This window comes from Dromaius novaehollandiae, chromosome Z (genome assembly GCF_036370855.1).
Source record: "Dromaius novaehollandiae isolate bDroNov1 chromosome Z, bDroNov1.hap1, whole genome shotgun sequence".
In the NCBI taxonomy this organism is placed as follows: domain Eukaryota; kingdom Metazoa; phylum Chordata; class Aves; order Casuariiformes; family Dromaiidae; genus Dromaius; species Dromaius novaehollandiae.
The window spans coordinates 1,858,066-2,082,021 of record NC_088132.1 but is presented as its reverse complement, the minus strand read 5'-3'; the positions used below and the strand labels follow the sequence as shown (position 1 = coordinate 2,082,021).

The window sequence follows — 223,956 nt, the reverse complement described above, 5'->3', positions numbered from 1 at the left end:
GCCACACCTGGAGTGCTGTGTCCCTGCTGGGCTCCCCAGTACAAGCAGACACGGACTTACTGGAGCAAGTCCAGTGAAGGGCCACAAAGCTGATTAAGAGACTGGTGCATCTGTCATAGGAGGAGAGGCTGAAAGAGCTGGGACTGTTCAGCCTGGGGAAGAGAAGGCTCAGGGGTGATGTTATCAATGTTCATAAATATCTGATGGAAGGGTGGGTGCATAGGGCAAGGGGCCAGACTCTTCTTGATAGTGCCCAAGCACAGGTGAGCGGCAACGGGCATAAACTCAAACACAGGAAATTCCACTTGAATATAAGAAAGCACTTCTTCACTGTGAGAGTAGTTGAACCCTGGAACAGGTTTCCCAGAGAGGTTGTGTATTCTCCATGCTTGGAGTTATTCAAAACTCAACTGGGCAATATTCTGAGCAACCTGCTGTAGATGACCCTGCTTTGAGCAAGGGGGTCGGACCAGAAGATCTCCAGATATCTTTTCCAACCTCTACTATTCTGTGATTCTGTGAAGGCACTGTAGTCACACAGCTTCAGAAATACAACATTAAAAGATCTATTTTGTGGTATGCTTTATATCATACTTTGGCAGAAGGATTTAGGAAGGATTAAGGAGAATGACTATCTAGTTTTGTTTTTGTAGATGGCCTAGCACAATACAATCACATTCTTAATCATGTAAGAGCAAATAAAACCATATATTTTCCCCCTATCTTGCCTCTCCAGATCAGTGATTTGTGTCTTAGAGACTCAGAGATGCAAGTGGTCTTTTTGCACTAAGGGTCCCCTTAGGCATTTACAGCCACTTTTTGAAGCTGTGTAAACTTTTAGCATCAGAGCATCTTGTGAAAGATTTGTACATGGCTTTTTTTCAAGTACCTCTTTGGGGTTTTTTGAGTCCATCTGACCCATGATCTAGAATCACAAAATGATTCAGTTCAGAAGAGAGTTCTGGAGGTCTCTAGTGCTACCCCTTGCTTCAAGTCTGAGCTCAGCCAAAAGCTGGACTGAGTTGCTTGAGGCCCCCTCCTGGTGACTGTTGAGATCCTATATTCCATTGCCTCTTCAGGGCCATGTCTGAGGCTGGCCTGGGCATTTCTCTTCACTCAGGCAGCTGCTGCTGATGACGTTTGTCACTATGGGAGCAGAAAGCTCTTGCTTTTCACCTCTTACACCTCAGTACTGCCAGTGAAGTTGCTTCCTGTTTTTCAAGCTTCTGATACTCAAAAGACCCTTCGAATTTTGAATTGTTGATATTTTGTGGTGAAAAGCAAAATTCTGCTTGCAAGCCAGCGAATCTAAAGGAATTGGGTATTCTGGATAAAGGCTATCTTCAGAAGCTTAGAAACCAAACCAGCAATGTGTAAATGTCAAGCCTTTTTCCAAGCTCATTTCAAAGCCTCCATGGAGTCAAGGATTCAGGACTGGCTGTTCCTGAACTAGCAGAGGAAAGAGCCAGCTGCAGAATATGGAAATAGGGGGCACTGGTCGGAAGAGAGGTATGGAGTAGATTGTCCAGGAAAGCTGCATGAATCAGCAGCTGATGCAAAACCTTTTCCTAGGCACTGTTTACTGTCATATTAACTACAGACGTTGGTCCAAAGCTAATTTTTGGGCAAGTTCAGTGGTCACAAAGGAGCACTGATCTTGAAAGGTGCCAGACAAACAGCTTTTATGTCAGTAGAAGAGAACAATAATCAGAGTTTCTGAGGATCAGATGGTTGGGAGAAGAGCAGTCTTTGGATTAAGAGCAAAAAGAGCAGCCAAGGTAAAGGCAGAAGGATACGCAGTGCAGAAATACTCTGAGCTAATTAGGGAGTTTACAGAGCAAAACCGGAAAGGCACAATACAGAAGAAAATCAATACCTTTCAGCAGGTGACTGTCATCTTTTCCTGACCATCCCTGTGCTAAATAAAGGGCTGCAGACAATCATAAAGAAGCTAAACCTGGAGCAGGCATTTTTACAGCAAAGGCCAGTGGAAGGGAAAAACTGAGGCAATGGAGCTGTGTCCCTGTGTAATTGCTTGCACAGCACTAATGGAAGTTGCACAGTCTCCAAGCAGCCTTCCACCCACTTTCTGTGCCCTCAACACCACTACCTGATGTCCAGTATGTCAGGAACTAGAGCACTGCAGAGGCTCGGAAAAAAACAAAGAAAAAAAACCCTGTGACTTGCTTGGAAATACAGTGCAGAGCCAAGACACAGCCTCTCAGAAGTCTGTGTAGGTGCAGCAAGTTGTTTTAGCTTCCCCTAAGTAGCTCAATATCAAAGTCACTGTGCTCTGGATTCTAGGGGGTATCTCAATAACAATGCAACATGATGGGAATGCTGGGCCAGCCCGAATACAAAACTGCACCTCTCCTGAAACCCATATCCTGGGAAAATGGAGTACTGGGATCCTGCAGTACAGTCAGCCCAGAGAGGGCAGACAGATTGTAGCTGTGGGGACCAATAACAGTGTGTGCATGACTGGAGTGTCCAACTTTGCTATGCAGTCAGGGGAATAGGCTTTTTTTATTATTTTTATTTTTTTGCTGGAACTGTGGTGGGTTCAAATGCAATGGATGGAGGAGAGGAGAGCGGAGAGGAGCGACGTTTTCTTCTTTAAAGGCCAGCGCGGGGCCTCACATCGTCCCCGTGCTCCCAGGGCTGGTGCTCGGGCCGGCCGCAGGGGCGGTGGCTGGGGCCGCGCCCGCGCCCCGGGGGCGGTGTCGCGGCAGGCGCCGGCCCCCCGCTTCCCGTGCCGGGCTCCGCCTCTGCGGGGCAGAGGCCCACCTGCCGCCGCCGCAGGTTCCGCGCGCCGCGGACTCGGCTCTCGCACCAGGTAACGGCGTGCCCGTCCCGGCCACGGCGGCGGGAAGCTGCGGACACTGCTGTCCCTACCGGGAGCAGCATCCGAGCGGCGGGTCCCTGCCCGGGCTGCGGGTTCGGCCAGCCCCGCTTCGTGGGGCTGCGCGGCGGGGCGGCGCGGCCGTGGGGAGCCCCTCGGGGAGCTGGGCGTGGGGCCGATCGTGGCGCGTGTTGGGGCGGGCAGGTGACGCGGTCCTCGGCGACGTCCTGCAGCATCCCTACCGCGGGGGCTGATTTGCAGGGCTGCATTCTACCGCGCCGTGACTCTCGTCGGGTCCAAGTTGCCTGAACCACTAGTGTTTAGTGCCGGCTAATGTCAGCTTTGACAGCTGCCGAGCTTTGCGCCGTCCTTTCAAACAGGCGAGCTCCATCCTGGGCTCTCATGGCCAGGCTGGGGGCAGGGCTGCACGTGCCTCCCTAGCTGCCGGACAGGGCTCCCATGGCAGCAATGCCACAAAGTGACATCCACCCCAGCTTCTGTCCATCAGAGAGGTTTGGCAGAGATGAAGAGGGACTTGTTTCTAAACGGATTTGTCTCCAAATTTGCAGATCTTGTCCTTGTACCTGTCAGGTTAGATCCATGTTGAAGGAGTTACTGTCTTCTCTCATGACAAAGTTGCTCTGTAAATTGTTGCCTGCGTATCATCTCTGAATACACACAGCACAATGCTGTGGAAGATTTCAGGGGGAACACAGGAAACTTGCAAAACTGCCCATGCCAGCAGCAGAACTGACTAGCTCCAATCACTTCTGTCTTACCTGTGAGTCATCTCTGTGAAACTTTGTTTCTTGTGATTTCCTATTGAAGGGGTGTTTTGGTTAGGAGCACATCTCATCTGCTTATGGCAGTGTTGTCCTTATTTCTTGACCTAGTTTGCCTTGGTCTCTTTGGAAGAAACTGCCCCTGACATGCAGAGAGGCGGTGGAGGAGGATGGGGATGTTGCGGGCAGACACTCTGAGAGGTAGAAGGTAGTTTGGGGTCACTGCTAAAGCACATACATATAGCAGGTACATAGCAGTGTATATTAAGATTTTTTTTCGAAACTGATTTTTTTCAGCTTCAAGAGGCACTTTAGTGCTGTTTGCAGGTTTTGTTCAGCATTGACTATTTCTCAAAAACCACAAAGAAAGTTGCTTTGCTAGTAGAGCTTATAGCCAGCTTCTGTGTGCTCTGACCCAAAACCTGCTCTCATCAGTGAAACAAGTATAGACATAGTGATTAGGCTTATAAAGAGTGAGAGAGATTCTGCTGTACTAACCCAGCAATCTAGCAGAAAGCTGGCGGGGCTGGGATTTGGTCTAGTATCCTACTATCCTGTTATCTCTTATCCAGAAATAACTACCTAGCTGCATCACGGCCTTCTATGCTCTTTCTGTCTGAATGAAATGTTAATGACCCTGAATTTTGAGTGCTTCTCTCTTCATTTAAGGTAGTTGTTTAGCAATTGCTGGCCTGATTTCACACCAAACTCTGTGCGCTAGTTTTCCCTTGCATGGCAGAAAGCTATGCAAATAACACCAAAATAAAACCTTCTCCCGTGTAGAATTCAGAGTCACTGTTCTTGATATTTTTTGTGTGTTTGTTTTGTTTTGTTTTAACCACAAGGGAAAAATAAGGGGAAAGAAATTTTGCCTGAGTTGAAGGAGCAGAAGTCAGAGTAGTTTTAACTGGTATGTGGAAGGTGCACTGTGCTACAAAGAACCTCTTCAGAATCGTGGGTGGTGCTCTCGCTAGGTAAAGGCAAGATCTTTGCAGGACAGTGTAAGCCAAGACAGGTGGAATACAGCTCTGAAGGATACTGGATAAAATCAGGGTGGCAGTGCAAATTCACCTGATAGATAATATAAATTAGTCTCTCAGACTGAAGTGATTGTATTTGCTCAGTTTGGGTGTGTTAATGATGGATATCTAACCATTAAAACACACTTCCCAGAGTTCCTCATGTAACTGGTCCTGGATATGCATGCTGATCCCCACTTTTTGAGAGTCATGCCTTTTTACTAACTCCCTGCAATTGCTTGTCTTTGTCTTCCTTCCTGAAGGTGGGTGTAGTGTATAAGCAGTCCTGCTGACACAGAAAACATCTGCAGAACTGGAGATGAAATGGCAGTCATGTTAGACCGGAAGCCTTTAATGGACCATTTCACTCACTTTTCCTTCCTTGGTGCTGTTTCCACTCTCATATAGAGTGGAGCATTTCTGCAGCAAAGCAAGGAAGAAAGGTTCAGAGGGCTATCGCACAATTTGATAAAAGTCAAAGCTGTATAAGAAAAACTTCTAGAAGCCTGCAAGGCAGGATTTCCTTCTCATTTAGTAAATTTTCCCTGGATTCAAATAGAGAGGCACCTAACCCTTGCTCTACCCTGCTGTTTCTAAACCAGCCAGCAAAGTGTGCAGCCAATGCATCTCTGACAAGACCAGCTCCTGATGGGTAAGCTCTGTGACTGAATCAGGTGCGAAAGCCAAAAGCAAGGGGGTTGTGGAGCAAACTGCAAGGACACAGCACAATTCAGAGGAAGAAACTGGTCCTCCATCCAACTTCATGCTACTAAGGAGTTTCTGCAGAAACTGAAATGTGGACACAGTATTTCTCAGACTGAGCAGAGGGGCAGGAGGGCTGTGGAGGAAAAAGAGGCTTGGGAAAAGACAGGGAAGCCCTCCAGGAAATAGCAGAGGAGGTTCCTTTCCATCAGAGCTTCTCAGTCTTGTCCTTTACTGACTATGGCTGCTGTGGGAAAGAAATGTTTGACAGCAGGAAAGCCAACATGTGGGTAAAGCTGGGGCTGCAGACAATTGTGGAGCCTGCTGTTAGGGACTCCCTTGCTCCTCTAGTTTAGCCACTGGTAGCTGCATCTGGCATGTGTTTCCTAACTTAGTGCTATATAATTTATCCTGGATTTCACTCCTTCATGTTTTACTGAATTACCCTTTAAATTCTTGCTAAGCAAGCTGCTAGCAAATAGAGCAGCCTGTCTAATGCTATTTAGCTCTCTGGGCTGTAATGCCTGCAAAAAGCCTGTCATTTTTAAAGCTCAAGAGAAGCTCTTAGGCTTTTTGAGAAATACTAACACTGCAGTCTTATGCTGCATGCAGAGCTGTTTCACAGGTACATGTATTCTCCCTTTCTTTCTTCTTCCTTTCCTGATACTTGCGAAAAGGGCACGCACAGAAATTGTTTCCCAGCACATGGTCTTCATGCTCAATGCCAGAAATAAAGATCACCTCCAGGTATGGAGGAACCTGTTAAACTGTCTGCCCTGAAAACTATGATAAGGTGAATTTTCTGTGTGAGCAATTCCAGGAAGACACTAGAAATATTCCGGTGTGCTGAACTGTACAGGCATGTTTGTTGGTTCCAGACCTGCACCAAAACTTGGAGGTCAGTGCCAATATATGGAGCTCTGCAGAGAATCTTTTTTTTTCCTGTTGTGCAAACTGCAAGTGGCATGAAAGTGTTGCTAATAGGGTTTGCTGCTTAATTTGACTATATTGTGCAATGAGGGGCTGGGGAAGAGGAGCTAACAGCACTCAGACATTTCTTTTTATCACCTCTGCAGGAAGTTTCTCTTGGAAAGTTAAGTCAGGAAATAAGAAGGAAACATTCCTATATACACGGTTCTTGTCCAGAGAGATATTACTGAAGGAACGAAAGTCTCCACACATTTCTCCACAAATCTATTTTCGGCAGTGAAGCTATTCAGGAGAAAAGGTATTGATTTCCCCTTTTCACCTTGAACATTCTGTTTATTGTTTTCTTCAGTTTATGTGTGATGGACCGTGCGTGAAACTATTCTTGCTTCTACCCTTCTGCTCTAGATGTATGAGCCAGGCAAGGACGTAGGGCTTTTGTGAAAATGATTGTTAGTCAGCATGTGAACTCTTTGCATAAACCACGCTCCAGGTTCCCTGAGTCTGGACAAGTGTTTCACATGGTGCCAAAGGGCACGAGTACTTGGAGATGGGGGGGGGGGGAAAGGGTGGCAGCAGCTATCCCTGTTAACTCTTCAGGTGCTCCATGGAGAGCAGCTGCTGTGCAGCCATCATTTCCTTCTTACATTCCAGTTACCTTGGCAGCCAGTGTCCCCCAAGTAAGCAGCTGTGGGGTTAGAATGAACCCACCTTGACAGTGCAGCCGAAAGCCCAAGCCATAAGCCAAGCTTGCTGGCTCCAGACACTTATCAAAGCAGCCTTTGGGATCTTTGTTAAGGGCAGGAGGAAACAGGTAAAGACAAATAGACACAAAAGGCAAGGAAATAGTCATTACTTCTGCTAGTGCAAGAAGGAGTAGTCCTGCTGCAGCAAGTGTCCAGGTAGGCGTTATATGGATGTTGCACCAAAGGGGAATTTGAAATGAAACAGAGCACCTCTGTAGATACCAGTAGTGAGCTCCTGGAACAGAATGTAGCATGGGAGAAAATATAAAGGCCGTGTTTAAAACATGGCATGTGTGTGACAGAGGAGAGGAAGATGCTCAGAGGAGGTGGCATACTAGGAGAGATGTGTTTATGTCAGCATCCTGGATAGATGTGGGCCAGCATTTGTCAGGACCAGAGGAGAGGCTGTTGTAGCTAAAAAGGCGCAGGAAAAAAACAGCTGATAGGAGCAAGAGGCCCTGCCTCAGGCCTGTACAATGAGGAGAATAACCAGGGCCTCAACCCAGCTGGGACTGGAAGAGTTTGGGCCAGGCAGAACAGCCTTGGATTGGCTTGAGGGCAGGTTGGTAGTGTTGGACTTGCTTCTCCCTTCTTGACTGAGGAAGTCTTTTGTGTCTGGGGCACCGGAGCCGACAACATACACTTCTCTTTTTCTTTCCTTCAAAGCAAATATATGACTACTTCCTCAAGGTTTCCCAGCCACTGTTCCCCCCCCTCCTTCAGTCCTCTTCCAGCTCAGCAGTTCATACTGACCTCCTGCATTTGTTCAGGCCAGGGAACTGAAACTGAGGATGCCCCTAACCACATACTCTGGCTTAACTGAGGGAGGGCCTTGTAAAAAATACTTGGCTTTTGCTTAAAGATGCTAAATGACAATGACTCCTCTGAGCCTCTTGGGAGATGGCTGCACCAGATAACTGCTATGAAGCATACAGCTCAGCTAGACCTTCAGCTTCATCTTTCAGCTGGTCGGTGGCTGCTGAGTTCCTGCCTCTGTTATTTTGCTGCAACAAGGCGGCTTCTTCAGTGCTAGGCTTGGAGCCACCATGCCTGCTCCGTACCAGCTGCAAGACTCATGTCATGTGAGGTTCAGGTGCAGTACTGAGTCTCTCCACTCTGCTAGTATACAGGGTGTCTTCAGGTTGAGCAGAGCTTTGTGCAATTCCTCTCCTCCATGGTCATGTTGTCCCCAGTTCATATCAGTCTGCTGGGCACATCTGCTGAAAGTAAGGCAGGCTTCTTTGCATGAAGAGCACCTGAAGGAGGATGTTAGGGCTTTGAGGAGCTTATCCCCAGTAACATGCACCTATGGAGATATTCTGGTTTGTCAGAGACTGGGTAAGTTATCTTGGGGTGATGTTGCTGTAAAACTTCACTTTCTCTGGGAAAAGAGAAAGGTCCAAGAACTCAAGTATTTGGAACGTGAAAGTAAAGGCACAAGTATGTGTCAAGATCTCTGCTGTTCCTGGGAAACTTGATCTATGTGCAGCAATTGCATGAGGCAGGGTTTTACCATCATCAAGGCCCAGAGCATAATATCTCCTGTGTTTCTTGGTTTGCTCTGAGCGTTCAAAATTTCCCTGTGCTGAAGCTCTTTGATTTATGGCTAATGGAAAGTTTCCCCCTACTCCACCCCCCGCCCCCCCCCGCCCAGCAACAAGTGTTTTTCAGTGAAAACTTGGGTTTTCAGTAAAACTAGGAGGCATCAGGGCTCTCTTTTTTTCCTAATTCTCTCCCTGATATTAAAAAGTTCTGTACATTGAAGTTTTTTCCATTTTGGATGAGAAGGAAACAATGCTATGATTTGGCAGCACTTCGTGGGGGCTACAGCTTGGACACATCATGCTTCTGATACAAATTATATCCCCTGTAGTGCTTTGTTGCCCTCTTACCATGTGATGTCTTACTTTCCTCTGCTAAGAGTGGAGGGTACGGTGCACCACGGGAGGAGGAGCCCAGTCAAGGATCATGGCTTCTTAGAAAGCATCAGAAATTATATTACGTCAGGCTGCTGCACTCCATTAGGACCAGCCAGTGTGGGACCTGTTTCTTGGTGTCAGATGCTGTCCTGGCTGTGAGAATAGGCTAGTGGGTGGAGGTTATGGTGGCTGTCAGATCATTGCTCAATCCCAAGGCTGACTGATGGTTCAATGAAAAATTAATTTTATCAGATTGGTGCTTTTGCCTGTGGTGCTCAGTGACAGAAGTTGATGAGCCAGAACTTGCTCACCAGCACAATGAAAGCATGCTTGTCAGATACGCTGATGGCTGATCTGACCAGCTGGAAAGGGCATGTGTGCACTGGAGCAGGAATCAGATGATGCTGGACTTGCCTGGTGTTGCTTAGCAGACAAGATAATATGGATCTGGCGCAACACAGCTTCTCTTTCTGGTTGCTGATAGCAATAGGTGAATCAGAGAATTTAAAAAATACTAGATGGGCTGGTGTAGTCTTCTACAGTCTTTGTAGATGTTGTCCATGCTTCTGCAATGGCTTGGAGATCCAGATGGAGAGGAAGAGTCCTGTAATGCATCAGACCTGCCGTTCTGGGTGGTTAGCATCCACAGTCATGAGTTCTGGGCAAAGTTCCTTACAGGTGCTGTTTTGGACCAGTATTTGAACAGTTTGGCCACTGATAAAGATGGAGAGACAAGGCCTGACACGGTCCAGGTGTGCTTTAGGCAGAGAAAACACTGACAAATGTTAGGTATTAAGGCAAATGGTATAAATACACCTTGCAGAGGGACAGAGCTTACAGTCTGCCCAGTTACATTGTTAGCACTGGAATGGGAAGCTGTACTTTGTCCTGTATTTTGTTCCAGAACTGACCACCTTTTGTGGGCCCCTCTGTAACGGGCTGCTGTGCAGCGATGCCTCTGGCGCTATTTGTTCTTCTGCCCTTGCTCTCCAGCAGAATGAAAGCAGGGAGGTTCCAATTGTCTTTGCAAGTGCATGCTTCTGTGAGGTTCTGGCCATCTGCCCTCTGAGCATGGAGAGAGGATCATGCCCTGAACCATCCCCTTGGGCAGGACAGATGAGCCCCAGACAGGCTAAGACCCTTCCTGTGGAGGCAACTTTTATACAGACTCCTTGGTCTGGCCTTTGACCTGGGCAAGCCCAAGGGACTGTCTGTGCAGATTGTCTCCACGGAAGCCAGTGAAGCACTACAGAGTCGTTCAGGTAAACCTCCTCCTGCTCATACTATGTTGAGTTACGAGAGAGGATGACCGCAGTGGTTTTTCCGTGTGTGTGTGTGTGTGTGTGTGTGTGTGTGTGTGTGTGTGTGTGAATGAGGTTTATATTATTAAATTGTGTAATTATGGGTCATGTTTAGTTTATGTGGAAACCATAACAGTGACAGCTCAAATGCATCCTAAATACTGACACTCGCATGGCTCACCTCAGACAGTTTATTGGTGTTCCTTTTTCCTTAAATGTTCTGTTCACCAGCCTCAGCCTGGGCTGGAGACAGACTCGCTAACTCTAGTGCCTGGCTACTGCTCTGACTATGTCTGCGTGTGAGGCTGTAGGTATTCTTAATTTCCATAAAAGGCCTGGACTTTGGGAAGACAAAGGAGATCTGCCCAGTCAGCATTTGTGATGTTTGTTTGGAATCTGAAGAAGGATACGGTGAAGTAGTGGCTGAACTGCTGGTTGCTGGGCTGTGTTCCTGCCAAACTCCTGACTGTGCACTGCCTGCATGTTCATTTACCTTCTGGCTGTTCATGTTTCAGGGCAGGCCTTAATGCTGAATACTGGTGTGTCAGCAGCATGGTATGGATGGTGTGCTGGGTAAAATTTGTCCTAGAGAGAAGAGAGTTGCTGTAGGTCTGGTGCTACGCAGGCAGAAAAACACTTGGAAAGGTTTCTAGTATCCTCTTTCCAGATGGGGCTTGCTAACATTCTGGTGGGACTGAAGGCTGTAATGGGAGCTTGGCCAGGGGATCAAAATTAAAGCCATCTTCCCTGACCACATCTTAGAGAACATCTTTAGAAGATTGGTGGAAAGTCTGTAAATTACTGTTTTGTCCCAATGCCTTGTCAGGGCTGGCTGACCTTCAAAAGCTACGCTGCAAAGAAGCCCAGCTGTTCCAAAACTGTCTTTTGACTCATCCCAGGCTCACAATGGGCTGTGTTCACCAGGGATGAGCTTGGTTCTCCATCACCCACCTGGTAAGCAAAAAACAGGCTACACTCTGACAATATACAGATAAGAGCAGCAGCTGGAAAGGAAGGAACAGAGATGAATGTTACCAATTGTATTGATCCCTCTCTACCTTCTGATTGACCCATTACATTACCAGACTCCTGGATCCCTTGTCTCTTAAGCCGAGATATGTGTTCTGCCATGTAAGAACCTGCCCATTCATGTAAACCTTCATCTGCCCAACATTAGCAGCTCTGCACCAGATCCTGATGTCAAGGATGGAGAGTGCCGCCTTGACTGAAAGACCCAAGTTGACTGACTGATCCTATGGGAATCCAAGCATTCTTCAGAGTTTGAGGTGTTCACTGACTGAGGAGGATCTTAACAAGTCCCTAGGCTGAAGCTTTCTTTCACTGTTCTTGAGATCTCTGGAAGCAGATGGAAAGGCTGGGACTCTCCACCTGCAGATGGGGAGATGTGGAAACCACCATGGTCTTCGGAGACTCCCAGTTCTTTCTGACATCTTCTGATAGGAGAGACACTGAGTGTGAGCTGACAGGTTTCTGTGTCCTGTTCTCAAAACCAAAGAGCTCAGTCTTATGGTGAAAGGAAAAAAACCTGCTGCTGCAGTTCCCCCCTGCCTCTCTGAAGACAGTGTGTAGCAGATGACTAGTGTGCAGGGAACAGCATGCCAGATAACTGATGTAGCTCAGGCAGGGACCAGCCAGGGTTTGCTTCCCAGCTGCATTGTGTGAGGATGTCCCACCTGCTATACAGGATATAAAAGGCACGTTCATCTTGATTGGGTAACTGGAATCACAAACTTGTTTCTGGAGAACCTTCTCAGCAGGAATGGCTATAGTTTCGATATCAGCAGGACGATGGATTTGTTTACACTGCTCTGCCTCTATCACATCAAAGCAAAGGTTCAAGGCATGAGAGAAAGCGTGATCCCATCATGGAATTTTTCACAACTTGTTCTGGGAAGTAGTTTTCACAGCTGTTGTATGCAGCATCCTCATAATACTTCGTGAGAGGTGGAGAAGCCTCTTCTCCTTTTCCAGAGGCATTACTGAAGCTTATAATTGCCATGGTTACTTTAAAACACAAGAGTTCTGGTATGGAACTAACTGTCTTTCAAAGTTTTAAAAAAAGGAGATATGTGATACTGAGGCCACATTAGCAACAGCGGAGGGTGCTAATGCCATTATAGCTGCAGCCTTGCTGGTTTTCGGACACTCTCAGCATCTCAAAAAAAGGAGCATTTAGAAGGGGACAGCAGACCATTTTTGCAGCTGGGAGCCTCTTTCGAGTGACAGTAAACTATGCTTTGTTAAAAATCTAACACAATGGGCAGATTTTGAGGAACTGGATCAGGAGCCAGTTGTACCTACCCTTGGTCAGGACCAACTCCTGACCCAGTTCCTCCAAAAAACTTTTTTCTTTTCCTGTTTTCCTTCCAGCAGCTCTCTAACTCAGGAGAGATGTTATCAATTTTTATAAGTATCTGATGGGAGGGTGTATAGAGAACGGGACCAGACTCTTCTTGATAGTGCCCAAGCACGGGATGAGAACCAATAGCCACAAACTGAAACACAGGAAATGCCACTTGAACCTAAGAGAACACTTTTTCACTGTGAGGGTGGTTGAACGCTGGAACAGGTTTCCCAGAGAGGTTGTGGATTCCCCATCCTTGGAGGTATTCAAAACCTGACTGACATGATTCTGGACAGCCTGCTCTAGCTGACCCTGCTTGATCAGGGGGGTTAGACCAGGTGATCTCCAGAGGTCCCTTCCAAGCCCACCTGTTCTGTGATTCTGAGAAACTGATGCAACTGAAAAACAGTACCCACAGGAAGCATTGTCTTTACACACTGGGTCAAAGCAGTTCCTGTCATTGAATCTTACTGCCTGTATTTTCAGTGTCCCAAATTTTTATTCCAATCCCTGAGGCTTTCTGAGTTGAAGAAAATGGATTTTCAGAATTCTTAGAAACATCTGCAAAGAAGCACTATCTCCACATCTGCTATAGTGGTGATTGCTAGCACTGGGGTCCCTGGCATGACAAGGTGGCAGAGGCAGGGTTTCAATGTATTCCATGATCGTACCTGTTTGTCAGGCTAAGCCTCCTGTGAAGGTTATGTGGGATTAGCTAGAGGTTAGAGGCCTGAGCTGGCTGGTCTCCTAATTCTTTGCTGTAAACATGCTGCAGAGGGGCTGGGAGGCTGACCTCATGTTGGGAGGCGGAAGAAGCCTTAAAAGCCCTTTACTTGCTTGGTAAATCCATATCTGAGGCAGGAGTACTGGATTAGTCTTTGTGTAGCTGCACCAGTTCCTAATCCATGATTTTTATGCCCCACAGAAAGGAAGTTACGATAATTAGGTACCAGCTGCCAAGTCAGGCTTCATCTTCCACTGATAAGAGCAGCAGAGCTGGCAGGTGAATGACAAGGCAAGAGCTGATCATCTGATTTCACAGGTAGAGAAGTGTATTTTATACAAAAGAAAATGTAGCTCTCCACTGCCTCTGCTGTAAACATACTTATTCTCACAGTAATGCGTCATTGCTGCTGATTCCCAGTATTCAAAAGAGGCCTAAAGCATCAAGAAATTAGAAAAAGACCCAAAACTCAAATTTCCCTTAATTTGCCTAATGAGGATGCATTTTTCTGGGATTATGTATCAAGGGTGGTTTTGTTACCACTGTGAAGATCAGATACCTCCATTCTGGTAGGTGTTATAATCTGGTGGTGATGGTAAAAATTAAATAAAATCTGAAATTCCCAGTCATCATTAGGGACTCTGGGAACCTATAGTATCATGATGGCTGTTTTGTAACAAGTTGGTAATGCTGAACTGAAGATGAAGTGTTGTAGAAATGTATTCTGTGGGCAATATTCTGAGCAACCTGCTGTAGCTGACCCTGCTTTGAGCAAGGGGGTCGGACCAGAAGATCTCCAGATATCCTTTCCAACCTCTACTATTCTGTGATTCTCTGACTTTCAATGTTATCTATGTAACTAAGAAGTATTTCAAATGAAAATTTAAGAAGTTACAATAGCTTTGTATTAGAGGCTAGATTTACTACTGGTTCTGAATTCATGGCTGTCTTAGTACACTGGAAGGAATGTTTGTCTCACAGATTTTTCTCTGAAAATGAGTTTCTTCTCTATTTGTATTGGAAATCTCTATCTGCAAATGTTTCACACCCTGTAAATATGTGACTTTAAAAAAATCCATGTTTTCTGTTTTATTTATTCATTTATTTAAATCTTATTCCTATTTCAGAGCTCTATCAGCAGCTAGAAATATGGTTAAGTACCTCTTTTTGCTGTGCAGCTCTGTCTCAGATATTAGCTGCAGGGGTCAGCATACTTGAGTAAGAATCTTCTGCAGCTTTACATTTTGATGGCAGTTAATAATTTAAAACAGACATAATTTCAAAATACAAGTAGAACTTTTGTCTGTTAGAAAATTTCAGTTTAATGAATTGATACCTTCCATTTAATGAGATGAGAGAAATGGAAATATTCTTCTCAAGAAGAATGTTTTTTTCCTGCTGGTCATATCTGAACTAACTGGCTGAACCCTAACCAGTTCAGGGCCTGCTACCTTCTTTCCATGGTCTGCATCCATTTCTTCACAGCTTCTTCTCCTCATAGGGCTGGCTCGCACGCTCAATGTTGAAGTGGACTAGGAGCAAAAGGCAAAAAATCAGGTGTATTTTGTCACTTATTTGCAATAGAAGCAGAAAATTTAAAGTCTCCTTTGCCACTGCAGCAACCAAGAATGAGACTGTGGAAAAGAGAGAGTCCCATCAGTGGCTGGGAGGCTAATGGGGAAACAACGTCCTTGTTTCTGTTGTAGAGATGCATAGAGCACAACCAGTTAAGACTGAGAACTTTGTGACTGTGGCAGAGCTCCTTGCATCCCTTGTTCCCCTGTGTAGGAGACAGACACAACTTCTCGAAGCTGCTGTCTGTGAACACCCTCTTTAAGCTTCCCCATGGCTATGCACTCTGACGATAGCCAAGGCCCTGATCTCTGAGTCAGCATTATTGCTAAAGAGCCAGAATCACCCAGGTTTCCTGTGAGATACCAAACAGTAGCTCTCTGCACTGGCCAGTTATTTGTGCAAATGCCCAGAAAGAGTAGTCTTAGTTTTCTCTAACAGAGTTTAAGTATCTCTGCATATTTGGATCCTAGCCTAGTCAAGCTGCTTAGTGATGTGCTCGAGAGCTGGGCTCAAAAATAGGTACAAAAGAGCAGGTACAAATGGGAGAAGAGTTCAGCTCAGAGCTTTTGTGGGCCTTTTTACCAGCAAGGAGGAGATGATAACTGCACAGGCATAGTGTTACTGGGCGAAAGTCTGCATCGTTCTGTCCGACATGGTACACACATGCAGGTGCTTGTGTACCCTGGGGAGACCCTGAGAAAGAAGGGGCTGCTGCATTTAGTTTTGCACTATTATAGGGAAATATCTGCCAATAGCTACCTCTTCCAAAAATCATGTTATTTGACTGAAAAATCCTGATTTACTTAGAAGGTGTTTTGTTAATATTCCATCTGGCTTTTGAACCTTTATCTTCATTATTCAAGCTTTTCCTCCTTGCCATGCAAGTTAAGAAACTTCTTTTGTCAAGAAAAAAAATCTTGGATTTGGCTGTAATCATAAGACTGCGGGAGCTGAGGCTCTAGGAAAACCACCAAATATCACAGGTTGTATGAAAGGTTAGAGAAGCTGTCAACAGGCATCTGTACAGTCCCTTCTGTCTTAAACCCTATGAAACTAGATTGCATATCCATGACCAGTTCAGCAAAGCCATTCAACCTTTTTCTGCCTTGGTCGGAATATGACAGGCATTTAACCATTTCTCCAAAAGTACCTTACTCTTCAGCTTTTATTCCAGCCTGCAGTATAATTCAGATGAGATTCAAATACACAAGTGCAGAACTTGAACTGCAAAGGCAGCAACACCCCAGGGTACTCATTATTTGATAGAGCTCAGTTTTCTAAAGCATAGCACAAGCACATTTTACTTCTGCAAAGAAGTAAAGACAAGGGACAGGGATAGAGGTTGGAACGGCAGATGGAAGTAACTAGGAAGCACCAAACAGCAATTGGTCTCAGTGCATCAGCAACTGAAGTGACCTATTTCTAGGAGTCCACTTAAGGGAGAGTCTCTTGGAGGGAAGGAACAATTGCAGTTAGGGCTTTCTCCATAGCACGGAAGGGAATGAGCAAGCACTTAAGAGGATTTGAAAAGCTGAAAGCACTTCATGCTACTGAGAAGAGAGGTTCAGTTAAAATCAGAAGATCTTTGCAGCTACAACATTGCATGAGTGTCACAGTGTCCAGAGAGCTGACAGGCAAAAACGTGGACTACTGAGGCTGAAAGGAACAAGCAAGGCATAGACAATGAATGCTCAGGCCTTGGTTTGATATGTCCTATATATGTGTTTTTCTGGCTGCTGAACAGCTGTGCTTATATTTGTGCTGTGATTGCTTCCCACTCATGCTTCTGGGAAGGTAGCAGATTTTCCATCCTGCAAGTTCTGTTTTGCTTGGGGAAACATGGTTTGGTTGCAAGGGTGCTCATTTTCCCCACACAGCTCTGAGCTGTTGCTCAGTGGCCGGTACAACAGCAGTGTGGCTGAAAGGACAAGTTTGGATTGTCTTGCATAAAAAAGAGCAGCCAAAAGGACACTCAGTGAAAGAATTGCTGAAGGGTTTAATTTTATGACCCTCTTTTCTGTCTGTTGCCACATTGGCAGACAGTGAAATTGGCCAGAAAGGCTTGCTGGAAGGGAAAGACATCAACGAACAAATGTTGGTCCTGACCTCACATTGTTGTTAGAACAGATTAGTTAGGATGAGTGTGGTGAGTTGGGAGGGTGCTGAGGGAAAGAGATCGAATTTGTGTTCAGGCAAAATATTTCATGCCTCTTTACTGGCAGCTTCCCACCATTTCTTTTATATCTTAAGCAACAGTGATGATAATTTATTAGTATTTCGATTGCAGCAGAGCTCCCACAATGGACCAGCAGCCCAGTGTCCTGCACATAGTCCCAGCATAACGAAGAACGTCCCTGGCACACAAAACTTACTGTCTGAGAGGTAGACAAGAGAGAGAAGCTGGGTACCTATGCGTATTGCAGGCTGAGAAGAAAACAAAACTTGAAAGGTGGATGTAATAATTTTGTTTCCTTACCAATATTTGAAAAGCTGAGGTTTGACATTCTTCATGACTTTTTGTTGATACAACCATATTTTCTGTTCTGTTTTGCATTTGGTTCACCTGCAGCCAACAGTTTATGCCAGTGTTTGAAGAGGTACTGTGTGACTATGGGCTTTATGCATCCTGGAAGGCACAATGTTAAAACTGCAAATTAACTGGTTTGACAGAGTGTAGTCTCGCACCTTCAGTTTGGGATCTGGAAGCAGATGTAGCCTTTGCATCTTCGCAAGAAATACAATTTTTGGATGTGATTATATTCAAGATGAATTAACCAGATGTGAGACAAATTCTTCCAATGCCACGGTTCTTCAGTTCCGTAGGACTAAAACAAATCTGAACAATACCAGTGCTTGTCAACAGCAGTGGGTACATGCACAGGAGGCAGGTTGGGTAAGTGACTCTTCCATATTGTTCAACCACAGCATGTGAAGAATGTAAACAGAACATAATGTTTTAAGATCTCAAAATGTGGGCTGCTGGCCTTCTAATTTAGAGAGAGAAACTGAAAAGACTAGAAGACCATTTTATGGAAATGCTGCTTGAAGAAATGATGCAGATGTGTGTGATGGATAGAATTTGGCTCTTTGAAAGTCCCCTGTCCTTCTAGAGCTAATATGAACACTGTAAAAAGTAAATGAGACATGAAGTAGTTACAGTTGCTTTGCTGCAATATCCCTGCATTTTTATATGTACGATAATGATTTAGAATGGAAATGCCTCTGTTTTTCAAGCCAGTCCTCACTGTTATGTATTTTTCACTTATTAACTGAACTGCAAATGTTGTTGGGCTGTATGTGCCGCTTGCTGTAATTATGTAGTTGATACAACAGCTGCCTAATTTAGTTGCCCAGTACTTCAATTATAAACTGTTGAGGTGGTAATAAACATGGAAGTAAAATGTTTACTAAATAACAGACTAACTAATTGTAGTGCTGATGGTCAATGGAAGATGTGTGTCCAATTTGGATCAATGTACTTGGTAGGTATTTCCAAATTTATCATTGAGAGATCATGGACCAAATTGGAGAGGGGCTTTCCTATGACTAGGGAAGACAGCTTTCTTTTGCTGAGAAATCATGAAAAAGGACTACAGAGATTACCCCAAGTCTTCTTTGTTATGCTAATTCAGCATAGCAACAGTAACCGGACAAAGCAAAAATACTAGCTAGGATGTCAAAATATGTATTTTTCCCATGGTGCCTTTTATTTTTTAACATGAGTTCTGGATTGATCTTAGAAACTGTGACCTATGTCTGAAAGTTTTCATAAATCTTCTGTCTTTCTGTTCTCCTGTGATTTCTGTCACTTTCAGGTAAATGGAAGATTTGGAGACTAACTTAGTCCAGACACGCAAAGCACGTGGCATAGAACAAATGGTAGCAAAATGGCTCCATCGCTCTCGGAGTAGTGCACCCAGGTAAACATGTTTTTGTGAGTGAAACACCTTTTGATCAGCTTTGATCAGAGACAGCACAAGCTTGCTTCCAGTGAACAGAGGCAATCGCAGGCTGCAGATCTGAGCCATTCTTTCAGTTCCTCTTGAGAAATGTGCTTGTCGCGTTGTTGCATTCCCGAGAAAATTCAGTGTTTTTAAGCAATCCCCTGCAGTTTCCTGTGGGCTGCATGTTCCTGCTTTCCTCAGTGCTGATTTCACAAGCCACATCCACAGAAACAGTAGTACTGTTCAACGTGAAATGTGCTTCTCTTGCAATTGGGGTTTTATTTCTCTGTGTGGCTTGCCGTTGGTCAGTGTTTCTAGGGCAAGACTGTGTTGCACTTAGAAGGGGGAAACAGCATGCTCAATATCCTGGCCCATGGCTGCTTTCCTTTCCTAAGGGCAATGAATCAAAATTCTGCTGTTAACAACACATATTGCATCTAAAACTTAGGATATTTGCATGCTGTGTCGGATATCTGTTGCCTGTTCCTATGAATGACAAAGGGTTTGAATTCTTTCAAACACTGACTGGAATAATCAGCCTGAAGAGGTTGAATTATCAGGTTAAGCAGGTGAGTTTAACCTGAATTATCAGGTTAAGCAATCCCACACTGTGTGAAGAACCTGAAATGTGATCTACATCCTGAATCTTGTGTTAGTTGTTTTCTGCCAGAATCACTATTTGAGTTTGATCACAGATGTTTTTTCATATCATTCATTGCTGCATACTGCAATTGCTTTTTCTTTGTGTTTTTATTTCTCTAGTTCTTTGATTTGTCAAATGTTAAATTTGCTGATCCATAGGATGGACAACTACAATTTAAAATCTCCAACAGACTCAGGCAGTAGAGTGTTAAGTCAGAGAAAATATAGCAGAAATTTTACTGGCTCTCAGCTGACAGACTTCAATCTACGAAGGCACCCATGTGTTTAGCTCTTAGTTTGCTGTCTGAATCCCCATTGAAATTCACAGATGTTCTTTTATCTAACGTCTCAGCATTCCCTGCGTCTCGAGTCATGGATGGAAGAGCAGCACACGACTGAGCTTTCTCCAGTGTGTCCCCGTGCAGGAGTTACAGGCAAGATGGAAGTGCATTAGTGAGGCAGGAAATGAGCTTTGATGGGAACCACCTAACTGTTCCTGTATTCTTCACCCATGGCCTCTTTCTTCTCAGGGACACTGGCTTGGGAGCTATGGTCCAGCTCTGAAGCTGCTCTCACATGGAATTCCAGCTTGAGTCATCTAACTCCTCTCCTTCATACAGAGTTGGGACTGAAGGGGCCAAGAGCTATTGGCATTGCTTAGGCTGATGGAGAGAGTAGAGGCCATCAGTCTTCACCTGGGAAACTCCTCTGGGAGAAGGCTGTGACGGATAATTGTGCCTGAGCACCACATGTAAAGCTCAGGGTGGGCTTTGGAGAATTCTCCAAATTTCTCTCCCTTTGTTCTTAGCTTTGATGGAATTTGGATACAGCCTTATCTATGCTTAACTCATCTGAAGTATTGATACTTTTGGTACTATCAATGAGGCATTATCCTCCAACCTTTCTGAAACTAAACCGTGCTCAGGACACAGATGACGGTTCCCAGCAGTGAGGAATCTACCAAAGATGAGAAGTGATTCTCTGGAAATGGGAAGTCCACTCATCCTTGGACTGGATTCCAGGAGGAGCCAAGAGCTGCAATTTCTCTTGATACCTTTCAGGGTAAAAGTGTTTCTGTGACCCATACAGGTGAGGGTTTGCTGCTGAGAGGGCCTGGAGTTCTCCCTCCGTGTGAACACTGCCCTGAGCTGGCTGACAGAATTGTGGCTCCAGCTCGCCTTGAAACTAGTTGGCACAACTACCTTGACTTCTTGGGCTTTCACTGGGAAGCACTGCAGACCTGCTCAGTGTGGATCTGCATGCTGATACACCAAGAAGAACTGATCTATCCCTGTATTGGTACAGCCAATTGAAAGGGGAGTGTAGGGATTCTCAACCTCTTTGAAGAGTTATTTTCTGCCTGTGTCTTAATTAATCACCAGCTTCTTGTCTCACAGGGGAAGAGCATCTGTGACAGATATCTCCAGTGATGGCAGTGGCCAGCCTGCTAGTCGTGTCAAGCTCACAGTTACAATATACAAGGATTTGGTCCACCATCACTATGGCTTTGAGATTTGTCCAAGCCTTCCTCTTACAATTGCATCTGTCACGGCAGGTAGACACCTTTTCTCTCTCCCTACAACAGCAGATGTGAGAGGCCTGAAGTGTTCCAGGTGGTACTTATGATGAACTTCACCTGTGCATTTATGGCTCTTCCAGGCCATGTGGGCTGTGATATTCAGCAGCCCTGTGTTTCAGTTTCCCCATTTGGATGAGGCAGTGGCCTGTCTAAGTATGCTTATTTTCTGCATGTTTAGCAAAGGTGCTACAGCATGTTCTCTCTTCTTTCACAGTGCTTTTTAGTGACATTTTACTTTTTTTTCCATTCATTACGTGTGAAATGTGTTGCTAAATTAGCATAGAGTTTTGAGGTCTAGTAAGAGTGGGGAGGGAGGTTTTCTGTCATGTTTTTTTTTTCCTAATAAGAAAACTTGGACATTTTATTAAAACTGGGGTGCAGTGAAACACTTCCTTTTAAGTCTTGTTTTTTTTATTGCGGGAGCTAAAGGTTAAAAGCCATGAGTTTAATTCCAAACAGTTCTCTCTGTGTTCTGCATTTCACATATGTTACCTAACGCTATGGTTTCCTTGAGGGACAGGTGCTAGTTTGATACATGAGCAAACCTGCCTGTCAGAGGGACTAAATGCTTTGCCTCACCCACCAGGCAGGCAGTGACAGATCTAGAGTTCACATTCACAGAAACTTGTTTCTCAGACAAGAGGATCACGTACTCCTTAGCGCCATAGATTCTGTGGTTGCTACTCTTCTAGGTAGCAAAGCTCTGAAATCTTTTTTCTCACTGGTTGTGCATTCTCCCAGCAGTGCATGTGTTTAAGGAAACCTTCTCCCTTTTTTCAAGATTACAGGAACAATATGAGTCACAAAGGAGAAGTTACTGTGCCAGGAATCCAACCTACATATCCCAAGATCTAGTGTAGCGCTTTGGTCTGAAACCTTGCTGATAGCATCATGCCCTTGCTTTTGTGTCTAATGTTGCACAGCGTGGTGAACCTCTGGGATCTCTCTCATGGTACAGAATTTGCAAAGAGGGAGTGTCATGTTGTGACAACTGTCCAGGAGCTCAAGGGGCTTTCTTGGGCACAGGGTTTGCATTCAGCTCTGAATAGCTAGACCTTGGCTCTGAAGGACAAGCAACCAGCAAGGACAGACAGTATGGCAAATGAAAAATCTGTGTTGATCCTGTGCTGTTCATCCCTCACTGTAGAGGCATACTCCCTCTGTGTGGGACCTTGGGTTTTCAGCATCTTACCAACAGCTGTAGTCACTATGGACTCAAAAGAGAAGTTGCAGCTTTGGTGGGGGCAATCTTCCACTGTCTTCCCCAAGCCCATTCTTAGTGTGGGCACCGGGGAAGATAGGGGAAGCTGCGCCTAGCTCATCCATGGATTCATCTGCTTTGCTAACAGACCCAGGGAGTGAGTACATGCTTTAAGCCTCTAAGTCATCCATTCCACTTAATTCTTATCACAGCCCCAGTGCAGTTTTGACCCACTATAATATCTGTCTCCCAAGTACTACTTTGGCCTGGGGACATCATGGGTCAGGGTCTGTCCCAACAAGCAGCTGGTTTCCTCCACCCACAAGGCCTTCTATGTTGTTCAAACAGCCTAAGCCTTCCTTCTGCATCCCAGGACATGCAGTGTGTGTCACTGGCTTCAGACTATGACAGTAGTGTGCTGATGGGCTATAACTGGGAAAAAAAACATGCATAAGAGGAATTTCCTGAGGTATAGAAGCACCACACAAGGCCAGAGGAGAGCCAGGGCTACGTGGTACAGACACAGCCGATGTGTACCAGCTAGTTCCAGGACCCAAAATCCCTATTTCATGATCTAGAGGAAGTTGCTGAGGAAAGCACAAGCCATGTGGGAACAGGATCTTCTCAGGTCACAGAGCAGTTAGCCATCTCAAATAGCAAGAGTTCTGTTTGCAGAATGTCTGTCATGACTAACAATATGCTGATCTCCAACAGGGAGCACAGCTGATGGAAAGTTGCTGCCAGGTGATCAGATCCTTCTGATAAACACTACAGCTGTGGAAGATATTTCTATTGATCATGCAGCTGATATCATCAGGTATGGTCCTTCAAAAAACCAGAGGGCTGTCACAGGGATGAGGTGGTGAAAGGAGTGAGAGAAAAGATACAGGAGCCAAGTTTCACCAGTGATTATGAAGGTATTTGACAGAGTGCAGTCTAAATATGGTTGTGTGAAGACAATCATTATCTCAAAGGAATATCTCTCCCTCTCAAATGATGTGACATTCCTTAGGGTCCTGCCTAAGCTCAGCCTTGCAGGCTAGGCTTAGGCCATTGAATGTCATCGTTAAGCAAGTCCCACAGATACAAGTTCACTGTGTAGTTCAAAAGGCATACATAGTGTTCCTGAAATGCTGCTTAGTAGGTTGTAGGCCACAGCGCTCTCACAGCAGGACCCATGGGTTTCTCCTGCTTCCTGAAGGCAAAGTATTCTCTGCCAAGATGGTGCTTTCCATATCCTGCCCAGCAGAATTGTCCCTCACGGTGAAAGCTGATCTGCTTAAGGCCTTGTTAATGCCATCTGTCAGCAAAACTGGAAAGGAAGGTTGAAGTGGCTGCTAAAGTTGGCTGACTGCATCTCTCTGTTACAGGCAGGCTGGAGATGAGCTCCTCCTAACCGTTCTGCGCTGCACGTCGGTAAATTGCTTTTCTTCAGCATTATCAGTAGCACTGCTTGCTGTGCTGTGGTCTTGGTCCGGCCATGGTTAACAGAGGAATGAGCACCAATTGAAGGTGGGGAAGATGGGGTGGCAAGATCTGAGTATAAGACACAAGGGGGCTAACCAAAGCTGTCAAAGAGCTCTTCAGTAACTGTTGGGGGCCCTCTGTCTTTGCACGTATGTATACCTTTTGAGGAGCCTTGGGGGAGAATTACTTCATTGGCAGTTCCTCACATCTCTTCTGGACACTGAGGCCAGAGCTCCCTGCAAAGGCCTGACTTGTGGCTGATATTGCCTCTGGTAAATTGACTCAGCTAGTAAAATGCAGTCAATAAATTGCAGCTCTCAGCCTGATGGTGCCCCTGCAGCCCTGGAAAGGGTAGCCAGTACCTGTCTGGGTTATGTCTCCACATCTGTCCATTCAGAGTTGGGGAGTTTTGTGGGCCTGACAGGGTGTGTTAGGGGTCAGAGGTGCTCCTCAGAGGTGAGGAAGTCCAGGTCTGCATTGATAGTGGCTAGCTCTCAAGAACAAGCTGTCCTGAGAATTTGTACCTCATTGGAGAAACAAGTTCCCTGACAGGAGATCTGAGTGTGTTCTCCACATGCTGTGGGCGGGTCTACGTCTATTGGAATTCCCCTGAGGAAGGCCAGCTGCACCCTGAGGATGAGTAAGGCAGAACCCTAAGGTGCTGGCACAGCACTCTCTCTAGGGGCTGCTTGAAAGCTTTTGAGGTTTCCTACCTCTTTTCCCGTTGGAAACACTAGAAGATGTTTATACCTTTTTCTTCAGGCTCCATCTGATAGCTCACTACAGCCTGAGGAATGGGCATTCGTTACTGGTCTGACTTCTTGAATTTCCCCCTTTTTTATTCAGTGAATCTGGGATCTAGCTGTGCTAGGCTGCTAACCACCCTGATTCATTGTCGTTGTGAGGGATGGTCTATGAATACTTCCTCCATGTACTCTTTGCTCTCCTAGCTCTCTCCTGAATCAACAAAACTGCTTATATTGGCTGTGTTTTCTCCCTCCACCCCAATTAAGGGCTGGGACTTGTGCGTGGATCTTACTTTGGGAAAAGAATCAAAGTTTTAGTATGAAACTCAGAGCTGACAGGCCACCTGTACAGCATCAAGCAATCTCAAGTAATCCTTGAAAGAGAGGTACTGTTAGCATAATGTGTTTATCCATATGGATTTCAGTGTGTATTAAAGCTGAGCTGCAAAGCAAGGGCAAAATTGGGTTTGTGTGCTTTTTGGCTTCTTACAATGTATGCGAGTGTCCTAAGAGGGAATTTTTTTTTTTCCTAGGAAAGCGTTTTGGGACTTGCTTGGGACAAAACAAGTGTCTTGTTTGATTGTTTGGAGATTTCTTTCATTTTGATTTATTCTTAGAAACATAAGGAATGACAGTTCCTCAGAAGAGTTCATGAAGCTCAGGCATAATGTCATGAGGTTTCTTGGCCATTCATTGAAGATGCATTAAGGAAGAAACCTCTTTAAAATATTTTTTCCTTCCCAAAGTTTCTCAGGTGTTGTCATTCAATAGATGTGTGCAAACCCGAAGTAACCAGAAGCTTTAAGCAAACCGAGTGAACAGGGGCTTCCCTTCTCTGTTAGTCTGACATCCCTGGTGTAGTATATCCAATATCAGCCTTTCCAGTGCTTGGTCTGGCTCTGGACATCAAGATAAAAATGAAGTAGACAAGACCTGAGTGTCAGCCAAAGGGTGAAAAATGCAACAGGTTGTCAGAGAGAAAAGGATTTGGAAAACCCTTCTCAGGCCTTCATACATTTCTGAGAGGCAAATGGAGCACAAACCCATTTTTGTTTTTTCCTTTGCAGGTCACTTTAAGGACACCTCCAAATACAATCAAGGCTGATCTTGGGTTTGGGGTTGGCTCTTGCCCCATTCTGAAGGCAGCAGTGCTTAGAGCTGAGAGGTAACGCCTCCCACTGATGGATATCAAACTCTCTGCCAGGTCTTTTCTGGTCACTCTAGAAAGGTTGTCCCAGGCTTTGGCCCTCCCCATGGACAGCCTTAGAGATACAGTGCTCTGTACAGCCCAGCAGACTGCAGAATGACTTGCTGGCTGGGAATTCATGCCTGCCTCTCTTCCCCCATACTTTCCAAATAGCTTTGGAGAAAGATGATTCTGTGAGAGATTGAGGGGCATTTGAGCCCCTGGAAGACTGTAGGAATTGCTTTACCTGAAAATCTTTTCAGAGGATACTGAGGAACCTCTGTTTCCCTAGTGGCTTCTCCTTAGGGAATATCATGCTTTACAAGAAGACATTTTGGCACAAGAACTCAGTGGTTTCTAGGCTCATGTGATGCTCTGTGAGCTTGGTAGGCCCCCCTAATGGCAAAGGTATGGTTATGTGACAACAGTACTACAAAGTCAAGCTGGCTTTTTTGCCCTCCAAACACTTTCTTAAATATTTGTAAGGTAAGAGTATGCTCTAGAAACCCCTGCTGGGCTGGAAAGGGTTGCAGACATTGCTGTGTTCGTATGGATGAAGCTTTTCTGGTCCATGGCTTCTAGGCAGTCTGCATACACTGATTTATGGTGTGTAGTTGCGCTACAAGCAAGCCATTGGTTTAACAGTGAGTCTTTCTACGGGATCCTGGTTTCATTGCAGGAGTTGGGAAGGTGCCCAGACGCAGCAGCTAGTTAACATGTAGTGAAGTGAAGAATGTGCACAACATATGTTATACCTGTGTCCATTTATTGGACACCTGGGTTTGGGTTCAGAAAACAGCAACCGTCCAGATAAGTCAAAGAACCTGCAGCAGACCTGAATTTCCCAGGGAAGTAAGAGACTCTAACATCACCTCTTTCTGTAAGCAGGAGCCAGTATGGTATGAGCAGCTTTGGCATGGGCTGTGATCACATTCTGCCTGTATCATGGGCTTTTGCCTCACACAAAGCTGCAGCAGACTGAGCTGCCAATGCCACACTGTTATTTTTTCAGGGTGGGCCTAAGTCATCATTTCTCACTGCAGAGAAGAGGGCAAGGCTAAAATCAAACCCTGTGAAAGTTCGGTTTGCAGAGGAGGTGCTGGTGAATGGACACTCACAGGTCAGTGAAGCATGTTTGCTGCTGGGAACTTTGGGGACCACATCTCTGGGAGAAATAGGTCACACTTTTGGACAGATGCCAGGCTGGGTTAGTGTGGCTGGGACCTACAGAATAGTGACACCCTCACTGTGTTAACATATCTTGGATATGTATCCAGGCATCCTGTCCTGACCTGTTTCCTAGGTCTCATTTGTGATCAGTGGGGAAGCACTGGCATCTCCAGAGGTCTTACTCCTTTCCATGGGGTTTTGTCTTTGATTTATTTTCTTAGACGAATGAAAAATATCTCCAGGTACTGCTTATGTCGTTTTGCCATCATGTAAACTTTATGCTAGCATTACATACCTGTGCTACTGCTGTCATGGGATGGAAGAGTCATCTCCTGAGGTGCTAATCTTGTTATAGTGAGCGTAGACTGAAGTTTGTGCACAACAGATCCTAATCCTGAAGATAAAAGAAGTGAATCCTGCTGTCCATGACAGTTTTTTTCACTGCCAAAGTAGCTGAGGCATCTCCTCTCAGCCTTTGGCAATGCTGTGTTCAGGTAGTTTGGTACTGGTCAGTTTGCTTTGCTTTTAAATTTGGCACAAGATGTTTTCTAGATGATAGAGTGGCTTGCCGCCTCATTGTGTTTCCTATCCTTGCAGAGGACTGTGCAGCACCTGAGCCAACCTGTAGTGATGTGAAAAAACAAGAGCATGGCTCACTAGAAGTTTATTGCAGGATTTCTAGTCTACTGATAACAAATGATCTGGGTAGAAGTGGGACTGCCTGTGGCAGAAAAGGACAAGCAGTGAGGACACTTATCCTTAAATGGAAGAAGCTCTTAAACATTTTATTTTTATATTTATGAAACTTGCTAAGAAGTTCAATGTGATTGGGATGAACTGGGATGAGCTGGGAATCTTCAACCAGTTTCCCCTTTTTCCCTTCTGAATCATGAAGTTCAGTGTCCAAACTCCCCCTGCCTCATCCCCTACTTATAAGTGCTGTTCAGTAGCTGCTTGTGATCTGACCAAATTCTACTTCTTTGCCTTTTGCAATGTGATGAACCAGTCACTAGGCCTTTTCCTTCTTCTCTTCTAGGCTGTCTCTTCTCTCCTGTCTCTGGCTGTACTGAGCTTTCCTGACCCAGTTCAGGCAATGCATTCCTCCATGGGATGCATTTGATTGCCCTCTTCTTCTCATCCTGCACGAAAGCAGAGGTGCAGCTGAACATGCCCTGGATGTCTGCAGCTTATTAGACAGGCACAGTGTGAATGCTTTGACATCTGTGCCTGACTCTAGGCATGTCAGAATCCCTCCTCCTTTTCTGGCCCTTTCTCAAGAGCAGGAGAGGATTAGGTGTCATTTCTGGCACAGTTGCCATTCAGCTCTCTAGACACTAGGATCCTTTCCTCTCTGCCAGCTGTTGCCAGATGTGTCAGGGTTGCTGCAAGGCTTTGCTCTATTTTGGGGTGTGTTCAAATCACACTGATCTTAATGCAAGGTCTGCTGCAATCCTAGCTGAGCACTGCTGTAGCTGGGCCACCCTTCTTGGCACAGAAGCCGCATGCTGGGCTCTTCATATGGCTGAAAGACATGAGACATAGGCCACAGATCTCATACAGACAAGGAAGACAGAAGAAAAGGGAGCCCTAGAAGTGGTTCACGAGCAGGGATGACTATGAGAGGCCTTGGGCAAGCCTGGTCTTGGGATACAGCCAGATCTGAAGACCTGAAAATGCCATCAGTTTCAGATTCTTCTTGTAATTGGGAGTTCACACTGGCCTCTGCTTGGGAGTTCCCGTGGAGCTGTTTCAGCTGTAGTTTGGGCACTGGTGTTGCAGAGGAAAGTGTGAAGGGCAAAACTCTGCTAGTGCATGGAGGTCTCAAATTTGTGCCATTCTACTGGGTACAAGGTAAGTCTCAACAGCTCCAGCAGCTGGATCACTAGGAAGGCACTTCCAGATGGAAGGTTGTACTCTGCACTTCCTACGGAGCCTGTATCAACATTTTGCTGATCCAAGTTATCATTCCCTTGCAAGTGCAGAGGAGGAACACCATCAACATAATTTCATGTTCATATAGTGAGAGCACAGAGGTAAGAGAAATCCAGTGAGGTGGATTCCTCCACAGGTGGGATCCCAGAGGTGTCACCTCCATTTACACCAGGTGGATACAGCCCCTGATTTGGATAGTAAAATATTAGCACAAGAAGAAGAGTAAGCATGCTTGTTGTGCATTTATTTCTTCTTTCTGGAAAAGCAATATTCACCACAGACAGCAGCTATTCTGCATGTGCTCCTCCCTTCAGACACAGAGAAGATTGATGCATTAAGGGAGACAAAGTGGATATTATGGCACTGAAAACTGCAGAGTCTCCTGTTTCAGTAAATGTACAACTCTTGTCATCTTAATGGAGTATTGCTAAATGAGCTCCATGACCTTTGGAAGGAGCCAAGAAGCTGCCTTCTACAGATGAAATCTGAAACTCCATTTTGGGAGCATAAATTGTTGATTAGCCCAAATGCTATCAAGCCGCTGTTTTCTGGTGCAAACTTTGTTTATTTCCATATAGCTGAATGATATGCCGGAGACACATCCTGCAGGATCTTCAGGTCAACATCAACAGTGTACTATTAGAAGGTATTCTAACCTGGTGTGAATCAGCCTTGCATCAGACAAAACTGGAGGGGTACAGGTGCTTAAGCTGTATCAGAAGCTTTCAGAATTAATTCATAATAATCTATCAGAGCCTTCACCAAATGACAGAAATCTCATCTGGATAAAGCAGGCTCTCACTTTGATCTGCTCAGGAAAGTTGTGGTATTTAACTTTGTTTTGTATTTCGAAAATTTATATATTTCAAGTTCTGCTGTGTGCTGGCTGAACAAACAGCAAGGCCATATTCATACAATAACCTGCTGAAGGTACCAAAGGAGATATGCAATAGGTGAAAAACAGCATCACTTCTTTATAACTGATGGAGCACCCAAAGCTTGTCAAAGACATGATCTGTTTGGGCTACTTAGCCCAAGGGAAGAAGAACTTGGACTCAGGAATAGTGACAATGATGGTTCATTTCTCTCAGTGAGGGAGGGAGGGAAGGAAAAAGGGGAAAAAGGCACAAGACACAAGAGTTTTATGTTTTCTGTTGTAGCACTTCCAGGGCACGTGGGGTCTCCATCAATAGAGACCAAGGTCGTGAGATTTATAAGGTGTTTCACAACAGATGAAACATAGATGAAACATGAAATCATCTTAGAAATGCCATTCTCAGTCTTGACACTATCATGAAAGCAGAAAATATAATGTGCTGACTCAAGAACAGTAAAGATAACTAAAGATAAGTTTCAGGCTGAAGGAGGAGTGAACACCATCTTAGCATTGAACAGCAATAAGAACAAGGCTGAAAACAAGAGGGAAGGCAGAAACAATCTTTACCAAAGGAAGAAGGTGGTGGGCTCAAGGGTGTAGTTGTAGGCACCTACAGATGGACAGAAACCGCATTCCCAGTTCCTCCTGAGGGTACCAAAGGAAGAGGCTTTCACTATGGTGGTCATTGCCTTGCCTAACGCTTTTGAGACATATTTCAAGAGACTGTGGTGACACCATCTGTTATTCAGAAGGGTCACAAATCTTAAGGGGATGCTAAAGAAAAGTACCACTCCATACTCAACTAGATCCTACACCTTCCCCTGGTGTGCAAGGTCTATTCATGGTAGCATGGAGGGCTTGCATATCTCTTGAGTGAAGGTACGGCTGCTACTAGTGGGTGTCAGTGCAAAGGTTTTGTATTTGTCTGGTGCCTGACAATGGGAAGATGTCTTTCCTGGCAGCTCTCACTGCTCTTCTGGTAGTGAGCAGGGATGATGGCTCTCAGCTTTTGATATCATGCTGTGTGGGAATTGGACAGTGGGCCATGTACACCTATTGCCCTGGCAGTGTTTTATTGGAAAGGAGTTTGTTACAGTCTCTTTCCCTTGTTCCATACTAGGAGCATAATCAGGGAATAAAGCTAGGTGTCCTGAATGAGGTTTGTAACAACAGACAAATATTTGCATTTATTTCAGGATGTGCTGTGCCAGGTGGAGCAGTCGGGCTCCCCGAGGCTTCATAGGTCTGGGGATTAATTAGGGCTGTTGCTTTTGTTGCACAGGGGAATTCTCTTCTTTGTATGCCAAACGTTCTCAAGGTATACTTGGAAAATGGGCAGACGAAAGCTTTCAGGTTTGAGACAAGCACTACTGTGAAGGTAATGATTCTTGGTTATCTGTTTTTGTTCCTACCACTTCTATTCAACCCAGCTGCAAAGGTGTACAGGCAGTAGAACTTACAAAGCCTTGGTTATAGATTAGCCAGCAGGTGCTGATTTAATTGCTGACCACTGCTCAGTGAGCTGGATTTTCCTTGCTCTTCCTGCAGTGGCAGCATTGCTTTGATTCTTTTTCTTCCTAGCAACTTCCTAGCAATTTTCATAGAACTTGCAGGAACTTGGTTGTGAGACCAGTACAACTTTGTGTAGTTGAAGCTAGACAACAGGACAGCTTGGCGGGGGATTGACAAATCAGCAGCTGGACACACAAACTTTTCTTTCCTAGGAAACCACAGGACAGCATATACAGAAACAGGTTCTTTAATGTGGCAATGACAGTGTGCACCCCTTAGAGGGAGAACAAGTTTCCTGGCTCGGGACATGGAGGGTGGAGCTGAGGTCTGGAGTGAATTCAGCAAGTGCATTAGTGCCAGTTGTTCTTTAAAGTATCTCTCTGTGTTCCAGCCTCAGTTCTGCATAGGTGAAAGCGTGTTCTTTTTGGAAATGAAAACTGAATAACCCCTTGAGATGAAAAGCAGTACCACCCCCTTAGGATCAGTTGTGCTTGGAGGCATCACAGAAAAGCTACCATTATTCTCTTCAAAATATAAATTGCTGCTCTCCAGAGCAAGTAATCTAGCACTTTCATAATTGCTGCATTTAGACAAGGCCTACAAGCTGTGAGTTTTTCTAGCCTAATCTTCAGAGCTGCTCAGTGTTTGTGTTGGAGCTGGCGGGATTTGCTTGCATACAGCAATTGGAGGCCATCGTTTCTTTAAATACGTGATGTTCTGCAGCAGTGCAGTTAGTATGGAAAAGTCAAGTGATAGACATTCTGGAATATTAGATGGAAATAACATGAAAGAAACAAAACAAAGGGATCTTATTTATAATCTATTGGTAGCTTCCCTCAAAAAGTGGGTCTATTGTCCAATTAATCCAAATTTCACAAAGCTGTAATGGTCTCACATGCAAATAAGTCCCTGCAAATCTTGTGATCAGTTGCTGAGTAGAGAAAAAGAAAACAGTAAAATGAAGGAAGGAGGCAGTAGGGAAGATAGAGAAGAACTGAAAAGTGACATTTGAATGCCCATTTGCAAGGGACTAATTGCTAAAGATGGATTAGATCTTCATGATTGACTTGATTCTATCCTGGAACAAATTTTTTCTTACTGGACTTAAGCGAAACTTCTGCCAACTTCCCTCATAGATGCATTCAAACGGGTAAATGCTTTCTGAAATAGGTGTTTTCAAATGTTTCTCTCCTATTTGAAAGATCCCTGCTTAAAATAGAAATGACTCTTTCCACAAACATCTATGCTCATCCCATGAGGCTTGAGTGAATCAAAGGAGTACTATTTTAATTTGTACACAGTCAAGCCTTACGTAATGTTTTCTGTTTGCCAACAAAAAAGACAAATAATTATTTCCATAATATTTAATATTCTAACAGAGTTCTGCATACAGCTGAACACCTGTACAAGTCTGGGAAGATTTTTACTGACAACTGTGCTCTCAAATTCTTCCTATTTTTTGATGTTTGGGGGGGTATTTTTCACCAATTCTTTGTAATTTCTTTGAATAGTGTCTTAAAGTTCTAGAAAGCTAGAATGACTAAGACCAAACTTTTGGACTGAGGGTGACAGAAAACACTGAACACCACTAAAAAACTATAAACTAAAATTGAAACCTATAAGGCAAAAGCCTTCAACATGAAGGAGCCTAGGACATGCAACTCTAAGAAATGGGTTTGATGTCTGCTATACCTTGAATTTTTGCATCTTACTACACACTTATCATAACAAGCCCCAATTTCTCTTCCTAGTCCTCTTGACCTACTGAAAAATATTTTGTCCTCCCTTCAACTCTGCTTCCCAAGCTTCCCCCACAGTTGTCTCAGCTCCCTCTCTTGTCCCTTACTTACTCACTGGCTAGTGTACATGGGTGTTTCTGAGCTACCTGTGTGCTGACTGGCTGGCATACTCATTTGCTGGTTGGGCATCCTGCTGGGCTCGTAGGACAGCTAACTGCCAAGCTTGTGTTTGATATCACAAAGAGACTGGCTTGCCTCATATCTCTTGTTCTGACAAGCCTGCAGGCCTTGTCTAACCATGAGACCTCTATGGTCTGTCTAGGTCTATGGTTGAAATCTGTCAGTGGAGGGGCAAACGCAGTACGATCATGTAGTCATTGGTTCCCTGTGAAACAGCACTAAAAAACTCACTGCTGTGGTGCAGAAGCCTGTTGGGTTCAGCTATTGCCTTCTCAGTGCTGTCCCACACAACTGCCAATGGTAGGCAGGAGTCAAGGGCAGCTTTGTTAACATCTGCATTCATACAGTGTGCTAGCAATGCTCAGCAATTGTGTTTAAGTTGCATTCAAATGTCCGTGTGCATTCCCTTCCTAGGACATTGTTCTCACCTTGAAGGAGAAGCTCTCCATCCGAAGCATAGCACACTTCGCCCTTGCCTTGGAGGAGCAGTATAACATTGCTAAGATCTACCTGCTGCATGATGATGAGCTCATCGAGCAGGTGAGGAGGGCCCCTCCAAAGCAGTTGCAGCCATGCAAGGGGTCACAGGATGAGTTGGCCTGGTGCCCCTCCTGCTTCAACAAGTTACAGAGAGAGCACAGCTCTGCAGATATCGTGAGAGGTATGAGAGGAAGAGGACTTGGCTTGATATGCTCTGAGGAAGGAGGGGAAGCTATTGACTACCTTCAGAGGACACTTAGAAGTAGTGAATCCTGCCATGACACTCTTCATCTTCAGAGGTGCTGTCCTCTTCCCTCTGCCTGTCACATATATTAAAACTGCATTAACCAGAGCTCACTGAGAAATAATGCTTTCAAATGTGCCTCATTCAGTTTAGAGAGCCCACAGAGCAATACCCACAAGCTGGTATTGCTTGAACAGAGTAGACCAATCAGGGACTGGCATGCTTTGTGCCAGCTGTTAGATAGGCTCATCTACAGAAGAGCGTTTGAGACAGTCTTAAAATAACTGTGTCTCACTTGAAAAACCTGCCCAGACCTAACCTTAGGTTTTTGTTATAGTTGCTCTCTAAGTAATTCTGGGCTAATCTAATTTGTGACAGTGAGTCTGCTTATGTGTCTCATCTCCATGCTCTTGACTTTGTTGTTAGTTGGTGGTCTGCTCTGATGCACAGAGCTTCTGTAGTTAACAGCCTCCATCCAACCCCTGAGCACAACTGTCTGAGAATTTCTGCTTAGTTTCTGCTGATGAGCCTGTTCCAGCTTTGCCTAAAATAAAATATGCTAAAGTATAATGTAGTGGTCTTAATATTGTATTGATATTATGATAATGATACAAGTGTCTATTTTGGGCTGCTGTACCTTCTGGCTGAAGTTAAAATCAGAGTCTTGCCTTTTCCTCTGTCATTATCATATGGCCTTGAACCCTCTGTTATGGCTGCACTACAAGTACATAAGATCAATGGATATTTAATGAAGTTCGGCAGCCAAAGGATTTCTACTCTATCACAGAGATAAAATGAAAAAACAGAAGAATCAAGGAGAGAAATAAAAGCATTAGCAATGTCCCCTTGTGTTCGCTAAGGACAATGGCTAATATGCAACCATTCCAGATACCAGTGGCTTTAAATAGTCTGTGTGAGTTCATAAGAGCCAGAATGTGCATTTATGAAGGGGGGGGGATTTCAACAGTTGTTATGATATGATGCTGTTTGAGTTTGTCCATTGCAGGTAGTCCAAAAAAGAGAATCCCATGACTACCGGTGCCTCTTCAGAGTCTGCTTCATCCCAAAAGATCCCTTAGACCTCCTGCAGGAAGACCCAGTTGCCTTTGAGTATCTTTATCTGCAGGTGACATTGAGGCATCCCATGATTCAAGAGCTCTTCTTACCCAAGCCCTCATGTCTGCTTTAAACCAAGGCATAATTTAGGCCAGTTTTGTTAAATGAATGTACAATGCTGAGCATTTAAGAATAGATGATTTGGGTTTAACTTACATTAAATTCTTAATCAAACCAATTTGCATGCTTGCCTGATTAAAGGCATGATTATAATTTCAATGAAATAGAAATGAGCTGAGTGGCACCCTTTATTTGACTCATGATAGTCATATTAGAGGTCTTATCTTGACTTCTTTTTGAGCTCCCATTGTCCTGCTAACTCAGTTCTGCCTGTTCCAGAGCTGCAGTGATGTGCTTCAGGAAAGGTTTGCTGTGGAAATGAAATGCAGTGTGGCATTACGTCTGGCTGCTCTGCATATACAGGAAAGGATCTATGCTTGTGCTCAGCCACAGAAAGTGTCCTTGAAATACATTGAGTAAGTGTCAAAATTTCTGTGTTGTGTTGTGACTAGGCCAGGCAAAAGAAAGAGCCAATCAAAAAGGGCATCTGCTCTGCATTTTCCCAGTGTTTAAAATAGGGTAGGAGACTGTTTCTGACCCAAAAAGATTACAGTCTCTTAGTCATGCCAGTCCTTTTTGGATAAGGCAGCTGCATGAGCCTCCCTGTCTTTAACATTCCTTCTGAGCTGCTTGGATAACACAGACAGTATAACATCAAGGCATTTCCATAAGCAGAGGGAAGTTCTGATCTGTAGCTACAGCAGAGACATCAAATAGCAAGTGCCACGATGTCTTGTATTAGTTATGCTTATCCAGGCTACTTCTGCCAGAATACAGAGACTTGCATTCTGTAGTTCTGGGAGAGATTAATCATCACCTTTGCATATTCAGCACTTCACATCTCTTCATCGACAAGCATTATCTCAGAAATCTAATTTCAGTACAATTAATAGGACCTGTGAAGTAATGAGATCTGGAAAAAATACAGAAAGTGCTTTAAATGCAGCACATGCACTGTGCAGCATATCACTACTGTTAGATCACACTTGCTTGAAAGAACAATCCTGCTTTAAGAACTTGTGATGGGCCAGTCATTAAGTAATAGGCATTTGTGCTGTAGTGCTGATGTAACAGCACTGCTGAGCCTCAGCCAGCCCATGCAGCATCACTGATTCATTGTTTACAGTAAGACATGCCCAACCACATGCAGTTAGTGGAGAGTGAGAAGTAATAAGAGACAACTCTGCAGTATTCTTTGAGGTAGTTGGTGCTTGGGCTGGATAAATTCTTCAGCAAAACAGTTGGTCCATATTTTGGGGTCTGGGAAAGCAGATATATTAAAATGTGATAATCGGGTAAGCAAAGTAAAGTGGATGTAAAGATGGAGTTTTCATTCTCTGGGTAGTAAGGACAGACAGGACCATTATGCTGACTGAGGATGTAGATTATCTGCTGTATAAGCACGTAAAAACAGTCATTCTGGGTGAGACTATACGTTCATCCAAACCCATCTCCCAGTCAGATGCAGATGCAGAGAGAAGAGAATGTGAGCAAAGCAAATCATGTTCTGTGATGCTTCAGAATGATCCTACAGCACCCTGGCACTCAGAACTCCCTGAGCCAGAGGTGGTGTCTCTGTCCTTCCGTGTCCCTGGCAGACTTTCCTTCTACAAGTTCTGTCATTGTTGTGAGGCAGCACAGCTGGAACTCTCTTTGCTCTCTTCCCTGTCTTTCTGGCAGGAAGGACTGGGGAATTGAAAACTTCATCTCACCAACTTTGCTCCGAAACATGAGAGGCAAAGATATCAAAAAAGCTATCAGCTACCACATGAAGCGGAACCAGGTCCTACTGGATCCTCGGCAGAAGGTAGTGTGTATGATACAGCTTTGCGGTTCCTCCCTGAGTGCCAGCAGCATGTTTCAGGTCCAGAGAGGAGATTTCTTTCCTGTGTGGGTCTCACCTCTGTATGACCATTTGTTTTTCTTTACCTTTTCCTCTTCTAACCTTTCCTGCAGCCCACACACCCCAATCTCCATGTGTAGTGCGTGCTGCTGCAGTTTGCTTGTGAAGTTGCCAGACAGTAAATGCTGCAATGCGGTACAATCCTGTACAAATCTATTGCATACCTGAACCAAACTAGATACCAAGTCCTATATGGAAATAACCTTTCCTGAATCCTCTAGCCTATAGGATACCTGGCAAACACTATTTGTCTGTGGTGTTTCTAAACAGTATTTCTTCTTTTGCAAAAATAAGCATATGCTTGCGGCAGTCAAAGTTCGCCTGAGCTACCTGCAGATACTGGGAGACCTGAAGATGTACAATGGGAAGATCTTTAATGCCACCCTGATGGTATGAGTGCTGTTTTTCTGTCTTATTGGGTTTTGGTATGGTGTCTCACTATCTGCTCTGTGTAGCTCTCACAGCACTGTACTTGAACAGTAACTGGAAAGACTGGGCACTAGAAGCAGTTTTAACCCTTTTTCTTCACCTGTGGATAAGATCATCTCTTGACCAAAGCAAACCCTATGTAAAGCAGAAATGTCTAAATATTTTTCTAAGTTGTCTGTTGATGTAAAACTAGTGATCTGTTACTGTGTCTTCTCTCCTGTCTTTGCTGTGATGCTTATAGAAAATGTAACATTACCTCTGCTGATGGTGTTTCAGCAAGCTCCGGGCATACTATTGGTACTTCATCTTGAGACATCATGGTAAATATTGATCAGGTTCCTTGCTAGGTTAAATCTGCATAGCTCCATTAAAGTCAATAACATACCAATTTACCTGATAACTATGTGTTATTTTCTAATTAAAATATGTGGATCTTATTTCTCAGGTGAGCTCTGTCCATATTTTGTACATTTTAAAGGACTTCAGAGATCTCAGAGTGGTTTAAAAACCATTAAGAAAAGATATTGACCAAGATGATTAAACCTGTCTGTTAAAAAAGAACACTGCTCTTTTCACAAGAGTCTCTTGGTTTTCTACCTGTCACCATGTGGATCCCCTGCTAAACTGGGGATCACAGGCTGCTTTGTACAGAGAGCTGAGCAGTGCAACTGCACTATATCAGAGGAGGGCCTTACTGATGCATTACAATAATGTCTATGTTTACACTTGTGTGGAAAATGAAATATTTCTGCTAAATTATTTGGCAGTTAAATTAGTTTATTTTTTAAATGTCTGATCCTAACAGAAAATGTTGGCATTTCTTTAAAAAAAAAAAAAAAGGCAGAGAGCCAAAATAGTCTGACTGTGAATTATGCTATAGTGCCTCATATGTGCTTCCATCCAAGTCCTGTGCCTCCTGTGACTGCTGCGCTCTGTGGTGGTCACACTGCATCTACCATCACAGATTATTGTCAGAGTCTCTTGGGCCAGGATAAAACAGTATATACTGGGAGGAAAGAGGCCAGCTGAAATAGTCTGTCAGTGAATTTTGCTGAAAAGAAACAAATTGCAGGCTTTGCTGCAATTTTCCGTAGACCTGGGCTTATCTCTAATACAGTGTCTGTGCCTGCTGCCCCTCCTTGGGCCATGTGTCTTGGGGGCACAGGGAAATTGGCAGTCCCCGAGTCAGAGGAAAGACACACCAGGACAAGATGACCTATAAGAAATGAGGAGCTCCCCTTTGCAGCTGTTTACAGTTCAATTGTAATAGGATTCCTGTGTTAAAAGATACCATACAATAACAGATGACTAAGGAGTCCTGGTACAACCCAGGTGAACAAGTTCCTGCTGACATTTCAGCTGAAGTTTGATTTAACCTCTCCCCCTACAGCTACAGGACAGAGAATCATACGTTGCCTTGCTGGTTGGGGCCAAGTACGGGGTGAGCCAGATTATCAATAATAAGCTCAACATCATAACAAGTCTGGCAGAGTTTGCAAACATCAGCAGGCTGGAGCTTACGGAGGAGTCTGAGAAAGTGAGCATGGTGAAAATCTACTTGCAGGATCTGAAGGTAATGGTGGTTTCATGATGGCCAGAGTGTGGCTCTGTCAGGGCCAGAGAACAAGGGAAAGTCATTCTCACCATTTTTTTTCAAAATCTAACACTTCAGCTAAAAGTGTCATTAGTAGTAAAGATTTAGAACAGACTCAGAAGGGAAAGCTAGTAGGAAGAACATAAAATGATGGAAGAAAAATGATTCCTCCTGCTGTCCTTCATTGACCAGGCATTTCAAAAAACAAAATGCAACAAAAAAAATGTATTCTTTCTCTGTGCCTCATGCATTAACAGAGTGCTCTGTAATGAGGGCAGTATGGAAGGCAGAGAATGTCTTTTTAGTGTGCAGCACACTCCTACAGATTGCAGCACAAACAGTGTTTGTCTGTTTTAATGTTATTGTGGTTTTCTTTCTTCCTCTCTCCATCCAACAAAAGCTGCTGACTCTGCTGTTGGAATCAAACAGTGCAAAAGATCTTGTCTGCCTCATCAACGGGTATTACAGGCTGTTCGTGGATGCAAATGTCTCCATATTTACTTGGGGGGAGAAAAAACAGCAACTGCACCGTATGTCAGCTGAAGAAGGTAAAAAACCAGCCATCTTTTTGCCAAAGGGTAGGGAGTAAGTGAGTGGTTTCTCTAGTAGCGGAGATGCTATTCCCTCCTGGGAATACAGCCTTATGCTAGGACAGTAGCCCTGGAGGGTGTAGTGATGTCTGCTTACTATTGAGACTGTCAGCTTTGGTGTGGGCCCTGCCAGATTTCCATCAGACCCAAACATTGGGCAGCAACAGGGAGGCCAGCAATACTTGTCTGCTCTTCCCAAGAAATGGAGGATGTATCTATCATTGAAACTGCAGACCAGTAACTGAGTCCTTGTGCTGTTTCCAACTTCATGAACCACCTCCCTCTGCTGGCTTCTCCCAGACAGGAGACAGTGGTATCTGTTTTGCATGATGTCCTGTCCATTGCCAGGATAACTCCAACCTAACAGATGCTGCAGACTGAGCCTTTAGACAACAGGTTAGCTGGATGTTTTTCTTAAGCTCCCTGCGTCAAGAGACAGGGTCCTTCAGAGATCTGCTTGAGGCAACTGAGCTGCTAGGTAGGTGTGCTTCACTCTAGGTCAGCCTGTCTCTGTGCAGTCGCCCTAGAGGGATCTTAGGGAGGTAGGGCTTCTTGCTGAGACCCCTGAGCTGATCACTGGTGATATGCATAGGAGAACTGGAGATGTTGGATGCTACCAACACCCAGATTAGGCACAAAATCAAGAGAGCGCAGGGATTTAGGGGCTGCCTGTGAGGCAACAATGCAGTCCTCTTCCGTAAACACAGCATTCAGCTCTTTAGAGGCTTTGGGCCTAGGCTTTCCTCTCTATCTCCACTCATGTAAGAGATGCTGTAATGAAGGACATGAGAGGCACTGTCTCTCCAAAATGCATGCATGTGCTATGTGGTAAAATTAGACAAAGCAAGAAGAAAGGACCAAGCCCCAGCTTACAGGTTATAGCCCTGCACTTCAGACTGTTTCTTCATGTTGATGGCTGTGGAGCAACAATGAGGGCAGAGCTCCCGGGGCCTTGAGTTTCTGCCCTAGAGCCAAGTTCAGACTCATCTGACTGTTTCTCCTTGCTCTGCTAAGTGCAGGCTCATGCGTATGTTTAAATTTCAGGATATGAATCTAGAACCTGCAGTGACTCTGAAGACTCCTGGGAGCTAGATTCCTCCTCAGAGCATTGTGCACCATATGGCAGTATCCAACCTGTGTGTGAGGAGGAGGAGCTGGAAGACCTCCACAGCCTGGAGCAGGACAGCATAAAGCCCCAAGCTGGAGGGGATGAACAATGCAGCAAGTCTGACAATGCAACAGACAGCACATCAGAAGCTTCAGATTCAGCTAACACTGAGAGCCGAGGGTGTAAGACAAGTGGCTCAAGTGACTCCATGGATGCACTGGAGGAAGACGAGCTGGAAGCTTGTTCTTCTTCTAGGCCAGAGTTCTTCCATTTCTATATGCCAACAGTGCAAGAGATGAACAGCTCAGATAAGAGCTTCTTCCCCATTGGTGCTGCAAGGGGCTCCAGCAAAACAGAAGCCAGAAACTTCTTCTGCTTTTTGCAGGTACCACAAGCAGCAGAACCTGGGTCTGAACACAGTCACTCTGAGCTGAGAGGAGAGGACATGGGTGCATCTGTGCTAGAGACCAACCTGGCTGAGAGACTTGCCATGGACTATTACAGCCTTTGCTACAACATATCACCTCCTGGTAATGTGGAGAGGAACATCAATCACAGCCCTAGAAGTTCTTGGAAAGATGTGTCTGCCCAGGAGGGTGTATCCTGCAGATCAGATCAAATGGCAGAGGTGAGCGATCTCATTCTGGACCCTCCCCCAGGCTTTGGAGACACTAGCTCCGAGGATGAGTTCTACGATGCAGCAGACAGACTCAGCCCCCCAGATGCTCTGGCAGGTAAACTCTCATGGATCCCCTGTAGGTGATCCCCTGTCCTCACCTTCTCTCCACTTATTGTGCTAGGGCTGTGCTTATTTACTATGTCAATCATACAGGAGGGACCATCTTCTCTTTTAGATTTTCATAGATTTCCCTAGAGTTTTGAAGGACCTTTAAACACAGCTACTTTGCAAGCCAGCCTTCAGCAGGTATACCTTGCAAAGCTGGTAGTGGGTGCTCAATAGGGGTCAGAGCTGCAGTTTTCCAGAGATGTTTTTCCATAACATTCAAGCACTGGTCCCAGAAAAAAATCAGTTTTCAAATGAGTTTAGCATTCTGGAAAGTCCCCAGGTTTCTGCAGGAATTCCAGAATAATGATGTATGGGTCTGCCTAGTCTTGAAGCCATTGTGCTATATGAGCAAGTCCTATGCAACCTTCTGTGTACACTGAATCTTTGCTGTTGGAAAGGGTGGTGAAATAGAACATGGGAAATATCTGTACCCTTACACTAACATGAAGCTCTATGGAAAATATTTCTGCTTTCAGGCACTACCCTAACTCAAGAGCTGGAAGCTGTTTTACAGCTCAATGCACAACCCAACTGACACTAAAAATAATTTGGGGATGAGAGTATGTTATGTAATTGGGTCAAGAAGTCCGGTGGCTGAACAGTTCCCTGATAGTTATTTTTTCTCAGAAATGAGAGGATTCTTGCTTCTGAAATAACTGGCTCTTTCAACTTTAACTGAACTTCTTAAGAATCTATTTCATATACTTAGACAATTTTGGCTTCTGAGTTCACATACAGTAACAATGCAATGTTCAAGCACAATACTGTAATCTCTAGGTATTTTATTGTCTAAATATCCAGGCTAGGAATTTCTGTTAATGTTTCCATTCAAGGTTAGTAAATCTGAAACTGTTGGCCAGTGCTTTCTGTAGCTTGCCACTAATAACACCTTTTTCAGTTTGCAAAGTCAGATGAAGTGACCCCAGTAAGCTATTCAAACAAAGAGAGAGACTATATTACTCTTCATAATACTGGATCTCAGTCTTTGTAGTCACAGGTCCATAGTCTTCCCTTTTTTTGATGTAGCTAGTTGCAAGTACATACATGATCACAACAGAAGAGACACCTTCCTTTGGCACTTGGAGCCACTCTCTGATACCAAACATGCATGTCTGTAATTGTAAGACTTGTGTTAAGATCTTTTGGCCACATGCACAGATGCCTGTATTATTCCCTTGCTTGGAGCCACTTCCTGACTCCCATGTTCTGTCCTTATCAGCAGGCTGTAGCCTCACATCCTGGAACAGTATAGACAATGGCTCCTGCATCCTAAAGAAACCAAGATGTTACAGCTTGGGGGAAAACCTGGTGTCAAGGCAGACAACAAGGGAGAGACACAGAATGGAGAAGGAGCTGACTTATGCTAAGAGCCTGAGGAAGAGGAGATCTTTCCTGAAAACTGATTACACCTCACAGGTCACTTTCCCATCAGCTTTACCATGCTCTCAGCAGAGCTGCTGCAGTTGGTCACTCTATCCATCACTCCTCACTCAGCTTCCAGACCTACCTTCCTCAGAGAACATCAAGACGGACACTGAAGTGGGAGCTCACACTGATACAAAGGCCCAGAGAGACACTGCAAGCAAAAACCCATCAGCTGATTTGATGGAAATGGAGCCTGACACCATGGAAACAAAACCAATGACTGGCTTGTTTTTTTCTTCCATTTCAGCTGGTTGCCTGCAGGGTGACCAGAATGGGGAAGAGAGCTCAGACATTGCTGTATGTGTGGACAGTGGCCTCAGTCCTGCAAGTCCTGTACATGCACCCTTCCTGTTGTGGGAGGAAGCTGGTCACCTTCCCAGGAAACAAAGCAGAGGCACCAAAAAAGATCCCAGCATTGAGTTAAAAACTAGGTGGCAAAGTGAGGACAATTATGAAACCAGTAGGGACCAGCCAGCCCAAATAGTGGTGAAGGGGGCATCTGAGATGATGGAAGCCCACTGCAAGGTCAACAATGAAGTCAAATCTCAGACCCAGGAAGTGACCTGCCCTTCTAATGAATGTACCATTTCTCCTTTAGCCTCTGGCACCACCATGACATCTCCCTGCGGTGTGACCTTGGAGTTCAATCTGCTCCCCACAGCAGGGAAAGAAGCAGCATGTGGAGAGCTTGCCATGGCTCCCTGTGAAGAAAGAAAAGGTGATTTTGACAACTGTGCTGAAAACCAGAGTGACATAGGCTTGTCTCAGGTGAAAACCAGACAGACAAGTGAGGAAACCTTCTGGAAAGTGCACAATAAAAATCATGTGGGCTTTCCAAATGTAACCCAGCTGTTAACAGATTGCAGTGGCACTTCAGGGGTTATAACTCACCTCTCCTGGCTCTCATTTGGGGTCAAGACAAACTTCACATCACCCAACCCATCTAGGGAGAGGGTGGACAACCCACTGGAGCTTTTGGACTCTCAAGAGACAGCTCACATGACCAGTGGATGCCCCAGGGGTGATGCTGTCAGAAAGGAGACACAAACACCCTCAACTGTACCAGCCTTTAAAAAAGAGTTGGTGAGCAACCAGGGACCAGATGAAGGAGAGCCGAGAAAAGATACAGAAAATGTGGATTATAAACAACCTCAGCCTAGTCAGACTCTTATTCCCAGAGAAGAAGCTACAGTGCTTGAGAAAGACTGTCCCCTAATTCCATCTCTGGGGCTTGCCTTTCCCTCAGGCCCAGTTCCTTTGGGGTCTCTGGGGAAAAGAGCAGGAGACCAAAGGGCTTCAAATCGCTCCTTCCTTTGCTTTAACTATAAGAAGGTTGAGCAGACACCTCCCAGTCACATCATGACCAGATCTCTGGGTCTTTCCACCATGAAGAACACATTTCCACCCCAGCTTGGGATGGACAAGTGCAGCTGTCAGCTGTCCTATGTCAGCTGCTTCCACAGGCCTGAAGAAGAGGGGGAACATGAGAACACTATCTCTATGCACAGCATGTCTTTGGGGCCCCTCACCACCCCACCATCCACCATCCACAGTCTTCCTGGCACCCCTGTGGACAGTTACCTAGTTGCTACTGCGAGAGACAGGGCATGGCTGGACCCTCACATCCAAGCCCTGACCAAGTTGAAGGACCAAGCACAGATGAGCCCTGGAGATTTCTCCTGCTTCCTAGCCTACATCGCAGAGCTTCAGGAGGTTGTGGGAAAGCTCTCTGGCAACCAGACAACCCACCTGCAAGAGAGATGTGCAGAGCATAGGTCTGAGAGCAAGGGTGCACTTGAATCAGCCTCCCAGGACCTGCTGTCCGATTGCCAGGAGCTTCTGAAAACAGAGCGACCCCTTAAGGAGCTGCAGGGTGCATTGAGAGTGACATTTGATGACCTAGTTCAGTTGACAGTGGCCTGCTTCCAGGTGACACACTGCCAGCTGTGCATGCAGAGGCAGAGTGAGCTTGTGGCCATGCTCGCAGATGTGGTGGGCACCTACCACCAGTTGGTGCAGGTTGTTCACCAGCTGCTTCACAGGCAGGGCTGCCAGGATGTGGGTGCCAAACTCCTTGCCCGCCAGCACACAGCCCTTACAGCTGCTGTGTTTTGTCTCATGCAGCAGTTCAGGGTACCCTCCTCTTTGTGACAAGGGTTCTTGGTGGCATACAGATGTACTGGTCAGGGAGGAGCCCAGACATACTTCCTGCTGTCTGTCACCAGGCTCTCCCACACAGGGTGTTTAGTCATGCATCTCAGAGAATGGTCATGGAATGATTTGTCCATGCTCCACTGCTCACCCCCACAAAGAGCAGCCCAGTCCCAGGTGGTCCTGGGGCAAGGCCTGCCCCCACTCCAACCTAGCTTTTTTAAATTCTGTAAAGACAATCTCAGTCTAATTTGCAAACTCATGGAGTGTGTCAGTGGTTTGGGCTTATGTGTCTTGTCTGTCTGGTCCTTCACATCCTGAACACCTTGCAGGTAGCTAGTGTCAGGGTGTTGTCTTAGCCTTCTTCTGTCTTCTGTGGAGAAAGACAGGAGCCCTTAGCAGCTGGCCTGTCCTTCCTCTCATTTCTTACTGACTATCCAGGTACATAGGAGACCAGGCAGACTCTTCATATGATCGAGACCACCCCACCCACACACACCCCCTGATCTGTCACAAAAGGACCCAGACTGCTTTATCCACCACCTGTGGTCAAGGAAATGTCAGGAGTTGTAGCAAAGACCACTCTGGAAAGAATTTATTCTGTATTTAACTGCTTCTCCTTGCAAGACAAGAAAAAGAGGGTCATCCCAGGCTATAGGTGCCTTCTGCTGATGCTTAAAAAAGTCCCAAATTAACACCCCACCCTCTAGCTATATAAGGATCCCTGTCTTCCAAAAAAGGAAAAAGTGATCCATAACACTGAAGTGCTGCCTTCATAGCTGTTAGAGAACAGATGACCCTTTATGCCTACCACCTTAGGAGAAAGTAAGCCTTTCCCCAACCTTCTTATTAATAGTTCTTCTTCCCTCATGTTCTATAGCCCCAGCTAGATGTGAGCTGTTTGCCCTTAAATGTCTTCTAGCTGTGCATCTTTAGTGAATCAGCATGCCTTCCAGTGCTGGGAGGCATTACCTCAGATTTCTAGCGCTAAAGAGGGCAGAGGTATTTGACTTTCGATGTTTAACTTAGGGCCTTGTTTGGGAGATGCTGCAGTTCTTTGAGGCAGCAGACAAAAAGTTTGGTACTGCTGTCTGTCAGTCCATGCAGCTGAATGCCTGTGTTCAGGATAGAGGAGTCTGTGTGAGGCAGCAGAGAGGCAATTGGGGGGCCCCTGGAAGAGTCAAGGAGACAGGCCTCTACAAGAGAGGTGGCTAACTCTGCCAACAGGCACCACCCCTTCCCAAGCACCAGGACAACATATAGACAGTACGTGCCCGTGGTTCCATAACATCTAAGAAAGGCCAGCCTTACTTTTGCCTTGTATTTTAATGCCTGTGGGGAAGAAAGGTTGAGTCCTTTCAACTGAGCCTTAAGAAGGATAAAAGCGGCAGCTGTAAGGGAAGGGGCTGGTCTGAAGGAAGGTTGGAGTACTGTGGCAGCTCTAAAGAACCTACCTAACCTGAAAGAAGCTAACAGCCAGGCAAGCAAATACCCACAGCAATTCAGCAGTCCTGAGCAGCGCTACACGAAACCCGTGGCAGCCACCATTCTCACACTGTGCCTAGCAGGCACCAAGGTAGCTAACCAAAGGCAGTCTGCTGGTTACTAGTTGCATAGGGACAGAGTGGCCAAGGTGTCTTCAGCTACTGGGGAGGGTAGCACTCTGCAAATTGCTCATCCCAAGCAGGATTTCAGAGCAGTTCATCATTGCCAGCTGGTTTGGGTAATCGTATGCTGCTGCCTAGCAAACTCAGGGTCTGAATTAGTAAGTTAAAGCCTCTTACAATGAAGCAAACCTGCAGACCTTGCTCTGTCAGTAGAATTGTCGTGACCCATCTAGCTACAAACCTATAGCTGATCAGCCAGGGGACACAGAATAAGAACAAGGAGAGCCCATGTGACATGGTAAAGCAACAGACACCTGCAACCAATGGGAACGTACACAAATTCAGCCTGTGTGGGTGAACAACACTCAATATATCCACAAATAGCCGACGTTTTGTGTCTCAGTCTCATCGGTATTGAATTCAAGGCATTGTAAAAGGGTTTTAGTGCAAAGAGGAATGAAAACATGTAGGCAAATGAGAGAGGAATTTACCTCAGAAGACCTTCAAGTACTTCCATGGTGGCTAAACAGTCACTGACCTTGATTTTTCTTTTTTTTTTTTTTTTGCAGCAACGGCTAAGGAAAAATATCTGGTTAGATGCAGAGCAAACATAAAAATGCTTCCTGCTTTGGTCCTGAAATATGTCACTGCTCTTCAGAGAGAGCACAGTCAAATCCCAGACGTCTCCCTTTCCACGAGGAACATGAGGGCTAGTGAATTTAAGGCACTATACATCAGTAATTATGAGGATACAAATGGAGTTCTTAAAGAGTAAACATTTTATTATAGATTGTAATCAGAATGCATGTAATCAAAGTTATCTATGGGATTCAGCAACTCAAAGTCCTTAATTCAGCTGGCTTAAGGAAGATAGGACATGGTACTTCTGGAAACTGTTAAGGACATGGTACTTCTAGAAACTGTTACCTCATTAGTCTGGGAAACACTTCCTATCCTGTGTTCCCCAATCAGAACAGCACTGCTCTTTTTGATGGAAAAGATGATTTTCTTTACCAGTGTGTTCTGTATTCTGTCACTCTTCTAATGTCACAGTACTTCCTTCTAATCGAGATGAAAGAAATACTTTAAGCTCTTCTCTCTGTCCCAGAACAAGTGTAAATGTAAGAGACACAAATACTCTATCAAACATCTGCAAGAAAAGCAAAATTGAATTCCCAAGTTTTTACTTGATTCCAGGGTTCAACCAGCTTTTGTTTTGAGTTTAAGGTAAAAAGTCACTTCCAGGAATACCCTGCTGAGGTATAATTTATCACTCTTGACAAGCTCCTTATCCCAGATTTAAGCTGAGTTGTGTTTTCTGCATACACATTCATGGTGGTGTTTCTGCTTGAAACTTGGAGTTTGCTTCCCTGGTCTGTCACAGCTCCTTAACATCAGAAAAATAAAGAGTTTTCTTGTGCTTTGCCATGTATCTTTACTTAATTCACTGCATCTGGGAGCACATAGCCTTTTCCAGAAGAAACTCCAGCTTTCAAGGCTGCTGGCCAACTTCGGGTCTCGTAATAAGTTGATAAGACATCGAAGACTGTCGATAACAGAGAGACAGACAAGACACTGATATCAATGCCAAGCTGTCATACATACCCCACTGGCTGCAAAACATCATGAAAATATAATAATTGATGCCCAAAAAGGTTAGCACAGGGCTCACATTTTCTTTCATTTAAAATCTGGTGAGCAAATGATTGAGGCAGTTCATCTGAGAGCAGATAATATACGTACTTTGACATATTACTTTGGAAAGTTCTGACCAGGAACAGCAAGAGCTGTCTCAACCAAGGCAAAACTCCTATTCCAAATTATACCCAGTCACCTTTTCAGCTATCCTGTATCTCCCAAGTTGTGTTTGTGCTGCAGATGACAGTATCCCTCCCCATAGTGGGTTTTCATGTCATTTATCTACAGCGATTCCACCAGGGTTTCTTGGCTGCTGTGCCTCCACATCAGGGCTCCCTCTGAATGCACTGTGCTGTCTAGGAACTAGGCTTGGTGCTCTGCAGAGCATGCCTCAGCCATGCCATCAGCCCTGTGGTGAAGGAGATAGTGACAAACTTCTCCAGCCAGAAGTCAGAATTCACTAGAGCTGGCCCAGGACCTCAGCTTCTCACCAGCTCCTGGAAGAAAGGGGTTCACGTTGCAAAGCCAAAAACTGCCAGCAGAGGTGGAAAGCAAGGGCATATCCATTAATGTGACCAGCCAGCACATGGTCATGATGCACAGCCAATAAGAGAGCTCACATTTGCATCACAGTTGTACAGCACAAGGCACTCCCATCTTTCTGCTGTAAGCCTTTCCTTGATTCAACTTGACATAGGCCTGACAACTTCTTCCTGTCTCCCTTGCCTAGCACCTTGTGGGGATTCTAGCAACAGCATCATTCCCACATCTCCCCACACTAACTGTTCACTGCTTTGTGCAAAGTAAGAATGATGTGAGCTCTGCTCCCCGAGAATGGGCTGCTGCAGTAAAGCACATAAGACCATTAAAATGGGGGCAGCAAGGACAAGGCTTAGCAGGAGAAACCTCTGCACAATACTTTCCCCCACCATTCAGCACCGCATCTCCATTTTGGAAACAGCACTGTTTCAGGGCTCAGTAGGCCTCCCTTCCGCCCAATGCAGGTGCTTGATAGCTGCCCACACACACAAAACCCACACAAGTGACAGGACATGGCACAGCCTCTCACCTTGATTGATTGCAAGCGTCTCTGAGTGGTAGTTCTTGGTGTTGATTGTTTTCACCATGTACTCACGAATTGGGAGGCGGGCTGTTTGCAAGGACTGATCTCGAGCCCTTTGCAAGGTCAGCTTCTACAACGGAAACAAGAACAAAGCACCTAGTAGGCACAGACATGTACACATATAGCATGTACACTGTTTTGTGTACAAGCAGCTGGAAAGCTGGGATCCTGAGTTCGTCTCATCCAGATTGCTCTTCCACCCTGATGCTGATTCCAGACAGGACCTTGAGGTTCTATAGGAAGAATGGCTGATGGCACAGCAGAGACTTATCAAATCAAGGCAGCAAAAGCACTGGATACTACCAAAGGGATGTCTGATCTCTCAGTAGAGAATAGGACAGACAGCACCTTCGGGCTGTGAGAGGCTATTACTCACCTTATGAATACTTTCATCCACCAGCCCTCCAAGGATGTACACTTTTTTAGGATCAATGTCTTCAAGGACTAGAAAGGAAATAAGCACATGCTCATCACCATGCAAATGTAAAACTTTACTTTGCACCATTCTCTAAGCAAGGCCATGCTTACACTAGAAAGTGGTGACCAGAATCACCCCCTGCGCTGGAGCTTCAGAACATACAGTAGGCTGAGACCTTTAAGGCAGAACTATCCACCTGAACCTGAGGGCAGCCTGAAAGGGGGAGGTCAGATGCAGGCTGAAAGTGCAGAGTGCTGGGGATGCAGTTCTATAGACAACACATTGTTCATTTTTTCCACTGTTGTCTGTTCTGACATGTAGATGATCTGGTTGGTCCAATCCCAAGCTGCTCTGCAGATGCCTCCCCCCTAGTGACTCCAATGTCACCCACCAAAACCTTCCCCTGACCATATCAGCTTCCTTAGCAGAGCCAGACTTTTCCCATAAAATGAGAAATGGATCTGTCTGAAGAAACAGTTAGAAATGGAGGAACAGGAGAAAATTAACACAACAATAGATTAAGCAATAAAGGGGATGTTAAGCTAATGCATTTTTTCAAAGAAAAATACCATTTAAATTTCAACCAAAACTGCCACAGCATCTCCACTTTGCTAGCCAGGAGCATTACAAATTGCAGGGGTCTACAAACAGGTTTCAAATTAACTTTGCTGCAGATCACACACAGCCTTGATTCAAAATCTCATTCCCTGCCAATGCAGTTTAAGATCAGAGTAGACTGACCATCAGATCTAAGGACAGAGTATATCTCATGTAATTTGAGACACTGAATGCTTAGAAATGAATCGCTGGAAGTCACAGTCACAGAGCGTTGAGGCTGGAAGGGACCTTTGGAGATCATCTAGTCCAACCCCCCTGCTCAAGCAGGGTCACCTAGAGCACGTTGCACAGGATCGCATCCGGGCAGGTTTTGAATATCTCCAAGGATGGAGACTCCACAACCTCTCTGGGCAACCTGTTCCAGGGCTCTGTCACCCTCACAGAAAAGAAGTTTTTCCTCATATTCAGATGGAACTTTCTGTGTTTCAGTTTGTGTCCCATTGCATCTTGTCCTGTCACTGGGCACCACTGAAAATAGTCTGGCCCAATCCTCTTTACACCCTCCCTTCAGATATTTGCATACATTGATAAGATCTCTCAGTTTTCTCTTCTCCAGGCTAACCAGGCCCAGCTCTCTGTCTCTCCTCAGATGAGACATGCTCCAGTCCCTAATCATCTTCGTAGCCCTACATTGGACTACCTTCAGTAGTTCCATGTCTCTCGTGTACTGAGGAGCCCAGAACTAGACACAGTACTCCAGATGCAGCCTCACCAGGGCTGAGTAGAGGGGAAGGATCACCTCCCTCAACCTGCTGGCAACACTCTTCCTAATGTATCCCAGGATACCACTGGCCTTCTTGGCCACAAGGACATGTTGCTGGCTCATGGATAACTTCTTGTCCACCAGGACTCCCAGGTCCTTCTCTGCAGAGCTGCTTTCCAGCAGGTCAACCCCCAACCTGTCCTGGTGCAGAGGGCGACTCCTCCCTAGATGCAGGACCCTGTACTTGCCTTTGTTGAACTTCATGAGATTCCTCTCTGCCCAGCTCTCCAGCCTGTCCGGGTCTGTCTGAATGGCAGCACAGCTCGCTGGTGTCTCAGCCACTCCTCCCAGTTTTGTATCATCAGCACACTTGCTGAGGGTGCACTCTGTCCCTTCATCCAGGTCATTGATGAGTAAGTTTCACAAGACTGGAGGCAGTGCTGACCCCTGGGGGACATTGCTAGCTACAGGCCCCCAGCTAGACTTCCTGCCACTGATCACAACCCTCTGAGCTCTGCCATTTAGCCAGTTCTCAATCCACCTCACTGTCCACTCATCTAACCCACACTTCCTGAGCTTGCCTATGAGGATGTTATGGGAGACAGTGTCAAAAGCCTTGCTGAAGTCAAGGGAGACAACATCCATTGCTCTTCCCTCATCTAGCCAGCCAGTCATTCCATCACAGAAGGCTATCAGATTGGGTAAGCATGGTTTCCCCTTGGTGAATCCATGCTGACTACTTCTGTTCACCTTCTTTTCCTCCACATGCTTAGAGACAACATCCACAATGAGCTGTTCCATCACCTTTCCAGGGATCGAGATGAGGCTGACTGGCCTGGAGTTCCCTGGTCCTCCTTCTTGCCCTTTCTGAAGACTGGAGTGACACTGGCTTTCTTCCAGTCCTCAAGCACCTCTGCTGTTCTCCATGACCTTTCAAAGATGATGGAGAATGGCCTAGTAATGATGTCCACCAGCTCCCTCAGCACTCGTGGGTGCATGCCATTGGGGCCCATGGATTTGTGGGTGTCAGGTTTGCCTAAATGATCTCTAACCTAATCCTCCTTGACCAAGGGAAAGTCTTTCTTTCTCCAGACCTTCTCTCTTGTCTCCAGGGTCTGGGATTCCTGAGGGCTGGCCTTAGCAGTAAAGACTGAAGCAAAGGCAGCATTCAGTATCTCAGCTTTCTCTGTATCCTTTGTCACCAGGGCACCCACCCCATTCAGCAGCAGGCCCACATTTTCCCTAGTCTTCCTTTTGCTACTGATGTATTTGAAGAAGCCCTTCTTGTCGTCCTTGACATTCCTTGCCAGATTTAATTCCGAATGGGCCTTAGCTTTCCTCATCGCATCCCTGCATACTCTGACAATGCTCCTATATTCCCCCCAAGCAGTCTGTCCATTTTTCCACATTCTGCATACTTCATTCTTCTGTTTGAGTTTTGCCAGAAGCTCCTTGCTCATCCATGCAGGTGTCCTGCCCCCTTTGCTTGACTTTGCTGTGCAAACTGCTGTGTCTGTTTGCAGCACTCTAGGCCTGGCTGTCACATAGGCCTCTCCCTAGCACTGACTGACAGGGTGCTTGACCCACCCTAATCAAAGGCCACTTGGATCAAAGGCCCGAACTCCCTCTGATCAGGGGCAACCAAGAGAGCTCGTTAGCTGCATCTACATCTAGCTAGAGCTTCTCCCAGAAGTGAAGGCCTCCTGTAGCTGTCCTTGCCTAGCTCCCCCTTCCTGTTAGCAGCAATCACCCTCTAGTTCCTCAGGGGTCCCAGAAGTATGATATAGACTTAAGAATAATTTCTAAAGGGTTAAAAATCAGTCCTTTACCCTTGTGCCCCTGTGCCTCAAGCAAAATATTTACCGTTCTCAGAGTCCGGAGTGAGATAAACAACTGTATCTAAAGGAAACAGGTCAAGGTAACTTTCTTGAGTTGTACCCATCTGAAAAATGCAAGACAGACAGGAAAGAAACCCATTAGCCCAGAGTCTATCTGCCTGAGCAGAATCCACTCTCAGACACAGAAATGTATTGGAACTGATGCCACGGCCTTTGGTGTTTACACAGCTGCAGATAGGATTATTTTTTAAAACTAAAAATGTTATATATGTGCACTGAACAAAAAATAAATTTCTTAAGATCCATTATATCCTCTCCTGATCAAAATCCTCTATACATGCCTTAAGGAAGAGAGATCAGCAATAACTACCTAATTCTAAATAAAATTTCAATTTTTGAGAGATTCAGGAATCTCCATTTCATGTGGTTGTCTTCCCTCACTGTTTCAACTTGCAGTCTCACGTGTGCTGTAGACACATGGCTTAATGTCACTGACACCATCACTGACATAACCTGTATGTGCAGGTTACAGAGTGGAGCCCCACTAAGCTCAATATAAAACTCCATGACAGGAATACATGACCTGCCCAAAAACTGTACAGCCCGGTGTGTCTGCCTATACCAAGTCCACATACCTCTTTACAGAAGTAGCATCTGGGAGGAATTCTCTTCCTGCAGGCAGGAGGGACCATAAGCTCTAACCCTGAAGGTCTGGCACATTTATGACCAGTTCTCTCAGTCAGTTCTCATTTCCTGCCAAAGGGCAAGAAGGTCTCACCCTAACTACTGCCAGCAAACTGTACCCCTACACCATTCACAGCTCTCACAATCACGGCTGAGCTTACTAGGACTAGCACCTGCCATCTGGCCTAAGCCAAGAGGGAATCCAAGACAAGACTGACAGAGCTTTTCCCTCCTCACCATGTTTTTCTTGCAGCTGGCTGGCTAGGCATGATCACACTTCAGCCTGTCCTGGATCAGCACTGAGGGCCAGCACTGTGGCTTGAGGTTGCTACATGGCACAGACACGAGCCACTGGAAGGGGGCAGCCATTCCTCCTAGGCCTCAGCAACACTGTCATCAAAGATCCTTACCAAATAATTGGAGAAGCCATCGTTCATGCGGAAGCACTCCTCATAGATCAAAGAGCCCACCACAAACTCTGTCAGACATAGCCAGAATGGCTTTTCGGCCCTCCTGTTGGCCCCATAGAGTCTCCTGATCTGAGCAGCAAGGCGGCTCGTTTCCTTCCAAGAAAGAACAAGCACAGTCACACAGCATGTCCAGGGCTGAGGAGCACCAAGAATCCATTCCAGGGCTTGCAGACATCCATCACTTTTGTCACACAGTCTGGCTACTGAGGTTCTGGACAGGCTGTTTCTACAGAGTACAGCAACCCAAAGAGAGAAACCCAAAGAGCTGAGTCCAAAGCAAGCCAGTGCACTGAAGATCTGACAGCAGCAAGCAGGCCTGGGAGTCAAGGGACAGGCAAACACTGGAGGGGTCCAGTGTCTCCCAAGAACCTGAGCTCAGGAAAGCTGCTGTGTGTGCTCTGTGTGTTTCTGTGGTAGTGCACACCCTAACCTGTCCCACCGCTAGTTTAGATGGAAGGCTTTAGCACAGTTAAAACAAACCAGTGACCTGCTCCAGCCTATAAACTTTTGTCAGGCCCCAAAGCTATGATGGGATAGGTCCCTGTGAGTCCTATGGTCCCAGAGCAGGACTGTACTCACAGGTTGCAGCTAAGGACAAGGGGGTGCTAAGTAGACCCCTTGTACCTTCTTTGTCATGCGGTCAGCCATGCTGAGGTCCACGCACAGCCAAGGCCCAGACTCCCTGGCCTCCAGAAGACGTTCTTTCATGATGGCTTTCAGAACTCTTTTGCTGTGATGTCCTGCAGTGCCTGCAATGCAGAGCAGAAAAAGAGCAGCCTGCACTTTGGCTGGAAGCCTTGAGGGACCTACAGCACTCACACTAGGGCTCCACCAGCATGCCTAAGAAAGCATGCTTCTGTCCCCATGCAGGTGCTTCTTGTTCCCTCCTGCAAGTCTTTGCAGTCTTTCCTCATTGGATCCCATGATACTCTGCACTTGCACAATGGTTCCCTCTTACCTCTGCCTTCAGCCTGCTGTGCTTTTCTTCTCTCTCTTTCCTGCGTCCTCTTCCTCTTCTTTGCCATGATGACCTTCTCCCAGTGTTTCTGTTTCCGCAGGACATTCCTCTGTTGGCACAGGAAAGAGCAAAGAGACATGCATAGCCCCCGGAACTCCAGCCATTCTCCTGCAGCGATCAGAGAACCTGGGTACTGCAGGGGCTGCTGTGCAGCAAGGATGCTTGCCAGAGAAGGGGAGTCCTCTGGCTACCATCAGCATGCTTCTGGCGTATGCTGAGTGCTCATGAGGAGCCAAGGAGTGGGTTCAAAGCCGTCTGAGTGCAAAGCTAATGCAATGCTAAAAAGCCCTGAGAAGTTAGCGAGCGCCAGGGGCAGCCGGCGCGGCCCTGCTGCGGATGCAACCTGGCCTCCCACGGGCCCAGACCGATGCTCGTCCGGGCGGCTCCGCTCGCTCCTCCTCCGCGTCCGCGCACGGCCCCGGCCCCAGCTCCTACCGAGCAGGGCGCCGCGCCGCCCGTCCGCGGCTCTGCAGAGCCGCTGGGATCGATCTGCAGGAGGTGGAGGGCCTCGCAGGCGCTGTCCACCTCCCCGCACCGCACCGCCGTCTCGCCACCGCCCTCCATCGCCGCGGGGGGGCCGCGCCGCCGCTTCCCGCTCCGGGTCGGCTCTCCCCGCCCCGCGGAACGGCGCGAGCGGAGCGAAGCGGCGGGAGGGGCCGCGTAGGCGGGCGGGGCTCTGCCCGGAGCCAGCGCAGCCCATGCGCAGAGGAGTCTGGCTTTCTGCGGTCAAAGGGATGACTCTGCATTGCCTCCTACTGTATGCGTAGAAAAAGTCGGAGAGAGTTATTTGTTAATGTTCATTCCATGTCTTTGGAATTGCTCGTGCCTGCAGGGAGCACCGCCAAGCAGGTGAGCCGGGAAATGGGGCATGGGAAGACAGGAAGAGAAACGCCTGCTTTCTCTCACGTGCTTTTACATCAGTGTAAACCACCAAAACCAGCAAGTGCTGTAGTTTGAACTCCCTGATGTCCTCCCTCTACACATCAGACAGAGCAGCCTAAGGATTAAAATGGAGCAAGAGCAAGTCCTTTGTCACACTGCACACCAGTGAGGGCTGCAGGGCTCTGTGTGTCTGCAACAAGATGGAGGAATGCAAAATGCAGTTCATTTTTGAGTGAGAGAAAATAAATATACCTTGAGCTTCCCAGCCCCTCTCTTCATCTAAGGAACAAACAAGAGAGCTGCTGTGGAAAGCATCTGCATCTTCTGCACCATAGGACAGTAGGTTTTAACATGATATTTGCATTGAGGAGCCTGGAGGAAGTTAGAACAGGGGAAACCCCTGAAAATATGGTCTTTGTTACACAGAAGATGCTCTTCAGGCTGAGCTTCTTAAGAAAGGGTTCAGTGTGCCCACAAGAATCCTTTGAAATATTTGCCAGCTGGGAGTCAAGACTGGTGGAGAACTTTGTACTTGCAAAACTGAGGGCAAAACTGTTTTGTCTGTTGCTTTCAGTGAAAAGTGCTGTATTACAATCTGAAAAATCAGGCTGGAATGACAGAAAATCACAGCTGAAAGAACTGAATTGTCCAACGGTGCATCAATGCAGACAATTGGAGAACTCCATCTACATTTAGGGGAAGCACAGAAATCTGTGATGATTGACATTCATCCCACACTACCATATGCCAATGTACCTGTAGAGCTTCCCTGTGCATGGATGTTTTCCACTCTGAACTTTCAAAGCATATCTCTCTGTATCAGGACAGTGGAGGTCTCCTAACATTCAACGTGCTACCTCAGGACTCTGAATACATCTCCCTGTATTGCCTCAGCAAGGGCCTATCCCTTCCCTTGGGAGGTGCTTTTACACTGTGGTTCTCAGCTTTGGCCTCCGCCTGATCTACACTGGAGCTTTCTTGCAGCCATGGCAGTGCCTGGCCATGTACTGGACCCTCTGACTGACTTTTTAGTTTGCCCTTGGACTGTGAATTTGCTATGTCACTGTGAATTTGTCTGGCAGTCTGGTCTGTCGGCTGACCCTGGCCACCATCACTGGACCTGCTGTGTTAACCTGGCTCAGGTAATGTGGGATTGTACCCTTGTACAAGAGGCTTCCGCTTTTGCCTGTGTTTTTGTCAATGCTCAGCTCTTGGCTCACTTTGTCTGGCACACTGCTTCAAAGGGGTATACCATCCAGATGCGCAGGTATCTGATGCTTTTCAAAGAGCACTGTCAGAGCCAGTCTGGACTCTGGTTTCTTATGTAATGTTAATGAATTTGCAGAGGTTTCTGGAGCACCTGAAAAGCACTGCTTGGGCTGGTTGTCCCTTTGATCAGAATAGATGGGATTGTGCTGAGAATGGTGCTGCATATAGGGTATGTTAGGAACATGTTTCCCATTGTTGCAGAGGAATATCCACCTATATATGGACACCAGCTACCTCTTTTTCAGACAATGGATTCAACTCGTGGAAGTTGCAGCCTCAGCCCTGTAAACAACACCAAGGTGGGTGGGACATGACAAGTACAATGGACAGTTATTCTTCTTTGCAGCTACTTACTCAGTGTGGCAGAGCCATGCTGTGTCTCATTGCACTGGTTACTGCAGAGACCTGCTTTGCCTTTATCTAATTGATCTTCTGTTCTTTTGAGGTTACAACTACTTTTTGTGTCTTACCCCCAGCTGCAGCTATGGGAGAGGGCCTGCTTGCTTCACTGAGCTCTCCCATGGTAAAACATGTTAGGTCATGACTCACTTCTCGCTGCAGTCTATTTTTAGCTGTAGGCCTGCTGTGCTACAGGAGCAGCTAAAGCTGCTTGCCTAGTGCAGCAAGAGAGCTCTAGTATTGCTGTGTGCAGAGGCCCTGAGCTGTCTCCACCCTGTTTTCACCTACTCCTCAGCAGATTGGGGCTGATGGACAGAGAGGCTTTCAGAAGCTCTTGCAACTTTCTCTACCACACAGCAAGGCTGTGAAGGGAGTGGGACATGCACCTGGAATATTCCCTTACTCCCCATCTCAATAGGGTCTGTAACCTGTGCAGCATACCCACTTAGTTACAGGGTTAATTAGGTTGCAAAGGAGGTACATGGATTTGTCTGCTTCCCGAAGGGGTGTGTGATTAGGCATCCTGTCCTCAGTTCATTCTTCAGGGGACAGGAAGATGGAAAACTGAGGAGCTTGGCCTCCCCTGTGGACTCTTTTGGAGTAAAGGGCAGAGCCTTTCACACTATGCCCTAATGGCCTTTGCCTCATGCAGTCCTGAGCACAAGCCAGTACCCTTCAGCTTGACAATATCCATATGAGCTTGAAACATCCTACCTTCACTCCCGTTACCTCCAAACTGCTGGGCTGCCTGCATTCACTTTCCTACTCTGGGACCTGGGCATCTTCTGCCTTAGATGGCACTGCCAGCAGTCTTCACCCCACTTTGCAACAGCACTGGCTGGAGGCAGAAGGGAGATCTTACAGATTCTTCCAAGAAAATTCAGACCACGAGGTTGTCCCCCATTCTATAAGGATGGATAAGATCCCCAGCATAGAGACGCACAGATCACTCAGGTTTTATTCTTCAAGGTATTGCAAAGAAATGGGCAAATTCACACAGCTGTAGTCACATAAAGTTCACCTGGATGCAGCACGTTTTGTGCATGACAACAGGCATGTGTTTGCAGGTCGTCATGCTGAAATACTTCATCTCCCCTATCAGTGTATTTGACTGAGATGAATGCTTACACATGGCAAGAGACTTTCCTTCTTATCTTTATCAGGATTCCTAGAGCCACTCTCGGATTAACTCCCGCTGTATTTTCTCAGCTCTGACTCTGAACGTCCCAGAGCCAGGTACAGTTTACCCAAGTGGGTGTTGCAGGCACACCCCTCAACAGTATTGCTTTGCCCTTACCCGGCAAGACTGCCTTTGAGGAGGGGCTCTGACTGCAGTGCCAAATGCAGGGGGCACCGGGATGTTTCCCAACAAACCTGCTTTGCTGCAGACAAGTCCCCGGCGACAAACCATCATCTGTATCGCGATTGCCACCACCACTGCCAGCGCTGCCCCTCGGCTCTGGGCTCCGCCGCTGCTCTTGGATGGGGCGGGGGAAGCAGTCGCCGCTCCGGGCCCGGGCGCCGAGGAAAGGCAGCAGTGCGGAACCGCCGCACCGGGCTCTGGCCTGCTCCGCCCCAGTAGCCTCGGCTGGCCCTGCCTCCCTCCTCCCCAGCTGCTCTGGAAGGGGAGGACCGGCCATGAGCGGCTGGGTGCTGCGCGCCGTGCAGCGGAGGCGAGCCTGCCTGCCCGTGAGTACAGCGGTGCGGAGCGCGGCCGGTCCAGGGCACTGGCCATGACGGGTGGCAGTCCGCTGGAGCCCTGCTTCCCAGCAGCGTCCCTCCCTCCTGCTGCTCGAGGCTGCACTGGCCCGGGGCCTTGCAGAAGGCTGAGGCCCTCTCCGGCCTCGGCGGGTGATAGTGCCGCCGCTGCCTCCTCTCCTGCTCTGCTTGCTGGGCAGCAGGGACGCAGAGCAGGGCCAGGCCGGGAAGGGACTTTGCAGTGCTTTGGGAATGCAGAGGGGAAAGGTGGTGTTTTAATGTGGCGGGCAGGGAGTCCCGCCTGCTGCTCTGCATGCTGAGGCAGTGGGGCTGCCCTTCCACCGCCCAGGGCTGCCGCCTGCAGACGGAAGCGCTACAGAGGCTTGGGTACATCCCTCCCGGAACAGTTTTCTCTCCCGTTCCTCTCTTACTGTGACACTGATGTCTGTGCTCCAGAAAAATGTCTGACCTGAATCTTGCAGGAGTACCTTGGTTAATCTGGGTGGCTTCCAAAAGCCACCTGCCTCTTGCTCTTCTAATGTTCCTGGATAAAAAACAAAGCCAAAGGAAAGCCTGGCAAGCTGCATTTGTGTTATCAAAGTACAAGCCAAATATCTCATAGAAATGATCTGCTGCAGCTGCTAAGTATAACCAGTTTAGCAACCATAGGTGACTTGTGGTGTGTTCTAGTAATGTCTCTTGTCTTCCGGTAGTCTGAAATGGCCCTGCTCTTTCCAATTCTTAAGCATGTAATTTTACTCATACCTTTAGTCCCACTGAAGTTAGGGCCTAAAGTCATTACATGCTCAAGAATTTAAGAGAGAGACCCAGGTGAGCTGATGTGCTCCAGCTGGTCTTTCATATATAAGAGAGAAAGAAAACACTCATTCTGTCATTATTTTGGGTTACAGTATTCAGTCTTTGTGGAGTTCTTCAGATAACTAATTTAGATTGTACAGCTTACTTCTCATGGAGTTAAAAATCATTGCAAAGAAAGGGCAAATTTGTCAGTCATTTGCTTACCATCCCCGCAGTAAGCAGCCTCTGCTGTGTTTCACACACTTTTGCTTCTTGAGATCTGTAACACTTGTTTTCCTGTCAATGTTAGAGAGAAAACCCACCGGATCTTTTTGTATTGGTGCATACAGATATGCTTTGATTTTGAACGGCATGTGCAATAGGTCTTTACATTATGGAATCCTTGCTTTTGGTGGTCTATGAAGTTGCTTTTTACACTTCAATATTATTTTTATGCTTATCCTCAGAAATTTAATTTCTCAGGTGGTTTTGCTGTTTATATTTGCTGCAGTGTTTTTCTGATCATTTTGGTGCTGGTTGCGCATGTACAGCTGTTTTAGTGTCTTCTATCCTCTTCGCAGCAAACTGATGTGTTTCTACCCTAGTTATCATTGTTATTTCATATGCATTATAGTAGCAGGTTGGAATCTCGGACTGGAACTCAAGTAAACCGGTGCCACACAAGAACACCTAGAGAATGTGAGGTCCAACTTGTTTAATGTTCATCTGAAAATTGTGGGGAAAGCCAGTGCTTTTCCGGGTGGTCATGGGGTGACTTAGGACAATGCAGTGATTCTGTAAAAATTTGGGGTTGTTGTGCTGTGTGCCAGACAGCTGGGAAGGCTGTCTGTGGTACCATGCAAGCAGGGAACCAGGACATCTGGGTTCTGTTCCTATTTCTACGCTGATGGTCTAAGAGTGACCTGGTGTGAGTCACTTCAGCCCCAGTTTCCCATCAGTAAGATGAAGCTGCTTTTGCAAAGCATTTTCAGAAACAACTGAAGAACTGCCTAGGAACAAAGCATTTCTATCTTATTAGATGCTGCAAGACCACAACTTTTATTGCAAAAATGCAGCATTACAAAGGATGGTACAGAGTCTTGTCAGTGCCAAACCCTTTCCAGTTGTTTTGCTGTAGGAATACTGTTTACTTCAGGACACTGAAAGGCCTAATTCTGATACCATTCAGGTTTCAACTGCTAATTGTACCCCAGAAGGGGAGGCTGCTTTGCCTGGAAAAAGGCTGAAAAACCCAGACATCAATCTATTCTTAGAGCTGTCCTTATTGAAGGAGATCCTCAGGGCAACTGTTAGATGTTTGTGTGACATTGCTGTGTGAAGAGCAGCTGGAAAAAAATTTCATGCTTAGGAGATGGCTCAGGTTCAGTGTTGGTACAAATGGGCATGATTCCTGGCCAGTGAGAACTCTAAGGAGCAGTAGTTGTTGCCTACCAGGCAAGGCGGGTACATAGGAAGGAAACATGGGGAGATCATGCTTGCCTGATGTCTGCACATCAGCTCAGTGCTAAAGCCAGGAATTGTGCACTGCCTGCCCTGCTAAGGGAGCACAGAGTGGCTTACAGTGACAGAAGTGCCCATGAGTTCTGTGGTAACAGCAAGGGTAGTTGAGAAATAGTCCTCCCTTCCCAAACTACCAAGATGATAACTGTCCTTCCCAATGACATTTTCCTCCCTCCTTTCTCACTAGCATCTGCCTCACCTAGCGTCAGGGGGACTCCAGAGAAGGCCCCATGTGGCAGCCCTGAGCCATGCGTACAGCACCAAGGAAGAGAGCTCTGCAAGACCGATTGGGCGGTACCCAATACCCAATAAGAAGGATATGCCATATGATATTGTGGAGCTCATGGAGGAAGTAGAAATGAAGGTAAAAATGTTCTGCTGCAAAGTCCTCTCAGCAGAAAGGGTCCAAAATGTGAACAGGTCACACATCTGAAGAGAAAGATTATGGTCTGTTTTGGTCTAACACAAACCTGATATGAGAGCAGTACTTCTTGCGAAGTTCTTTCCAGTTTAAAGGATGGGGATTTTGCTGAAAATCGTGCAGAGGATTGTAAGTGTCTCTGGTTCCATGAGGCTAATGGATTGTTTCAGATTGTTTCCAGCTCACAGGGGTAGTTGGAACTCCAACTTCTTCTTCTTCTTTTTTTTTTTTTTGGCTTGGAGAGCATCTGTGTTCACTTGCAACACTATTATGAATATTATTAATTCATAATTTTCACAGAGAATTTTTTTGTAACCTTTTGGGAGGCTTTTTAGATGACAGCATTGAAAAGGCCTAACAGATATTTCTTCTTTTGTGCTTTGACTTTTTTCCAGAAAGCTAAATGATCTGCAGGGTAGCACAACAGAACAGTGTGCCAAATGTCCCACTGTGCTGATATAGGGGAAAAAACAGAGAACTGGACATGAGTTTCCTTCCCCACTCTACTCACGTCTTCCTGATTGCTAAAACACTCCACCAGCTGCAGCTCCCTTGACACTGCTCTCTTCCAAGAGCTTCCTCAGAGGGGAATGCTGATCCTTCCATCCCTATAGTTCCTGCTGGTCTGTTGTATCTTTGATCTGTTACAGTTACAGTAATCTCACTGACATTTGTGTAATAACAAAAGGAGTCAGCAGACTCACAGGTAAATGTGATAGACTGAGGAAGATCCAGCACAGCTTTCATATGCTGTGATGCAAACTTTTTTCTGTCAGTGCATCGAAGGGCTCAGCAAAGATCCAGGTGTAGGATCCAATCAGTCTAGCAGACTTGGATTTCCAGAAACTGCTGCCAACCTGTTGCCAAAGGTTCCTAAAGAAATTAATCAATCATGATTTAAGACCCTCCCCTTGGTTAACTAACAACAAACAGATGTGTGAGATAGGAGGAATACACAGTCAGCTGTATGACAGTGGAGGGTGATTGCCAGTGGAGTCTGTCTCACCTGAACTATTCTACTTTTTCATAAACATACTGAAGAATAGCAGCCAGTAAGCCAGTTGGGTCTGCAGACACACCACAGTCTTAACAAAAACTGATTGAATACAACTGTCATGGGATTGCCAATGTTTGGCAGCTGGGCAATAAACACCAGTTGAAATCCTATACTGATAAACGTGGAGTGGTAGGACCCAGACACGTGTGTGTTCAGTATTAGCTGATCTTGAGTAGGAAAGACAGCAAGTGATTCTTTGGGAGTGGCAGCCTAGTGCACTGTCAAAGAGATGAGCTGAGCATCAGGGAGAAAACAAAGAATGAAACAGAGCCACGTCTTTGGACCAGCACATAAATCCACAGTATGCCTGCCTGTATGTCAAACCTTGGTTTAGGTTGACCTTGTCTTGTGTCCTGTAATCTTGTAGGGAAGGGGAGAACTAGAGGAGGTCTAGGATGGTCAGATGGACATAGCAGCTTCTGTGCAGGTAGAAACAAAATAGATGATAATTTCTCACTTTGGAAGAGAGTTGCCTGAGGGTAATATGATTGTGGTCATTACTTGTATGTGAGAAGATCAGCAGGGCAGATTTCATTCCATTAAAACATAGCAATACCTAATTAAGAACCACATCATTTCATTGTCAGTCGTATTTATAAATGGGCTCAAAGTGAAAGGAGAGTGGGACTGTGGAGATTCTCCAGGACTGCTGTGCTAGCGATTTTTTTCCTAAGCCTGACACATCAATGTTGCCTGCTGCACTGTGCAGTAACAGTTCTTGACTTGTTTATCTTTTTCCTTGAACAGACTGGATTTTTGCCTAATGTGTTCAAAGCCATGTCTCATCGACCTGCTGAATTCAGAGCTTTCTTTGCTTATTACAATGCCATTATGAACAAAGACACAGGTAAAACATTTACCTTAAAACTGCCCTTTGCTTCATAGATGTGAAAACCTGCTTTAAGTGACTTCCCTGACATCGGATATTGCATTCCCTCACTGTGCCTTACCTCAGCTCATAGTAACAGCTGGCAGAGGCTGGAACTGCTTTGCAGCTTCCACCTTCTGCTTGTATTGCATACATCTTCAAACTTTTTAGCCTGAGGTTAAAAAGGCCAGGCAGAGCTGACTTGCTGCACCATTCTTTATGTCAAGAAGAAAGAACAGACTGCTGCCTATGGGATGATGAGCCAGGAACTGAGGATGGTAAAAGTGCAGGCATGGCCAGTGGCTTCATTGGTAGTGGTGTAATCCCACATTACCCAAGTAAGGTGAGCATGGTAGGTGTGGTGCTGGTGACCAGGGATAGCCAAGAGCCAGACAAGTCCTAGTGACAAAGCAGGTCCAAGATAAACCAGAAAGTCAGTTTGGGGGTCTGGCTCAGGTTCCAGATCAACAGGGCTACATGGCCAGGCACAGCCAAGGCAGCTGTACTGTAGTTAAGGCAGGGGCTGAGACAAAGGGCTCAGTGTAAAAGCAGCTCCTAAGGGAAGAGGCATGCCATTGCTGAACCTTCCTGCAGCCCTCTCTTCATAACAGTTCTGATCAGTGAGCTGCCCATAAGTATTAAGCAAGTACAAAAATAACGTGCTGCTGGTTATCTTGAGAAGGCCGAAGAATGTGAGTGCTGATATACAGACAGGAAAGTTCCTCTGCACCTTTCTGTTGTGAAGCTGTTTGTGAAAATTACTAGTATTGATTCTGAGTATAACACAGCACAGATATCATTTACAGGGTTTCTTTAAAGAATTCACAGGGCTAGACACTTCTAAGAAGTTGGGATTTGTTTGTCTAGTGGTCAATAGAAATTCTCAGATCCCTCGTCCTGCAGCAAGTCATTGCTCATGTTTGTCATTGCTTCATGTTCTTGCTTTAGAAAGTGGTAAATAACATTTACTTGTTGAAACCTGCTTGGTGGGTTTTACAGTGTTGCCATTGGCTGTAAAAGCAGCAATGACAAAAGAATCATGCAGAGAACAGGCTGCAACCTCCTTAGCCATGTGACTCTGAAATATATACAGAGAAGTACCAGTCAAACTTCCTGCTTGGTGCATTAGTATTTTTGTTCCACTGAGTTCCCTTGTTAGGTAGAACTGTTGTTCTCTGTTGACCAAGTTATGTGTCCTTTATCCTAACAAGGTGCCTCATGAACAAAAGTCCAGTTAAATTGGTCCCTTGGATGGTTGTCCAGGAGGTCCCTGCACACTCCTTGGACTTCTGTCCTCTGGGCTGTTTTATGAGCAGCTGGTACCGAGAGCCGTTATTGTTTCCTCACTGATACGTGCGTTGGTGGATTTTTTTAATAACAAAGTGTGCCAAGTCTTTTCCCCTCTCTGTAGGGCAGCTCAGCAAGGCAGACAAAGAGCTCATAATCGTGGCCACAAGTGTTGTGAATAGATGTCCCTACTGCGTGGTTGCACATGGAGCACTTCATCGGATATATTCCAAGCAGCCAGCACTGGCTGACCAGGTCAGTGCTGTTAAAACAGCATGTGCCACAACTGCTTTGTTTTTCTGGGGAGCAAGAATGGCTTTCTCTTATGTGTCTGATTCTTTACCTAGAGTTTTGATGCTTCAGTCTGTGGTTCCCAGCACAGGCAGAGGAGAGCTATTAGACATGGCTGGGGCCCTAATACAATACCTGGCTTACTATTGTTTATTGGTGAGTAGTTAGACCACCTGCACCACAAAGAAGTACTGCATCATGGTGTTGTGCTGTCATAACGACACAAAATGCACAGCTTGAAACTGAAGGTATGATCATAAGCCAGCTGTGAATTTGGAGTTAGCCCTGGAGAAGGGATCTGCGCACCCTCATCCATTCTCCAAGAAATATGCAGGAATGGTCAGTTGTTCTGCAGAGCATTCAACCTATTGCCTGTGTCCTTTGCTGGTTCAGCCCTGCGTTCATGGAGGAACCTGCTGCTGGAGGAGGGCTGCAGCATCCTGATGGTGTTGGGTCCCAATTCCAGAACTCCTCCACTGTCCCTGCATGAGAGGAGGAGTAAAACAGATTTATCTTTTGTCTCATGGTGTCTGGTTCAGCTAGTGAGTGAAAGAGCCTGCACGATGCCACCTTTCTGCCTCATGGAGATAAGATGGTGGTAAGCCACCCAGACTGTTTGCTGGTTCCGTCTGTGTTTCTTCCAGCTCTCTGATTTCTGCCTTTTCACAGGTCATTGTGAACTGGAAACTGGCTGACCTGAATGATCGGGAACTGGCAATGCTGGAGTTTGCCCTTGCAGTCTGCCGAGCTGATAACATTACTGAAGAGCATTTCCAGAAGCTGGAGGCACATGGTTTTGACCGTGAAGATGCGTGGGACATAGGCATGATTTCTGCTTTTTTTGCTATGTCTAATCGCATAGCTCATTATATTGATCTACGCCCAAACAAGGAATTCTACACCATGGGCAGGACACCCCGGGAAGAGAAGGAGACAGAGAAAGCTGAGCATGCCTAACCTTGTGCTCCAGTGCCTACAAATCTGCAAGAGATTGATCAAGATCTCATTTCTTAAACTCATGAGGCTAATTTCTGAATGTGTTAAAAGCTTAAAAAGTTAATATGAGATTGTAACCATGAGGGATGAGCCTCACTTTTTTTCAGTGTGCAGATGTCTAGGGAGGTTTTTCAACCCCGTGGTGATTCTGGGGCTTTTTGTGCTTGTAAAGCAGCTGCAAGATTGTAACTTTGGACTCAACAGTCTTTTAACTGAATAACAAACTGACCGGGTAACAGTGTGGTTTATAAACAAGGTGTTTCACTACTTTGCCATCTCTGTAATTTTACAGCTACTATGCTTTGTTGCTGCCTGTATTTCTATAGATAATGTACACTGTTTGCTAACTATCAGAGACAAACATTTACATGAGGCTTGGGAAGAAGCTGATACACACTCTCCCCTTTTTCTGTTTACAGCCTGGGTGAGTGTATTGGAGTGAAGGTGTCCTCGGGGTTTTATCCCGGTCCTTGCGGTATTTAACGAGCTTTTCTTTAAAGCGCGGGGCTTCCCCGAGTCCAAGGGCTTGTGAAGAGCTTGAAGCTTTTTTTAAAAAAAATAACAAAAGTCTGGCCTCGGGGGGACGTGGGGGGGGGGGGGGGGGGGGCTGGTGGCCATACTGTCACGTGGGCGACGGAGGTGGCTGGTCCCGTGGGCGGGGCGGCCCGCAATGCTGTCCCGTGGGCGGGGCGGTGGGTCCCGTGGGCGGGGCAGCCTGCGGTGCTGTCCCGTGGGCGGGGCGGTGGCGGGCGCGCAGACGCTGCCGCGGCTCTCCGGCTATGCCCAGGCCCAGGCCCAGGCCCAGGCCCGGCCCGGGATGAGCGCGCCGCGCGGCGAGGCGGAGGTCCCTCCAGCGGGGATCTGCGGCGGCCCGGCGGCTCCGGCTCCCGCCTCTCCTGCCGGCATGGAGGCGACGCCGCTGGCCGCCTCCCTGAAGGCGGCGGCGGGGGGTGGCGGCCTGTTCAGGTGGTTGCGCGGGCGCTGCCTGGGCCGGAGCGCCGCGGTCGACCCGGCCCGCGACACCTTCCGCGCCATGACCGGGCTGTACAGCTCTATCCAGCCCGCCGACTCCGTGTACCTCAGCACCCGAACGCACGGCGCCGTCTTCAACCTCGAGTACTCGCCCGACGGGTAAGGGCTGCGCGCGGCCCGCCAGGGCCCCCCGGGCCGCCCAGACACACACGCAGTTCCCCGGGCCGGCCCCTGCGGGACTGCGGCGCAGGGGCGCCCTGAGCTCCGGTCTGCAGCCTTCCCGGCTCTGTGCGGGCCAGGGGCGCTCCCGCGGGGCGGCTGCCGGGGACAGAGCCTGGCTTGGTTGCTGCGTGTGGCTGAGCAGGGTGTATATGCCGTCTGCAAATTCCTCCCCGGGGCGCTGGGAAAGCACCCCGCTGTCACATTGCTTTTCCTTACGGTGGTGTCACCCTGGCAGTGAGCACGTATGTGGGGGGGAGCCTGAGGTCTAACACTTTGCATGTGTCTTTTAGGGCAGTATCACGACAAAACCCGAGGCAGACTGAAGGCTTTTTCTTATAAAAGCTACCAGAACTGGAAACAAAGTGCTGTGCTGTGCTGTGGCACAGCTACACCTTTCTGCTACCAGTGTGCTAGCAGCTGCACAGCTATCACGTTTTCAATTGTCTGGTTGCTTTTTCATTCTAGGTTAGCGGTTCTATTACAAGCAGTAGGTGATGCACAGCAGCGATAAAGCAGCAGAGTCAGGGCAAAGAGAGGTGGCTTCTGCTGAAACGGTTATAATATTTGCTATTACCTGTCAGTCCTTTCAGGTTCTTGCTTCAGGAGAAGGGTAGATAATAAACTGAGACACAAGAATGAGAACAAGTTGGTGGAATATTATCTTAAGCTAACTATTCACGTTAGATGTCCTTGAGTGCTAAGCTGCTACTGTTTTGTGAGATTGTTTTGAAAGGAGTTTTTTTTTTTTTAGTTTAGGATTACGTGAATTTTGTGGGTCTGCACACACAATTGAGATTAGAGGTGTACTTCTCAAGACTTGCATAAAGGTATGCACATTAAATATATGGACATGGAAATTAAAAGTACCATCAAGTGAGAATTGGACACATTTTAAATAATGAGAAGTCCTGGTACAGCAGCTCAGAACAGAGCAAACTAAATTCAGAGATGTCTGTATAATAACTGTGTATTGTATGCTTTCTTGTTACATTTCCTTGGAGGAAGGACAGCACATCCTGGAGTGGCCTCCAACAGCGTTCTCAAAAAGCTCAAAAGTTGAAATATATGTTATCTATGACAACTAGTCAACTTTTCTGCTTTCAATGAATTTTCATCAGAATAGAGTCCCAGTTTCCCTGTACACCAGAGCTCAGCAGATTTTGCCTTGGTTGCACCATAACACCACTATTCAAATCCTAATTTGCTCCTCTGTTTTTCAAAGAAGGGCAAAGTTAAGCTCTAGCAATTGTCAAAGCCAATCTTGGACAATTATTATGTTGCAGGAAAATAATTCATTTTATAGCTCCCCAGCAAAGTGTACTTAAGGTTGAAACACAAGCTTCTCAAAGCAGTGTGTTCTGTCTTCAGTTGTGTGACATAGAGGCTAAAGTTTTTCTAGGCTAGGACAATTCTTCCAGCTTAGCTACAGTGATATGATGAGGAAAAGACCCATGTATAGATATGCTGTGTCAGTGTAAAAAGTGTAGATTGCAATAGCCGCACAAATGCACTGTGGTTTAAAGTTATTTATGCAAGTTTCTATCCAAAGGTATAATTCTGTATTCCTCCTGCTATGCTTGTGCCTTCTGCTTATGAGGCTGCACTGCAAGCTAAACCAGGGACTTTACCCAGCTGATCCTTGTGGGAAAGGAATGTTTTCCCTGATTGGGCACTTTTTTGTGGATGGCTGACCATTTGGGCTAAAAAACCAAAAGTGGTATTTGACTTCAGTTAGGTTTGGGCTTCTGTTATCTTAATACCAAATAAAACTACCCAAACCTTGTTTACTTTTCTTCAATTTTGTGCTGATTAGATTCAAGTTAGAACAATTACAGACCTGCTCTGATTGATGCTGACCAGAACAGTCCTTTGCATTGGTGACTTGTGATCTCTCTGTAGCCTCTCTCTCAAGGGAGCAGACAATAATCAGCTGTGCTGTGGTCTGATTCCTTGCCCATCCCATAGCTGCTTCTGCCTCCTCACAGTACTGTTCCAGGAGTAAGGCTGGGTTACGAGTTGTTTGTCCATTACCAGTTGGCCTACCGATGGAGAGTTGCTGCTCAAGAACTCATTTGGCTGGCTGAGGAAGACTGGTGGGGCATGCTACCCTCTTGCCATAAGTGTTAAATACTGGTCAGAGTTGCTGCAGTGTTGGGGGAACTTCTTGGCATTTGTTTTAGGTCATCTTCACTACTTTAACAGACCAAACTTAACTGTCACTGTAACGTTAGCAATATTTAAAATCAGGCCATTTCAACATATATAAAGCAAGTAAGTATTAATGTACTGGATAAGCTAATGCAAAGCTGGACAGCCTCCCCAAATTGTGAACTGTTGATGTTTTCTATGCCTATTGGGGACCTCTGTGAACTCTGCTAACTTATCTTTGTTCTCATTCACGAGTAACGTGTATTCTGGAAAAGATCTTTGGTATTCATCTCCTGGGAGAAGTCTTCGAAAGTTGTTGATATTTGTGAAGAGATGCCTAGAGGTCTTGTCTTCATATGGTGCTTTTCTCAGTGGGTAATATCTTTCAAAGTGTAGTTCCTAAAGGCTAGCTTGTTGTTTGTGAATGAATTAGTGATGTAGTAACATGTTAGGTCTTGCTCCAGACTTTTCTTCTTCTGTGTCCTTAGAATAGTAATGATGGCTTGTTTTGGTGGCTGTTGCCAAATTAATCTTAAAAAGCATTAAAAAACAATTAGGTACTCTGCCAGCCTGATTCTCTGCTAATGCCAAATTTAGACTGGTGCCAATGCCTTGCTATTGTTGCCTCTGAGCATTAGTTTCTTAACAACACTGCTGCATTTAGAAAAGAAACTTGTTAAAGAACTGTTTTCTGTGTAGTTAATAACAAATGATGTCTGATAGCAATCCTCCTGACTTCTTGTTATTGTAAAAACTAACTTCTACATCTAAACTTCCTATGGTTTTAGCAAGAAATGACCAAGTTGTGAAGTGGCCAGATATTTTAAATAAACCTTTGGATCGCATTTCTGCCTTGAGCAGGTGCTGGCTTCATGCTATTCTGATTTAGAAAAATGCAGTTGGCAGAGCTCCTTTAATAGTCAGATTATTGATAAATCCTTTTCAGTTTGGTCTAAAAATTCTGCTGCTTCTGAATACGCAGACTGAGTGTCATCTTTATGATGCTTTTGGGTTTATGGCAAGGTGAGTAGCCATGCAAGTCAGTGTTATGGAAGGAGAGGAGCACCATTCCCGTTTAGCCTGAAGAAGCAAATCATTGAACTTCCAGTACCAGGTGCTTGATATGAAGTAGTCATGTAGCTCAGGTAAAAAACTGTAAAGATCTTATCGGAATACTGACACAGTTGATCATTGAGGCAGTTGTTTTCATATGTTAGCTTTCTTTTTATTAGAGGTAATACAGTGACAGTGTGAATTATCCAAAAGGTGTCTCACAAATAATTGGTTCATAACATATGGCCAGCATTCCAGTACTCTTAACACTTGTGCAGGATACACTCCTGTGTTTAGTATGGCTTCTGTCAGACTGTTGCATTTTACAGAACCTTTCAGTTGGTGATCTGTCACTCTGAAATGCAAATTACTGTAATATCTCAGAATCCCTGAAAAACTGTTACCAGCGAATGGGTAGAGGGAAACAATAAAATAGACACAGTCATATGGGAAATCTGCAGTAGAATTTGAGAGCAGAATTCCTTTCCTCTTATTTTCGGGTACCTTCATCTGTTGTTTTCCTTCCTGCAGCAGTCAGCAAACATGTCCACATGAACAAAGTGGCAGGTTTCATGCCAGAACTTCATTCTTTTTCTTTCCCCAATGAGAACAACTGAGTTAAAACACAAAGCACTGTATTGATGGGATAATTACCTTCAAATAATATTTTTAAAAAAGTGAAATAAATAAACTTAACTGTGTGAATTGACTAATGTCATTGGATCTTATGAAGTACACAGCAGCTATTAAACAGTCATCTTGCCTATAAAAAAGTGAACTAAAAGATCATACTGTCTGTTCAGTGAATGCATAGCTGTGCATTAATTTATTGGAACAACCAGGCTGAAAAAGAGTCATCATCTCTCTTGAAAAGTAGGCTGAGAAGTTAGCTGAACCAAAAGAATAGAACAACAATCTAGTTTCTTATATGTTTTTTTTGTGAATTAGAGGCTGCTTGAAAGAAGTTATCTAGAAAAAGGCAATTAAAAAATATATAGGCTCTGTGCACTGTGAATAAAAAAAACAAGCTAAGTAACGAACAACCTAAGTGGTGTTTCCATGAGGTTAGGGAATGGCATTAGCTAGGTAGGCATAGATGTTCATGTTTTACTAACTGCAGAGGCTTCTTTTGTGCTTTATTCTTCTGCAGGTCAGTACTGACTGTTGCTTGTGAACAAACTGAAGTCCTGCTTTTTGACCCAATATCTTCAAAGCACATTAAAACTCTCTCTGAAGCTCATGAAGACTGTGTAAATAATATCAGGTAAGTCATAAGGGAATAAAAGGCCTAATTTTTCCTTACTATAGATGCGGATTTTTTTTTGTGATAGTATACTAAACTTTTCTGCATTTTCTTGGTGGGGAGTGGGTTTGTGTAGCCATTGGGCTGCTGTTTGCTTTGTGCCATTTCCTTCTCCTCTGCAACTGTGGGTGAGGCAGGCTGGAAGGGGAATAAGGAATCTGATAGTGGTGGTATATAATGCAGCCAGATGTTCTTTTTGATGGAGGATCTGCAGTTTATGGGAGAGGAAGATTATTCAAGGTGTTATCAGCTGTTTTAACTAGTTCTCAGAATGCCCTAAATGAACACAGTAAGTCAGAATGAAACTATATGGTTTATGTTTAAAGCGTAAGTCAAGACTGTAGAAAGGCCAAAGATCTATATGAAATTTGGCTTACATTTTGTATTAGTTTTAATACAAAACTGGAATATAAGGAATAACATGTTGTAAGTGTTTTAACTGAGCTCTGATTTCAGAGATTAGGTTGCAGCCTTCACTGGGCAGGTCATTCCACATCTCCTTTTGCTCTTGATGTTTGGCCGGCAGCAGTCGAATTGCTGGATTGTGAGAGTAACTGCCATAGATGCATAGAAATTTCCAAAGATTGGGTGGTTGAAATGCAGCTATTAAACTGAAGAGCTGGGAAAGTGAAATGACTTCTGCATTTCAACTTAAACTGAAGCTTTTATGGTTTAAATCCTTTTGCTTGTTCTCAGGATGAATATAGTTACTGGCAAACACAGGAACCTAAATCATTGATATTTCTGTCATGTGATGTTTTTCCTTTCTATTTGTGCTACTTCTACCTGTTCTGGGTCTGAGGATAGATATTCAAACTTGAAACCACTTTTTTTTTATTTTTTATTTTTTTTTTAACTTGTGGACAGTGTTGCAGCCTCACTTCACTCAGCTTCTCTGAGCTTCATCTGTGAGAAAGCATCTAAGGAGTCAGTTCTAGACTAACTCTTTAAATCACTGTAATGTGCAGTGAAATTGCTGGCAGCTGTCAGTTTCACACTTCTGCTCAGCAAAAAAGAGCCTGCTGCGCATTTCCCCCCAAAGGAGCTGAATAAAATGTGGTGTATTAATGTCCTCGTGAGTTCTTGAGATAAACTGATGCTTTTCACAAACTGCTTGTCCTTTTCAAAAGAAGAGAGTGAAGTTTTACATCAGTTAGATGCCTTTCCAGAAAGGCTAATATGAATGTTGGGGCTAGCTGACACAGATAGAGGAAAGGATAGTGAGAACTGCTCTTTTATTGCGAAAACTCAGCTCTTTGGATGTCTTGTCGGTGGTTCTCATTTAAATGTGCTTAGCTTATAGATAAAACTAGATGACAAATAAAGCCATGCTGCCAAGATACCTTGAAGTCAAAGGCAAGCTAGTTTTTTGGGGTTTTTTTTGATTTTTATACATCGCTAATTCGGTATCCAATCCTTACACTCAAATGACTTCCAGTGGGAGTGGTATGTATGTTGAGTTTTGGCTAAAGACCGGAGATTATCAGGGTAAACAATTACCAGCTGATTATATTAAGTACTTAATCTGGTGATCGTAGCAGTCTAACTAGTACAACCCATAGTCTTTATGATTTTCTCATCTTCTAAGCCTCCTTATATGACATTAGTGTACCTGTCATCTCTGTTCTGTAAGCGTGGACTCAAGTCTTGTAAAGTGCCACAGGTGCGTGTGGAGTGATATATACGGAGGCATTCACCACTGCATTAAAGCATAGCGTAGAACTGCAAAACTGGAACTAAGCTGTGAAATAGAGAGCTGTGTGTTTGCTCTGCTTGCAGTCATTTGAGTTGAACAGAATTTCACGGACAGCGTCTTCAAATGCACATCTCTAGTGAAGGAGTCCACTACTAACTCTTAAGAATATAAACTTCGGTTACCTCTGCCACTTTTGCGGTTGTTACCTCCTAATATACTGAGATTTTTAAAGATGTTCTGGAATTCCCATGCTAGACAGTTCCCTGTTTGTACCCCTGTTTGTATGTGTCCTTGTATATCTGGGTTTTTTTGTATTTGAAGAGCCCAACTTTAGGTGCCTGTCTCTGAATTCAAACACAAACTGTAGGGTGGAGAAAGACGGGGCAAAAAAGTGGGAGCAAAGCCCCTTGCTTTAGGATGGAGACTGAGACTGTCCAAGGTGCTGCAAAAACTTCTTGGATGCAGTAGGTTCATGTGGCACCTTCTTTGGGCTCTGTAGCTGCAGTGAGCAGTGTCCCTAGGGTTTTGTGGAGCTGGAGATGCTCTGAAGCAGAGGGCAGGCACACAAAGATTTAAATTTGTTTGAGATTCTAGGGAAATATGCACACAATGGCTGTTTTCAGATTTTGATCTAGTAAACATTTGCAAAAAAGCAATGTAATCTAAAACAAGTGGATAGTCAAGTGAGTAATATATGGACCAAGCTATTTGCCGGATTAATTCTCTGCAAAAAAGCACCATTGTATATGCCGTGTAAGAAGTATGGGGCTGGCTTTTTGGTATATTCTGTACAGGAGTGCAGTTTGTCTTGGGTATCTTTGCAAAGTTGTGGTCAGATCATAGAATCAGAGTAAATGAAAAGTGTAAGTTCAAAGGGACCTTGGAGATAATCTGTTCCAACCTTCTCTTAAAAGCAGAGCCTTAGATTAGCTTATCCAGGTCCCCATCAAGTGAAGTCTTGAATAATTCTAGCAAGATTCCACCAATTCTCTATGCCATAATCTGATAAGGCAGGACATTTTTGAAAGCAGGTTCTTGTTAATCAACTTCCATTACAAGCTTTGGGACAAATGCTGTGTTCTGCCTCTTGTAGTGAGGTCAAGATTCGGTAAGATCTTTTTCTACTTGCTTTCCTAACTGACAAAATGAAGTGCTAAGTAATAATATGTGGTGCAAAACAGAGGCAGATCCTTTCAGACTGAAGAGTTCAGGAGTTAAGTAAAGAAAGCTTGAAGACAAAGTATGTTGGCTGAGCTGGCAGGATGTGTGCCACTTGTGTGGAGCAGTAAGGCTTAAAAACAGTAGAGGACTTCCAACAGGTGTAACAAAAGCAACCTTTTCAGAAAAGATCTAATTTGAATGGAGGGAGCTTATGTCTGTGGTGGGAAAAGGAGGAAGATTTAAAGAATAGTATGGGAAGAATGAAGGTGGATATGTGGATAGAAATGAAGAGTAAAGTGCAATTTTAATTTATCAAGAGCCATTAAGATCTTGTTTAGTCTAAAATGAAAGTATAAGATTGCTGTGTCTTTTGATGCTGCCTATCCAGAGTACCAAAGGGATCTGGCAAAAGTGGGAAAGATATAAATTACGTATAGTCTAGGATACCAGGCCTCTATTGCAGGGACTGCCAGACCAGTCAACAGGAATATCTTGTCAGTCAGTGATCTAAATACTGACCAGTCATAGGCTGGTTGTGCTTCATTCAGATATGGTAAATTTAATTAAAATTGAATACTGTTCAGCTGGGTAACTGCTTTAGTTACCACAGGGATTCTCTATGAGCGTGTATCCTGTTCGTGGTTTTCTGATCTTTAAATTATTTAAAAAGAGAAAGAAATTCCCTGCTATGCTTCTGTAGGTCTGCTTGTTCATTCCTAGAAATGCTGGGATATGAAGTGGTGGCATAGTTCTGTTTTTTAGCAGAACTGTAAGTTTGGTTGTCAAACATTCTCCTATAAATTAATCTCTTTTGTCATTCTGTGAACTGTAAGTTTTGTTGCCAAACATTCTCCTATAAATTAATCTCTTTTGTCATTCTGTGTTTTTTCCAAGTTAACTTAAATCCAAGTTTATAAACATTTAAATTAGAGAAGGTGCTAAGCAGCCATAGCTGTAATTCTGTCTAATTTGCAGGTTTCTAGATAATCGACTGTTTGCAACTTGTTCTGATGACACTACAATAGCACTTTGGGATCTAAGAAAGCTGAATACAAAAGTGTGCACTTTACATGGTCACACCAGCTGGGTTAAGAACATCGAGTATGATACCAATACAAGACTACTAGTAACATCAGGGTTTGATGGAAATGTGATCATCTGGGACACAAACAGGTACGTGTGTGTATGTATGCGTGTGTGTGCTGTCACATTTCTAGAACAGGCAAAAATAGGATTCTTTTACGTAAGATGGAAACGCTATTCATTGAAGGATGCCATAATGCATTTTTAAATAGTGATTAGTTTATAGTCCTTGTAAAGAGTTTGCATTGCCTTGATATGGCAGTTGTTTAGCAGGTAGGGAGAGAAGGGGACTTTATTTGTCGAGACTCCAAAATTCAGTTCTTCCATTCTGAAAATCTTGTGTCTTCATCTTAAAGTAGATAGAAAGTAGTATACAAAAGGAGTTTTGGGGTGGACAGGGATGCTCAGCACATCTTGAATGGTTCTGTACGTTATTAGGGATTACAGTTGGAGTTCATTGCAGCCTCTTTTTCCCCCCCCCGTTCAGGTGCACAGAAGATGGGTGTCCTCACAAGAAGTTTTTTCACACCCGTTTTCTTATGAGAATGAGGTTGACACCAGACTGTTCCAAGATGTTGATCTCGACCTCCTCTGGATATCTTCTGATTTTGCATGACCTTGATTTGAACAAATCTTTAGAGGTTGGCAGCTACCCAATTTTAAGAGCTAGGAGAACTACATCAAGTTCAGGTGAATGTGGGACTGTAGGGTAGAGGGGGCAGAGGGTAGAGCCTGTGCAAGTCTGTCACCTCAGGCTGGCAATCTTTAGTTTTATTTATCTAACATCCTTAGTACTATAATAAAAGAAACATAAGTGAGCCAGATGTGTATACAATTACTCCAATGTGTATACAATTACTCTCCAACAATTACTAATGACTACTGTGTAGTGCTGTAATTATTCTCAATGGCAGACCTGGTAGAATCACATGCTCTGAAATTCTACTGCTTGTTTCGTCCTGCTGTGTCAAAGCAAAAAAGGGGCAGTCACTAGAAACTCTGCCATTTGGTGCTAAATATAAAAAGAATGGCCTGGGGAGAAGTTTATGCTACCGCTTCTAGTGGTGAAGTTCTTCTACTTCAATGGAGTTTGCCTCTTGTTTGTTGTGCTAGCAGCTTGTGTGAGGCATAAACATAATGGTACTTTTAGGCTGTAAATTGAGCTATCTGCAATTTTTTGAAAAGTGTTTTATGAAGAAGGTATACCCCTCCTTTCCCCATCCCAAGGCTTTACTTCCTAAGGAAGGTTAAGTGAGGGAAATACACAGCTTAAAAGGCTGTTCCTAATGTTAAAATCATGTGGCTGATGGTCTTTGCAGATACAACATCTACAAGTTCATCTGGTCCTCGAGCTGTTGGTTCACCATGTCACCAGAATGATTCAGGTCCACTGTCTGAGAAACATATGTCACGGTCCTCACAGCGAGAAGGTGGGTCAAGATAAAGAAATCATGAACTTTTGATTCATTGTACCCAAAATAGGCCAGAGTATAATAGCGAAAAACTGCATTTTTGTTTCTTTGGATTTTAGAAGAAAAGTGCCCCATGACTTTTGTAAAACCAATAAATAGCAATGCACAGCAAAGTCTGGAGACCTAATTTGTTTTTTTCCCAAGAAATCTGAAAAAAGGCAACAAGATATTTGGTATTAGTATATTATCTTTGTTATGCAGAGGTACTGTCTTTTCTTTGTTTTTTTCTTTCCTTCAACAAATTTCACATGCATGATCTTTTAAAAAAATTAAAAAGCAGCAGAACTAAGCCCTCATAGCTGTGTTCTGCTATTTGTTTGCCTTACTCGTAGAAGCAGGTTTCTGTTGTTTCTCCATGCAGAGTCAGTAGCATGGAAAAAGAGTAGGTAAATTGCTTAGGTTCTAAAGGGTTGGCAGAATTATTTGTGAAGCTCTGATTTACAAGGCAAATCCTAGCTAAATACAGATTATTAAAAGCAATGAAACTGCTTAGCTGGCTGGATTTGGTGTTGGATACCCCTTCAGAGAGTCAGCATGAACTTGGACAAAGTGGCAAGTATTTGTGTAACTCACCTGCCACTTTAAAATAAGGATAGTGTTAAGCTTTAACTATTTACAGTTGTAAGATAATCATAGTTGTGAAAGAAGGAGGGTTATCTGGATCCCAGGGCATGATTGATCTGCAAAAACCTCTTTATGGGTTAGCGTAGAAGGGAGGCAACTTGCAAATAGCTGAGCAGACTTACAAGAGTTTGGAAAGGACATCATGCAGGTTTGACAACCAGTAGTTCCTTACAAGAACGGCATTCTTAAAACTTTGTTTTAATGATAATGAAAAATTCACGTGTGGACACTTATTCCTGACTTAGTTCACAATATGAGATAATTTTAACTTTGGTCTTTGAAGATGATTTTTAAAAAAGCTATTTGGAATCAAGACTGAGCCCTCAGTATTAGCTTCAGTTGTTAGTATAACCTTTTTTGGTTTATACTTCCATAAAGCTAATACCATCTTTTCTAGCAGTTGGATGTAAGCTTCACATGCTTGACTAGTCTGAGTAGACTGAAGAAAGAGGTGAAAATAAATCTATAGAATCTGTTACACTTAAAGTTGACTTCCTAGGTGGATCACCTAGAAATAGTCTGGAGGTCTTAACACCAGAAGTTCCTGGAGAAAGAGACCGTGGGAACTGCATTACATCACTACAGCTCCATCCAAAAGGGTGGGCTACGCTTCTGCGGTGCTCAAGTAATACGGATGACCAGGAGGTAAAACAAAAATATTTTTTAAAAGGTACTTTGAATAAGATGTATCAATCATACAACTGTGTTGAAAATTCCTTCTTTTCAGGTAAATATTGAATCTGAATACATTAGTTAATGCACTTTTAAATAATTTTAGACTAAGATTATGAAGCTTTTTTTTTTTTATAGCTTCCTTGTAAGACTTTGTATCTTGCATTTATATTTTTGATGCCTAGCTCTTTCAGGGAATATTACTTAAAGTATAAAGCTCTGTTAGAAGGTTTCAGACAGTACTTGTGCTTCCAGCTATGTGAGTTAAAAAAAAAATGTACCTGTCAAAAAATGGAAGGAGGGTACTTGGAAAAGACACAAAATTATAAAGTTGGGTATTGGTGAGTGTGGTTTAAGTTGAGCAGACCATCTCCTCTGAAGTTTTTTCAAGAGTGTGTGTCCTCAAATGCCTTCAGAATATTTTTCGTCTGTCAGTGTCCCAAGGATAAAGTATTCTTTCTATGTTGATGAATGCTTTTTAGAGACTGCTTTTATACTGCTGTGAAAAATCTTATGGCATATTTTTGCATCTTCTTAAAACTGCCACACTTACAGATTTGAATATAATACACTCCAGTCACACTCGGAAATAACGAAAAGTTTTTTTTTCTGTGGACTATGTAGAAAAACCAAGAGCCTGAAGATTGTGATTTTAAGAACACCTGCTTCTGGAAAAACTAGCTTCCAGGTTAACTCAAGTTCTCTTATAGCTTAAATCCAAGCCAGAACCTTCAAAACGTCTGAATTCTACCACATGATCCTCTTCTGACCATCTTGTTCTCTTAGGGTTATTTCCAAATCATTGTCATGACAGTTGTTCAGACATCTTTGTTGCAGACATCAGTGTCTGCAAAGACACTGAGATTTTAAATTTATTTTCAAAAAAAAAAAAAGATTGAATACTTAGCAAGTGATAAATAGTTTAGTTAATATGACAGTTTACATAAATTGAATTATTATGGAAGAAAGCCACTCTTTGTAGCTTCCTGCAGATCTGGTATAGATGACTGAGTGGAAACTTAGCAGATTTATTATCAATTTCAGTATTGACTCTGTCAACTTCTAATCAAACCATTATGCAATACAATTTTTTGAAAATGCAAATATTAGATTGGGTTAATACTGACAAATGAGCTAGTTATAATTTTCTACAGTGCTATTGTCTACCTTAATGTTTTCTACAAGCACTCATACAAGGTGTGTGTTCTTTTTGTATTTACTACAACAGAATACATTGAACAGAACTAAGAACGTTTCTTTTGTCTGATAGCTGGAAATCTTCAACACTGTCTGAATCTTTCACAATGATGTAAACTTAGTTTGTAATAATGGATTTGTATTTGGTTGGAAATTAAATGATTACATTCTGCATTAAAATACCAGGTTGTCTGCCATGTTACAAACTGTCTATAGAGCTGTTCATAGCATTCCTTCCAAATCTTTATTTGACCTTTGCAAGATGTGTTTCCATTTTAAGTTAAGAGTACAAAATACCAGTGAGCAACTGTAAATTACTGTAGGCTGAGTTCTACTTTTTTTTCTACATTTCTTTTAAGTGTTTACCTAATTAGAGTAGACTCCTGTCAAAAGGATTAGGCTTTACTATTTCCAGTTAAAAATTAGATTTGAAAGATTACATCTAGCAGACATACCTGATAGCTCACTTAATTAAAAAAGTAGCTTTGACACTAAATAACTGTTTTGCATAGACAGTTCAAAGGGGAAAAGATGCCTAGGGACAAATCTATTTTCAATGGTTCATAGTAAATGCTTATCAAAGATCAGATAGGCAACTGTGACCATTTCTCTGTTTACTTTATCTCTAGCAGCAATAAATAAGTATTTGAATACTCTTTCAATATTCTTTTCTCTGCCTCTCTCTTTAGTGGACCTGTGTCTATGAATTCCAGGAAGGAGCCCCTGTGAGACCTGTCTCACCTCGTTGTTCTCTGCGATTGACTCACTGCATTGAAGAAGCCAATGTAGGCCGAGGGTACATAAAAGAACTTTGTTTCAGTCCTGATGGTCGGATGATTTCATCCCCGCATGGCTACGGGATCCGCTTGTTGGGATTTGACACACAGTGCAGCGAACTTGTTGACTGTTTGCCCAAAGAAGCTGGTCCCTTACAGGAAATCCGTTCCCTCTACTCTCACAATGATGTAGTACTGACGACGAAGTTTTCTCCAACACACTGTCAGATTGCCTCGGGGTGCCTTAGTGGACGTGTTTCTTTGTATCAGCCAAAGTTCTAGGCACATCCTTACATCAACAGGAACTTCAGATGTTTGTGTTAATAATTACTTCAGTTTAGGTGAAGTGTGTTCTTTTTGAAATTATGTAAATTCAGATAAGATCATAGTTACTATGGTCTGTGAACATAACAATGAAACAAGTTCCCAGTCCATCACTGTATGCATTCTGATACTGCATCCAGAAGTAAGGCTCTGTCCATTTTGTTTTCAGCCTACTGTGCAGACCTCTGCTCCTGCTGATTCTATGCCATTGCGTTGTCTTTCTGGTTGCAACATTGCACAGTAATACTTGTTGATCTTTCATTTCTACACAACTTAAAGTGGGCTATCTGAAAGAAATGTAGATGGAGCATGGGTTCAGCCAAAACTCACCCAGGTCCCACTGGTACGACACCTCTTTGTTCCAGAGGAACTGGACTTCCTCACATACAATTGCTTGGCCTTTTCTCTTGCTGAAACTGCTATACAATGGTTATTAGATAATGGAGCTGGTTTTGTGCGTACTAGAGTAGTTACTGGCACAAAAAGAAAAAAACATTTTCATTTATATATAAATTTGGTTATTTGTGATTGGCTGGAAAAAACAGTAAACTTACTGTAATGTTTTGCTGTAGTTAAAATCTTTTTTGGCTGTTTTTCCTTAATTGTATATATTGTGTTTATTGCCAGAAAGAGAAGATTCTGGATGGAGATGTAGCTGCATTTTCCTCAAGAGAATTTAGTAGAAGACTGGGGCAGGGAAACAAGAGCTGAATGGGTAAAAATCTTGCCATGTAATCACTGCAAATTAACTCTTCAGAATGTTTCTCAAAAAATGAAAGGTTAGCTAGTCTCTGAGTAAACTGTATTCCTTAGCCACTGGGGTTCTGTCACTTTTATTGTGGGAAGCGTTTTGCATTGATAACAAATCTTGATAACCTGTTTCACAGTTAACACTCTACAGAATTCTCAGCTGATACTAAAGCCATATTGCAACTGAAGTACAGGACGTTCTTCTGTACCCTGCATACACCATTGTTATGAGAGGAATCAGTGTAGGAAGTGTCCATAACTTCATCAGATAAGCATTTCTTCAAATGTATTGTCAGTTTGGAGTAGATTAAAAGCATACTCTGTCTAAAGTAAGGTCTATCTGGATTTAACTGGACTTATCACAAGATGTGAAAAATGTTAATGTTTAGCATTAATTTACATATTAAGCATGAATGCCAAGTTTTACTCCTTGAGTTAATACAGCTAACCTTGTAAATGTAACTTCAGTCTCATGTCCATATCAGTTTATATTATTCTCACCACTTACAGATTCCAAGGTAATATTTTGAGTATTTCTCTAAGATTTTACTGGCAAAACATACACTAAACTCTACAGGAAGCTTTGCCTAAGAAGGACCATCATATTTTGGTATTTAGATTCAGTATCTACAGCTTGGCAGAACATGCTTATTGAAGGCTGACTGTTATGTCTTTTTGCAAAAATTGTTTGCTGTTTGGGAAAAAGGAGACATATGTGAAGATGAAATAGCTGGAAATACATAAAGCTGAATCCTCTGATGTGATTTTGAATTTATGTAGGTAATGTTCTCTGTGGTGCTGGTGGAGGTGTCATTGAAATTTAAGGCTTCTCTGCAGTGTGAGGAAAAACTTAAGATTAAACTTTCTATTTCTGCTGGTGAATTTCTTCAGTAATAAGCCTTTAACATTGGGTATTTGGTAACCTGAGGACTGGACTAGTTAATTACTCTCCTTTGGTTTTCATCATCCCCAGCAAATGAGTGATAAAGGACTAAATGGAAATAGGTGAATATTTGCAACTGAGAGACATCCTATTCCTGGATAAATGTCCAAAATGTTATAGTCTCATGTTGTTTTTTTAATGGAATTATTTGATGGTTCCCTCAGTAGAATGTCTTCCCAGCTGGAGGAGGCAGAATTTTTCTTTAAGTAAATGTGCTGAGTTAACTTAAAATGCAGAGGTATGCTCATGATATTCTCAGCAACTCAAATTTTAAAATGTCCCATAGCATATATCTTTTGAGCAGTTCTCTTGTTGTTGAAACTATTGCCTTGAACTCAGAATTACACTGATGGGAAGTCATAAACTAAAATTCAAACACTTAAATATTTAAGTGCTTTCAGAAGAGTTTAAGAAGCCATTCATAAAAAGGTACTTTCTTCTCTCCAAGCAAATGGGCCAAGTCATGAAAAATGGGGCCTACTGACTGCATAAATAAAGTTGTATAGTAGTGTAGAAATACGCTAGCCTACCCGGACCGGTTAGTTATATATCACTTCCATTGGCATCCACCTTCTTTAATGTGTGTATAAGAGCCTGCCAACCCAAATCTAAATTGTAGGCAGCTTGGATTTGTTGGTTTGTTAGAAACACTTGAGAGAGACTATTCTGGTCTTTGACGTAAAGTACGGAAAGTAAAGTGTGCAAGTAACGATGACAGTGCTGGAAAACAATTTTCTCACGCAAAGAAGGAGCCTAACTACAAGGTATTTTTAATTGCCAGGCTATTCACAAAAAAAAATCTGTGTGGAAAAAATGCTGGATACTATGTTCTTGAAATTAATCCAGTGGAAGTGTTAAATTTACTATGATCAACCCAGGAGAAGTAGATAGATTCTCAAGTACTTTGAAATCAGAATGGAAGGTGGTTATACAAACACATGGATTTTTCTCTGCTCTCCTCCATTAAAAATGGTGGCCTGTTAGTAAAAAAATAAATAAAATAACAACAAAAAAAGATTTTTCCGCCAGCCTCTCATTTTGTGGACCATGAGGACTTTTTCCAGAGACCACCTCTCCTTATTGGCTGCTGCTTTCTCAGCTTATGTAATGTTTAACTAAGCATCATTTAAGGAGCTATAGGACACATTTTGAATAGCTCCTAAATGGTGTTTTCACAGACTTGAAACATCTTCATTCTGGAGGCTAAGAAGCATCTGTGAAGTCAGAACAGTTTTGGGTTCTTTCATGGCTTCCCCCCAGGAAGACTATCAGAATTCCCTGAACTGGTAAATTGCTTTGACTTTAAACTATGCCTGTTAATATGTACTGAGTTTTACTTTTCTAATTCTACCTCATGATATGCTGTTTTTTATAAGGTTATTGTTCTGAAATATTGGACACTAACTTTTCTGTATAAAGATGTGTTAATATAAAGGGGCACATGTCATATTGCATCTAAATACTACATACCATGCAAAGCACCAAGAGTGGTAATTTAACCAGTGTTAGTCATAGCTCTGAAAACCAAGACCATTGAGAAGTGTAAGACTGATTGTAGAAGTTGACCTGGTTGATGGTTTGATGTTGTGTTGATGCTTTTGTAGTGTGTACAACATGAAAAGGAGGAGATACATTTTATATTGACAGATTCTGTCTGTGTAAACTATAAGAATATTGCCTAACTTTTCTGATTAAATTTGCAGTAAGTTTGAATTAGAATGAGTAGATAACCTTAAGTTGTGAGTGATTACTCCTCTACATCAACACTTGGAAGTTTTCAATGAAATCTAGTATAGTTTACCTATGAAGTTCACCTAACAGTTATCTTGAAATTGTATTCAGTAATTTATAACTGATATGCCTTGCAGTTACATCTTGGGGGAGGGAATGATTTTCAGCTTTTGTCTTTCTAAATCATATTTTCTTGCCTTACTGAATTAATGAAGTAATTTGTGGGTGAGCTTTATTTCTAGATAGCAAAAAAATTTTTACATCTTATTGCTACATATCAAAAAGCAAATTCTTAACCATCAACCCTTAAACTTCAGAAGGGCAGAACTATTAACCCTCCCCCCCCCCCAAAAAAACCCCTGTCAGATATAAGAAAATGTTTCAAATGATAGATTGAATTATGAATGTTGCATTAATAGCAAAATGCAGTAATGGTTTGTACCAATTTCTCCTTACAGTGGTCTGTTTTAGACCACTGAAGTGTTACACCACTTGCTAAATTTTCAGTATTTCTACTGAAGACAGATTTCTTAGTTTGACTGTAAAGCATGTAATATGCATTATAAATACATGGTTTCACATTCATAAAGTATTGTAGTAAAATAATTCTTCCATTCTCGGTGTGTCTGATTAGCAGAAGCAGATAAGCTGCACAGTAAGATCTCTGTAACAACACTAGTATGTCTGAAGGCAGTTATGCTTTTGTAATAACCTAGGGACCATTTGTTGTTGGAATTAAATGCATTTTCTGAATATTCCATTGGAGGTCAGTCTTTAAATCACTACAGCACTGTTAGTTTTGGGGGATGGGAAAGAAGAAACTTAATGGGATTACAAAATGACATTTCTGTATGTGTACTTTCTCTGTATTAGGTATGTCTGTGTATTTCAATATATACATACACATACAGCCATGGAGAATCGGTATGCTTGTTGAACATGGTTAGTTCAGGGGAAAATGTAGCTTGTATTTCTCAAAAAGCAGTTGGTGGTAGGGAAAAAACACAGTGACACAGACAACCCCCCTCATCCCAAGGTTTGCAGTCTTGGAGTCTTGGTAAGGACACTTTTTTATTGCCTAATACCAGAGTTAGAATGTAGACATCACTTGTAAAAGGATTTTAGGTAATAGCGATGTGAAAAAAAGTCCTGATAGCAAAAAAACATAGATCTGTTGCTCTCTGAAATTTTGACTGTTGACATCAAAAATACACTTGCCAAATAAAAGTGAAGAAAAAGAAATCTAATTTACAAGATTAATAGGTTGGAATAGAAGGAAAAAGTTGACACTGTCAATAATATTTCTGTCCTGGAAGAAAAAATAAACTTTTCCATTTCCTGATAGCACTTCATGGTGTGTTTTATTTATTTATTTATTTATTTAAGCACTAAGTATCCTCAACCAAGTGTCAGGTTTTTTAATACAAAAATAAATTGTTCATGTAGAATATTTTGAAATACCTGAGATTTCATAATAAAATCTTTAGCCTTTTAATGCAATACTAAAAGTATCAGAACTGTTCTGAAAATACTTTATTTACAGCCATATGCTAATTTACTGTTTGTGGACAGTTTCACTTGCTTGCATAATAAATTAAGCACTTAATCGGTGAATTTAAAATCTCTTGCAGTTATCTTACACTGAGTTGTCCTCTATAGTGCTAACTGGTTCTTGGCCACTTGCTACTACTAAGGGAAAAAAAAAGAGTACTAAGAACAAAACAACCTGTGTATCTAACATGTCTGATTTCTCCATCAGTCTGCTACTTGGAACTAGAAGCCTAGAAAGCAGGTGATATGCTGAGGCTTGTATGATAATGACAAAGTAAGACTGCAGTTGATCATTCTGTTGACTGAGAACTTAGCTGTGGTTTAGAGAGCTGCTTTTGTTCCAATATTAAACCCTTGAAAGGTGCACATCAGAGGCATTGCTGGTCTTAAAATTTTGCTGAAGGAGTTTTGCAGTTGTGAGCAGGCAGGTATCAGCTCAAACAGAACAGTGTAAAACTGAAAATGAAAATTATCCATGGCAGAGCAGAGGGAGATAGGTGTGCTATGACATAGTGATTTATTCTTGTTTGCTGTAAAAAGACTGCCTCAAACAGTAGTCCTTTTCTGAAGGTGTAATTGTGTAACACAAGAATCTCTGTTGTGAGGCTGCCTGACATTGCTTGCTCTCCAGGTTGCACTTTGGCAGATCCCAAAACTGTTAAATGGGGTACAAACTAAATTGTGGGTTGTTTTCTTGCCAAAACAGGCAGTAAGAACAACCCACTAGGAACAGTGTCTATTTTTGCTTTGTTTTAAAGGTAATTCTACCCTGACTCTGAATAGAAGGAAGGCACTGCAAGTGTTCTGGAAACTACCCTGTTCTTTCTGAAATCTGAGTAGGAAGATATGTGAATGTGACATTCCTGCAAATGTGACATTTTCACTTGCTCTCTGCAGTATTATACTTCCATTTGCAAAGGGATGAGCTCTAGTAAAGCCATTTACCACTAGCTATAGTGAAAACAGCACCTGGAAAAGTTAATTCTGCCTCCCCAACATCACCTGAAGAGCAGGCTAAAGTCACGGTGTCAAGCTGGGCCAATAATGCATTTGCATCACTGCACACCTAGGACATATTCTGCATGCCACAACTATTTGCTGTTGTGTTTACAGTAAATGAGGCCACAATGCAAGCAGACGCAATTGTGTTCTTCAGCTGCTTCTGCTCAACATGACACTTGAGTTTAAATCAGAAGGTGAACTGAGGGGGCAGGGGGAGGCAAAGACATTCTAGCTAAGCAGCTGAGAAAAGAGCACACTCTTTGCCCTGATTTTTTTCTATAGAGGCAGTAGTATCTTTAAACTACTGATGCAAGGCTCAAGGTCATGCAGCACAGTCCCAATTGCATTGTTTTTCCATTGAGCTCCCTTGAAACTTAATGAGGTAAGAGTCAAATTTAACTCTTAATCTGACTTTTGTCTGTAGAACAGCCTTGTTCTTGAGACAAACCTCCAAAGCAGGCAGTGATAAATAGTCTGTAGCTTGTTTAAAATAATACACTGTATCCAGTTTATTCTGTCTTGACTCTGGAAGAAAAATACTTTTCAGTCTTGAAAGCATGTGTGGCTTTCCTTGCCCCTTCATTAAATATTTCATAATAAATGAGGGGAAGCTGTCTGTCTCATCATTAGATAAATAATAGCATTAGTTTCTATGAGGAAAAAATAACCAGCATATCACACATGTAACTGTCACATGATGTTTATTCTGCATAGCTATTACTAAAGCTTCTTACCTTTTCCAGGCATGCTGACATTTAAGAGCTGCTGAAAGCTACCAGCATCTCCTTTATATTAGCTTACTTTTCTATGCAAAAGATTAAATGACCTTGTTTATTTTCTCAATGTAAACAACTAATAACTGACTGAATTTAAAGGGCAGTTATAGTTGCTCAGACTCAATTGGCTTAAAAGAAGTAGATCTTCAGAATGGAAATAAGCCTCAAATGGACAGAGCAGTATTTTGTAATGTTACTGACCTTTGCTCAAAGTGGTTATTACCCAAATTCTAACCATTTTTCTTCATCACTGCAGTATTTCTGTTATCAGTGGAATTCCCCTTCCCTCCTTTAGCAGGAAGTGGTTGTTGTAGCCCCCAGGAACAGCAAACGAGAGACCAGTGATGACAGTAAACTTTCTGCTATAGAGGTTGGTCAAGACTGGCTATAGCTGCTGACAGCATATTTTTATAGAAGGCAGCACTGGTGCCTGAACTCTTCAGCTGTTCCACAATGTCCTAATGTTGTTTTGATAGGGGTAACAAAGCCTACTTTGCCTGCATCTGATATATTGCATAGATGCAGTGATGAGACAGTCAACAAAAGATTTAGGATCTTATGCTTGAGCTGTCCCAGGGAGAAAAGTGTTAACCTGCCAGGGAAGATAAATGAGGTCATGCAGACCTCTATGTAGAACTATTTCTTCTTCACACTAACCTGCAGTAACTGTTGTATGCACTATACAATACATAGAAATGCTCTTAGCTAGTGGTTAGGTTGAAGATCTTACCTTTCCTGGTCCTAGCTAGACAGCAATCTAACTTTATGCTAAATACCAGTTGCACTCTTAACAAACTTTCTGAAGTATGGAGTAAGTGAGGTTGGTTATAACAATCTTGAAATTAACCTGAACCAAACTGTCTTCAGTCTAGCTGAAGCACTGCAGTTCCCTTTGTGTTATCTTCAAGGACTGGCAACACATGCTTTTTAATAAACTAAATATTCTATATCCCTTCAACTTGTATTTAGCTGTATTGTGTCAAAACTCACTACACCCTTCTCTTCACTGATAATGATTCTGTCCTCTTACACATAAAACATCCATAACTTAAGCATGTAATTACTTTACTGCATAACAGAATTTTACTACACAAAGATTATACTTGAGTATAGTTCTATCATGAAATACCTTCACTGTGTTCCATCTAAACATGTGAAATGTATTAAGCATGAGTAGCACAGATAAGGCCTGCACTTATTTTTTGCTATAGCAATGCACATTACAAGTTAGTGGCAGGCTTATGTTAAACTCTTATGTTTAACTCCTCAGATTTCCCAAAATTAGAGAAGCATAGAGCATCTTCCACAAGAGAAACAGGATTTACTTTTTATTCCATCAAGGAGTGATTACAAAAAAAACAATACACTAGTAAAAATCAGATTCTGCAAGTAACAAATATTCAACAGACATTTAAATGCATATAATCACAACACTGAGATAAAAATAATGCTCACTTGTGCCTGGCGATTTTGACTGTGAAGCTAGGTACTATATTATGATTATATCCATAACGAGCTGTTTAGAATCAGTCTCTGGGGACAGGTACAGCAAATGAATAATAAATGTAATAGCCTCTCTAAAGCTTAAGAAAAGACCAATTCAGAACAGAATCTGAAAGCTTTCCTGTTCACCCCCAAAATAGAGTATTTCATGACATTTGGGGAACTCCTCCCCTCTCCCCACAGATAATCTAATAGTTTTTGTTAAGACAATCATCTGGTTGTTGGTCAGGCTTGCCATCCTGTCTTCTTCTCTAATGCTTTAAGTCTTACCTCTCTCAACTCCCAAGTCTGTAATACAGACAATACTTCACATTTCCACAAGTGTTTCCTACAGCTCAAGCCTACAGAAGTTCCTAAGGGCTTCTCCAAATGTTGTATTTCTCTTAACTAGCTGCATCTAAGGTCCTCTTCAGCTGTCTCCTGGTATGATCTCCAGTATACTTACAGACCTCTGCTTAAGTGGTTATACCCAGAAATCTCATCTTGTCAGTGCTGACATATGATTCTGTCTTACAGGTTGTTTAGAGTTTGCATAAAGTGGATAGAACTGCCACAATTACACCACAGCCCATATGAAACAAATAATTTGCAAAATGCAAAACACGTAAGATACCTCAGTACAAAAGAACTGTTTGTGAACTACTTTTAACAAGGGGAAGCTGAACTATTTATTGTATTAACATTACAGAGAGAGCAGCCATCCTTCTGGCACCATAGCTGTTTACAACAGAAACAAATTCAAAAAAAAAAAAACCCCACAGAAAAATCAAGTACTCCATATTCACAAATAGGTTTTTAACAAGGAAGGTCACTTTAAAGCTTTAAGTAAAACTGCTGTTTCATTCTTTCCCCATTTCCCTTTTCACATCAAGGCACACACATACACATACACAATCCCACTTTGAACTGGGGTCAGCTCACACTGAAGTTAAACATTCAGTAACTGCTTTTACATTGCTGAATGAACAGTTCATGTAAAAGCCAAGCAGTAAAATAGTTGGCAGAACAGATGGCATCAGCTTAATTTAAGTTCAAGAAATCAGTCATCCTTATCTGGACTCATCCACGTAGTTTGAAACCATAAGGATAACTTAGAACTCCCAAACATTTGAAAATGTAGTTCTTATATCAAGGTTTTGAAGTATATCAAGAAAAAAAAGTAGCTTTCATCAGGCCCTCCTTGACTTTCATATTCTACAATGCACACAGTGAAGCATTTTCAATCACTGGGAGTGTTAAAAATTGTGGGAGTGATATGGAATAAGCTACTGGACTAATACAAGTTTTTTGTTTTTGTTTTAAGCCTTGCATTTGTCTAGTAATTCCATTACAGGCAAACTGAACTGCCAGTGCATAAATACTTCAGAGTTAGTCTTAACTGCATCAAGGTTTAGATGCACCATCATTCACCCCATAAATATTGAAGACCAAGTTTACTTTTCATACTAAGCAGGCACTCATCTCCTTACTGAAACAACTGCTGCCTTCAATTCTCTCATGTTTCATGATACTCTATGTTATTCACAGAAAGTCTCAAACTAATCTGCTCTCCAGGGTTAAGTGTGCCAATACCCAAGTGAACAGAAATACTGCAAAGGGAGACAGTATTTTTCATAATAGCTTTAGCAGGAATTCGTAAGTTGCATTGATTATGCCCCAGGACAGGACAGAACGATGGTAATTCAGATGGGCTCCTCTGAAAAGATGGATCAGTTTTCTATCACGTTCTAGCCAGATCTTCACAAAAACTTTTGAGAAAGACTGAAATTCGCCCCCAATTTGAGACTGCATGCGAGCTTTTACAACGTTCATTGGGAAAAATAAGAATCCTAGCATGGCACCTAACAGCCCTCCACAGATGAAGTCATTGACCAAATGAGTGCTGTAAGAAGTTGCTTCAGGCAGACATTGTTTGATGGGTCCACGCAGGCCAAAGAAGAGTGCATTACTGGGTCCATTTCGGAGCAGGATAGGTACCAAACCCCGATAATATTCTCTAATACCGTAGTCCTTCAGTACCTTGAAAGCCTGGTAAGTGTTTGTAAATTTGTCATGATATTTGTAATCCTGAAGCAAAGTTTGAACTCGCTCAAAAGGTGTAAGAAGAGCTTCAGTGGTCCCTGCAAGCACTGCTGCTATGCTACGGGTGAAGAGCTCAGGAGCACTTGTGTGGCTATGGAGCAATGAGGAGAAATCTTCATACAATCCAAACATTAGAGCCAGAGTCGTCGTTTTCTGCATTAACGGAGGAAGGATGCCACGATAGAGATTTCGAATTCCATCTTTCTGTAACTGATGTACTGCATCCTTTGTTTTCAAGCCATACAGCTGTTGTCGAAAAAGGACCTTCTGGATGGGAAAAGTGACTGCTATGTTTGTGAAAGCAGCACAATAGCCACAGACATAATGTTTACCAGATGTAGCCTTTATGTGATGACTCAGATCTTGCTTTGAGTTCACTGTGGCACAACCTTCTGAATCCATCATACTGTTTTTCTTACTGTATTATATCTCAGTTCTCCTTTCCTACATAAGGAAAAGAAAGAACATGGAAAAAATTGCAGCTTTCCCCCCCCCCCCCCCCACTAGTGGATCATTCACACAACACCCAGTATCTTAGACAAAACCCATAAAATTTGAAGGAGAAAGGCGACAAATGTCATATCTGACAGACAGTCAGAGAGACACATTATTTTCTGCACAAGTCTCAAGGACCTGAATAACCAGCATCTTTTCTCTCGGTATGTTTTGTTAATTAAAACCAAGTTAAATGAGGAGGCTAACTGAGATATAAGCCTCTTCCAGTACCACATTCCAGGTGAAAATCTCAGGATAAACAGGAATTTTACACATTAGATTTCCCATTCAGAACTTCAAGGAATTCAAATGCTGAAAGGTCTATTTTCACATTAATAAAATACAAATCACCGAGGGGGCTGGGAGAGGTCCTTAAAGAGGGGATTTAAAAACAAACAAACAAAACCTCAGTAGCATTACAAATTCTGGTTATTCCTACCTCCCTTCCCGTGGAGTAGAAAACAACAGATAATTTTAACAACTTTAATCACAGGATTAAATTAAGTGACAAGAAAATTTCTAAAGAAGTTTCTAAGAAAACTGAATCACTGGTTTAGCACCTTGACCTCTGGGTCCAGTTAAATGACCTACAGCCTTGTCTACAAGGGAAGACAGCATCTTGAACCCATACTTGATTTGAATTGTCTGTAGAGACATCTGAGAAGACATTCAGCTCTGCTAGTTCTAAGACTCTGAAGGACACAGTGAACAGTTCTATTCTATAAAGCAGAGAAAACCCTGAAGTAACCATTAACAGGCAATATATGATCTCCATTTAAAATTGGATTACTTATTTGACAATTCTAAAATTCTGGTTCTGTACCTGGTCAGAATGCTAACTTCTCATTATAGCACAGCTTGGTGTAAAGTCAGTAACAATTAGGTAAGGCTGGCGCAGTTTCTGTGAACTTCAAATAGTCTCCGGTAGCAAAGTAAACCAGATTTTCAAGAGATTTTTAAAAAAGGTGTTTTGGGCTACACACCCTGCTTGGCAAGAGGAACTCTTTCTCAGTGTGCAGTCACTATAGGCTGTACTATGAAGGATGCACAGCAAAAGCTAAACACAAACAACTTGTGTTACCTGAAGCAACCTGATGAATTATTTTGACCAAGTACACCACTTGTTTTTAAAAGAAAACACACACAGTTACACACTATTTAATTCACAGAATTACAGAATAGTTTGCGTTGGATAGAACCTCTGGAGATCATCTGGTCTAACCTGCTTGCTCGAAGCAGGGTCAGCTACAGAAAGTTGCCCAGGGCTGCATCCAGACAACTTCTGAATATCTCCAAGGATGGTGACTCCACAGCCTCTCCAGGAAAAACATTCCAGTGTTCAACCACCCTCACAGTAAACTTGTGTTCAACTGGAATTTCCTGTGTTTCAATGTCCCTCATCCTGTGACTGGGCACCACTGAGAAGAGTCTGGTCCGGTTCTCTATATACCCTCGCATCTGATATGTATAAACACCAGTAAAAGCCCCTCTCTGTCCACACCTTGTCCTCTTCAGGAAGAAGAGTCCCGCTCCCTCAGCTTCTCCTCCTATGACAGATGCTCCAGTCTCTTAATCATATTCATGGCTCTTCACTAGACTCAGTCCAGCAGGTCCATGTCTGTCTTGTACTGGGGAGCCCAGCAGGGACACAGCACTTCAGGTGTGCCCACCAAGGCTGGGTAGAGGGAAAGGATCACCACCTCCCTCGGCCTCCTGGCAACAATGCAGCCCAGGATACTATGACAGTATCTTCTTTGCCATGAGGACCCATTGCTGGCTGATGTTCAACTTATCCACTACCTTTTCTGCCAAACTGCTTTCCAGCTAGTTGACCCCCAACCTGTATGGGTGCATGGGCTTATTCTTCCCCAGGTGCAGGACTTTACACATCCCCTTGTTGAACTTCATGAGGTTTCTCTTGGCCCATATCTCCAGCCTGCTGAGGTACCTTTGAACAGAAAGACAACCATCTGGTGCATCAGCCACTCCTCCCAGTTTTGTGTCATTAGCAGACTTGCTGAGGATGCATTTGGTCCCACCATCCAGATGGTGAATCAATGAAGATGCTAAATAGTATTGGCCCCGCATCAAAGTCGCAAGTCACAAGACTGGTGACTGGCCTCCAGCTGGACTTCATGCTGCTGATCACAATCCTCTGAGCCCAACAGTTCAGTTCCAGTCCACCTCACTGTCCGTTCAGCTAGCTCATACTCCATCAGCTTGCCTATGAGGACGTTATGGGAGACTAAAGTCAAGGTAAACAACATCTATTGCTCTCTCCTCATGCACCAAGCCAGTCACCTCATCACAGAAGGCTATCAGGTTGGTTAAGCATGATTTCTCATTTGTGAAGCCATGCTGACTACTCCCAATAACCTTCCTGTCCTTCACAAGTCTGGAAATGGCATGCAGAGTTTGGTTGCTCCATCATCTTCCCAGGTATTGAGCTGCTGAGCAGCCTGTAGTTCCCTGGATTCTCTTTTTTGCTCTACTTCAAGACAGGATTAATGTCTGCTCGCTTCCAGCCCTCAGAAGCATTCTCTAATTGCCATGACTTTTTAAAGATAATCAAGTGCAGCTTTGCAATGACATCAGCCAGCTTCCTCAGCCCTTGTGTGTGCATCCCACCAGGACCAGTGAACTTGTGTCTGTCCAATTTGTTTAAGCATTCCCTAACCTGATCCTATTTCACCAAGAGTAAGTCATGATTGCTCCAGACCTCCCCTCTGGTCACAGGGTCTTGGCATTCCTGAAAGCTAATTTTACCAGTAAAGACTGAGGTGAAGAATGCATTCAGTACCTCTGCCTTTTCAGTGTCCTTTGTCATCAGGCCTCCAGCCTCATTCAACAGCAGGCCCACATTTTCCCTGACTTTCCTTTTTCTGCTTGGGTACTTACAGAAGCCTTTCTTGTTGCCCTTCATGTCCCTTGCCAGTTGCACTCTAGATGGACTTTGGCTTTCCTAACCCCATCCCTACCTGCTTGGACAGTGTCTTGAAATTCTATCTTACATATGAGGTAGACACAATATAAGAATATCTCTATAGTCCCCCAGGAGAACCAAGGCCTCTGAATATGAAGCTTCTTCCAATTGTCTGAAGGCGGGCTTGTCTTCCATTTCTTCCTGATCAGGCAATCTACAGTCAACTCTCACTACGTTGTCGTCCATGTTGGTCAGCATACTAACGCTGACCCGTAAGTTCTCAGGTGACCCCTCACCTGTCCGCAGGCAGAGCTCTGTGCATTCCAGTTGCTCTCACATAAAAGGCAACTCCCTCTCCTTGTCATCCTGACCAGTCCTTCCTAGAGAGCCTGTATCCATTCATCGCACCACTCCTGTCTTGTAAGCTATCCCACTATGTCTCCACGATCCCCATGAGACTGAAGCCCTGTAACTGCAGACAGACTTCTAATGCCTCCTGTATGTTCCCGACACCATATGCATTAGGGTACAGGCACTTCAGACAGGCACCCAAGCACACTGACCTCTCATAAAGGGCATGAGAGCTTTGCCCATAATGTGGTCCCACAGGCACTTCCTTATTTATTCCTTATTTATTTATTCCTTAAATTCTTTAAGGTCTGTCAAGGAAAAGCCCCACATAAATGATTAACAAAGACAAAGTGTTTATCCCAATACAAGGAATAATGCCACTGAGAGGAATCCATCTTAGAGGGTTTGTTTCACTGGTACATAAATATACCAGTTTATAATATTCTTCATAACCACCTAGGTCTATCTGGATATACTAGAATAGCCACATCTAAAGATAAGCTGATCTTACCCACTTCTGTGCTAGAAGGAGGGGAGTGGGATATGCTGGGAAGAATATCACCAGAAACAAAACAGCTGAAGAGAAGAGGATTCAAAAGGCATTTGACTAGTCCTAGTAATACTGGTGACAGCTGCCTGCAGCCCAGACATTTTTTCCCTCAAGATACACTCATAATAAATCAAAAAGACACCTACTTTAATTTCACAAGCTACATGTTCTCTTTGGTGGAATAGCTAGATTTGTCAAGTAATTAGCATTTAAAACTGCAGAGACACCCCATTAATCCTTGAGAAATTTAACTTAGCTCTCATGTTTATGATTTGGGAACATGCAAGAGACAGGCACAGCAAGTTTTTCCAGAGGTGTTTATGACAGAACCTTTCCTTTCAGCCATAATTTGTAAGGCCTGTGTTACCTGCAAGTACTAGAGTACACAAGCCACTTCCCAGTTAAAATTTATTACAAAGAAAACAGTTTGCAAAAAGAATAAAAGCTCTGGATCAACAGCAATACCAAAATGGACAAATCCCTGGAGCTGTTGCAACATATAATTTCTTTACATGAATTCCCCTCACCCCATGGGTAAGTTTCAGAGCACCCTGAAAGATTATACGTACGATTCTTTCTCATAGCATGTTTCCTAACCCAAGGTCCATACTTTCAGCTGCCTGCCACTTTTATCATCTGGTGCTATACAGCATCTATACCATCTTCTGAAAAGGATTTGAGCCAATTTACCTGTCTAAATGACCATGCTCTTCAGAATGCTGGCACAAGACCCACTAAAGCCAAAAGGAACTGCTAGTTAAAAGTTTATGGTTCTGTTCATCTGTTTTTCAAGTTTGATTACCTGCCACTATAAAGGTGTCAGATTAGCAGCTCAAGAGTCACCAGACTCACCAGTGTCTCATCAGTATGAGCCTACCTGAAACATGGAAAAAGACTGAACATTTTTTGAAGCTTTCTCACACACAACATGATCCCTAACTTACTGCATTCTTCTCCTCACTCTGACATTCCTGAAGATTTACAAATCATACAGGTAGTGTTTTCATTTTACCACAATGGAGGCACCCTCAGTGTTCCTGAAGATGCTTGTGAAGACCTGCCACAAAAAGCCCATTAGAGACACTGACATTTTGCAGACACAAGCAAGACATCTAAGAACAATTATAACAATTTTGGTGTAAAAAATGAGGCAACACAGAAGTGAATATGAACAAAATATATGTGCAAACAGTAAAGCAATGGCTTAAGTGATCATTTTGAACAGTCAAACAAGACAAACTGCAAACAATTGTAATAAAGCACAGCTGACCTGACAAAAGGCTTTTGTTTTTAAAGGAATTCACTGCAATGGTTGGCGAGTGCTCCCTCCCTCCGAGCACTCGTCCGTGTGCCCTCCGCTCCCCACCAGCGACCCCACGAGCACTGCGGCCAAGAACGAAGCGACGCAACCGCCCTCCGGGCAGCCCGGACTCGCTCACGGGCATGCCCTCCCGAGAAAGCGACGCTGCAAGAAGCAGCCGCCGCAGCACTGTTCAGCCTGCCCTGCCCCACCCCGCGCCGGAAGCGCGCCAAGCTCGCACTGACCCACCCCGCCTGCCGTCGCTTCCGGCTGCGCCTCTCACCCCCCTCCGCCGATCGGCCGCCCGCCGCGCGCACGCGCGCAGCAGCCCCGCGCGACCTGTGTCGCCGACGGCGGTGCCCACGGCGCGGGCAGCGGCGGGGAGGCTGCGCGACGCGGGCGGGGCGGAGCAGGGCGAGAGGGAGAGGCGACCGGCCGCCGCCTCTCCCCGCCCTCCTCCGTGACACACCTGCTCTGGCTGCCATGGCGCCTGCGGGGGCAAGGCCTGCTGGGACGGGGACAGGAGCCTCCGCTGGCCGGGCAGGGCGCGACGCGAGGCGACGCGAGGCGCCTCCACCGTGCCGACGTGCCTACGTATGACGCAGCCCCGCCAGCTCGCACTCAGGGTGACGTAACCGGCGGGGGGGGCTGCGAAGAAGTGCAGCAGGCGTTTAATTCACGTGACGCGGGGGAAACGCGGCGGCGCGGTTGGCGGAGCTTCCTGCCCTCAGCCAGTCAGGGAGCGGTCTGGGCGCGGGCGCGGTTGGGGCGGATGCACGGGGTGGGGCCGGCGGGGCGGGGTGGACTAGCGCAAGCGGTGAGGTAGACGAGTAGTGTGCACTTACTTCGGACCAATGCAGAGACTTTAGTGTGACAAATACTTTGAAATGTTGAGCAAAACACTGATTTCCCATACTTTTTATTCAGCTTCAACCTGAATTAAGGCAGAAGGTAAATGCGTAAGTGCTGAGCTTCTGCCTTATCTAATGAATACTGCACTGTTTTTCACTAACAGGTTTGAAACCACCTTATAAAGGACGCATTGTTAACCTTCTTTGGAGAAGCTTAGGCACTGTGGGATGATGTCATCTTGAGGTCCAGAGGCAGGACTAAGAATTTGATCCCTACTTCTTGATCATCCAGGTTATTGCCCCCAGCTAGCATATTTAGCTGGGCAGCACTTAAGTTAGAAAGGAGAGTAACTCTGTGTTTGTCTCCCGGGACCAAGAGAGAAACAGAAGAGAGTTGTTTCAGAAAGGTGCTGGTGGGGGGAAGATCCAAAATTTCAGAACTAGAAATGAAAAATGAGATCATAGATCAGTCTTAAAGTGCTGAGCTGTTGAACTGCCTCTGTGACTCATCATATCCAGGTGTTTCAGAGCCTGATGCTCAACCCTCTTCCTATGCCACTTTCCTTTCCACAGCTGATCGACTTCTAGTCCGACACTGCTGCCTTCCTCAGACCCTGGCAAGCTAAGGAACAAAGATGCTGCAAAGTGTCATGATTCAACTCATGATGATGATGATGGAGAATTTCCAGCTTGCCTAGAAACTGAGTTCCCTGACTGTAGGCTATTGTTTTCTCTCTAGTTCTCAGATGAAAAATAACTTGAGTTCTATGTCCATCTTGGGGTTTTGTGTCCCCCTCCCAGGGGTTTCTCAGGAAGTTTGTAATGGCAAAAAGGCCACGGTTCTGCTACTCCCCCTGCTCAGATACTGTGAGAATCATCTGCAGAAGAGCCTGTGCCAAGGCTTTCGATTGATGAAGCTCTTTCTGTTCTTTTCAGAGAGGTGATGCTGAACTTGTTTCTCCAGAGCTGGGAGAACGCCCTGTGGATGATCACATATATAACACAGTACAAAAGCACTTTATATCTTTGCTTTCTTTTCGTTTGCGTTGTAATGATGCCTTCAGCCTCTCTGAGCAAGTCTTAGAGGCTTGTACCAACATCTGACACAGTAAATCTCTGGTTCAACCAGGCATGCATCCATCTTTGCTGGAAATTTCCATTCAAGTGGCTCTGGTGCCCTCCTGTGTATCCTTGCTACAGCCAGCTCCCTGGCCTACAGCTTACACCTTCACAGGGGCAGATACTCTTGGGTGAAAGCTGCCAAGGTAAAAAGCTGCCTAGTAAACAGCACTTACGTCAGTAGACTAGAAATTAGGGAGTGCTGGGAACCCCTTCTGAAGTGCGGTTTAGAAAAAACAAGTCATCCAGAAGAATAAAGATTCTTAGATTGTTGAAATCATTTCTTGAGACTTTGAAAAAGTTCTGGCTCTCCCAGCAGAGGATAGAGGTTGACAAACTGGAGAGAATTCATTACAAGGTTACTAAGATGGTGAAGATGTTGGAGCTCATGACATATAAGGACAGGCTGAGAGAGCTGAACTTGATCAATCTGGAAGAGAGAAGATGAAGGGACCTAACTGCAGTTATCCACTACTTAAAGGGGGTTTCCACAGAAGGCAAAGCCATGGTCTTCTCAGAGGTGCACAGTAAGAGGAGAAGCAGCAACAGTGCAGCAAGAGAAGTTCCCAGTAAACATGCTTCCCCAGGAGAGTGGTCCAGCCCTGGGACCAGGCCTAGAGCAGTAGGGGGATCTCCATCCTTGGACGTATTCAACTTTCACCTGAAGGCTTTGAGCAAACTGAGGTAGCATTGGACTGAGCCCTACTTGGAGCAGAGGATTGGACTGAAGACCTCCTGAGGTCTCTCCCTGCCAAAGTCTTGCCATGTTTATGCATGTAGTTTAGGCAAGTTTATTGTGGGGTTGTGTAACACAAGCTTTCAGCCCTTGTAGCAGGAGTGAGTTAACCTGTTCATTTTAAATTGTGATTGTGTGTCTCCTTTTGGTGAATGCTTAGGTGTAAAGAAAACACAGCTTCTCTGCCCCGTGTATGTCTCAACATCCGCTGTATATAAAGGTGGCTGAATGAATGTCCTGCAACACTGTTCAGTGCCTCTTCCTTCTCATGCCATTTGAGTCCTAATTCTCAGGGCTGACCAAGATGTACATGAGCTGGATCATCAGTGAGAAGAGGAATTGCTTAATCCTGCTTTTGTGCTGCTCATCTCCACACAGGGTGTGTCTGCGGCAGGAGGAGGCTCCCAGCATGGATGCCCAGTCCTGGACGGTCGCTTAGAGTGCACAGGTATTGGCATCAGCTAACCCACAGCAAAGCTCTCTCCAGTGCAGGCAGCTCGAGCCCAGCAAGCAATGGGTGGAGCTCTGTGCACCAACAGCAGAGCTGATTTTGCCACTTTTTTTTTTTTTTTTTTTTTTTTTTTTTTTTTTTTGGTTAAAACATACGTAGCTAGTGTTATGTGCTAGACCGTAGCTGAGGGCTCCGACCGGGGCCTGGAGCCGTGCTGGAGCTAGGCCCTTTCTGCGCCCATGGAGTTACCACCTCGGACTCGCACGGAGCTGTAACACAACGCTGAAGCTTGACTGGGGGAGCGGATGGGCAGCCGGCCAGGGGCGACATCCGACGTCGGGCTCCCTCCTGCCGGCGGCTCCGCATGCCGCTCCAGCAAAGCAGGTAGCGCAGCGTGGGGCGAGCGGGTCCGCGCGTGCGGGGACGCCGAGCCGCGGCGGGGCGGGCACGAAGCCGCCCGGCCCCGCGCGGCCCTAGCTCCGACCGCTCCGCCCCGCCGCGCTGCCCGCGCCGGCCGGCAGCGTGGGGCGGTGCTGCGGAGCGCAGCGCAGCGCGTTTGGAGCGGACCGTCCTTTCCCCGGGCCCGCGCCGTGCGCCGAGGCGGTGAAGCAAGCTCCTGGCGCCGCCTGCTCCTCCTTTGCGCTGGCGCGCCGCGCTGGTCCATGAGCTCCCGGTGGCGCCGCGCTCCCGCCGCCCCGCTCCCAGTTGCAGCCCTACCTCTGCTCCAGCGAGTCAAGCGAAGAAGCGGCGCGCCCCGTCCTCGATTAACTCCTGTAAGTGACACGGATTCGAGCAGAATACAGATATCAGCCCCCCCCCAACACACACACACTCCTTCCTGCTGCTTCTCTAGGAGTAGTGAGAAGGATGCTGCATAAAATATTTGCTGTGTGAGGAAGGGCTTTCTGAGTTTTCTTTCACTGTTGAGTGGGAACTTGCAGACAGGTTTGCAAAAAAATTGTTCTAGAGGATAGCCCAGAAGAGAGGGCTGTGCCCAAAGCTGGTGTCTGCATGGCAGTGGCAAGGCAGTGGCTGTGAGGGCCTCCATGGCAGCAGCTGTGGGGGGCACAAGGGTGGTCAGGCTCTAGTTTTGTCCTGGGTGTTTTGGGGACGATTTGCTCCATGGAGTGTTGAGAATTTAAAAGAGCAAGGCTGTTTCCTTGATTACTGCCTTGATTTTACATGCACGATGTGTCCGATGGTTCTTTACTGCTCTGAGAGCGACTTAGTTGCCCAACACTCTCAGTGTCTCAGTGCAGTTTGGCAGGTTTTATGAGACAGTTAATTGCACTGAGAATCACTGCTCTGCCTCTTCCAATGGGAAGGAGCAGCTAAAAACAATGCACTGAATTCTTGGTCATTCTCACCTTCTTTACAGTAAAATCTGGACACAGGATGTCATTTCAGAGTGCAGCACTAGAGACAGATGAGGTGAGAAGGCCCCTACTGGGAACCAGTGTAGGAGGTTGTCTCTTTGTTGTAGCTTTCCTGCCTTGATGGCATGGTCCCCTTTTGTCGCAGAGAGACCACATGGAGACCACTTCACCTGCCCAGTGAGCCATTCTGCATGGATTGAGCCTTTGGCTCAGATACCTGTATTGTAAAGTGGCCGTCAGGAACGTCATGGGATGGCAAAAGACACTGGAAGACACAGCTTTGTGCAAAGAGGGCAACTCTTCCTTCTCCAAGAGGTACAGAACTGAAGTTTTGTTGGCCCGTGGCCTTTCTTTCTGGGGAACAGACGGCTGGAGCATCTGATCCTTAACTGAGCAGGCTCAGAGCACCAGAACTATCTGTTGAATTCTGGGCCCTGAGCCCCCAATCTTCTCCCAGGTGTACTGAACACATGGTGCCATGCTGGGGTTGTGCTGAGGCTGCTCTCACTTGCTTCCTCCTGGGTATCCACGTCTGCCCTATGCTTGGGCAGTGCTGTCTATTGCTTCATCAGGGTTGCTTTCCACGCCAGCCCCACATCTCTGACCAGAAAATTCCTCCAAAAAACCCACCCAAACCCTGCAGCGCCTCTAAATTCTGTGGCATCCTTTCCCTGACAATAGGGGGGAGGGGGGCATTACCACAAAGCTGGTAATCTGTGTGGTGGGGAGCAGGGAGAAATGTTGGGAGCAGGGAGAAATGGAATAGCTGGCATCTCTTGATACTGACCGTGTCAGGACAGAGACTAGGCTGGATGGAGGGCACCAAGGACCATGAGGCTGGACATTTTGTCTGAACATTGCCCTACCCCTACATTTCCTGTTTCTAGTTTGGGGTCTGCTAGTGTTTCTTGACCCTGTTTGGGACTGACATACATGTGAGTGAGGAAAAGAGATGGAGGAATTTCGAAGGGATGAGGTGAAACTCAAGGAGTCAACTTTGTTGAACTGAGTGGAGAAAAGTAGGGAGGAAAAGGATGCAACTATCAGCAAGGGCAGACATTCCTCCCCACGAAGAAGAACCTGCATTGTGTTCTGTCTTGGGTAAGTCAGATGGTGGGGAATGAAGGTTAGAAAAGCCAACAGGTAAAACAGGAGCTAGCACTGCTCACAGATTAAGGGTTTGAGAAACGTGGTTCCTGGTTGTTGGCTGGCTAGAGCCAATTAATATTTTATGGTTTATGGTAATATTTATTTTATCAGGCCAACCTGTAGTTGATTATGCTCTGTTAACTTGCAGTTAAAATTTCTTCTGCTGGTCTAATTTTCTGTTTGCATGCAAAAGCTGTGGGAAAACCACTGCTAACTCTCAAGTCCCTCAGTGCTCAGGGATATGCCTTTGTGCTTGGTATTGTATCTGACTGCGTGCTGGGGCACAGGAATTTCTCCCGCTGACAAGTTTTAGCAGGTTAAGTACTGTACATGACTACTGTGAATTTGGAGGTACAGGAAGATCATTTATGGTGGGAAATGATGTGATTTATACAGAGGTCTTGAGAGAGCTCTTAATGTCTGTTCAAGAGCAGACAGTGGGGAAGTGGTCAGGATCCTGATTAACAGAAACATGGCCTTATTTTGGCTTTCTAAGCCTTTCCTGTCAAAAATGGTGCAAGGTCATCATGGTGCTGTCATGACAAGAGCCTGACTACCTGTTGTCATCTGATGGTTTTGAATACCACCACCTGAAAATAACACACACTGTTCCCAGCTCTCCCTGCTCTTTTGAGATGTATTTTGCTGATGGTTTCAGACGTCTTTGAATTCTTGCAGAAAAATAAGTTTAGCTTTTGTGTTTGTGCCTTCTTCAGTGCCTTATACCTCGTTGTTAAATTTCGCCAAAAAGCTGGGAAAACTAAGCTAGACAGTTAACTAAAGTTATCCCCATACCTATCAGCTCCTCTTCCCGTGCCCCTGAAAACCCAAGCCAGAACAGTACTTCCTCTGCCCAGAAAAAGAGCTGCTAACAAATGAGTATTTCTCATGGAGAAGGATGATGCTTACATGAAACAGAGCTTTCAAATGTTGTTTGTAGCTGATGTCACGGTGGTGCCACTCTTTATTCCCAGCTGCCCTGAAAAGCATGGTAGTATTTATTCATGTTTCATGTTTCCGCAGTATCCACAGTGATGAATTTGATTTTGCCACAGGGAGTCCACCAATTTAAAAATCATGCTGAGCTCCATCAAGGGCAGTTTACTTGACCATGGCTTTTAGGGAAAGCTGGGAAGAGGAGGAGTGGCAGGGGGAGGCTTGTTTTTCCATCTCATTACTCTAGAGCTTCTGCAGTTTTTTGTTGGCAGTCTGTTTGTTTTCCTTTGTGTAGTAGGGTTCCCTTGGTGCAGAGTTTCTCAGAGCAATTATGGGCAGAGAATGACAATAAAAAAAAAGTTATAGATTCAGGATGGAAAGAAGGAATTAGGACATCTCAGGGCAGAGATGAAACCCGTTGTAACTTTTAGCTTGATTTTTTTGTAGCTTTCCAACTGAGAGCATTTCCTTGGGCTTGTTTAAATGACTATGGCTGTAGTTCATAGGTGACACAAGAAGCTGCTTAAGGATCAGGTACACGCATTTCAGAGAGATCGTCTAAGCAGAGAAATTGAGGTACTTTTCCATATCAGGACATCAAGAAAATACCTTGGTGATTCTAGAGTACCTGTGGGGCAGTGTGATAGAACACCTGTTATATTTTGAAGGACTTGGGCATTCAAACCCTGACTGTTGCATGCTGGATGTGAAGCAGTAGATGAGACCTAATAGCAGTCTGTCTTGTTTGCCTTAGCAGTTTGAGGAGGGTGATCTCTTCCTTTTTCGGCTACACTTGATGTCAGTATCATCTGTTACAACAGAAGAGTTGGAAGACTTAAACTACTGATGGAGTCCCTATTTTTATTGGTTTTGTTTTGGGGTTTGATTAATTTTAGTAGTCTAATAGTAAATAACAATGGTTTATGGTTATTTTAGTATTTTTATTGCTACCACAAAATCAGCAGTAAGGATTATTAAAATTTAATCCATAATTACAAGCCTGCAAAAGCAAAGGGAACAAGAAAGAGAAACTGATGAGCTTTTTGGCTTCTTGAAACAGTGTGAGAATAAGTCTTCCACACAAAGTCCTGCTCAGAACTCTGCTTCTTTAAGTATTTTATGTCTGGTTTCTATTTTACTGTGGCACCCAAGACTGGGATGTTATTAGAGGAGACAGAAACAGAACTGCTGTGTTCCACAGACTTAAGTTATGAGGGGCACTGTACCACGGTTTGAAGGCCTTTGTTCTGAATAGACTAAGTGGATTGGTGCGTGTGGGAATATCTCTGTAACAGCAAGTGTGTATTAGCTTCAGTAAAATTAAACTTAGAGATTCCTCATTAGGTACTAAAAATTGGGCTTTGTGTAAGGAATGTAGGAGGAAAAGTTATTTGTATTGTAAAAGGAAAGCTTAAAATTCAATTTCAAGGCAAATTTGGGCTTGCTCTGAGCACAGAGGTTCCCTCATGGTAGTTACAGTATACATGGAAGTGAAGTTGCCTGTAAAGAGAGGTAAAATTCACCTCATTTGGTCAAAGGTAGGTGATCAAAAAGCAAGCAAATGTTCTAAGTGGTGATGCCTAAATGATGTGTCTGTATTGCCAGTGTGTATGCTTGAGTGAATAAGGATTGCTCCTGATTGCTTTTAACAGCATCATATGTGAAATTAATTCTGGCATTAAAATGTAAGTTGAGTCTTTGCCTGAGCTTATTTCCAGGTGTGTAAATGGGCACAAATTGATGGCAGTGGGGGTGGGAGACAGTGAAAACAGAACTGTCCAGTGCTAAGTGTAGCACTGCAGGTCAGAGCCCCTCAGCTGTTAAGTGCTGTCCCAGCAGCTAAACTGACCTAAAACCAAGGTCACTTGATGACTTCCCCACAGACACATATTTTCCGATTTTGTTTGTACAGGTCCTAACATGCTAGGAGCATTGATCTTGGGCTCCCGTGCCCTGCTAATGCACAGAAAATAAGTAAATCCAGCAGTGGGCTGCTGTAGGGAGAGTGTTGATGCATTATGTAGCTCCTCATTTTTCACGATTGATTTTTCTGGTCACTGATAATAACATTTCTAGTCTCAAATATTAAGTGGTAAATTTTATGAGATACCTTCCTGTTTACTGAGGCTGAAATTTATTGTTCGGTCAAGAGCTGTGAGAGGTGTTGTGAGAAAAGGGGGGATGAGAAGGCTCTGTTCTGTTGCTGTATACACCAGGATGGGAAGTGAACATGAAAAGCAGGAGTGAAATCCTGTACCACTGAATCCTTCTGCTACAAACTCTAGCAGGGACAGAATTTGATCACAAGGGACTTATGCCACTGGCAGCTTCTGTTTCTTGGGGTGGGACAAAGAGAGCAACACTGGACATGTGTAACTGTGAGCTAGAGCAGAAAGAAATGACCATTGAGAAATGACCCCTCACTTGGGGCAACCACAGATAGGCTTGCGATTCAAATGTCTTTGGATCTTTATGAGCTGTTCCTATTCACTGAAGTTACTTTGCCAATAGCAATTTCCAAATATTTTCTATTTGATCTCTGGTCTGTTCCAAGGTTCCCACTGGCATCCCTGGGCTTTGGATTGGGCTCTTTCTGGGTACAGGGTAGTTCACGCTGTATGGGGACATTATTATTGGGGAATTGTGAGGCCTACTTTTACTTCATATGGCTGCCTCTTTAATATGACAGCAAACCTTTAATCATAACTTGCCCAGTAATGGTTTCTCAGTCCTGCTTCGCAGGGCTCTCCATGGCTGATTCCCCATCTACTGACTAGAAATGTACCAACCTGTTTAGGACTGGCCTTGTTACAAGGTTATTTTGTTAATTAAAGTCAGTTTTAGCTCAGAAGCAGAATTCTGAGGATTTCTCTTTCCCACACAGCGGCATCCTAAACAATGGAATAATTTCTCACTTCTCAAATATGAAGCAGAAGTTCAAATATATGGAGTGATTTGTGCTTGCTCACCAAAGAAAAATATAGGCAACAGGGTGAACTCAGCCTGTAGAGAAAGCTTCACGCTTTTCCTAACAAGCCTTGTGTCCCAAATATTAAACAACAAGCTCTGGCTGAGGACTTGGAAACTTCACTTGTCCTTTGTTTGCTGCATTTTCCTCTTACTGCATTCATCACTGGCGGAAGCCTCAACTGGTTCTCTTAGCTGTGCTGTTCCCTGCAATGTGACTCTCCATTTCTCACAGTGACTGCTGTGTCTTACAGCGGTACCTTTCTCATGCAGTTCCCCCAGCAGTGCCTTTTACATATTAGAGGTCAGTGTGACCGGCATCCTGCCCATGCTAAATCTGTCGAGCATGCCCTTCTTACATCAGCAGCCCCTTGCTTCCAGGAAGTTTGCACCCATGTCACCAGATGGAAGCTAATGAACAGTATGCAAGGCATGTATAGGGAAGGGCTGGGACTCTCCCAGAGCTGCCATTGCTCCTTTGAAACAGACCTGCAGGTTGCTGAGAGATTTTGTTGGTTGTCAATTGCGATTTTTCCAAAGACATGTAGGTCCCTGCAGCCCTGACTCCATATTCTTTGTGTTTCGGTGGCTGTGCTAGTTGTGCACAGCCACTCAGCACTCCTTCTTCCTCTCTCTGATTTTGATAGTCATCATACTGGAACAGTGAGTGACAGGGCTGTTGGTTTCCCGCCTTTCATTTCCATCTTGTCTGGCAGATGCAGGGTATACACTGGAGTGAAAAGTCACACTTTTGGAGCAATTGGGAGACCTGCTGTGACCCAGGTGTATGTGGAAAACTGACAAAGTATTGCAGGTAGAAACTCAGAGCAGTGAATACAGCAATTCTCACAGCCAGCTGGAGGTAGCAGGATTTGCTTGTTCATGTACAGTCTTCGAGCTCCAGGGTTAAACAACAGAGTTTTAATTACCTTGAAAGTGCGGAGATCTCAGGAAAGCTTGTGTCAGACCTTCCTGGGTCTGTGAGCATCTGCTGACAGGAAAGGGAGACAGATGCAGAGTGGATGATGGTGGCAGGATACTGTAGGATTAATGCTGAAGCTGCTGGGTAGTCTTGGTCAGTCTTGGTCAGTCTTGGTCGTCTCTCTGCTTTAGGTATGCTGAACATGAAGACATGATAATTCGGGTCTGTTTCTGTACAGCTGTGTCCCCTGAAAGGTATGTCTGGGTGGGACTTAAATGTTCCTCCTGAAACATGGTCACCTCCCTTGCTAAGCCTCAGCTTTCCCATCTGTGCCTCAGAAAGTGAGGTGTTCCTGGCCTTCTGGCATTCCTGGCTAACCCTGACTTTGTGTCCCATTCTTAGTAGGTGATGATGGAGATCAGTGACCTCCCGGAGGAGCTGTGGCAGCTCATTTTATCCTACTTACATCTCGCTGACCTGGGCCGCTGCAGCTTGGTGTGCAGGGCATGGTATGAACTTATTCTCAGCCTGGACAAAACACGCTGGCGACAGCTGTGCCTGGGCTGCATTGAGTACAGACACCCAAACTGGCCCAACCAGCCTGATGTGGAGCCACAGTCCTGGAGAGAAACATTCAAACAGCATTACCTTGCCTCTAAAACCTGGACCAAAAACACCCAGGACTTGGAGTCCTCCAACTGCTTCTATTTGTTCCGAAGGAGGAAGGATCGACGTCTGCTCTGTGTTGGCACAGGATGTGAGTTTGACAGCCTCAGAGCTGCCCTGGCCACTGCCAGCCCCTATGACCGCATCATGCTGCTGCCTGGCATGTATGAGGAGCACAGTGAGGTGGTGCTCAAGGTGCCTGTGGAGATTGTGGGGCAGGGAAAGCTGGGGGATGTGGTGCTGTTGGTGAGCTTTGACCAGCACTGCCCTACTACTCGCCTTTGCAATGTGGTCTTCATGCCAGCCCGGTTCACTCCTGTGCTCTACAAGGTGAGGCTCGATGGAGTGGGAGGCAATGGGGATGGCCATCTGTAGGGTGAGGCCTGAACTACCTGGGATGATGCTCATGCAGGGAAGCACTCACAGATGTATCAGGATTCCCCACTGTATGCTCTGCATCAGGATGGCTACAATGCTGGCAGGGCTTCATCCCAAAAGCAATTCATGACTGAGAGGTAATCTGCCTTCACTCAGGGTGAGCAGTTCTGAATCAGGATGCCCCAGGTTCTTCTTCTGGACCTTAGCCAGGGACACAATATTATGGGATCCCCATGATCAGCATATGATTAATCCAAAGGGGATGTGGCCCATGTGAGCATTGGACCCGTGGTCTTCTGCTCCTGTCTCTGCCTCTGAAAAGGATGAAAATATGCCTCTTTGTGATGAGTCAGTTCATCAAGAATTATTATTTGTTGTTTTATTTACCTTTTAACATTTTATTGCATGACATATTTAACTTAATTAGTCTGAAAGTCCGCAGGAGAAAGATAATGCATCAGCATTCGATGGGAAACCTGAGTAACATATCTGCTTGGAAAATCTGTTTGTCTCCTGCAATGTGCAAGATTATTGAAACAGGCACATAATGTTTTATTCTGCACTATTTCCTGCACTTGGTTTACAGTCTGTGAAAGCTGCTGCATTTCATCTTTCAGGTTGTTGTTCTTGTTCCTGTTCTCTGCAGTGTGATAAAATGTTTTGGCTGCCATCAGTGGAACAAGAATATTTCCTCCCAAATCTAAAAATGAAAAATGAATTAAAAATCAAACAAACTACAATCCACCTACAGTTGTAGCCTTGTGAGCTGCAGCTTCAGAAGGGCTTTTACAGGCAGCTTCTCTAGGCAGAAGTTGATTTGATTGTGTCCCTTTTAATTAGCTTTTTTAATTAAAAAAAAGGAAGATACGATTTAGTGTGGAGCAAGCTAATGGTCTGAAGGGATTTCTGTGGTGTTGTCTTTGAATACAGGGAAATCTATTTCCGTTTGTGATGTGACCACTTTTGAGGGTGCTCAAGGCTGAAAACAAATGTCAGGAGGGTGTGCTGGCTGCAAGCACTGGAAACCTTGACAAATTATGCTAGCTCACATATCAGAAGCTATTGATTTGTCACCTTTTAAAGTGGTCCAATAGGCATCAAGGGGCAATACGGGAAGATAAAATAGCGATTCAGGAGATTTCTAGTCAAATTAGGAACATGATGAAATTCCAAACACACTATTCAGCATAAATGGCCCCTCTGCAACCTGACTCATTCATGTTGGCCCTTTCTGCAGATAACTAGACAGATTCGTCCTTGCCATGTGGTAAAGAAGGAACTATTTTGCCATTCACAAGCATACCTGTGGTTTTCCAGCATCTGTAAACACTGCATGTATAGCCTAACAAAATAGAAAGGCCGTGGTAGGCATGGCCCATTACATTACAAGTACCAGCACATCAGAACTGCAATTAGATGGAAAACTGTAGTCAGGGGGACAAGGAATGGCTGGTATCTAACTCGCTTCAATATTGCAGCATAGTGCTCAGTATGGGAGAAATCTTTATCTGTTTTGCTTTGCACTTCATGTATCACGAGTGCAGCATCCTTCCACCAAGTATGCTAATGGCTCCAAAGAGAACTGTAGATCTCCAGGCATGTCTAATGTCTTCTCACCTGTTGCTTCACTTAATAAATGCTTGAGTCCATTAATGATGCCAGCTGGCAAACGCATGTCTCTGAAGGCTGCAAACTCTTCTCTACAGGATGCATGACTAAGATTTAGTGATCTTAGCACATCCTGTAGGCCTTGCTGCACCACTGGGTGACCCTTGGGCCTTGCTGAGATTGCATCTTGGCAGGGAAGTTAAATACAAAGTTGCCAGCGGGGAGAAGTCGGTGGATGTCACTTGCTGCAAGATTGATTCTTGTTAATTCAGCCTGCAGCGTTGCATCTGTTCCTGTATGAACTTGTCTGTTTTACCTGAATGCATACTCTGTGTGTGTGAGCTGTGTGCTGTATCAGGACTTTATAGTAGCTTCAGACTGCTTTTTCTTGTAATGTTCAATGATCTCACCTTGTGCTTATTCGCCAGACAACTTCAGGCTATGTCCAGTTTGACAACTGCAACTTTGAAAATGGGCAGCTGCAGATCCATGCACCAGGGACATGCCAGGTGAAATTCTGCACCTTCAGCCAATCCAGCATCCATTTTCACAGTGTGGCCCTGTGCATCCTGGAGAACTGTGAGTTCACTGGGAGTGAAAATGCCTCAGTAACTGTGGAGGGCTGCCCAACCTCTGACTGGAACTGGGCCTGCAAACACCTGAGCAGGCTGGCCAAGTCTTACCCAGTTGCCGTACAGGTGTCAGACCCAGCCTTTTGCACCATGACCAGGCAGGAACGCTGGAGGAACTCACTAGTGGGCACAATGAAAACACATGAGATTGGTGCAGGGGAGGAACGAAATAACCTCCTTTGTGCTCAAGCCATGTTTGACTCAGCCAGCAAGCATTCTGAATTCACAGAGAGTCTTCGGGCAGCAAAGGAGAAGGAATACCCAACCCTTGACTCAAACTCTAGTGACAGTGACTTATGCAGTGAAGATGAAGAGGGTGATCAGGCTGTGTACAAATTACCATACAAAGCCCACAGTCTGAGACACATGCTCACCAACGTTATGCACAGCAGGCTTCAAAGCAACAGGCTGCGCGGCCCACATAGAGACCTCAAGCTCAAATCTCTGCAGCAGGAGCTGCAGCAGGACAAGGAGGCCCAATCTTTGGCCAACTCTCTGCTAGGCTGCATCATCCGGCAGTGCCTTTTCAGAAATGGGAAAGGAGGAATCTTCATTTATTCACGAGGGCAAGCAAAACTGGAAGGAAGCATCTTCAGGGACCTGACCTACGCTGTGCGGTGCATACAAAACAGTAAGGTACTGTGAAGATTGCTGTAACTTCTCTTCCCTCTCCCTCCTTCTGCTCTATCGTGTCCTTTCCTATGCACAGCTTGATTTAACCAGCCCAAATGAGAGGCAGGTCACTTGCAGCCTGATGCTTTCTGCCTGTAGTAACATCATAGTTGCTGCTGGAGGCATTAACTCAGTGGTACATTGTGTAGTCAGGCATCTCAGTTCCACTCCACCTATAAATAAAACTCTCCACCATGTAAAAAGATGCTCCAGTTATCATCACCTTTGTTGCTCCCAACACAGTCCCTACCACAAATCCAGGGCCTTAGGAGCTGCCATGGCAGTCCCGTAGTCTCTAGGTAAAGATCATCTCTCTTTGCAGCCAGTCCTGGCTGCTTCAGGAAAGCCTGTGAGGATCTCTTTAACAGCCAAATATGAGGCATAAGGGGAGATTTTGTTTAGGACCATGTGACTAGAGGAATGAATGAATGAATGTTCTCACTTCACAGCATTCTCGTCTAACCCTGTGTTTGCCCAGCATTTTCCATCTCTTTACATGTTTCTTCAGAGGTTTTTTCTGCCACTGCACTCTGTCCTCATACTTCTCGCATGTAAGAGAGTTCACATATGAACAAGTGTAAAAATGCAGAGATTGTGTTCTGCAGCCTCAACTAGAGTCTTGTATGGTCAGCTAAAACTTCTCAGCACTGTCTAGAGCTCTGATTATGTGAACATACCAGCCTGCAATTCTGCTGACACTGACTTGGACCGTTATGGAGGTGTTGAGCAGGAAGAAGATAATTACTTGTCCTGGAATTTGGCCAGTTCTACTGAAGAGAGCCAAAAAATTAGCTTTAACATAACACACAACTGTTAAAGAAAAGTCCCTCTGTGACTGTCAAAACAGCAGGTGGAGACAGCAGAGATCAGAGCTGCCTCAGTATAGGTAGAAAAACTAGGGATAAATCAAAGGAAAAGGCAAACTGTTTGGTCAGAGTTTTTCAGCAGCAAATTGGGTTTTATAAAAGGATTTTTTCTCTCACAGGTATTTTCATCCAGCAGAACTTTGCCTTGTTTAAAAACTAAGTTAAACCATCTTTTTGTCATCAAATCTGTGTTTTCTGATGTCAGAATATTACTGTGGGGCTCAGAGAATGTGTAGTTTAGCGGACCTGTCCCTGCTTTCTTTCCTATTGCTGTCTTCCCCATCAGAATACATCTCCCATGGAGCATTAGTTTAATATTCCAATTGGAAAGTGCATCCTGGGAGGCATGATCTGATAGAAGAGATGAAAGAGAGTTGGATCACCTGAGCTGCAAGGCCTATAAGACATTGTCAGAATTAAGATATTTTGGTTTGGAGCTAGAGCATCTCATTTTTCAGTCTCTTGCTTTAAAAAAAATCTGTAGCGGGAAGCAGGGAAATATTTTTCTGTTCAGTTCTGAGCAAAGGTTTTTATTGTGATTGTGCTAATTCACAAGGTGTGTTTGCAGTGCCTGCAGAAGGATTGCAGAGTGCTGATGGTAGAATTGCTTCATTTCTTGATGATGGAGAATGGCATGTTTCTTTCAGAGAGGAATTCAGATCAGCGGATTCCTTTTCCAGTAGGTGCCCTCCCCTCTGCTGACAGCACGTGGTGAAGTTCTTGACGTGTTGCTCACCCCATATGAGCCACTCAGGTGCCATTTTCCTTGAGACTTGTGTTAGTGTCAAGTGCACTTCAAGCACTTTGACCTTGTCCTTTTCTAGTCTTCTCAGTTCACTGGCAGTTTGTTCAGCAGCCTGATTTTAATTGACAACAAATGGAATGGGGATTAGACCAGTCCAGCTGCTGCTCTGAGTGAGAATTTGCTTAGCTAGAAGTTAGCCCAGAGGCTTTCACTGAGGGATTAGTGTATCAGAGCTTCAGACGGTGGGACTCTGAGATCTTTGGCCTTGTAAATGGAATAAGATGTAAAGTGAATTGGGAATACATAGAGGTTATGTTCTCAGAGTGGACAAAACTTTGCTTTCCATACTAAGCTGGGATCCTAGTTGTTTGAGCCTCCATCACATGAGCACCTGGGCAAAGATCCAGCGTGCCAGATTCTGCTGGCAAGAATGGGCATAGCTCCCCAGTTTCTCACAGTGACTGTTGAAGGCACTGCAGTGCTTCACCAACCCCCAGCTCTGGTTTTGCCCTGGAGAAGGGAGTCGGGTGTGGCTGGATTCCTCCACTTGAATCTCAAGGAGCCAGCTAGTGGGGGCGCAGCTGTGGCTAAGGACTCTGGGTCAGACCTAGGTGTCACAGCAACTGCTGCACTTCAGGAACTTGTAGTAACATAAGTGCCATGAATGGTTCTTTGTCAGGTTCCCCTACCCATGTCCTTCAGCAAGTCTGGCCACTGCAGACAGGGAACATGTCTGGTTGGTCTGTGAGCAATACCAGGCCTGCAACTCAGCACCACTGGGTCTGTACCACTGGATCTGCCAGCACCACTGCCCCGTGGCAGCATTCTTTGGAGCAGATGTCTGCCTTTCTCACCTTTCTCAGCTCCCTGCCTGTGCAACCAAGAGTGACTGATGAAGATAGGCAGCTGTCAGGTCCCACTGAGCTCCACGTTTAGTTAAGAGATTGCATGAAGCACCTTTCTGGAATGAGCAAATAAAAGGAAGTATAATTTAACTACCTTCTGATCTGTGTTGTTCATTAAAGTGGGATATGCAAAAGCAATTTGTAGATAATTTCTCACCACTCATAAGACATGGTTTTAAGACATGAGTTTGTTTGACTGGAAAGTACTAAAGATTGCTGCTGCACAAATATTTAACTACTTGTTTGCTGCTTAGATGAAACTAGGTTGTGATGAGCATGGCAGTGATTTCCATTTGCTTGCTGGCTTGGTTCTGCCCCAGGTGGCACAAACTTTGCTCTTAAGGTGCAAGACAGCAGACAAGTTGTGTTCTGAGTGTGTGCGTTGCAGGACATTTGCCCAGTCAGCTTCATGGGAGGCTCTGTAGCACCTAGGTTTGTCTGTCTTGCCTCTGAGCAGTTCTGTGCAGTAGGAAAGTGAGGAGCCAGCTAGTTGCTGTCTGTATATGGGAAGGACATTGACATGTATGGGGACTGCAGCCTGAAAAGACTGCCTAAGAGGGGAGGGGGCAGATCTATTGTACCATGAACTGTTTGGAGATGTGTTAAGGGGGAATGATAGTTCACTGTTTCTGACAGCATGGGAATGTAACGCAGTGAATGAAACCTTTGAGGAGGCACTTTAATGAAACCCTTTCAAGTTGAGCCCTATGAAATAATAGGACTTCTAAGTCAAAAGCATATCTCTGTTCCGGCTGTGCAACACCCGGGTGCATTGGGTTCCCAGCCCCAGACGGACTCATGCAAATGAATAACGCTCAGCAGCCTTACCACTTCTTCGCATGTGCTGACCTTCTATTCAGCTACTGTAACTAGAGTGTCAGTCACAGTGCACCAGTGCACAGCACATGTTGGTGGTAGAGGCAGAGGGGGGTTAGAGGCACAGAAGTGGCAGAAAGATCTGCATCGTTTGGTCAGTTTCTCTTCTTCCTCATCACTCTAATTACAATTCCAGGTGCTTCTTCTCCCCCCTACAGGTTATCATGCTGAAGAACGACATCCACCATTGCAAAGCATCAGGGATATTTCTACGCCTGTCAGCAGGAGGCCTGATTGCAAATAACAACATCCATTCAAACTGTGAGGCAGGAGTGGACATTCGGAAGGGAGCCAATCCTCTCGTTCTGGTATGTGCCCCTCTAAGCTGAATTGGAGGACAGCACTCTCTTTCTGTCACATTCTCTTTCTCTCCAAGAGGCATCAGGATCCACCTCCCGGTACTGAAAACACTAACCTTGCTGCTAGCTTTGCCCTTAAGCTTGTTTATTTTTAGACTTTTGTTAATGATTTGGACAACAGCTAATCCCAAGGGCATAGCATAGTATCATGGTATCTTAAAATTGCTGTACATAGAGGATAGGGGGATGTTTCCCCATCAAATAAACCTCCCTAATCTCTAAAGTTAATGGATCAGCATTACATTACAAACTGTACTTATCCCACATTTTGAATCAGGTTCTGTACCCTGAGACTTAGTGGAGGGCCTCAACTCTGCACAGTCATCAGGCAGAAGGAGAGTGATCAGCAGTTCTGGCATCCAGCACGATAGTATTTCCTCTGAATCTGTAGTGCCTCCAGCTATACAGCAGGTGAGGCTGTCATTGTTTAACAAATGCTACATCTGTATGTCATACTTGAAGAAGCAGGGGCCTCGTGTGGGGCTGCGGGCAGGCAGGGGCAGGCAGGCAGAAACAGGTAAAAGTTACCATCTGAATGACTCTCTCTGAAACTGCATCAGACTGTGATCTCCCCATGGGAGAGGTGACGGACAAGCTCCAGCTGAGTGAAGTAGGAGATGCCAGCTCCTACTGAGCCTCTGACTGCGTGTGTCTGGCCTTGTTTGCAAACTTCGTCTGAGCTGTTGTTTCTTGCTTTGCCTGGGTTTTGTGATTATTACTCCCCTGGAGATATTAGGCTGGGACTGCTGTCCTGCTCAGGAGGATACCAAGGTAGTCCTGTCCTTGTAGAAGATACTGACCCCTGTTGTGGTGGAAAGCAGCCATTTGGTTTTATGCAATGGCAGTTCTGACTGTGCTGGTAGTGGGTGGACATTCCCTGTCTATGTGTTGGAAGGGACTGAATGTAAAGCACTATCCTGCTGCTCAAGAAAAGGCACCATACTATACTGAGCTTCCTCCTTAGTTTTCTGGCTCCAGTTCCTGTAGGGTGCCACTAATGGTCTGTTTCTTCTTGAAGGCAGTAGAGAGGTCTTGAACTGTAGTCCCATCACAGAGATTCACGTGCTGGTTATGAGGCTCTGTAGCCCTGTCCAGTTTGAAACTGGCTGAAGAGGACTAAGCATTGTCTGATTCCCAACCCAAGGGCAACCCTTTGAGATGGCAAGGGGAGCTGCTGATTAAAGGAGAGGCCGCAGTCACAACAGAAAGGGAAATTTGGCATTGTATAACAAAATCCCAAAGAAAAGTAAAAGTTAAGCATGCCTTGATCCTTTGAGAATGATCTCTTAGAAGCTGAATTAATTACTCCTCTGCCCTTCTCCTAACAGGGTGAGGAGGAGTTGCTTTTTTTTCCAGTTGCTGTCTCATCTTGTTTACTTTTATAAGTGACATTTTTTCCCTCCCTTTTGCATTTATTCTCTCTACATGTGCAAAAATAAAACTGCAGTGCAATAAGATACACAGTGGCCTTCGCTCAGGCATTGTTGTCGTTGGCAACGGGAAAGGCATCATCCGTAGCAATCAGATCTATGGGAATAAAGAAGCTGGCATTTATATTCTGTATAATGGAAACCCTGCTGTGAGGTATGTGAGCAAGCAATGATCTCTCTCTCTCTCCTTTGCCTGTTAAGAATTATTCCTCCTGCTGTGTGTGCTTTTTTTCCCCCCATGATAGAGCAGAAATAGGACCACTGTGCACTAGTGTCTTTCTGTGACTTCTCTATATTTGCTTGCTCTACCTAGGTGTCTTTGCCAAATTCTGATCCTGCTTTTTTTCCTGGATTTTGGGGGAAGTAGGCTCTGTTGAAGAATGAACAATACACATCCCAATGCTTGTTGCAGGAAACTGGGAAACAGACTCCTATGCTCATAGCATAGAATTCACCTTTCTGCTCTAAATACCTGCAGTCACTGACTTGTGTGTTTTTAATACCACTCAGCTGAGAAGTTAGTATTAGAATCTGGCAGGCTTTCTTCACATCAGTACCATGGATTTTACCTGGTGATATCAACTGGTAGCTGAATAGAAGAGATGGCGTTACTGGTTTCAAACTATTTAACACCCCACTTTCTCTTACATTTAGCTCAGCTGGTATTTTGAGCCCAGTTCCTTCCTGGGGCTTGCTCCACTGGCACTGTATCTCATAGGAATGGGCTCTGTGCCATAACACTAGCCAAGGAGGTGTGAGAAAGTGTTCTGCACATGGAAAGAGTGTGCTGCAGGAGAAATAGCATACCTTGCTGCCATGTGCCCTTTCCACTCTCCAGACTGCTTATTGCACCTTCCCTAGATATTTTCCATGACCCCCATGGGAAAATTCCTTGTGGCTCAGCCCTCAGCCACACAAAAGCTCCCAGACTACAAATAAGTAAGTAGCTGTTCTTGATCATAGACATTAGAGTTGCCTAGTCAGTATTCCCATCCCTTCTCGCATCTCATGATTCCTGCGGGATGGCAGCTCACCTCCTCCTCTCATGAGTGCCATCATTCCTGATGCACTGTCTCAATACATCTGCTCAGGTGCTGGGTGAGGCTGCCCTTACCCAAGGTCTCCTGGATGTACCATGGGTATCCAGAATCTCCTGGATGTGCCATGTGTTATATGTGGATTCTAGATATGGGACTTCCAGCAATGCCATGTTTCACCTATGAGATTATATATTCAGCTGTTGGGAGGCAGGTTAACAGAAGACAGAAGTTGATGGAAGTCATGTCCTTTGCTGGGCACCTTTTCTACAGCTGGAAACAAAAAAATATTTTGCCCTTCCTCGAGACCTGTAAGCCTATCTCAGTTCATTGTGGCTGTTTGCTGCTCCCTGTCCAGGGACAGGGTTCACTGTCATGTCATGATGGACTGTGTGGGGAAAAGCTGAGGTGTATTTTTCTGAAAAGTTCTCCTGTGACATGGGAGATGAGTACTATTTTTAAAAATCATATAGTCCTTGAGAATATACCTCTTTCAGTCAGAAAGACCCTCTGCAGTAGCAAAGAGGTTTTCTGGATAAGAGAAAGATCTTTTATTGTGAGCAGGCCAAGGTTTGAAAGGTGCTGAGTGTGACGCTGTTCAGCTATGCAAGACCTACTGCCTGTTTCCAAAAGCAGGTAAGATACAGGGTTAGAATGACACTGCTTATTCAGAAGTGGGAACCAGAGAGCTCTGCTCCTTGTGTTTTTAGGATGGTTTTCCCTGGTGGATGACTTATCTTTCTCCTTAGCAACTGGGTTGTTGTTGCAACCCATGGATATCAGATAGAGATATCTTGTGCTGGGCTGCACTCCTAATCCTTCCCCTGACAGTGCTAGGCACTTTAGGCACGGGGAGGTGGGGGGGGTCTGTCAGGCTGTCTCTGATGAGTCTGGGTGGATATCAAGGGAATATCTGTTTCAGAGGTTTCGGTTGGTTCGTTGGTTGTTTTTCTTAATTATTAAACTTATTGTTCCCCCACTTTGAACCTCAGCAATAAGCCAGACATTCAGGATCCTCTGTGTTGTCACACTGCAGAAGAGGAGCTAATGACAGGCTTGGGAGTTCCTTGGCTTTGTTCCCACTTACAAGCCATATGTAGAGTCCCTTTTCCTTGAGTCCAAGGGGACAGTGCAGGAGACTTCTACCTGTGTAGCACTGGGCGCTCGAGTTTTCTTCTGGCTCTGTCTCCCAGCATTGCACTGTCTGTGCTTCTTCCACCATGTTTATTATTTCCCATTTTTAACCATGCAAGCTCTGCTTGCTTTGGAGCTTCTCTCACCAGTGCTGAGAATTTTCAGAGCAGGAGTCCCATTCCACAACAGCACCTAAGCAGTACTGCTAAAGCACTCCTACCTCCTTCCTGGGAGTCAGAAGGATGGGGAAAACAGACTAAAGCTCTAGCAAATTCCTCTGTAGTGTTTATGTAGGTTGGCTCCAGTTGCCACTCAGTGCATGTCCAGTGCTTTCCCAGAGGGACACACAGGTCTTTTCCTCTGCATCTGGGAAAAGCTTTGGAGGGCAGCTCAGCTCTGCACAGCTGCAAGCCCCCTGCTACATGCTGCAAACTGAAATACAAACACCACAGCTCAGCCTAGGGTTGTTGGCATGCCTGCCTGGCTCACTCAGTACACAGGCCTGATGGAAACTCACTGTGGAGTGACACCCTTGCTATGTGGTGTTGGGAATGCCAGTGTACAGGACAATTTGAAAAGCAGTTGACTATTTCTGAGGGGAAAAGAAGTCCACCTAAAGTGTGAGTGTAACCACAGTCAGCAGTGAAGCAGAGAGGCCGTGCTGCAGGAAGGATCACTTTGTGGACTGGATCCTGGGCTAGACAATTTGTCTAACACAGTGGCTGTTAAATATTTACAGTAACCTCCCATTCCACAAATGTTCTTAGTTCATGTTTCTTCATGACTTTTTTTGTGCTTTTTCCACCTTGGAAGTTGGTCCTGTTGTCCGTAGCTTCACTGTGGTTTGCATTTACCTTCCCCTCTGTGTTTTGCTCTCTTGTTCCACTTTGCTGTGTGGCTGTCCTGGTGCTACAGAGGGTGATGCATTCTCATTGCAGAGAACAGGCAATAAACTGTGATTTGTAGTCAGCAAAAAAGACAGAGGCCTGTGCAGAAAAGCAGAGCAGGCAGCACTTCTGATAACCTTCTTTTCCTCTTCCACCTCAGTGGGAACTATATTTTCCAGGGACTGGCTGCTGGAATAGCAGTGAATGAGAATGGAAGAGGTCAAATCACAGGTATGAAGATGAAGATGAAAATGCACAGTGAAGGAAAATGAAAATACTCTCTCTTAAGTCCTCTGTTTATTTTGTTGCAAAACTTACTTTGTTTCAATTCTGGGGTGACGTGCAATAATCTCTTAGCTTCCTCTTCCCTGTTGGCATTTGTGCCATTGACAGAGGCAGCATGTATTCCTGCAATGTGTCCTCTCAGTTTGGACACAGAACTGCTCTAGAGCAGTGTGCTCCATGAACTTCATTTTTCCTTCCTGTGTCTTCCAGTATACTTTGCAAGCTGAAGTTGTTAATGATTTCTTCTACTTTTATGGCATCTCTGAGCGGTTACCCATTTTGCCCTAGACTTAGGAGTGAGAGGAAGGAATGATTACCTAGAACTGGTAATTACCTTAAGTTCAACCTCTCAGCCTCTATGTGGTTTTAGAACAGATGCCTGAAACTGCATTTGATGATGCCAGTGAAACTTCTGCCTTTTATAGAACAAGATTTTTTTTCCCAAAAAGTAAATAGAAGGAAATGGAAATTGATCTTCAAACACAAATATCCTTTCAAAGGTAGATATTGTGAAAGAATACGCATACAGTCCCTTTCTATATAGAAAGTCTATACATTCTGCATGCTTTTAGGTGAACTGAATTGCCACCAACAGGTGAAAAATCTGCAGTCCCAGAGTAGTGGGAAACATGTTAAGATTAAACCCTACCTTTTATTTCCAATAGTCTCTTTAAATATCAGGAGTCTGTCCTGTGTGTAGAATAGTATTGCGTACGTGACGGGATAAAGACTGGGCTTGAGAAACTAGGAAGGCTCCTGAGGTTTTGGATCAGTCAGCGGGAGGTTTTCAGTGGAGCCAAGTCTTATCTTGCTGAGCAGCTCTTCTGTGACCATAACGCCTGGGGTAGAGGTGGCACCACTCTCCTGTTCCTGATCCTCTCTGTCCTCCCTGCTTGGCCATAGAGAACATCATCTGTGAGAACCAGTGGGGTGGAGCAGACATCCGTCGTGGGGCCGACCCTGTCCTCAAGAACAACTTGATATCTTGTGGCTATTCAGATGGCGTGGTGGTGGGCGAGTGCGGGAAGGGTCTCATTGAAGGAAACACCATTTGTGGTAAGAAAGCAAACTGAGGAAAAGAATTCTTCTTTCTTTCTGTCATCTTTTTGCCCACCCCCTTTCCTCTGCTTGGCTGTACCGGGCTGCTTTCTACTCCTGGTTGCTCAATGAGCTGGTGATGGGCTGTAAAGGATACTAGTCATGAAAATTGCATGGCCTAGCCAAGTGAAGGCAGTCCAGAGGCTAGACTGCCAGCATTCTCTGGCTGTGATTCACAACAGATGCATTTATTTGCTCAAGAGACAACCACTTTGTCCCTAGTGGCGTGCAGTAGCTTCCCAGCGGAATGACCTATATATCCTTTAGGCTCTGCTTTGAAAGGGAAAGACAGTCTTGCACCATACCTTTCTGTGCTGCTGTGGGACATGTGTGTAAGATGAGGAACCAGTAGAGAATGCACTCTTCACTTAATGAAACAACATTCCTGTGCTGCCATTCTCACAGCTCAGTGTGGGAGATGCTGTGAGCTGCTGATGGCCACAACTCAGCTCGTCCCTGTGCTGTTGTGTTGGAGTCTTGAGCCTTGGAAATAATTGTTGAGGAAAAGTTCTTGGCCTTATGGAGCAGATAGCTGTAGCATAGTCTGAGAGCAATGGACTACGCTCATTTCAGGCCACTGGAGGTCAAAACTAAGGGTCCTTTGGGACCAGGAGGAATAAGAGGATTATAGGAGAGGATGGACAATCTGAATTTCTCTAGACAATGAGGGAGGCCAGCCTGCTGCATTCATTTACCCAGTTGAAACCAGGAGGAGGACTGAACAAGCTGTCCCAGCTGGACAGGATCTTTAAACAATTAGACTTACGTCTGATAGGAAATAAACTCCCCACATGCTTTCCTTAGAAACTTGGGATTTTTTTTTTTTTAAGAGGGTTTTAAAATGCCTGCGGAGAAACAGTGGTGCATCAGAGTCCTCCAGTGCCCTGGTGCAGATCTGAGACACTAAGAGGGGTTGCAGCTCTTCTGTAGTCCCATTTGTGATAGAAACAACACACAGGCAGTCATGTGACATGACTCTATGTGCATGTGTGTGTGGATGTCCTTCTAGCAGTGTTGGAACCTTGTGACCAGTTTCAACCCAGCGTGAATGAGGGCTAAGGTACAAAGACAGGAAGTTCTTAGAGGTTTCTGAAAAATCAGTGGTCAGGGAGAGGAGGAAGATGGTCTTAGGTCCCATCCAGCCTGGGAATGGAGGAGCTGCAGCTCAGCCTGTATCAGATACCAGAGAGTACACCTGGGCCGCTGAGGCACAAGTCTGAGAAACCAGGCTCCACTGGTTCAATGTTCCTAGAGCTGTTCTGTACTCCACAAGGACTTCCAACCCTGGACAAAGAGAAACCAGAACATTGCTAGTCCAAGGAGAGGGTTTTTTTCAGTAAGCAGATGTCCATTGCTGTGTTCCCCCTGTAGAGAACCGGTTCTCTACATGCGGTTTTGTCTCGACATTGCTGCTGCTGCTGCAAAGCTGCTGCTGCCAAGGCGCGTCGGGCAATGCTGCGCCAGCGCCCCCGGGAGCCGTCCGCGAGGTAAACAACCTCGTGCACCTGCACGGGGTGAAAAGGGCGCGAAAAGGGCAGAAGGTCGTCTCTAGGGCACAAACCACAGGTACTCATTTGCCATCTGCGCATGAGCCGGAGACCCCCAGATGCCCCAGCCCATTTCTGGAAGGTTCCGAGAGGGCGGACTGCGCATGACAGTTAATCTGCATGGGAAGTGAGGAAGCACCTGCCAGAGGTGGGGCAAGAACCTATAAAAACTGCAGACTGAGTGAATGGGGGGGGGTGTCTTGCTTGCGAGACAACTGAAGAACTCGAGCGGAGTCAGCGGAACCAGACGGGAGCTTTCCCCCCTCTGCGCCCCCCGCCCCCCCCCCCCCCCCCACACACACACACACTGCTGAGACTCCCAAAGGAAAAGGACCAACAGGACAACGCTGGATCCACGGGTGGTGATATCTTTTCTTTCACGCTCTCTCTCTCTCCCCTCTCTCTTTCCCTCTCCTTTGTTGAATACCTTTGTGTTAATAAATCTTAAACTGTTTGGCTGGTGTTGTTTCACCTTAATTCAGTCCAAGGGCATCACGAACTTGGTCGTTGGTCCTAAGGGGAGGGAGGTCGTCCTGAACGACTCCCTTCGGGCCGCGACACCCCCTGGGGAGACATCATGTGCCTGTCTTGTATACCATGAGGAAAGCAGGCCCAATACTCCAATACAGCAGTAAGAGGGGAGGAAGGGATACAGCATCTTAAGAGTTTTTTCAGTCAGACAGCTTCAGCTTGATGTCACAGATTCACAGGGAGAGACATTTCAGCTGGAGCCAGGTGAAATGGGGGAGCTTGCAGGAATGAGACTTTCATCGCTATGAATGCACATCTGTGGTGAAACCACCTATGCATGGAGCCAGTGGGAGGTGAAGGCTGGGGACAGGGCTATGTCTGACCATCCAACAGAGCAACAGTGCAAAGGGGATTCAGTTCATGTTTGTGTGAGCTGGACTGAGGGACTCCAGATGAGGTCAGAGCATTGTCAGTGCCCGCCAAAACACCTGGAGAGCCAGGAAGAACTGGAAGTAGGGAAACTTAGGCACTGAGCTTAAGGACTAGAGATGACCCAGCAGGACAAAGTCAGGGCTGGAGCATAGCCTTGAATCCCTGTCAGGTGGAGTTGGTCTTTCTGTCCATTCAATGAGGAAGATCCCCTCCATCCAATCTGCAGTGCACATGGACATACCAGCCACTTTGGGGGAGGGCTGGGGGGTCTGCAAGCACTGCTGGATAACATGGGCTTTGCCACCCCACGTTGCAGGGAACAAAGGCTGTGGTGTGTGGATGATGTCCTCCAGCCTGCCTCATGTCACCAACAACCAGATCAGCCACAACAGCATCTATGGGGTTGCAGTGTTGTGCCACAAAGATGATGCCAGTGACTACGCTGCCAACCAAGGAGGCAGTGGGAATTTCCATGAGGAGAGAGAGGGTGCCAGCTGGGAGAATGACCTGGACAGTGAGGAGGAGTACCTAGCCTCCCGACATCCCATCACTGTGGCACTGGTGGAGTTGAACAGCATCAATCAGAATGGAGGTGAGTTCAGGGCCCAAGGTTTCTGCCTGCTCAGGTCCCAACTCTCACCTGTACTCACCTCTTTCCCCCTTGCATCCAAAAAGGATGATGTGCAGAAAGGTCTGTCATCATCACACATCAGCACTGGGTTCTGCTCATCTGTCAGGCAGGCCAGAAGCACCCTGGGGAAAAGGTGGGGCCTAGACCTGGGTTTGTCCTTGTCCTGCTAGGCAAGCTAACCTCAGGCTGCTAGGGTTTCTGTTCTGCAATGTTTCTGTTCCTAGCCAGATGGCAAGTTCCTGAGCATGGCCAGCATAGCCATTCAAAGACCAGTCTGCATAGGCCAGGTTGAGCTGGTTGAGGTCAGCAGCCCTTCTGTGTTGCAAGGGAAGCTGTGTGAGCAGGCCAGAATTCAGGGTTAAAGTGTACCGCCTCCCATTTCTTGCTCCTTCTTGGAAGAAACTCAGAAGGCACTAGTGCACAGACCTTATGTTCAACCTGGGAGAGAGGTCTGAGGAACAGTGCAGCAGTCATGACAAATCTCAGTGATTTATCACATATTATGACAGGAAACTCAGTAGCTTTTAGAAACAGCAATACATTACTGATCTTCTTGACTGAGGCTGTAAGGTTTTAACTGCTACACCCTGAAGACCTACATCCAAGAGGGCGAGTAAAAAGACCCTGATGTTGTTTGGGTATTGTGTTTGGCATTGTTTTATTCTATAAATTAAACCTTACTAGTTTGGAGATGATCAAACAAGTTATATGCTTGAGTGAGGTCTGGCAGCACTGCTTGCATATTCCTGCTGGCCCTCTAGAAAGAGTCTTGTGGCTCCACAGAGAGACCCACTTCCTTGAGAAGAATGTGCTATGGGCTGTTGTCATGATACTTACGCTCTTTCTTTCTCCTTGGCAGCTGCTGGGTTGTACGTCAAGAGCAGCGAAGCGCTCAATATCATTGCCAATGTAATTCATGCCAACCGTAACAATGGGGTTGCAGTCCTACAGAGCACGCAGCTCACATGCATTGCAAACAACAGCATCTCCTGCAACAGCCTGGGAGGTGTGCTGGTCGAGGCAGAGTGCCAGGTGGAGTTACGTGGCAATGGCATCTATGACAACAGCAGCCATGGCATTGTCTCCAAGGGAAACGGCATCATTGTTGAGAACGACATCATAGGCAACCACAGGTGTGGCCTCCAGCTGCTCCAGGCAGCAGATATGAAGGTGCGTGTCTGAGTGATCTGTGAGGTCAGCAGGATCCTTGTATTCTGCATGTGTTTTGCTCTACTCCAGCTGTGGAGAGCACAATGGTGTGCTAGTGGAAAAACTGGAACAGAGCCTGCTCTTGCTCTCCTTCTCTGAGAAAAATCTGAAGCCAGTAGGCTCCTGATTTGCAAGCAAGAAAGAAAAGACTGCCCTGGCGTTGCCACTGGGAGAAACATCCAATTAGAATCGTATCCCACCCCGCCTTTGTTAGAGGGGGCTATAATTTCTGGACTACATTAAAAGTGTGGCCAGTAGATCGAGGGAAGCTATCATCATGCTCCTTAACCCTAATGATGCTTGCACCTGAAATACTCTGCCCATTTTGGAATACCTAGGTCAATTAGGAGGTGGAAAAAAGGGAGAGAAAAGTAAGAGGGGCCAGTGCAGGCTACCAGGATGGACAGGGTCCCAGGGCACACAACTGGCAAGGAGAAGCAAAGGAAGCTGGGCTTGATTAGTCTGGCAGAGGGGGTCAAAGGGGATCTAACAACAGCCAATAGCTACTTGAAGGGGCAGTCAGAGCCAAACTGTTCTTAGCAGTGCCAGGCAATGCAACAAGGGGCAACAGCAGAAGTTGCAGTTTGGGAGGTCCAAGTCAGACACTGGAGGAACATTCTTGCCATAGAGTATGGTACAGCTCTGGGACAGGTCACCAGAGAGGTGCTGAGGTCTTCCAAGCCTTGGCTGGACAATGTCAGAGCTGCCCTGACTAGTTAGTGCTGAGGACTGTCCTGCTCAGACCAGAATGTTGTGCTGAAGATCTCCTTTCCACCAGCACTCCTGTAATTCCAGGTTTTTCCTGGGCTGTCATTGGCAATAGGCTGGGGGAGAACAAGCTGAAATTGAGGAAGATGTAGGTGGGAGTTAGGTGAACATCTGTTTTTAATAAACCCTGTAGTTCAACAGTAGAGTAGACTGCTGAGAACATGAGATTTCCAGCACTAGTGAGTTTGGAAAACACGTCACACTGGTATCTGTCAAGAGAGGTTTAGAAGTTTTGTGTAGAAGCCAGAGGGGAAAGATGGGAACATTTTTAGCCTCAGCATTGTTGGGTCATGATTATCCATTTTTATGTTCACATCCAGTATGAAAACAAACAAGCACCTGGTGAGGCTTGCTGTGCAGCCCCAAAGTGCTCAGTATGCATGCTGATAGCAATACGAAGGTAGATCTTTAATGGACTATTAGCAGCAGCAGCAGCATTTCAGACAGGTAAGCAGAGTTACCTACAGATGTGTGAGTTGTGCAAGCTCATGCAACCTCTCAGGGGCAAATAAAAGAATAAAAAAATCTCAGAAGTTCTAATTCAGGACCATATCCCCTTGGACACTAATCTACAGATGACTTGTCACATCTCTGCTGATTTTTAAGCCTTGGTAAAGGACAGCTCAGTAGTCATTTCCCTTAATGGATACACAGTTTGCTTTCAGGAGAGACCGCTCTTCCCTGGGAGCCGCAAACAAGCTGATACATTTTGGTGCAATGCGCTCTTCCCTGGGAGCTGCAAACAATCTGATACATTTTGGTGCAATGACATTCAGCTTGTCCTTGGCAAAGTCAAGCTTCTTCACAACTTGTCCTCTTTCTTTAACTGAGTGGTATTGTCAAGTGGATAACTGGAACAGTTTGATTTTGAGCTAAGTTTTTTGCAAATTAGTTGCAGTGTTCCAGCATCTAGCAAGTACCCAAGGTTAGCTTCTGGCTTAAGGCTTCCTTCGTGTTCTTTGATGGGGTGAAGCTGTAAGGCCTCAAAATGCTAGATGAATGCAATTTTCCTCTTTATGAAGGAACTCTAAAATGAGTATGCAGAAAAACCTGCAGAGACAAATGCTCTGCTTGAGTCTGCCCAGGGGCTGCACACCCCTTTTGAAAAACATGCTGGTCAGCAAAACATTGTTGTCTGGACCAGAAGCTAAAAAAGACTGGATTCTCCACATTCCCAGCCTCGAGTCTCCTAGGGAACGCAGGTAGGATTCATGCAACAGAGTTCATTTGAGGAATGGATGGAGGTGCACAGATGCTTGTTGAAATGTTGGCAGTGTTGCTGCGCTATTGTTTCTCACTTACCCACTGGCAGAGCCCAAGAGGTGCCTGAGAACAAATAAGCATTGTGTGAAGCCCTGGTGGGGACAAACACAAGGAGCATTGCAGAAGCTGTTGATGTGGTTCTGGGGAGGAGAATGGGCTGTGCTGACCTTTCAGATGATGGCACAGTGAGAGCTATGGCTGTGCCTTGGGGAGAGGAGACTCCTAAGTACTTTATTTTTCTTAATATACAAAGAACTGATGGCCTTTAAATACAGCATAGAAACCCAGAGAGTAAGGAATGGTGTCAAGTTCATGTTTAGTAGCATCTGTGCTCATGTTTCACAGTAGGCTTGTGTACCCACTGCAGGGAAGCCTGTAGTGTTTAGCACTGACAGCAATCAAACTGCCGACTGGGGTCACTGGCCAAATGTGGAAAGCTTAGGGAAAGGTTGTGTGTTCATGACTATGGTGCTGCCCCTGCTAGCAATTCCCTTTCTTCCAAACATTCATGGTCACACACGTTTGGGCCATGCCCTTGGTATGTTACCAGATCACCAGGGAGTGCGTGTGTGGAAGTAGTGAGTAGCATGGAAGAGCTTTGGGTTTTCGTTTAATGTTGAATGAAGGTGTATGGCCAATGTCCTTTTGCTTGGGCTGTCTGTCTAAAGGTTATTTTTCAGGTGACCAAGAACAGGATCCAGTCCTTTCGGGATTACGGGATTGTTCTCTTTGACCAAGTGAAAGGCCTGGTTCAGGAAAATCTAATTTTCCAAGGAAGGTCCAAGAAATCCATTTTGCAACCAATATCGAATACAGAGGATTGTATCGTCCAGAACAACATCCTTCTCACCTTGAAGAAAAGGTGAGGCTTCCTGCACGATGGGATGTAGTAGTGAGCTTGGAGCCACCATTCTATGCTCATGTTAGGGGAGCCCTGGAAGACTCGGCTTTGCCGCTTTTCTTCCCAAATTCACACAGTCACTAATCTATGGCACCAGCTTCACCAGCAAGTGCTTGGTGAACCACTGCAGGCAAGGACTGAAGATCAAGGCAGAGCCAAGAGGTTCCTCATGGAATTTCTCCAAACCAAGTAAGAAGCTTGAGTTGTTCCTTGTAAGGCCGGTCTGGGTCTTCCACTGTGTCTCTGAGCATACTGACATCTGCCTTGTACCCTGGCCAGCGTACTTGCATTCACTTGCATGGAAATGCCTTTGAGGTATGGCTGCTGCATTTGCAGGCCTGTCTCAGCCCTGCAGTAGGGACAGCCCCAGGGCACTTATAGCCAGGGCTCAGTGAAAGAAGAGGAAAGAGAAGGCCAGACTCACACCCTGGTTTATATTGTGTTTCTGTGCTGGCAGGGGGAAATTGCACGTTCAGGCTTTTGGTACCAGCGCAATGTGAATGACAAGCAGGAGAATGGATCTCAAAGCTTTTATACTTTCAGGGAGTGATTTAGTTCTCCTGGTCTTTGTGCCACACTAAGAGCTGTTTCTTCTAGTGGTCTTCAGAGATACTGCTAAACCTGGAAGTCTTTAATTTGTAGTGTAAAGCATTCCTTAGCTAACAACTGTCACCTGAATCTCAGTTACTCACATTATAGGCCTTATTCAGAATAGGTCTTTCTGGACCAGGGTTCTGCAGGACTCTTCTGAGGAGGGACAAACTGGCAGGCCCATCACCCTCACTAGGGCTGGGTGTTCAGAGGATAGCTGTTTTCAACTAGAAATATGACCTTGCCTCTTCTCTCTGGAGCATGAATCTCATTCCAGGGCAGAGGAGAGGACACAGTCAAATTGGAAGAGTTGCATTACTGGAGAAAAATTAGACCATGTGGTCCTTGAGGGAGATGAAGCTCTTGTCCGCTAGGTTCCAGGAGCATAAAAATAAAGTGTAATAGGGAGGGCTCTGGGCAACTCTTCCAGTTCCCTTAGCCCAGCAGCTCCTCCATTAGGTTTTCAGATCTGACCCTTTTAAAAAATTCTTGAGAGTCCCTGCATTTGATTAATTCCTAGTGTTGCCTCTCCCACTGCCAGCCCTTGTCACATGCCCAGAACTTGAAGTCACTCAGAGGCATTGGCTGGGAAATCACAGAAAGCGATTCTTGCAGTAAAACAAGGCATTCTGTCTCAAGTCTCAGACTATTTCTGTCACATTTGGTTATTAGAACAGAAGTTGGATAATGAGCATTGTGCACACACCAGCGCAGGCTAGCTCCTTGTTTCTTACTTGAAGAGTGAAGTTCAAGGAAGCATTTTTAAAGCTACTCCAGAAATGGCATTACGACTTCTCTCTTATGGCCACATGTGGGGTTTCTCTCCTTTTCCCAGGTTTGATGTGGAGTGTATGCTTATGAACCCCTCAGCACGACCTCACATCGAAGGAACTGCCCATGGGTCCTCCATGGCAAGGGGCAGTCAGATTTCCAAAGTAACCAGGGTGGACAAAGGCTGCCACAACCAAGGAAGTATCTTCTGTGCTATTCTTTGACCAGGCAGGAAAGTTTCTTCATTTGTCTCTTAGCTTCCTTTTTCTTTGGAGATGTCACTGGGAAGATCTCATGGTTTAGGAGGGGGGGACTCCACTGGACTGTATTTCCTTTTTGAATCAGAGATTTTACAATGTCAGTGGCGCATCACTAAATAAAAAATGGCTGGGAGAACAGGCACTAGTTTCTTCCTCTTTGCCCACTGAGATCTTTGTTGAAGCAATTTACATGCAAAAGAAGTTCTTTGGATGGAAAACACTAATAGCAGGGCCAGCAATCAGCCTTGTCCAGCCTCCCCAAAAGAAGCTCAGAGCACACGTTTCTCTTCCTGCATGGACTGCAACTTTAGTTATTTAGGAATATCTTGCTTTGAAGCTGCTTTGTCAGTGACACGTTTGCATTTATGGCAGAAGAGTCTCAGAGGGAGAAAACATGTCCTGTGTATTCTAGTTCATTTCCATGTTGTAGAGAACCGGTTCTCTACATGCGGTTTTGTCTCGACATTGCTGCTGCTGCTGCAAAGCTGCTGCTGCCAAGGCGCGTCGGGCAATGCCGCGCCAGCGCCCCCGGGAGCCGTCCATGAGGTAAACAACCTCGTGCACCTGCACGGGGTGAAAAGGGCGCGAAAAGGGCAGAAGGTCGTCTCTAGGGCACAAACCACAGGTACTCATTTGCCATCTGCGCATGAGCCGGAGACCCCCAGATGCCCCAGCCCATTTCTGGAAGGTTCCGAGAGGGCGGACTGCGCATGACAGTTAATCTGCATGGGAAGTGAGGAAGCACCTGCCAGAGGTGGGGCAAGAACCTATAAAAACTGCAGACTGAGTGAATGGGGGGGGGTGTCTTGCTTGCGAGACAACTGAAGAACTCGAGCGGAGTCAGCGGAACCAGACGGGAGCTTTCCCCCCTCTGCGCCCCCCGCCCCCCCCCCCCCCACACACACTGCTGAGACTCCCAAAGGAAAAGGACCAACAGGACAACGCTGGATCCACGGGTGGTGATATCTTTTCTTTCGCGCTCTCTCTCTCTCCCCTCTCTCTTTCCCTCTCCTTTGTTGAATACCTTTGTGTTAATAAATCTTAAACTGTTTGGCTGGTGTTGTTTCACCTTAATTCAGTCCAAGGGCATCACGAACTTGGTCGTTGGCCCTAAGGGGAGGGAGGTCGTCCTGAACGACTCCCTTCAGGCCGCGACACATGTTTGTAGTGATTGCGACCGAGAAAGGCCACATAAATCACTGCAGACAGAAACACTCAGAACTCATACAGACGCATGCATACTCACACAAACACCACCAAAGGCCTCATCCTGTTCTCTCTGGCTGATCAGGATGAAGGTCTGGTAGTGGGAAATATGTACATATTTACAATATGGATTCCTCCAGTATCTGAGGTTAAACATTCCAAGTATCCAATATCTGTCCCCGAATTGCAGGTCTCCCAGACATACAAGTCCACATGGCCTGCAGCCCCACTCCCAGTGTTGGTACAGAACTTCTCACACATGCAGACACACTCTGGATCCCTGAGGTAAGTGGGCTCACACACACTCCATCCTGTGGCTGTGCCTGGGTCCTCAGTTTCCGCCCCCATTACCTCACACACAGGGACACATACAAGCAAATGGCTCTCACAGGCAACTCCCAGAGCTCATGGTTTCTCTACCAGTTGGCCTGAACCCTTTGTTCCCTCTGGTAGCCAAATCCTCCTGTTACCACTCACAGACACATGCACATACCTGGCTCTCAAGCCGCTTGACCTACTTGCTGGGTAGTCCAGCTAGATACTCACTACTGATCACACACTGATGTACATAGCCTTACTCGCTGCAGGGGCTGGCAGACACCTGGATTCCTGTGGTAAGTGGTCTAACTCCAGTTGCTGGCATTTACGCTGCCATATGCACACGCACACAGCCTAGAGAGCTTCTCACCCAGGAAAACAGTTACAAATGAGTTTACTGAGAAGACAGGACAGCCTGTGCTGATCAGGCACAGGGCACGGCCAGACAAGCAGGCTGACCAGCAACCTGTTTACATGCAATGGACCCCTTTTATCCCCTTTTACCGTTTATTTTCCCATGTTTGTTCCTATCCAAACCACCTTGATCCCTCCCTTTCTCCACCCTTGATTCTGCCTCTCAACATCCCATAAAAGTCTTGTGCAATTCCCAAATACTGTTCCCCTGCATCCCATAATGTGTGCTGTATTTCATAGACAGTAATCCCCCTTCTATGTGTGAGGTGACCTGGAGAGCCGCTGCTGTAGCTCATTGTGGTGGGCTTCTCCTTGGCCCATTGGGCTGATGGCTCTCCTGGGACAACCCAGGGGAGGGCTGCAGTAGGGGCTCCTTTCTCTGAGTGGGTTATTGGGACTCCCTCTCTACCACTGTGCCTGTGTGCTCCTTCACGTATGTGAAGACAAGCTTTTTTTAATCACATAACCTAACTTTACCACCTTGTGGTTTCCACCTCGTCAGTCTGGTTGCATAAAGTGGACTGTGCTCCAGTAGATCAGCTGACAGATGCTGTGGAGGAGTTTCCAAATTCTCCTGACCACTGCATCTTAAGGAGGGACAGAAAGTTCTCTAGCCGTTTTCTGTGGTGGTGTGACTTTGTGGGATCGCATGACAGGGTCATCTTTAGGTTTGTGCAGTGCAGTACTAGAAACTTGCAGATCTGGTTTTGTTGCCATTTTGGCTGCCATTTTTGCTTTTACCTGTCTCTGTCTCAGACACACAGACACCCCACACACACACCCCCACACACACCCCTTAAGAGCAAGCTCTCTTTCCTGTGAATAGGTTCCCTGCTGGATTTTTATCTCCCTGCTTCACAAAATGATCTGTCCTGATAGGCTTCTCCTCCAGCACAAGCTGGCGTAACTGTTGCAGTGTCTGATATGTCCTGCCTCTTTGCAGACTAATGCTGCTAGAAGATGTGATCCACATTACTTTTTTAAGCAAAACTATTGTTTTATACCATTTTTGTAAGGAAAGCTGTATGCCATAAATAAAGTGCTATATTTTAAAAGTTGTCTACATTTTAGTAACTGAGTTTGTTTTGAAGGGCAAGCATTGTTTATGGGCCCATCTGCTATTTTCTAGAAGTCAGTGAAGCCCATTTCAGTGATAATTATGAGCTTGGGACCTCCATCTGGTAATTTGCCAACAGAATTCCTCCTATTTTGAACAAGTTTCATCACTGGCACATGCCAAGTGCAAGCCAAGCACTCCATTTCACAAGTTATTTGCGGCATGAAGCTCTTGTTCCTGAATACAAACCAGGATATGTCTGTTAGAAACATTTTCCGAAGAAAGACAAAAATGAAAGAGCCTGATCTTTGAATACTGAGCTGTGTCAAAGAAAATTCATTTGGGGAGGAGAGACATGACACCTGCTTTTTGGCTGTGTGGCTTTATATTAAATAAATCATTTGATGAGAACAAATACATAACCAAACCAGAGATGGTCCTAGGAATAGAGTTGGGATCCAGGGGTGCCCTGTGTAGCCCTGCTGCATGTATGACGTACATCGTTACTTTTAAAGTTGCATGTGAAGGTACTCTCCTCAGCAGCTGGAGTTACTCTAGAGAGCACACTGCCTTTTACATTTTAATGGTAGCTGCAGTAGTTTCCATATGAAGTTCATAAAGAATAGTGCAGTCCAATGACGTAAAAGACAAGCCTAGTGGTGTTTGAGCTCAAGTACAAATTTGTCCTCCAAGAGTGAGCTAGTCTAGCACTGGTGCGCCTGCTCCTTCAGCACAAGTGCATGCTCACAATGACTAAATGGGTCACTTATAGTTCAGGCTTCATACAGTAATCTCAAGGATTAGGAGCCTTGCACCTCAGTTCTTCAGGTCTTCTCTCCATGCCCTTCTCCATGCCCTCACGATCCACTAACAGCCATCAGTCTTTCCTTTTACAGTCATTTTTCAGCAAAATCCTCCAAAAAGGTCCCAGGGCAGCTGATTCTGAGTGAAATTTTCCAGAGTGGCTTTTGGATAGAACCATTCAGAAGGGGCTTGTCACACTTCATAGCCCTGGTCTGCATTCCATACTTACTTGGCAATGACGGGTGTTTGACAAATATCCAGCAGGAGCTGGACATGCCTTATCCTGGAGGGTTTCACATGCTGGGCAGTGCATTCAAAACCAGGGGTGAGACACAGTATTATAAGGTGGCAAATCTCCGACATGAAGCTGTGGTCCTTAGCTATATATAATTTTTTACTTCTCAGTGTACAGTCCAGAGCCATCTTGAGTCACCACCAGAGGACACCTTTTACCATTAAAAGATTGCTTGGGGTTTTTGGCAGTGCATGGTCAGTGTTCTGGTCAGAGGTTTGGGTTGCTTCAGGGTAAAAATGCAAGTGTTGCCAGCAGTGTTTGGCACTGGCCTGCCAGGCTTTGAAGGGTCAGGCTCCCCCTTGCTCAGGAGACATGTGAGAGAAACCAGAGACAGCTTTAGAGACAAGGAAAGAAGTTGCTCTTCTCCCCTGTCCAAAAGGGACCATCAACACCAGACCACAACATCGGGGGCTGATCCTCCTCCTCCCCCCACCCTGAAGGTTTCTTTCTTTCTGGTCTTGTGAATTTTACCTTCCACTTTCCCCAGCCCATCATCTCAAAGGGAGTGGTAATGATAGGCAAAGTGGCCCCCTTGATATAAATAAAGGAGGTAGGCTTGCCCTGGCCCAGAAGAGGATGGAGCTGAGTGACTAGGGGAGGGCAGGTAGTTAAGCTGGGTTGAGTTGGGGTACTGACTTTTTTTAATGCTTTATTTTTTAAAAAACCTGTTGATGAACTTAATAAGGGCAGAAGAGATTTGAATCACTGCTTCAAAGGCAATGCTGAACTAATACAAGCCTTCAGAAACCAGCACACCTAAAGCACAAAGTGCAGGCAGAAGTTCTCCTGACAGAGTGGAGGTACATGCACACAGTGCAAGGAGCTCCCAGCAGTCAGAACAGGGTATCCTGAGGTGATAGAATTAGGGAAACAGAAAGATGAGGCCTACTGGGACATAGTAGAACAGTCCTGTTGTGGTGGTGCCACTGAGGAGCAGATGAACTTCAGGGAAAGAAGAATCTTAGTGCTTAGACAAGATCCACCCTCCAGCTATTAACAGTGCTGTTTTGCTTTAACGATGTTTCTGAAGCAGAGGGGAGATTCAAGAACTAATTGAAACAGGTGGTGGTAGTAGAAGAGGCCAATATGCCAGACCTTGCAAGAGGTCTGTGCCAGACCTATATGAGTCACTTGGTAGGGGCAGGAGAGGAACTAACATCTAGGTTGGTACCAGTTATTTATGCAGGTGTAGGAAAGCTGACAGAACCCACATTCACACTGCAAGACAAGAAGCTGAAGTCCAGGATCTCCATATAGCAATCCCTGAAGTACTGCCAGTCTCACATAGCGTCACAGATCCAGAGCCTTGATGTGTGGAGGATTAACTTGGGGAACCTTTGGAGACAAGTGAGCTTGGGGAGGGAAGATGGGCTGCAAATTGGTCCTGACAGAGACAGGCTGCTGGCACAGACAGAAAGATCTTGGTGATGTGTTTAAACTGGAAGCTGTCAGAAGGCTGGCATGCATGGAGGAGCACCTGGTAATGTTCAGTGCTCCTCTAAAAATGCCTGGAGAGAAATAAGCAGCACAATTGTGATAGAGATGGAGAAGCAGGCTGTTCACAAAAATTGTGATAGGCACATAGATGCTGGAGAGAGGGCACATACTTCTAAACTTAGTGCTGGGAACCTCAAAAATAAGATGGGGCACTATAACACCTGGCCTCAAACAACTACCTTGATACAGGGTGGAGCTCAGAGACTGGCAGGAGGGGAGACAGTCCATAGGATAATTGATGTGTTGGCAGGCTGATAGTGTTAGATGAGTAACAACTGGGGAGTGCTACTGAACAGGAAGGACAATATAAAATGTAAAAGCATTACTGGAAAGCAAGAAAGCAGGGGGAAGTTGGGGAAGCAGGGTTGGAAGCCCCAGACTCTCACAATAAAAAAGTGCAGGCCCAGGCTAATCACTGACTTCTGATCAAGCTGATAATGGTGAGCAAGAAAGAATAGAGAAGCTGCAGATTTAGGACAGGTAGTAACAGTGGGAGATTCCAATACAATGTCTCATCAGGGATGAACTGTAGAGAGAAACATCTTGGCCACACTTTCCAGCTGCTTCCTAGATCACATAGCCTGCAAAGCATTAAAAAAAAAAAAAAAGAAAAAAAAAAAAAGTTCTGCATTTGGTCCAGCAGATGTAATTTAGGATGTGTTACAGGAAGAACTGCTTGGTACTACAGAAAACAACTCATTTAGGTTTAACACTAAATAAACCCAGCATGCAGATGTTCAGTTTCAGCATAAGAACATGCCATTCTATCATTCCAAAAGCTAGGAGGAACAATACGAAGACCAAAAAACCTGTAAGTAGCCTGGAAGCTGGCTACAAATGCAGTACTAGAAGCTACAGTGCCACAGGTTGAATGGAGTACTCCAATGGGCTCCTGTATGGCTGAGTACACAGCATTAGGAGCAGGCAAATGCAACCAGAAAACTAAGACTGCAGAAGAAAGATGTGAAGAGCATGTTGTAAAGGATGCATAAGGATAGGAAAACACATTTGCAGACATTAGTTAGAAAATCAGTGAGGAGGACCAAGATGTAAAAGGAACAGTTGGGGATCAGGTTAGTGAATTTTTGCACTAGTCTTTCCATTGTGGGGTTTTCCACATCTGATACAGTCTTAAAGTGCCAGGAGACCTGACTGGATTCAAACATGAAACTGCCAAAACTGCTGGTCAGGGTGGCTAACCTGCCACTACAAACAGGCACCAAGCCAGAGGGCTGGTGAGTTGTCAGTGTTGAAACCCAGTGTAGCTACAAAAAGGGTTCTGGAAAGGATCCTGGAAACTACAGACTGGCGAGTCTGATGTCCATTCCTGAGAAGGGAGTAGCACGTGTAATAATGAGCGAGATCCCTGAGCACATGGAGAACTGTGACCCACTGGAAGAGTGTCAGCACAGCTTCTGTCAGCAGAAATTATGCCTCACTGAAGATGGGACATCCCTGAGAAGTCAGTACGCCTGGGGATAGAGGCATGGGGAGGCCTGCACTTCCAAAGAGCCTTTGACAAGTTCCACAGCAAAGCTTATCGGAGAGACTTAGTTACCAGATGGTTAGAGGAAAGGACCTTTTATTGGACTTGGTGCAAAGGGTAGGAGTTGAAGGGCAGGGCTCAGTGGTGACAGAGAGGCGTTGGCTGTGGGGTGCCTCAGAAACCACTGCTAGGACCAGTTGCGTTCCACACATTCATCAGTGATCTGGAGGAGGGAGTGCGTGGGGAACTCATCACGATCACCTAAGCTAGTCACACCTATGCTGATTCCAGGACCCCTTCGAAATGGAGTGGGCACAAGAGTGGCCACTTAACTCCACTGTGGATAAATACAAGGTAAGCATCTAAGGAAAAACAATTTAAACCAAGCCAACAAGGTGCTGAGTGTAGGCCTATGGTCCTCCTGCTCCTGCTCCTATGCCATGTGGTGGTGTTCCGGTAGGGTTTTTGAACCAGCTGTTGCCCTGCCTTTCAGTCTTCTGTTGGACAACCTGCACACATGCCTCCAGAGACAAGGGCATTGACTCTGAATCTCTCCCAGCCTCTGTTGCTTTCCCCTCCTTGCAATCCTAATGTCTAGGAAATGCTTTTGAGCAAGGTTCAGAAGTTCAGCAGAGAGTGTCCTTCCCTAACGCCACTGGGTTTTCCTGGTCTCTCCTTTTCATCTTTTGTCTCCTCTCCATGACATGGACAGGGAGACCAACACTTGACTCAGGGCTCTGAGTCCCACTAGACTGCGTACAGCCTGCTGTGGTTCACACCTGACAGTTCCTTCAGCATGCCCTGTCTGCAGACAGCCCTGCATTCCCTGGTTCATTGGGGCTTGCTCTCAGGCTCTGTGCAGCATGATGCCCAGGGCCTCTCTCTGGTCCCAAAGACTAGGTTTCAGTTCTTCGTGCCCTCACAGCCAAGTCCATGTCTTGGCATCTTCTTCAGTAGTGAAGAACTCTGCAGAGTTATTGAAAAGGCAAATAACTGCTTTTCAAAGTGCTGTTGCTGATGGTAAGAGACACATTACAGATGAATCATTTCTCCCATTGGACTAAATCAGCACTCATTTTCCCCAGAATCAGGGATGATGGTCTTGGACCCTGTCAAAACAGGTTCTAGTGCACACTGCAATGATGTCAAGAGAGGCTATTAACATCCTCATCTCTGCTGCAGGTGGCTACAAATCTTGGAAAGGAGCATTGGGACTTGCTTGGTTGGCTGGGCACTCATCTCTGCTTTCTACCCTTCTGCTCACTGAAGCATGCAGAATAAGCTCTGCAACAGCAGTTAATTTTTGGTCCAAGAATTCATGGCACTGTCAGAACAAGTCATGTCTGCTCCCCTTCTAGTGCCCCAAGTCAAGCAACCAAAACACAGCGGCAAGAAGCCAGAACTAGAGGGCAAGTAAACTAATTATATGCATCTCAGAATAGTACTTCATACCAATCTAAGTCAGAGCCACCAGCTGTGATACGCAAAAGATGGACTATAATCAGAATTAAAAAAAATAAGAAAAGTGGTAAGTTCCAGATTAGCTACCTGAACCAGTTCACTCTACATAAGACTTGAGAACAAGGCCTGGATGAGTCAAGGGATTCCCAAATACAGTGGCTGAGCCCCAGTATTGCACATCACATCCTACAAATATGCAAACTGGGCAGCAAAACACCCAGCTTCTGCCTAATCCTCTCAGAGAACCAAACACTGGGTGAGGCAGGACCAAGCTCTCCTGAGACCTAGGTTCAGTGCCTTCTACTGCCTGAACCCTCTCTCCCCCTCTGGGGACATCATCTCTGAGGCTGCAGGGTGTCTGAGAATGGGACATGCTTCTTCCGGCATGTGGACGGAAGAGCTACGGAGCCGTAAGAGAAAGCAAGACAGGGAGGCAAGAGTTAGGGCACAGCTTGAGAGTTCAAGTCCTAGACTCTGGGCCTCACTGCTGAGGCATACAATGATAGCAGCTGGAGACCCAGAGTCCTGTGCACTGCAGAGAACTCACTCTTTTTTCAGCAGTTCTTGTTCTCTGAACAAGCCCACACAGAGTCGTTAGAGTGCATAACTAATCCTGTTGCCATCTTTTCATTCTAAAGACTTTCAAATTTTTCCCAATTAGATTTTCCACAGTAAGGATAACAAACCAGCCACAAAGACCTTACCATTGATTATCTGCAACCTGTAATTCCCATGGCATTAATTTCCCTCTACCAGAAAACTGGATATGCTTTGTGCTGCTTCTAATGACTGACTTCAGAGACTCACAGATCTCACAAGTGAGCATAGTAAGAAGTTACCACAGATCCCATACATAGGTGTATCTGAACCCAAATTACTGTCTGAAGCAAAGACAAACCTTCAAAGAAAAGACTGCTCTTGTCATCTTGTACTCCTCCTGGTTTACATAAGCTTTGCTTCCTGGATCCACAGCTTCTCCTAAGTCCCAGATTCTTACAACCTTGCTTAACGGACACCTGGAATGAGACTTAGAGCCTGACAGCCTAAGACTAAATTGAAAATACAGGGAAACTAGTCACTCTCCCAAGGGACAGTTGCTGATTCAAACTGCTCAGCATTTCTGAAGATGACTCCAGCTCTTCAGCCAATAAAATTCCCCCTCCTCCTCCTCCTCCTGAGATACAGAAAGTAGCAGCAATATTTTGTCTGTGTTACAACTTAACACTATTTGAACACAAAATTAAACTAAAAATTTGGAGAAAAAAACCCTGAAAGAGCTGAAATTGTGCATGAACCAACATTGCCTCACCTCTCTCTTCCTATGCTCTTCACTCCACAACTGTGTCAAAAGGGGTAAGACTAGCCGGTCTAACAGGTCATGATGCCAGAACTAACCTGACAGTACTCAGTGGAAAATCTGTGGTTTCAGACATTGCTCTCCTTGCTCTCGTCCAACCCACGTCTGTCCTCTCTCACATGAGCAAGAATAAGGGCAAAGGGTTTATTACAGCTTTTTTTTTTTTTTTTTAACATATATAGAAAAAACAAGCAGTTTAGCAAAGTCAATACTTGTCCTAGTCCAACAACAAGGCTGGGTTTCGACTGCGTCTTGGGCTGACAGTGGACAGCCAAATTCAACAGATAAAAGTGCCCACTGAATGCTCTGTGTGCAGGATAGCAGCCTAGAAAGGAACCGTTTCACCCCTGCTCTGACTTAAGAGGTATTTTAGCTCATCTTCTTGCGCTTCCGTTGGCCCCCCGATGCCTTCTGCATGGGCAAGGGGAGAGAGAGAGTGCCCAGCTTGTGGTTCTGATCAGCCTCAAGTCCTGGTAGTCCCTTTGCTTTAGAGACCTTCAACCGCATGGCCTTCGCAATGTCCATCATCCTGGAAAACACCAGAGAAACACTATGTCAGTGCGGTGGATAGGCCTTCCAGGGCAGACAAAAGGGCAATGGTCTTTTCCCGCAGGGTACAAGCCAGGAGGCAGCAGTGAGCAGAGTGTCTTCTCTTGGTCTCAGAAGCTTGGTCATAGATGCTCAAAGGCTATGGCGTGGAGCCTCGCTGTGGTGACTAGAATGTTACTGACCTGAGCACAACCACCTTGGAGAGCATTATAAACCCACATCACCTTACTCAATGGCCAGCTAACTTGTAAAAATGCTGCTCTCCATTTCTGAAGGGTAGTCAGCAGCCCTTGATCCCCAGCATCTGCGTTCTTCACATGCAAATGCTTCCCGAGGCACATCTCCTGTGCATGGTATGATGGAGGAAACCTAGCAGAGCTCAAGAGCAACCCCTCTTAGCTGCTGGAGTTTAGCATCCCTGTCTGTAAGTAGAGAAGCTTGGCTGAGCTATGTAATAAGAGTTTGGCAAGAGAGTGCAAAGCAGGACACACCTGGAGGCCTGTCAGAGAAAACCAAACACCTCTGAAAACAGCAGAGAAATAAGTGTTCTGGCTTTACTGTGGTCCTGAGAACATACCAGTCAGAGAATCCTGCCAACTCACTTTATATCCTTGAAATACAAAAGGATTCAGATAGGAAGAGATCCCTGCAGTTCTTTGATCAAACCTGCTATTCCAAGCAGGGATCCTCCCAAAGCTACATCAGATGGATCAGGGACTTGTGTCATGCTTCGGTTTTCCCAGTAGGTCCCAGCCTCCTCCAGCCTATTCTCACCAGCATACATTGCCTGGTGTTCCCAGCCCCAGTACAGTATTTAAAAGCAAATCATGCATGTTAACCCCCCAAAACAGCACAGCATTTTTCCAAACAGCTTGCTTAAAAAAAAAAAAAAAAAAAGATGGAAATCGACATCAAATAGATGGAAATCAAATCAAACATTAAACTCACTATTCTCCAAAGAGCAAAGACCAGAACTGGGGGCAAAACCAGGGTTCATTCCATCAGTACTGACCATCAATGCTCCCAAACCCAAGAGGTGACTAAGGGCTCTGATAACTTCCAGTTATCGCAGCAGCTTTGCATTACATCCCTCAGCCAGAAACCACAGGACACTCCCAGCAGAGTATCCCAAAATCCTACAGACAGAAATGTCTTTCTCATAGGAATAGGGAAGGGCTGCACTAAAGCAGCATCAGCTCTCACAGTCTTGTTGGGAAAGACCAATGTTGTTGTGCTAGCATGTCCTCAGAATCATCACCCACAGAACAGGATGGGGAAGGAGAGAGCTACTAATAAGAACAGCTGAACTCCAGTTGCCGGTAGGGCAACCTGATCCATTCTGAGATTGTATTAGCAAGCTGCCTGCTGAGCTAATGTCTCCTTGTTGGGAGATTTCTCAGCAAGCTCACTAGACCATTTGATTAGCTCTGATCAATTCCCGATTTATTCTGCAGGGGTAAGAGACACAGTACAGTGCGATCAGTGGAAGAATTCTCACAGGGCCAGGGGAGCCTGGGACTGTGCACTGATTGGCACCTATCGGTGAAAACATGTCTTGCAGCTGCAAGATATGCTAGATGCAAACCGCTTGGCAGAAGCATGTTTATTTTTTCATGACAAATAAAAGGCTAGGGAGCAACTTCCCAATAAAGATAACCCAACAAGAGTTGTCTGCCTAGAAGCTTGTTCTGCAAGCTCTTTTCCATGCATTCATTTTCACTCACCCCAAGCTGGCAAATCCTCATCTCAGATACTACAGCCAGGAACTCCACCTACAACTTCTCCCCATTCTCCTGCCATGATGCTTTGCTGAAAACCCCCTAAACTCATCAAAATTTGAGAAATAAAACAATCTTCTTGGTGCCAAGCCAAGAGTGGGGAGATTTCAGGAGCCTGGGATTATTCCACATAAACACGAAATGCATGCTCACAATCTGATTTTGAGACAAAGAACTTTTTCTAATCTTCCTGTTGCAGACAGTTGCAAATCTGCAACTACACCCAGGCTAGAATGTAGCACAGATCAGAGCTCTGCAGGGAGAAGGGGCACAGTGGAGATGAAGGTGGAAAGCAATGTTACCTGCCAGACAGGAGAGAGGGCTAGGAGATAGCAGGCTGTCCTGTGCTAGATGCTGCCCCAGCCAGCCATTTTGGTACTTTCTGCATCAGTGTCCTTTTCTGTGAAACAGCTGAAGAGCCTCATGATGTACCCAAGAACCTCCTTGTCACAAGTGCCACTTCAAAGTTTGAGATGTAAACTCACCTTCCTTTACAAGTAGCAGGGCTGCAAAATACAGCTTCAACACACTCTCATAAAAGAGAGAGGCTACCTAGACAAGAGTGACTAGCAGCAGGTATCACTAACATCGGAATCTGAGATAGGCTCCAGAGCCTATTCCCTAGACTCTCTTTGTACAAGGGCTGTAGCATATCCCAGCAGATACAAACAAATGCAATGGCTCACCTGCTTTCTTGGAGCTTCATGTCATTCTGCAGGACAGTAAGGTCTGTTTGGAAGCTGTTGATGTGCAGAGCCAATGCGATGACGTATGCTGTGATTTTAGCCTTCATTGATGCAGAGATTAAATTCTGGACACTGAATGCCAAGAGAAAGAAGACAAGAAACATGGAGTTTCAGTGAAACCAAAATACAAGCCCCATGGAGCCCCAGTTAGACTGACTTTTCCTACGCACCAGGTAAGAGCTGAAAGCAATAGCTATCTCCGATCACAGGCCTGACAGACTTTTTTCTTCTCCTCACATGACCTTTATGTTTCTGTTCAGAAGTGCAGGATCCTGGGGCCATTAATCACTACTTGGCCTTGATGAAACCACTGACAAATGACATCTCAGGCTCTTTGGCACATTGGTGCCTTGCAAGAGGAAAGTGAAGTTGTTTTGAGGGTCTTCAGTATAACTGCTAGAAGCTCTTCAAATACACTGCCTACATACTGCGGATTCCTGGCTGATAACTCTGTAGAAGCTTTTACTGATTGTTCACTGCCACTGTCCACAGACCACCACAGGTCATAACCTACTGTTCTACAGTGAAAATTACATGGGCCAGAACTGCTAACTGAGACAAGGTACTGCAGTTTCACATTTTGGAAGGAAGTACATGCGAGACTTCCTGTGAAATGTCTCCACGGCTCTTCAAGCTGAATTCTGCTGTATCTCAGCTTCAAGAACATCAAAGTGAAAACAGTTCCTTACCTGCCATTGTTGTAGGTCAGTAAAGTGAAATTCTTCATGAGTTTCCTGCTAATGATGTGTGGGCATTCGGGGCCCATCGGATCTAGGACAGACAGGCATTTTGCAATAAATGAGATATACAGATTCTTCATTATACAGGCTATCTGCAACCATCCTAATGACACATTTGTTATTACAGTGTTTATTACCTCTTGGCAGCAACACAGAAAACGTAAAAGGAATCTGGGCACTTGATTTCTAGGTTTTGTCAACTTTCAAATCAGACCGAGGCTCCTAACAGCTTTTTTCTCTGCAAGTGGGACTTCCCACCTCAATATTAGAAAATCTGAAATACATTTATGCATGTACACCTGTACACGCTACTCTTACTAAATTCTCTACCGATAATCCTGTCAGGATAGATTATTAAAACTGAAACAACATTAACAAATTCCTGTTACCACCTAGACCAGTCAGTTCTTCTGTTCTTCTTTCACTTCTAATTCAAGCCTCTTTGACTAACTCCTACACATGACTCCTGTGCCTTCAACAATGCAGAAGGATATTTATGGGCAGACTTCTCATTCCCCTTCCCCCCTCCCTCCCTTGAAAATGCTAACAACGTTTTCAGCACTGACAGGGAGACTCATATGCACAGTTTCTGTGCAAGATGGCAAGTTCTGAAAATCTCAAATGAAGTATTTTCTGCAGTGTTTTTGAGAATTCCTGTTATAAATCAAGTCCCAGCAGGTAGCTGAGAAGGGGAGAGGAAAGACTTTCCACTAGTGTCTCACGTTTCTTCTTGATCACTTTCAGGAAGCTGAACTTAATAAGGATGTCCAGGAACCAGAGGCATCGGGCTTTGTGATCCCTGCTCTTCTCATCAAGAGGCAAGAACTTCAGCTCCTCTAGAACGAAGGAGCAATGGCTGAAGAAGAGAGAGGGGGAGCATAAGGATCAAAGAACCAGAAGAAGAGTTCCCAGAACTTTGACAGAGCAAGTCCATGAGGCAGCTTTATGAGCACACTTTCCGATCAATGCCCACCATGTTCAACCCAGGCCCTTTCAGCATGCAGCTTCTCAGACTGCACCAGGACATAACAGATTGTTAAGTGATTGTCTGTCTCAGCTTGTCAAGCCACAGCAAGTTTTTGGTCAGTACTTTGTTGGGACAGTACCCAGGAACCATGCCCAGAACAGCTGCGTGCTCCCTCTTCCAGGCAGCTACCTCGAAATCTAGTTTTGGATTTTTCCCTTCCTCCCCTGCAATCAATTCCCCATAGGGCAGCCATGCTGCTGTACACACATCTTCCTCTGCCATAAAACTATACACACTTTGGGGAATATGGACTCCCCAGAGGCAAGTGCTGCTCAGTCATGCTTGACAAATGTCCTCTGTCTACACTGAAAAGATCAGCTTAGGTACAGCAGAGCAGAATGGTATCCATTCCACCCCCAAAAAACCTAAAGCCTTCCTGGGCCAACCGAAACTATTAGAAGACTACCTGCAGGATTACCTTTTCTCTTCTGTTTTCTTGATGATTTCCTCTGGAGTTATGTTAATGAAGACTGCTGCTGGAACCCGCAGTGCTTCATATTCTGCTGGGGAGAGAACTGGAAGGATTTTAAAGAAAAGAACAAGTGTGCCATTCTGCTGTTTCACGGTCTGCCATTCACAGCGAGATATGCTTTATCCACTCTCGCTATAGGTGGTGTGGGGCTGGGAGGGAGGGAATAAACTATAAATAGGCAGGACATAATCACAGCAATGGAAGGCTAGCCAAGGACAAAGATTTCTAAAGGACTGTGGCTCTGTCACAAAGCATCTCTCCTACATTTCCAACTTCCTTACTATTCCTAGCTGAAGTGCTTCCAACAGGCAGGGACAGAATCCTTCTCTCTAAAAGAAGGAAGAAGGATGTGGGACTTGCAGGCCCACAGCCCCAGCACAGCACATCTCTGCTTTCAGCTTTTGGCTCAGGAGGGAGAAGGCTCAGCTCTATTGTCACACACCAACAGCACTCACTAGCACGTGACAGACCACCAACATCAAGGCTTACAGGTGTGGGAAACCACAGAAAAAGATACTGTCCTCAAACTTATAGACATTTTCAGGTTTGTCAGCATCTTCATGACACGGAGGCAGGAATATGGAAATGTTCTGCACATCATCTTGGGCCACATCCTGGATCAAAGCTTTACAGGGAAGCAAGAGAGAAGAGAGCATTTGAATCATACAAACAAGAGCATTGGGAACACAACCACAAAGCAAATGCTTTTTTTGAATGTAGTTTACTCAGTAGGGTTCTTGGTTGAACACTAGTCTAGTTACAGCTGGAAACAGAAGCTGAATTGCTGTTTTACACATTTATCTGACCCTTGAGAAGGTGCTAAGGAAAGGTCACAGCTCTTTCCCATTTTGTTTCCTTAGTGCCAGGCAGACAGCATTCTGCTGGCCACTGGTTGAGAGCTTATGATATGCACATCAATGCATTCAGCATGCTGGGTGGCATGATGGATGGTGGATGACACTGGTGTTGTCACTCCTTTCAAAAACATTCTGCTCCTTAAGAACAAGAAATAAAACTGAAAACTTCAGGAAGGAAGTACATCCAGACAAATCAGTTGCTGCTGCTGCTCCTCTTGCCTGCAGGATGGGCAGGAGAACATTGTTTTGGTGCTCTTTTTTCTATTTGGCATCCATTTGGCACAGGGCAACTCTCAGAGAACAGCAAATATCCAAGCTGGAACACAAAGGATGGGTGCTTTCCATGTCCAAGAGAGCTGACTGGTTTTATAGTCAGCAGAGGTCTCTCCCACTCATAGTCAATTAAATTTATATTTGCAGAAGTACTGGTGGAAGGGAGCTCTGGAGATTTCCAGTCCAACCTTCTGCTCAGAACAGCACTGTCCCCAGCACAGGCAGCCCTGACATTGTCCAGCCAAGGCTTGGAAGTCCCCAAGGATGGAGACCTCAGCACCTCCCTGGTGACCTGTCCCAGGGCTGCACCATCCTCAAGGGCAAGGAAGTTCCCCCAATGCCCCACCTGCGCTTCTCAAACTGCAACTCGTGACGTTGCCTCTTGTAATAGCTTGGCATTGCTGAGAATACTTAGACTGCCCTTCAGGCAGGTGTGAGTTGCTATTAGATCACTTTGGCCTCCTCTTTGCCAAACCAATGAAGCCCAAGCCCAGCTTCCTCTGCTTCTCACCAGTTGTGTGTCCCAGGTCCCTGTCCAACCTGGTAACTCTGCACTGGACCCTCTCCATTTATCCACCTCCCTCTTGAGCCAGGAGGCCCAGATTGGACAAACTAATACAGATGCAGCTACATCAGCAGTCAGGAGAAGGGAAAAGAGCTCTCCTTGAAATACTTCCTTACCTGCTATATTTTGAAGACCAAATCAAGTGAGGCCTTGGAAAATGAACTTTCAGTTCATTTCATTTCAGTTCAGTTCAGCAGTGGCAATAACTAATGCGATGGCAGATATGTCTCTGCTGCAGACTCTTCCATAGCAAAGGACTAGGCCCCTCAGCCTGGCACAACAGCACTTGAGGTGGCTGTGACGTGGCTTGGGGCATGGACCACTTTCCATACACATGCTGCTATGAGACCAGGATGCAGTTCACCTCACTGAATATGTCTCATTTCAGGCTTGATGAATTTGCTGCCTTCATTCCTGTAAGCAGATATCCAGGGACTCCCAGATGATGCTCCCAAAAACGTGTGCAGACACTGATGCCAGAGGGAACATCCTTTAGTCAGGCAACTCCTACATTAACTCTAACAGGACCATAAGCAAGATGTTCTTGGAAAGATCTGTGAGTTCCCCAGCACGTGCCCTTCTCAGCTGTTCAACCAGCTGCTTCCTTGCTCACTTCAAAGAAAAACACTGTCTCTTTCCCACCACTTCTGGTCTATACTCGGAAAGACACTGACAAAAAGAGGTGCTTTTGACTGCCTGTGTTACACCTGCTTCTTACCTGTTATTCCCTTTGCATCTATGATGTTTGCTGCTGCTTTTGTCACTGCTGTATTCAGGATGTCACTGCCCACTGCATTCATTCGGCGAGAGTTCAGGGCTCGCTTCTGTTTGCTGGTACCAAAGGCCTCAATGCACAAATCCATCTGTGTAGAAGAGAGATACAAATTACAACAAACTGCTGAACTCAAGATACTCTGCATCCAAGACTAAAACTCAGCTAACGAACACCATGTGGCCCCATAACTACATTCTCTAAGGTGACTTTAAATAGATCAGTGGATACGGCCCTGAGATAAAGCAAGCACTCATCTGCGAGGGGACAGAAATTTCCGAGCTTGTATACGAGGCTAAGATAATTACAAAAATACTGCTAAGTTAGGCACTAATTATGTGCTGTATCACAGATCTTCAATGCACGCAGAAAGCACTCAACCTACACAGATTTACACTGCAGTGGTAAACTAAACAGCTGAATCTCCAACAAATATCACCTGCCACCATTAGCTGGATAACCACACTAGAATATGATATGGGATTTCAACTTTACCTTCTCCCTGTAGGACTTCTTCTGATAATCCTCTGTTTCATCAGCTATTAAGTTATCTATAAAAGAACAAAAATTAGTACACTCAGCTTGCAGCAACGAGGAAAACACCTGCGTTTGGTAGTTTTCCTGCTCTAAACCATTATAGGAAGACTTGGCACATCATGTCAAGATCTCTTCCACAGGACTTTTACAGTTAAAAGAACACAAAAAATATGGAACAATATGCAGTTGGAATAAAGAAGAAAAATGCTGACCAATTTGTGCTGTAAAATCTATGAGCATACACCATGGATTGCAGTTGCAGTAATACCCAGGTCCTGCGGCACATGAAAGAAATGAACTCCCAAAGGCCCATGACCTTACCCTTTGAGTTATCCTTCTGGGTCAAACAGTAGAAAACAGTTCTGCTGATGAAAAGTTGTTCTGTTGTTCAGTGATTCAGTCCCTAGACCTGATTATTTTGAAGCTTCCCTCAGTAGAGCATACCTAGACAAATCTGCATTTATTCCAAGCAGAGACAACTTTGTTCTCACCTCTCTTACTTCCACCCTCCCTCCTGTAATGCTTTCTGCTTAGCCTCCATCCTAAGTTTCAGCTGCATTTAGATGCAAACTTGCTCTCTTCTCCCTTATTTTCTGTATCATGCAGCACCTTAGAAGGAGTGTATATGTATTCTCCTTCCTCCCTCCTGCATTTTAAGGTTATCGGTCAGAAATGAGCAATAAAGCGAAGAGTCAGGGAGAAAGTAGAAACCACTGCTGTCAGCAACCAAGCAATCAGCTGCTGAATGCATGCAGAGTACTACTGCACTGTGACTTTGGTGCTAGGGTTAAACACAGTATCTTCCTACCTGACAACAGGGGCTGCATGTTGAATAATTCAGCATTATAGACTTCCATTTGCCCAGAGTCCTTGTCTAAGACACCAACAAAATACCTGAGGAGAACACAGGAGCAGATGATTAGTGGGAGATAATTCAGTGTGATGCTATTACAATCATACGGCGCAAACTTTTGTGTACTCCCCATCTCCTGCCATTTCTTCTGCCTTGCAAACACTGATTTTCCAAACACATGTGGGATTTCACAGTAAAACAAGTTCCCTCCAAGACACGTGCATATAAAGTCTTGTTGCTATATGCAAATGTGGAAGTCCTAAGACAACTAAATCAGCTCCAAGATGCACAGAATGGAGTCTCCATGTCTGAGTGCTGGTTTCCATTCTCTTCTGTCTCTTTTGACATGTCACGATGCTTGGTTTCTCAGTGCTCCTATGCAGTTTCATGAGTTTTCCAAACTTGGGTTTTCCCTGTGGCTAGCTCTCTGCTTAGGAAGAATCACATTCTGTCTAAGTCCTCAGGGTTTCACAGATACGTTACTTTGCCATCTCTAAAATGGAATCATTTATCTCAGATAAATTCCTTTTCACCCCACATTTCGCAGAATGGTTGGGCTTGGAAGGGACTCTGGAGATCACCTAGTCCAATGCCCCTGCTCAAGCAGGGTCACCCATAGCAGGCTGTCCAGGACCATCTCCAGTTGAGTTTTGATTATTTCCAAGGATGGAGACTTCAGAACCTCTCTGGGCAACATGTTCCAGTGTTCGACCACCCTCATAGTAAAGAATTCTTTTCTTATGTTCAGAGAGAATTTCTTGTGTTTCCAGTTTGTGCCCATTGTCTCTCACCCTGTCACTGGGTGCCACTGAGAAGAGTCTGGCTCCAAGTTTCTTGTTTATCTTCCAATCCTTATGCTTGGGCCTCTTTTCTCCTATGTCTCTTTAGTGAAATGAGTGAGCACTTTCTCAAGTGTATCTGCTCCCGTAGTCCCATAGAAGAGGAGAGCAGCTGGGGAGACTAACAAGCCAACTTAGCTGCAGATATCTTTTCTGCTTCAAGTAGTAGTTTTACATTAGGTGGGCACAGATCTCAGGACCTCCAGAGGTGCAAACAAGCATCAATTAAATCATTTAAACTACCTCTTAATCACGCAGACTGATGTGAAGTGTTCAGAGATAAGAGTTCTAAATCTGTACAAAAATAGCATCAATACTTGTACCATAAGTGTTCATCAAACTAAATTTAACTCTCCAAGCTCAAGAAGAAGGCCCTCTTGGAGCCCTGTTTCAGCTACAGTATCTTAAAACAAAGGCTGTTAAAACTGAAGATCCGGCTTCCATGGTTTCACTTCTCAGAGAAGAAAGATACCAGATTAGCATATCTTGAAAGATACAGGATTAGCATATCTTGAAAGGCTGTTTGCAGAAGTGAGACTAACTGCTTTTAAAGGAGTTACTTAGAACCTAAAACACTGATATCTGAAAGCACCTTCTGTTCCTGACAGTTTTACATAACTCACTTTACTCTTCACTCTCTCTCTCCGCCTGTTCTTTAACTAATAAGACATGATGAGGTCACTGCAGTCAGACTACAGGAGAGATGCTGGCTCAATCAGCACAGGACAGGGTAACTGAAGTGGATCTGTGGAGCGGAGCACTTGGGACTATGGATCCAACACAGATATTATATATTTCAGGTTTCTGTAGTTAGTGGAAGCAGAAATATACATTGAAAGGAGAGAGGAAAAAAAAAAAGCAACACCTTTGGGTATAACAAGGCAAGATTCCACCACCAGGTCCCTGCCCCAGCTTTGCCCGCAGCCCATACCTGCATAGGGAATTACATTTCATAACTCCGCTGCCAAAGTTATTCCCCACGTATGAAAGCCTTTCAGTTTCTGAGACCTGAAAAACACAGAAAAATGACTTTAATGAGGGGCCATCTGCGAGTAAACTTCCTTACACCCATTTTATTTTCCCTGGTGTCACAAAGGTCTACATTCCCAGGCATCAGATGCTAGACATGGTGTAGGCAAAGTGCACTTTGACTGCTTTGGCAGCATTTTGTATCAGGACAAAGTATTTTAAAAAAAAGACATTTGTTGAAGCTGCAAGTCCCTATCACCCTACTTCTGCTTTCGTCCAGTCAGAAGACAAGGAACCATTAAAAGGAAATCATGGGAATCATACTTTTTAATTAAGAGTTTATCATGGTAACAAACTTGCACGTCACAGAGATTAAAACACCTGACCGTGTTGACAACCACGCTTTAATTCAGAAACAATGGCCAAAAGTTACAGTGTAAATGTGAATGATCCATTTAAACCTGCAGTGTTGCCAGGTAACTGCAATTGACTTTGGTCAATTAATAATAAAAAAAAGAGCAAGCACTATAAGGAATGGCTTAGACACCTAAATACGTTTTAAATGTCTGTGCTTCTACTGCAATAAAATATCCCCTTAGGATTTTGGCTGAAAACACTCATATAGTCCTGGAGTCCATGCATGTAAACAGCTGTAAAACTTCACAATAGCAGTCAAAAGCACCTTCGGACTTTGAACTCAGCCTTCTCTTCAGTGAAAGAAAGAAAAAAATTCCTTAGAATGTAATCTAATCAAAAAAAGACTGGTAAAGAACTTGGGTTCATTGTGTAAACACAATGAAATCAGAAAACAGTGTACAGATTTTATCATCGCATGCACCTGATTATTTTTTAAGAAACAGTTTTTAATTTTCATGTATTACTTCTTTTATTAGCTAGGTTATTAGAATAAATCCAGCCCGTGCAACATCAGTAAACAGCATTAGCTTCAGCATACACCACTGTGTATGAATCAAATTTACTTAATTAAGCATGTACTCAGTTCTGATGGAAATGTTACTAACTCTCACTTGTCACTAACTATGAATATAATTAGTCATAATATACTAGACTGTGTTTTACAAGTTCCTTTCCATTCCAAGAGTCACAGCCCATAACATTATGTTTGAAAGGGCACAAGTTTTCTTTCATTCATTCGTCTGATCCTGAAATGCTCAAAAGAAAACAGCTATGCTTTGAGACTTTGGCAGCATGCCAATATTTGGTACCACCTCTCTGGAGTACTGTGACATCTTGTGGTTTGTTAGAGAAACTATAAACTGCCTCTGCTGAAACCTTCACTCACCAAAACCTGAGTTCTTCACAGTAACAAAACAAGCGTTTACTCCCTTCTTACCCTCAAGCAGAGCTATCATCAATATTAAATTTTTCCCCACTCTACCTCCCCACTGTCACCCCTATCTCTATTACAAGGGAAGTGAACATCAGAACTAGAACTTCCCCAGAAATCCCTAAAATATATCAAGATACAGAGATTTTTGGAAAATTTGGAAAGGGGAGGGCCCAAAATCTGATGATTTTTAAAATTTGCTACAAAACAAAGTCTCACTTACTGTACTATTACAAAAGCAAATACACCAGGAAAGCAAGAAAAGAGGGAGAGAGGTGCCCTAGGTATTAAACAAAACTTTGTATCTCACCAGGGTTTCTAGTTCCTATTTGCAGAAGCTGCCAGCACCAGAGCCTTGAGAAAAAAGGTGCAAAAAAGAACACACAACCTCACAACATGCAGAGATGGGATTACTTATGCATCCTACATCCAGGTGTCCAGTTAAATCTCACCCTGATCTTTAAGAGCCGAACAGGAGTTTGGATGCTGAAGGAGGCAGTTTGGTGGCTTTTCAAATATGCAACTCATTGCACCTGTATATAAACATTATTATATAGAAGCTAAAGCATGATAAGGGGATAATTTTTAGAACTACAGCTGTTATAGCAGAAAGTTTTAAAATGTATGTATACAGAAACACGTACATTTCCAAATTTTCCCGGAGTCTCCTCTCGGCAAAACCGCCAAAGCTAAGAAATGGAAGGCGCTGGCTAAGAAAGGGTGACCCGGGATGCAGCCACAGCACACTTACCAGGATTCTCCGGTGCCTCTTCCGGGGGTTGGCGCTGTCTCTGTCCCGGTACACGGTGAAGTGCATATCGTCGGCCCTCCGTAGCCTCCCGTTGGAGAACTGGACTGCGGGGCAGCCCGAAGGACAGGCGTGAGGCACGGGCTGCCGGCAACCGCCCGCCCGGGCCGCCCCGCGCCTCACGGCGCCGCTGGGCAGCCGAGCTCCACCCCCCACCCCCCCCCGCGAAAAGAGCCTCCCCCCGCGCCGTGCCGGGCCCTGGCGGCGACCCCTTCCCCGTCGCGGGCCTGCCTCACCTAGCAGCGCGGGCTGCTCTGCTTCAGGGTCCCCGCGGTAGCGCCAGGTGGCGGCGGCAGCCATGATACGGCGGCAGCAGCAGCAGCGTGCGGCGCCGGGGGCGGGGCGGCTCGGGCTCGGGCTCCGCCTCCGGCCGGGGCGGGCGGGGCCGCGCGGGAGGAGCCGCCCGGCCGAGCGGGCTGTCCCCTACGAGCTGTTCCTCCCGTTGCTCCAGGCCGCGTACCCCCTGCTCAGCATCGCCGCCTCAGCCCCGCCGCGGGCCAGCCCTCTGCTCGGGGGCTCCGGCCGGGTCGGGCCTGGCTGTGGGCTGCAGCCACCGGCTGAGCCGGGAGGGGGCGCGGATCGTTCCCGCCGAGCGCTTGACGAAAGCAGAAGATGCCCAATCAGTGACCAGCTTATTAGCAAGTCTCGTGGGACCCGATGCTTTTCAGTAATGAGGTCGCTGATTGGCGAGCGGGAGGTTAGCGGCCCTGCGGTTGGCTGGCAGGCTCGTCTCCCGCTGAATGCGAGCTCTTTCCTCTCCGTGCCTCGCCCCTTTCCTGCTGAGTGGGCAGTGGTTTCATGGTGTCACTTCCGGCTGCCGGAGCGGCCGCTGGAGAGCAGAAGCTGGCGGGGGGAGGAGACGGGGCGAGCAGGGCCGCGAACAACGGGCGCTCCCGGCTCCTCCCGCTCTCCGCGGACCCCCCCTCCGCTCCGGCCCTTCCCGCCCGGCGACGAAGAGTGGTGGGTAGGGAGGGGAGCGCACGTGAGCGCGGGGGTGTGGAGGGGGGCGGTGGGCCCAGCCGACGGCAGCGGGCGCACGGCGCGGCGGCGACGGGTGACGTGGTGCGTTGTGTCGGTGGGGGGCGGCGGCGGCCACTGCGCATGCCCGGTCCTGGGCGCCGGCGGAGGGGAGGGCAGGGGGCTGCGCCGGGCGCCCGGCCCCTCCCGGGGGGGTCGCAGCCGTCCCGGCTTTGTCCCCTCTCGCTCCGGTGCAGCGGGGACCGCCTGCACCGTCCAGCGAGTCGGGGGCGCGGGAGGATGCTGGCGGCTCCGAGGTTTGTCTTCAGGGCCCGGTTTGCGCGGGGGGCGGGGGAGGGAAGAAACCATCGCGCTTTTCCATGTCTGTGCTCACGTCCAAAAGCTGCCGGAGCTTCACAGCTCCCGCGTGGTTTTGTGAGCCTGCCGAGGTAGCAATAAACGCATCGAAAAAAATAAATAAGGGGATGCTGCAGGGCGAGGCGTCGCGGTGCCTGCAGCGTGGCGTGAGTTAGAGGCTGGCCATGCAGAGGTCCCCTGGTCAGCCGAGGCCGCTGAACTGGCGAGAGCTGCCTATAAACGCTTTGTTGGGCACCCAAGAACGTGACTTGTTTGTGCTGAGAAGTAACTGAAAGGCAACACGTAATTCCAGTGGGTCAGTGAAGGCTTTATTTACAGTTCTGGTACTGTGCTTATCTTCATGGTTTTCTTTTTGTTGACTTCAAGGTTTTTGTGGGCTTATACAAACATGTCACTTTCAAGATACCAGTCATATCTTGCAAATGCAAAGTCAAGAAGTGGAGTATTCAGGCACGCTGTTTTCCAGTTAACAGAATTTACTGAAAAGAAACAGATATTTCACCACTGCTTAAAGATTCTTGAAATTTATTTGATTCTGAGCATATTTTCGTCATAGACAAAAACACATCCCTAAGTATGAGATACTGTGTTTGAAAAGGAACTTCTGACTTTTTTTGTGCATGGTGATAATTGTATAAGATATAATCTTAAATATATGGATGTATTTTTAGCTGCTAATGATGCAAGGATGAAGTGTAGAAGCAACCTTGAGTCTTAAGTGATAGACTCGAAACTTGGATGTTCCAGCTGATCCTTCAGTACAATGCCTTGATCCTTCAGTCCAGTGCCTCTCAGAACGCTCAGGAAAGAGTGCAGAAGCATTTAGTCTTTCTTCTCTGTATGTACTTTAATGTTTTGGAATTTTAAAAGAAAAATATCTTTATTTGGCAGGTCAAGAAGCAGGTTTTACTTTGTGGTGCTTGGTGTAATTGTCGGATTATTCATAACAGCTTGATGTTGTGGAGGATAGCACACAAGTGCAGAAATGTTACACGTACTGCTGCTGTACAAATGTTTTGTGCAAACTGGTTGTTTTTTATTACTGTATGTATTATCTCCATTGGGTTGGTATGGCTAGATGCCACTTTTTCTCATGTTCACACGAATTAGTTTCTGCTAGGGTCAAGCTGATAACCATGCTGCTGCTGTTGTACTTTGCTGTAAGCTGATACATTATAAAGCAAAGGTAGACTTAGACTGATCTCTGTGTGAGAACAGGCAATGAATGTACCATTTTTGCACTGATAAACCTACTTGATTTCTTCCCGTCCTTTATAGACTATTCAGAAAGAATTTAGTTAATTTGTCATACATTTACATAACTTAAATAGTTACATTCTTGTATGACTTTTAAACAGTGATTTTTTTGTTTAACTTTTCACTAGTATATGCTAAAATATACAGAATTGTATATGTGTGTAGAGGTTATTTAACATGGGCATTTTCTCTTATCCGCAGTATGTCATCACACTGTTAAGTTTTCAGAATGAGCTTGGGGAGATCAGAAGCAAATAATCCTGAGAGTTCTCATTTGGAGTACAACACTGATCTGTTGAATCATTTATGTGGATAGTTATTTGCTGAAATTAAACGTGTATAAAGCTAATGCAGCCTTTGTGGAGATTGCTTTACTAATGTTTGTTACTCTGATCTAAACTATTTTCTGGCAAAAGTAGATTTCTTCAATACAGAGTTAAATTAACCCTAGTTTCATCCAAGTGGTTATTTAAAAGCTTAGGAAAGACACCTTCAGAATCACCAAGGAGGGCGATTGGACAGAAATTGTTAAAATTCTTGAACTTCCAGTACAGTGATTTTTGAAGACCTAGATTTAGAATTTAATGCGTATTGAGCAATCGGGCATCAAGCAGAGTTGTGTATGGCTGCTCTTTCCTTTTGGATACTTGCGTGCAGCCCTTTGGCTCTGCATGGTATTTGTGGTTTGGTTGATGAAGTAGGGATAATTCCTAGACAGGAAAAGCTGGCAACTGAATTTTCTTTTCAATTTTGGGCATGCTTTTGAGGGAGAGATGGCCAGTAACAGGGACTGACACAATATCATGAACCAAAAGGCTTTCTGAGCTGTTGACATGGTAACCATAAGTTCAGATTGATTCTCACTGGTAGCTGTTTATGCTTCCATGCCATTAACTGGCTTTGTTGCCAGTTCTGTGCAGCAGTCTGCCCTGCTTTTCCCTTTATAAATACATCAAATAGTGATAATACCCAAACAGAGTTCTGTTGTATTACTGTGTCTTACACAGTAATAGACAGAAACAACCTCCTGGGTATCTTAAGCTGGGATGGCATATCAAAATGCAGGAGTATGATGCTTCAGTCTCTTAGCGTGTGTCTTTGCTTTCAAATATGTTACTCTGCTGCAGGATTTAGAGTCTGAGAGATGCATCATAGGACTGAGATTAGGTGAGCCAAAACACAAGGAACATGGGTGGATGGGCATGCATCTTGCCATCACAGGTGGAGTCAGTTGCTTCAGATAACCAAGAGCATCTAAGAAAATCTAATTTCTTTGAGGAAAGTTGGTATTGCCCCTTTTAAAGATGCTCTTTGCCACTGGCAGACTGCTGTTACTGTTTACTAATGAGTTGGTCTTTCCAAAGGTTGCAGTATTTGCAGTACCTTCAGATGATGACAAAATACTAGGCCATATGTAATCTCTTATTCTTCTCTGGAGGGTTGGTGCAGTGATCAGCAGCTTTTGCAGAGTGGTTCATCCCCGCTAATTCTTAGACAAGTTGTAACTGATCCTCCCTGATAGCAAGGAGGATGTATGAGTTGTGAGTAGCTGAACTATACATAAAGCCTGGCTAAGCAAACACCTCAAATGTAATACTGTAAATGCAACTGTCAGTCAGTGAAGTCACTAGTTAGTGATGCTTTTCTGTATCTTGTCAGGCATAAAAAAAAAATGCCTTTCTTGTCTGGCACTCATAGAAGTGTAGCCAACATGTACAAGCAATGTAACACTGGAGTTTCCTCTCATGCTTTAGGTTTTTAGTTGGGGGAGGGGAAAATCCAGAAATGATTTTAACTAGCATTAACTAATGTTTCACTTCAGGTTCAGTCTGAAAAAACCCTTACAACAGAGAATACATATAACTGCAGGTTTTGAAGGGATACCACTTGCTGTAAATGTCAGAGTTGAGACTTCCATTTCTTTCTGCATCCTCTGTCTCACCCTCCTGCTGGCTTGTTAAAAATCAAACGGACTTTGGAAAGGCTTTTTTTTTCTTCTTCTTCCTTTTTTCTTTTTTTTAGTAATGCTTTTATCACTGACTACTGTCTACATTTAAGTGTGTATTTTAGGCTTCAAGGGAGCTTTTTATCAACTGCATTATTTCTGGCATGACAGTTAAGCACAGTACAAGTACATTACAATGTTTTGTGAAATGTAATTTAAGTAGTAGGCAAACAGTTATTTAACATAATACTGGCACACTTTCAAGCAATAGCTATTTGCCAAGGTTCCCTACAGGCTTGGCACCTTGAATATCAAATACACTTAAATATACATGGTTGGGAATGGGGTTTGAGATGCAAATAATAAATTATTCTTCACTTGCATAGAATTCCTTTTTCTGTCATTCCACTGAATGATATACTTGAGGCAGTGGATACTCATCTTTTTGTTTTTTGGAACATGAAATAAATTACTTTGCAAGCTTCTTTAAAGCTTTTTCTGGGGGAACTTATGTTTGCTTTCTGTTCGAACTAATATCTTGACTGTGAGTCACAATTACAGCCTTCAGTCTGAACTGTGTCCTTTAATACTGCATACAGTAATGACGTTAAATAGATCTTTATTCAGAGTTATTTTTCACAAGATTTTAAGTGAGTTATGCTAAGCAGTCTTTTTTTTGAGTGAAAGAAAAGGTTTTGATTCCGCAGTGGTTTCAGTGCAAGTGTGCTTGTTAAATATCTGCTTTTGTCCCATCTTGCTGCAGCTTAAGTTTTAGACCTGAAAGATTGGATGGAAAGGGTGGACTGTACATCTACATAGTATTTCTAATATTTTTAATAGAAAGAAAACAAGAAGTTATTACTGCTTCTTGCCTGATTTGTACTGACAATACTATTTCATGAATACCAATGCCAATAAAATCTGAATTCCTGTGGACAAATCCATAATGTCCCTTCTCCCCCAGTGTGATTAGTGTTACCAGTTGTCTGTTATGTTCCCTACCTGTCTGGTTGGGCAGATGGCAACATGAGAGGCTTGTTTGTGCACATTGCTAAAAACTGACCACTTGGCTGCTTTTTTGTCTTCTCTGTCCTCTCTTGAATAAGGAATTGAGTTATGACCCTGTGAGAAATAGATCTTACACATTTGGCTTCTTCTATGACTGGACACCAACTCCAATAAAAACTTAGGAATTCAATATCTTTTGTCCTCTGTGTTAAATTTGGTTAGAATTGACTTGGAGGTTAATAACTGAAGGGAGACAAATAAACAGGCGGTGGAATTGTAAGCTTTTTTTTTCTCTGAGGATTTTGGAACGCTTGTATTTGTTCTTCACAATTACATATATTTAAACCTGCAGCTTTCTTAATATTGAAGGCTTAGTTTAAACATTCAAGACTTCATCTACATATAGTAGGGATATTTCACCACATGACGCGGGTGAAGAGGCAAGTTAACAATTCATACGTTTACTGATCACACCTTCTATTCAAAAGTTAATTATCTTTTAAGAGTATAATCAAGATGTGTGGGAGGAAGTGCTTGCTGAATCATTTTTAATAAATTAATATTAAATTAAAAATATTAATAATTCTTTGTGAAATCTCTTTCAATAGTATCAAAGCAAGCTGTAAAACTGAAAGTCGCAGGAGTAAACGTATGTAGAACTAAGCCTCCACTGGCTTCTGGTTTAGTGACTTCCCAAGGCAGAGGTGAAGCTTGAATATTTAATAGCCCTCAATGAGTTTTTCATTGACAAATTTATATAATAGCTTTTGAATTAATATAAATTTGCCTGTGGTAAGGAGTTCTGTAGTTTAACTCTATGTTACATAAAGAAACATTTCCTTTGGTTCTGACCCACTAGTTTGATTTCATAGGCCTAGTCCATAGAGAGATAGAACAGTTGTTTTCCATTCCAGATTTCATAGGTACGCTTTCATTTCTTGCCTTTAAAATTTCCCTGGCTCTGACCATTTATATTTATAGTAGAATACTTGTAGCCAAACAACATGTATGCTTTCTTTTCATTTGTAGTCATTTATTTAGTTTTAATACTAAGCTGTTCCCTTTCCTGGTGCTCTCCAAAAGGCCACTGAACTGAATATCTACTGTTTATAGCGCAGATGTCTTAACTTGTGGCCCACCGACTGGATCTGACTCAGCAGAAGAATTCATCTAGCATCCAGTGAGGGGATGTATGTGTTTCAGTCATATGCTGGAGCCCGAGTCATTTCATAGGAGCATGTTTGGGATGTATGGCCCACAAGTACTTCAGGAGAGTCTTTATGGCCAACTGTTGCTGAAAGGCGAGGCATCACTATAGCAGAAAGGGAAAAACGGACTGAATGTGAGTATCCAGAAATAAGCTATTCAGAAACGTTCTGTACCAACTTAGATGCATTGCATGTTTTAGTAACTTGAAATAATGGCTATCTCACTGAATGTTCTTTGTGAATAGTATATAGTGTATACAACTGAAATCTAGCTTTACAGTTTTCAAATGCTCATGTAAAAGATCTTAACTGTAATGTTTCAGAGAGACGTAAATTAAATTAGGATGCTTTATCCCTGAACATCCATGTAATAGTTTATTTATCTGTACCTTTTGTGTTTTTCAAAGTTTTATGCAGTTAATTGAGCTAGGCCTTAGCTTTTATGAATGTGTACTTATGTAAGTGAAGTCAAATTAATACCTTGTGTACACATGTTTTCTTACTGTCTTTAAACTTATAAATGAATTGCTACCGTTGCTAGCTTTGTTGCAGTGGCAACTGTTAGTCCTCCCTATTTCTTCCTCCCCTCTCTGTGTTCCCCCTAGATCCTGTGTTTTAGTCCTGCAAAGCCAAGGACAGGGCATTAGCTCTGGCAGATTACCTGGCCACCTCAGAGGCAAGCAAAAGAAGAATTGCTTGGTAGTCCCTTCTCAGCTTTCCAGAACAAGTCTGGCTGGAGGGGAGTTTTCCTCACAGAGGAGGAAATACATGCATAGTGGTCAGAGGAACAAAGGAGATCATTAGTTTAACAAGACATGTGCAGAAGCGGAGTTCCTGCAAAGAGAGACAGCTGTGTGCATGCTCTCAGAATAGCCCTAACCTCTACCATGTTTAGAGTACTTCCTATTGGGACTAGAGGTTCTTTTCACAGTTGCTTAGTGCTCCTTTTGTCCAGCTGTCTGAGATCAGTGAGGTTCAGGATCTCCTTTTTTGTTCCTCCCACCTTCTTTTTTACACTAGGAAGGATTTCCTCACTTTCACATGTGCTATAATTCTCTCAGAGAAAAAGTGCATAAATAAAAGCTGTAATTCTGGAGTATGTCTTGTTTAATGTAACTTGTTGTCTGAACATGTCTTGTTTTTACCATCAAATAAACATCTTGTGGTATTTCTGTATTTCCGTTTCTTCAAGAAGTCACCTTTCAAACTCTAATGTTTTATTACATGTCTTCATCTGTAGAAATAAGGGGGACTGTAACAGAATACTTAATTAAATCTCATTACAGTGCTTACTTCAGGCTGATGCCATAGCCTTAGTGCTGCCAAATTAGGGGATTTTTAATGCCCTGGTAGACCTGGCTACTCACCAGTGCTGGAAGGCATAAGGTGCAGTTTCTTACCCTTTTTAAAATACAGCAGAACCAATTACAGTTGGAGGCAAATGTTTCTCAACTGCCTCTGATTTTTGCCAGCAGAAGTTTTAGCCTTTCTTATGTTTACTTACAACTACTGTTTTTTGCTAGCCTGTACACTTTGGAGAGGGGCAAGGTTCTTAGTCCAGTGGAGTGTATGGTGAAACCTTTCTCTAGCTAAGACCTTCAGTGTGTATGTCATGTATCTTAGAGGAGTAGGAGGCAGATGAATGCTAGCTGCATCTTGGTTTGGGAATAGCAGCTTGCTGTACTTCCCTTAGCTAAACACTCCCTGACAGCGTCATCAGATTGGAGCTGGGTTCCCATGTGACATAACAATTTTGGTCTTTACAATATCAGGTTAATTTGCCATCTTTTATGACTTTTCTATCTCACCACCATTTTATTTACTTTGTGGGAGAAAGAAAGGATGTTCAGCACATTCTGGCTCATAAATTATAGTGGAGATGAAAATTGTATTGCATTTGTGATAGCTAAAGGTGGAAGTTTTTGATAGCTATTGACCACTCATTCCAATGCAGAAGTTCCTTGCTTCTTTTCCATTAACAGTTTTATATTTTTTTTAAAGAGGCAGATATTTAAGAGAAGGCTGTGCATTGTAGCAGAGAAAAATTGGCAAAAAGTTGCTGAAGGTGAAGTTGGGTTACAGGGGACTAGAATTAAAGTTCAAACTTTTCAATGTGAGATTATGTAATGATCTGAACAATTTATCATAGGTTGTAGTAGATTCTTCACAAATAGAAAATTTTAAATCAAGATTAGAAGTTTAATTAAAGAGTGTTTTAGTTTGGACAAGGATTTATGTGAGCCACATGGCTTGCATTATTCAGTTCATAGTAGAACTGTCTGACGTTTGATGCTGTGTTAGCTGCTGTATCAGGTTAACACTATGACAAAATATTTTTTTTCCTTGTGCTCTTTGCAGCATTGTGCTCCTTGCCAGCCTTGATTTAATACCATTATGGTAGTGGTAAATTAAGTTCAGGTATTGTTCATCTGTTTTTTAGCCATTGTCTCATTTTTAAACTTGGCCTCACTGTGGTCTAGTTGGAACTCCTGCCATTTTTAGTATTATTTCTTTTGTTTTGTTTTGTAGGATCATGGATTTTCCAGGACACTTTGAGCAAATCTTTCAGCAGCTGAACTACCAGAGGCTTCATGGCCAACTTTGTGACTGTGTGATTGTTGTGGGAAACAGGCATTTCAAAGCCCATCGTTCAGTTCTGGCAGCATGTAGCACACATTTCCGAGCTCTCTTTACTGTTGCAGAAGGAGATCAAACTATGAACATGATTCAGCTGGACAGTGAAGTGGTGACAGCAGAAGCTTTTGCTGCCCTGATTGACATGATGTACACTTCCACATTAATGCTTGGAGAAAGCAATGTTATGGATGTCTTGCTGGCTGCTTCTCACTTACATTTGAACTCTGTTGTTAAAGCGTGTAAACACTACCTTACTACCAGGACACTGCCGATGTCTCCACCTAGTGATAGAGTTCAAGAGCAAAATGCGCGCATGCAAAGATCTTTCATGCTTCAGCAGCTTGGATTAAGCATCGTGAGCTCTGCGTTAAATTCCACTCAGAGCACAGAGGAACAACCAAATACTATGAGCTCATCAATGAGAAGTAATATAGAGCAGCGCACTACTTTTCCTATCCGGCGTCTCCACAAGCGTAAACAGTCTTCTGAAGATCGGGCCAGACAGCGAATCAGACCTACCATAGAGGAGTCCGTTTCAGATGTTACTCCAGAGAGTGGGCAGTCAGTAGTTCATTCGCGGGAAGATTTCTTTTCGCCAGACTCACTGAAGATTGTGGACAATTCTAAGGCTGATGCTGTTACAGATAATCAGGAGGATAATACTATTATGTTTGATCAGTCTTTCAGTGCTCAGGAAGATGCTCAAGTGCCCAGCCAGTCTGACAACAGTGGAGCAAACATTTCACAGATGTCCATGGCATCCCAGGCAACACAGGTGGAAACCAGCTTTGACCAGGACACTACTTCTGAGAAGAACAACTTCCCATGTGAGAATCCAGAGGTCAGTCTGAATGAAAAAGAACATATGAGGGTGGTGGTTAAATCTGAGCCCTTGAGTTCCCCAGAGCCTCAAGATGAAGTGAGTGATGTCACTTCCCAAGCAGAAGGCAGTGAGTCTGTTGAAGTGGAAGGAGTAGTGAGTGCAGAGAAGATAGAGCTGAGTCCTGAAAGCAGTGATCGTAGCTTTTCAGATCCTCAGTCCAGTACTGATAGGGTGGGAGACATCCATATTATGGAAGTGTCAAATAACCTGGAACACAAGTCCACTTTCAGTATCTCCAATTTTCTGAATAAAAGCAGAGGTGGCAGCTTTGGTGCTAGTCAAAATAATGATGACAACATTCCAAATACAACAAGTGACTGCAGAATGGACAGTGATGCCTCTTACCTAATGAGTCCAGAATCTGGGCCTGCAAGTGGTCATTCATCTGTGACAGTCTCTCATGTAGAGAATCCATTCAGTGAGCCTGCGGACTCCCACTTTGTTAGACCAATGCAGGATGTAATGGGTCTTCCCTGTGTACAGACTTCTGGATACCGGGCTGCAGAACAGTTTGGTATGGATTTTCCAAGGTCGGGCTTGGGCCTGCATTCTCTGTCAAGGGCAATGATGGGCTCTGTAAGAGGTGGAGCTAGTAGCTTTCCTGGCTACCGTCGCATAGCCCCCAAAATGCCTGTTGTGACCTCTGTCAGGAGCTCCCAGCTGCAAGATAACTCGTCCAGTTCCCAGCTGATAATGAATGGGACCACTTCTTTTGAAAACGGGCATCCTTCGCAACCTGGTCCTCCACAGTTGACAAGGGCATCTGCAGATGTCCTCTCAAAATGTAAGAAGGCCTTATCTGAGCACAATGTCTTGGTTGTAGAAGGTGCTCGCAAATATGCATGTAAGATCTGCTGTAAGACTTTTTTGACATTAACAGACTGTAAGAAACACATCCGTGTACACACAGGAGAAAAGCCTTATGCCTGTTTAAAGTGTGGCAAACGGTTCAGCCAGTCCAGCCATCTGTATAAACATTCCAAAACAACCTGCCTGAGGTGGCAGAGCAGTAATCTACCTAGCACTTTGCTTTAATCTTTTCCACCCCCTAGCCTGAATGAGAATGCCAGTACAAACTTTTAAGTCTCTGAAGTATTTCAGGAACACTAACACTATTTTGTTCAAGGCTGCAGGTTAAGAAGCTGCCCTGGTAGATCAGTGAATGTTTAAGTGTGATTGTGCCACACACATGAAAGGTTCTGTAAATTGGGGATAATACCATACCTACCTCACAGGGGTGTTGTGAGGCTTAGACAACTGTTAGTGAAGTGCTTTGAGATCCTCGGAAGGTGGCAGTGTTTCTATGTTAAGCATTGTTATTATTACGTACATGCAGGCCTTGGGCTCACAGGGATATAATCCCTAAAACTAGGTAGTTCCTTTGCAGAGCAGAGGGGTGGGGGTTGAGTGAGAACGTAGTTGTCTCCTGATTATGTTTAAGTAGTACATTTCAAGAATGAGAAACTTAAGTGCAAATTTCCTCTTTTTTTTTAAGGTATTTTGTAAAAGTGAAAGCATTTAAATAAATGACTTGTAAAATAAGTTGATGAATTGTATATGAAAAATAATTCAAAGAGCTCTTTGTGTATGAAAAAATGCAAATTGCATATCTTTAAAAGAAAAACAACTTTGGATGCACCTGTCTGCCATAAAATGCTTTAAAACATGTTAATTATAAAAATAGTTTTAGAGTTTTGAATGTATGTTTGGCTGTTTTGTAGTAAAGAACACTATGTAATGAAGGTGCTTAAATTAAATGCAAGACAGTAACTTTTGGTCTGCCAGATGTAGATATACTTCGAATACAGCAAGATCTGGGTGTTTCAACAATTTTTTTCTGTAGAAACTTGTATTAAGTGATAAGTGAAGTACTGTTTCTTGTTTGTGCTATTCTTAGCAGTATTTTAATCAACTTGTATTTCATATGTTAAAATTCCATGTACACAGAAGTCTGAAAAGAGCTTGTCTTTGCCTGCTTTGTTAGTCTGAATGAGAGAGAGAATTTGTGATGGCTTTTTCTACTGTGTAAGATAGTGTCTTGCTGTTTCCAGATGCTGATCCATGTTATTGCATCAGCATACTATCCTTTTCTGATATTCTTATCTTCAGGCTTTAATTTCCTTCTCCATATACTTACTTTCCTTTCCAACTATGGATTTTTTCTCAGAGCAAAGCAGTAAGGAATGATCCTCATTTGCCATATTTATTTATGTTGCTGTATAATGTAGTTATCATATCCAGGCCTTCAGTTTAAAGTAGTGTCATAACAGTATTTTTCCACATAGAAGACTAGTATAAATTTAATTTAAAAAAATAGTACTGTACACCTTGTGAAGTAATTTGTGATCATTATTCTTCAAGTGAATCACATAAATCTTGTTTTTAATTTCCTCTTCTTTGATACGACTGTAACTAATACTGTTTGCAGTCTTTTTGTTTGTTTGTTTGTTTGTTTGTTTGTTTGTTAAAGGTGCACATGAACTTTACTAGCTTTTGGCATGTTGGGTTTCTAAATAACATTTGGGAGCACTTCTACTGATAAATCTTACTCTACTATATAAGAGATGGGTCAGGATTTCAGCATGTCTGTTCTACTCAGGAGAGACAGATAATCAACATTTCCTGTGTCTAAATCACACAGCAAATGCTTCTTTGGAAACTTTCTCCTCTTTATCTGTATAGCAAATGTATCCTGTGTGATGTTGTTCACCAGTTTTGAGGACTTGTGCTATCTGATAGTTAGCCATCTTCAACATCTTGGATTTACATTTGCATGAACTGAAAATAAAATCTTAATCCACAGTCCTGTCAGTAATTTAGCGGGATGAACTATCAAAACTGTTGAAGCACAAAAAACATTCATTGTCAGACCAAAGGAAACATGGAACTCCTCCTACATTTGGCTTTATGTGAAACAGTAAATGGCTAATAAAGAAATGCATCTTCATCTCTAATTACACCTCTCCATGTTGAAAAAATATCTAGTGTCTGTCAGTGCGTCATTTGCAGCTTGCGCATCCAAGGTAAATGGAACATGGAACTACAGTGAATGACCTGATTAATTCCTTTAAAATGTTAAAATGTCATTATAGAATTTATCTAATGGTCATATTTCTGCTTCTTGATTTTTAAAGCATTAGAAAGATGTACTACATTTATAAAAAGATTAGGAGATGCCACATTTTGTTTCAAATCACTTTGATATCAGGGACTAACAGCATTGAGCTATACTAAATGATCTCACTGAAACATCAGTAAAATGCAGTATTTCATACTTCAGTATCTTCTTGTTAGTGCATTGCCTTATTAGTAAGATTGTCTTTTTTTAAATCTTTCTTGCCTTTCTAATGTTTTCTTTAAAAAATAGTTTTGTTTCCATTTTGTATCTGTTTTCTATAGCGCATCTGAAATCCCTGAAATCCCATCATGCAAAGGAATAAAGCAGATATGTGAGTAGGGAGACTAGAATAATTAAGAATTAACATGAGCAGATGAATTCAACATATTTAACTGCACTTTTGGATCTGTTTTTATAATAAAATTTTAATGGTGTTGGGAAATGTCAACTTGTAAGGAAGGGCTGCTTTTTTCTTTCTTTTTTTTTTTTTTTTAAAGGAAAAACTAAACCTGGAACATCTTTGGAGGTAGCAATTGTAATTTTCCTTATTCATAAACTTCTGGAGAGGCATCCTGCAAATCCAGGCATTTGTGTCTGGCATTTTGCTCTCTTAGTCTTCCACTATGAAGCAATATCTCTGAATGGTATCTCCACTCTAGCTATCTTGTACTGTGAAATAGGAAGTTTTTCATCTCCAAGCTTGGTAGTTGTCAAAAAATTATCACTGCAATTTTTGTTTGAAACTTAAGTTTCTGAACACTACAGTAAGATCCCATGTCAAGTTGTTAGTACATTAGTATTATGAAACACATCTGAAAATAAATGCTACATTTTGTGCTGATGTGTCTGATTTGATTTACTTGCTCATGTTATCCTGGTTCATTTGCTGATAGTGTACAGTGGATTGACTAAACAAGTAATGGCTGTGAGTTCACTAATTGCATTCTGTATATTACTTGACAATACAAAATAATCCTGTTGAAATGTGGGTATACGTTTGCATTTTTCCCAAGTTAGGCAAAATGTGTAGTACTGCTCATGCAGGCCTCCTGGCCTTGCCCTGCCTTACCCTGAGGTTTTGCTGATTTCAGGAGGATGTGTAATATCTAATCGCCCTGAGGATGGGGTTGTATTTGAGCCAGCAGAAAAACTTGAAGGACTGTATTATCCCATTAGCATTTTGTGAGCTAATTTGAACCAACAGAGTGAGCTGGCCTCAGTTTGGCACTTTACCATGGTAGTTTTGATCAGGTTCAGGCACCCAGATTTACTGTATCATGAAGCCACTACTTCTGTGCACTGAGGTCTCTTCTGGCTACATCTCTGCTATAGAGATGAAATGAAAGAGGATTCATTCATACCATTTTACATGTCCTACTGCTGGCTGACCTACCTGTGGGGATTGTCTCTCCTGCTGCAGCCTGCAGGGATGCTTTGCCTGGATCTCCCTTGTCAAACAAAGGCTGGCCAAGTGATCTCTGAGGAAGTCATAGGATGCTGGAAGTTGTCTCCAGCCATTTATGGAAATGATAGTTTTTCAGCTGGATCAGTTTCTTGGGTGAGTTAACTATGTGACTGCACAGATGCTTGTGCTGGCAGGGAAGCAAGAATAAGTGGCTAGGAAAAGGCAGGATTATTTTCGACAATATCTGAATGCAAATTGGTGACCTTCCAGGTTTGCTGCACAATGTATCTGAAGTTATCAATATTAAAGAATGAAGGGTGATTTGATTACTTGTTTAATAAATTATATGACCAGTCACAATAATTTAAATGCTATATTGCTATCTCTTAGTTTTTCTCAAAAATGTATGAAAAATAAGTTTGTGGAAGTAGTGGGACTGGAGCTTACTATGAAAGGGGAAGATTCTGAACTAATTTATCAGTTGGTGGAAGCTGTGCGTGAATATTACATCAGTGTAATTTTATGGGATGCATGCTTAGCTAAGGACTTGTGTTTGCTTATATTATTCATCAGTTTTAAAATCTCACTGTTCCTGCCAGAGAAAATAGTCTTGGAAAGACCATGGCAAAGTCGCATACTGAAAAACTTGTGCAGAAATTAGAATGTGTTCTGTCCTCTACTAATTGTCTCTGCATATGACCACTGCGTGTCAGCTTGGGTTTAACTGGCTTGGGCTTATCTAGATGGATTCCAGCAGAGTACCTTAATGTTACTAGCTGTCCACAAACATCTGTTACTTATAATTCAACCTCATTTAATAGTAACAAATCAAAACAATAATGCCTCTCTTTAGGTTCCTCCTTGGTAAATACCTTAAATGTTGAATTACTACTACTACCGATACTCTCACTTACTTGGTCATTTTTACCACCATTGCTACTTTGTGTTAAGTGATTAAAACTGTGACCCCTGCAAACTGTTGAATAGAACAGGCATGACAAGTGACTTCACCGTCACTAACTGCCTGTCCACCGCTGCTGATCTCTCATGCATATTCCTTACTGTGCTCCTATATTACCACTTGAGATTCCAGGTTCTGTTCCTCTGGCTGTGAGTGCATAATGAATGAAGAAATAGTTGTGCTAGTGTGAAATGCTGTTTCTCCCACAGCACAGCTGGTGGGAGTGTCCTTGCTTGCTTCAGTACTGTCTGCCAATAACTACCAACACAGGCCATTTAAAAGGCATCTTTCTGAAAGTCATCACCTACTATTTATGCTAGCTTTAAAAGAATTACTGATTCTTATCAAAAGCTAATCATAAAAGGCTGTACTTAGTAACAATTTTGTTCTTGTAGAACCTACCTTTATAGGAGATTATTATTATGGATGTTATTAAAATAATAGTAACATCATCAAAGAGAAACTCTCATCATAGCTGCAGGAGCATTTGCAGGAAAAAGTTGTTATGAGCAAGAAGACCTGATTTTTTTAGGTGCAACACCCCAGCTTTGTTTTTTCTTTTTGTCTTTACACAGCTAGAATGAGTGTTGAAAATACTTTTTATCTTGCATCTTAGCAAACTGTTAGCTAGACTAGTTATCCCTGCACAAATGCATTGACCAGCCAAGGTACTGAACAGCTGTCTTTGGTGTTATCTGAAAGAAGCAGGAGAGTTGTGTCCAAAGGTACAGTTTCTTTACTGTGCTGTAAGGAGTCAGAAAGAATGAGCTATATATGTAGGAGAGAAAAAACAGGAAACTAACTTTCATGTAGAAATTTAAGTTTGTCAGGTAGACAGCTTAAGAGTTGGCTTTTCATTTTTTAAAGAGGGCATTTTATTTGTGAAATTCCTGAGATGCAACATCTGTAATATCCATAATCCATTGTAATTGTTGCTCTCCGAATACATTATGGAAAGATGCTGAAACAGTGATCTGAAACCATAGCACAGCTACTCTGCCTTGGTAGCTGTTTCAGGTTATTGTGCCACACTTATTTATTAACTTGCTGATGACTAAAAATTTTGACTAGTAGTTTTCGGCTCAGAGGATGTCCGGAGCTTTTGGAGTAAGAAATCCTATTAGGAGTTGTTGACACTCAGACTGAGAACAGGTAAGGCTTAACTATGTATTAATGTCACCAGATTCAGCTCTAACCAGTCATGCTCAAACTTTTATAAAAAGCTCCAGGCTCCTTTAAGCAGAGACGGAGAGATAAGGTTAACATTATTCTATCATTTACATTATTAAAACTCTTTTTACAAAGCAAAACCTTAGTTAGTAAGGGCATACTGACAGTCTCCTTGGTGCCAGAGCAAGATGATCAAGAGCTGCAGAATGTGTCATTCTTAAAGAAATTCCAAAACATAATTCCTTAAATATGGCTCACTCACTCAGGCAATCTTATTTACAAGCTCCTACTTGTCAAAATCCACTACAGTAATTTCACCAATATCAAAATCAAGGTCTCAGGAAAGGAATGTGTTGTGCAGCCCAACAAACTAACCTTATGGACTTCTATCCATTTAATAAAGCAAAGGTCTTCAGCATAAAGGTAAATCATTCTCATTTCCCTTGCACCAATCTGAAAATTTCCATCCAAGATGCTCAGGAGCACACTTTTATTTACATCACCACAGCTACAAACCTGTCCTTGGTCAGCAGAGGTCTCAAACTTCCCAAATATTTGCTGTTTTTAATGGGCAGGTATGCAGTAGTAAACAAGGTTTGTGAATCAAAATGTATTGATAAACATGTCATATATTCTCTGAGGCATGAAGCAAACATCTTTCTTTAGCCAGCATCAATAACTAATTAGTGAACACCTCCCAGTAGCTTTTACTGGTATCAGAGTATGGTTCATTTAACACCAACAGAAATTCAAGTACAGAATTCGGCGTGAAAAATAGTTTCCATGAGATAGGAAGAGAAATGTAGAATAAACTAGATGAACTTAAAATTCTCACAGACTTTTTTCCCCATATTTTTAAGCTCTCTCTCTGCATAAAGCTTAGTGCCCTGCCAGCTACTTCCCCTCCCCTTTCATCTTGCTCTCAGGAAACGTTTTGGATTATTATGCAGCAACCTGTTGAGTTTTGTATGAAATCAAAGTTGGAGATAACGCTATACTGCTGCTTTTAGATATACACAGACTTGCCCACTTTTTTTCCCATGCCAGAAATCTTCCTGTGTTGTACAATAATGAATGGTAAATTGAACAGTATAGGCATATTATGGTTTGTTACTGTCCCAGGCTTTCTTTCAAATTTCTTTGTCCATCTGGTGCTGAATACTGCCTGCTCTTTCATTATTATTATTGGATAGTTCAGCCTGTTTTACTGAAGGATAGCTCTCATTTTTCTCCAGATTTTCACTGGGCTCTGGCAGTATGGCCTCCTCACGTATTTCTCACGTATTTTGCCTGAACTTGTTTGCTTCAGAAGGCTTGTGAAGTTGAGCTTAGAATTCTTTACAAGAGTCCCAAAGGGAATCCTGCAGGGCTTTAACTGTCTTGCTAGAAGCATTTGACTCTTTTTCTTTCTCATTCCCAAGTGCTGAGAGCAGCACCTAACCCTAGCAACCAGCTATTTGGTGGAGAGGGATTGTTGTGAAAGGTACATAGGGGCAGCACACGCAAGCTCTTTAGCTGTGAATGAAAAACTTTCCTCCTGCATATTTAAGCCTGCTCTCCCTGCCTTCCTTAAGAACTGTGATTTAGAAAAGTAGCAATTACATGTCCTTTAAGCAGTGAAAGTTTTGTGTTACTTTTGCTGTCTCTTTGAACAGGATTTTGACAAGCATGACCTATTCTCACCAAGAGCTGAAGTATGATTAAACCCTTTGGGTTGCATGAGGAAGGATGTTTTCTTCTCTTCGTGAGAAAGTACATCCCTGGGAGTGCAGCATAATGTGACAGTGACATGGCAGGAAGGGAAGTTGTGCAGCTGTGAAAGGCAGAGAGAGCAAGGTAAGTGGGGAAGCAGAGTTTGTTACTGGCTTAACCTCTTAAACAATTTGCAGAATCTTACAACTTCCTAAATCACTATAAGAGACAGATGACTTGCAGCCGGGGAGGAGAAGGCTCTCTTCAGTTTTCAGACCTTGTCCCTACTACATCCCTGTGGTTTCTGTGCAAAGAGGTGTCCATGTTTATGAGTCCGAGACTAGTCCAATCAGGGAAACTGCTTCTCTGGCACAGTAACAGCAATGCTGTTTGAACTGCATCCCTTCACATGGGCTTCCCTCCATCTCTGAGCATGCTGGCTCAGGGGATGGAGCTGGCTGAAAAATACCCTAGGAGAGACACAGGGAGCGAATGTCCTTTCAGCCAGTTTATCACATGAAGAAGATGGCACAGGGTTGGGAACCAGCAGCTGAGCTGGGAGGGGGGCCCCTCATCCTGTTTTGTTGCCAAAGAATTACATTTGGTAGGACTATTTAAGGAAGAGGGCCTGTTGCACTTCTAACCTGGGGTGTTTGCTAGGCTACAGTGTAGTACCAGCGGTTGGGACATGAGTGTGGAGCCGTACCAATCCACGAACAGGCCAAGCCACCTGCTCTTTTTGAGAGTACTGAATTAGAGGGTGTGGGAAGGAGATGAATAAAGGCCCTGGTCAGCTGTTGGCTGTCCGGAGGCAGTGCTTGAGCTTACTTCCATTCATTCCTGCACAGTGAACAGAAATATATGTGCTTCATCTTGGGATGAGGACAGCTTTCCAACCTTGCTTTGGGCTGCAAGTCACCATTTTTAATAATGCTTAATCCAGGCTACAGTGGCTAGTCTGAGGCCACAATCTCCTCGGTTATGTTTGCAGGTTAGGCGTTATACTGCTGAGCATGTGGTGGTTATCTCTGCCAGTGAAGCCAACAGAGCTGCTCAGGTCACAGCTTTGGAAGAAACACAGGGTGGAGATGACCATGTAATGGTCATCTGGTCACCATGTAACGACCATGGCCAGGTCTTTAGCATAGCTCCTGAGAAAAGCACTGTTGGCAGAGCTCTTCAGTGATATTACACTTTCATACACAGTAATCTTATCATGCAGTCTTACTGAAAATACCAGCTGTGCTTTGTTACGCTTCTGTGGAATGGATTCCCCTTGGAAACAAGGCTGTAGCTTGTTCCATGCACTGCTGTAAAGGTTGGAGCCTTAGGAGAAGAGACTGAAGAGGCTGTGACTCTCCACCTGGAAGAGGAGGCTGAAAGGGGTGTGTTCAGGAGTCGTGGATCTCAAGGAAGGGGATAAGGTGCGTGCTGATCTCCTCTTCACCAAACGCCCCAGTATGAGAACTGAGAGCACACAAAACTAGGTGGAGGCTGGTTTAAACTAGGTGAAATAAAGTTCTGCTTCACGTAGCAGGGAGGCAATCTTTGGAATGGGCTGTAAGAGCAGACTGTAGGCAAACGTGATCAGCAGGGTCAAAAAAGCTTGACCAGCTCCTGGTCAGCAGGTCCCTAAATAGATACTACAGCGAGCAACCAGGGATGGCCCCCTCTACCATCCCTAATCTGGTGAGTATAGGTGCTTGGAGAATATGAGGGGATGGGACCATACAAAGGAGAAGGCTGACCTGCTATCCCTAAATAGCCTCTCCACTGTTAGAGAAGGCTGGGCTAGGGGGACCACTGGTCTCATCCAGTGTGCAGGTTCTAACAAGCTAAAACTGCCTAGGCTTCTTTGCTGTCTGGCAGAGTCATAATCACAGAAAGAATTTAAATGAAAATGTTTTAATGTGTGTTTTATGTGTTATGTCCTTGTATGGTGTGTGTTTGTAAATTGGGAATATAAATTCATAATTTAGAGATGTGACCACCTCTGACAGTGTTATTGCTGGAAGAGTAGGTACATGAAAAATCTTCAGTAAGGCTCTGAAGAAAGCCTGGAGGTCTTTTATTTTATAACTACCTTGGCTGTGCTAGTTTAACATACTTTACTGTTGACTTCAAAATGCAAGACTCTCATATATTTTACCATCCCCTTTTATTCTGAAAATATTAGTTGCTTTTTTCTCCTTTGCTGTGTAGTGACCTTTGCAGAAATATTCCATGAATGCTGGCTGTATAGGTGTGTGGAAAAACTGTGTTGGTCTGAAGCACTAATGAAAAAAGCTTAATCACAAGCTGGAACCCATGTATTGTGTGATAAGCTATTATAAAAATCCCATGCTGATCTCACAAGCCCTGTGTGAGTGCACCTCCAGGAAGGAGGCTAATTCTATGTGATAGGAGCAGCGCAAAAGTGCAACATCCTTAAGTTTGGGTTGGAGTCTGGCCTTTGGTGGTCTTCTGAAAAAGCCAATGAGAGACTGATTCAGCCTCATGCTTTTTTGGCTGTTTCTTGTCCAGATGACCTAAAAATTAGGATGCAATCTCCCCAAAGTCAGCAACAAAGAAATCAACATGGGACAAAGACCCCTTTGTGCAAAACTGCGTAAGATACAACAGAGCACACATTTTTTTACAGTATTTACATTTATATCATTTTATTGTTAGGTAGCTCTTATTTCTTCCTTTACTAAAAAATCATTTTTTCATACTGGCATTTAAGGTAAGATCTATTCTACTCCCATTTCCCTAGAGTTACAGGCTTCAAAAAATGGTAGGACCCAAAAGGCTGAGTTTTGTTTACATTTGGCTGTACATTTGCAAGCAATACTGAGAACAAGGGACTTTCTCTGTTATCTGGGCTACAGAGAGCGGCTATACAGGGACACTGAACCACAGAAAATCAGTTAGGAGAGCAAGCAGTGGCCTTAATTCTACACCCACCAGCAGCTTTGGGCAGCCAGAAAGAAGCTGAGAGCATGGTTTCCAACTGGAGAGAACTACTTTTCTCCAAAGGGCTTGTTTTTTTATCTAGGGAAAGTGCAGGCACCTCATCCGAGTCTGCTTGCAGCAGGGGCCAAGAAGGGTTGTCACCGCTGCACAGGACCCTGAGTTTGAAGGACTGCAACTGCTTTTCAGCAAGCCTCCATAAGAAGTGGGGAAAAAACTGTGGAAGGGTTGCTATTTTTTCTTACTCTTGGGAAGCAAAACTTTCCAAGTGCACAGCTGAGCTGAAGAAAATCTGGACCAACCTGCACTGCTGGATGCTGTGGTGCTGTACACTCACAGCAGAAAGATCCTACTGCAAAAGATTTTACCTGCCCCCTGGAGAACATGAAAACAACCTGCATTTTCATCCTTTCCTACCTTGTAACAGGAAGGTGCTCAGGGACAATCACACTGAACATGCACACATTCAAAGCCAGATTTCTGCGAGACTGTTTTTAAACAGGTGTTAAATCCCTCCTGCCACTGTAATGTGATGTCTCAGCCACCTTTCTGTTTTCTTTCTCAATGTCACCTGTGCATGTTCCACTTAAACAGGGCATGTTAAACAGCATAAAGGAACAACCACGGAGCACACTGCACTGATTGTTTCACCAACTTGAGCAGAGACTTGCCAAGGAGACTGGAGGTCATCTCTCCCTGTCCCTATTTATAGAAGTGTGACAGTCTCCACAGGAGAGAATGAACCCCCAAATTCCCTAGGATATGCTCTTTAGGGGCTGTCCTGGGAGCAAGAGAGTTGGGACCTGCTTAGTTTTTCCCTTTGTGCTAGAACATGTCATTGCATGTCTGAAAAAAAGGGGGGATGGGAATTCAGGTTAGAATTACTGTTCTTTTGGACGCATCTCAGAACCTCCCACTAAGAATTCCCATTTGCAGTCTACTCGAGGTATCAGCTCAGCAACCACAGCTGTGTTCAGAACTGACTACAGATACAAAAGGCAGAGCTAGAAATGCCAGTGGATCAATCACACAAATCTTTTTTGCTTTTCCTTATACATCCGTAAAATAGAAAAATCATTCCTTGGCATTAATTTAGCAAAGCCTTTTAATACATGCCTGCTTGACAGCAGTAGGCCTGTGCGTGTTGCTTAATAACCCCTCCTTCCTATTTCTGGCTAAGAGCTTGGAGCTCAAATGCAGAACCACCCGAGTTTCTTGCTTTGACCTGAAGATCCAGATATTCAGAGTGGCGGCTGCACCAGCAACTCTCTTCCGGTGATCCAACACATGCTCACTAGCAAAATACTCAATTACAGTCCCTACATCTTAAGTGTTTTCTGAAACAGGGCCAAACACAATGCATCAGTTTCTGACTACAGTTGTGACATGACCACAGGACCAGCAGAATCTGCAGTGGGAGGACTCCATTATCCCATTCACACATCTGCATGCTCCACAATGCACCCAAAGCCATTCAGTTCTCAAATTAAATGAACACAACACACCTAGTGCTTCTCTTTAATAGCCACTCTGCAATTTTCTTACTCTGGTTATCTTTAATATGTGTTAGCTGCAGATGGAAACAAGGACAGACTGATCTGTGAAGCTTCTCCAGCATCACGGGTAATGTCAAAATCTACACTGTAACTTTGCAGAGGCAGCCATTTTCTGGGCTTTGCTTCAAAGCAGGAGCTCGCTTGGCATGGGTTCCCCTTTCAGACCAGCCAGGAGATTGTTAGCTGCCAGCACTGACATGGTGTTCCTCGTGGCATAGGTGGCACTCCCAATGTGTGGCAGAATCACTGTAGAGGACAGGAAGGGTTACCTCGCTCCATTTCTTATGTTCACTGACCTTTTGCAGTCTTCCCTTGTCCCAACCCTCCCAGCGATCTTCCCAAAGGGATCAGCAAATAGAGTCCTGCACCAGCCATCTCTCTGCCAGGAGCTGACATCAAACAGCAGAACAAGAAACAAAAATCGTTAACTGCCTAGACTGGATAAATGCTTATCTAAGCTATTTTTAAAGTCCTCCAGCCTGAAGACAGTCAGTCAGGTGTGGGTCTTACTTTCTGCATTCAGGCTTCCTACTTACCTTATTGCATGGAAACAGGTCTTAGATGTAAAAAAACTATCCCTTTTACAGCCAAGCACACCAGTGAAATTTTCACACTGTGATCTGATTCCCACACAACTCTGGCAGGCTCTGCTCCGCTACAGGCACAAACCAGTACATGTCAAGGCAAAAGGCTGAAGCCTGCTCTGAAACACCATGGTTTATAGACTCTTACTCTTGGGTACGCTGGAAAGGTATATTTAAAGGTGAATGGTCTTTGTAGAAAGGAGCTAGAAAGTTCTAGTACAGTCAGGGCAGAAGGTTTTTTCCACCTGTGTGAAAAGGCTGCTTTTATGCAATGTAAAGAAACAAGCCAGTGCTGCCTTAATGATAAATTGTTACAAAGTTAATAATGGAAAATTACTTGCCAGGGTGTGGAGAAAAGCCTGCATTCCAGTCTCTTTTCATTTTACAAAAGCTGAATGGCCTCTATATGCAGAACCCCAAATACCCTATATACTGCTGGTTTGGAGGGAAAAGGTCCTCGTGTGATGAATTGTGGAGCCAAGTCCTTTCTTCCACAAACAAGGCTGGGTTCTCTGTATGCTGCAAAAGCAATGTCCACACCTCTTCTTCCTCTACCTATCCAGTGTTCTCCCAGCTGATGAAACTAATTGGCAGTTTTGTGTGAAATCTACAAAAAGTTTCAGAATCATCAAAGTCTCACTTCTGTGAAAACAAATATTCTCTGAATGTATGTATTTATTTTTTTTCTTGCTTGGTGTTGTTCCAGAGCTCTACATTCTCTGAGGCCCTGCAAATTATTTCTGGAAAGTCTCAGCTTTTATCATTCCTCACATCAACTACTATGGGACCCTGATACAACACAGTAAAAACAAGTTTTTAACAGAAGGATAATCAAAGTTACAGCTTTGAACCTGAACTTCAGTAATGGATACCCAGTGATAGACAGTCCCAAATTTTCCCTCTGAATCCCCTGCAGTTTCTTTATAGAACAGATTTTTCCTCCTAAAACATACTTCCTTGAAAGGGGACAGTCTGTTGCCATCTGCACAGCCAGTCTGGTACTTTGCCCATGCAAATGGAGATGCACATACCAAATCTCATGCTTAATGAGGCAGCTTGACCCATTCAGATATGCAACAGGAAGCTACTCTGGCCCAGGTCATAGCCCTCAACTCTGGAGCACAGTAGACTACCCAAATGAAACAGAGACATCCAGGTAGGGAAAGGCACTCTGGCATTTTAACAGGTGATGAAGCTGCAAACAATCACAGTCAGTTACTTTTTTAACTAGAAGGAAGTGTTTGCTCCGCACTGCATTTCTCTCTCTTCTCTGCCTCTGGGATACAAGCAAATCTCCTGACCTGTCTGAGTAAGTCCCTCTTCGCAACTAATTTGATTCACATGCTTCTCTGTTTGGAGGAGGAGAGGAAGTGCTACTGATCCCAGCTTGCTTGGGAAGGGCTGAGCAACTCCCTGAAGGTCACACAGTGGAAGCCAGTGACTACACTAGGAACAGACTCTAATGCATTCAAGGCTGTTGGCAAGCCTGTTGTTGTGTCTGCAGGGACAGTGGTTGCACTGGTGAGCTGCAAGTCTATAGAAAACACCCACCAGCACAACCCATTGATGGCAATAACATGAATATATAGAGATCCCAGAAGACGCTGTGGGCAGCTAGCATGCTGCACCTCTGTGGTCGCTGCGCTAAAACATCATCCTGCTCAGCATGGGATCTAGTTCTGGGGAAAGCACTGGAGAATTAATAGCAATCACCTACTGCCTCTGTTTCAGATGCCCCTGCTTCCATTTCAACAGCCTGAGAAAGCTGGAGCACACCACAGGCAGAGTTCTTCCCCTCTTACCCACCCCTCCTCATCTATCCTAACCTCCTCCAGAGGAGACATAGACACTTGTGCTAGCGCTCTTCCTTGCACTATCCAAGGCTGCCCATGAGACCTCAGGCTCTCCAGAGGAGGCAGCTGGACTAACTGCAAAGAAACCTCTGTCTATCCCATAGCATGCACACTTACACTTCAGCTCAGGGCTCTCTAATTCACTGACATCTGCAGAAGAACCTGCATGCCAGGCCAAGGCAAGCACTTCAGTGAACTGTACTTCTGAACACATACACTGAATCTGCACCCTGCAGCCCTGACTCACAATGGATGGCCTAGCTGGTGAATCCTGCAATGGCTAGCGTGCTCCCAAGGCTGAGAGTCTGCTAGGCAGAATCCATATGGGGAATTTTGCTAGCAGAAACTTAAACTGGAGCTTAAAGCAAGTCCAGAGCTTGGCAGGGCATAAGCAGGGATTCTGGAGTTTGGATTCACGCACCTGCTGGTATTGGACTCCTTTGTGACTTTAAGCCAAATTTCTCAGCTCCTTGAATGCAGAGATCAATCCATTAGGAAGATATTAAAAAATAAGCCAATCTCAACTATCTTTTGTAGTATTAAAATACCTCCCAAACTTAATTTATATTATATTAATAAGGCCTTCTAATAGCTTCCCCATTGTACAATGGCACAGTGCTATCAACAAACTGCTTAAACACCCATGATTTTCCTGTCCTTTCACATGTCAGCTCTTTCTCAGCACTCACAGGCTCACGTGGACTGAAATTCCTTGTCAAATTAACTAAGAGGTCACTTGCCCTAAGCATGGGAAACACTGCAAATAGGAGGCTGCAAGAGGAGGGACAGAAGAGGTCCCAGCTTCCAATACAGCAACTTACCACAGTTCTTGAGGGAGAGCAGAGGGTGATCAGCGGGCAGTGGCTCTGGAGTTGTGACATCCAGGCCAGCAGCTGCAATCTGGCCATTGACTAATGCATTGTACAGGTCCTCCTGATTCACGACAGCCCCCCTGGGAAACACAGAGCAGACAGATGCTCACACTGCTCCTAAGTGGTCCCACTGGCTCCAAAGGATGCGCTCCCACATGAACGTGAGCACAGCAGCCTAGGCAGAGGGGACTGCATAGCAAAGCTAAGACACAGGCCACAAGCATGTTCAGCTGTTTTTGCTATGCATGACACCCTCATGCTGTGCCACACTGAGTCTCCAGGGGGCGGAAGCTTGTTGGCTGACTGAGCAGAATTCAGATCCAGTCTGGATGCATCTGAATTTTAAATATACAAAAGCCCAGATGTTTTGTCTATTGGGAAGTGGGGAATAAAGGAGGCATCTTTATCTGAGGGACAAGGAGCCAGTTTTCAAAGTTGTGATAACCCCCTGTATTAGCGCAGCTTCTCCAAGCATGGTGTGAATTGCTCTCATTTGCCCACTGATAGTTCACCATTCAATGGTGAGAAGAGCAATGCACCGTAATGACATGAAAAGCTACTAAGCATGAACAGTGCAGATGATCTAGGCATGCACAGGTAATCAGCGTGACACTGCCCAGAATGGCTGGGCTTATGGCACAAGTGCCAGGCAGTGCAGGTTCTGCCCTGGCATTGTACTTAGCAAGAAGGCAATGGGGATGGGAGGCTACTGCCGGATCAGCCATGCAGCCCTGTCCCAGCCCCCTCCTTCCAAAGCAAGCTGTGTGCCAATGAATTGTTCAGGTGGTCACAGTGCTTTCCTGAAGACTTGCTTAGCCTCACCCTCCTGTGACTGAATAGTCATCCCTCCGTCCATCCCACTGGGGCTAGACACATGGCCCTGGGAAAGAGATCGAGTATGTAGCCCCCTGAACAACTTATCATGCTTTTAGCTTAATCCCCAGAGACCGGGAGATGGACAGAGTAGTCCACGAGCTGGAAAAACTGTCCTTGTGGCTGCAGCAGTGACAATTTCACATGCTCCCTGGACTGCCAGAACAAACATATCTCACAGCTTATGCCCCTCTGCAAGCCTAGCTATTGTCAGGGTGCTAGAGCCATACAACCCTTGCAGGAGACTGGGTTACCTGCTTGTGTTGATGAACACAGAATTTTTCTTCATTCTGCAGAAGAAATCCTTGTTGCATACTCCCTCGGTTTCAGGAGTCAAGGTACATGTCACAACAATGAAGTCTGACTCTTCAGCCAGCCTTGTGACTGGGACTGAATGGAGAAACATAGATCACAGCTCTGCTCAGAGACTTCACTAAGATATCTCAGAAACCCTCATATTCATAACGTTTAGCAACAGTGAGTGCTGCTTTGGAAAGACTTGGCTGACCTTTCTCCAGGGATGGGGAGAAATAGGGACTGGCAAACACCAAACAGAAACACACAGAGAGATGGAGCCATGTTCCTACAGATATTATTGTAGTGTTTTGTTTCACTTTTAAATAAAAGTCAATCCAAAAGAAAACCTAAGAAAGCTTCAGTCATCTAGCCCAAAGGGGGCTTTAGTATGTATTTCACATTTAGATAGGAAAATGTTGCAGTAACAGGTCACACCAACATTAAACTCTCTTGAGTACCTACAGCTAATGACTTATGCAATGTTCACTCTTGGAGGCAAGGGAAGGAAAGTGCAGGGAGCCTGACAAAGTCCAGCAACAACATTAAATGCGCAAAAAAGTAAAAAAGGGCACCAAACTGGAAATGTGCTTTGCTTCAGATTAAAAAAATAATGCTTGATGCAAGACTCAGGATTCAGACAGGCCTGCAGAAAAATCCCCTATTCAGTAGCTACCAGATATCTCCAGGCTTGTCTGCATGTGTTTTAAAACATAAGGCTAAAGCCAATGTTTGTTCCCAGCAGCCAAAGTCTACTGCCAGTTATGATCTCTCGTAAGTCTCAGCCTATCCCCTCCTCCCTGCTTCTCCTATGTTGTGATACCTTTAGGTAACCTACTGTGTCCATATAACCCTCTCTCCTTACTCTCACTCTCTCTCCTTCTGAAGGCAGCTGCCACTTTCCCCTTCAATTTCCCTGTTCTGTTCTGTCTGATTTTGAGAATGAAATAAACTGAAAATTATAAATAGACATAGGAAAGATGAAAGTCAAAAGCAATAGAAATAACCATAGTCAAGGTTTGGTGGTTGAAGCTTAAACACATCAAGCTAACCTACTTCTAAGAGGGGCTGAGTCACAATAGTCACTTAGGTCAAGGGAATCAGAATTTCTTCTGTTGTCCCACCAAATAACAAATGTTCAAGGTTCACTGTCAACTACTTCTGATGCCTTCATAACAGTTAAGCCCGGCTATACTGATGAATCCTCCTGGGAACCTCCAGCCTTCAGGAACTTTCCAGCTCTGAACCTTTACTTCTCTAGATGACATCTTCCCAGAACCATCTCATTTGTGCTGTTTGCTACCCTGCAGCTAAAGATTAACTGTCTTCCCTGTTTCATTCATATTTCTTACCAAACTCAGCTTCAAACTCTGCAGCAATCTCTGGTTTTGGGCGACTGCCAGCGTACAAAAATTTCTTGACTCCAAATGGCTTTAGACGGCGGGCAACTGCCTGTCCTAGAAAGAAGAGATGAGACCTTCCAGGCAGTGTGCAAACTTCTGCAGAGAGGCATATAGCAGAGAAACTACTACCCAGGCACAAGGTCAAATGCCGCCTCTCTATTGTCCCAAAGGGGCCATCTTCTGGCAAGCTCGCATTTGGTTTAGCTAAAAGTAAAGCAACTGGTAGAATATATAACTCATTAAAGGATCACTGTAGCCCCTCTAACTGGGATTGCTCCTGTGAGGCTTTATTCAAGTTTGGAGCCTGTCAGGAGTGGAGATAAAGGGCAAATGTGTTCTGTTTCTCCTCAAGGGAGCATGAACGAATTCTCAACTATGATGAAGCTGCAGCAAAGGGAACCATGAGATGTTAGACCTGAAGTAACCTAGACAGCAAATTGAAAAGGCAGTAAAATTAGCAATCTGTTGACAAAGTCCACAACTGAACAGAAAACAGCATGTTATTTTGGACTTTGGGATGTTTGTTTAACTGAAAATTCAGAGAAAAGCATCCAGTTTACATTCAGATACACTGGATATGAACACTTCAATACTTAAAAATTTAAGGTCTAGGCCTGATGAGTCAAGATCACTTTTCTAAGATGCTCCACCTAGCCCTCCTTGTGTTTCTAATAGATTTTAAAGAGGAACAACAAAGGAAAACAACTTGGCTGAAGTTCCAGGATTACTCTGCCATAACTGGAGACAGACAGATTTTGTATATGACATGCACTTACCTATCCTTCCCAGGCCTATGATGCCCACGATACTGTCAGACAGACCATAGCCACACATCCACAAGGGCTTCCACGTTGTCCAGCCACCACTAGCAGAGTGGGTGAGATGGGAATACATGTTAGAAAAAAAAAGGGAGAGCCTACTTCAAAGCCCAGCCCAGCATTTAGACAAGTACACCACAAATTACAAGCACTACAGAGGTCTCAGCCTCTCTGTCAGACACAGATGATCTTATAAATGGGGAAACAACCAGGCTCTCAGAGGTAGTTATTTCAAGCTATCTCTGTGGCCTCTGCAGGGATCTACTCAAATGTTGGGTAAGCAGCAGCAGCACTGGGACTGATTTAATTTATGCACTACTAACCACAGCTCTGGGAATGGCTGCCATACAATAAACTCTGGTCAGATCTTTCCCGCATTTCCTCCACAAAGGGCTAGGAACAGCACCAGTTGCTCACTTCCACAGATTCTGTAGCTAGCATACACAGGAGAGTTCAGAGGACACTTCTGTCCTTTTAACAGCCCTTGAACAATATACCTCCACTTGCAGAAATGCAGGGGACTCCACATTAGCCTGCAAGACATTCACTACCAGTTTGGTGGAACACTAGCTTCAGCGCCATTTCATTTGTCCAGTGTTGTATGCATTCCCCTGCAACCCTGGAGTGGCCGAGCTCAAAAGCTAGCCCCTACTCCAGCCACTCGGCTGAAAATACTCACTTCTTCACCTCCTCTACTGACTCTGGCAACCGGCGGCACGTAGCTAGGAGTAAAGCTACAGAGAGCTCGGCAGTGGCATCGGTCAGTACATCAGGTGTGTACCCTATGCGGATCCCTCTGCAAGGCAAGCAGAGCACTCAGGTCTCTGGGGATTAACACAGCCAACTCTGGGGTACTACCTCATATTTCCAGGAAAGATGCTGATGTTACACCTCTTCTAGATATTTATGCTATGACATATGAGAGGACATTTCTTTCATCTGAAGACTATTCCAGCTAGGTTTTTGTCTGAGCAAGATGGAAGTGCAAGTTGCAAAGCTCTTTCCATAAAAATCCACCCTTGGGGCCTGTGCTGAAGCAACCTGCAGATCTACTGCATTAACTGCAGGAAGAATTCTGAGTTTTCACAGCCTTCCTCTGTCTCCTTCATTCCAGCTTGAAACTCTCTACTTTCACTCTGTCATTCACAGGTAGGCATGCAGCTAGGCAAAAAGAGTTATATGGGACGGGAGCCACCACAAAGAAAGAAACAACATATTTAGGAACCAGCAGGCAAGGAACAAAGGTTACCGCTTTTTAATTTCATGTAAGGCAAGGTGGTCAAACCCCACAGACATAGTGCTGATGACTTTCAGGCTGGACCCTGCAAAACACCAGGACAATGCTCAGAATGGTCAATGGTCAGAATCACGCCAGCTTGAAAACAAACAGTAGTCACCAAACTAGCCAGCCAATCAACCAACCAAGAGAAGGCAGAATTCTTGCAGTGGCCAGTCTGCAGTTCAAATCCACATGGTTTTTCATCCACTGCAGTTCCCAGCAATGGCTGGGGCTAAAACTAGCAAGGAAGAAATGTGGGCTTTTTTGCCAGGGAGTTTATTTTGTACATCCAGCAGCAGCTTCCAGCTGTCACTTGTGCTACACAAGCAGCCAGCCACCTGGTATCCCCTTGGTAGGACAAGGAGACTGTGCCTGAAACACTGACTGGTCCACCCATCTCCCATCTGCTAGGCTATGGCAAGGACCGTCTAGGGCCACCTGTACCCTGGCAGTTTGCAGCCTGCAGGGACAGAAAAACCAGCCTTGGCATAACTTTTAGACATCATCACGTACTTCAGATATCTGAAAAGCCATTTCCAGAGCTCAAGACCAGGGCGACTTTCAGGCTAGTTCTGCCCAACCCCCTGAACATGCATGCTAATTCTGAGGGGACTAAGATTTGTTAAAGGGGTGCAACTTCATTAGGGACTCTGTCCGTGGGAAAAGCTGAGAAATCAACCTCTCCTATTAACTCAGGAACTGATGACCTGGACACAGTTTTGGTATCTTGCTCATTCCTCCCCCCTGTCACATCCAGTGCTCCGTCCACCTTCCCTATTCTCCTTCCCTCCCACCTTATGCTCCTTGCAGCTGGAAGGAGGACACGGGATTTGAGGGCTCTCCTAGCCATGCGACAGCAAGGGATGACCCCTGCCAACACAGGGGGCTGTGGCCACCCCAGAGCCCACCCGTACGCACCTGCTGCATCAAGAACCTCTTTGTCTATGCGGTCAGATAAGAGACAGAGCAGGCCCTGCTTTCCAGCCACTCCGGCTAGCAGCTCAGCACGTGGGACAGGCTCATCTGAATCCCACTGCCGGACGGTGCAACTGCGGAGAACACAGGCAGTTACCACGGGGGACGGCTGATGGCTATTCCCCCGCACAAGCGCAGGGCCCGCGCCGGGGACTGACTCACACAGCACCCTCGAGAGGGACCAGAGCCACGGGCTGCCCCTCGGCGCAGTACGCGGAGCGGCGCTCCCCGCTCCCCGGGCGCGGAGTGGGGCTGCCGCAAGGGCTTACTCACCCGCCCGCAGCGCCGCAGCATTGCACCACTCCGAAACGTGGCCCCGGGCGGCTCCGCGTCCGAGAGAAACGCAGCCTGGAGGCCCGCAACCCGCCGGGGGCCCTGCTGGCAGCCGCTGCAGGCAGGGGGGACGGCGCCGGGGGCCGACTGCCGCAGGCCCCCCGCCCCGCCGCTCGCACGGCGGCCTGCCCAGCGCGCCTGGCCCAGGCCGAGGACAGGCCTGCGGGACGCAGGGGCAAAGCGCCCGGCTGCCAGAGGCAGGGCGAGGCGAGCAGGTCCCTGCCGCTCCCCGCCGGTCCGGCCCCGCTTACCCGCCGGCCTCCGAGAGCGCCCGCAGCCCCGCGGCCGGGATCCGCCGCGTCACGAAAACCTCCATGGCCCAGCGCGCCGCCCGCATCCGTCGCCGAGCCGAGCGTCGCACCGCCCTCCGGCGGCCAGTGTGGCACGGCGCGGCGCGGCGCGGCCCTGCTTTCTCCTGGTCCCCCGTTGAGAGTCCCCAGAGTGTGCAGGCTCAGCTAGGATGTGGTGGGGTTTGGTGCCATCACATAAAGGGGGTGCACATGGCACGTAGGAAGGTGGTGCCCCGAGAGCTGCAGGGCCTGTCCTGCATGCACATGGTTCAGGGTTTCATCAGCAATGGTTGGTGAAATGGTCCTTGGGCTGTTTGTGCCTTCCCAAGTCAGCTGCCCAGGCAAAGTCCCTGGGAGGTGACCTCCAGATATCAGTGTCTCAGGCTGTCTTTGCCTGAGCTGCATGACTTTACTAGGAGAGCTACATGGGGGACATCTTCCTGCACTGGGTCTAAGACTATAAGGCTTTTTCTTTTCCCTCACCCCTCCAGTACTCTCCAGTCTTTTCCACAGCACAGATAGACCTCCTCTGTGTGTTGTGGGCCATTGCAGCTGGAGCAATTCACCAGGCACAGATACAACATGTCCCCAGCAGCAGCAGCAGATCCATGGAGCAGATCAGATCCCATCCACCTGTACCCACCAGCCCACTCAAAAATAAACCTGCACACATTTTGCAGAAGGCTGGCTTTTCCATCGGCTAATGACTGAATGGTCTCGAGGCCTTGGAGCTCCTTGGGAATAGTATGGCATTGAGCAGAGCTGTAGAGAGCATTTCCTGCACTAGCAGCTTGATTTGCTGGGGTCTTCCCAGTCCTTTTCCAGCTGTCAGCAAATGGAGGGCTTTGCAAGTTGTGTAGGAAAGTGTGAAGCCACAGGAACACCACAACTTGCTTTGGAGAAGGAAGGGATGGTTACCAGTTTCTATGACTGCTTACAGAAGTGAGTAGAAGGCCCTTCAAGGAAGGAGGCAGACAGTTTTATGGGGGAGGACTCCTAAAAGCACAGGCTGCTGATTCATCCATACCTCTATGGCCCCATATTCTCAGCATTCCTCATGTCCTGGAGTTGAAACAGCCTCAGCCCTCACAACCCTTCCTCTTGCTGCTGCCACAGAAAGAACAACAGCCTTGACTTTTCTCTCCTCTCCTCCATCTCTCTAATGTAAAGCAGCTGCCTCCCAAAGAGCTTCCAGCTGCCCAGAGCCCCTCCAGGCCTGTCTGTGCAAAGGAATTACCCCTGTGTGCAGAACCTGGAAGCTGCAGTCTGCTCAGCATTGACAGTAGGCTCAAGACTGCAAGGATGCTAGGAATTGGGCTTGTAAGTGGCAAAGGGTTGCTTCTGTTGACGTGCATGTCCTCAGAGCGTGCTGTATCTCAGGATCAGCCTGCCACTACGCAGCTTCTGGCCATATAGCTCTTCAACATGGTCATCCAGGCTGGGACTAGCATGGGCTCTCCCTGCTGGCACGCACACTGAAGAAGGTTAACATCATTGTCTCTGTCATCTCTTGCCATTGATGACTTACCCAAAGCCCAGATGAGAGACAGGAATCAATTCCAGACTTCTCCCAAGAGTTACTGATGAGGACCACCTTTTTCCTACCTCCAGTGTCCAGCACAGAATAGAGCGGGGGTAAGATACCAGCTGAAGGGGCTACATCTGTAATGGGGAAATGAGTGAATCCAGACATCCGCTCAAACATAACATAATGGCTTCGATGGAAGGGTCTCTTACACCACCTGTGTGTTCTCTGGGTATGCAGAGAATATATCTTTAGGCACTGGCTGTAGAAGGACTCATACAATATCCTGATCAGGTGAGTTCTGCATGAATTTCCATCATGCCAAGAATACGTGGCAATCTCTGTGCCAACAGCCATACATTTGGGCCACGTTATGGGTTGGCACAGTGACTTTCCCAGGCTGGTTCTGCCACACATGCAGTGAATGTCAATCCCAAACAGATTTCTTCTTATTCCTGGGGTCACAAAGCCTGACTGTAGCACAGCTGAGGAGTGAACATAACTGGTTTGGAAGTGTAGCCTTTGTGCTTACAGTCCTTCTACCATGGAAGCAGGGAGAAAAGTAATTTCCAGGCACGCACACCCAGGGCAACTTGCACACCATCAGTAAATGAGAGATTTTTCATTACCTATAGGAACAAAGCTTCTCCCAAGAATGACCAGCACCATCTGTTTATGGCAAGGAAACAGGCAGGCCTGGGCTCCAACAAAGAGGAATGCAGAAGAAAAGGAATGAGATGATCAGCTGCATCGATGGCTTCATGCTTGAAGGAGAGCAGCTTCTCAAGGTTTTGTTAGGGTTCTAGCATAGTTGCTGCAATGCTGGGATTTCAGAGAGCCCCTCGAATTCAACTGGCTAATGAAGAGAACTCTGCACCATCAGGGGAGGGGGCAGCTGTCCACAGCTCAGAGTAATATGTGCATGCTGATCTCAAAGAGATAGTAAAATCATTGTTCATGAATTCATCGGGGGACCGAAAGAAGGTACCAGCCACAGCGGTTTGAGCTGACCCACTGGTTCAAATTTCAGCTAGGGATGGCACACCAGCTGGTAAAATGCACAAAGCGATTTGTAAACTCAGCTCTGGGAGGCCCTGTAAAGGAACAAGCCTGACCTATCTATCTCACTCCAGAAATCTGCTTAAAACAGTGTTTGATTTTTGTGCCCAGTGCCAAACTGACATGCTTAATAATCTGTTCTCAACAATTACATTCCTTGCACCTATTTTGTAGTACCTTTTCCTCTGCAACATCCACCATTCTCCAAGGCATAGACAAATTTGCCTGCTCTGCATATTTTTTACTGATAACACTGCTGGTCTAGGTCCTTTCCCCTCTGTGCGTGCAAAAGCATTATAATCAGGGAATAACAACCGATTAGAATATGCTGAGTTGCGTCTTCTCACAGGAGAATAGGTGGGCAGCACTGTGAAAATGCCTGTGGTGGCTGGAGATATGTGAACTGCCCAGAACAAGGCAAAAATGGAACATAAATTTTAGTTGAAAAACTAGGAATCTTAAGGCATGGATGAAATACAAAACACTGCAAGAAGACACAAAAAATGCAAGGAAGAGAGTAAGATGAGGTGAACAGAAAGATTTCTCCTTTGGTTGATATAGGATGTGGTAGCATTTGTGATTTGCCAGATAAATTTTTGAGTGCTATAAAAATAGAGAGTCCTTTATACAAATGTTTAATATTACACCTGTTTTTTGAAGTTCCAGTGTAAGAAGAGCATAACCTGAACTCACAAAGGGAAAACAAACACTAATAGAAGTACTGGGGTGATACAAATGTGAGAGATTTTATTTCTCTAATGTGCTCATTCTGCAAAAGCAACTATATGAGAGATCTTTGCTGTCGATTGTATAACCCACAAGAAGAACAGAGATAATTTTAATGAGCCCTCTCTCCCCTCACTAGAGCAAATGCCAAGTTTGCCTTAAAAAAAAAAAGGTCATGTTCTGAAAAGATGACTATCTCTCCATGACATTCACTGACAGCAATGAGTGAGGAGGAGCTGCGACCTCATGGTTAATGTCAGGATCTGTGTCTGGACAGCCAGCAGGGTCCCTCTCCACAGGTTGGGTGTGTGGCATCTATGTAATGCACATATGGAGAGAGGTGACAGCGCCTGGCTGATAATCCAGTGTGGAGAGGTCACAGTCTATCTGATAGTTGAGGAGCACCTCCATCCTTCCACATGACTAGCATGGGCCTTTTCCTTCTCTAGAGTAAGACCTGCATTCAGTTTGCAGGTGGTCCAACAGCTTGTCATTAAAACAAAATGTAAATAATCAAGTTTTCAGTTAGGATCTCTCCCTTGCAGAGAGCAGTTGGGGGATCTCTGTAACACCCTTTGACAACCCTACTCCATGTGGCATTTGTGATGTGTGGCAGAATCACTGAAACAGAAAATAGGAGCCAGAGGAGTCACTTCCCCCATGCTGAGTCCTGCAAGAGCTATTAATGAGCCTCACCCAAATACACCACCCCTGGCAACCTCTGATTTGCACAAGGCAGATGTCCCCAAGTCCTAGTGCCAGCCTCAGGAAGGGACAGGCTCCTGGTCTTTAGAGAAGATGGATCAAGACCCTCGAGAACAAAGGGTCTGTGAGGATCCCTGTCGGTTTCTGGACTGCCTAATCTGGAGGAAGTCTGTTTGGGAACCCCATGGGGGAGAAGCAGCAGCCTGGCTTGGATGCTGACAGTGAAAGTTTATGGACAGGAGAGAACAGACTGCATAATGGAGTGGGGAGATGGGATCTTTCCAGCAGCCTTTTACAGACTCAGGTAAACTTGGTGTGAAATCTAGATCCCAAGAAATGAAAGAGGACTGGTGGATGGCAGACCTACCTGCTGTGTTTATAGCTTGTAGATGTTTCTTGCAGGTCACACCCACTACAGATCTGTCTGCCTGCTCTGTTCCTGTGAGCTGGCAGGGGATTGAAACTTAGAAGAAACCTTTGGGTCTTTTAAAGGATTTTTAAATGTAAGAAGTTGTTTTATTAAAATGTGGCTGAATTCCTATAGATGTCAATTCTCTGCTGGCTCACAAGAGCAGGGCGGGCAAATGGAAGGACAGAGAGAACAAAATGTTCAGGAGCATCCCTGTAGCAACCACTCACACAGATGCAGATACATATGCATACATGTATAGGCGCCAACATGGAGAGCAAAGCAGGCCTCCATTTCAGGAGGCACCCTGATACAGAGATGGTATACATACATACATATGTGTGTGTGTGTGCGCGTGTGTGTGTGTACACATACCTACACACCTATATGCTTGGGGTTCTTTGGGGGGATATTTTTCAGATTCCTCACTACATCAGACTGTTACCCATGAGCCTCTAGGACTGCCAGACACGCTACTACCAGCTACTGCCAATCATGCCATTAAACTTTGTCCTCCATCGCTGTGGTCATTTCATAACCTAGTATAAGAAAGATCACTGTATTGCTATAACATGTAATGCACTAATATAATTACCAACCAGCCAAGGGCCTGGTAAGCTAAGCAAGTAAGGTGGGGAGGGAACCACATCAACCAGCATGTTCCTTAGGCATGGCTTTGTGTCAATGTCATTAAAACTGAGTTGATCATGGGCCATAATTGTTCTGCTGGGGGAACTTGGTGGGTTTCTAGACAGATTTATAGGGTGGTGGGCCCTCCCAGATTCTGTTTCACTGCGGTCAGCCAACCTGATCCCTGATCAAAACTGAGCTCTTGATCCCTTTTTCCTTCTAGCTCTTGAGGCATCATTTGAGCACTTCATTGTCTGCTGACCAAGGAGGCACATCGGAGACATAATAATACATTCTGACGGGACCCAAATGGTATCTCTAAGCAGTGTATACCTACTCCAGAACAAGAGTGAGAACGTGCTAGCCAACAGGGTGTAAGCAGCCCAACTTGCAGCTTGAAGAACAGCATTTTTTTCCAAAGGGCCCTCAGTTCAGATACTTGATAGGACACTGCACAGCATCTCAGTTCTGACACATGACCCCCACTGCAAGTGTCTGTGCTGAGCTAATTGCCTCAACACAGGTTTCATTGATGGAGAAGGATTGCCACTGCCAGCAGGCAACTGATGCTACATAAATTAGATGGTATTTTAGGAAAAGAGGAATTTCCACCTCGGGGCCTCCAGTGACTATGATGGGAAGTTTCCAATGACCAGAAATAGGTAGAGTGAATCCTCCACCAGTGATAAAGACAAAATTTGCTGTTTAAAGTCTGATGGCCAGACACTTACCTTGTGTGATTTAAATTTGCTGGAGAGCGGGTCTGACTCATCCCTGCTTTATGACCGTGAAAGGAACACAGGTAGGAAAAAGAGTGGGGAAAAAAAATAGCAAGATATGACATTGTTTAGAAAGGTGGAGGAAAAAAACAGGTACATTATCCTAGAGAATGAAACCAGTCATACCAGTAAAGGTAATTTCACCACAAAAACATCAGTGGACAGAGCAAAAGCAGAGTTTAGCACTGCAGCATATAGGACCTTGATTCCTTCTGTTGCTACACAGTAGAAGTTCCACAGATTGCTACCAGTCAGGAGACAGCAACAGTTTGCAACAAACACCACAGTTTTTAAATTTGAAAAGAGGATGATCTGTAGGCAGAGGTTCAGGCACCATAACATCCAGACCAGCAGCTGCAATGTGACCACTGGCCAGAGCCTGGTATAGGTCATCCTGGTTCACTACACTTCCCCTATAGGGAAAATGGACTATCTATCACTTTCTGGGCAGCTTTCCTCTGTCATTTCTCTAGGAGCTAAGAGCCTTCATTATCTGGTGAAAGCTTTAACGAGAGGGCTGGAGTTGGAGTGCACAGCCATCTAATCTTAATGGCAGTTTTATAATAAACTCAGAGGCCAGGGACTTAGCAGTACTTTTCTTCAGCATGAATCATACTGTATTATAGGTGGGATCAGCTTATCTAATGAGACTGCATTCTACTGACAGAATTTTTCTTTATCATGATGCATCTCTGCTCCCACAGTCAGCATGTTGTCAGATTATGCCAGCAAAACCCTTTTTATTTTTAATAATTGCTTGAAAGTTTAGTTTATTTTATTGAGCTGGGATATCATTATAGCTGACATCTTATCTCCCTCCCTGATCATGTAAGGATTTGTGTCAGGAGTATATGTGCTCCAGCATGACATCTCTGTGCTAATCTTGCAGCACAGTGGCTGCAGGATATATATTTTTTTCTTCCTATCACCCTCACCTGCTCCTATTGCTGAATATGGTGGTATCTTTCATTTGGGAGAACATGCTACTGTTGCAGATGCTCTGTGATCCTGGAGACAGCACGCAACACACAGTGATGAAGTCTGAACACCTGGCCATTTCCTCCAGTGGCACTGTTACAGGCAAATGAAGATCCCCAGGAAAGATTTATTTACAAAGTAAAACACAGAATACTGCTAAAGGCCCAGGTTTATTGATGCACTGAAATTCAGAGAGCAGATAAACTGCCTCCGTAGCTGTGTGACTTCAAAGTCTTTACTACAAATCTGCGGAAACAATTTTATTGGGTGTCTTGGCCCATCACCACTTTCCTGGGCCACCTGTTCCAGCCCCAGTCCCACACTGCGGGTCCCACTCACCAAATGCATGCAGCATGTGTGTCCTAAGATGTCCCAAATACTCAACTCAGTGGCAGGAATTTGTTGTAACTTGATAAAGGCAAGAACAAGGGGATGCATACTTCACTGCATGCAGCTGACAATCGGTTCCAGCAATAAGAAGTCACCCCTTCACTCTTAACCAGAAAATGTTTAACTCACAGCCCGAGCTCTACCACTTTGGATCGCATCACCTGCACATTTTGATGACAATATTTTTTGAATCCTGTGAGCCGGCTGCAGTCTAGCCCTGGAACGGTTTTTCACTTTACAAGTCACAGTCCTCTAGAATGAGATACTCACTGCCTTTTGGAAATGTCATAGCTCTTCAGTCCCTTTGGGATGCAAGGGAGCTGTCAGTGTTATGGTCTTAGACTGCATCTTTTGTATTGCTGGTTCTGCAGGGTGGAGCTCGGCTCCTGCATTGGTCATAACCCTGTTATTACCAGGCCAGGCACAAATGTGATTGCGCTCGAGATCACTTCTAATTCTCACAGTTCCTCCCTGCCCCAGTATCACACTGTCTCAAGCTGTGCTTAAAACTAAAGGTCCTAGAGTCATGGGATCGTGTTCTTTATTTTAAAAAGGCAGGAGCTTTGTAAGTGCAGGAACAAATGGAGCTCGATTCCCTGTGGAGTTCTGTCTCATGGATGACTGCCTTTAGTGTCAAAGGAGGTGCAAGTTCTCCCTGACGTGTTCCCATGGGATGAGGAAGAATAAGGTGAAGGCACTGACCCAGGTGTCTGATAAGATTTGAGTTTGCAATACAGCCTTCCTCTCTGCTGGACACTGGCAAGGTCTTGGCCCTCTACACATCTGCCTGTTAGCCTGATAGCTGAAGAAATGTGGCTCACATCTCCAAATACAGCATACAAATGAAAGTGGCACAATATTTCTAAACCTTCACATTTCTGAGCCAGTAATTTTAGAAGAAGGGGGAGACAGACCTCAATGCCTAGTTTTTGAGTATGGTAGTGCAGTCTTAGCATCTCTTCTTTCAGGGATGAGAGTAATAACATCTGGGTCTTGTCCCCCCACCTCTGTTGGCTCTTACCAAATATGTCTGCAATTTCTCTCCTGGCCTGAACCCCAGTCTGGCAGAAATCCAGATTTCTCAGGCTGGACAGAGGAGAGAGACCTGAGCCAGGGCGCCTGTGAGAGAAAGGGTGATGCCTGCATGCAACAGTTACATGTCCCACTGGTGCTGCCCACTTGCCAGTCAGCAAAAGCACAGGTCCAAGGCATCTGGAATGTCAGCTGACTTTTGTTCTGCTAGCAGTTGTGGAAATAGGAGGGAACTGGGAGTGCTGCCCCTGCAGATGCTGGGGCAAGAGAACTGGGGCTACTGGTACAGGACCATGAAGCAAGGTGCTGGAGGAAAGGGACTAGGGTTTCACAGGGGCTTCAGGGGGAGCTGCTGGGATACGGAACATGTCTGTAGGAAATCAGGCAGGAGCATTGCCTCTGTGCACAGAACAACTTGTTGATTCGCATCCTCTGCACACAGTCAGAAAAATGGTAAAAACAAACTCTGAGGCAGCTTTGAGATGTCTCTGAATCACAGGCCCTGAGTTACCACCCACCCTTGGCCCCTCACATGCACCCTCTTACCAAACTCTGTTGGGATTGCAGCAGCCATTTTGGGCTGGGGAGCAGTGTTGATGTAGAGGAACTTCCTGACTCCAAATGGCTTCAAGTGCATGGCCACAGCTGTTCCTTTAAGAGAGGAATTAAACCCATGAGATCCCTGGCATTGCTGCTCAGATGCTCTGCGCTCTCCTGTCTGTAGATGAGGCTGTACTGTACAGTTGGACAAGCTAGTGTCAAGCGCCTAAGTCCTCAAGCTTTGTGGATCTCAGGGGAGCCTCAGAAACCCACCGGCCTGCATGTGAGCATGCCAAGGGCTACAGCAATGACAGCGGCATGTGTGGCTTGGTGTGGGGAGATTGAAAAACAGTGAGCAAACATATTTCCACATGTCCCTCGCCTCAGGATGCTGGCGGAGGAACTGCTGGGAGAGAGAGGCATATACACTGCAGTCTCCATCCTGACTCCTAGACCTGTGTTCTTTTCATTTAGAAACCAGTACTGAGCCCAGAAGGGGCAGTTGCCACCCAAATAAAGGATGACAGCAGCAGAGAAACCTACAAACACCAGCTCCTCTCCTGCCACCCTGACAGTGCGGGTAAAAACACCACATTAGCTTCATAGACTGTCTGAAAGGGTAAAAGTCTCACTGTGAGCTGAACTGCACGTGAAGGGAGCTTAGTGATCTTGGACAAGGTTGTGATGGCTTCAGGAGGGAGAGAGCCACAGGGGAGTCCTGCATTCTGCTAGCTCACCTTGGGTATGCAAAAGGAGTACAAACAGTCAAAACTGCTGCTCCTCCCATCTCTTCAGATAGAGATGAGGCAGCAGTGAGGGGTTTTTTTTAATTGAGAATATGGAAAACAGCAAAATTTTGGCCGGCCCTTTTTTAATAGGAAATTTTATAAATGTGGAGATAAATATATTTATAGTCATAGATATATAAAAGAAAACTTTTATGTATATACAAAACAATAAAGGTCATAAAATGAAGAGTTTTGAAAATGGCATTTTTTCTGCCTTACTTTTAAAATCGTAGGTAGTTTAGGACCAGCCCTAACAGTCTATTGGAATACTTGTGTCATTTTATGGGTATGACTATCTCATCCAGAACACACAATGCAGAAATTTTGGCCAGTTCTGTATGCAGTCCTGTAGGAAAGCTCTGTTGTAACTCATCTATGCATCCAAGACCCAGTATCCCCATGGTGCTGTCAGTCAGACCATAGCCACACATCCAGAGAGGTTTCCAGCTGCCCCAGCCGCTGCTTAAAAATAGGGACTAATCTATTTCAGGTGAAAGCTGTGTAGGCACATCTGCTTTTCTCATGACTGCAGAGTGCAGTAGCTCAGCAGCTGGAACAACTTTCTTCAGCTCTAGGATAATCTGTTCCCACACCCTTTTTCAAAGGCTAGCCCACCCCATCTGCTTCAGAAACCTTATAGAGCGTGGAAGTCAGTAAGTCTCCTCAGGAATATTTCATCCCAACCCCTGTTAATTTGCACTTGTGCTCAGAAATTGTGCCCTTCACAAAACACAAGCAGTAACTATTTTTAAGGCTGAACAGCCTCTTTATATGAAGGAATATTTGCTCCCTTTGGGATCCTTTCGTTGCCTGCTTCAATGATATGTTACAGCCATAAACAAAGTACAAACTCTTTTGTCTCCTCAGCTTTACACTGGATGTCATTCTACCTGACCTTCTCATCTTGTTCTTTTCTTGTGAGACAAACTGGACATAAATTCACAGTTTCTCTCTCACTCTCTTTTCTTTTTAATAGATATGTTATATGTATATGTATGTGTGTGTATAAATATAAATATATATAGTCAATGTATATTATTTTATGCATCATCTCCTCGAATCCACTTCTTCTAGGTGAAATGTCCAGTTTGCTCTGCCTCTCCACAGCATCCCCTGCACTATTCTCACTGGCAAGCTTTCAACCCCTTTGTGTATGCTGTAAAGACTGAATACAGGGCAGTGTAAGGCTTAGCCATGGCATATTTAGCTATTGCAATATTTTGATCCCAGCTCTTTTGCTTCTGAATCGTTTTCCTGCTGTGTTTCGGCAGCTGTCTTCTCAGCCACAGCAGGCTGTTAATGGAAGTTGCTCCAGTGAGGTCAGCACGAACAGCCCCACTCTTCACTGCTTTGCATATGCCACTGTCCTCTGCCATCATATTTCCCAGCAACCTGCCTTTGTTGGCTCCTCCTGAAATTCTGCACAGTCTCCTTCAGTCTTTCTAATCTGAAGAAACTTTTTCAGCTCTCCTGGCTCTATCACACTTCACTTCACCCCAAAGTTTCAGATCATTAAAAAGATTAATCAGTCTCTAACTCCTGACCTGGCATCTTTCTTGTTATCTTGACATCATGGTGAAAACTGACCTGTAAATTTAGTTTTTACTATCTGGTTTGTTTCAGACTGGAGACAACTTTACCTCTGGAAAACTCTGAAGAAATTTGCAAAAACTTTTTTTTGAAGAAGAGATAACAGAGATGAACAGATTATACTTCTTCCTCCACTTCTATGGTCAGACTTCAGGAGCCGTGAGGACTCTGGATTCTTCAAAGAGAGGTCTTAGGGCCATCATTTTTTTCTCCTGTGCTGTTTTTGCTTTAGCAGCTGTAACATCTCTAATATAGAATCTGTAAAAGCCCTGGTCTTGGAATAACCCTCTAGAACACTGTTTCTGTTCTCCCATTTTGGGGGCTGTTTACTTCCTAACACTTTGATCTTGCTGTCTTTTCTTGTGGTGGACTCAACACAATAAGTGCCAGCGGGCAGTTTGAATCAGGAAATAACAGTAATAGTTACACCTTAGCTTCATCCACAGCCTCCAAGAGCTGACAAGATGTTGCTAGAAGAAGAGCCACTGTCAATTCAGCAGCTGCTTCTGTCAGTACCTCTGGCGTATATCCTAACCTGGTTCCTCTGCAAGGAAACAGAAATATCACCCACAGGTGATACACACTAGGAGTTTGATGGGGTTCTGGCAGTGCATGTCAGGGCAGGATGAAAATGATCACAAGCTTTTGATATATGCAGGTGATGTTCTTTAAGGCATAAATCATCCCTGTTAAAGCTTAAAGCTTTCAAGAGAATATAGGAATACAGACATAGGACAATTCCCCATGAAAAGTCACTGAAGCAGTTGACTGTCCATCATGACCTGGAAATGCACCATGAGTTTTGAGAAAGAGCCATGGTTCTTCAGGGAGCACTGGGGGAGAGAAATGTGTTGGCTTGGGAGCCTGATTTGCTGGGGACTTTATGACAGCATGGATTAGAAAAGCACCCCCAAAGGGCTGGTGGTTGGACCAAAACTACTCAGACATGCACCGAGCAAAATCACCAGTTGCTTCTTAAAACAAAGCCACTGTGTTTGAATTCAGCTGGTTAATTAATAACTCCACTTTGGGGCACGGCTGTATTCCAACTTGAGGACTTGCTGTATGTTTCCAGGGTCATAAACAGGATATCATGAACAACCTTGACTCTTGGGAGGAGCTGGGGACTACTCATGTGGCCAGGAGCTGCAGCAGTAAACAGCAGAGAATAATTTCAGTTCTCAGATGCTTAGGTCCTCCAGGGTGGAGGGGAAACCCTCAGGGGAACAGGTGTGCCTTGCTCCAGGACTCACAGGGGCACAGACACAGGGAGCTGATCTCCATGACAAAAAGGCCAGAGCAGGGAACCAGTACAGCCTATGTTTGATTGGTTCAGGTACCTGCTCTTGGGACCACCTGGTTGAACCTGAAGTGGTGGGAAGGGCTGGTAATGGTGTTGAGAGCAGACCATAATAAGTGAGAGGAGTCTGTGGCCATGGCTTTGTCTTTTTCCTCATCCAGATGGAGCACAGTGCTCTTGTCCACAGAGAGAGGGGGGGCCAGGTGGGTTTTCCAGCGCTGGGTGGAAGTCCTGAGCCATTTAGCAGTCCCTGCTGCTCTTTCCAGGTGGGAAAGGGGCTGGTTGTGCTGTTGTTTGTGCTTGGCCTATAATTGGAGAAAATCTATAACACTCACGTCTTCTTCAGCTCCTCCAGGGAAACATGGTCATATCCCACTGACATGGTGCTGACCATGCTCTCAGGCTGGGCCCTGTCATTTCAGGAGAGCTAGTGGTGAGGTTCCTATAGCAGGAGTTTGGCAGCCCCAGTCTGGATCTATTGCTGACAAACCCAGTAATCTTCTACTAGAAATGACCATCCTAAGTCAGAACCGTCTGGCAGCATCACCACTGTCCCTTTCAGCAGATTAGAACCTAAGCAGTCAGTCACTGACACCCACATTCAGTGACTGGCTTGGTGCAAGGTGTTGCCCAAAAATGGCCCAAGTGAGGATAGAATTTCCTCCTCAGCATGCAGAGGGCATATCCGTTCCCTCACAGTGCTGCCTTCTAGGAGCATCCTTTCCCGGTAAGTGACTGCAGAGCAAAAACACAAACCAGGCTGGACACAGCTGGATATGACTGAGATTTTTAGTCTTGTCTTAAGCAGATCTGGCTCATCTACCACATCAGAGCCCTGTTTAACCACTCATACCTGCTGCATCCAGAACGTCAGCATCTATCCTCTCTGACAGCAGACGGTAGAGGCCCTGGATCCCAGCCACTTTCTTCAGGAGCTCTGAGCGGGGAACTGGGTCATCAGAATCCCATTACTCAATATGGCAGCTGTGGAGATGGGACTGTGAAGAGGATCAGACATTCACAAAATTCACAAAATCCCTCTAGCTCCCTGTTCCTTCATCCTATAAAAGCTGGATTGGCAGGCAGGATAAGGGATTTGCAAAGCTCTGTAAAGGTATTAGAGGCCTTGTAAGGCTAATAAAGCTGAGGCACAGAAGCAAGGACCCACAGAGGTGTGCTGTGAGATGGGGCTTTTGCTTCACCAGTCACTCTTCCTGCCATTGTTTGCATCTCTGAAGACAGGAAGATTTTGATGCATGAAAGGACCTCAGAATGTGGTTCCCTGGGGCCTCCAAAGATGGCAGCACTCATCTCTCCTGGTTCCCAGTCTGTTGCTTCAACCGCTGGTCTGTGCTGCCTCTTGACATCTACATACATAAAGACAGGACCTCCTTGCCCCATGGAGAGCCACAGCCCCTCCTAGTGTCACTCCGCCAAATATATTTACTTCCCCACTGATCTTGTCCTTCCCTTGAATCTCTAAGTCTCCCTCCTAGGCGAGAGGTATTATGAATGGAAGCATGCCACCCACATGGCTAGGTCATCAGGCCAGCAAGAGGCCAGACTTTTAATTAAATTTTGCATTTAAAGTCTGATTCTAGCCACTAGCCTAAGTCTTTCTTTCTTTGGCATTCCTGCATTTCTAGCTATGCACCCAGCACACACCAGAGATATTTTTTCTCTTTTATGCTAAAGATTTTGCATAGGGATCAAAAATGTGGCACCACTGATTCTGATTTTGTGACATTCAGAAGTCTATTAACTAAAGTCTGTTTTTACTGAAGGGCAAATGTGTTAGGGCTGTTATACTATTACCACCAAATTATTTTTAAAACATTTTCAGAGGTTTCCTGTAGGGAGGAAAAAACATATTGTCTTCATTAGGGATTTCAGCCAGACCAGTTTCTTTAGTCCTTCTTAAGGCATAACTAGGATTTTGTGATTAGAAGCAACCAGAGTCTTTGGATGATACTGTTCCAAGGAGCGATATTTTACTTTTTACTTTCTTAAAAGAGCCAACTGCCATGTTTGAAAGAAAGCCTGGAGCTCCAACTGGAGAGAATTTGCAGTGGATGGATAAAACTAAGCACCAGTTACTTTAGTGATGGTGACCTGGAAGGATCCATCCCTAGGCTGGGGCACCTTTCTGCCAGCCAAAGGTCTGACAGAGCACTCATACAGGCCCAAATCCTCAGTCTCCTGGGTTAGACCTTGAAGAGTTCATATGTGGCTAGTTGTTGCTGACTTCCACCTAGACTGCTCACTAAACAAGCCCAAACCACAGCCAATTGTTTATCTGCTGGGATAGCCAAGTGGCAAAAAGGCAGAAGGAGTGGGGCTTCTCATGGATTTTCACAGCAATCAGCCATTTTTCTGGGAAGACTGAAAAGGTATCATGTACACCTGGGCAGCTGAATGGCAGCAAGTCTCATGTAATGAATGGAGTGTGTGAGGTTGAGCACTCTGTCCAGGCCTGGAGTAACCCCCGTCAGCCGAGCCTCCAAAACTTTAGAGGGAATTTGGCTCACATGGTAGTTTTCTGGATAGCTTCAAACGCACCTCCCATCTGTCCTGCTGCTGGAAGAAAGGGGAAGGATTTTTTTTCACCTGAAATAGAGGTTCATCAAAAGCTTCTTTCTTTTTTCTTTCTTTCTTTCTTTTTTTAAGAAGAAAAAACACTGAATGAATTTTTCAGAGTGATTTTGAGTGGTGGAGGGGAGGAAGCAAGGGAAGACAATGATTCTTTTTGAAAATGAGCTTTTTTTTCTTTCTGCCTTCTGAAGAGAACTCTTTTACAGTTTGAAAAAAATTGTAAGAAGATAGTATATTTGCTTGCTTTTACTATCCTCATGAAAAAAAAAGTGAATGCAAGCCTTTGAGCTCAAGTAATACCACTTTATTTTCCATTAATGTTGGCCTGTAGTGAATCAGAAATTCTTCATGTATTAAAAAATGTTACAGAGTTTTTTCCCAGAAGAGAAGAAAGAACATTTTACAAGAAAATGGGAAAAAGGGGACCCCATCTTCCCAGCCTTCCCTTTCATTGCTGGTGAAATGCTGTGAGTCTCTATGTTTTCTCATGACTGTCTGTCTCCATTTGCTTTGATACAATGACAAGATGAGCAAGCTGTTTAAATCTCTGAAGAGAACAATCACTATTCTGACTTCAGTGGAGATATTCCCTCCTGCCTTCAGGTATGCACTGGAGATGGATGAACTGCAAAAGAAAATAAGCCCATCATGCAAGATGGGATGAGGGATGTTCTAGGTGCATCTTCCTCTCTGACTGTCTCACTTTGCTTAACCCAAAATTCTTTGATGGAAAGTTCTTGAGAATATGCCCAGAACACTCAGTTGGTAATTTTGAAAACAAATTAGTGCTGATAGACTCAAAAATAATGTGTTAATTATTTTGTGCCTTATTTTCTCAGCACATGGTAGGTGTTCCCTCACCTCTGCCCAGAGGAACGACAAGCATGCAAATTTATTTGAAAACTTATGATTTTTCTCCAGCACTTCATAGTTTTGTAATGCCATGGGTGGGGAAGTGCTGCCTCTCTCATGTTTTCCCTGGAAACCTTATCCTCTACAGTCAAAGTAGCCACAGATGCTCTGTTAGAAGGGGATTAGTAAAGCACCTTGAGATTTAGCTAGCAGTGGATGCCAACTCTATGAAGATTCATGGTTGTGAACTGGCATTGACTTGGCTGGAGTTTGTGTGGGTTTAAAGTCCTTGTGAAGATTTTTGAACCCTCTTGAGTTCCAGTCATTGCTTAAATGATCACTGCTGGCCTATCCAAATATGTACTGAAAGAGGTTTGGTTTTTTTTTTTTCAAATAGTGTTATTGAAAAACAAAATTTCCTAGAAAGATTCTGTTTTCCTTGAACCCTTTAGTTTTTTTCTTCAGATCAGAGCAGCAATGGACCTCTGTAATAAGAAGCTAAAATATACCAGATCTAGCAAAGCACTTTCTAACAAATTCTAAAATTGTCTTCCCTAGGAAGAAAGTTTGGGTTCTTCCTGCATGCTGTTAATTCTAGATACTCTTGAAAAACTAATTTTTAAAATTTTCCTTGCCTTGACTTTTTGGTGCATATTGGGATATCCTTCTCCTTTGTTTCGCTGGTTCAGCACTGTCCATTTATGTGCCAAGTCCTGCTGGCTTGTCTCACTGAAGTCCAATGACAGACCCTGTGCCCCGCTTCTGAAACTTTTCTTCCCCTATTCCCAATTGCCTTGGACAAATAGAACTTTTCATGAATGAAATAATTTGAACAAAAACACTGATAAGAGAAATACACACACACACACACACACACACACACACACACACACACACACACACACGCAAAATTTGCAGATATTTTGTTTGAGTTTTCTCAGTATTTTTGAGCAGTTTGAGAAAAAATAGTAATTTTTCCAAAAAAAGAATTTTCAACAGATTTTGTTCATAGGTCTTTCTGGTGCCTCTTCTTGCCTGTGCAGTACTTACAGCCTTTATTTGTGTGCTTGGGCTGCGGATTGGGCAAAGTCGCTGCACAAAGTCTATACACAGTGAAAGCTCTGGGCTTGGGTAGGATTTCAAAGTTCTGTTTTGCTGTGTTACTTACGCCTAGTGATCTAGACATTCAGCTGTTCAGCAGTTAATTCCCCTTTGGATCTAATTAAGATTCACCGCTTAACTTCTCAAAGACAAATAGGTTCTTTCAGGAAAAAAAAATACAAAAAACATGGTGTTCATCTACCACTCCAGTCTCATGAGGAATTTTTCCTGTTAAGCAGGGGGCCTGCTGGATCTGGGTGTGAAATGCATACTTGGTAGCTTATTTCACTGACAGGTATTGTGCCTATTGGGCTTGTGTTTTTTTGTGTTAGAAAGGGCTAAGGAAAGATTCAGAAATGTCTTCACTCTTCATTGTTTTACAGACAAGGCACTGTAGTGAAAATTGTCCTCCATGCATTGATTTACTACATCTCTGACATCTCAGAGGATACCTGTGAGATGCAGCAGGTGACCTGCCACCACAGTCCACCTGAATTTCACTGGGACCAGCCTGTATAATTGCAGAGGCGTTTTATAATAGCCATAAGACTCAAGCCCCATTTGCTCTGAATGTTGTGAGTCCCTGTGCATTGAGCACATGCAGTAGGTCATTGCAGAGATGCCCAAGTTGGTGCAAAGCCACTTTATGGCTGCTGAACTGCCTGCAGGCTTTCAGCCTTGGAGACTGCTCTCACCATGCTAAGCAATCAGAGGAAGGGGATGTTACAAAGACTGCTGCAACTCAGCAACAGGAAATCCAGTATATTACACTCATGTAAGTTAATGATTTACCCAGGGTCACAGTCAGCACAAAACCCTTCCGGAGCCTCAGCAAACATTCATGTCCACTCATAGACAGATCTCCTCTGATTTTTTTCCATTCCTTTTTGCAGCAATACTCACAGTCCCACGTGCCTCAGGATCTTTGCTCCTTCAGGAGGAATCCGCCTCATCACATAGGTCCTTGGCAGCTGCTGGCTGGCTGCCTCAGCTGCCTGAAAATTACAGCAGGTGTAAAACTCTGATGCCAGGACCTGCTTCAGCCATCTCAAATGCCCAAGAAGTCCCATTGCAACAAAGAGGCCCCCAAATGCACTGAAAGGAGGACTTTGAATGGGAAGCTTTCATGTCAACCCAGCAGCAACCAGCAGCCTGGCAGTTGCCTTCCCATCGGGACAAAGGCTGGCCAATAAGAGCTGAGCCCGGGCTTGTTTGCCTGGGACGACCCTTCATCAGATAACATTTTTCTGTCCTTCCTAATCCAAAAGTCCCCGTGCAGCAAGGTCTGCTGCACAAAGCAGATTCAGACCTGGTTAATGAGATGTTGCATTCATGCTAATTGCCATATACAGGAGAAAAGCAGCCACAAATTAATTTCTGTAGGACAACTGATTGAGTTTTTCTCCTCAGTGAGAAGCATTCTTCAGGCTCTACTACATGTTTGGAGTTAGTTCCCAGAATGAAGGGGAAGAGTTACTTCTTTGGGAAGTAACAAAGATTAGGACTCTTGGGTTACAAATTTTTAGGAGGCAGCATGTGAAAAAAAGTAATTTCTACTTGTGCAGAAATATACTGATCTGGATTAACTCCCTCAGTCTCTAATGGGAATTAATATGGAAGTGGAAAACTGAATCTCATGCTATGGCTTGCAGGGGAAATTTATTTGAATTTGTGTGTAAAAACTGTAGATGTGAATCTGGGTAGTGTCTTGCTAGACTCTTCCTGGAAGTGTCTCCGTGACAGTGGCTGAGTCACTGCTTGGAAGCTGAGAAGCTTCATTCATCCTTGTTCAGGTGAATGAACAGACTTAAGGTCTCCTGGAGGCTGCATGAGTGAAGAAGTGTATGAGCTGTTTCAGCTCAGCAGGTTTTTTTCTTTTTCTTTCCCCTAAAAATGTCATTTTTAATAGATACTGTTTTTTGTTTTCCACACCAAAACTGAAAAACTTCAATTAAAATCCAAATCCTCCAAGAGAGAAAAATTTACTTCCCAGATCTTGTTTTTAGACAGCAGATACCTAGTATTCAGTGTTCTCTGTGCTGGCAGGGGGTAGCCAAGCCTGGTTTGTGCTGCAGTCAGTGAAGCTGTACTGACAGATATGCTACAAATCCAGCCAGCCCAGTTAACACCAGGTTTCCACTGATGCAGGGGCTATTGTAAACACATCAGGGCAAGATCTCAGAGGTTAGTATTTGATGGTGCCTAGTACAGAGATAACACAGACCAGGACTGTGACTGCCACTACAGCTGTTATCCCAAGGTGTCAGTAGTAGGGTGGTTCCCATGGCCCTGGACTGTGGTTCACTGGCATAATAGAGGCACCAGAATGGCACACACCAGTGGGTACACAAACAAAATCAGTACCACTGTTTTTCTCATGAGTGGTCCCTGCTCTTGCTAGAAATGAATGGTTTACACTGGGTGGGAAAGGCCCAATGAGGAGAAAAGGCAAGGCAAGGCAAGGGAAAGCAATGGAAGGCAAGACAAGGCACAAAAGGAAAGAAGGAAACTTTGGAGATTACTTTCGAAGTAGTGGAAGTCCATGCAGAGAATACAGTTCACGATAATGGGGGCACTATCCCTCTTTTCTTAAGGAGAATGTGCTCAGCTATGTTCATTGGCTCCGCCCAGGGTTGTTATTCTGAGCTACCCCAGCACAATGTTTAGCTCCAAGTGTGTGCATCAGTCCATTTAGATGTTGAACCTGCATACCTTGGACTGATGGCTTTCTTCTCTCCAGAACTCCCGTCTCTGTTGACCCAAGGTCCCTTTTTCCTGAAAAGAAAAGCTGTAGAATGAGTTTATTAGATGGGGTCTGAGGTTCCCAAGATGAGGGAGAGTTCATTAATTCCAAAATTCTTCCTTTTGCAGGCTGCAGTGACAATGAAGGCCCTGGGATCAGTGTTCCTTTCCAATCATTTTTTTATAGATCTTGTCTTGCCACAAGATGACCTACCATTTTTGAGCTCAGCAGATGATTTTCCACCCTGGACAATGTAACTGAATTTGTATTGCAGATTTGGTTTTCCATGGATTTAATAGCTCCTGAATGAAATTAGTCAGAGAGATCCTTGACACCTGTTTTTTTTTTAATCATTGTCATTATACACTGGTTTCAGGAACAAATCTTTGGCTAAACTAAATTGGTATAAAACATGGAGAAATCAAAAATCCTGTTCTGTTTTATGCCTCAGTTACAGGCAGTGTTCACTTTTGATGGCTGCCTCATTCACCCAGTGACTTCAAAGGTCTGTCTAGGATCTAAAACAGCTCTTTGGGAGAAGACGCAGGGTTTGTGCAGATACCATCTTCACACTTCCACTAAAGGTGTTGGGAAGAATTTTCCAGTCTGATACTGTCTATAAACTCGCCCAAACTGTAATAGTTGAATGCTCCATCTCAGAAGTCCACAAGAGAACACAGGAAAGAATCCTTTAAATAAAAACAAAACAAATGAATCATGCCTGTATCTCAGTGAAGTGCTGTTTGCTATGTATCAATGACAATTACAAAAAAAAAAGCCTTCCTCCTTTCAATGCATTTTCAAAAGAAAAATGTAACAGTGTGCTCAGGGTAACTGCATGCAGTAGGATGAGAGGGGAGAGGGATCAAATGCAGTAAAAGAAAACAAGCTAAGGTTAACAATGGAGCATTTAGAGAAAAAAGAAAGAAGGCAGGCAGATGGCATGAATATTAGTGCATGAAAATGACTAACACTCTGAGAATTTCCCAGTGTACTTCTGACTGGTTTTGGCTTGCTTCTGTAATTAATTTATGGAAAGCACCTAAATTGGGAATAAACACAATCTCACAAATCCCTTCTAATCTCTGCCTGTATTTTCAAAACGATACCCTGAAGGTATAGTTTCTTACAATGATTAAACTGTTTTCTCTTTAAGAATTAAAAAGGACTTTTTTTATACGATTGCACAGAGCATTAGTGGTCAGGGCTGAATTCAGAACTGTTTTAGATGCAATCTATTGTTGTAAATGCCTGGATGGGGGCATTTACCCACTAGACTTCTGGATGCTAAATCTGCCGATATTTTCATCTTGGATTCATGTATTTTGAAGCAAAACATGACCCAGTGTGCTCTCAGCCACCCAATGTCTCAGCATAAATCTGGAAACTTCATTTAAAAAAATGTATTTTTCATTAAATTGCTGCTTCTCTTTGACAACAAAAACAAGAATGTTCCTGGGAATCTGCAGAACTCACTCCCTCAGGTAGGATATGCAGAAAGCACTCAGGGAAGTTGTGCAGCAGGAACAATTGGAGATCTTGAATGTGCACTCAGTTCTCGTTCTCTGAATATATGTTAAAGCTGTGTCAAGCTGTTCAATGCAACATTGCACATTAGGAGAAACCTGCAAAAATGTAGGGTTGATGCTGTATTTGGCCATTACTGGTACATCTGGCTCCTTTTTGTCCTCACAGGGAGTTATCTGATTCCTTCAGCTGACTGCCTGCAAAGATGCTGCAGCCGCTGACAGAGCCATATGTTTGCCTGTGAAGGGACGAAGCAGGGAAGGGGCAGATGAACACAGAAACTCCCTGGGACGCTTTCCGTTGACTCTGGTGGGCTGAGGATCCCCTGGGACAGCTATGCACAGCTTGCCACCTGGTCCATGGGGAAACATGCTACAGGTAAGCCTAGCAAGAACAGTGAGGATCCATAAGTCTTCCATAAGGGAGCGATGCAGAGCTAGATTCCATACACAAGGCAGTGGAAAGGCTGGCAGGGGGTTGGGGGGGACCAGGTTTCAGGAGACAGCTTTCTGGCTGTCTCATCCTCTCCATCCCTTTGCACCCACACACCTGGCACCCACAAAAATGGATGCCCTCAGCAGGGTTAGAGAAGCTGGAGGGGAACCACTATGTGCTAGAAAAGACCTACAGGCAGAGACACTGGAGAGTGTTGGCACAGTCTGTTGCATCAGTGATTGCTGATGGCATACCCCCTACTGCCCAGAGAATCAGAAGCAGCCACCAATTTCTTATGCTAATCTGCACGGTTGTACCAAGCCCTTTCCTTTTCCCAGTGTGCAGTACTGTGTCAGAAGTTTTATTGCACTGTTGTGCAGAAGGTTTGTAGCTGCAGCCAGCCACAACACTTCATGCTGAAAGCTGCTGTTGTGTCTCTGACGTTAGCCATAAGCCCCAAGTGTGTGACACCTGCTATTATGGGTACAGTCCATAAGAGATAGCATTGGCTGAATGAAGAAGGATGTGCCAGTGAAATTCTTGTAGTATTTACGGCTGCTGGGCTCAGGGCAAAGTGTGGTAGTGAGAACATGGGTGCTCAGGGAGGCAAACAGACTTCTTATTAGATGGCTTATCAAGGTTCAACATGGAAATCAACATAAGAATTACCCAGGGCACAACCTGTCCCTTTGATTTAGCCTTTGCAGTTCAGTCATGCATAGGAGAAACTTTTTCTTTGTTCCCTCCAGCAGCATCTCCTCTAATGGCTAATGGGAAAATATGACAGCGGGGAAAAATTTTCTCACCCTCATAAACACAATGACAAGGCTAAGTGATCCCTCTGCAGTATTAGCAGGACATTTGGGCAGCATGTCTCAGATGTATGCTTCCCGTTTTGCTGGCTGTTTGCATATAGTTTATGAGGTTCAGCAGTAATTCAGGCAACTGCCAGACAGATGACAAGGGAACAAGACTGGCAAACGACACCATCACACTGACTGTCACTCGTGCCCTCAAAGGGCTTGTGGTGGGGCAGAGAGGGGTGGGACCTCTTTTTTCACAGTGGAGTGGTCAAAAGCCTGGCCTGAACCATGACTATTTGCTGGAATTCCCAGAAGCTAGTCGGGATACAACACCTCTTTGTCCTTGTATTAATGCTGGATATCCTTACTGTGTGTTTGGTGGCAGTGCCTGCTGGTAAGTTTGACTTGCAATTCTGCAAAAAAGTGAAAGTCCTGCTATGAACATGAGAAAGCCAGCCAGGCAGGCAGCTTGGCTGGGTATTCCTTAAATGCTACAATTTTCACCTTGCATAACTGAAAGCCAGAAGAGGCATTTGTTTTTAAGAAGTCTGAACCCAGGGTATTTACTTTTGTTCTGTTGACATTTCTTTGATCGCTGCCTTACCAGAAGTCTTTCATATATAGTGAACATATTTTGTTTTGTTTAATTCTTCTCTATACCTAGCATCATTGGGTTTTAAGATACTTATTCTATTGTTTGGGTGAAAAAAAAGAGAGAGAACGAAATCACTGCCATCTTTGTTTTCAGAATATTCCTGCAGTAATTAAAATGCTTTGGAAGGCATTCTGTTCCCACAAGTAATAAATAGCTTTGAATGTTTTGCCCCATTAATTACACTATTAGTTAAATATGTATTTTTATAACATGTGTATTCATTCACCTGCTTACTCTAACAGTTAAATGAATATTTAAATATGTATTATACACATTAATGCATAGTAATTATTTGGTAGAGAGAGAAGACTCTTTCTGAGAAATCTCCTTCTAGGGAATAGGTGTTTATGTATATAGTATTTTATTGCCTCCAGGAAGCACGCTGCATCAGATCTGTTCAGGTCGTGGTGCATAATAAGGCTGTATTTAGTGATCTTGTCTTGTGTATTTAGTGATCTTGTCTTGTGGGGTTCTACAGTAACACTGAGGCTTTCATAGTGTACTACAGCTACAGAGACAGAGCTTCTGGACTATCACACATTTTCCAGTATCCTTCTCCCTCTAGCCATTTCACAGTGACTGTTCTGCCTTTTTCACATTTAGAGACAAAAGCAGTCACAGACCAGCTAACCAAGCTTTTAAACAAGTTAGATCTCAAGGGCAAAAGTAAGAAGAATGACCTCATGGTTGTTCCATCTTTCACATATACATCCAGATGCCATCTCTTGTAATATGAGCTGGCTGCACCTGCTTTTGGGGGAAAACATAACCAGCAGCTCCTTACTACCTAACCTGTACTTTAATAAACATAAAATAATGACTTGGAGCAAGCTACATCTTTAACTGAAAGAGATGTATGTAGATCTGCTGGGTGAGCAGCTTAAGCAGAGAAACCTGAAAGGCAATCATCTCCTGCGCAACCCTCTTGGTGCACTGTGTCCTTGTGGGCAGACTCCTTTCCACTCATCTCATTTTCTAGAGTGTCTGCTTCTAGTAGTTTCCTTTGCTGCACAACTTCAGACTCAGGTGCTGCCAGGGAAGATTCCTTCCAGAGCAATTACATGGCCTTGAATGTAGCAGGATGCTGAAAGCAAATATCTCCTCACCGCAGCTTTCAGACAGACCAGAATACACAGACAGAGAAAGCCATGAACAAACTGTTCTCGCCACTGACCATGCCTTGCTCATCTTCTCAGGCCCCTGTGGCTGGAATAACCCTCTTCCTACAACAAGGAAAGAGGTAGCCAGCATATGCCCTCCAGCCCTTCAAGATGCTGCACCTTGCTGTCTTGGAAGATATGGGCTAAATGTCCCTCACAACTACTTACGAGACAGCAGCATTTCAGAGCTGTGGACAGGAAGGCATCTACATCTCTCTGAGGCAGAACTAGGTAATTCAGGACCTGCCTGAGAAGAACTCTTCTGTAGCTCAAGTCATTTAGGAGCTGATGTCTGACACAGAATACGAGTGTTCTCATCTTTTTGACAAATATCTGAACCTCAAAGTTTTTGTTGATGTGAACATCTCTGGCTCTTTTAAATTGCTGTGATAGATCCAGATGACTACAAACCATTATACAAGTTGAGTAGCCTTAGTGTTAAAGCCATTCCCCCTTCTTGTGCTGTCCTCCATCCCTCACTGCCTTCCCAGGTGTGTTTTGCTTGTTAGACAACAAAATTTTAAGGAAGGGGATCCACATTCTTTATAGCATCTGCCAAGACATGACTCAACTGGCTCTTGAACAGTACAGGACAACTCATGGCTAGTCAGACTGACCAGCTCCTGGTCTCCTGATGTCATGTGGCTAAGAGTTACTGCAGTCAGGGGCTGAAAACCTGCTTGCTCAGGACAAGCAAAGCCATTGCCTTCCACAGTTGCAGAAGCCAAATGCCTTGCATGAGCAAGCATCTGCTTTCATTGGCTAGAAGCGGTAAGGTGGTGGTGGGGGTTGCAGCTTTGCTTGCAATGTCTTTTCAGTGGGATGTCAGCCTATGCTGGCTGGCAGGACATACGCCCATGTCATAGCAGTATTGCCATGGCAATTTGTCTCAGGCGAGACCACTTAATAAGCAAAAGCCAAAAACACAGCTTGACACCAGATTGTTACTTATTCCCAGTAGGACATCTATTAAACATAGGCCTTGACTGCCACCTTCTCTCAGGGAGCTCTGAATTGTGCAGGCTGGGTTATGGTTGCATATTCAATTCAGATGTGGCTGTGCTTCTAACTGTAGGTCTGACTGCAGTCTTTTTAGAAACAATGCCCTTTTACTGTACAGTACCAGATTGTACATCAAAACTATTGTTTCCAACATCTCTAGCTTAATTGTAAAACTATAATACAAATGACATTGGGGGTTTCCTGGAGTTAAATTTTAATACCAAGTCAGTGCCCTTTTAATGACATTTTATACATTTAAATTGGGCATGATCCCTTTGGGAAAAGTAATTTTATTCATGGAGCTTATGTCTAATTAGAATATAAAAATACCACTAAAAAGATATTGGATTTGCTATTTTTCCCTTCCAGAAGCTCTGGAGTCCAATCTTCACAATTGATTGGGCTTTGGTGGATTAAATTAAAAAAAAAAAAAAAAAAAGAAAAGAGAAGAAAAAAGAAGAAACTTTCACTGAGCAAAGCCAAAGCACACTATAGAAATCTGTGTGCTTACAACTATCCCCCTCAGACCTTTCAATCTGGTTCCTCAGCATGCTGGATATGACATGCAAATAAGAGCACTACACAGACCACTGTGGAGATGGCTGCTATCTGCTGCATCCCTGAAGTGTGGCTCTGAATACTGCAAAATGAGGAGGAGGAAGCTGCAGGAAAACAACACAAAATGGGACCTGTTGACCTGCTGCAAGAATTCTGTGGCAATCCTGGACTTGCATAGGGCACGGTTACACTTGTAGAAGTAGCTCTGCTAAACTAGTTAATCTCAGCTCTAAATCCAGGACCAACTTTGTATCTTGTTTTCCCATGGCAGCAGCATTTGCTTTCTACTGGACCTACTGGGAAAATGATAATTCCCTTATGGTAACTGTTAAGGACTTAGAATTTGTTCTTGTTGTTCATGGTAGGACCTTGAAAAAAATTGAGTTGAGTCTGCATGTCTAAGTCTGTCACCCTTTCAGAAAGTTTTATAGGACTCAACAGATCTCTGTTAATGTTGGCTTCTGGGCAGCTCTATTTTGTGAATTTAGGTTAGCTATTCAGTGAGTTTTCTGTCTTTCCCGTGCAGGATCTGGCATAGATTTATTTCCTAAGTTCTATTTTTGTGTTTTCTGTTGAAAACACCATGGTGAGGTGGTTCAGGCTCTTTGATTGCATAGTGCAAATTCCCGTACTGGGATGTAGTTTTCTTAGACCTGTCTAATCTGTAACCTGTCAAGGAGTGGGGCATCACTGGTCAGACACAACCTGTACACTGGAGAAGCAAATACACTGTGAATATTCATCTGTGAAATGAGTGACAACAAGGACAGCTTTAAGATCCTGATGATTTTCTTCTGATGGACCTTCATTTGACTGTGGACCTCACAGTTTACTGAAAAGAGTGGAGTTAGCCTGTTTCCCTAAGGAAAGTAGACTTATGAAGTCATGTTGTTCATCTGTCAGCATCTCTGCTCCTCTGTTACTCCCAGTCAGCACTTACCAAGTTTATTGTCTAGCTTAAACAAATGGCCAAAGTCTCAAAATCTCAGAACTGAATTCTTTTGATTTCCACAAAATTGGCAGATAGTTTGGACAAGATGGATTCTTGCTACCACTGAGGAAAAGGCAGAGAGCTGAGTGTGTTCTTTATTTTCATGGTAATAGTCTTTGTTGTTTGTCTTTTCACAGTATCGCTGAGTTAAAGATTGAAAGACTATATAGAAATAGCCTCAGCTGGATGTTACTAAAATACTCTCACTACTCACTGTGAATGACTGACCATCAGTGCTTCAATCTTGCAGTTATCAAGTAACAGGGACACTTGCAACACAACCAGCACCAAGAGGATGATGGTTCACAAATATACTTAGATGGCTTCTTCTGTCACTTTCTGCAGAGTTCAGATATTTGTGCTGAGGAGGATGCTGAGTAGAAAGGTGTGAATTTTGTAACAGAGTCCCTAAAAAATATTCCAATTTTTTTTTTGGGTCTTTTCCATCAGGTCTGCAGCATGAGGGAATTTTGCCCCTTTCAGTACAAATCTCTGTTGTTCTTGTACTTTCTTGGGTCTTGCTATACAGTGTACATGTCACCTCCTTTTAGAGCTGCAATAGGTGCAAACAGCTGAAGATATTGCTTTGCAGGTGAGATTTGTAAATAAGAAACAGCTCAGCTCCCATCTGGAGATGTAAATAAAACAGCCAGAATTTTAAAACCCCTTAGTTCATTGAAGTGCCCAGGGAGCATAAAAAAAAATCTCACACATTGGTGGAAGCTGCTTGGAAAAAGCAGGTCCTGGTGAAGACCTGGCGTTTGAACTGGTTACTATGGTAGGCCACTTAGAGAAGACTGTATTAGTACATGGTGTTTTGTTTAACCCTCCCTGACCATGAAGTCATAGCCTTCAGCTTAGCTCAGATGATAAAGGCACTGAATCTGTTGTGTGCCTTCACAAAGCTGTAGCCTCATCTCTGAGACAGGATAAACTGTTTGGCCTTTGGACAAGATTATTTCTGTTCCGAACAGGATTGTTATCACTTAATTGAAAATAATTATCCAATGCAAATTGGCTTCAAATTGGCAGGCTGAGTTGAAAAGACAGAGCATTTCTAATCTCTCCTAAAGAGAGCCGAGTGAAGCTGTAAGTGTGTGTAATGGCAGACTGAAAGGCTGAGACTATACATGGGGCTGAAGGGAAGACACAAGGGAAGCGATCAGGGTGAGTGTTTTGGCGTAGCTAAGGGGACAGAGACCAGGCTCTTCTCTGAGAGAATGGATTATGGCAGCTGTTAATACAGTATCTTTGGAAGGTTTTTCAGCCAAATCCTTGCCAGCAAGGACTGAGCTGAAGAGGGCAGCTTGACTGTGCATGCTGCAGCCATGGAAGGGGGATCACTGGGGGTACCAAGGGGGAAGTTCTAGGTGTTCTGCTGCTCCAGATTGACAAGAAGCAGCACCAGCATGTAGCATATCTTTGCTCAGTGCAGAGTCCCTTTGGTCTCAGAGCTCCATGAGACTTCAGCTATGGGTTGCCCTCAGCTCAGCCACTGATGAAGCCCAGCTGTGCCTCACTGCTCTTGGGACAATTCACACACAATTCACAAGGGCCATTCCATTTTAGGGGAGCTAGGATACTTATGGGGCTGCTTTATCATGGGGGTCCCATATGGCTGCTCTGGGCAGGTGAAATGCTTGCACTCCCCACTGGGCATTCCAGGGTTGGGGGCAGTGGTAGAGAAGCAGCAGGCTCTGAGTGCTCTCTGTGCCTGGCTTGGTCTTTTAATGCAGCTGTTCTCCCTGCCAGCCCATGCTGTGGGGGCAACCCCTCCTTCCCCCTGGGATACTCTGCCATGAGGCAGTTAAAAAACCAGCAACTCCAAACCTCTCTTTCTTTTCAGGCACGTGACCTCCAACAGTGAGCGATAGAAGGCTGAGATGGCAGCACTGAGATGTGAACACTATGAAACACAGTGCCGGTCAGAGATAGAAAGAATAAGGACTCTCATCTCCAGCTGCAGCAGCAGAGGAAAGGACAATGAGAGCAAGCATGAGGGATAACGGCTCTGATGTCTCACCTTAAATCCACTGGACACTGTAAGGCTGAGTCTATTACTTTACTGTCGAGACCTTAATAGATGTGCAGCCCCCAGTAGGAATAATGGCACTGGAAATTGCTTCTCAGAAGAGAGGTCTGTTTTGAAGCATAATGTAGAAGCTATCAAAGATCTAGTACTCAGTCCTGGGAAGTTTGCACCTCTGTTCCACTTGCACTGGGGACTACTTCATGCAAAAGGCACAGCTCTGCTTGTGCTATTGGTTGTCTTAGCTCCACTCATGTCAAACGGATGGAGACATCTGATGTCACAGAGGCTGGTGGGCTGGGCCCAGTATGTGGAAATCCTTGCAGAACCAGGGAGTAACATGGTTTCTGATGCTCTGAGGCATTAAGCCTCAGTTAGGCTTGTACTTTTTATTGGACCTGTTCTCCTTGTTAGTCATAAGCAACCCATCATGCAAAATGTCATGTATATCAGCATGTTATCTCCAGAAAACCTCTGAATGGAAAAGATCCCTATCTGCATCTGTGAGATTTCCCCCTACCCCATTCCCTGCCACATCTGCCAATCTTCCTGGGATCTCTGCTGCAACACTTAAAGGATATCTGCTCTTTTATGCATGTAAATGTGCTGGGGCATGGTTAGGTGAAAAACAGATCAGTACATATTGGGGAAGGAAGGTCACAACATATGGTCATTCTGCAGTTTTCTATGAACGGGGGACCTGTGGGAACAGAGGAACCAGCTTCTTTCTAGGTCCTGCTCACCAAGGTGAGCCTTTATCCCAGTTAGTAAAGAAAGGCTGCCTTGAAAAGGAAAAAGCCATGTGACTTTCTGTGCATTCCTGCTGATCCTACTGGCTTCCTCAATGACAGACAAACCTTTTGCTGTACAGAGGGCAACACTTCATCCTAACAAAAGGCCCATAGATCCTGCAGTTGCCCTAGGATAAACAAGGGTTGCAGAAGATGAAAAGAAAGTCCTGAGTGGAACTCTGTCTCAACATATTACCACTGGTATCAATATGTCTATGCTGTCTTCCTCCCAGGGACCTGGACCCTAGCTCCATTTGCCCTCCATGATCATTGTGTCTTTGGTGTTTTCTCTTCTCCCTCACTTTTCCTTCTTTTCTGCTTGACTGGGTTTGGATTAAACAAGACCTCCCAGAATATACACTCTGCCAATACACAAATACACTAGAGAATTCTGAGTTTCCACAATATTTTAAAATGATTTTACTAGATTGGTACAAGGTTAATTAAAAAAAAGTTTAAATGCAGTTTCATCAGAAGTGTAAAGTGCTTCTGCAAGAGTCTTTATCAGGACTTCTAAGAGATAGTGTATTTCACCTGGCAAAGCACAATTAGACACAGTCAAATATTGTCCTGGTTAAAGACTATTAATTTTCCTTACATTTGTCATGAATTAATTTTTTCTGGCTATATCAACAATGTTTCCTTTATAAATACAACTGGCTCCTCTACACTGAAAAATTAAATTTGCTTTGATAATGAACTGAGGTGCTAATAATTGTTTTGCAATGCAAAACAGTGCAATTACTGGCTGTCATACCATGCAGTGTCAGAGTCAGTTTTAACTGTCTGAAAGTCTGCTTCTGTATCAGTGAACACATTCAAACGTTACTCAGGGTCATAGAAAAAAAGCTGGAAGAGCTGTGCCATGCCTTGGGGCTACATGTGCTCAGCTGCTGTAGTCTGCCTCTTCCCCATGTTCATGAACCATGGATGAAGTCTGGCTGGAATAAGCAACTGTGTAGCAGTTTAAATGAGTTGGATTGCGCAGGTTCTTGTTTTTCCAAGCTTGCCAGTTTACGTGGCCACAGGGTTCTTTCACACCATGGAAGGTGGAGGTTCATCTAATAACTGCTCCCCCGCCCCCCCCCCCCCATCTTTGCAGTGTGTTTGCTGTTACCACAAGCTGTCACTGAATCAAGGTTCCAGTGACACATGCCACACAGCAAGTTGCTGTTCTCCTCATCAACACCTTACAGCAGACCAGTCCTCCTCTGCAAGCGTTGGCCTATCCCACCATTGCCTTTTTATGACTAGATGAATTGTTTGTTCTGTTGTGCTCTATTAACAGGAGCTGAACAGCTGTTGATGCAGCTGTTGCTGTTGTTGGTCAATTCCTGTTCCCCCAAAAGGTTTGGAAAAACTATGCCAAAATTGTGAGTCTTTCTTTCCCTTTCCAGGATATCCTCATCCATGGCAGAGGCAATCTGCAGAAGGGACATGTAACACCCAAATCTGTCTACTTGGTTCAATCTTCAGTATAGGCTGAGGATGGAAACAGGATTGGCACCATTTTGGAAGCCATAGCTCTTCTGGGGCCCCACACTCTGCTTCTGACATACCTTTAATTGTCACGGCACATACAGGTTAGGCATTAATCTAAATACTTCTGGTTTTCTCTCAGCTGTGCAGAAGACAGAGAAGCAGACAGTCTTAGGTATCAGATCAGCATTTGAAGTGGGAGATCATGAGGAGGAGTATAATGTATGCACAACATGAGGTTTAGGTGGTGCCTCCTAACTTCAACTGAGGCAGTTTTGCTATTGTTAATCTTAAATTTAAAAAAAGCCCTGCCTGTGTGTATGCATTTAAAAAAATACATTATTATTACTTTATAGCTTGGTGTGGGCTTTATTCCTTTGTTGAAAGTATAACACTAAAGGAAAAATTAAAAGACAAAATGAAAAACCATGGTGCATAGAAAAGCCACCAGGAGTTCAACAGAAACCTCTTAACACACAAGCTAGGAGGTGGAGGAGGAGGAGGATAAAGCTGTGCTTAGCTTGCTTCAGTATGTACTGAATTTTCCATGTAGCAGGGTTCTTGGAGCTTATGTTCTGCCTAACCCCTAAAGAATGGAATAAAAATTTATTTTTTTGGGACCTAGTGATTAGGAAGTCACAATGATGGAGACTGGGTTTTGTGGTGATGTTAGTCCTGCTTTTAGCATTGGTTGAGAAAGTATACCCAATGAAAGCTTAGGTTGCAGCAATCCACACAGCAGCCTCACCAGTGTAGGTGGCTTTCTTCACTCATTCTCAGTTAGCTAGAAGTGTGTTTTTTTCCTCTTGTTTCAGAACTCCTGAGAATGTCTGCACTGAGACACCACAGGAGCCCCACTTACACCGGGAAAGGGGACAGAGTTTAATAAGGACTTAGCATTTCAAGTTACTGCTAAAATAATCTTCCAAACAGATGCACAAACTGAGTTGAATTCAAACCTGTTAAAATCAAGAGAAGTCATTTTGCTGACTTTGGATTATGCCCTTTCCAGCCTTGCTGTAGTACATGTAGTGAGGCTGGTAAGGGTATTTGAAGAGCCTCTGCAAGGAGAGGATGAGGAAGAAATGCTTTCACAAAAATAACACAAACCTAACTCTTGAGAAGGGCCCAGTCTTTGGTGAATTATTGCCGTCTTGCTGGCAGAAAACTGCAGTCCTGTTTAAAAGCTGCTTCTGAAATAGGGCAGTGTGAAATGGTGCTGTCTTACCAGGTGGTGAAAGCCTGCTCTGTTGAGTACTGCCAATCCACTGCTTCATGCAAACTGAGTTCTGGTTTGTTTTTTTGCACTGGTTAGCTCACAAGACAAAAAGCTCTTTAGAAGAGCTCTTCACTGATGCTCAAGTGGAACAGGATTTAACAACACTGACATCAGTCCTGAGGCTTATTGGATCTACAAGGACCCCATGGATGACTGAACTTGTCAGAGATGGGAGCAGTGGGGAAAGCAAAATTGTCACAAGTAGGTAAAGACAGGGTTAATTTTGTTTTGCTCTCTGTAGGCATCACAGCTGCAGTCACATCCACTACTTTTCGGGATCAGACCAATGGTTCCTCCAGGTGACTCTGTCTCTAACTTCACTGCCTCTGAGGAAGGTGCAGGAATCCATGGCATTCTGGGACAAACTGAACACAGCAAATTGGCTTCCTGCTGCATAGTGAAAAATGGTCCCAAAGCAACATGGCTTGTTGCTCTTCTGCTGTGCTCTGGCAGGAAATGGTCATTTTTAGCTCCAGAGGAAAAGGCATAGTCCGACATCAGATGCTATGTTCATAGAACTATGGCTCTGATAACAACAGATAGCTTCCCTGAATAGATTTTGCCTCAATCTGTTTCAAGAGCAACTTCTTCTACACTCCTGCCAGTTCACAACCTGGTCACAAAGCTGGGAATGCTTCCCCTTACTCTTTCTTCTGCAGACCTATTTAGTGTTGCAAAGCTGACAAGCCCACCTTATTAGCTCAGGCTGCCTTGCTGCCATAGCTTGTTCCCACTCAGTAACATCTGCCAGGACAGACAAGATCTACCTGCAGCAACAAACAAGTGCATTTGAGCCTAAACCGCACTTTTATGTTTATAATAAACACAGTAGGAGTGTCTGAACTTCCTCAGGCAGGTAAAGACTGAACAGGTTACTATTGGCTACTGGAAGAACACGAAGATCTGTGCATTCAGCAGAGACTAAAGGTTATACGTTTTTTGCAAGTGAGAGGAGAGTTGCTGCCATAAAACAAAGAGAATTGTTAATCGGAAAAACTGGCAGTGGGATTTCTACAGGGGGAAGCCAATGGTGTCCTGTGAGCTATGTTTAATGAAAAATGCCAAAGTCAGCAAGTTCCACTGCAAAGCACAGCAAATCCCAGTAAAGCTATGCAAATCACTCAGAGAAACAGACTACTTTCTGGCAAATATCAAAAGCTTAAAGTTCCATTTGTCTGACAAGCCTGGAGAGCCAGAGATGCAGCTGCAGCCACTTGTCAGAGGAGAGGAGGATTGTTTTAGGGGTCACTGGTGTTGTGTCTGCTTTCTGTTCCTGGTTCTAGAACAGAACTAAGGCATGTTACTTAGTCTGTCCGGGTCTTGGCTCCACACCAACGAAAGCGGTGATAATTCCTCCCTCCTCAGTCCATTAGACCGTAAATTCTCAGCATCTCTCTGTGCAGTGTCTGGCACACCAGAGCTCTAATCTGCTCAAGCTGTTGTCTCTGCCCTAGGTAGGAGTGGGACACATCTGATTGCTGTGGTACCTAGACTCTGCTGATGTCAAGGGGAGCTCAAGAGTCAAAGATGTACTGGAGGGGCTCCCTGGGAAAAAACCATATTTGCTGACCTTCTCACAAATGAGATGTCAGCCTGGAGAGCCATGATATCCATGACAGGGCCAGGACTACAGTGGTGCTGGAGAAGCAGGGCCAGCCCAGAGGAATGCAGTACAGCCTATGTTAGACCAGCACTGAACTCAGTACCTCTAAAGCCCTCTAGTAGGAGAGGCCTTGAATTTGGACTCTGCTTTTGGCAGCATACAGCTCATGCCTGGTGCTTCACTGGTGATATGGCTTGAGGCCTGCATACTGTTGGAGGCATCAGAGCAGATCCCCTGTTCTGCCTTTGGTTTCAGACTTCCGCTTTAGTGGTGTACATGGGAACCCCACAGAGGAATGCAGCAGCAATGGAATAGGCATGAGCAACCCTTAATAGGACACAAGAAGAAGCAACTGCAGTCATCTTAAATGGTGGTCAGTGCTCAGAGCAGCTCAGTACAGTATAGCAATGTAACCCAGATAGTGCTTGTTTAAATGGCTTTCCCAGAAGATACTACAGTAACTCATGCCTTGTTTTTCTCTTTTTAAGGTAAATTTTAGAGCAAAGAAAGCTTTAGAGAGAAGCCAGCCCTCTGTTCCAGTATATTACAATGACCCATTTAATTCTTCTGCCAATGAATGCTGATACACTGCAAAGATGTAAACTTCAAATTACAATATTCATTCCATCTTCGACCTTGCTGTGTAGTGGCTACAACAAACGATAGACTGAATCACTGAATCCTCTCTTCTCCCTTCTTCACTCTTGGGATAACTGCCCCCATTACTAAACAAGACTCTGACCTTTTGGTCCACCCATCTTGTCTCCTCCACATAGTCTGGGCTGAGCTACAGCCCTTTATTTATTCACGCAATGTAGGTTCCCTCATGCTGCTTCACCAGTGTACATCAACTGTGACCTTGAGACACCATCCTCTCCTGGGATAAGCATGTTTTTCAGTCCCAGGCATCTCTGGAGTAAAGACTGACAGTTCTCTGAAGGAAGTAAAAATAGCAGGTGGGAGAAATGACAGGCTGAGGTATATTTTGGTTTAAAAACATAAAACGGAGCTTGGTGAAACTGACTCAGTCTGCAAGTAACCTGGCTCAAAACAGGGCTTTACTGCAGTGCTTTATTTTAATTAGTAACTAATGTGATGATATTTTTGCTGGTAGAAAGTGCATCCACCCTGTTTGTCATTCTCCTACCTATCTAATGCAGAAACATGCTCAACTTTATTATTTCTGCAATTAGTTCTGCAATACTCATTTGCTGCTGGAGAGAAAACTTATTCACAGTTATAGGAGGCACAACCACTGACAGCCTTCTGAGGCTCACCAGACACGTTTGATATTGATTCCCCAGCAGGTGATTTCCTGACTTGTCCATGTACAATTCAAGGATTTGGGGGGCACAGATTGCTCATATCTGTGTGTTTATAGCATCCAACAGAGTGGGACCCTTCTCCTGTCTGGAAATCTGTCTGGAAACATAGATTCTGCTACAGCTCTGCTGACAAAAGACAAATCCTTTTTGTCTCACTGTACCTTACTTTCCCCATGTGTGAGAAGGCACTCCATGTGAGGGAAGGTTTTCAAGCTGCAGTTCAGTATAGTGGTTATCCTATGTGTGGCACTAAGCCATGGACACTCAAGCACTATTCCATGTTGGGAAACGAGAAAATAGTCTAATATGCCTGTGGGACCTAAGTGGCCTGGTTCTACCATTCTTAATTGCAGCAGTGCCTGGCCATGTGACATATTCACTGACACTCTGCACAACAGCAGAGCAGGACATTGCTGTTCATGTAGAAGGAACAGCAGGACAAATCTTCTCAGAGAGACCACAGAAGAAAAGGACCTTAGTAGTTGATTCAACACATCTGCTTGCTCAGCTGTCTTTGCCATCTTTGGCAGATGTTTGTTCAACTGTTCCTTTCAAACTGGCATTAACAGATATCATGCCCTTTCCAGACTACTCACTGAAGTCCTCTGCCATCTTTACTATTTTAAAAACTCTTGTCTCAGTATCTTATATGCACTTTTCTTGCCATAATTTAAGCTTATGCCTGCTTCTCCTACTCACCCCACAGTAAAAACAGCCCTTTCCATCACAGCTTATTTACCATCTGCTTTTCTCTAGAAAAAAAATCCAAGCTCATCCCTTTAAGTCTTTAATTGCTAGATGCATTGTCTGGACACACTGATTCTTCTCAAAACTCTCTTCTGGGCCCTGTACAGCAGATTTTCTCTGTCTTGAAGTGCAATGCCTGAGATAAGTCAGTATTTGAGCTGAGACCTTACCTGCATTGACCTAAGTGGACTTGTGGTTAATACTTCTTTTTATCTGTTGGTGCAGTATCTGCTTCTTTTACCACAGCTTTGCTGCCTCATGTTAAGCTTGGGACCTTTACTGCAGAGGTACGTTCCAGCCAGTTAATTCCAGGCCTTCACCTGCTATTTTGCTAGAAAAAGTTCTTTCATTCAGCTCCCATCTGTTTCCAAATCTTGCTGTTTCCTCTTTTCCTCTTCCCATCATCCCAAATATCCTGCTTTCTCTCTGTGCTTTTGCTCAGTCTTGCAACCAGAAGCAATAGATATTCATCAGAGCAAAAGCCAGGTTAGATATCTGTGAGACAGCACAGCTGCAGTAGTCAGAGGGAAAAGCCAGAGATACTTCCTTCACAAACACATGATCTGGTGCTTGCAATATTCACAAGTGACAGAGAGAGACCACATTCTACAGCCAGGCTTCTGGGGCTACACCCAAGCACTTGTATAAATTACCTTGCTTTAACAGATACCATGCCCACTATTACCTTCCCAAGACAATTCAGATTACTTGTTTTTGTGCTTGCCAACACATACGGATTTGGAAGGATCCCTAGAAGAGTTCAAGGTAAAATGGAGTTGGCTGAAGTCACTGAACATCTAAGAAACAGCTCATTGTGGACTCCCAGCTGATGTAACTCCTGTCACAATAGCCAGGCACCTTAACTTTAGACGTAAGGGTTAGGAAAAATTCTCACTCATTTCATATCAGAATACCATTCCACACTGTATATAGGCAATTTAAAGGACTTGCACCTATTAAGCACAGTGGCTACTGTGTTGCCCCTGAACCTGTTTATCAGCCTTCCTATAGCTCCCTCACTGGCACAACAGTATTAATGTTACTATACTTCCCTGTATTGAGTATTTCCATGCATATCACTTTTGCATTACCAGTGTTTCCTCTCACATTGGCTACGCTGCTAAATACAGCATCATCACATGAGAGCCGTCATATAATGGCCAGATGAGGAATGCATTGTACTTTTCATTTCCTTGTGGGTTCCTTCAAAAATAATGAGCAGAATGCTGGAGTGAGTGCATTGAGAAATAGAGGCTTTGTGCAGGACTCCATGGGGGACCTCTCCAGAGCATGTTACTCAGGTAGTAAAAAAAATAATGCCCTTCTGACCTCCATTTCTAAGAGTGACTGTATTCTCCCTGTTCCTTCATGACACACTACGTGGCATCCTTAAAACACCTCAGAAACTGACCGACTATGGACTCAAATCTCTCTCTCTGCTAGACACTACCGCAGTTTGCAGTTTTCTACCTTGGTCCTCTTTGACATTGTTGAAAATCCTGCAGTTCCAGTACTTATGGAGGGGGCAGAGGACTCCCTGTTATTCAGTCGGGGAGAGGCATAGAGCATCTGAAAACTCTCCGGAGCATGGACCAGTCCTTACCACCCTCCTGTACAGTGCAGAGAACGATAAGGCCACAATTTTACTGCGTCTTTTTACATTACCAAAAAAAAACCCCAAAAGAACAAAAGAGCTGCTGAGTATTTGCTTGAACGACAGCAGGGAGAACAATTCTGGGAAGCAAGATTCCCTAGAATCTGGCTAACCACAGGTTAGGGGAGTTCTCCATTCCCTGTTTTTGTAGTAACATCCTTCCTAGTTGTCACTGGAGGTAGAAAAGCCACTATGATAAAATTCTCTGAGACCAGTCATATAGTCACCCTTTAGCAAGAAAGAAAATTTTCCATCTGTGGAGGATGGTCAGTGTATAGTACATACAAACCTAG

At 44.6% G+C, this 223,956-nt stretch overlaps 10 protein-coding genes across 36 annotated transcripts; 5 read left to right on the top strand and 5 right to left on the bottom strand.

Moving 5' to 3' along the window:
• Positions 1–2,760: 2,760 nt before the first annotated feature.
• FRMPD1 (FERM and PDZ domain containing 1) lies at positions 2,761–47,991 on the top strand. The gene is made up of 18 exons (XM_026099348.2): positions 2,761–2,836; positions 6,422–6,573; positions 17,472–17,795; positions 18,718–18,822; positions 20,886–21,043; positions 22,983–23,085; positions 23,639–23,684; positions 26,680–26,787; positions 30,929–31,024; positions 33,492–33,617; positions 34,808–34,927; positions 35,257–35,393; positions 36,658–36,784; positions 37,175–37,270; positions 38,700–38,882; positions 39,304–39,451; positions 40,538–41,335; positions 42,608–47,991. The coding sequence occupies exons 4-18, from the start codon at positions 18,722–18,724 to the stop codon at positions 44,962–44,964; spliced, it is 4,704 nt and encodes a 1,567-aa protein (XP_025955133.2). The 5' UTR covers positions 2,761–2,836; positions 6,422–6,573; positions 17,472–17,795; positions 18,718–18,721; the 3' UTR covers positions 44,965–47,991.
• Positions 47,333–55,765, bottom strand: TRMT10B (tRNA methyltransferase 10B). 4 transcript variants are annotated; one of them, XM_064502129.1, is made up of 9 exons: positions 55,517–55,765; positions 55,022–55,130; positions 54,688–54,812; positions 54,004–54,156; positions 52,935–53,013; positions 51,876–52,001; positions 49,709–49,776; positions 49,279–49,402; positions 47,333–48,117 (listed from the first exon to the last, which is right to left on the bottom strand). In XM_064502129.1, the coding sequence occupies exons 1-9, from the start codon at positions 55,643–55,645 to the stop codon at positions 48,011–48,013; spliced, it is 1,020 nt and encodes a 339-aa protein (XP_064358199.1). In that variant the 5' UTR covers positions 55,646–55,765; the 3' UTR covers positions 47,333–48,010. The 4 variants fall into 4 exon arrangements, with proteins under 4 accessions (XP_064358199.1, XP_064358200.1, XP_025955130.1 ...); XM_064502130.1 differs by lacking the exon at positions 54,004–54,156; XM_026099345.2 differs by lacking the exon at positions 51,876–52,001 and having other exon boundaries at positions 55,517–55,761.
• Positions 55,766–55,863: 98 nt separating this feature from the next.
• Positions 55,864–66,835, top strand: LOC112982734 (uncharacterized). Of its 4 annotated transcripts, XM_064502126.1 has the most exons (6): positions 58,301–59,320; positions 61,836–62,012; positions 63,874–63,973; positions 65,406–65,536; positions 65,629–65,728; positions 66,242–66,401. In XM_064502126.1, exons 1-6 carry the CDS (start codon positions 58,973–58,975, stop codon positions 66,265–66,267), a joined length of 882 nt encoding a protein of 293 aa, XP_064358196.1. In that variant the 5' UTR covers positions 58,301–58,972; the 3' UTR covers positions 66,268–66,401. The 4 variants fall into 4 exon arrangements, with proteins under 4 accessions (XP_025955129.1, XP_064358197.1, XP_064358196.1 ...); XM_026099344.2 differs by lacking the exons at positions 58,301–59,320; positions 65,629–65,728 and adding an exon at positions 55,864–57,105 and having other exon boundaries at positions 66,242–66,835; XM_026099342.2 differs by lacking the exon at positions 65,629–65,728 and having other exon boundaries at positions 59,159–59,320; positions 66,242–66,835.
• Positions 66,836–67,257: 422 nt separating this feature from the next.
• On the top strand, positions 67,258–86,042 carry DCAF10 (DDB1 and CUL4 associated factor 10). Its single transcript, XM_026099373.2, has 7 exons — positions 67,258–67,699; positions 72,114–72,227; positions 76,099–76,296; positions 76,694–76,896; positions 77,526–77,636; positions 78,802–78,947; positions 80,861–86,042. The coding sequence occupies exons 1-7, from the start codon at positions 67,386–67,388 to the stop codon at positions 81,227–81,229; spliced, it is 1,455 nt and encodes a 484-aa protein (XP_025955158.1). The 5' UTR covers positions 67,258–67,385; the 3' UTR covers positions 81,230–86,042.
• A 3,297-nt stretch (positions 86,043–89,339) lies between these two features.
• SLC25A51 (solute carrier family 25 member 51) lies at positions 89,340–97,831 on the bottom strand. 3 transcript variants are annotated; one of them, XM_026099339.2, is made up of 2 exons: positions 97,698–97,831; positions 89,340–92,053 (listed from the first exon to the last, which is right to left on the bottom strand). In XM_026099339.2, exon 2 carries the CDS (start codon positions 92,012–92,014, stop codon positions 91,139–91,141), a length of 876 nt encoding a protein of 291 aa, XP_025955124.1. In that variant the 5' UTR covers positions 92,015–92,053; positions 97,698–97,831; the 3' UTR covers positions 89,340–91,138. The 3 variants fall into 3 exon arrangements, with proteins under 3 accessions (XP_025955124.1, XP_064357795.1, XP_025955126.1); XM_064501725.1 differs by lacking the exon at positions 97,698–97,831 and adding an exon at positions 97,568–97,590; XM_026099341.2 differs by lacking the exon at positions 97,698–97,831 and adding an exon at positions 97,199–97,470.
• Positions 97,703–131,208, top strand: FBXO10 (F-box protein 10). 11 transcript variants are annotated; one of them, XM_026099335.2, is made up of 16 exons: positions 97,703–97,822; positions 98,653–100,382; positions 100,545–100,769; positions 101,764–101,816; positions 101,907–102,076; positions 107,927–107,989; positions 108,138–108,731; positions 110,816–111,655; positions 115,242–115,391; positions 116,890–117,026; positions 120,091–120,161; positions 121,119–121,271; positions 124,080–124,355; positions 125,254–125,564; positions 128,303–128,496; positions 129,962–131,208. In XM_026099335.2, the coding sequence occupies exons 7-16, from the start codon at positions 108,144–108,146 to the stop codon at positions 130,119–130,121; spliced, it is 2,880 nt and encodes a 959-aa protein (XP_025955120.1). In that variant the 5' UTR covers positions 97,703–97,822; positions 98,653–100,382; positions 100,545–100,769; positions 101,764–101,816; positions 101,907–102,076; positions 107,927–107,989; positions 108,138–108,143; the 3' UTR covers positions 130,122–131,208. The 11 variants fall into 11 exon arrangements, 10 of the variants coding, with proteins under 10 accessions (XP_025955120.1, XP_064357790.1, XP_064357789.1 ...); XM_064501720.1 differs by having other exon boundaries at positions 97,722–97,854; positions 99,016–100,382; XR_010386063.1 differs by having other exon boundaries at positions 97,726–97,854; positions 128,303–128,724; positions 129,962–130,084.
• Positions 131,209–140,182: 8,974 nt separating this feature from the next.
• On the bottom strand, positions 140,183–153,630 carry POLR1E (RNA polymerase I subunit E). The gene is made up of 12 exons (XM_026099329.2): positions 153,422–153,630; positions 153,129–153,232; positions 150,992–151,068; positions 149,177–149,262; positions 148,327–148,382; positions 147,778–147,922; positions 145,882–145,989; positions 145,311–145,407; positions 144,588–144,721; positions 143,815–143,896; positions 143,066–143,197; positions 140,183–140,581 (listed from the first exon to the last, which is right to left on the bottom strand). The coding sequence occupies exons 1-12, from the start codon at positions 153,483–153,485 to the stop codon at positions 140,422–140,424; spliced, it is 1,245 nt and encodes a 414-aa protein (XP_025955114.1). The 5' UTR covers positions 153,486–153,630; the 3' UTR covers positions 140,183–140,421.
• A 100-nt stretch (positions 153,631–153,730) lies between these two features.
• ZBTB5 (zinc finger and BTB domain containing 5) lies at positions 153,731–167,417 on the top strand. Of its 9 annotated transcripts, none has more exons than XM_064501722.1 (4): positions 154,014–154,145; positions 155,192–155,358; positions 159,844–160,072; positions 162,468–167,417. In XM_064501722.1, coding segments are annotated over exons 3-4 (2,028 nt in total). In that variant the 5' UTR covers positions 154,014–154,145; positions 155,192–155,358; positions 159,844–160,070; the 3' UTR covers positions 164,494–167,417. The 9 variants fall into 9 exon arrangements, 8 of the variants coding, with proteins under 8 accessions (XP_025955104.2, XP_025955108.2, XP_064357792.1 ...); XM_064501723.1 differs by lacking the exon at positions 154,014–154,145 and adding an exon at positions 154,253–154,459; XR_010386064.1 differs by lacking the exons at positions 155,192–155,358; positions 162,468–167,417 and adding an exon at positions 160,544–161,106 and having other exon boundaries at positions 154,009–154,145.
• Positions 167,418–176,260: 8,843 nt separating this feature from the next.
• LOC112982751 (glyoxylate reductase/hydroxypyruvate reductase-like) lies at positions 176,261–185,990 on the bottom strand. The gene is made up of 9 exons (XM_026099369.2): positions 185,848–185,990; positions 185,207–185,337; positions 184,259–184,331; positions 183,689–183,805; positions 182,968–183,056; positions 182,141–182,245; positions 180,749–180,884; positions 179,571–179,701; positions 176,261–176,558 (listed from the first exon to the last, which is right to left on the bottom strand). Exons 1-9 carry the CDS (start codon positions 185,931–185,933, stop codon positions 176,437–176,439), a joined length of 990 nt encoding a protein of 329 aa, XP_025955154.1. The 5' UTR covers positions 185,934–185,990; the 3' UTR covers positions 176,261–176,436.
• Positions 185,991–189,525: 3,535 nt separating this feature from the next.
• On the bottom strand, positions 189,526–198,731 carry LOC112982758 (glyoxylate reductase/hydroxypyruvate reductase-like). Its single transcript, XM_026099385.2, has 7 exons — positions 198,673–198,731; positions 197,465–197,581; positions 195,823–195,909; positions 194,666–194,772; positions 192,655–192,790; positions 192,002–192,132; positions 189,526–189,817 (listed from the first exon to the last, which is right to left on the bottom strand). The coding sequence occupies exons 1-7, from the start codon at positions 198,729–198,731 to the stop codon at positions 189,690–189,692; spliced, it is 765 nt and encodes a 254-aa protein (XP_025955170.2). The 3' UTR covers positions 189,526–189,689.
• Between the last annotated feature and the right edge of the window lie 25,225 nt (positions 198,732–223,956).

Excerpts from the sequence above, each read along its gene's own strand:
- POLR1E (XM_026099329.2), bottom strand. The coding sequence starts at position 153,485 with ATGGCTGCCGCCGCCACCTGGCGCTACCGCGGGGACCCTGAAGCAGAG. Across the intron at positions 149,263-150,991 it reads AAATGTAATTCCCTATGCAG|GTATTTTGTTGGTGTCTTAG; the intron begins GTATGGGCTGCG and ends TGTTCTCCTCAG. Across the intron at positions 148,383-149,176 it reads CATGCAGCCCCTGTTGTCAG|ATAACTTAATAGCTGATGAA; the intron begins GTAGGAAGATAC and ends GTTCTTTTATAG.
- ZBTB5 (XM_026099319.2), top strand. The coding sequence starts at position 153,856 with ATGAGGTCGCTGATTGGCGAGCGGGAGGTTAGCGGCCCTGCGGTTGGC. Across the intron at positions 154,146-162,467 it reads CCGCCCGGCGACGAAGAGTG|GATCATGGATTTTCCAGGAC; the intron begins GTGGGTAGGGAG and ends TTTGTTTTGTAG.
- FRMPD1 (XM_026099348.2), top strand. The coding sequence starts at position 18,722 with ATGGAAGATTTGGAGACTAACTTAGTCCAGACACGCAAAGCACGTGGC. Across the intron at positions 18,823-20,885 it reads TCTCGGAGTAGTGCACCCAG|GGGAAGAGCATCTGTGACAG; the intron begins GTAAACATGTTT and ends CTTGTCTCACAG. Across the intron at positions 37,271-38,699 it reads TCTTTAATGCCACCCTGATG|CTACAGGACAGAGAATCATA; the intron begins GTATGAGTGCTG and ends CTCCCCCTACAG.
- LOC112982751 (XM_026099369.2), bottom strand. The coding sequence starts at position 185,933 with ATGCGGGCGGCGCGCTGGGCCATGGAGGTTTTCGTGACGCGGCGGATC. Across the intron at positions 183,806-184,258 it reads TTACATGAAATTAAAAAGCG|AGGGATCCGCATAGGGTACA; the intron begins GTAACCTTTGTT and ends CTTGCCTTGCAG. Across the intron at positions 179,702-180,748 it reads GTGTTCATCAACACAAGCAG|GGGGGCTGTCGTGAATCAGG; the intron begins GTAACCCAGTCT and ends TGTGTTTCCCAG.
- TRMT10B (XM_064502129.1), bottom strand. The coding sequence starts at position 55,645 with ATGGAGGGCGGTGGCGAGACGGCGGTGCGGTGCGGGGAGGTGGACAGC. Across the intron at positions 55,131-55,516 it reads GCGGCGCGGCGCCCTGCTCG|AGGAATGTCCTGCGGAAACA; the intron begins GTAGGAGCTGGG and ends CTGTGCCAACAG. Across the intron at positions 54,157-54,687 it reads CTGACCGCATGACAAAGAAG|GAAACGAGCCGCCTTGCTGC; the intron begins GTACAAGGGGTC and ends CTTTCTTGGAAG.
- LOC112982734 (XM_064502126.1), top strand. The coding sequence starts at position 58,973 with ATGCAGGGGGCACCGGGATGTTTCCCAACAAACCTGCTTTGCTGCAGA. Across the intron at positions 62,013-63,873 it reads TGGAGGAAGTAGAAATGAAG|ACTGGATTTTTGCCTAATGT; the intron begins GTAAAAATGTTC and ends TTCCTTGAACAG. Across the intron at positions 63,974-65,405 it reads CATTATGAACAAAGACACAG|GGCAGCTCAGCAAGGCAGAC; the intron begins GTAAAACATTTA and ends CCCTCTCTGTAG.
- LOC112982758 (XM_026099385.2), bottom strand. The coding sequence starts at position 198,731 with ATGGTCAGCACCATGTCAGTGGGATATGACCATGTTTCCCTGGAGGAG. Across the intron at positions 197,582-198,672 it reads CTGGAGGAGCTGAAGAAGAC|AGGAACCAGGTTAGGATATA; the intron begins GTGAGTGTTATA and ends GTTTCCTTGCAG. Across the intron at positions 192,133-192,654 it reads ATATTCAGCAATAGGAGCAG|GGGAAGTGTAGTGAACCAGG; the intron begins GTGAGGGTGATA and ends TTTTCCCTATAG.
- SLC25A51 (XM_026099339.2), bottom strand. The coding sequence starts at position 92,014 with ATGATGGATTCAGAAGGTTGTGCCACAGTGAACTCAAAGCAAGATCTG.
- DCAF10 (XM_026099373.2), top strand. The coding sequence starts at position 67,386 with ATGAGCGCGCCGCGCGGCGAGGCGGAGGTCCCTCCAGCGGGGATCTGC. Across the intron at positions 76,897-77,525 it reads GAGAACTACATCAAGTTCAG|ATACAACATCTACAAGTTCA; the intron begins GTGAATGTGGGA and ends TGGTCTTTGCAG. Across the intron at positions 78,948-80,860 it reads GTAATACGGATGACCAGGAG|TGGACCTGTGTCTATGAATT; the intron begins GTAAAACAAAAA and ends CTCTCTCTTTAG.
- FBXO10 (XM_026099335.2), top strand. The coding sequence starts at position 108,144 with ATGATGGAGATCAGTGACCTCCCGGAGGAGCTGTGGCAGCTCATTTTA. Across the intron at positions 108,732-110,815 it reads TCACTCCTGTGCTCTACAAG|ACAACTTCAGGCTATGTCCA; the intron begins GTGAGGCTCGAT and ends CTTATTCGCCAG. Across the intron at positions 120,162-121,118 it reads TGGAAGAGGTCAAATCACAG|AGAACATCATCTGTGAGAAC; the intron begins GTATGAAGATGA and ends GCTTGGCCATAG.